A 253649-nucleotide genomic window follows, 5' to 3' on the forward strand; every position below is an offset into this window, starting at 1 on the left:
TAAACATGTAATTTATTCAGTTCAAGTAATAAAAAAACAGTGATTTGCAACAAAATGCAAATTTTACAGCAAAATTGAAACAAAATACCCTTTTTTACAGCACATCTGTAACAAAGCACTCCATGCTACAGAAAAATTGTAACGAATCAACCCACGTTACAGTAAAATGGTCACAAATCGTTTCTCAATATACATAACTGTTGTATAGTTTTGCATAAAGAAATGTCAGAGGTGACTGTTATATATATATATATATATATATATATATTGACGTCGAAGTCTATGAGATTTTCTAACACTGATTTTCTCACAGTTTCATCCAGTAGATGGCTATGCCGAGCATATCCCCATCAGCTGTCACATGTCCCATATCTCATGGGGTTATCCCCTGATGCCACAGTGGAAGTAGAGCACTTTTGTTTAGTATAGTATCCAAGATGGACATTTGTAAAAAATCGTACAGGCACTAAGTATAATATTCAAGATAGAAACCCCAGATAGCAAACCTTAGAACAGCCCTCTGATTTCACAATCCAAAATATTGAACCAAAATGATGGACCTTAACACAGTGCGCTGATGTCATAGAACACTTTTCACTTTTGATAAGTTTAGAACTCAAGATGGCTTGCCAGATCGAAGATGGTGAGCCTGAAGATAGTGGTGCAGCCTACATATTTGTCAAATTCCTGATGATGTCGAAATCCAAGATGACAGATGTGGGAAAACAGGTGCAGTTTACATTGCTGCCATTCCAAAATAGTTGTTTCAATTTCCATGGTGCAACAATCACCAACCCCACCACCACTCATCTACATCATCAGGCAACTGGCCATCAGCTGGAAATGGCATTCATACTCTGTACCTGTAGTGAAAGGTTGATCTTCATGAAGTAACCTCAGATTTCTGCCAGCTCAAGACAGAAAAAACTGAGTCTCAAAGTAAGTCGATTGTAAGTATTAACTCATTCCTCTTCCTCACTGTCTCTTATTTGTCATTGTGTGCACATGAATATATTTTCATAGCTTTCATTTATTTATCCCTCAGTACAAGAGCTCCTTAAGAAAGATCATACCAAGCCTGATTCATTTGAGTAGCATAAAAAACAAAATCAGCTGTAGAGAAAGTCTATCCAGTTACAAAGGTACAGTTCAGTGATGTAGGGTGGGACTAGCTTTGTGGCAAGCTGAAGTATATCGAGGTTTACATGTCAGCCAACTATAGTCCATTCCCTCAAGACATCAGTATCTTTGACAGCAACACTGCATCCTTCAACAACTTGTTTCTGGGTGACACATTGAATTTACGATCTCAAAATCCAACACAGTGTGTTTACTTAAAACACACAAGTGTCATGAACCTGCATGGCTATACACTGCAATACATATCACTATGCACAGACTAAATCTATGATGAACACATTTTAAACTGCTGTTTGATGATGTTGTTGAGTATATGTTGGAACAATGAGGTTCATGAGGAGGAAGAGCTAGATAAGTGTTTACATGTGTGTATGTATGTTATACCTAAGTCTGCTAGTATTACTAGTACAAACAGAAATTGCATACACAGATAGTTTACATATGGCATATGAAGGTTGTGTGTGTGTGTGTGTGATGATGAAGTCCCATACTCTGTGACAGAGCATAGGGGATGATGCAGGAAAGCTGCACCGCCATACTAGGCAAGGTCCTAGTGGAGGTGGCTTGCCATTGCCTTCCTCCGACCATAATGGGGAAGAATGATGATGAAGACGACACAACAACACCCAGTCATCTCGAGGCAGGTGAAAATCCCTGACCCTGCTGGGAATCGAACCCGGGACCCTGTGCTCGGGAAGTGAGAACGCTACTGGAAAGCAAACTGTTGAAGTCATCGGCCCCTAAGCCTACTCACTACTTAATCTAACTTAAACTAAATTACGCTATGGACGACACAAACACCCACGCCCAAGGGAGGACTCGAACCTCCGACGGGGGGCGCCGCACAGCCCGTGCGGCTACCCCGCACAGCCTATTATGACTGTATATTTTGCTTTGTCTAATAATGAAGTACAGTTTTCAGAAAAAATGTGAGTCAGTTCAAAAAAAATTGCACAGGATTTTTCATATTGTGTTGTACATACTGGACCATGAGAACAGGCTGCATGTGATTGTAGTCATTCCCATAGATGTGTCGAATGCCTGTGCAAAATTTTATCACCCTTACTGGATGAATGCCATAGAGGTCATATGTGGACGAAATTACATGAAAAAATGAAAATGAGATAGTTCAGGTAAGATTATCTGTCTATACTGAGTCACATGTTACCCTTCAAGGTGTTTTTATGTGATTCTTGTAGCCTGTGAAGAATAGAACTACATCTGTATCCATCACTTGAACCAATGACGCTGTGTAGTTTAACACATGATTTGTGAGACATGACCACCTGCATGGGTGACCTCATTGTAAATATAGAAAGTATGTATCGACACTAGCGTCATTCTCCAACTGGTCGTCAGCTGTTAAGGTGTATGCAGAAAAACTTAATGAATCTACAGTCATTTATACCAGTAACAAAGCTCAAATCATTTGAATCCACTGTGATGGAGGCTAAAAGACTGGGAATAAATGCACTATTGCCAGGCTGAATATTCCCTGTGGTTTTCCAGCATTTGCTTTTGGTTTCTTTGAAGGGTAAAGATTTTGTAAATATTATCTGTCAGAGCAATGACATATTAAATATAGCAAAGGATGCAGCTAATCTTATACTTACTCCAAATCTGCAGGAAATTGTAACGGTTGTTAGTTCTAAAGCATCAAGTATATCATCATCTGAACACCATGTAACTATGAGGATTATCTGCAATGTTAACCTGCATAAAACTGGCATTCTCCACAAGATGAGAGTACTATTCTTTCCATGCTTTAAATGTACATGTCCCTTTCCCTCATGTGTTCTATGTTGAAATCCAAGCTACAGTAAGAGCGTGTCATCGTAATAAATTCAGTATCAATTAATAGTTTTAGCATATAAAATGCTCAAACGCATTATTTTCATTCCCCATTTTCTCTCTTCTGTTAATGAACTGCTAAGTCCAACAGCAACAAAAAATGTGTTAACTGCTATGCCTCTCTAACATATCAGTAACAACTGAAAATATTATGAACTATTAAGTCTCACTCCCTTACTCTCTCTCTCTATCTCTGTCTCTCTCTCTCTCTCTCTCTCTCTCTCTCTCTCTGCCTCTGACATTGCAGTAGTTGAACTGTTGACTTTTATCTCATGTAAAAATGTGGCTAGTCTCATCCACGTAGGAACAGCTGAACTGTAATGTCTCTCTCATATTGCGAATGTATAAATTACTAAGACTCTATCTCCAACAGCTGAACTATTAAGTCTTATGGGAAATATGCATCATGGAATAAGATACATTGCACTTTGTAAGTATATTATTTTTATTAAATATATTTTGTACAATTTTTGTACATTATTTATATAGATTACTGTATTTTTTAAATGTGAAAAATAAATCACTCTCATTAAAACATTGTCATTCATTTTTTTCTCCACCAACCATAGACATCACTGCAATATTTTCCGAATAACTGTTTTATATGTTTTAAATTCAGCAAGTGTGCACCAATCGGCCAGCACATTATGACCACCAACCTATTATCGATCTATACCCATCCAAGCGATAGCAGTATCACCTGGCGAGGAATGACTGTTAGTCAGACACACATGCAGTGCATGTAATATCAGCGAGTGTGCTGCCTGTGTGTAGAACGGGAAAGACGCGTGGTCTATCTGAGCTTGGCATAGGACAGATAGTGATGGCCCAGAGGCTTGGCATGAGCGCTTTGGAAACTGCGCAACTTGTCAGGTGTTCGATTAGTACTTCGATGAGTGTCTTCAACATGTGACGAAACAAAGGTGAAACCACTTCCAGACATCGTGAGGTTGGGTGGCCACCCTTCATTACAGATTTCTTATGTCATAGGCTGGCTGGGCAAACTGGTAAAACAGGACAGACAGCGAACTGTGGCGGAACTAACATTGGACTTTAATGTTGGTAGAGTACAAGTGTGTCTGAAGACACAGTCCACTGCAAATTCCTAATGATGGGCCTTCACAGCCGACGATCTATGCACGAGCCAATGTTAATACCATGACATCAGCAACTATGACTTAAATGAGGACGTGACGATCGGCACTGGACGTTGGCGCAGTGGCAGAGCGTTGCATGGTCTGATCAGTCCCAATACCTTCTTTATAATACCGATGGGAGGGCGCAAATCTGTGTTCTTGCAGGGGAACAGCTCCTTGACACCTGTCCAGTGGGACGGAGACAAACTAGTGGTGGCTCCATTATGCTCTGGGGAACATTCACGTGGGCATCCATGGATCCAGTGGAAATCATGCCAGGCACCATGATGGCCAAGGAGTATCGTACACTGGTTTCAGGCCACGTACACCCCTTCATGACGATCATGTTTCCCGACAGCAGTGGCACTTTTCGTCAATATAATGTGCCGTGTCACAAGGCCAGGCGTGTGATGGAGTGGTTCAAGGAACACAGTGGCGAGTTCCAATTTATGTGCTGGACCCACAACTCGCCAGATCTGAACCCAGTCAAACACATCTGGGATGTGACTGAACATGGTGTGAGAGCTCATCGTCCTCATCCCAGGAATTTACGGAAATTAGGTGACTTTTGTGCGAGTATTCGTCAGTAACGATTTATAAATCCTTTGAAAACATGTAAGCTCACCAAAACTTAACCTTGCTAGTAAATAGAGCCCCTACTTCACTAGCCCTTCGCAGTTACAGGCATAGACTTCATAGGTCCATTATTCACCGAGAATGTGCACAATGTCAGCAAATGCTACATTGCCTCGTTAGCTTGCACTTCTAACTGCACTATCCACCTCAAATATAACTACTGACGGATTTCTTTAGCACCAAAACCCGAGCAGCACATCCGGACGTCTTAAGAGGTCTCAACGACTGCTTAATAATGCCGCGATCTCACATAGGTGCGTGGCCCTCTCCAGCATGGAGGCACAGCATTCACGACCGGTGTAGTGGTGACCAGCTGCTTAGCACCCAGCTCTTTTAGAGAGGGACTCGTTTGGGCTACTACACCAGACTCCTCCCACACTCTGATAGCGGCACAATTTATCTCCTCAAATTGCTCTGCAATTTTAAGAACTGCTGTTAAATCACTAGGATTTTCAATGCCCCCTCTTCCTGAGATTTCCGCACAAGAAAACGCCTATGGCTCTGTTTCCTGCTTCCAGCAATGACACCTTACTGCCTCACATACGTCTGACCATTAACTTTGCGAACCCTGACCGAAAATAATTCCATTGATTCATAACGTTCCAGACACAAGTTACTGAGCTACTCGCGAAAAGACCTCTGTGCTATTCTGTTTTTGGTAGCCTTGCGTAGTCGAGCGACCAGCTGCTGAAACAACTGTGCTTTACTGAGAGTCTCATGACACAACACACGTCTTGGCTTCCCCCATTAAATACAAGTTAGCCGCACGAAAGCTTATTCCGGTTGCCCATCGGCTCGTTGCAGCAATAACTGTATCATTCATGAATATTGACACATTTTTCGTAGATTTACCCGAAAACGGGTTGAAAACAGATGAAAAGAAGAAGAAGCCATCCAGCTGTGCCTTATTTTCCCCTAGCTCAGAATGTGATTGAACCTGAATGACTTCTGAAGCCTCAAATCTATGTAGGAGTTCCCCGTGCTCATGCTTCTGACGAGGTGTTTCTTTTTTTTTTTTTTTTAACATACTAACGAGCTCTGTTAGCGTAGCGATAGACTCTACAGTAGTAGCAGCATGTGCTTCTACCATTATGCGTACTTCACCCCTTACAGCAGTCAATACCAGATACACAAATAACTAACTAATGCACTCAATACTCTGAAAACCTTACAAATTTCTCTTTCAGGCGTATCGTCGCCTATTTACACTCTGAACTATAGTGAATGAAATGACCAACCCGCCTACAAGTAAAACATGTGGTTGTCACAGCCTTAGTGCACGGCAATTCATGCCCTGCAAGACTGCAAAATTGACACCTTACTGGTACTAGATTATCAGTTCTACCATTACCCTCAAACAATGATAAATCTACAGGTTCACGTGGCTTTGCAAGGACAAACTTATACATGATATATCCAGCAGTCACAAATTAAATCTAATAACTGAGAACAGATTATGACCCAAACATAAATAAAGCGACACTCACTGCATCCTATTGTGCTGAGCCAACACTGCTGAAGTGGATATATGCCATGAAACTACCAAAATACTCATTCCTACTACTCAACACCAAATCACCGCGTCTGGGTGTCTAGTGTTACACATCAATCACTTCTCTCACCAAACTGTAGCGTTTGCTCGTTGTACGAACACTTCTCGACACGACACGTTGAGATGGGAAGTATAACGACCACTTACTGACACCTACTGTAATAACCTGGCCTATTCCAGCCTGCTATGCATCTGGATGGCGGAGACGAATGGTGAGGAAGAGGACACATTCACGCCGGGGTGTACAGTTAAACAGTGGTAGTATTGAAAAGTGTTTATTCAAGCAGCCTTATGCAGCACTTTAGCCGGTGTCAGAGTCGCACTGTGTGCGTGCAAACACAGCTGATTGCAGAATGCATTGATGCCTGGACTACGCCTACACCGGTGACGTCCGTTGTCCTGGGTTGCGGAAAACTGTAGCTGCAGAGCGATGTAGGTCGCGAGGGCGCGCCTCCCCCAGCCCGATCGTATACTGGTTGCAATTCTTCAGCCGAAGACAACGGTGCCTGGTTGGACACCAGCTCTCTGCATCAGCGAAGTTTCCCCAAGTCTCACAACTACCGCACCACGCCTCATGCCGGAACTTTAGTGAGTTACACAGCAGACAGGTAGCTAGCCGATCTTCATCACCTAGTGTTAGCCATGGTTTCCCTGAAATCAAAAGCCCGTCGTTCTCTCTAGTTCAAGACGCAGACAGAATGGCGGCATGACTGAACACTGTGAGTCCCTAAGCTCGATTATTTATACCCTTAACGCTACGTTTCTGACTTAGTCCTACTGGTGGCTGGGAGGGGGGGAGCTAGTAGATTCACTATATGCTTGTCCTGGCAACTTTTCCTAGCTCGCTCTGCAGTGAGCACACATTGCTAGGCCAAGTTACATTTGCAACGTGTGAGTTTCCCGATAACACGCAAGTGCTCTGAGTCACAAACTGTTACTTCATTGCTGTCACACTACGACGCGGCGTTCACGGGTCTACGTGCCTCGGTAGTGACTGGTGTTTCAAACCCTGTCTGTCTGGGGTGTTTTGACGTAATGTCAACAATACTGCCCAGTGACTAACTTTGATTAGCACATCAGCCGGACTGGCGTCTACTGTCTGGCTGCTGCTGGGAAAACTTTAAAAAATTCACATTTGGAGATCCAAACTTCCTCCTTTATTTCAAAATATTCACTCAAAACTTCCAAGGTTAGTCTTCCCTTAAAATTGCTCTCATCCAACAGAACACTGTACCATGCTGACAACAACACTCAATTTTAATCATGATGGGCTTTTCTCTTATCCACTACTACATGAGCTTACTTTTAAAGTGTAATTTCCAGAACCTTATTACAATACAATCCTTAATCTAATGTTTATACTATTTAAATACAGTGATTTTACTTCCATCAACTGTCCTCTCGGTCCATGCAGGCTAACGAGTCGATTGGCAACTGATGTGTTGGTTGATTTGTACACTGTACACGTTTGTGTTTATAACAGAAAAAAATATGAGAATGCCCAGTAGAAACACGCCACAATTGGTAGCTGAAATTCTTATTGGTATAAACTTGTGCCGACGATTTTCATCAAAATTTTGAACATGATGTAACATGTGCTCCATTGAAATTTTCCCTGCTGCGACTGGATAAATTTGTCTAAACAATGCTCATGTTCATGGTCGAGGGTCCCCATTAATGGGGACGTAGGAGAAAATGGACATGTTTACGTAATCTAACACAGTTTTTGGTGTTTGAAAGATAATAGAACCAAATTTTGCACGTGAGGTAATTGTGTTATGGGCTTCATTCTGGAAGTTTTTCAATTTTTGTCTTAAAAAACTTGAGCATGGTATTGCTGGAAATTTTCGCAGCACATACTATCACACAAGGAACATTTTTACAAAAAGTACTTTACTTACATCTTTCATATTGTGGTATGTAATTCTTAGTAATTAGATAAGCAAACGTGTGGAACAGTTCTTTAATATCAAATTTAGAGCTCTTACAATTTATTTTAAAAATTATGTGTATGAAGCAATGTAATTTCAGTTTCACAGAAAAGTAAACAATTTTGACACAAACACACTTAGAAAAAATTTGTACCACAGGAAGTTGTGTTATACTACGAACAAAGTCTGCAGAAAATTTCACTTTTCTATCTCCAGTGGCTCAGGGGAAAATGTTCCTTATACACCGAAAAATTAAAGTTCCAGGAAAAGCACATAAAAGATTTTATAAGGATTTACACCACAAACCATTACCTTAATGTTGACCATAACCATACATTTGGTCTTCTTGCTCTTCGTATGCCTGTTTCCTTTTTATCTGATGTTTCTGGCATGCCCTTTTGGTTATATCCTTCACAGACAGTTAAGAACGTGCAACACACGCCGTATCTAACTTCTTCAATAGCTTCTCGGCGAAGCAACCTGCAACAAATCCCAGTCCAGTAAGGGTCCTTATTATTCCAATGCTGACATCATTAAACACCACACATGCATCATATGTAGCTATTTGACAACAGCAGATGAGCTAAATGTTGTTTTTGGACATCTCTTCCAAATGAGACTGTTGAAGCTCTCATTAGGGCTTTGAGTTTCACCATGGATACCAACTAGCCCAGGAGGAACTTTCAGGAGAGAGGATGGTGAGTATAAAACGACAGCACATGAAACACTGGAACTACTCCTCAAGACTCATTTTCCTCAATGTACTCTGACAGACAACATAGACCAGGACGAGATCCCTGTGAGATATCGGTTTTCAGGTATTCGAAGGGAGAACTGGGAATCCGCCAGAGAATGTATTGACCATAATAAAATCCATTGGGTGGTGGGAACATTCCAACCATTCAAGTCACCTACCCCAGATGTAATTTTTCCAGCGCAGGAGTGAACTTAATAATATTCATATGCATGTTATTTAGGGTTAGCCTCGTAGCAGGAATCATTCCTAATGTCTGGAGGGCAGAGAAAGTTGTCTTCATTCCAAAGCCAAGGAGAATTGATTATACCAAGGCCAAATATATGAGACCAATCAGTCTGTCCTCCTTTCTTTTAAAACATTAGAAAAACTGGTCAACGTGCATGTTAGGGAGATGAGGTTAACTAGGGTCCCTCTATACATAAATCAACATGCATACCAACCAGGAAAATCGTGTGAAACTGCACTCCACCAACTTGTTGAAAAGGTGGAGAAAGCACAACACTTTCAGGAAATAGCCCTCTGCATCTCCTTGGACATCGAAGAGGCTTTTAGCAACACGACCTTCGAATCCATAGTTAAAGCAGCAGAGGTGCATGGCTTGGAGACTACCATTTGCAGGTGGATTAGAGCCATGCTTAGTGGTAGAACGGCAGAAGCCAACATGATGCAAGGAAAAATGGTAATCAACACCACCAGAGACTGTCGACAAGGAGGGGTTCTGTCCCCTCTACTGTGTCACCTTGTGGTGAATAAATGCATTGTAGAATTAATCTCTAGACAGTACTTTTGCCAGGGATACGCAGACGATCTTGTCATAGTAATAACTGGGCAAATTTTCAAGCACAGTCAGAGCTATGGCACAAGGAGCTTTGAACATTGTGCAAAATTCGTGCAGGAAACAGGATTTAAGGGTCAGTTCTAAAATGACTGTTATTGTACCATTTACGAGGAAGCAGAACCAACACATATATTGGAATCTCAAACTTCTCAATGAAACTCTACCAGTGAAGGGGATAGTGAAATATCTAGGGGTAAGCCTGGATGAGAAACTATCGTGGATCCCTCATGTAAGGAGCACCTGTTCCAAGGCAAAAGGTACTCTAATGAGTACCAGGAGAACTTGTGGTAAAAACTGGGGCTTAAGCCCCAAGAGTATGTACTGGATATTCCAACAACCCTACACAACAAAGGTCAGAATTTAATAACGATTGTGGTGTTGCTCACGCTGCTAAATACTGTATTTTCGGGCAACAACAGTCACATTATGTAGCAGGTGTCATTAGAGCACAGTTAATGAAGTCATTTTATGTAATAATCAAAAAACTAGGCACTCATCTTTTTGTGTTTCCCACGCTGGTCTCGTCGTAAAATCATGGCTCAATCGTTGAAAATCTATGTGATTATGATTCCAAGCTCGGATGCAAAGAGGCCTAGGTTTTATCCTGCTATATTCAAAAGTTTTGTAGATGCGCTTCACAAACCATTCTTGGAGATTACACTTTTGCTGGACAATGGTGATGTAAAAGAATAATCAGCACTCCGAAATTAAGTTACACTTCCTTTTAATTGCAATATCACGTGACACACAAAACATCACTTCACAATACAAAACATACTTGAAAACGTCTTCCTCACGTTCACTGTTAAAGTTCACATTTTATAAGCTGACGACAATATTCGTCTTTCCAACATGACGTCCACGACTTGACTTTCTCAAGGTCCGACTCTCTAACAAGTTAACAACTAGCTAATAATCGCTTACGCGCCTAAAAATCAGAGTTACAAGTACTTCAAAGATCATAGTGACAAAAGAAAGAATACACATAAGAATAACACCATTGCAATATAAACATATCGATGTATCACAAATGAAATCAAATCTGAATGTTGTCTCAGAAATATGTCAACTACTTTGCAGAAACACAGTAGAATATAGCTGGTATCGAGAGGTTTAGGTGAGGTGCCGTAATGGTTGCGTAATTCAAGTACCATTACAATATACACCATAGTAGTAAGACCTATGATCACATATGAGGCTACAGTGTGGTGGGAAAAGGTAGAACAGTAGGTAGCTGCTAAAGAACTCGCTAAGGTGCAGAGATTGGCCTGCTTAGCCATCACAGGCGGTATTAGCAGCACACCCACTGCTGGGATGGAAACCAGGCTGGACATGCCCCCATTACACTTGTGGATAAAAATGGAGGCAGCAGCTGGAGCACACAGGTTAAAGACTGGCAAAAGCTGGAACTCACTTGGGTATCCAGGATCTCACACTAAAATACTGAGTGAGGTGGACATAGGTATGGTTGGGGAAATGTCGGCCAACTGTATAATAACTCCCAGCTGCTTCAACAAGTCTTTCAATGTAGTAATTGGAAGTAGAGAGCTTTGAGAGAACAATTTTCGACACTGTACTGGGGACATAATCTGGTCCACTGATGGTTCGAAAACAGACCAAGGTGTCAGAGCCGGGGTACATGGGGTGCAACAAAGGCTTGAGAGTGCAGTCTCTCTAGGGAAGATGGCCACAGTGTTTCAAGCAGAAATATCTGCTGTCAGGGTATGTGTGGAAGAGAATTAGCGAAATTGCTACCGAGGTCGTAGCATTTTCATTTATTCAGACAGACAAGCAGCCCTGAAAGCACTGGCAGCCTCTGCCTCTCAATGATCGTGGCAGAATGCCACAAAGTCCTTGTGGAGCTAGGGGAAAGCAACAGGGGAAACCTATTGTGGATCACTGGTCACTCAGGGATTAATGGTAATAAGAAAGCCCATAGGTTGGCCTGGATAGGGGCGATGGCACCATTTATGGGACTGGAACCTGTCTCGACAGTCACCAAGGCGATGATCAAAATAAAACTACGAGACTGGACAAGGAGACAGCATGTAGAATATTGGGCAAAGGTCCAAGAGCAAAAACATGGCAAGGTATTGATGTCGGAAGTTCCATGCGGCTTTTCGCGGATGATGCTGTAGTATACAGAGAAGTTGCAGCATTAGAAAATTGTAGCGAAATGCAGGAATATCTGCAGCGGATAGGCAATTGGTGCAGGGAGTCGCAACCGACCCTTAACATAGACAAATGTAATGTAATGCGAATACATAGAAAGAAGGATCCTTTATTGTATGATTATATGATAGCGGAACAAACACTGGTAGCAGTTACATCTGTAAAATATCTAGGAGTATGCATGCGAAACGATTTGAAGTGGAATGATCATATAAAATTAATTGTTGGTAAGGCGGGTGCCAGGTTGAGATTCATTGGGAGAGTCCTTAGAAAATGTAGTCCATCAACAAAGGAGGTGGCTTACAAAACACTCTTTCGACCTATACTTGAGTATTGCTCATCAGTGTGGGATCCGTACCAGATCGAGTTGACGGAGGAGATAGAGAAGATCCAAAGAAGAGCGGCGCGTTTCGTCACAGTGTTATTTGGTAACCGTGATAGCGTTACGGAGATGTTTAGCAAACTCAAGTGGCAGACTCTGCAAGAGAGGTGCTCTGCATCGCGGTTAGCTTGCTCGCCAGGTTTCGAGAGGGTGCGTTTCTGGATGAGGTATAAAATATATTGCTTCCCCCAACTTATACCTCCCGAGGAGATCACGAATGTAAAATTAGAGACATTCGAGCGCGCACGGAGGCTTTCAGACAGCCGTTCTTCCCGCGAACCATACGCGACTGGAACAGGAAAGGGAGGTAATGACAGTGGCACGTAAAGTGCCCTCCGCCACACACCGCTGGGTGGCTTGCGGAGTATAAATGTAGATGTAGATGTAGATGTAGAAGCCATGTTCTAAGAGAAGTCTCTCAATCCTGAGCTTGAACAGAAGACAAATGAAACTCATGGTTGGACTGTTGACAGGCCATGGGAATTTCAAAAGACACCTACATACAGCGGGGATAATAGAAGAACACCCAAATGTAGGCTGTGTGGTGTGGTCAAGGAAACCGCATCACATTTGATCTTCGAATGTGAGGCATTGGAGATTAAAAGACACAGAATATTCGGATCAACCAGACCTGAAGAAATTGTGTCTAGCAAAGCACTGGTAAAAGATCTCCTTGCACTGCCCGAGGGCATTGATTGGTTTTACAAGAGACACAGGGAACAAAACCGCACAATAAACTCTGTTTTGGTGTGAGCAGCAAAGGCTTGACCTGCGTTTTTTTTTTTTTTTTTTTTTTGCTTCCCTGATCAAATCAAATCAAATCAAAATCAGACTTTAATGCTGAGCAGAGTACATGTGTCTCTGATCACACAGTGCACTGAACACTCATAATGACGGGCTTCCACAGCCGATGACTCCTACATGTACCAATGTTAACACCATGACATCGTCAGCTACGGCTGAAATCGGCACGTGACCATTGGCACTGGACACTGGCGCAGTGGCAGAGCGTTGCATGATCTGATGTATCCTGGTATCTTCTTTATCATGCTGATGGGAGGGCGCGAATCCGCTGTCTTTCAGGGGAACATCTCCTTGACACTTGTCTAGTGGGACGGAGACAAGCTGGCGGCAGCTCCATTACGCTATGGGGAACATTTACATGGACATCTATGGATCCAGTGGAGCTAGTGCAAGGCACCATGATGGCCAAGAAGTATCGTACCACTTACATCACTTCATGACGATCATGTTTCCCAATGGCGGCAGCACTTTTCAGCAAGATAATGTACTACGTCACAAGGCCAGGAGTGTGTTGGAGTGGTTCAAGGAACACAGTGGCGAGCTCCAATTGATGTGTGGTCCCACAAGTCGCCAGATCTGAGCCCAGTCAAACACATCTGGGATGTGACTGAACATGGCGTCAGAGCTCATCACCTCCCTCCCTTGAATTTACAGGAGTTACGAGCCTTGTGTGTGTGCAGACGTGGTGCCAGCTCCCTCCAGTGACCTACCAGGACCTCACTGCTTCCATGCCATGAAGTGTCGCCACTGTTATCCGTGCCAAAGGTGGATATACCGACTGTTAGGTAGGTAGTCGTAATGTTCTGGCTGATCAGTGTAATTAACAAATTAGAAATACATGGCTGTTGAAGATGAGTTTTACGTTAATTACTGTTCTACAGTCTTCAAAATGCGATATAAAATCTATTGTTGTTTTGGAACGTCCCCTTTGAACAATTATACATGACTGTGCCTAAACTGACACACAATATTTTTTTTTTAGCGCAACGCAATCTGACTTTCAATAATCCTTACAAAAGAATGGCCCTGACTAACATTAACCTATACCTTTCACAAATCACTTACCTCACAAAAATCTTCGTTACTCGAACTACTGCAAATACAGCGAACGCCACTACTGCCAGTTAAATAAAAGATTCAAACTACGGAAGACACTAACTACTGATAGGCATAGATAGCAAATGAAAGATTTTAATAGAGAACAAACAATGTATTTACTTTAATAGTCATAATATATATAGCAGTTCATTACATCCAGTCTTACAAATTTCAAAACTCCGCCATCTCTCTCCCCACATCCACCACTGCTGGCGGCTCACCTCCAACTGCGCAACGCTACGTGCTGTTAACATCCAGCTGCCCAACACTACAATGGCAGATACTCTAACAACAATGCAAACCAGCCACAGACTGCACACAGCACATACAGAGCGCTACGTGGCGTTACCAATATAAAAACTTAAACAGCCTACTTACATAGCCCCCATGCTCCCCACAAAAAATTTTACAAATTGTTTTGGGCAGTGGCCAATACAGATTTGAAAACATTTTTCATAATTACAATAACAAAGAAATCAAATGCACACACTTATTGATACAATGTTGGTCAAATGCTAAAATTTTCTCACAGTCCATAAAGACAGTCCTGATCGTTCATCACAGTAAAATAGCAGTGTTTTTCTCAAAGTCTGAGCAGTAGAAGAAAATGCACATGGTAGTAGTGGATTTCCATGCAGTCTTGAAGAAGTAGTATTGTCCTTCCAATGAAAAGACAGTGCTGACTCTTGACATGCAAACAGGTAATGGGCCACAACAGAGCAAACTCACCGCAGAGTCAGTCGAAGTTTTGAAGAATATTGGTAGGTAGGTCATCACAGAGTAGACCCACCGTAGTCCTGGTAGAGATTACGGTATTGGTGGGCCACCAGAGGTGCAGATCCACTGTAGTCCTGGTAGAGATTGTGGTATTGGTGGGCTACCAGAGGTGCAGACCCACTGCAGTCCTTGTGGAAATAATGGTAATGGTGAGTCAGCAAAGGTGTAGACCCACTGTAGTCCTTGTAGATATGGCCAGCAGCCATCTGCTGCGACTGTGCAGGTGCACAATCACCATCGAAGAGTCTTGCAGACAATATAGCAAGTCCATAACCACCACTTGTGCACTCACAAAGTTTTTGGAATTGTCCTTAGAACCAGCAATGCTGTTATCCAGTCCCCTGCTGAATTTTTAACACACGTGTAAACACTAACAGCCCCTACTTCTCACATATTGTCCATGTACTATGACCAACAGAAACGTGTGCAGTGAAATGGAACTTACAAGTTACCTAATTTGATGAACTGGTGTCAATTACAATTTTATAAAATAAGAATACAATTACAACGGTACAAAATACATCATTAAAGAACATAACAATACAGATAACATTTGTAGTACAGGCATTACAAAAGAATCGAAATAACATATACATCAGTGTTACAGGAATTATGACATAAGTTCATACATAAAAGATCAGAATAACTTTCGAAACATCAACTTCACACATGAGCATTAAAACAGAACAGAATAAATAATGTCTAAACATCTTTACAAAGAAAATAACATATTATCAGAAAAATTCTACAACATAACTCTTATTAGCTAAACACATTAAGACAGGAAAAACACAAATTCACATAGTGTAATAACACAAAAATAAAGGACAGGGTTTGTTTTCAGTGTGACATTTGGTACTGCAGTCCACCCCAAAACTTCATTCCATATATCTTTCCTCTTATTTCAACATTTGTTTCCACCAAAAAAATCCTATCCAAGCATGCTTTCTGTATTTATATGTTCACATATTTCTTACCTCATTATTAATTTCCATTATCTTACCTCATCATTTAATTCCAAGAAAATCCTACGTAAACCTGTTGTCCCTAAACCCTACTTTTTTGCTCATATCCTCTTTCAAAATACTTTTTTGGCCAAACCATTTTCTTATAGCTTCTCAATGCATTTCTTCCAATTCATCACAACTCGTTCTCTCATATAGCCTACCCCATCTTAAGCTAACTTAAATCTACTGAGCTCAGATGCTAAACTAAGGAATGAGGCAATGCAGCAGCACAAAACAATTAACACAAACAGCAATGATAAAAAATACAAATGGCAAAGCAAGCACCATAAATTAGCAAAGCAAATGCAATATTACAACTAATATAAGGCAATGCGCAGCAAACAAGAAAAATAAATCAGTAGTAAAACTAGATTAGCAGAGTAATACAAAGTGAAATTTAATAACACTATGCCTGGCAAACAGCAGCAGCAAATGCAATAACTTATATCTAATCATGAAAAAGCTCAAGCAGAAAAAATATTACAGTAAAGATGGCCATGTCTAATACCTATGTCACATCTTAACACTAGAGTGATGCGTCACTGTAACTTGCTCTAGCAGACAAGTTACCAAGTCACTGACAAAATTATGTATGCAATTCCTGTGAAGTGGAAATGTCCTTTTGTGCTCCCTCATTTTTTTGGAGTACATCCATCATAAAGTTATTTTTTACTGGATCTGTAGGAATAAAATATTTATATTAGTACATCTACAAAATTTTATTTTAACCAATGCTGCAGTGCAGCTAGGAACTGGATATTAAACAAAATAGGTAAAGCAAGGCGGGAAACGTCATTCACTAGCCATATGGCATTTCATAATGCAGTAAACAATCTTTCAACTAGCAAGACAATAGACATGTAATGTTTCTCATCATTTCATTTCAGTAAATATCATAAATTAAGAACTCTACAGTGTATTCATGTTTTCAAGTTTGAGGGTGTCGTATTTACGATGCTTTCTACAAAGGAATATCAATAGCGAGGATAATGGCCTCCCTCCTTTTTTTTTACCTGTGCCTCTGAAAAGGCACACACTAATGGCTTTTTCTCCAGGCGTCTGACACAGCTAGCTGCTCAAGATGCATTACGTCAAGGTCACTTGGCTTTCTTACCGAAATATTTACGACACCAGTTTGCGCTACTGTGACAGTCTCATATAAAAATTTCACGGTTCGAGAATTTGCGTTGCAAATCTGTAGAAACAAAATCCTATAAATATAACAGTGTCCAAAAAATATTCGTCGGCATTGTGATACATTCATGCATTTAGACACATTTCATAACTCTTAAAGTGCGATTCTTTGGTCCAACATACTTTTTCACAAGTCAGAGTCCCTAAACACTACTCATTATTCCTTACCTTATTACACATATACATATTTGTCGACACTTCTTCAATATTTCATCATAATAAATACGTAGCATAATCAAATTCCTCATATAGCATCAGCTTATTGATCATAAACATACCGCAACAGCGTAATACACATCGTCATCATAACATCATAAAAACTCAGCCAAATCTCAAAAAAAGGCGTAGTTTTCTGCAATAATGTCAAAACCTAAAAAAAATTCTCTGCTCATTTCAATAGTGTCATCTACCTCAAACGTACTTTAAAAATCATGCTCCCTTACCAAATACATCATTCAAAGCTCTCATAGTATCACAATGGTTCCAAAAAATATGAACAGCTCACAAAGTACAGACAAAATACAATTTCATAAGTGTGAAGTTATCCAACTGTGTAATTACGTAAACATCTGTCACTGATGTAGTAAAAAAAATGTTTGTCTCTCAGTTAAATGATCAGATAGCTGTGTAATTTATGTGTTAGAGAAATATGGTACCGATGTGTAAAGTTGTATAAGCAAATACCATATTAGCTAGGGCTCCTTGTGCTTGCCACACACATGGTACACAAAGTAAGCGTGTATCCCCCTGAGGATTAATGTAATTATACCCTCAGGTGTTACAGATTACAGCAATGGAATGAAATGTATCACGGAAAACTTTCTTTGTAATTCAAAAATCTTTGAAAATAAATGTTTTAAGTACAAAATTAATCACTGAAATGCGTGTCCTGTAGCGCTAAATGTGCGTCTTGCTGTAAGATAATTCTGTTGAAGTGTCGTAGTTACCGTCCTCTGTAAGCAAAGTTCTGCTGAAGTCAATGTACTCACCTCATCATAAACAAAAGTGAGATGCTTTGCGTATAGATATCGTAGTTATTATGCTTATTGCCGTGATGAAAAAAGTACTATAATGTAACGTATTGTTGTGCTACGAAAAAGGCTGTCTCATTGTAGCTATACCACAAAAGTTACTGTGGTGTCACCGCCAGACACCACACTTGCTAGGTGGTAGCTTTAAATCGGCCGCGGTCCATTAGTACATGTCGGACCCGCGTGTCGCCACTGTGTGATCGCAGACTGAGCGCCACCACAAGGCAGGTCTCGAGACGCGGGATGGCACTCGCCCCAGTTGTACGGACGACGTAGCTAGCGACTACACTGACGAAGCCTCGCTCCTTTGCCGAGCCAATAGTTAGAATAGCCTTCAGCTAAGTCAATGGCTACGACCTAGCAAGGCGCCATTAGTAACATTGCATGTATCTAAAGAGTCTCACTTGTATCGCCACAATCTCCAGATGTACCAAAAGGATGGATTAAAGTTAAGTATTCCAGAAGCTACGTACTTTTCTTTATAGCATTCATTGCGTATCCTGTTTCAGACCTCACGCAATCCTGCTTTAACTTAGCGCGTGCCTTTCGGCTTCCTCTCATTGTGTCTAGGCTGTCTTGTCTAGACACAACAGTTACTACTAAAACATGTTTTACTTTCCAGAAGAATTCAGAAAACCTGTGCAGATATAAAACAGATATACCACAAAAACAACATTGTAAATTGTCACTCATTAGTAGCGTCGTGATAAAATCGTGTAGCTGTCACATAAACTAACCACTGTGTCATCTGGTATCTCACAGAAAGTACTTTAAATCCAGAATGTATTTTCAAGTAAACCAAAATGTTGCATTAAAATCTCATTAGCAGTACTGGTAAATGTTCTAAGTATGTGAGCCTTATAGTCGTTACGTAATCATGCAACTAACAAGCAAGAATGTACACACACAATAACACTGTGTCGTCTGTTCAAAATAACAATGCATTCGTAATTTCTGTTTAAATAAGTTGTCTTGGTTCTTGACTGGATATTTAACTTCAAACATTGTTGCATATTAACAGATTCTAAGTCTGACAAAGCATACTAGTAATGTAAAGGGAAAAGTTATATGGCAAATATGAAGTTAAAAAGCAGATTCTCTCTCAATAAACGGTTTTACATGTGAAATGTGGTGTAAACCTTTACTCTTCCTAGTACGCAGAGTTTCAACTTTGACGCAGTTATCATGTGGTGTACATCGGTGAGGAATGCTAAAATTTTTCTCAGGGTTAGCGTCTATGTTATTTTTCTCTGAGCCAGCCGGCGCACGCGGCTGCCTGCAGTGCGAGTCATTGTCTGTTCCTTTGTTGGCGCGCGTCGTTATTGGGATTAGGAAACCTAACTTCTACAAATTCACCCTGCTCTGTTTGAATCCCGCCAGTTCTGATGCAATTCAGGTCTGTCGTTACGATCATATCGTCTGTCGTCATGTCGGTAGATTCCATAGTTTCTTTCTTGTCAGTCATGTGGTGGAGAATTTCTTCCTGAATCGTAACTGCGTGCTGAACTGTTGCGTCAGAAGTTATTCTGTTTCCCTTGATAATAATTGTTTTTGTTCCCATATTGTCTGTTTCTATGGTAATATCTGTCATATTCATTACTACGGAAATGCGATCTTTCTCTGTAACTATTACTCTGCCAGTGGTTGTCATATGGGTGGGGTCTGTTTTGTTCACGATTTGCGTTGTAAGAATAGCCTTGTCGTGTATTATTTCTGTCATTGCGGAATTGTGACAGATGTGACCTGTAATTGTTGTGTTCCTGTTTTCACGTTCCGCGATTGTCAGTGTCAATTTCCAGTTCTTGTAACAGTCCCTGAAAAGCCTCAGTGTCGTCTTTGCAACGTCCTGCTAAAATAATATGTCATAAATGTTCAGGCAATTTGATTAAGCAAATGCGGATGAGTTCTGAGGGGCAGTATGGGTTTGAAAGATACTGATTCTTATGCAACATGTCTTCAAAATATTTCATAAGACTGGAAAATTCAGATTGTTCGAAACGTTTTATCATTATGATGCTATGTTTTACTCGGTCTTGTGTAGCTTGAGACCAATACGCTGAGAGGAAGCCATGATAAAATTCTCCTTCACTGTGGCAATCGTGAATGACCGATCGCATTCTTACAGCTGGTTCATTCTCTAAATAGCCACACATAAATTCTAACCTGTGCTCCAATGACCAGTTGGGAGGAAAACAATGAGAGAATTGATGAAGCCATGCTTGTGGATGAATGTCGTTGTCAGAATTCTTAAATGTTTTAAATTTACGTGTAGTAATTAACAGCTTATAGTCAAAATCATCATGTCGGCGAGTCGCATTTTGGTCATTGTTACGTCGTTTCGGCGGTTCCATCTCAAAATCCAATGCGGCTTGCCAATTTCTTTCATAATTTCCAAAGTGTCCTGTGTTATTATTTTGTGGTTGTTCCGTATTTCTATGTCCCTCATCCCGTATTGGAGCGCGAGTGTCCTCTGAAATATGTAATTCTTGTATTACTTGTGCCAACTGATCTTGTACTTCCCGGATTTCTCTTTTATACTGTGTATTGATTTGATTTTAAGTTTGTTTAAATTTTCTAATTTGTTCATACTCTTCAGTGTCCGTGAAGGCTACAGGTCTTGTGTCATTCAGATCATCATCTACCTTTGTAGATAAGTTAGTGAACTGATCTGAAAGTTCGGCTACTTTATCCGTTAGTGAAATTATTTCCTCTGTGTGGTTTTCTGAACCAAGATTCAGAGTGTCAATTTGTGTTGAAATCGTATCTACTGTGTCTTTTAAGTTTTCCTGAGTTTTTGCAAGCTGCATAACCGAATCGGCAGATGCAGCTGAGTCAATTTTAGCTTGCAAGATGTCGTGATTTTCATGAACAATAGTTTGCAGTTCCTTTATGGCTGCTTCGTGATTCTGTAATGCATTTTCATGACGCGAAAAAATAGGTTGGAAATGCTCACAAATTTGTGTTTTTACGTCGTTACAGACGTTTTGACATTTCGATTCGATTTTATGTAACTCAGTAGTTAAATCTTCACGTGTTTGTTCAAGTGTCGTGTGAAGATTTTGTTCCATTGCGTCTAACTTTTGAAGATTTTGTCCCATTTGTTTCTGATTTTGTTCAAGCGTTGTGTCTAACTTTTGAAGATTTTGTTCCATTGTGTCTAACTTTAGTAGCCTTTGTCCCATTTGTTGCATTAACTGTAATAACATTGCACTGGTGTCTGAAACATGTTCTTCAGTGCTTTTCGGCAGTGAATTTGCACCGGCAACAGTCACATTTTGACAAGCGGAAAATGTGTCTTGACTCGTTTGAGAAAACGGTGAGAACCCAAAACCTGAGTCTACAGTATTTGCAATATTGTGTCCTGTCATTTCGGAATCCTGAGGCGAGCTGTTGCCGACAGATCGATCGATAATGCTTCCCTGTTCACTAATTGTTTCACTGTCTACACCATTATTTGCTGCCCGCTCCATTTCCCTATGCACAATTACCAAATTACTACTTTGAATGTCTGTTAATTCATTACACAGTGGTGCTGATAAGCTACGCTCGTCGTCACTATTATTTCTCAGTTTACTTTGGAGCCTAGTGTTACGTTTTTCACACGCCATTATTGTCACAATATTTCACACGATAACACAGAAAAACACAATTTGAAGAGCAAAAATAAGAGAACACATTAACATAGCACTGAAAAAAATATCTAGTTAATTGCAAGCGCAGCTGCGAAATACTTGGTGCAAATTTACATGCATTCCACAACTGTTTTACTGTACAACAATGAAAGACTACAACTACAAAGGAGATTCTCTCTACAATTACGCGCTAGCAATAAACTAAAGCTACACTAATTACACAAACTACAAGAAAAAATCAGAAGATTCCAGTGAGGTATTCTCGGCTAAGGGTCGACATATGGAACGTCTCCTTTGAACAATTAAACATGACTGTGCTTAAACTGACACACAATATTTTTTTGCAGCGCAATGCAATCTGACTTTCAATAATCCTTACAAAAGAATGGCCCTGACTAACATTAACCTATACCTTTCACAAATCACTTACCTCACAAAAATCTTCGTTACTCGAACTACTGCAATACAGCGAGCGCCACTACTGCCAGCTAAATAAAAGATTCAAACTACGGAAGGCACTAACTACTGACAGGCATAGATAGCAAATGAAAGATTTTAATAGAGAACAAACAATGTATTTACCTTAATAGTCATAATATACACTCCTGGAAATGGAAAAAAGAACACATTGACACCGGTGTGTCAGACCCACCATACTTGCTCCGGACACTGCGAGAGGGCTGTACAAGCAATGATCACACGCACGGCACAGCGGACACACCAGGAACCGCGGTGTTGGCCGTCGAATGGCGCTAGCTGCGCAGCATTTGTGCACCGCCGCCGTCAGTGTCAGCCAGTTTGCCGTGGCATACGGAGCTCCATCGCAGTCTTTAACACTGGTAGCATGCCGCGACAGCGTGGACGTGAACCGTATGTGCAGTTGACGGACTTTGAGCGAGGGCGTATAGTGGGCATGCGGGAGGCCGGGTGGACGTACCGCCGAATTGCTCAACACGTGGGGCGTGAGGTCTCCACAGTACATCGATGTTGTCGCCAGTGGTCGGCGGAAGGTGCACGTGCCCGTCGACCTGGGACCGGACCGCAGCGACGCACGGATGCACGCCAAGACCGTAGGATCCTACGCAGTGCCGTAGGGGACCGCACCGCCACTTCCCAGCAAATTAGGGACACTGTTGCTCCTGGGGTATCGGCGAGGACCATTCGCAACCGTCTCCATGAAGCTGGGCTACGGTCCCGCACACCGTTAGGCCGTCTTCCGTTCACGCCCTAACATCGTGCAGCCCGCCTCCAGTGGTGTCGCGACAGGCGTGAATGGAGGGACGAATGGAGACGTGTCGTCTTCAGCGATGAGAGTCGCTTCTGCCTTGGTGCCAATGATGGTCGTATGCGTGTTTGGCGCCGTGCAGGTGAGCGCCACAATCAGGACTGCACACGACCGAGGCACACAGGGCCAACACCCGGCATCATGGTGTGGGGAGTGATCTCCTACACTGGCCGTACACCACTGGTGATCGTCGAGGGGACACTGAATAGTGCACGGTACATCCAAACCGTCATCGAACCCATCGTTCTACCATTCCTAGACCGGCAAGGGAACTTGCTGTTCCAACAGGACAATGCACGTCCGCATGTATCCCGTGCCACCCAACGTGCTCTAGAAGGTGTAAGTCAACTACCCTGGCCAGCAAGATCTCCGGATCTGTCCCCCATTGAGCATGTTTGGGACTGGATGAAGCGTCGTCTCACGCGGTCTGCACGTCCAGCACGAACGCTGGTCCAACTGAGGCGCCAGGTGGAAATGGCATGGCAAGCCGTTCCACAGGACTACATCCAGCATCTCTACGATCGTCTCCATGGGAGAATAGCAGCCTGCATTGCTGCGAAAGGTGGATATACACTGTACTAGTGCCGACATTGTGCATGCTCTGTTGCCTGTGTCTATGTGCCTGTGGTTCTGTCAGTGTGATCATGTGATATATCTGACCCCAGGAATGTGTCAATAAAGTTTCCCCTTCCTGGGACAATGAATTCACGCTGTTCTTATTTCAATTTCCAGGAGTGTATATAGCAGTTCATGACATCCAGTCTTACAAATTTCAAAACTCCGCCATCTCTCTCCCCACATCCACCACTGCTGGCGGCTCACCTCCAACTGCGCAACGTTACGCGCTGTTAACATCCAGCTGCCCAACACTACAATGGCAGATATTCCAACAACAATGCAAACCAGCCACAGACTGCACACAGCACATACAGAGCGCTACGTGGCGTTACCAATATAAAAACTTAAACAGCCTACTTACAGTTTATGATGCTGTTGCTAGTAAATGCCAACACATGGTAGCACTCGTAAATGTTCAGTGTTTGATTATTGTATCACTCTTGTTGTAAGACACAACACTTCCTCAAAATCAATATTTTCCCGTTAAGAACTGTTTCATGATGCTTATCAGATGTCACAACGTTCTTTTCTCATCTTAAGTGTCTGCAAAAAATATGTCAGTAATACAAAGAATTAATTGTTTACATCAACTGTCATATGTCATGCTCCAAAGACACATACACACACAGAACACACACACACACACACACACACACACACACTTCATCAAATGCAATGTTTACATCAAGTGCCACATTGTTGTTTCCCAAATATACAAACAAAAACATATCTGTCAGAATTGCTGCCTAAAATGAAAGTGTGAACCCTTAGATTAAGTGACCCAGAGCTGTTTTCATGCCTAAATAGTTACAAATAACTTACTAAAGAAAAAACTGAAATTTCATGTTAGACTTAAATAAGACAGTATAGCAAAACTCACATGACCATGCCTAAAACTGCAGAAAACACATGTGGGCTAAAATTCTACACTAGGCAGACAAGTACACAAGCGAATAGGCAGTCTGAATTAATGCCACATACTGGAAGAATGTAATTAATTCAATTTTTTAGGCCTACACTTGGAGTAAGGCACAACGGGGACTCAAAGTAAATATTTTCACGTCTAAATTTTTCAATGATGCTTGTCAAGTGTTACAATGTTATCTCCATGCATAAAATACGTGGTGTTCGCATTTCAATCTGATGATATGTTTTTGATGGTTCATATAACAAGCTGTCATCACTGGACTTTTTGCAAGTTTTTCAGCGATGTTTCACCTCTGTAAGCATTATTTTAATGGGAAGAAAATAATGCATAATGTTATATTCCAGAAAATATAGTCAATGATACTGACAGGCAGTTATTGCTATAATTACAAACGATTCAGGCCTACAACAGCTTTCATACAATAACAATTTTCGAGAAAAGCTGCAATATTTATAAGTCAGAACCAGTGGTAGCACGTGAGCAAACATTCTGGGTGTTCACAAATTTTTAGATTCAGATAAAACTGAGCGTGTGAAATTAACAGCATCTGCTTTATAACAGTTATTCTTATCAGCAATTTTATGCAACTACACTGCCAGTAATAATAATAATAATAAGATTCATAACTTATCTGACAAAGAAAGAATTGTTTTTGTGGAATTTTGTTGTTATGTACATAATTAAGCGTAGGTTGGAGCAATAACGAAATAATGTGTAAGCTTTCGCAACTTTCCATTTCGCATTTTTGTGTAAGTGGGAGTTTTCGTGCTTTTCAATTGTTTCGGACAAATGTAGAAGATCCCTGACAGACGTATTAGTTCACAAATTTACTTCCGGGCTGAAAATCAGATATTCTTACGCTGCATCCACACATCATCTTGTGCTAACTGTACATAGTTAAATGTTTGCTTGTAGAAACGCTAATTTCATTTCGTGACTCTCTCAATTAAAGGATCTATTCTCGGGGTCCTAGTTCCTTTGCCGCCGCTAACTTTCCCTGGTAATTTACTTTTATGTTCCTAGAATGAGATTTTCACTCTGCAGCGAAGTTTGTGTTCATTTGAAATTTCCTGGCAGATTAAAGCTGAGTGCCGGACCGAGACTCGAACTCAGGACCTTTGCCTTTCGCGAACAATTGCTCTGCCGACTGAGTTACCCAAGCACGACTCAGAACCCTTCCTCACATCTTCACTTTTCTGCTATCATTTGAAATAGATTCAACATGGTTCATATTTACACTGCACACAAAAGCCGATTCTCGCACATTAAACAACCAACTCCAAACACAAAGAGTCGTTTGTGGAAATGATTAAACTCAAGTAGTAATGTATACCAACATGGTCACTGGACTAGAATACAAATGAGGTGCCGAGAGCCATCAGAGCCTAAAGTGCACCGCCGTCGATCCCACATGTCAGTCAGTACCAGAGAAACCAGTGATACAGTTCTTAGTGAATTTTCATATGAACAATGTGGGCCTACAGCACAGTAAATACTGACTCGCTGTAAGATCAACAGATTTGACAAGCATGAATAAATGCTACAGTCCCACAATCGAGAGTGATGTGCTTTAGGTCCTTATGATTCTCACAAGGGAAACTCCCCATCGCTCCCCCCTCAGACTTAATGATAGGATGTCCCATTGGATACCCCGTCGAAAACTGAACACAGATCAGGCACGAGAACAGGAAGAAGATGTACTTCACTGTGAAAAAGAAAAGCAAAACAGGAATAGTGAACGGTTCAAGCTGAGCAAGTGCAATATTGAGCGAACATTAACAGCAATGGCTTGTGGTTAGGCAGTCATGGTTTTGAACAGTGAAGCGGATGAGCCATACTAAAAACTCACTCGTGCCATTAATTTTTGTTTTGTTTTGTTTTTCACAGCATTATGAACTTTCCGCTCAGTCACTGAAATGTTTGTTCTCCTCTGTAGTTTTCCATACATTGATTATAGAATAAGAGTCTTGTGGTAAGAATACGTTACCGTCGCAAGTAACGTGATAAATAGTGGCAGCAGGCGAGATACAACATAGACGCCTCACATAAATGAAAACAACAAATAAACGGGTTTAAATTATGTTACAACAAAGGAATTCAAGGGTCAAAACTTCCAAAACGGAACGGAACTTCAAAAATGTTAAAAACACGTGTTTTGACAGAGCACAGAAACTATGTGCTTGTGAAACTGCTGCGTTCATTTGTTGCAGCTGATGTGACAAACTATTATGTTTTCATCATTTCCTTGGAATTCATCGCATTCACATTTACATGAACACCTAAATCGGGTAAGGAAGCATATCTCACTCACTTACCAGGCGTACAAATTAGGTGCGATGGTAAGAGATTCCTATCATATGACACCCGTACAGTCACCAATGCTGTGTATGACAGACCAGACGTGTTTTACAGTGGAGGATTCGACTGACTTGTCGCCTTATTATCAAAGGTTTGTGGTTCCATTCGAAAGACTCTTCCTTTCGGCTGCTAACGGAGTAGTTGTGCCGAATCAACTGTCATTACAGGTCCATTAGTTACACCTCGCTGTTACAAACGGACGTTACACTACGACACAGACACACATTTCAATACAGCGAACAGCGAAAAATAAAATTATTTCGCTGACCACTTAACCATGACGGATCACTCAGTGTTCTTCTTTTGCTTTTTTTTTTCACAGTTCAGTACACCTTCTTCCTGTTTTCATGCTTGGTCTGTGTTCAGATTTTGACGGACTGTCCACTGGGCCCTCTTACCACAAAATCTGATAGGGGTGCGATGGGGAGTTTTCCTTGTCACTGCCTCAAATGGATTTCTGTATGATAAATTCATAACTTAATGTACTACAACTCATTCAGAAACCCACAAAATAGGTTTACTGTCAGAACAAATTTAGGCCTAACATATGTTGACGTCCAATACAATTTTATTACAGTATATGGTGAGTGAATTAGCATATCTGAGGAGTGTGCTGTCATATAGGATTTATGCCGAGCGAATTGGGATAAAAGTCTACTGCATTGTGCTACCATCTGGTGGCCCTTATGTAAACTTCTGAGTAGCTAGGGCAAGATGTGCACATCGTAAACCGTGCAGGTTGTTGATCAAATCCGAGTCCATTTGGCCCATAGGGCAATTACGTTACGTGAGTTGCGCATGCGCAAAAGTTCCTTAAAACGTGCTCGTGACGCTGATGCCAAGTTTTGCGTACTCTAAAGAGCAGAAGTGCGGTAGATTTAAGTGCTGCATCTTTCAGGCTGCAGCATCTTTGTTATGTTAAACAGCATTCAAAGAAAAATAACCAATAAATCCGTGAGGTATCGAAAGTTAGGATATTCATGTGCTCTTTTACTCTTACACAGCAGCCGCCATTGGTCAGAACTATGATGCCAAGGCCCTCTAAAACGTTTACAGACTCTATTTTGCAGAATCAGGTACTAAATAATACAAAAATCTACTCAAAATATCTTATGCAAAACACACAATATAACCAAAAGACAGAAGAACTGACTAAACACCATTTTAGGAAGGAAGGAAAATCGTTATTGCTATGCAGCATTTAAATTGCATATTTTCGTAATACACAAGGAGAACTACATAATGAGAAATGTCTACATTCTATACTACATGATAAAAGACAACAGTGGAACAAGATGGAGGTGAAATAGCTCCAAAGATAATGATGGATTAAGACAGAGATTGAACGTCTTTTTCTCGAAAATACAATCTTGGCCACCAAAATAAAATTAGTCATCATAATAAGTAACGATCTGGAGTATAAAAAAACACACACATCCAATCTCTTAACTGTAATACACAAGTATAATTACAGGGCTCTGATTGCGGATGCAAATTCGACCTTTGCACCAAAATAAAATTTATTATTTTTCAAAATACGCAAGATTTTGATTGCGAAACACACATGATATTACTGTCATAACTACTTTGTTATATAAATTAAAAAAATACTCCTGACTTGTATATTGGCATTACTGATGAGCCTTAAAGGTTAAGCAGCACTTGTTGACCACCAAAGTTCGATTGTCACACCACACGTTACAAGCACAATGAGCTGTTCAATTAAATATATCTACATGCCAACTGTGTGTAACAATTACTACAATAAACATGACTTGCTTATTGAGGCTACATAAATACACCGACGCGCCAAAGAAACTGGTATACGCATGCGTATTCAAATACGGAGATGTGTAAACAGACAGAATAGGCGCTGCCTATATAAGACAAGTGTCTGGCGTAGTTGTTAGATCGCTTACTTCTGTTTCAATGGCAGGTTATCAAGTGTTAAGTGAGTTTGAGCGTGGTGTTATAGTCGGCCCACCAGCAATGGGAAACAGCATTTCCAAAGTAGCGATGAAATGGAGATTTTCCCATACGATCATTTCGTGAATGTACCGTGAATATCAGGACACCGGTAAAACATCAAATCTCTGATATCGCTGCGGCCACAAAAAGATCCTGCAAGAACGGAACCTACGACGACTGAAGAGAGTCGTTCAACGTGACAGAAGTGCAACCATTCCACAAATTGCTCCAGATTTCAATGCTGGGCTATCATCAAATGTCAGCGTGCTAACCATTCAACGTACCATCATCGATATGGGCTTTTGGTGCCTAAGTTCCACTCGTATACCCTTGATGACTGTATGACACAAAGCTTTACACCTCGCCTTGGCCCATCAACACTGACTTTCGACTGTTGACGACTGGAATCTTGTTGCCTGGTTAGACGAGTGTCGTCTCAAATTTTATCGAGCAGATGTATGTGCACGGGTCTGGAGACAATCTCATGAATCCATGGATCCTGCACGTCAGCAGGGGACTGTTCAAGCTCGTGAAGGCTCTGTCATAGTGTGGGACGTGTGCAGTTGGAGTGATATGGGACCCCTGATACGTCTAGATACGATGCTGACAAGTGAAATGTACATAAGCATTCTGTCTGATCACCTGCATTCATTCATATCCATTGTGCATTCCGACGGGCTTTGGCAATTCCAGCAGGACAATGCGACCCCCGACACGTCCAGAATTGCAACAGAGTGGCTCCAGGAACACTCTTCTGAGTTTAAACACTTCCACTGGCCAAGAAACTCCCCAGACATGAACATTATTGAGCATATGTGGGATGTCTTGCAACGTGCTCTTCAGGAGAGATCCCCACCCCCTCGTTTTCTTACGGATTTATGGACAGTCCTGTACGACTGCTGGTGTCATTTCCCTGCAGCACTACTTCAGACGTTAGTCGAGTGCGTGCCACGTCGTGTTGTGGCACTTCTTTGGCTGTTCAGAGTAAATTACAGGTTAATAGATGAACATCTTGTACCATGCGTTAATAGTATATATTAAATTAATCAAAATACATTTAAAAAATTTCAATAAGATTGTAAAACATACTTGAGTGCTATGATACTACTGATGTAATTAACACCTCAAAGTGCTCTTGTTAAGAAGAATTACTGATGTAAATAATGTTTTTCCGTGTTTAATTCGTCAAAAACTCGTCTATAAAACCAATATGAGAGCCACCAAACATTATAGTGACCCCATACTAAGATAATAACTTCGTCCAGTACTTCAAAACGTTATCATCTTATGTTGTCATAGCGTAGAAACTACATGACACTTTGACGAAATGGTATTCTGAACAGTAGTAATACACATTCATACAGTTAAGAAACTGGGGTTCCTATTCTTTCAAAGTCATGCAAATCTTATAGCGACTCCATGCTAGGGTTTTAACTTTATCTTCCACTACAAAACGTTTATCATCTTCTATTTGATAATGCTAACATGTACTTTCACATGGCGGAGACTACATGACACTTCGATGATATAGCACAATGAACAATAGTGATAAACATTCATATTGGTAAGACACCATGGTTGCTATGCTTCCAAAGTCATCCAAACATTATAGCGACCCCAGGTACAAAATGTGCAGTGAATGTCAGCAACAGAAGTCAGCCACTGGGTTTGCCCTCCTTCTTGCAGAAGATCTATAACTTCTTGGCCCATGTTACACCAATTTCCAGCGTAACTGATTTACAAAGTGACCATTTTAGACACTGTTGAATTGCGTAATGATAATCAGTTGACACGGCAACTGTCATGCCCCACATGTGCATTTTTTTTTACTCAGTGAAATGTGACATGCATGGAGATTGTATTGATGTGCATGTGCAGCCATCAGAAAGCCTAATCATGATGGCGGCGAAGCTACCTGACAGTTGTTCCAAGCTAATATATGTAACAGGTTGCCCCTATGTTACAGCTGCATAGTTGATTCTGCTGCGTATAATGAGGGTTAGTTGACATGGTGATGGGTTTTATTGTGATCATGGTGACTACCATTACTATGAATGCATGGTGTCAGTGCGATAACCTAACAGAGAGTGTTAGCTACTGGATCTAAAATCGTATTCTAATACCAGATACTGAGAATGTATCTGCCATAAACTGACTGCAAGTTATTAACAGTTCTAAGTAGTTATGACAAATCATATCATCATGTTACAGAAAGTGCCATAACTTGACAGTATATGTGCCATAACTTGAGAGTGGGTGTCAGCTGCTGGAGCTTAAAACTAATTGTAACACCAGCAGCTGACAGTGTGTATGTGCAGTTGGTATCAGGTACAAAGGGTGTCAGCTACTGGAGTGTCAGTTACACAATGAAACTGTAACAACTTGCCCTGAAACTATAACAATTTGCCCCTAAACTGTAACAACTTGCCCATAAAACTGCAACAAGTTTCACTGTCGCCCCACAGTTCGTCAGATTCCACCTCAGAATCTTAACACTGTGGTTTCCACCAACTCTGAGGCATCAACTATACTAAAACATGGACTGTGTCCAGTATCGTCCCAGGCAACAACAAAGCAGTAGACTGAAGTTTTTAATTGTTCTTCAGGTGACTCTGCGCATCCCACAGTGTCTGGTATGTTCATGTACTAAAGGCAGTTGTGGGTAGGAGTACAACCAAAGTTGTCACTCCCCTTGTCTGGAGCACACTGAAATAATTTCTTGTGTCTTATAAGTTCGAACATAAATTCTTTGTCTGTAACCTTGTTTTGGCAACAGCCTTGCCACAGTGGATACACTGGTTCCCGTGAGATCACCGAAGTTAAGCGCTGTCAGGCGTGGTCGGCACTTGGATGGGTGACCATCCAGGCCGCCATGCGCTGTTGTCATTTTTCGGGGTGCACTCAGCCTCGTGATGCCAATTGAGGAGTTACTCGACCGAATAGTAGCGGCTTCGGTCAAGAATACCATCATAACGGCCGGGAGACCGGTGTGCTGACCCCACGCCCCTCCTATCCGCATCGTCCATTGAGGATGACACGGCGGTCGGATGGTCCCGGTAGGCCACTCGTGGCCTGACGGCAGAGTAACCTTGTTTTATTTATGCCATACTATTTCTTCTATACATCGGCAATGTTTTCTCACTTTTGAGAGACAGCATTTCGATTTTTTTCGAATTATGTGAACCACTGTGTTTCTTTTTGATCTACCTAAATATCCGAGTGTGTCAAAGCACCAACTCTGGGATATCAAGAGGCGACTTTCCTCAGATCTAATCTGCCCCACAGATTAACGATGATGGCTGGTGAGCTGAGCAGCCTGGATGTGGTTTTTAGATAGTTTCCCACTTCCAACTAGGTAAACACCAGTCTCGTACACACATCCCACCTCATACCTATTTCGGCCCTGACCTGCAATTTTGTGACTCACACCAACTCACGTCAGTCTTGGTGGTCTATCCCTGTTGTTACTAATGCATTTCCGGTTCCCATTGCTGGTGACATACTGCTCTACACACGAAATTCAGTAGGTAGCTGAGTGTTGTCGCAACAACAAGGTAAAATATTTTGTCATTCTTCTTTATATTGTTTAAATTAACGACAATATTAACGTTTTCTTATAAAAAGAAGCGTATAACCACAACTGTACACCATTATTTGAACTTCTTTTCAAACTACGCTTTCTGTTATGGGACAAATAACAACAATCACTACCATGTGGGTTAGTATTTTGTTTAGATTTTTTGATTCACCTACACATTCATGTGGATATTATTTCTGTATTAATAAATGTTAATTAATGTTGATTTTCATGTTAAAAGTATTTAGTCAGAGTTGGATATTACTACTCTCACTTCGCAGATTTCAACTGGTATACGTATTTTGTCCGAAAGTGAAATACTTACTATCTTGAACGAAACACCAGACATAAGTGATTTGTCTGAAGATGAAAACGCTAATGTTGATTGTTCGTCACAACTGCCGATGAGTAACATAAAAGAAACATCTTTAAAGGAAAGCAATGATGAAGAAAGTATTCTTCGAGCATGTTCACAACAATGTATGACAGCAAATGAGTCCCATTAAGTGAATCCTCATCCTTCTAATTCGAGGATGACACAGTAGACGTGGATATGGAAAGAGATAGATTTTGTTGAGAAGAGTTTTCTTTCTGCAGATACTTCCAATACATAGGTGAAGACATTAGTTTATTCGACACATTTTTTTAATATTTTAGTGTACATCACGTACTGGAAATATATATTTCTTTCAGGATCCAGTGATATTGAAAAGACTTTTGCAGTAATGGTCTCAGGTTTTCTCGCAAAACTTCTTTATTTCAGCGTCAGAACTCATAAATACATATCCAATAGAAAAAAGGGGTAAAATATTACAAACCATGTTGAGCTTCAGCATTGCTTTGGTTTAAATTTAATAATGGGTGTGATCGGATACCTTAGAATTTAAATGTATTGCCAAAAAAAATTTAATTTCCTGGTAATAACCAGCATTAAGCCTGATGACAGTTTTCTTTCCTTGAGAAATAATTTTCATCTCATAGATAGTAACATAGTAAATTACGAAGTAGAAAGAAATAAACCCTGGAAAGTTCAACCAATTCTTGACACTTTTGGGAACGTTTGTACCAGTCTTCATAGAAATTAGAGCTCCTATTCCACTGATACCTTTTGCAGGAGAGTGTCACTTTAAAATAATTTATAAAGAACAAGCCAAGGCCTGTAAGTTTGAAAAATTTTGTGGTTTCATCAACTTCTGGTCTTGCATGGACTTTGAAATATACCAAGATCCTTTAACAAATCTGAATGATACATATCTAGGACTTGGACCTTTCATAGTTCTTCAGCTGTCAAAGACTATTCCTCCTGGATGCTGCTTGTATTTTGACATTCTTCAATTCCCCTGTGGGAGAAATTAGCTGATGTGGGATATCTTGACACATGAACAATTATGACGAACAGGGTAAGGGGAGTAAACTTCTGTGATACATCAAAATTAAAAAGAGGAGACTCAGTAAAGATCATTCATAGTGATGACAAGATAGTTTTAGTACAATGGAAAGATTGCAGTTGGGTAGTGATGGCATCTACATGTTCTAGAAGTCACCCAGAACACAAGGTTGAGCGTTGTTCCAAAATGGAAAAAAGATGAGCGACCATGTCCCTTTGTTGTACACAGATAAAACAGTCAATGTATGAAGTGGACATCTGTGATCAACAAATGGAGTTGTTGGAACTCTGACAAACACTTGATTTAGGATAAAGAAATGGACTTTGAAGATCATTTTCCATTTCCTCATCTTAGATACAGTGAATAGCTACATGGAATACAGAATAACTGCAAAACGAAATAAAATTCCCCAGAAAAATGTTAAAGACTTTTTGAAATTTCGATTGGAAATTATTGAAGCTTTACTGGCAACCCCTATGAAGAGAAGACCTGTGGTGGAGGAACTCGGGGCTGAGGCAAATAAAAGATCCAAATATTGCAGTCTTCCTGTGCCTGTTCCTTGCGATTATAAAATATTAGAAGATTATGATCATTTCAGAGTCATTGATGATATAACTTCTCAATTAATGTTACAGTAACTTCATGTAATAGCAGAATCGAAACCAGTTGCGAAAAATACGATATATGTTTTTTGAAGCACAAAAATGATTTCAAGCAGTTTCACACATTGAAGTAAAGTGCTCTTAATCTGTTAGATTATTGTAGTGGTTTTTTCAATGATTGTTTGCCAGTGGCTTTAATCAGTTATTTGAATTTATATTCCAGTGTACACTTGACTGAATAGAAATGTTTCCAGGAGTTTCACATAAAGAAGTAATATTATCGTAGTGTGCAGTACTTGTGAGAATTCCTCCCATAAGAGGTGCAAAATGGATCAGAGACTACAGCCACGCCGGCCGCGGTGGTCTCGCGGTTCTAGGCGCGCAGTCCGGAACCGTGCAACTGGTACGGTCGCAGGTTCGAATCCTGCCTCGGGCATGGATGTGTGTGTTGTCCTTAGGTTAGTTAGGTTTAAGTAGTTCTAAGTTCTAGGGGACTGATGACCACAGAAGTTGAGTCCCATAGTGCTCAGAGCCATTTGAACCATTTGACTACAGCCACAGTCTAACATAGACTGTGCTACAGCTCTCGAGTTAATAACAACGTTGTTCTTTGGTGAAGTGTATTCTCTTTGTTTTTTGTTCTACTGTGTACGGACTTCCATGTTCTTATACGCATGTAATTACAGTGTCCTTGTGCTATTAATAAATCAAGTGTATCAATGAGTGGTGAATCTCAGCGTTATTCACCACATTTCCCGCACAGAGTTCCGGCAATGGTGACCCAAGAAAGTGCAGCGAATTTTGGCTCCACCTTCAAAGTGTTCCCCACGACACAGCGCCATTACCAACATGGCAGGATCCACGAGAATGTCAGTCTTTCGAACAACTCTTTCAAAAGAGGGACTTCCGTAGTGAACCCCTACACATTTTTACGTCTCCTCATCAGCATACGACGGACGTGAAACATGACAGCTTCATTCCAAATCTTAATGTGGCCAACACTGTTAATGGTGGACACGGATCCGAACGATATTCACGCCAACAGGACATACTAGGCGATCTGACATTCAACGAACAAATACTGAAAGGTAAAAAAAAAATCACAACACCAAGAAGGAGTTGGGCGACATAAACGAAAGCTGGTAGGTGTGTTTCTACATTTGAAAGATGATGTCTATTTAAGTTTCGAGCTAGACATATGAGTGGCGCTAGTAGCGGTACTATGACATGCAAATCAGGTTTGCTTTAATACACGCTGTAACTGTCTTGAGCGTCAGTTTTCTTTGAAATTGTATGTGGTGAGTTGATGTCAGTCAAGAATGCCTTTAAGATGTCAAAGACGTCATTTTCAACATATCACTATGTTTGAACGAGGTCGTGTAATAGGGATACGAGAGGCTGGATGTACCTTCTGCAATACTGCAAAAAGAACTGGCAGGAATGTAGCCACTGTACATGACTGTTGGTGGCAGTGGACACGAGAACATATGGTCGCTAGACGATCGATCTCTGGATGGCCATGTGGCATTACTGACAGGAAAGACAATTGTGTCCAGCCTATGGTTCTGGCGCTTCATACTGCATCTGCAGCAGCAATTTGAGCAGCAGTTGCAACCACAGTAACAAAACAGTTACAGATTGGTTGCTTCAGTGACAGCTCCGACCCAGATGCCTTGTAACGTCGGCATTTACGATTGCAGTGGTGTCAAGTGAGAGCTCATGAGAAGCCACAGTGGGGGTCTCTTGTGTTTTCTGATGAAAGCTGGTCCTACCTCAGTGCCAGTGATGGCTGTGTGTTGGTTAGAAGGAGGCCAGTTGAGGGCCTGCAACCAACCTGTTTGCCAGCCTCAATGGACCTCCACCTGGAGTTATGGCGTAGGGTGTGATTTCGCATGACAATAGGAGCACTCTCGTCTCTGTGCCACGCACTCTGTCTGCAAATTTGTAGGTCAATCTGGCGATTCGACCTGTTGTGCTGCCTTCCATGAACAGAATTTCAGGGGGTGTTTTCCAACAGGATAACGCTTGCCCATATACCGCTGTTGCAACCCAACATGCTCTACAGAGTGTCGACATCTTGCCTTTTCCTGCTCCATCACCAGATCTGCCTTCAATCGAGCACATATGGGATATTATCAGCCAATAACTCCAGCGTCATTCACAACCAGCATTAACCATCCCTGCATTGACCGACCAAGTACAACAGACATGAAACTCCATCTCACAAACTGACATCCAGCACCTGAACAACAGAATGCATGCATGTTTGCACGCTTGCATTCAACAGTCTGAGGGTTACACCGGTTATTAATGTACCAGCGTTTCACATTTGCATTGGCTTATCTTACATTGTTAATCACTTAAATATGTTACCTGGACAAATGCATTCCCGGAATTTCATTACTCTATATTAATTATTTCTTGCCTTCGTGACTTTTCCCGTCAGTGTAGTACTACTTATTATCATAATTCCGTTCACATGACAAGTACGGGGCAGTGCAATGACCAGTCATGTATGTTCCACAGTTTCTGCACTGGTTACACGCCAGTCGAATCCGTTCACTGCACAATACGTGATCCAGCTGGCTAGGCTTCATGAGCCGTGTTCCGAGTTTTGCTCCCACGCTGCGAACGAGCCACAAGCTTGGACTGAATATGCCATCAAATCACAGTCAGGACTTCATTGGAGTTCTGTTGTGACCTGAAGCAATACCTAAATTACTGGTATTTCAACCGGAATACGCAGCAACATTGTTTCAAACTACTTAATTTATTTTACAAAGTCACCTCATCGTGGGGGTGACACTTAAATTTGTGTCTTTGTTAAGTAATATTGCTAACTAAGAAATGTCTTCATGGAAGACATACCTAAATTTGTGACTTTACTAAGTAATATTGCAAACTATGCTCATCTGATAAGTGACATCATACATGCACCAGCGACCACAGGAAAATTCGACACTGCAAGGACACCACCCCTACAGTGCCTTGTCTTCACATGAACAACGTCTCCTCGGGTATTTACAAAATATGTGTTGATAGTGGAACATCTTCACAACTATGACAGCATCTACATGAAGCTGTTTCTCCAACCATTACGCCAAACAGCATTCTTTGGCCAATCTGGCTGATCAGATTACCGCCACTAATGCAGAGCACTTTGATTTTGAAGGAACATGATGTGACAGTGATAAAATTATATTTGGATGATGGGCTTGATGCAGTCCCACAGCAACGATAGGATGCATAATCATGACACAATAATGTACCACATTCAAATTTCACCGCCATATGTGGGCCACACTGGACATACAGGGACACTGGGCACCAATCTCTCATGAATACTACCAACAGGAGTGTGCCAACCTGCAGTCAGCGGGGGAAATCATGCCCATAGTACACAACACCACACATGCCGGAGAGACAGCATGACCCTAGTCATGCTAGTTTCACTGAGAAAACAAGCAGCTCCTCACAAGAATGCAATTACCGAACCTCCACGAGCAGTCCACAGTACGCGCTCTGGGTCGCAACAATCAAGGCAGTTGCCCAAAGAACAGGACAAGTTGCCAAACCAGTTTGACTGCAGAAGTGGATACTAGGCTGTAAGTATTAGACTATGCCTCTGAGCGACTCTTGCTGACATCAGTCCACAATAAGCACAACAGTCATTTAAAGCAATGGGTGAGGTGTTCAACAGACAAACTATGCACTTCCAATGACATCCCCCATGAGGCAATTCAGGACATTTGAACATGCTGTAGACCTTGGGGTACATGTGAAAAGTATTTGGCACTTTGTCTTAGCTGATATGAGTGACCCAATGCTGGGGGTGGACTCCCTACGAAAGTTTCACCTCTTGCCCAACCTAGCAGCAGGGTTACTTCATCAGATTAATAGTGGGGGTCAGAGCCTGGGAACATCAGCAATCCACTGACATGTAAAACTGATACAACTCTTCGGGATAGACAATGAGCCCTGGAACACAACCTTCAGGCTATTACTAAGAAATATGAAAAGACTAAAAGGAGAAAGTATTTCACTGCTCAAGGAAACTCTGATGACTTGAAAAGCAAATTTACATTTGTTAGGGACAGATCTGGACCACAATCACAGGATGTACATCCTACCACCATGGATGACTTCCACCCCCCCCCCCCCCCACACACACACAGTGCATGTTAATTAAGCTGCAAATGGTAAATCACAACATGGTACACCAGATAAATACCACACCAGGACCACTAGTCCATTTCAATGTGCGGTGCTCGGCACATGACAGATTATGTGCTGCCAAAAATGTCACAGATGAACTGCTATGAGCTGAGATTGTTAGACCATCAGCGAGTTCGTGGGTTTCACCCATGCATTTGGTACAAAAGAGAGACAGATCATATAGACTTTTTGGTGACTATCATTCACTGATCACATGTATGACACCCAATTGATACCCCGATCCAAATATACAGGACTTAACATATGCCTTGGTTGGCACTTCTACCTTCATTGCCATAGACCACACAAAAGTGTACCTCCAGATCTCCAGGGCAAGTGAAGATATACCAAAAACTACACTGTTCTCATTGTATGAGTTTCTATTCATGCCACATGGGTTAAAAAATGCCACCCAAATGCTGCAACATTGTTTTGGCAAAATACTGTTACAGTTCAATTTCTGCTTCTCATATCTAGATGACATTTTAGTTTTTGTAACCATCACCACAAGAACATGAGAAACATCTCAGCAATGTTTTCGAAATACTCGAACAGCATGGTGTAGTAATAAATGACAACAAATGCCAGCTCAGAAAAAAAAGTTATATTTCTTGGTCACTCTATCAATCATTTTGGAATTCATCCTACAGCAGAATGGATCTAATTATTACGATCGCTTACTCACCCAAACAACTATCAGGAATTAAGGAGATTTCTCAGAACTACTACTAATTTTTATAGAATACATTTGCCTCAAGCTGCAGTGATACAGTTTCCATTTACAGCTACACTCATGGGAAATAACAAACATGGCAAGCATTCTCTGACATGGATGACAGAAATGCAACAGGAATTCGACAACATCAAACTGTGCCTGCAAGTGAGCATCATCCAGGCTCACACTGTTGACAACGCCCCCTCGTCCATCGCAGCTGATGCCAGCAAAATGGCAATGGGGGCAGTTCTCCAGCAACATGAAAACAGACAACAGCAGCCAGTATGATTTTTTTCACAGAAAATGATCAGCATTCAAGTGAGGCTGTGCAGCACTTGAAGTGGATGTAGAAAGCTGGTCATTTACAATTTAAACTGATCATCAACCACTCACAGGAGCTATACAAAACTGAGTAAAGACTACCCCTCCAGATATTTCAGCCACTTCGATTATGTCAACCAATTCACCACTGATATCTAAGACATCAAGGCTGCAGGAAAGTAAGTGGCAGAGTACCTGTCACACATCAACACATTGTCTATGAACATGGACTATGATGACCTCACATCAGTACAAGAACATGATTAACAAATCTGCCAGCTACTGCAGGATGAACTGACTGGCCCAAAATTTGAATGTCATATTTTTTATGGTTCTGACAAACAAATCTGACGTGACTTCACACAGGGGAGAGCCTTCCCACTAGTTCCATCTCCAGTGTGGAAACACATCTTCAGCAGCCTCTAGTATGTGCCACACCTTGGAATTCGATCTTCTACCAAGCTTGTCACTGAGTGCTTTGTCTCGTCGAATGGGAATGGCAGTGCTGCCACGCCAACCCTACACTTGGGAAATGTGACATTCCTGCAGGAAGACTGAAACATGTACACTTAGACCTAGTCAGCCTGTTCCAGGAATCTGGTGGCAACAGGTATGTATTTTCTGCAATTGACCATGTTATGTGATGGGTAAAAGCACTGCCCCTACCATGTATTACAGCAGAGACGAGGGCTATTGTACAACTATAGATCTCATGCCTCGGATGTCTGACCACCAGCACCACAGACCAGAGCCACCAGTTTGAGTCATCCCTGTGCTAAGAACTATGAAAACTTTGCAGGGTGAAACGTTACGATGCCACCATCTACCACCCACAGACTAATGGGCTGGTGGAGCAGTGTCACTGCACCTTAATGGCAGAACCAGTGTATCATGGGGGTGGTTGGCCGCAATCCATACCCTGGCTACTACAGAGCATACATTTGGCTTTTAAGGAGGACCTGCAGACATTGTTGGCCAAGATTTTGTACAAAGAGCCACTGAGCCCCCCCCCCCCCCCCCCCCCCCCCATATTGAGTTCTTTGAACCCACAGAACTGCCAAAGCCCAATCTGCTGCCAAACCTAGTCACAAAGTGAAACAGCACATTATGCAGATTAGGATGCTACTACCACAACCCCGCAGATCTCCCAATATTTTCATACACAAAGCCATTGCAAACTACAAGTTCATAATGTTGTGTGATGACTCAATACAGGTGGCCATCCAGCTACCTTACTCCAGTACCCACAAGGTCCTGTGTAGAGGAGACAACACCTTCATTGTACTCCTCCACGACATACCTACAACAGTCTTGATGCATAGACTCAAACCTGCTTGTATTCCACATGACACGGTGATGTCCAAGACACACACACTGCACAGTCAACTGCTGATGCACAGTGACAAATCAACACACCACACTGGAGTGACTGCCACCTGAGTCCCCTTCGCCTCCACTCTTCCCCCCCCCCCCCCCCAATACAGCTTCACCCACTAACTGCCACCTTGCCTCAGTGGCTACATCCTCAACTAGGTTCAGATGCTATGCATCCTCCCTGATGCTCTGCCCTACGTGGAGTGCGGGCTGTGTGGGAACTCCTCCCAGCACAGATGCAAAATATGTCAAAGACTACAGTTCTTGAGCTAATAATACATTTGTTCTTGGGCAAAGTGTGTTCTCTTTGTCTTTTGTTCCATTATGTAACTATTTCCATGTACCTATGCACACATAGTCACAATTTTGTGCTATTAATTAAGCAAATGTGACTGGAATATCTGAGCATTACTCAGCACTCTTCCCACGCAGAATTCCTACACATTAATACTAATGATTTGTTCACCTACAACTTAAATTATTTATTTCAGTTTATATTCCAGTATAAATGTGTAATAAAGTATGTGATTATGTTTGGATGAGATAAATGTGCAGTCCATCCCTGAATCACAGTCCTATGTAATTCTGACGCATACTGTGAAACTTTCATAAACAAAACCTAAGCTGCACGATCATGTGGATCCTTTTTTTGTAAATTCAGTGGAAAAGGTATTTTTCCTGGCCTAACTGTAGACTATAAATCAAACTAAAATTAGAATTTCGTGAAATTGAAATGAAAAAACTTGCAAGGCTGAAAGGTATATACACGCTAAGCAAACATTTAGAAAACACTCCTACACTGGAGAATAGATTTACTCTAGACGCAGACAGATTCCATCCTGGGAGGGTGTGGTGACGTCAGGAAGTCTATCCTGCCACAAACGACCACAAACATTGCCTCAGTCCATGTAACTTTGCTGATTCCCTAGAAGAAACAGGAAAAGGGAAAGGAATAGGAGGAGGAGGAGGAGGAGGAGCAGGAGGAGGAGGAGACGGAGAACAAGACTGTGTTTCTTTTTAAAGATTACACATGACAAATAGACCATTGGAGGTATGTCGGTTTGAGTAAGATATTAAACATCATTTAGAAGGCTGATGAATGCTGTGGGATTAATTTGTGCAAATACATGTAGGATGAGCAATACCCTGTCTGATCAAAAGTATACAGACATCTATCAGTGGGCATTAATTTGGGGTGTGTCCACCCTTCTCCTTTATGATGGCTTGAAATCTACTGAGGGCACTTTCAGTGAGGTGTCTGAATGTTGGTGGAGAAATGGCAGCCCATTCTTCGTCAAGAGCTGAAACCAAAGAAGGTAGTTATGCTGGCTGCTGTGGTCTGGAGCAAAGCTGACATTCAAACTCATCCCGTAGGTGTCCACTGAGTTCAGGTTCGAACTCTGGGCAGGTCAGTCCATTTCAAGAATTTTTTTGTCTGAAAACTATTGCCTCACAGATGCTGCTTTATGACAGGGTGCATTGCCATGCTGATACAGTTATCATCTCTGAACCGTTCCTCTACTGCACACAGTACTCAATGCTGTAAAATGCATTCATACCATTACAAATTTAGAATTTTCAAAAGTGCAATAGGGGAACCATTCCATAACCATGGAAAACACCCCCCTACTCTAACACTACCTCCGTGCTTCACTGTTGGCACCACACATGATGGCAGGTAATGTTCTCGACACTTTCACCACACTCAAACCTTCCATTGGATTCCCAATGGGTATTATGTGATTCATTACTCCAAATAACTCATTTTAAGTCATCCACTGTCCAGTACTATCACTCTTTAGCATTGACTACAGAAATTTGAGGCTTATGAGAAGCTGCTCGAACATTGTACCTCATTCTTTTTAACTCCCTACACAGAGTCATGGTACTAGCAGTCTCCAACTCACAAGTGATTCCTTCAGCTGGTTTCATTAATTTTTTTATGGTTACAATTTACAATGCTTGAAGATCCCTGTCAGTCAGTGCATGAGGTCCATGTGGTCATGATTTAGCTGTGATCGTTCATCCACATTTTCACTTAATAATCACATCACCAAGCCAATTTGGATCACATTAGAAAGGTTGAAATGTGTTTGATAGATTTATTACTCAGGTGAGATCTAATGACAAGTCTGTGTTTGAAGCCACTGAGCTCCCGTTCTGCTGTTATTGCTCCTCTACTAAACACACAATACCTGTTGCCTCCTATTAAATTGGTGGGTATGTCTCTCATGACATCTATTGGTCGATTCCATAATGCGTATTGGTGTCTGGATACACTTGATCAGATAGTGCATAATTTATCTGTGACAGAGTAGCAGTGACATATGACTTCAGACAATATATGTCTGTATATTAGATAGTATGTGTGTCATGATGTGGGACTGTAAACAAAATTTCAATAGTTTGTGTATTATTTCTATCTCATGCTCAAATTAAGTGCGAAAATATTGCTTAACCATCATATATGGCTTGCTGGCAACAAAGTACATAATAAACAATGAATTGAAAGGTCAAGGATTCAATCCTACTGCATTCTTATATGGTTATCTGTCACTGATCATTTCATTCATCTCTGGCAATGCTTGTATTTATAAAAAATGACAACTGGCACCATTGTTCAAAGTACATATTCCTGTAATACCATCAGACAAACCACTGAATCAATAGATATAACTACATGCATGACCAATGAGGTTGCTAGCTGTGGTGTGGAAGGATACATCTACCGCCTCCAGGTCACATAGAAAAACAACATTGGCAGATTTAAGGGCTGTCAATGGCCACCATGATCTCACTTGTCACAATCAACTGACGTTTACAAGAACACTGCACCTATTGATGATGACCCTGTACTATGTAGTTCTCCTGGACTATTATTCTGACTTTGTTGTTATCTACTGTTGTCGTTTGGCTAACCATAGACTTCCCTGCCTGCCTGCCTAATCTTCACTGCAGTTGAGTTTCCAGTTAGCAAACCACTGGCTTAACCCTTTAACTGCTCTGGACATGTTAACATTCATGCCTTTGTACCTGCCCCTGTGTGCTCTGAATGTATTTATGGGTGCCACCAGTTCTTCTACCTGGTACTCTGAACGTGTCTACACGTAGACACATTCAGAGTACCACGCAGAAGGACTGGTGGCACCTGTAAACACTTTCAGGGCACACGGGGACAGGTACAAAGGCGCTCACGTTAACACATCCAGAGCAGTTAAAGGGTTAAGGATGTACCCGGAGCATGATTTATATTCGAGTGTCAAAATTACTATGTTCTCATACACTAGCATGTGAATTATTCAACAAACTTTTAGAGTACCATTTTGACCAAAGCTGTACCAAGATAATCCCTACACCCCTGGTAGAACTGCCCATGCTGCATTCCAACTCCCCACCTACCTCAGTATAACTACCTTCTACAGTTTCTTCTAAGCAGATTTAGCAAATTGTAGAATTTTGCTAGTAAGTTCAACGAAAATGAAGCATTCTTTCTAAATATTATGTAAATCAACTATAGAGATGAAAAATATTGTGTACACAAATTAAATATGTCAGTGTAGTAAATAAATTACAAATTGTATAACTTTCCTAAAAAAACTGAAAGTAAAACAAGAGCCCTACACTGATGAGTGAAAACATTAGGACCACTGCCCACTGTGAGGTTGAATGCCTTCTAGTTGTGTTGCACACATGACACAGTAAGGAAAGAATGTAAGTGGAAGAGAGACAAATGGGTAGCCATTACAGCAAAGATACAGCCCAAAAATGCAGAAATCCATTGATATAAATGGTTCTGACAAAGAGCACATTGTTATGCAGCTGCAGCTTAAAATCAGAATCTCTGAAATGGCAAATCTCACAAGAGAGTGGGTCAGTTTTTGTGCCCCCTTTGTGACTGCACCCTTGGTGCGGACTCTATCTAGCCATGGTCACAGTATGGCCATGGTGATAGCCAGCAGGTATCCACCTCCAGAAGTTTTTTGTTTGTGTGTTTCCAGACGAGTATGGATCGATTACTTTCTGTGATTTATTTGTGCATAATATGTATTTAGTAAAATCTGTGTTGCTGAAGAAGCAGACTTCCAACATTAGTGATGAGGATTTTGTGGAATTGCAAGTGATCTTTATTGGAAAGGAACTTGTCAGGGTGTTTTGCTGAGTGTTTCAATTGTGATAAATAAGCAGTTTTTTGAGGTCTGGAAACAACAACTAGAGCAGCAGCACAAGCTCATGTAGAAGCTGGCAGATCCAACATGTCTACAATCGTTTCTGGCAGTCCCAGCTTTCTTGCGATTCTATGAAGCTCAAGAGGGCTGGGAAGTGTATCAAAAGCCTTCAGCACTTCATTTCCAGGCAAGTGACAGTAAGTGCCCAGAGTGACAGCAGGCCTTTCTGTTATCTGCTAATTCACAGCTATATTATTTTGTGCAAAAGTTGGCCCTTTTGTTGGAACCATCACTGCTGCCCAGCACCACTATTCACTGCCCCTTCAACACGATAAGTCAGCAGCAGTTGTGCATCATGGATGGCAGACCTATAAGGTCTGAGTGGAAAATGCAAGTTTATTGTTCTTGTGTACTGTCCAGGCCCTGAAAGCCCAAGAGATGTCGATCAGCTACTACTGTGTCATTCTCTGCCATCCCACATCGTGTGGATGTGGTATGGCAGGCCATGTGGTCAACACTTCTCTCTTCTCATCGTTTTGCCTAATTACCAGACCTTGGAGCCACTACTGCTCATTCAGGTAGATCGTGAATTGGCATTACGAGGGCTGATTACACCCTGTACCAACTTCCCACTAATGAAAAATACTTGGTAGTACCAGGAATTGAACAAAGGTCCTCCACATGCTAGCCATCTATGCTGCTCATTCAGCTATGGAGACTGACTGGACTGCTATACGCAGAAGAATCAATAATACCTGACATGGTTATTAAATTACCACCAGAAAGTGAAACACATGCTCAAGTGTTACAGCAGTCGGATCGTTCTCTAGATGGTACTTAGCGTATTGTTTGGGCTTTTGAGATTTCTCAGGCTTCCATTTCCAGGTCTGAGACACACCAGAACTGTCACTTTTATGAGCAAATGTGTCACAATCTAGTGTGTCTGATGGTGAAAATGTAAAAATGTCGTGCTGTCCAGATGCATTGGAGCAGCTCCCAATCAACTGTACAGCAATCAAGCCTAGTGCCGTATGTTTTTCCTCCTGGCCATGGGAAAATTTTCGCAGACTGTCCTGATTGTTTTTCCATACATGACAGACATAGTTGCCTACATTATAATGCTGTTTGTGAACAATGTTTTCACCAGCATCATATAGCAAATGTTTGTTAGAGACAACCATGCTGTCAGCAGTCGACTGCACCGATGCCAGGAGACATCATGGAGTCTAAGACAGCACAACGCCATCTTATGCTATCAACAGCGGTGTATAGTTTTCTCGTTTTACTCCTTTTTGATACAGTGGCCTGAGTCTCAATTATTAGTCAGCTTGCAAATCTTTGATTGCATCACCACCCTTAAAATCAGCAGCAGCTAAGCTATCACCTGATGCTCATCAAGAAATTCTGATAGCAAGTCATTTAATTCCTGAATTAACGTATAAGCAAGTAACCAGAACCCTTCATTTCTTTGTAGTAGCAGAACGCTCAACGGAAAAGAATTCTGTGAGTTCTACATCAGTCCCACTGGGGTACTTCCAGAATGAAGTATCTGGGCCAGTGGCATGTAGTGGCCATGGGTCGATGTGGATATTGCATATGTGGCCAATCAGCACTGCCCTATGGCTACCCAGCTGTGGAATCGGGTGCATGTGGGTATTGTAGGTCCATTTCATGAGGGCCATGTGGTTGATTTGAATAAATATGTGCTTTCATTTCCCATACAAAATCAAAATGCATTTTCTATTGAAGGATCCCAAGAGCTGTTATTATTGATAATGGGCTGCAGTTTGCATGCACTCATTTTCAACAGGTTTGCACTTGGAATGGAATCAATCATATTACTGCACCTCCATTTCAAGCTGCCTCTAATGGCATGGCTGAATGTTTCATGTGAGCATTTAAAATGCATATGGAAAAAAACCACTGACATCCACACCTATCGATAATGCATGCTTTTTGTTTTATCCTCTTACTGGAAAACACTGATCCATGATCCAATCCAGTTGAACTCTTGTGTGGATGGTTGCATGATCCCTTAATAGATCTGTTGCAGCTTACACCAGTACAAGAAGAAGAAGCAGTCACATATTTTAACTTTTAATGTGGGTGTTGCTGTTACCCCCCTTCCAAGCCTGTGCTGGGTCTGATGTGTCTCCCACAGCATTCTCCTAAACCAGCAGCAAGCCACAAGTCTGCACAGTCACCTACCCATCTGGCACCAAATGCAAGAGCAGCTCTTCTACCACCATCAGCATCCAAACCTGCATCGTCCAGGACAGTTTCGGCCCTATCGGCCAATTCAAGAACTCAAAGAGGGAAGATCCTGTAATCTCACCACATGCATCAATGGTTCAATCAGTATGATTATGGATAAGTCCAGTGATGTCACTAGATGTGGCCCGGAATAATACATCTGCCAATGCCAGCTCACATAGCAAAACACAGGCAGTGGACTTAAGGGCTGCTGTGGATTGGCATGGTCTCACTTGTTGCAGCCAGCTGTTTATAGCAAGATCTCCAGTGTACCTATTGTCTCTGCACTATGTGACTTTCTCCTGGACTATGATTTGAACTTTGTTGTTACTTGCCATTGATGTTTCCTGCCGAAAGTATTACTATCCTTTTCATATTCAACTGACAGTTGTGTTTCCAGTGAACAAATCATTGGTATATGTGCACACCAATGGTGTGTTTCATATTAGAATGCTTTCCTCCTGCACTAACATGTGAGTTATTGAAACTTCCAGAATACTGTGTTGACCACGAGGTATCCACTTCCTGAAGTTTTTAATTTTCTGTGATACATTTATAAATAATTTTTGCTTAATAAAATCTGTTGTTGAAGAAGCATATTTACAACCCATTTGAAACTGTGTGTCTCACCTACACCCTTATCCTTCTCCCAATAACTGGCTGAGGAAGTATTCCATCTCAAACAGGGCCATTCACATTAAAATACTGCAGTGTTCAGACCATCCTTCAGTTCAATAACAACCTTACCTATTAAAGTAAGGTCTGTGATGATATAGTTCGTCAAAAATAAAGTGTCATGGTACAGTTACTTGGCACAGACACCTGACTTCAATTCTATGGAATGTATATTGTAATGCTGACTTTACTTGAACTGCTAATGATCCATGTCATAAAGTAATATAGTCTCAGTTCTTCAGGAAGAATGGGTGGTCAGTCCCTAAGGATGTCCAACACTGTGGTGGGAAGTCTCTCCAGCAGAGCAAGTGGTATAAAACAGGTAAAGTGTGTACCTATCACACATTTATTTGAACTCTCAAAAAAGACATCACAGTGATTTTTTTTTTTTTTTGACTGGACTGTCATGTGGGTAGTGAGAACCTTTTCATCAGTGCAGGTATGGAAGATTGCACAAAGTATTTGAATTTTTAGTGTTTGTTATCATCTGGATTATGTGATTGTAAAGATAAGTAACAGATGACAATTTTCAGTCTGGCTCTTACAGAGAACATGTATTTTATAGTCAGGTATATTTCAGATTTCATTAAGCATTTATAAGGACAGTCAGCATTTATTATAACACAGGGCTATGAAGTCATTTGCTTGGTCTTAGGTGCTGCTCACCATCATCATAGTACAAAAGCAACCTGTCAAATGTTTTGTAACAAATATGCATTCTGCTTGCCTTTCCTTCATCCTCCCCTCTACATACACCTAGAATGTATAATTTCAAGATGCACCCATTAGCTAGGGTTGAAGCATCACAATCCCATATCAACAGGTGAAGAAGATGAAAAGCCTTCTGATAAATTGCTATTTCTAGTGAAATTAGGTCCATTAAATGTGCTTGATTTGTGACAGTATGCACCAATGCCCCATACTGGTACCTCTGACAGAAAAAAAACTTTTTTTGAGACGTCGTACGACTTAAATTATTTTTTACCAGCACAAATGTTGTATTCACACTTTTAAAATTTGCAGGAAAGTGTTCAAATAACGTTTTAAAAAGTTTAAAAAATTATTCATGTGAAAGTTAACATTTTATTTCCTGTGATATGCTTATGACATAAGTTATTTCACACATCTTTCACAACCAGTCACCAAATACCTGTGCACTTTCTTCGCATTTGCATCCATGATTGAAGTTAAGTAATGTCTTTCATGTGGATCAGATTCAAGAGACGTCTAGCAATGTTTGATACCTAGTTCTCAATTATTGACACTGAAGGAGCAGAGCCCTGATAAACCTTCAAATTTCATTAAACCTCCACTGGTGATAACAGTTCAAAACAAAGAATTTTGTAATGGAACAGCAGTCCATTTAAATGATACACAAACATGTATACTGAGGAAGTTTATACAAACAAAGCTATTCCACCAATCAAGCTGGCAGCTAACTAACAGTCTGGCAAAACAAGAACCAAAAGAACAGAAACAAAATTTCATTGATACCAACATCTTATTACTGAGTGTCTGAGGACTTTTCACCCTGACTCAGATATCACACATGTACATATATTGCCACATATTGGTGCTTCTGCCATTTTTCAAATTATGACTATGTATCCATTTTAAGATCAGCCACACACCTGTGTAAAATGAATTTTCATAGTATCATAATGGAACAAATGAAACTAGGTTTTCAAAACCCTTCCTGATGTTGATGTTTCTGCTGTTTTCACATGTGCACATCAACACATACTACCTGTTGTTGTAACTGAATGGACACAATTGCACAAAATCTATTTAAAAAGACTGGTGTTGTTGATGTTCTCCAGTGCCGTGATTGGAGTAATGAACTAGTATCAGTCTGATAACTCAGAAGCACAATTTATATGGTACCATATGCAGCACAACAAATTATCAGAAGTGAAGTTATGGGTTGGTAGAAATCCAGGAAGAGAGTTTGCTCAACATATCCCTGACAATCACTTCACATCATGAAACTATTGAAGCAACTGCCAGACAACAGCAGTAGTGGTCTGATTGACTTTGGACCTAATAAACTGACATGATGATTACCTGCACACTGGTGACAGGTTTTTGGTGTGAAGATATGTTAGTTTCTGGAATTGAAGAACTATAACATGAAAACAATTTCATCAAAAATACTGCCTAATACTAATGTATGAAGTAAGAAAGGGTAACCAGGTGGAAATCAATATTTCTTGGTTTTTCCCTTGTATTGGGCTACAAGCAACAGTTATTACACTATATAGTATCATGTATTAAGACAATAATTAACGTCTATTAACAGAGCTCCCAGTGCTGCTTGATAGTGGACCCCTTTCTCACTTTGATGAACCCCATTAAAGTAATCTAACAGCCATCTTTCTTCCCCAAGCAAACAGATGTATCTCTGCTTTAAACAAATGAGCAGTATCATACTTACATCTACATACATACTCTACAAAGCATTGAGAAGAGCACATCACATGGTACTTCCCATAGTAACACATTTTAGGTTTTTCCTGTTCCCTTTTGCATGGCCATTACTTCAATTTTGTCTATGTGCTCTGTATGATAGCAGCACACAAGAGGCTGTAGTATATTTCTCACTTACAATTGATTTTTTGATACTTGCAGGCTTTTGCACAATAGTTGGCATCTTTCATTTCATGTTTATCATTTCACTTATAAGCTCATCTGAAATGATACTCAGAACCAAAGTCAATACACCATTTTAAATGCATCTGTGCACATACTTTTCCATACCCCACAGAGAGAATTTTACATTTTCCACAGACCAGTTTTGAATATCAACTTAACTCACTACTTCAAAGAAGATAATATTCAGTCATGAATTGCTACTTACAAGAAATCAAATGGAACATCAGCATCTCTTTAAAATCAAAAATATGTTATTCAGTCTAACAGGATTCTCATATTGGACGCGGGGCATTCATAATTGTTACAATCAATCTGATTAATTAAAGGGTGGACAAAATAAAAGTAGTCCGGAAAATATTTTTCAGACTGATGTGGAACTGACCCTTGCTAATTGAGTAGGAAAATGCTGGAAACCATGCACCAATAAGCTGTCGTCATGTTATAAGTTCCCCACTACATGTTTCTGTATGAAATTTAGCCCAGATTTACCTCCCACTGTATAAAAAATCTATGTATTATCAAAACTATGAACCCACAAGCTGTTACCCAACTTAAACTCGTATGTTAACCTTTGACTTAACAGAATATAATTTGAATTAAAATGGAACTAGTCTGAACACAACTTGTCTTTATATTAAATTCACAACTGAAGTAAAACAATTATTGGGCCCTAATCAAAACTTCCACTTACCTTGTACCCTGACAACATTTTTGCAGATTTCTCGCAAGCACAACAGCAAACAGCAGCTAAGCTAGATTTTAGATAAAATTTCCAAACAATATTCAAACTGTTGCATACCACATGGTGCAATGTGATAATGCATAATGATTAAGCTTCTTTATATAGTGGGATGGGAAGATTAACTTTTCCAATGAAATACTACTCCAAGACAACGATTCTAGAATGAAATATGCATTAAAATGACAAGAGTAAAACTTCAAGTGATCTTCACACATAACTTTGCTCTGAACAATACTATGCTTAACAACATGAACAATGATTTAAAAAGGGTACAGTGTTAACAGAGAATTTCTATAACAACCAAACAGGTTAACCAGTTGATATGTTAATGCATGACTCAGGGAAATAGGGTGGTCTTTCTCTAAGCTCTGAGCATGTGTGAAGAAAGTTAACAAGCTTACAATAATCATTCCAACAAACTAACTGTACAGTGCTGTAGTCTTAGCTCAAACTTTCTCTCTCTCTCTCTTTTTTTTTTTTTTTTTAAATTATTCAAAATTTATACTATTTTCACCTTTCAATATATACATCACATTCATCCTTGCTGTCCGTTACAAGAAATCTTTATTCATCTAATAGATACAATCACAAGGCCACACAGCATGACTCAGTACGTCCATCACCTACCACATTTCAACTAACAATGTATCAGACTGTGCAGAGACAAAGACTGTGCCACAATAGGACCAAAGATTGTTTTACAGTAACATGATTTGCTCTTTCTATGACGTGCACATTGATAACTTACAAAAACCAGAATGACATGCCTGCTTTACAATGCCTGTCCATCCGCATCTCCCGCGTGCCCTATCCTGAGAACTTAGCTATGCCATTACGTTTGAGTGAGTGAGAGGAACAGGCGCCTTCAGTGATCAGTTGAATGTAACACAAAATGGTGTTCACAATAAAACAGCATACATTCATTGTAGAGTGTTACAGGAAGCACAACTCATAGAAAATGTGCAGAACTGTTTGTACAATAGTTTAATACTGGAGTTGTTACGCAAAAACTCCATCAAAGTCTGCAATGCAAAACTTAGTAGTCAAATAGTGTAAAACGGTCTCTGTAGCAAACAAAAACCATGATGTTCATTACCAAGGACCAAGCCGGCATCAGTCTTGTTTTAAATATTTTCTGGGACAGTTTTACTTTGGCCAACCTACTGATGTTCTCGTTGCATAAAAAATATTTACTGTCACAACTTTTTTCAGCCCAAAAGCCATTTCAAGTGGTCAGTTATTATGCACAACAGGAGCTATATTGTGATACATAACCGACTGCTTGATAATGGGCACTGCACCAAAACTGTTTCTGAAAAATAAAACTTCTTTTATGCAAATCAACCTGCTATATAATCAGATCAATAATTTGCAGGTGTGTTTTCCCAGCAGATGAGATTATACCCCCATCCCTTGGTGCCTGTGCTTTTCTAGTGAGTCAATGCATATATTGGCAAGCCACTGCAGCAACACATCAGTAAGCACCTGAAGATGACGAGCACCTATGTCACTGAAATATTGTTCAGCATTCACAGCATTATCTTACTTGAAGCACTGAAGCAAATCAATAATACCATATGGAGACAAAAGTCATGGGATAGCAATACGCATGTATGGTTCAAATGGCTCTGAGCACTATGGGACTTAACTGCTCTGGTCATCAGTCCCCTAGAACTTAGAACTACTTAAACCTAACTAACCTAAGGACATCACACACATCCATGCCCGAGGCAGGATTCGAACCTGCGACTGTAGCAGTCGCGCGGTTCCAGATCATAGTGCCTAGAACCGCTCGACCACTCCGGCTGGCAATATGCATGTATACAGATGGCAGTAGTGTCACACACACAAGGTATAAAAGGGCACTGCATTGGAGGAGCTGCCATTTGTACTCAGGTGATTCATGTGAAAAGGTTTTTGATGTGGTTATGGCCTCATGATGGGAATTAACATACTTTGAATGTGGAATGACAGTTGGAGCTAGATGCATGGGACATTCCGTTTTGAAAATCGTTTGGGAGTTCAATATTCTGAGATACACAGTGTCAAGAGTATGCCAAGAATACCAAATTTCAGGCGTTATCTCTCACCATGAACAATGCAGTGGCTGATGGCCACCACAACCCAACTGAGAGCAGCAGCATTTGCGTAGAGTTGTCAATACTAACAGAAAAGCAATACTGTGTGAAATAACCACAGAAATCAATGTGGAATGTACAACAAACTTATCCATTAGGACAGCGCAAGGAAATTTGGCAGTAATGGGCTATGTCAGCATATGACCAATGCAAGAGGTTTTGCTAACAGCACAATATTACCTGCAGTGCCTTTCCTGGGCTTGTGACAATATCAGTTAGACCCTAGACAACTGGACAAATATGGCCTGGTCACATAATGTTCCCAAACAATGATGGAATTTTTGCACATGACAAAGCGCAATGTCGCTGGGCCACAGTTATTAAAAATTGGTTTGAAGAACATTCAGTACAATTTGAGCAAATGATTTGGCCACCCAGGTCACCTGACGTGAATCCCATCAACCACTTATAGGACATAATCGAGAGGTTAGTTCATGCACAAAACCCTACACCAGCAACCCTTTCACAATTATGGAGGGCTATAGAGAAAGCATGGCTCAATATTCCTGCAAGTAACTTCCAAGAACTTGCTGAGTCCATGCCATGTCGAGACGGTTCACAGGGGGAAATGGCAGGTCGTATTCTCAGTAGTGGTATTTGAATACTCAACATTAGTTCTCTAGAACAACAAAAATATGGAATTCAGTTATTCTTGACTCTCAAAATACTCACCACTAATATGCACTCTCATCTACCTTATGAAGAAAAAAGATTGGGTTTAATGTCTCGTTGACATTGTGGTCATTAGAGATAGAGCACAAGCTCAGATTGAGTCAAGGGTGGGGAAGGAAATCAGCTGTGCCCTTTCAAAGGAACCATCCCGGCATTTGCCTTGAGCGATTTAGGGAAGTCACGGAGAACCTAAAACTGGACGGCCAGACATGGCTTTGAACTATCATTTCCCAAATGCAAGTTACGAGAAACTGATGATGGAATATAATTAACCACAGAGGCCAATTTAATAAGAAAAACACTGTTGCAAAACAGACTGCCATCATTAAGTGTTTTTGTTGTCTTTTCATCATAACTGGGCCAATTTTTTTCAGCTCAGTTTGAATAAACTTGGAGAAGAAAGAGGGTGAGTTTTTTCATTTACTGATCAAATACTCCAAGCTCACAACTATTTTCAGGCATGCTATACAAAACCTCAAACATCTCAGCTGTGCAATCAATAAAGGTAATGAATACAGTGATGAAAATGCAGACATACTATATAGTGCAAGTATGGACAACCTTTGATGTCCCATAGGCCTGATTAACATACCTTGTTCAAGCTCACAGGACACCTCACCATGTGACATGATAGCAGTGTTCCTAGTCAAAACTATAGTGTCCGTGATGCTAATGTTTATGGGATAATGGGCCAATATGAATGGCATCAAAAAATGGTTCAAATGGTTGTAAGCACTATGGTACTTAACATATGAGGCCATCAGTCCACTAGACTTAGAACTACTTAAACCTAACTAACCTAAGGGCACCACACATATCCATGCCTGAGACAGGATTTGAACCTGCAACCGTAGCAGCAGTGCGGTTCTGGAGTGAAGCGTCTAGAGCTGCTCGGCCACAGCGGCCGGCTGAATGGCATCCCCTTCCTGACATGTCATTCCGACAAATTACTGGTATACTTCAAAAATGGATTTTTGGCGGTATGTTCATTTTATGTCCATTCCATCTCCATATGTTATCTTAAAAACTTCCACTGCAAAATTCTGCAATACAGTTAGTAAAGACACAAGAGTTCACATTATGCACATAAAAGTAAATATATGAATACTGTATGCTAGGCACCTTGAAACATTGTCATGGTAAAATAAACACCTGCAACTGCTTGCAGCTAATTCATTAAGTTATCTTCAGTGTCAACAGTAGCAGTGTTTTAATATGTCCACAATGGACAAGTATTATTTATAGTATCCATACGAGAAAGAACAGAAAAACAAAGTACGATAATGAGATAGGCAATCCCAGTCAATAAGCAATTAGGAGGAACTTTGTGATTTTTGGCTCCAGATAGGTAGGCTAATTCAATTGTTTGAAATTTAGTGTGTGAATATTCACAAACACTATAAGCAAACATTTTATAAAATTTGTCTAAAAATATTACTGATCGCATAGGGATGGGTTGCTTCTGTACGCTGTAAATAATGTGTGTGTTGTCAGAGTTGATCCAAGGTGAAAATACGAGTACAGGGGCATAGCTTTGGGCTAAGAATGGAAAGATGTTTCTCTTTGTTATTCAAATCTAGCAGTGGCAAAATGGCTTAGAACATGCGCAGAATAAGCAAAACTTTCACTGGCCAGCACCATAAGCTGCAAACCTGAAACAAACTGGGCATTGGTCGAAAATCCAAAAATGTGTCCTGGGCAGCGAATAGTGCAAATACCTAACTCTCTCTTCCACAGATTTCTTTCAGGGGCCAGACTGAAACCAACTGCAGGCCGGATCTAGCCCACAGGTCACCCATTTACAAACCATGATACAGTGTCTTGTACAACACTCTCCTGTCCACACCTACAGCAGGCACTGCTCTTGAGAGATAAGTACTAATTTTATAGCTTGTTTAAGGTAATAAGTTTGAATTAATTCCTTCTTATTTTCTTTTCACACACACAGACTCAGGGGTTAAACAATGGTAAGTCCACGATGGAATAACAACCATACGAAAAGGGTAGATTGCTTTTCACAATATAGAAGAGATGTTGAGTTGCAGACAGGCATTATGAAAAGACTGTTAAACATTTAAGATTTAAGCTTACATGTTTAGTAGTCTCTTCACTCAACTCAACACCTGCTCTATGTGGTGAGTCACAATCTATCCTTTTCATGTTGTTTTTATAGATTAAAATGTAACATTATGTTGAAGAACTGAAGGATTCAGAAATTATTAAGTGAAATGACAAATTCCCTATTATGAAATGTGCAACAAATAATAACACCACAGCAATTGTAGTTCTGAGTGTGCAGATTACAGTAATTTTTCAATTATGGCACTTCTTTGTGAGTGCACAGATAAGTGTCAGATGACTAGTACAATATCAATGGTTTTACCTATGGTGTTTTTTCCAGTATCAATGGTTTTACGTATGTCCCCGCCCCCCTCCCACCACTGGAAGTTAATGTGACATTCAGCTCCAGAAATGCATGTCTCTGAAGGGAAAAAATTAGAAATTATAAAAAGGATAGATTGCTACTTACCATGAAGATGACATGTTGAGCTGCAGGCAAGCACAACAAAAAGACATTACACAGCCGAGACAAAAAGTCTCTTACACACTGAGCTTTCAGCCAAAGCCTTATTCCCTGCAGTCTGCACAGAGTGGCCAGAGATAGCAGTCATGTAAACATGAGGTGTGTGTGTGTGTGTGTGTGTGTGTGTGTGTGTGTGTGTGTGTGTGTGTGTGTGTGCATTTTACTTCGTTTTCTGAAGAAGGCTTTGGCTAAAAGCTCATTACGTAATAATCTTTTCATTGTGCCCTTCTGCAACTTGGCGTGTCTTTTTTACGTTGCGTAGCAATCTATCCTTTTCACAATTGCTGACATTTCAACCTGGACTTTCTGTTGCTTGTGGAAATAATAATAATAATAAATCAGGCTTCGCAATGATTCAGATTCCACGTTAAAGTGTAGCTCTCCCCATAAATGATTGGGCAACTGCTTTCTTGATGGGGATAGGATAAGACGCTATACATTGGATAAATGAATAAGGACCACTGATTAAGAACAATACAAAAGGCACTGAAGATAAGTTCCAACTAATTTTTCCCTTACATCCTCTTTTCCCCATCCTGTACATTTTATATAACTTTTTCCTTTTTACTATCTGGTTACTGGATATGATAAAGGAACCTAAGATTTGAAAAGCACTAGATTTATGTTTGTCCTGCCCCAACAGCCGATGATTTAACAAGTGAGATACAGGGTGACAATTACTGAACTACACAAAATAAAATCATCATAACTTCTGAACAGTTTGTGCTAGGACATTCAAAGTTCAGCGCTGGCCACGGGGCATGATGGGAATTAGTATGCGCATGTGCATACACATGTTCACTTTCATTTGGGTAGGTTCGTCAAAAAGCAAAATTGGCACATTTGAGGGACTGAGAATGCTCATTTCGTGATCGATAAGTCTCTTCACCCTCAACGGCAACTGTGTGATGTGCAGTGACCAGTCACGGAATAATCGGTGCGATATTCGTTGATGGTACGGTGACTACCAAAACAGTACGTGAAGGCTTTGGAAGATGATTTCATCCCCATTATCCAAAGTGATCCTGAATTTGACAAGATGTGGTTCATGGAAGACGGAGCCCAACCTCATCAAAGCAGGAGAGTGTTTGATGTTCTGGAGGAGCACTCTGGGGACTGCATTCTGTCTCCGGGGTACCCAGAGGCCACTGGCATGGGCCTTGATTGGCCGCCATAGTTTATGACTCTGAACACATGTGACGCCTTTTTGTGGAGCTATATTTGAAGACAAGATGTACAGCAATAACTCCAAAACCATTGCCGAGCTGAAAAGAGCAATTCATGAGGTCATCAACAGCATAATGTTCGGGTACTTCAGTGGGTCATGCAGAATTTCTCTATTCGCTTGCACCACATCATTGCCAATGTAACTAATTTATGTTTGTTTTAATTTTTTTTAAATACATAGTTCAATAATTGTTACCCTATATGTGTGTGTGTGTGTGTGTGTGTGTGTGTGTGCGCCTGCATATGGTTTGTCAGGTAAGTACTGATGTCACCTTCATATGACTTTTGGGTTTTGTAACTAATTCTATCTAACTGCAAAGGGAACTGCAATGTCAAAAAGGAGAGAGATCATCCACATGAGTATGAAAAGAAATTCATTAAAATGTCAGTTACATGATAAATCATACAAATTCTATGGCTGTCAATTCAACTAAATACCTAGGGATTATAATTACAAACAATGTAACTGGACTGATCACACAGATAATGTTACATGGAACGCAAACAAAGGACTATGTTTTATTGGCACAACACTTAGAATATGCAACAGGTCCACCGAGGAGACTGTCAACATTATGCTTGTCTGTTCTCTGTTAAGAGTATTCCTGTGTGGTTCAGGATTGATGGTGGACATCGAAAAAGTCCAAAGAGCAGCTTATTTTGTATTATCGTGAAGTAGGGGAGAGAGTGTCATGGATATGACGAGAGAGTTGACTTTCTCCTCTGAATGTGAAAATATTTTATTGTTGTCAACCTACATAGGGAGAAATGAACATCACAATAAAAACAAGAGAAATCAGAGCTTGTTCAAAAAGATTTAAGTGTTCATTTTTCCTGCTCGCTCTTAGAGTTTGGAACGATAGAAAAATAATGTGAAGGAGGTTCAAAGAACCCTCTGAAAGGCACTTAAGTGTGAGCTGTAAAGTAATCATGTAGATACAGATCTAGGAATAATTTAATAACTGTTCTTCTGCTATCAATACAGCAATAGAGGAAAACAAAGTTCATTAAATTCCTGAGACCTGAATGTGTGTACATTTGGAATTCACCAACAGAAATTAATTTCAACAACTTTTGCTGTCAGCATTTGCTATATATGAAGGTAATGTTCTAATATCAGTGTTCAAGTGGATAAAATTATCTGCGTAATGTTTTTTTTTACACAGTGAAAATTTTGTACTCATATTAGGTGCAGAGATCATGTAAAAAGCACTGACACTACACACTCTAGTATATTGGATAGTTCATAATCCTGTGTGCTTTCCTACACAAAATTAGTGTGTAATTCAATTTAATGACTTTTTCAGCCCGAATCATTAAATTGCTGTTCATACAATAACTTTCTTTGGGTGTGGGGGGGGGGGGGGGGGGTGTTCCAAAGAACTGAATTAAATGAAGAGAAGAAAATAGTAACCAGCACATTACCAATTCTGAAGAAGAAGAAATTGGTTATCACTTACCTTGAAAGGACCAATGGACTGCTTTGTTTTCAAACATAATGTATAAACATTTAGAGTTTTTCAGAGGAAACTGAATAATACAAATGTTACACAACCTTTTAATTCATGTCTCTTCTGTATATTTTGAATAACTAACTCTACAATGTTTTAAGTTTAACAAATGCACACAAATATACTTAAGTCCACTGACTGTCTTATTAATAATTTCTTTCAAGACCACAATAAGGACTTACAGAATATAAAAATTTCTTTATGTCAAAGGTTTGACTGCATTTAAGAAATTTTGCTGAAGTTACTCCATTTCCTTATGTCATTTTTGAAGCACCCAGTATCGGAAAAAAAGTACAAGAACTCAAGAGATCTGAGTCATACATTCGGCATTCTGTGAATATTTCAGCAAATTCTTCTTAGTCAGAAATCAGAAAATAGAGACATTTTTTCCATCCAAGTATACAAGACAACATTACATTTTAATACATGACAATTTCTATGAGCACATACCATACAATAAAGAGTTACTAATAGCATCTGAAGGCTACTTGCAGAGTGGGAGCAAGAAAGAAATCAACCCCTTCCTGGTCTACACTTGTATAAACATTCTCAAATCACAAAGACAAAACAGTAAAATTAAATACTCCCAATTAAAGGTGTATGATATTAACAACAGATATGGTTAAAAATTTATACAAAACCAAAAGTTATTAATTTTATTCTCTTCCTGCAGTGCTTAACTGCCTCTACAATTCAACAAAATGTGATAAGCCTTCTGACCACACCCTAGAAAATATGGAATCAACCAAATTACAAACTGCAATACTTCAGAGAATCATGAGGACATTTTAATAATAAGAACACAAAGTGCTGTGATTTATGGTAAGATGGAACATAAAGACAATGCCATTTACATTGTTTACATTTAAAGTGGATGAAAGAATATGCATCAAGTGTACAAACAGGATCACAACCACATAAGCAAATGAATTTATACACCATTAAATAAGGGGCAGCTTATTTCAATAATGTTTCATTACATTTAAAGACAAAATCAAACAAGAGTATCTGTTATGAATAGAAAGTGCACATCTTACGTTTTATGGAACTATGTCTACATTTTAGGCAACAAACAAAAGTTTTAAAAGAATAATTCCTGTGTATCTGACAAAATAGTACTTAATATAAACATAACCATAACATAGTTTTATGGAACTATGTCTACATTTTAGGCAATAAACAAAAGTTTTAAAAGAATAATTCCTGTGTATCTGACAAAATAGTACTTAATATAAACATAACCAACTGTCATTACAGAATCAATAAAAACATGTAATGGCAGTCATAAAAAGCATAACATAGGGCTTAAAGCTGCATACACAATTCAACACATGTTCTACAAAAAATACATTACAATTCCACAGCTAACATGATCCAGCAGTATTTAAAGTGGGCACCTTTCTTCAGAAAATAGGAACAGATAAACAATGTAAATAAGTTGCTCTAGTTTTCCACTGACGATATTATCACAGTCATTACAATCTTTGTTACAATGACTGAATAAAATTCAACACTATGTCATTGATCATTTGTACTATATGGACATCAGACCATGATTGAAGACATGTTCCTGTGTGTAACATTCATGTACTAATGCTGCAGACTTCATCAGACAGTCAACAATTTTTTTTTTTTTTTTTTTTTCAAGCAAGCCCACTCTGAGAACACTAACATGGTCTAACATAGCTGTATACACAATTCTACAGATTTTCTACAAAAGTGGATCAAAATTCCACAGTTAAATTGTCAGAGCAGTATTCAAGGTGGGCATCTCTCTTTAGTAAATTAAGAACAAATGGTTCAAATGGCTCTGAGCACTATGGGACTCAACTGCTGAGGTCATTAGTCCCCTAGAACTTAGAACTAGTTAAACCTAACTAACCTAAGGACATCAGAAACATCCATGCCCGAGGCAGGATTCAAACCTGCGACCGTAGCGGTCTTGCGGTCCCAGACTGCAGCGCCTTTAACCGCACGGCCACTTCGGCCGGCAATTAAGAACAGATAAATGATGTACAAAGTGGCTCTTGTTTTCCACTGAAGATAATATTGCAGCCATTACAGTTTTCCTAGCTTTTGATGAAGTCTCCAGTATATGCAGATACAACATCAGGCACAGAAACATATCTTAAGAGCCTGGCCTAATGCTCATTAAAAATCCACCAAGGATGTAAATACTGTCTGTGAAAGCCTGCACTGCATGATTCAACACTATCTCATGGAATGAAATATTATTTCTGATGGATACACCAGAGAGAATTAAAACATTGGTGATTAGCTTATTTCACTTTCTACATAGCAATGTGGTGATTAGCTTATTTTACTCTCTATATAGCAATGTGGTGGTAAAAACAATAACAAATAATAAAACGAGTACCGAAGTTGTGTATTGCATGACGGATGGTACAATAATGGAATGGTAACAAAGAGTTAGAGATTCAGCCACCACTCAGCTTCAAAAGAAAGTGATGAGCAGCAGGCAGGTACATAAAACAGAAATGATTAATGGTGACTCATTACATATGATTTCCTTGCAGCAGAGCTCTTTTGAGGCTTGCAAGATGGCTAAGAACCATGAAATAAAACTGAAAATACAGATACTATGGACAGAGAAAATTTATGTGCCAAGCAACAGCAGATGGAAAAATGTAGAAGGGCTTGAAATTGCTATCTTCCCCTCTTACACTTCTCTAGTAAGTCTATACCCATACAGTGTTTTCGCCAACTTCTCCTATGTTGTAAACCTTAAAAGACTCTTTTCCTCCAAACTTTATTCAGGGGTTCCTGGTTTACCTGTGTTTCCATCTTGCTGCCACTTGATGATGACCTTGCTGTTTGGTTCCCTCTCGTGTATAAATCAAGCAACCAAAAATTGTGGTGTCACCGCCAGACACCACACTTGCTAGGTGGTAGCTTTAAATCGGCCGCGGTCCATTAGTACATGTCGGACCCGCGTGTCGCCACTGTCAGTGATCGCAGACCGAGCGCCACCACACGGCAGGTCTAGAGAGACGTACTAGCACTCGCCCCAGTTGTACGGACGACTTAGCTAGCGATGCAACACTGACAAAGCCTCGTTTATTTGCAGAGAAGATAGTTAGAATAGCCTTCAGCTAAGTTAATGGCTACGACCTAGCAAGGCGCCATAATCCTTTGCTATATATATTGTGGTTATAACATGTATCATCAAGAGCGATGTTCTACAATTACGAATTAAAGTTAAGTATTCCAGAAGCTACGTACTTTTCTTTATAGCATTCATTACGTATCCTGTTTCAGACCTCACGCCATCCGGTTTCAGACCTCACGCCATCCGGCGTGAGCTTATAGCGTGCATTTCGGTCTCCTCAAACCACACTGTGTCGGCACTTCTGTCGACACATCAAACATACTCTGGGCTCTATCATTTCTGTGCAATAAAACTGCTCTCATTCACCTTCTTATATGAAGTGAGGGAAAATACTACTCAATATCTATATTTGTAGGGAAAAAACCAGTAATATCTTACATTTGCATACTGAGTTTCATGATTAATAATAACAATTATTAATTTCAGTTATATAGCATAATTTTGTATATTTAATCTATAATTAGTTTAACAGTCTATAATTGTTTTTACATGACCTACCCCATTCATATCACTTCAGATATTACAAAGAACAATGGTCATGTACTCATATACACATTCACATAGCTACATAACAAATTTATTGCTTTGTGTTAATTCTTAAGTATTTCACTACTGAAATAGTAAACATTGCAACTACCACCACCTTAACCAACATAAAGCAGCTGCGACACCATAGTCGTCTCCTTGGTTCCCATTTCCAACCTGTGGCATAGTGCACTTCATTGAATGCCATCATCTTATCGTTATTACAGTCTCTTACAACATACAGTCCCTTCTAAATTATGCTTACTTAATAAATTATTGTTCTCTCATAACATTTTTTTGCATTTGTACTTCATTTTTTATTTGTGCCATTTCCACAATTCTGAGCATAATCTGAAACCTTACATGGAATGCTATCAATATATACCTCACAATGATACATTTTATTCATTTAAATATACTGATGCTGCATTACATAATAAACTGTATATTCATGGTGTAATTATTTATGCAACACACTGATCTGTGAACATTGTTTTTACTAAGATCCGGGTATTTGGAAGATTTATCACCTACTGCATACATGCTGCACAAATCATACTACAAGTTTAATGGCAAACTACAGTGACTTGGTGCAGAAACTTATCTGCCTGCAGCATCATCAATCAGACTAAAACTTATCTGTCTGTGAAATAGGAGCCCTCTATAGTGTTCTAAGTGCTGCTCTGGAGATTTTAATCTACACTCTACTGTATATACAACCAGAGTTCTGAGTTTATAGCTCGTCAATAGAACTTAAAAATTTATTATTGTTCTTACACCTAATGCTTGCTTAGTATTCCTTCAAATAAGTTTTTTCTTAAGTGTTTATTATATGAGTTAACCTCTCTAGCCAGGAAACTGAGTTAATCACTGGTGCTCTCTGAGCTTCTGCACTTGTGGTAATAAGACCACATTCTCACCAGTTGCAGTTTCTCATGTTAAACTGCGTTCTTCTGCCATCTGTAGACAATGGGCATCATTACTTCATTAGTTAAGTGTAGGTATGTTAGTGCTGATGCACCATGAAGACCTTCATCGGGAAGTGAGGAAGTAGGAAGAAACCAGGAACCACAAACTTTCCTCGTGAAAAGAAATATATATATATATATATGTAAAGTGGTAATGAAAATATTGAGAAGGCCATTAATGTTGAAGTGTACAGTGCATTTATTGTTTATCAGAGCACTGAAAAGGCAAAGGAAGATGCAAAGAAAAATCTGAGGCTATGTCTCATAATAGAACTACTGGAAAGTAATGGGCACATACTGCAGATAGTGGGCTTTATTTTGAAGATTACTTCAAAGACTATCAAACAAAGTTTATTTCAAGTAATCATGTGTGTCTTGAATGTAGTAAGGGTCTACTGTTAAGAATTCCTGGATATTTCATCACTGTTCAACACACGATTCCCACTGAAGAAATAATTTAAATAAAATGCTGCACTCCTGTGCCACCTGATCATGTAAACTATCACCAATAGGCTAGGTGCAAGCATGGGAACTACCAACTTAGAGGGTAAAGATATGACATTTCATTCTTCATGCTGAGAGGTATACCAGGTACAAAATTGATCTCTGCAGTTCACGATTCTGTGTCTTTCTTTTCACCAACTTCAAGAGTAAATGTCCTAATTACAATCCTATAAACTTCCCTCTCCAGTTCCCATTTTTTGAAAAATTAACTGGAACAGGCTGTCACATGTTTGTCACTTCTTCCTTCTCTTCTTTCACTCTTCACACCAAATCATATTCCCTTCTTTCAAAATCTTCATTCGCTTAGCTCCACGATTTCAATCTCCACGATTTCAATATGTGAAAGTACCTATTATTTCACAACAGGAGCAGTCAGATAATTGTAATTTACAAAACTGAATATTCACACTTTACTTATAGCAATATGCTGCAAATGTTCTTAAATATGATTGGTTTTCTTGAATTTTTACAAGCAATGTAACATTCTGTTATTATGTTTTCTGCAGAAATGTGGATATGCACACCTGTGAAATTGATTTAATTTGTACTATTGAACCTTTTCACTCACATTTCATTGTTTGATTTAAATGTGGAATTATGGTGATCAGTTGAAAGAAACATTGAGTTATCAAGAACACGCTTAGCCCTCATCTCCTCATGAGTCCGGTGAATTAGGCGATCAAAAATTCTCTCCTCCAGAAGAGACATTACACTTGCAGATGGAATCACATTTCGATGCACCTGTAAAGTAAAACTAATCTATCAAATTGAAACAAAAACAACTACGGTAATCAAAACATCTATAAACGTATAGTACTTGTTTATGTCTACAACACACAACCTAATACAGAGAGAATATACAAATGCAATTAGAAAGACTAAAGTAAACTGTTATTGTACCCTGCACATTGCTGTATGGTTGATACAAAATTACTAATTTTAGTATATAGTTGATAGAATCTGAAAACTTGTGATGCACACTGAGACTACACTCTGGTCTTTTAGTGGTGACATTTGGTACAGCTTTTACAAATTTTAAGTATTCCGTTAATAAGTAAACCACTTCTACAGTTTCAATGATATCAAAAATGTTATAACTCAGTGGTAAGAGTTTCATGTTTGGATAAAAATTCAGAAAACTATTTTTCTTTTCCTAATGCCACTTTGCTTGTTTTGTCGAAAACAGCACAAATCACCAAGCAAAATAATCCTATCTGAATATTATAATCTTGCATTGTGGCTACAGCACTGTGGCTGAACATCAAATAGTCACATATATGGAAAAGATAAATGTAGGTGTATATAAAATTTCAGCACATGTAAGTAGAGACACTATGGAGACAGGAGGACTTGTCATGTATGTTAAAATTTGTCATAATGTGGGAAATTTAGAAACTAAAAAATTTTGTGTTGAGGAACATACAGAAGCATACGCGTGTGAGCTTAAAACTAAATAATGGTACTTTTATAATGGTAGCTTTGTATAGGTCCCCATTGGGAAATTTTCAGCTATTTTTGAAACTTGGATTCTTTGTTGTGCTATCTGTCAGACAGAGGGAAGCAAATTATTGTTTTTGACAATTTCAATGTAAATTTGATGAAAGAGACTGATAGAAAGCTTGACCTTGAAGTATTATTTGATTCTTTCAATTTGATGTCAGTTATTGATTTTTCTATTCAGATACTACAGGAAAGCAGCACACTGACAGATAATGTTTTTATGGACCAAGACAAATTTAATCAAATAAATACTTTTCCTGTTAAGTACGCTATCTAAGCATTATGCACAGCTAGTTACAGTATATGACATAGCTCCATACAGTAATGCTAAACAGTCCTCTAAAATAGTGCGTTCAATTACCAATTTAACAACTGCAAATTTTAGGGAAAGCTTGTAGCAATTTTACTGGGATGAGGCGTACAGGGAACCTGATGCTAACCAAAAATTTAACATATTTTATGATACCTTTGTGGGTATATTTGAAAACTGTTTCTCTAACAAAACAGTGAAACATAATTGTAAGACACCATCTAAAAAGCCATGGCTTGCTAAAGGGATAAAAGTATCTTGTAAACAGAAAAGGAAAATGTATCTTATTGTTAGGATGAGTAATGGTCCAGAAACAGCAAAACACTATAAAAACTACTGCACCATATTATAAAAAGTTATTAAAAACTCCAGAAGTACATGCATTTGAGATTAGCATCTCTGATAATAAAACTAAAACAATTTGGAATATTGTTAGAAGGGGAAACAGGGCAACTGAGAGCACAGGAAGACTGTATTTCTGTCAAACTCAATGAAAAGTTTGTTAACAAACTGTCAGAAGCAGAAAACATTTTTAATAATCTTTTTTTCAGTGTTGCAGAGAAAATAGGACCCAGGTAAAGTGTCACAGAGAAAGTAGGATCCAGATATTCATTATAAAATGCAATGCAGCATATGGAAGAGGCAGTACAAATGGAGTCTGACTCAACTAACCTCTCCTACTGTAATTACGAAAATAATAAATTCACTCAAAAGTAAAATCTAGCACGGAATTGATGGCATTTCCAACAGAGTACTACAAGGTTGCTTCCAACAGATAAGCATGTTTCTCAGCCACATATGTAGTAGCTCACTGAAACACGTAATTTTTTCCAGATAGACTGAAATATGCTATTGTTCAACCACTGCATAATAGGTCTGATGTCCAATATTACTTCTGACAGCTTTATCCAAAATTCTTGCAAAAGTAATGTATTCAAGAGAAGCATCACGTATTTGTAAAAATAAAGTACTAACAAAATATCAATTTGGCTTTCAGAAAGGCTTATCAACAGAAAATGATATGTATGCTTTCACTGATCAAATGTTAAATGCTCTGAATACCCGAACATCCCCCCAATCAGATATTTTGTGATCTCTCAAAGCCTTTTGACAGAGTGAACCGAGAAATTATTCTAGATAAGCTGAAGTATTGTGGTATGAGTGGGACATTACACAAATGGTTTAATTCATTTAACTGGGAGAATGCAGAAGGCTGAATTTAATAGTACATATAGTCTGCAAAAATCAGCAAAGTCCTCTAACTGGGGAGGTATCTAGAATGGGGTCCCGCAGGGTTCAGTCTTGGGTCCCTTATTGTTCTTAATATATGTTGCTTGCCACTCTATGTTCATGAAGTTGCAAAGCTAGTTCTTTTTGCTGATGATACAACTATAAGGCAAACCTACATTTCTAGCATTTGCAGACTTAGAGAAAGCTTTTGACAATGTTGACTGGAATACTCTCTTTCAAATTCTACAGGTGGCATGGGTAAAATACAGGAAGCGAAAGACTATTTACAATTTGTACAGAAACCAGATGGCAGTTATAAGAGTCAAGGGACATGAAAGGGAAGCAGTGGTTGGGAAGGGAGTAAGACAGGGTTGTAGCCTCTCCCCGAAGTTATTCAATCTGTATATTGAGCAAGCAGTAAAGGAAACAAAAGAAAAATTCGGAGTAGGTATTAAAATCCATGGAGAAGAAATAAAAACTTTGATGTTCGCCGATGACATTGTAATTCTGTCAGAGACAGCAAAGGACTTGGAAGAGCAGGTGAATGGAATGGACAGTGTCTTGAAAGGAGGACATAAGATGAACATCAACAAAAGCAAAACGAGGATAATGGAATGTAGTCGAATTAAGTCAGGTGATGCTGAGGGAATTAGATTAGGAAATGAGACACTTAAAGTACTAAAGGAGTTTTGCTATTTGGGGAGCAAAATAACTGATGACGGTCGAAGTAGAGAGAATATAAAATGTAGACTGGCAATGGCAAGGAAAGCGTTTCTGAAGGGGAGAAATTTGTTAACATCGAGTATAAATTTAAATGTCAGGAAGTCATTTCTGAAAGTATTTGTATGGAGTGTAGCCATGTATGGAAGTGAAACATGGACGATAAATAGTTTGGACAAGAAGAGAATAGAAGCTTTTGAAATGTAGTGCTACAGAAGAATGTTGAAGATTAGATGGGTAGATCACATAACTAATGAGGAAGTATTGAATAGGATTGGGGAGAAGAGAAGTTTGTGGCACAACTTGACCAGAAGAAGGGATCGGTTGGTAGGACATGTTCTGAGGTGTCAAGGGATCACCAATTTAGTATTGGAGGGCAGCGTGGAGGGTAAAAATCGTAGAGGGAGACCAAGAGAGTAATACACTAAGCAGATTCAGAAGGATGTAGGTTGTAGTAGGTACTGGGAGATGAAGAAGCTTGCACAGGATAGAGTAGCACGGAGAGCTGCATCAAACCAGTCTCAGGACTGAAGACCACAACAACAACAACAACAACAACACAACTATAATAATCACAACCAAAAGACAAAAATCATCTGAGGAAATTGTAAATAATGTCTTTCAGAAAATTAAATTTTTAAGTGGTTCTCTGCAAATGGACTCTCACCAAATTTTGAGAAAACACAGTACATACAATTCTGTACAGTAAATGACACACACCATTGATAAATATAGACTTTGAACAGAAGTCTGTCACTAAAGCAGAATATTTAAAATTTCTGGGTGTGCACACTGATGAGACATTGAATTGAAAGCAACATATTGATAATCTGCTGAAATGATTAGGATCAGCTACTTATCCTATTAGGGTTACTGCAAATTTTGGTGATAAACATAACAGTAAACTAGCCTACTATGCCTATTTTCATTCACTGTTTTCATATTACATCATATTTTGTGGTAATCCATCATTACGAAAAAAAGTATTCATTGCACAAAAGTGTGTAATCAGAATAATAGCTTGAGCCCACCCAAGATTATCTTGCAGATATTTATTTAAGGAGCTCAGGATATTCAAAGTACCCATGCAATACATATATTCACTTACAAAATTTGTTATTAATAAACCACCCAGTTCAAAAACAATAGTGAAGTGCATAGCTATAACTCTAGAAGAGAGGATGATCTTCACTATTCTGGGTTAAATCTGACTTTAGCACAGAAAGGGGGGAATTAGGCTGCCACAAAAATCTTTGGTCATCTACCAAATAGCATTAAAAGCCTGACAGATTGCCAACCAATACTTTTAAAAAAATTAAAAGAATTTCTGAATGTCGACTCCTACTCAACAGATATAAAGTAGTAACTCTAAAGAAATTTCGTAAAGAAAACTTACATTAAACTAACATGCTCCACATCATTATAAAATGTATTCATGATCTATGGAACAAGTATTAATGTAATGTAGCATGCATTGCATCAAGTGAAACCTGTATGCTGATTATGCATAAAAAAATTAGCATCACATTCTCAGGGTTGGCACACTTTGTTAGTTGTTTTGTGTTCTCTTTCGGCCCCTGCAGGGTAAATGCTTGTACAATGTGAATGCTGGGAAATTGTCCCATCTGCCACAATGAATTAAAACCTTCTAGAAAACTTTCCTCTGATACTGTTTACAAGTGTTGCAGCAATCTGTATTATATTCAGTCATGACTGGGTATAATATTGTGTGCCTCAGACAGTGCTGACTCCAACTCCCATACAGAGAAGCGAGCAGTTATACAACTCAGACTTGTTGGACCTGAAGTCAAACCCATCACTCTCCATGGTCACATTGTCATGGTGAATGCTAGATCCTGGCTGTTAGTGGCAGTAACATAACAAAATGATCTGTCATAGTCTGGGCAATATTTCCATGTAGCTTTTGGAGATACTCCTGCTTCAGTTTCGCTTCTATATGTGACCGATTGCAGTTAGTGGACGGCACACTTTTTTAGTTGTTTGTTTGTCCATGACAATGTGACCATGGAGAGTGATGGGTTTGACTTCAGGTCCAACAAGTCTGAGTTGTATAACTGCTCGCTTCTCTGTATGGGAGTTGGATTCAGCACTGTCTGAGGCACACAATATTATACCCAGTCATGACTGAATATAATACAGATTGCTGCAACACTTGTAAACAGTATCAGAGGAAAGTTTTCTAGAAGGTTTTAATTCATTGTGGCAGATGGGACAAACTCTCTATAATTTGATCCCTGGGGCAGACAGAGGATGAGCCGCATAACACATTATACGCACTGAAGTGTCCCAGTAGGAGAAATAGCAAGGGGTATGTCTATAAGATCTTTAAGACTCCCATAAACAAGTTGTTCTTGTGGTGGACATATAGACAGCATACAGTGATCCTTTGACTGATATGAATTTAAACTGCTACTGCTTGCACGTCAGTAACCTGAGATACAGCAGAGGAATGGTATGTGCTGTTTACAAACACAGCTATCTTTTCTTTGGCCCCTTCCCCATTCAGGCCAACCTTTTGGTGGAGGGTCCAGCCCCTTAGCACAAGGTTGTAAGATAGTTTGATGCATACACAAACACAGGAAAAAAGACAAAACAGGGATCTTCCCTGTACTAGAAATTTTAGTTCCTCCACATGTTTCAAATCTATTCATGTTCCACTGTAGTATGGAAGTCACCTTGGCAGTGAGGTTTTCGTCTGTCTTTCCTGCTGTCATTCCTCCATGGTGGGGAGTCTGCAGCAGAGGGGGGTGGATGGGGAGAAGGGTTACTTTAGGGCATGCCAGTTCGCTCAGACAGACATTGACATCCATACCATCAATAATATGGTCATTATCTGATCCGTCAGACAGGACCAAGGTCGCATGTTCTGACAGTTTTGGACCTGATCTTTTTTGTTTCCAGCTCAGATTTTGGGGACAGTGTTAAGACTGTTTTAACAGAAACAATATTATGAAAAGGAAAGTTGCTACTCACCATATAGTGGAGATGCTGAGTCACAGATAGGCACAACAAAAAGACTAGCAAATAAGTTTCCGGCCAACATGGCCTTTGTCAAAAATAGACGACAGAGACAAACACACACGACTGAGTGTGGCTTCAGCTGCCAGAGACCACAGTTGTGTGTGTGAGTTGCATCTGCATGAGAGAGAGAGAGAGAGAGAGAGAGAGAGAGAGAGAGAGAGAGAGAGAGAGTGTGTGTGTGTGTGTGTGTGTGTGTGTGTGTGTGTGTGTGTGTCATCTATTGTTGACAAAGGCCTTGTTGGCCGAAAGCTTATTTGTTACCGGCATTTTGTTGTGTCTATCTGCCACTCAGCATCTCTGCTACATGCTGAGTAGCAACTTTCCTTCTCATAATATTGTTACATTCCATCCTGGATTTTCCGTTGGTTGTTTTAATAAAAATATTTTTAAGGGCTTTTGCTTGTCATGAGGGTGTGTCATTCTTCCTGGCAGTATGGTCTGGTTCCACCATTTTTTCAGTTGTAGGAAAACTTGTTCGTTTAACAAGTGGTGCAGGTTGCTACATTTACAGTTCCAGGCTGTTGTGCTCTGTTCAGCTCTCAATTTCTGTGTGCTGAAACTTGTCTCTGGTACAGGTTACTTCAGTGCTGAAGCAAATGGTTTCATAAAAGTAGGTGGTTGTGTGTTCTTAAATACCCTTTTCACCTCAGGATATGAAATGCATAGGGTAACCTTTATTTCCTAGATTTTCTTCTCCAAATCTGATAGTCTTGTTGGCACAGTGCTTCATGGGCAGATGAACCATGTCATCCACATGCAGCCTGACCCTTGCTAACCACAATGGTGTGACTGAAGTGTTGACACTCCAAGCAGTGCATAGGGGTGGGTATGTAGAGCCTAGCTTTAAGATCAATAAAGTACACTGTACTCACAGGCAGTTTTGGTAACTGAACATGAGAATAAAAGATGGTAGCTTCTTGAGCTCAACATTTACTGTTTTCATAAAATTCCTGACCTGACACCTTCACTTTCCCATTCCTGTTGCAGTTCTTTGGCATTAATTTCTATGATATGCTGACAGGTTACGACTCACAGCAATTTAACACAGTATTCAACTTAGTTTGATGGCATACTCTCCATATGGTTTGGGATTTAATACATTGCTTTTGTCACCTTAACCAGGAGTGTACCATTACACAGCCTCTTGATAGATTTAAGTTGCCCTGAAAGTCATTATATAATTTTATTTATGTAGCAATGCATCAAATTTTCCCACATTTACTTACAATAAAAACATTATCTATCACAGGGTGTGACATGTTACTATTAGCACTTCCTATGATATTGACAGATATCTCAGGTAGCCTAGCGACACAAGGTCCAATGTACCACCCGAACCACTGACGGTGTTTGAATTGTACACAGGCTTCATGGACGTTCCATGAGCAGCTGGGGCAACAAGGGTCCCACTTCAAAAAAAAAAAAAAAAAAAAGGAGACCTATACGATCCTCCTGTTCCCACGACACAACCCAAAGTTCCACTGTCCACCACAGCGCATGGTGTCACTGAAGCATACGCAGAGCTTATGGTTACAGGGGATTGGAGGCACTCTCCAGTCCCTAGCTAAGGAAACCCAGGTTTGCTATACCCATACCCAGCCAATGATGGCTGAGTCCCCTGAGGTGCTCTGCTTTTAGAAAGACCCAGGGGCCCACGTGGCTTTGCTTGAGTATACCATAGACATGGAAAGAATTACATCTACATCCAAACAGATACTACGCAAGCCACCCTATGGTGGATGGCGGAGGGTAAACTATACCACTATTTGCCATTTCTCCTCCTGTTCCACTCGCAAATAGAGTGAGGGAAAAACAGCTATCTGTACGCCTCCGTATGAGCCTTAATTTCTCGTATCTTATCTTCATGGTCCTTAGGTGTGATGTTTGTTGGTGGCAGTTGAATCTATCAGCAGTCAGCTTCAGATGTCGTTCTCTAAATTACCTCCTTTCTGTTTATGGAATTCCAATTGGGTTTAAAGAGGAGATTTTTGTTCCCCAGAAATTTCATAATGTGTGAGCATAGAACATGTTTCATAGTTCCAAGAGATTGACATCACTTATATAGGCCTATAAGTTTGTGCCTCTGACTGATGACCCTTCTTGAAACTGGGAAAGAGCTGTGCTTTTTTCCAAGCACTAGGTACCATTTGTTTCAGCAACTTATGATAAAACTACAGCTCAATGGGAAGCAGGTTCTCTCCTATTATCATAATAAAACCTCTCATCTGGTCCAGCTGTCTTCTCACTGTTGTTAAGTTTTAGCCTGCTACCTATTGTGTTGCACAGGATAGAGTAGCATGGAGAGCTGCATCAAACCAGTCTCAGGACTGAAGACCACCACAACAACAACATCTATTCCATGATTACGTATTTCAATATGTGCCAAGGATGATTGAAAGTAGGAGGAACCACATCATGATGATCTGAGGTGCAACAATTTCGGAAGAACAAATTGGGTATTTTTGCCTTCTCTCTGTCATCACCTACTTGGTGCCAGTATGGTCACTGAGCAACTGAACGCATGATTTTGACCTGATTACAGACTTTGCATAAACCCAAAACTTCTTAGGACTTTTAGACAGATCACTTAAAGCTTCTCACACTGCTTTCCACGTACAATCATTTTGCCTTTATTCAGCTTTCTTTCCTCTACTATACTTTGATATTACTTAGATCCGTGATGAAGCTCTCTATCTGCTTTTGAAGCAACTTTCTCACATGACTATTAAACCATGGGTCTTTTCTGTCCCACCCAGCCTTGTCTGGCACGTGCTTATTTGAGGCAAGTAGTGAAATACTTTTGAGTTTTATCCATTTGCACTCCACATTTTTGTCCTCAGACCTGAGTATTTGATGTTGGCTACTTAGATATTCTGCAATTTGTCTCCTACCACTCTTGCTATCCAAAGATATTTTCCTACCTTTTTTAAAAAATATTCCTTGTAACACTCATAGTCACTGATACTATTACAGCCTCCTAGAAATTAACCAATTTGAAAAGTCTGTGCCTGCTAAATACTATGTTTAATGTGTCAGGTCCTTAATTATCTGCACAAAGTAATTGTTGGACAATCTCACACTACTCCCTTCCCCAGGCACTAGTTTTAATTACATGACTCTCCCATTCTACAGCTTGCAAGTTGATATCCCCTATATTACCAGGTGGTTATAATTAAACTGACGGTGTTCTGAGTACTGCAATGTGGGCTGTACACATCACTGAACAATGAATCATTGTAGGTGTGTTCATTAATCAATGCACCTGTGGAGTAGGCCGAAAAAAATAACAGTTCCACTTTCTGCCAGCAGGTGACGATATGGAACTGTAAGCAGTCAGAATGTGAAGTGGGTGCAAGAAAAGTGGAGGAACAATCAAGCACAGTAACGGTGGTTCTGGCATGTTTATTAGGACATGATCATAAGTTACAACATGTGTTCAATATGGTCTTCTGAACCAGCAACACATTGCATCTGTTACATGGACAGTCAACAGTTGCTAGCACCATATCCGGTGCAATCGGAGAGATGTGTCATGGTATGGTAGCCTTCAGACCAGGAAGAGTCCAATAGACACAGTCTTTCAGATATTCCCACAACCATAAGTCACATGGATTTGGGTTAGAGGATTTGGAAATACACATATCTTGAAATTGCCTAGAAATAATGTGGTCATTACAGAAGGTTCCTCAAAGCAAATCTTTTATCTAGGAAGTGACATGTGGTGGTCACTTCATCTTGTCTGCAAATGGTGGTGTAGACACTGCCTGTGTTTTTAAAAAGCTGGAATCACATACTGCACAAGGAGGTCCTTATAACATGCAGATGTCACAGTACACCTAAAAGGCTCGAGAGGTGTCATCTCCTCAAAGAAAAGCGGACCGAGAATGGAGGAGCTTGTGAAACCACACTACAGTCACACAAGCTGACTGTATTGAATGTTGCAGCACAGCATGTAGTGGAGTAGAGCCCCTTAGGTGACAGTTCTGTGTGTCCACTGCATCGTGTAGAGTAAAATGTGCCTCATCCATCCAAAGAATGTTCCCTGGTCACGTCTCATCCATTTCCATGCATGTCAAAAAACAAAGGGCATTGTAGCCTATCTTAGGGCTTTAGTTGGGCCACATTCTGAATCTTGTAGGGATACCAGAATAAAATGGGCTGTTCACTAGGGGAGAGACAATTCCCACAACACAGCCTGAGCACTGGCTGCAGAGTCTCAGGCATGTACTGTACGGTCGGCTATAACTGCAGCCACTTAATCAACAACTGCCATGGGAATGGGCTGCCTCCCTCTCCCTGCTGCAATACCTAATCACTTCTTTCTTCAAATTTCTTTATTATATTCTTTAGCCCATTTATTGACATGGGGCCTCTTCGCAGCTGTTTCTGTCGGTGATGCTCCTACAGTGCTGCTACTGATATCGTTCTAATAAAACAACTTTAACTGCAGTGCATGATCTTTCTTCTCTCAATACACATAGTGTTTTATATGGAATACTTCAACCTTCTTGACCCTTTACACCAACAGTCAGTTCACAAAAGAAATCAACATGCATTGGAAAGTGATAAACAGCATATTGACATCAAAACAGGAAACATTTCACATTCTGATTGCTTATAGTGCCATATTTTCATCTGGTGGCAGAAAGTGGAGCTATTATTTTTTTCAGCACGCTTTGTGAGCGCACTGATCGATGAACATACCTACTATATTTCAGTATCCTGCAATGTATATAGCCCGCACTGCAGCACTCGGAACACTGTCAGTTTAACCCTCGAGTGGGTGTGCCATTTTTAGTAACACAAGTGGGTACATGGCATACTTCGTACACGTGTCAGGAATAGCTGTCCTTATGTCACCAACATAAACATGTATGAGCAATATCACAGTTTAATCTTAGTTTAATTACACATCACTTTGTTGTCATGAACAAGTGTTACCCCAGAGTAATGACCCACTCGGGGCATTAAAGAGCGCAACTGAATCAGATCAGATCCCAGCTAACTGCTTATTTGGTTGCTACTTATCTCTTAGACAATTGCCTCAATGTGGGATTATGCTGACAGCTCATAGTATGGGTCATTTTCTTGCATGAATCGTAAATTTTTTCTCACCTTGCTTGCTGTTTATTTTATATTACTACCACTCTCTGACAACACATTTTATCACAGTGTTAACTGAAGCAATATTGAAGGTATAGATATGGGCTTGCAACTGAAAAACAAACTTGGAATGGTACAATATATTGTTATTTGTGGTTGGTGCACTTTATACATAGGTGCACCTGCTTGACAGTTAATTATAACCACTTGGTACACTTGCATGATCCTGAAACTTACTCACGATATTCTCCAAGTTGTCTCTGAAGTGCTCCTGATGTAGGTAGTCTGTAAAAGCATCTGATAACCATGTTTGGTCACTTTTGATGCTTAACTTCAGCCTAACTACTTCATATTCAGGATCTGTAATAACTTCACTAGTTACAATAAGAATTATTTACAGCAGTAAATAAGCCACCACCACTGGCACCTAGCCTGCCCTCGTGATACATATTTCATTCTGAGTTTAGGATTTTGCTGCTGTTCACTTTCAGTTTTGGCCAGAGTCCTGTGCCTAACATTAGGTGGATGCAATGGCGACTATTGCTGAAACAACTGGCTTTTGGTTCTATCAGTTTTTGCAATGCCAGTTTAATTGGACTACTACAACTGCTAAAAATAACCGCTTTCTGAGAGAATTGATTTTCATTTTTTAATTCCTATTATTTCCTGTATTAAATGTAGAAATACAAGAAACACTGAAAAATTTTGACTCCCTTAGTTTTAAGATACACAGAATCACAACATTAAATTAACAGGCAAATAAAATAAAACTTAGTACACTGCTTTTCTTGAAAGGTGATAAGTGGTTGACTAAAAAAAATCACCAGTATTCTCCTATTGATTCTAATGTTTTGAAACTCTGCCCCAAAATCACGTTGTAATTGGGGATCATACTACTACTAGGACATTACCAATAGTCAGTGCTAAACAGTGATAATACACTCCTGGAAATTGAAATAAGAACACCATGAATTCATTGTCCCAGGAAGGGGAAACTTTATTGACACATTCCTGGGGTCAGATACATCACATGATCACACTGACAGAACCACAGGCACATAGACACAGGCAACAGAGCATGCACAATGTCGGCACTAGTACAGTGTATATCCACCTTTCGCAGCAATGCAGGCTGCTATTCTCCCATGGAGACGATCGTAGAGATGCTGGATGTAGTCCTGTGGAACGGCTTGCCATGTCATTTCCACCTGGCGCCTCAGTTGGACCAGCGTTCGTGCTGGACGTGCAGACCGCGTGAGACGACGCTTCATCCAGTCCCAAACATGCTCAATGGGGGACAGATCCGGAGATCTTGCTGGCCAGGGTAGTTGACTTACACCTTCTAGAGCACGTTGGGTGGCACGGGATACATGCGGACGTGCACTGTCCTGTTGGAACAGCAAGTTCCCTTGCCGGTCTAGGAATGGTAGAACGATGGGTTCGATGACGGTTTGGATGTACCGTGCACTATTCAGTGTCCCCTCGACGATCACCAGTGGTGTACGGCCAGTGTAGGAGATCGCTCCCCACACCATGATGCCGGGTGTTGGCCCTGTGTGCCTCGGTCGTATGCAGTCCTGATTGTGGCGCTCACCTGCACGGCGCCAAACACGCATACGACCATCATTGGCACCAAGGCAGAAGCGACTCTCATCGCTGAAGACGACACGTCTCCATTCGTCCCTCCATTCACGCCTGTCGCGACACCACTGGAGGCGGGCTGCACGATGTTGGGGCGTGAGCGGAAGACGGCCTAACGGTGTGCGGGACCGTAGCCCAGCTTCATGGAGACGGTTGCGAATGGTCCTCGCCGATACCCCAGGAGCAACAGTGTCCCTAATTTGCTGGGAAGTGGCGGTGCGGTCCCCTACGGCACTGCGTAGGATCCTACGGTCTTGGCGTGCATCTGTGCGCCGCTGCGGTCCGGTCCCAGGTCGACGGGCACGTGCACGTTCCGCCGACCACTGGCGACAACATCGATGTACTGTGGAGACCTCACGCCCCACGTGTTGAGCAATTCGGCGGTACGTCCACCCGGCCTCCCGCATGCCCACTATACGCCCTCGCTCAAAGTCCGTCAACTGCACATACGGCTCACGTCCACGCTGTCGCGGCATGCTACCAGTGTTAAAGACTGCGATGGAGCTCCGTATGCCACGGCAAACTGGCTGACACTGACAACGGCGGTGCACAAATGCTGCGCAGCTAGCGCCATTCGACGGCCAACACCGCGGTTCCTGGTGTGTCCGCTGTGCCGTGCGTGTGATCATTGCTTGTACAGCCCTCTCGCAGTGTCCGGAGCAAGTATGGTGGGTCTGACACACCGGTGTCAATGTGTTCTTTTTTCCATTTCCAGGAGTGTATAAGTTGAAGAACTGTGTTTTTCAAGTTAATTTGTCTGTCCTCAAGGGTTACAAGGAGATAATGGCATGTTATGCAGACACAGGCAGCTGATCACCTGCTTTTTATTTATACTGTAAACTATGAATGAACTGTTAAATTTTAAGTTTTATTGTCACATTATGTCACAAATTTGTTGTTGTTCCTCCCATTTTTAATCTTTTAAACCAAATGAAGCACAGTATTTCATTGATACTCCACTTTGTTAAAACTTCCAGTCCAGGGATGGTGCTATTACGTAATACAACTGATGTCCAAAGACAACAGTGAGAAACTATCATATAGACCAGGTGCGGCCAATCTTGCACACATGTACCATCCAACAGGCCACACCACATGGTAATAGGTATGTTATTGTCTCAGCAATGCTATGCCAATTCTTATAGCATGTGTTTGTTGCTCGTCTCTGTTGGCATTAAAATAGCACTGATCACTTTTCCCATTTTCTATAACACTGCAATAATTCAAAGCAATGCAGGGTTTACAAATAAAAATTATTCATTCTTAAAATAAGGTTTATTTGAAAACAAAAAATTTAGCACTGCTGCAATAGCTAATTTACATTTCAGTTTTTTACCCACTTATTAGTAAAAAATAAAAACATCTGTTACAAGCAAGAGCAGGCAAATACTGAAAAATACTGGTCACTCACAACTAAAATACTGGTATTGGTTTTATCTGGCCAGTTTTTCCTATCCATTCTATATGGGCATTATGACCTTCAATAAGTGAGATTAGCTCTATGACCTTACCATCGATGCTCCTGCAGTTTACTAACAACACATTACAATATTCTCTTTCTAATCGTCAAGGCTGAAAGCTTTTGTTTAAGATTAATGTGGCTGATTTGTCTTCTATTTTGACAGTCATTTCATCAGTGTCCCTAAGGAGGCATTACTCAAACCTAATGCCACACATGCTGATTTACCAGAGTAGCTGCGTCTTTTGTGTAGTGAAGTCCAGACCTTTTAAGGGGGACCCCGCAATTTTCCTTCAGATAGTAGAGGTTGAGAAATTCACATCGGAGATCATTGCAGAAGTGCACGAGCCTCTGGTTTAAACCTTCCACTCAGCTCCAAACCAGAGGACTGTGATATCATGCTTCCACTCTACAAGAGATGCTAACTGCCTTCAACAATCTAGCCAACTGTGTAAAGAAAACAAGAATGGCCTCAGAATACAGGCAACAAGCATCATTCATGCTGACATAAGTCACTATTGCAGGCAGTTGCATCCAGCGTGTGAAACAGCTGCTGGTAGAGTCTCCTCCATGTCTTGGGCGAGACCTCTTTGCAAGCATACTGAGTGCACAATGACCTTTTTGCTCATTCTGCTGTTTCCCTAAAAGGCCCTATCATTGGATCTCACAATGAGCAACAAACCCAAGCTCTGTTGTTGTCTGGACTTGGCAGGAAAATCAGTTTCCAGCCCAACAGACAAGACATCACGTGCTGGTTCAGAATTGTTACCAACACTAGGCAGCTCCTCATATCTGTTGCCAAGGTGTAACGAGGTTTCACCTTCCACCCAGAGATAAAAAAAAACCTTCACTGTATGCCATCATCCTCAAGTGAGGAGAAACTGTTCAGATAAGGTATACTGGAAGACAGAGTGACATTGAGGTTGTGAGGAGATTCCAGATGCACCAGAGGTGTTGGAGCTTTTTCCAGTGATCCCTCAACATTGCCACAGCTTACGGCGGCAGCCTAATGCCTGTTGACTGGCCAATGCCGTTTCTAACTATTTCTGAACACTGAACAATTCACCTTAGTTCCCACACAACAAGCAAAGCCCCCATCCATCTTCTACTATGAAAAAGCTATGTAAAATCAGGAAAAAATTGCTAACCAACCAGTCAGGGACTAACTGTGTAAGAACAAGCAGACCACAACAACTGAGTAATTTCTGTGAATAAAGTGACAGCAGCACTACAGTGATGGGAAACTACACTAAAAACTTAACTCACTCTATACCAATGGTCAAAAATTATGCAATCTCTTACAACAAAATAAAAAGGACTCCTAAAAACAAATAAATTTTTACTTTTCACTTCTACTAAGAAGCACACAAGAATACTACTCAACACGATCTGTGTACAAACTGTGAGCTGCTGCTGATGAACTCTGTACCACTCTATGACTGGAGATCTACTGCCTTCAATGCCTCAAATGCTAAATGCCTCATTAAGTAACTCTGCCAAGGCTATGACTTTCCCAACTCAACCCTCAAAACGAGATCATCTCTCTGTGAAATTCTTTTCACACCATCCAATGTCACCTTCTATCACTCTTCTAACCTCTGTAATATTCTTGTGAAACCATTACTACATTCCCAGGAAATGATCTTTATTGTTATTGTAAATAAAGTTCCAAAAATTTCCAAAATAACCTTAAAAATCATTAATGTGTTTTGAAAATTCTTCAAGACCGTATCATCTCTATCACAAGGTTCCTACCCCTGCAATCATTCCCATTGTACAACATGCCCTATGTATCCATCACTTGCAAATTCTACATTAAAACTGGAATATATGAAATCAGCTGTGTTGAATAAACTGTTCTTGGGTTTCCAACCGAGTCAATTGCATAAAACTACACGAGCTTCCGGCCAAGCACTCCTTGGCCTCTGTCAAGTGATATGACTGCCAGTGGGCTGTTGGTGCGCCCTTATATACAGTAGCTGCCAGCAGTGACATTACTGGTGCCTGTGGCATTGCCATATTTGGGCATGTTTTGAGTCGGCGTTCGATGTACCCTCTTCAACCGCGCGATTGCTGGATTCCACGTAGCGCTGAGCTGCAAGCCACCGTCTCCATTCAGGGTGTTTGCGGTAATTTTTATTTCAATAGCTTCCTTTATTAAACTGTCCCAGAAGCCATTAGTGCGAGCCACGACTGAGGTATCGTCAAATTTTATGTGGTGACCGTTTTCTAACGCATGCTCAGCTAACACAGATTTCTCTGGATAGCGTAGGCGATAATACCTATCATGTTCTTTCCTGCGTTGTTCCACAGTGCGCACTGTTTGTCCGATGTACTTCTGGCCACACTCACAAGGTATTTCGTAGACTCCAGGTGTTCTGAGACCTACTGCGTCTTTAACTGGTCCCAGTAATTGACAGATTTTCATTGGAGGCCTGAAGATTGATTTGATCTTGTGTCTTTTCAACAGATGGCTTATCTTGCCCGACATAGAGCTACAGAATGGCAGCAAAGCAAGTTTCTTTTCCTGCTCTTCGTCGGTGGTCTTATTCTGATATTTCCCAGAAGGAGCAGGAGCGTAAGATCTGTGCCCTTCAGGTGCAGTTACAATGTGCAAAGGAGGAACTAGATAGGTTGAGGAGGGTGAAGGGTGGTGGGGAATGGGAACTGGCAGTTGGCAAGAAGGTAGCTAGGAAGAGGAGGTATTCAGACAGTTTTACTTTGCATACATGCAATAGATATGGCCAACTGTCAGAGTTGAGTGGAGAGGAGCCTCGTGTAGCCGTAGATGTAGGTAACTTGCAGCAGTCCTCAGAAATTAGGAGGCCTAGGTTAGTTGCAAAGTCTAGCAGAAAGAAGGTTCTGCTGCTAGGTAGTTCCCATGGTAGAGGTGTGGGCCAGCAGTTGCAGGAAGTGTTGGGGAGTGAGTACCAGGTCACCAGCATTGTGAAGCCTAGTGCAGGGTTGGCTCAGGTGACTGAAAGCATAGGGGAGATATGTAAGAATTTTATGAAAGAGGATCAGGTAGTGATAGTAGGTGGAGCAGGGAACAGTCTCGATAGGGACGGGGAATATGATGTCAGTGATGACTTGGTTAAGATAGCTACTCAAACTGGTGGCACTAATGTGCATTTCGTGCAACTGTTTCAGCGTTATGATCGGCCTCACCTTAATGCGGCTGTTAGGCGCGTTAAAGTGGGGCTGGGAAGGGCACTGATGACGGAGGGCATGGATCACATCTCAGTGGTGCCAGTTGGGTCTATCAGTAGATGGGGTTTCACTAGGCATGGCCTGCGCCTCAATAGGTATGGGAAGGGGAGGCTGGCTAAGCTTATAGGTGACAGTGTAGTGGGTGGTGGTGGTGGTGGTGGTGGTGGTGGTGGTGGTGGTAGTGGTATCACTCATGGAAAAATTCCTGTAGTAGTTGGTGTTAGAGCTGCACCTTTTTTACACTGAAGTCAGTTGATAGGTATACCAGCTTAAAGGAAGTGCCTCTAACTAAGGGCTCACCTCCAGAGGATGTAATGTTTTCAAGTAGAGAAGGAATTAGCATATTTCATCAAAATATAAGAGGTATTACAGATAAAGTTAGTGAACTGCTAATAGAAGTTAACTCCAAAATTATTGGTATATCAGAGCACCTCTTAAATAATTTGATAATTCAGAGGCTTGCTTTACCAGGCTACAGATTAGCTGGCTGTTTCTCAAGGAGTTCCTTGCAGGGTGGGGGAGTGGCTCTGTACGTAAAAAACAGTATTTCATTTGAGTCCTTAGACGTATCATGACACTGCACTGAACCGATATTTGAAAGTTGTGCAGCATTAGTTGAATTTAGTGAAACTAAACTTCTAATTGCTGTTGTTTATAGTTCCCCTAACTCCGACTTCAGAGCATTTTTGCTTAAGCTAGAAAGGGTTCTTGATTCACTTTGTAGGAAGTACCAGAAAGTAGTTATATGTGGTGACTTCAATATTAATTTTGTACATGATTGTGCAAGAAAAAGGATGTTGGTAGATCTCCTAAATTCATATGATCTGATGCAAACTGTGTTTTTTTCCAACTAGGGTGCAGGGGAACAGTAGCACAGTCATAGACAATATTTTTATTCATTCTTCATTACTAGATGGGCATTCTGTTAGTAAAAGGGTGAATGGCCTTTCAGACCATGATGCACAAATTTTAACACTAAAAGGTTTTTGTACTCAAACCAATGTCGTATTTAATTACAAACTACATAGGAAAGTTAACCCAACAGCAATACAGAGTTTTTCAAAACTTGTCAAGGAACAAGAGTGGCAAGATGTTTATAGTGCCAATAATATAGATGATAAATACAATGCTTTACATAACACATTTCTCATGCTCTTTGAGAGTTGCTTTCCATTAGAACATTCTAAGTGGGGTACTAGCAATAATGGACAGCCCGGTTGGCTGACTGGTGGGATAAGGATATCATGTAGAACAAAGCGGGAATTATATCAAAATGGTAGAAGTAGTCACAATCAAGCTACAGTAGCCCATTACAAACAGTATTGTAAGGTGCTTAAAAATGTTATTAGCAAGGCAAAAAGTATGTGGTATGCAAATAGAATAGCTAATTCACAGGATAAAATTAAAGCCATAGGGTCAGTTTTGAAGGAAGTGTCTGGTCAGCAGCATGAGGTTCTGTTACTGATAAATCAGATATATGTACAGTCTTTAACAACCATTTTCTGAGCATTGCTGGTGAATTAAATAAAAATTTAGTTTCTACAGGAAATCATATAAATTTCTTAGCAAATGCCTTTCCGAGATTGACGTCTGAAATACTCCTCTGTGATACAGACAAGAGGGAGATTGAGTCAATAATTAAATCACTGAAGACAAAGGACTCTCATGGTTATGATGGAGTGTCTAGTAGAATATTAAAGTACTGTGCTGCACATGTTAGCCCTGTATTTAGCCATATTTGTAATTTTTCCTTAAGGAATGGTCAGTTTCCTGAGCGATTAAAGTGCTCAGTAGTAAAGCCGCTTTATAAAAAGGGATAATGTAGATAATTTTAGACCTATTTCTATGCCATCAGAGTTTGCAAAAGTTATCGAAAAGGCTGTGTATGTAAGGTTAACTGATAATTTTATATCACACGATTTGCTATCAAATGTACAGTTCGGCTTTAGAAGTCGTTTGACAACTGAAAATGCTGTATTCTCTTTTCTCTGTGAGGTACTGGATGGGCTAAACAAAAAGTTTCGAATGCTAGGTATATTTTTTGATTTAACAAAGGCATTTGACTGTGTTGATCTCACAATATTGCTCCAGAAGTTGGACCATTACGGAATAAGGGGAGTAGCTCACAATTGGTTCACCTCTTACTTTAGCAACAGGCAGCAAAAGGTCATTATTCACAATGTTGATAACGGCTGTGATGTGGGATCTGAGTGGGGTACTGTCAAGTATGGGGATGCACCAGGGATCAGTGTTGGGGCCGCTCCTGTTCCTTATTTATATAAATGATATGCCCTCTAGTATTATGGGTAACTCTAAAATATTTCTGTTTGCTGATGACACTAGCTTGGTAGTAAAGGATGTTGTGTTCAACATTGACTCGGTTTCAAGTAGTGCAGTACATGACCTCAGTTCATGGCTTGTAGAAAATAAACTAACGTTAAATCACAGTAAGATTCAGTTTTTACAGTTTCTAACACACAATTCAACAAAACCTGACATTTTAATCTCACAGAACGGGCATATGATTAGTGAAACTGAACAGTTCAAATTCCTAGGTGTTCAGATAGATAGTAAGCTGTCATGGAAAGCCCACGTTCAGGATCTTGTCCAAAGACTTAATACTGCCATTTTCACTATTCGAACGGTATCGAAAGTGAGTAATACTTCGACACGTAAATTAGTCTACTTTGCTTATTTTCATTCACTTATGTCGTATGGTATTATGTTTTGGGGTAACTCTTCCCATTCTAGAAGGATATTTTTGGCTCAGAAACGGGCGGTTCGGGCAATAAGTGGTGTGAGTTCACGAACCTCTTGTCGACCTCTGTTCACGAGTCCGGGTATTTTGACATTGGCCTCTCAATATGTATATTCCTTATTGTCGTTTCTTGTTACCAATATTAGTTTATTTCCAACAATAAGCAGCTTTCACTTGGTTAATACTCGGCAGAAATCAAACCTCCATTTGGATCGGACTTCCTTAACTCTTGTGCAAAAAGGTGTGCAGTATACTGCTGCATCCATTTTCAATAAGCTGCCACTCGAATTAAAAAATTGTAGCAGTAATCCATGCGCTTTCAAATCAAAACTGAAGAGTTTCCTCATGGGTCACTCCTTCTATTCTATCGAGGAGTTCCTTGAAAAATTAAGCTGATTCTCATTGTATTGCTGATAGCGTTTGCTTAAACTTATGGACTGATTTTCTTTCAGGGTCATGAACATTTATTTTTATCTGTTATTACTTTTATGTTGTAAGTTCATGTACTGACACGTTCCATGACCTTGGAGATTTGCTCCTCAATTTGGTCCTACGGAACTTGACATGTAAATAAATAAATAAATAAATCACTTCTTTCACTTATGGGCGCTGTAGCCGTTAGTCCTGAAAACCTTGCGTAGGTGGTTCAGTTCATGGGGCAGGTTATCGTCATCTGATATTACTTTTGCACGATGTCCCAATGTTTGTAATACTGTGTGCTTCTGTGCTGGATGATGATGGCTGGTGGCGTGCAGGTACAGGTCTGTGTGGGTGGGTTTTCTGTAGATGCTGTGGCCAAGGCACCCATTTCGTTTACGGTGGACAAGGACATCGAGGAAGTGCAATGCATTATCTTTTTCCACCTCCATGGTGAACTGGATATTACTGTTGATGCCATTGAGGTGTTCCAAAAACTTGTCTAGTTTCTCGCGTCCATGTGGCCAAATGATGAACATGTCTGTCAACATGTCTGTCAACGTATCGAAAGAAACACTTCGGCTTCAATGGTGCAGCATCTATGGTAATATCCTCAAAATTCTCCATGAAGAAGTTTGCAACAGCTGGAGCCAACGGGCTACCCATTGCTACACGGTCTGTCTGATCATAATACTGGCTGTTGTACACAAAATAGGAGGACGTAAGAGTGTGCCTAAATAGCTTGACCACATCACTTACAAAGTAATGGGAAATTAGGTTCAAAGTGTCATCGATACGCACATTCGTAAACAGAGCCACTACATCAAAACTGACAATAATATCATCCTCACTAAGGCGTAGATGGTTGATTCTGCTGATAAATTCTGCTGGGTTTTTTATATGATGTTCGCAGTGTCCCACTTGTCGAGCGAGGAGCTTGGCCAGGTACTTCGTCAGCTTGTATGTTGGAGAACCTATTGTGGACACAATAAGGGGCAATGGCGTCCCATCCTTGTGTATCTTTGGTAAACCATAAGCAGTAGGTGGTCTAGGCGCCTGTGGGAGAAGATTCTTAACCTCACTGTCTTCCACTAAAGATCGCTTAAGAAGTTCTGATGTTTTTCTTACTATTCTTGATGTCAGGTCATGTGGGAGCTTCCAATAAGTATCTTCATTCAGTAGTGCACAGATCTTCATATCATAGTCCTCGAACTCCATAATTATGCCAAATTACAACCATAGCTCAAATAGAATTCTCTGACCTACTTTATTATAATTTTTAAATGGATGGATTTCTTTACTCTACCATCTCAGGAATTTTTGTGTGTTTCATTGTACAAAATAATGCTCAGATTCCAGGTTCCTGGGTGTCACTCAATTCATTAAAACTGTACTAGTTTTTGGATATTCCAGTGCTGGAATGCACAAGGAGGATGAAGGGTGGGGGGGATATTTTACAGAACACTGTGGTCAGAGCTGAAAACATATGCGCATATAAAGGCAGTATGACTGGCACTGGGAAGGAACTCAGTTATAAATGGTAATGTACTGGTCTGAATATGACTCAAACTCTATTATTTAATCTGCAGGTTGGTTTAAACATCAGAGTGCTTTATTAGGCATGGCTCTACTAGGGATAGTTATGCCCTTGCCTTCCACTGACCTACTGAACTGACTCTCTCAGTTATAAGGGAGCATACTGTTTAAAAGGGATTATGAATCCTGGTGTAACTTTGCATTGCACATATTCAAATTATTGCCTCAGGTGAAAGAAGCAACAAGTGACAGAAAAAAATCCTAACACCAACTGAAAATTGAGCACTGGTACTTTGTGCTAGGAGCCTGGCAATTACTAAGCCATCAGACCTATTGTTCAGAGTTCATGTTAAATTACAGGTCCATCTATAACTGGCTGGGTAAGCCTGTTCAATGGTCAGAGGTAAGCAAGGGCACAGCAGATTGAACAGGACCATGTTCAGTGAAGCACTGTTGTGTTCAACCAAAGTTTTGGTTGAGGATTTTCACTGTATCTGCATACAATTCATTCATGAATCTGCACCTCTTACTTTGGCTAAGAACTTCACATTTTTTAAAAAAATTTACTTCTACACTGCTGGAAAACAGATTTTTAAAAATGAAGGGTTTATAGCAATATACAGTATCATACAAACATCCTTAATATGACACTGAAATTTCCTGAATGAGGTACAAATAAGGAAGGAGTAAAAGTACTCACTAACTGTATAACTAAAATGTTGAGTCATTGACAACTACTTAAACAAGATTAAAGTTATTACTAAGCTTTCAGACAATGTTCTTTCTTTGAGCTGAGAGACAAACAAAGTACCCCCCCCCCCCCCCCCCCCACACACACAGGGTTACACTGATACTGCATCCCAACCGTAATGAGGGGTTACTTACATGCCTGTTGACTTCTCAATGCCTCATCTACGCAATGAGATGTTACATTTACTACTCCCATTATCCTCCCTACTTACTAACAGGTTCATTTCATGGAGATAATATCACAGAGTCACAACACAACTACATGGAAAAACATGTTTCAGTTATGAAAAGCTGTATGTGAAATCAAGGGAGAACTTTACCACATTCTAATTTTAAAAGAGGGAATAGAAAGTAATTAGATATTATTATCAGGCCTCAATCATACTTTAATCACTTCCAGCCCACAGGCATTACACATGCAGCTTCCTAGAGCTCTCCAAACAAATTGGAACACCACACATTTGACACACATATCTTGTTTCCCTCTTCATGCAAGGAGAGCAAAAGGCATGTTTCTTAATTTTTCAAACGATTCTTTCTGTGTTTGAGGCTCATCTTGTGGTCTATTGCTAGTCTCTTCATGAAGATTAATTTCATCATTACTTCTATCTTTGGATAAGTTTGATGTAACACATGGAATTCACACTACATGTGACGTAAACTAAAATGTACCAGAGGCTATCTTCTTTTTCTGTTGAACACATTTCAGTTATGAAAAGTTATATGTGAAATCACGGGAAAACTTTACCACATTCTAATTTCAAAAGATGGAGTAGAAAGCAATTAGATATTACTATCAGGCCTTAATCATACGTTAATCACTTTCAGCCTACTTTATGAATTAGTTGCATATCTTTGGTTGAAACAGTACACACCACCTTTTGTCTTGTTATACAATATGGTGATCTCTGGTTTTCCTGAGCCAGGATCACAGTTTACTGGATGGTGCAGAGAAGAGACTAGTATTGCTGCTTTGAACTTTTCTGGCACAAAGGAAACCAGTGTCATGTATTCAGTAAAATCATAAACAGTTGTCTTCATCTCAGACTAATGATGTATGTGAGAACTTTTTTTGAAAGTTCATTGATTAGTTCTACTGATGAGTACAAGCTGTCAGCTGTAGCATTTCTCTGTGTGTTATCAGTGTTTCCATCAACAGAAGAACAGCCTTTGTGGGAACAATGCGACCTTTCTCATGGTCTGAAAGGGTGCAATCATTGGTGCCTTTTGTGGAATAACTGTATGCATTATACACATAATTTGTATGTGCATCAAACAAGCACCGAATTTTCAAGCCATATTTTGTTGGCTTGTCTGGCGTATACGAGGGTTGGAACAAGTGGCAACTATTTATTCACAACCGATAAAAAAGAGTTACATGTTTGCACCTGTTACTGTCCTTCAAAATGTCACCAGCATTGTGTAGACCCCATTGCCAGCGATGCGGAAGGCGTTGTATACCGTTAGCAGAGCCTGTTCTGTTGATGGTGAGAATGGAGCGGTCTACTGCCTGTCGAATCTCTGGAAAAGTTCTGAAGTGAATGCCACGAAGTGGTTCCTTCATCTTTGGAATCAAATCAAAGTCACAAGGGCGTAAGTCCAGGGAGTATGGTGGATGGTACAGTACTTCCCAGTCCCATCGACCAAAGAGAGCACCCACAGCTTACACTGGATGCGCCTACGCATTGTCGATAAAATGATGGGTGGGTTGCGCAGAAAGTGTCGCCGCTTCTTTCGCAAAGCCTTGGTGACAATGTTGTACTGTACGACCTCGGGCACATTCAATCTTGATCCAACTCCGTTATTCCTGTTTCGAAAACATAGTGACACCGTTACGTTAGACTGCTCGCTCACAAGTGACTGTGTTTCCCTCGATTGAGCGCACACTGATGACATGGGACAGGTGAGTCCATTTGCTCACAGGTAAGGTAGGTATGTCAACAATATGTGCTACCAGCAGCAATAGTAGATTCCATTGCATAGTGCCTCCACAGCAGTGTTGCCACTATTTAAGTTCCAACCCTCATACATTCTAAACTCACACCTTCCATGGAAATGTAGAAGCATTTCATCGACACACACTGTTGCACCTATTTTCAATGAAATACAGAAAAAAATTTGAATTGCAGCTGCTTGTCTCCTTTCTTTCCTATTGATCATCTGGATTGTCAATCTGTAATGCAGATAATAAAAGCAAAAATCTTTCTTTACTAACAGTGCATCTGAAAACGTCTCTGCTGCTCCATCAGTTGCAAACAAACTATAAGCCAATCCATTCCCTGATTTGAAAATGGCTGAGTACATGAATAGTTCAATTAATGTCATCAGTTCAATAATATCAACATCTTGTAGATACAATAAGCAATTATCAGTTTATTGTGCTCTAAGCTTACATATTTCCAGATCTATTGCTGGGATGTTTATCTAGAGTATCTTGGGTACAGAGCAGATCCCGTATCTCCAAAACAGCAGGGTTTTCTTGGAGACTTTTCGTCATCTGTCAAGTAGCTGCAAGACAGAAGCTGCAGTTTTCTCTGTCAAAAACATCTGTTCTTATCACAGAAGAAACCTCCCCTATTGTTAGGTAGTTAGTTGCATGTTCCATAGATCATTTGAACAGTTCTTTTATCAAAATGATGTGAATGAAGTCAGCTTACAGGTTATGTGTTAACATCATCATCATCATCATCAGCCAATTTAATCATTAAATGATGTGGCCTCTTGAAGTCATGGATTCAGGTAGGCTTTCAGCAGCCCTCTCCAACTGGAACAGTCTTGGGCAGTTCTCTGCCAGGTGCTACCAGCGATCTTCTTGATATCTTTGTCCCATCGGTTAGGTGGTCTTCTTCTAGTCATCCGATGCTCTCTTGGACTCCACTCCAGTACTAGCTTCGTCCATCTGTCATCTTTTCTTCTCATGATGGGGCCAGCTCTTCAAGGAGCCTACTGTCTCTCAGATGTCCTTAACCTTCGTCACAGACCAGATGTCATCTGCCCTTTTCCTATCCTTTCTTGTATAGCCCAGCATTGATCTTCCCCTTGCTCTCTGTGCTGTCGTAAGTTTCCCTTTTGTAAATGAGTTCAGTGTCCATGTCTCACAACCATACATCAGCACAGGAAGAATGCATTGATCAAATACTGATTTCTTCATATATACTGGCATTTTTGATCTGAATACTGTTCCTCCTAAATGCTTGCCAGCCAAGCTTGATGCGCCGATAGATTTCTGGCCTTACATCTCCTTTCACATTTATAATCTGGCCAAGGTAGATATATTCACTGGCCTCTTCTAATGGACTGTCCTTGAATTTCAGATCTTCAGCTGGGACCCATTTGTTGGACATTACTTTTGTTTTGGAAAGGTTCATGTTCAAGCCAACAAACTGACATTTCGATGCAAGATCTGTAACTAAGTTTTAGAGCTCTGCGAATTCATTGACCAGTGAGGCAAAATCATCAGCAAATCTGAAGTTGGTAAGCCTTCTTCTATTAATTCTAATTCCCTTACCTTCCCAGCTCAGCTTTGACATAGCCATTTCCAGTACAGCCTAGAACAGTTTTAGGGAGATGGGGTTGCCTTGCTTGACACCCCTCTTGATGTAGAACTCTTGAGTCGATTCGCCAATATTAACATAAGTTGAAGAAGTTTCGTAGATATTGCTGAGCACTTCAATGTACGCTGCTCCCACTCCTCGCTTACTCAAAGCTTGGAGGAAAGCTATATGGCTAACAGTGTCAAAAGCCTTTTCAAAATCAACAAAGGCAATGCAGAGAGGCAGTTGGTATTCATTTGCTCTGCTTATCACTTCAATAACAATCAGAGTGTGGTCAATAGTGCTAAAATTGCTTCAGAATCCTGCTTATTCTATAGGTTGGGCAGAGTCTAGGGTGCAACTAATTCGATTTAACAGGATCTTTGTGAAAATTTTGTGCAAAATTGAGAGCAAGCTGATAGGACGATAGTTTTTGATATTGTGAATACTTCCTTTCTTGTGTATCAATATAATCTTTGCCTTGTTCCATGATAGTGGAACTGAAGCACAGTGGAGGTAGGAAGTAAATACATTCGCCAAGTGATTTAGTGTTACCTCTCCTGCCAGTTTCAGGATGTCAACACTGAGCTCATCATCATCTGTCACTGTTCCCTTCTTCATGCCATCTAGAGCACACTTGACTTCCAATAGGAGTATATCTGGAACCCTAGATAAATCATTTAATTTAGATACACTCAAATTTTCCCTTGGTTTGCTATATAAATTGCTATAAAAGTCTCTGATGAACTTCAAAACCTCCTCCTTTTCTGTGATTCGACTGTCATTTCCATCAAGTGCGATAATCTGCTTTTTAATGAACAAATTATTTTTTACTCCCACTCATACTACTGCATTTAAAAACTAAAAAGTAGGGTTCGTCCACAGAATACAGGGATTTGTACAGAAGAAATGATTTTAGGAATGCTTTAAAACCCACTTTGGTACCTGTCAAACGTTTTATGTTATTGGGCAAATGATCAAAAATTTTTGCTGCTGCATATTAAAACTTCTTTCTGAACAATTGACAGCTTAATAATGGGTGATAAAGGTCATTTTTTCAATTAATGTTTTACGTGTGAACATCACTATCATTCTCAAAATGTGATGGATTATTTGTGATGGATTTCATTAGCAAATATGTTTATTATGATGGCTAAGTTAAAATACCTAACTCCCTGAAAAAGTACCTTCATGACAATCATGGGTGAACATGACATATTACTCTTACTGCTTCCTTTTGAGCAATCAATACTTTCTTTCTGGTGATGAGTTACCCCAGAAAATTATCAAATAAGACATCAGTGGTCACATCTTCAACACTTTCTGTTTCCTACTCCAAATTAGTGTCACGATCGCTAAATATCTCAAAATCAGGTTCTTATCGCTGTTGCAAATTCTTCATCTGAGAATTCCCTGTCATTTTTGAACAGCCACATCTGCCTTGTGTAAAATATGTTGTGTAGAAGGCTCAGCTTTCCCCACCATGGAAAAATGGTAAAACTGAATCAAAATGTAACATGCAAAGACTATGGTATACCTGTGACCTGTGAGACCTCTCCAGGGAGCGCAGGGTGAGGGAAGGGGGGGGGGAGGGGACTATAGGAAGGTACACAGAAGAGTTCACTTTGCTTTGTATGGGTATATGAAATATTACAAGATTTAAAAAAAAAAAAAAATCAAGTGTTCTGAGAGACAGTTCATCTTCAGACTTTTTCATTCTTTCTAAACATTTTGACCCCATAAGAAGTTACCCATTTGATTATTATCAGCAAACATGCTGCAAATTAGTTACATATGCAGTAATCCAATCTTTTAATTGGCATATTTGAGATAGCTCTTTGAAATTCAAAAGAAAGTTGGACTGGGGCTTAACACAAACTGGGATTGAAGGAGGATAGTGAAGGAAATAGGTCATTCCTTTTCAAAGGAACCATCCCAGCATTCACATGAAGCAATTTAGGGAAATCACAGAAAACCTAAATCTGAATAGCTGGATGGAGGTTAAAAACATTGTCCTCCCAAATACTAGTCCAGTGTCGTACAACTGTGCCAAGTCGCTGAATTTCTGGTATTGAATATGAAACTGTTTGGCTCACTATTTGTTTCACATGTTCTTTCCCTTTTTAGCTCTGGCTGATTGCTTCAACAAATTTGACTAACATTAAGTTACTTGCCACTAATGTAACAGTCAAAGACCACCATGTGATTTCATTATCTTTTCATGCTGCTAGTAGAAAACTAGGAGACAAATACTGTCCAGAGTTACACTCATTTTTTGTTTTCTACCACTGCGGTTTCTAGTCCCATGAGTTATTTATTTACACAGTATACTTCATGTGTAGTCTGTTAAGATTTATTGCATGCTGACATACACTCATTCTTACTTTGGTAACACTGGTGGCGGTTTCCAGGAGGTACACTGGACTATTATCTTTCTTGAATAAGATCAGTGAATGGGGTAGAGCCATTCCTGTTCTGATAACCGTCCTGCTGTCGTTAGATACCGTATTTACTCGAATCTAAGCCGCACTTTTTTTCCGGTTTTTGTAATCCAAAAAACCGCTTGCGGCTTAGAATCAAGTGTAAAGTAAGCGGAAGTTCTGAAAAATGTTGGTAGGTGCTGCCACAACTAAATTATGCCGTCGAATATATGTAGTGCTACACAGGCATGCTTGGCAGTCACAAAGATAAATACTGGCGCCAAAACCTCTGCGTCAGTAAAAAAAAAAAAAAACAACAACAACAACAACAACAACAACAACGTGGAAGACGAGCTTTTTTCTCTGCCCCGAGTTTCGACCACTGTATTTTCATACATTATCCAACAAAGTAAATACAAATTCCGTATTGTTCATCTTCGAATGTAGCAGCATTTTGATGCACTACGAAAATGCGACTGGGAAGACTGTTTGGGATGTTTGTCAATATGGCCAACTCTACGTTCTGAATTTTTTCCTACTTGTGAGAAGACGCGGTTGTTAATAGGAACTTTCATGAATTGTGAATTACATGCAGTATTCTCTTCACCATACGAATAATACAAATATAAATATTTTGCCATGTATTCTTTCATGTTTGCTGCTATCTCATTTAAATCCTGTCTGCCTAATAAACTACGAAACTAGAGTGAGACAACAGTAAACATGAAACAATATACATATCATGTCATGTTTATATTCGTATTATCCTTATGCCTAATAGCGATACAGTCAGAAATGAAGCACGGCAATTGACTAGATTTTTAAATCTAATATGACTAATTTCTGTGCAGAATGTAACGCACTAAAGAGGCATCTGCAAAGATTTTCAAACGGAGAAAAATTTTTGCCATACTCACGTTCAGAACATCATCTATCATACGCAGTCTATTATTTGGTTCTTGTTGATCATTATCAAAGAAAGCAGCAGTGTAAGTAACAACAAATAGCAGTCTCTTGCCATTGTTTCGCTAATGAGACGATTCCTCTTCTTCTTTTTTAATTGTAAGCGTGGTAGCATGCACAAAAGCAAGCCATGCCGCGAGCGGCGACAAGCCGTAAACACTCATTATCAGAATGCGACAAACAATGCATGACACAGTACAGTAATGCATTTTCAGCTTAGAGTGACGTAAACACCTAAAACAAAGAGAACGGCACTTATCAGATCAAAGAAAAAAAGGAATCAATTCAAACCAGATGAGGCACGTGAAAAAGGAAAGGTACCTGTATAAATACGGACGGAGCGCCTGACACATAGCAATGGCTACCTGGTAAAGCTTAACTGCTAAGCTTACGACTCGAACCAAACCACTATTGCTGTATCGTCATCCATTCGACCTAAATTGTGTCTCTTATTAGAATGGACAAACTTTGTTTTGATTTCGAGGTGCGGCCTAAAACTTTTCTCTCTCCTTGAATTTCGAGTCTCAAATTTCAGGTGTGGCTTAGATTTGAGTGCAGCTTAGATTCGAGTAAATATGGTAACCTGGCGATGTATGAATCATCTGCGTGTGACATTTGTTTGCTAATTTTAACAACTGGCAATAGTCCCTATTGATGATGACTGGGAAAATTTCTAAAGGACAGTCAAATAAAATGAGACACCTGGAAAACAAGTAAGTAAATTGTTTATTATTTCAAAATTATTCACATTAACTGTTGACACATTTATCCCACTGTGAGATAAGATGGTAAATGCCTTCACTGAAAAATATTTTCAGTAGCCAATGGAACCATAATAGACCCAGGAGTGCACCTCTTCACCTGAAGCAAATCGACAGCCACAAATGTCTTTCTTGAGAGATCCAAAAATATGAAAATTGCACAGGGACAGATTAGGGCTGTACGAAGCTGTGTAAGAGATTCCCAGCAAAACTTCAGCAGCAATGTTGAAACAGCCTTGGCAGCTAAATAATTACCCACATGTTGCCAAGTTTGTTTCGATTGTGCTGCAGAAGTTTTGCTGGGAAGCCTTTCACATCCTCCATATAGTCCCTCTCTCTCCCCATGCAATTTCCATATTTTTAGAGAGAGATTCATCACCATCAATTTACATGCCTTGGTACAATCATTGGTCTGTAGACAACCCCAAAATTTTTTCCATGGATGCACTGATCCTCTTGACTCACAGAGGAATAAATGCATTAACAGTTATGGTGATTACTTTTGAAATAATAAATAGTTTACTTACTTTTTTCATCTGTCTCATTTGAATATGACTCTCCCTTACGTGAATGTGTAATGAAAATTATAATACTTAGCATGCACAAACTTGTTCTGTCAGCATATATATTTCAGCTCATACAGATAACCTGTGACACTAATTACTGTTTTATTTTTATTAATACGGAAAAAAATTCCAGTTATGAGTATGCAACCACTTTGCACTTCAAATACTTTGGTCTAGATCACTTATGAAAGTTTACTTCCACATGACATGTTTGAACTCCTCCCATCACTGGATTTTGAAGAAAAAAAAAAAAAGGGAGAAGTAATGTGCACAGAATACCAACTGAGATAAGATGTAGTTTCCCAGCCACTAGAACATAAAACTATTAAAAACAATGCTGTGTCAATGAATGTCTAATGGATTATAACAAAGACCTAACTAACTGCACAACTTTGTAGCTTCTACAAGGTAAACAATGAAATCTGTGAGAGGATGCTCACGAGAGCATTTTTGGAATGCGCGTAAGTGTATCATGGTCCAGCAACACTGCAGTAGCAATGAATAATTTCTTTAAGAACTTGCATCTGACGTTGTCCAACTGCATAAGAAAAGGCACTATTGTTGATGGATTTTCACTAATGTGCTACTAATCTGAACAATAAAGGGAACAGTAATAAACACAGTACAGGAGACTGAACTGAGGCTGATGCTGAGTTACGAGTGTTCATGACGGCATAAATACCAAGAGCTGCTCCCCAGGTTATGCATCTGCACAGCAGCAACCATTAGTTGCAAACCTGGCTTTGGAATAATTGTCTAGCAGTTGCAAGGAATTATGGCATAAGTAATGCTTCCTAAATACAGAAACTTGAGACCTTTACACAATATGCCACACTCTGCCAATGCACGAGGCTACTCAGTTGTGGAGAGACGGTGTGTGTGAGAAGAAATGTTACTGGAAGTATTTCAGGTATTTCATTTGAAAAACTTTGTCTAGAATGCCTACTGTAAGTAGTATCTAACCAGTCAATGAACAAAGCACTTTGCAACTCCTGTAAACCCACAAAATAAGATTCTGTAACATGTATAAAATAACATGACTGACAAATCCTAGCTTGTGATGGAAGGAAGTTCCTATCCAACAGCCCTCCCTTAACTACATTCTGATTGATAGAATGTGGCAACATTGGCTTAGTGTGTAGAATCAGAAAACAATGCTTTATCATGCTCGCACTTAGTTATTCTGACTGCACCAACTGTACATACCACACTATTATAAATACAGGCATACAGATAACAATTCAATAACTGGAGCTAGCCATACAATTGTACAAAAAATGTTGTATATCTCAAATAGGAATATTAACTGGATCCACATACGATGCCTGACATAACACAGACTATGAAATTGCATCACGAGAGAGTGGTTTTAGCGGAATTAGGAATTCTGAAGCATCTGGTAACTCTTGAAAATCTGCTGCGCAAACAATGAGTTGGTATTTTCAAAGTTAAATGAAACAGTTACGTTAGGTCCAAATATACTCCTCCTGCAAACAGGAGTCTCCATCCCATTCTTCATATTACCCACTGATGTCTGCCAATGTTTATGTGGTGACAGCAAATGATGAAAATATTTTAAAAAAGAATGAAAATTTTGCTAGCTTTTGGATGAATCATTTAACAAGCTAGGGCACACAAACATATGCCTGTCAAGGAAAGAATCTTCTAGTATTTGGTTAATGGTCTCCATTACTCTTAAATTATTTACATTCTGCCAGAACTTTCCTTATCCTGTTTATACTTGCTAGTGGCTCTCTTCTGTCCTAAACCTTGTGTCATCTGATCTTTGTTACCATCTCATAACTTATATCTGCTGTATGTCTCTTGAATTGTCCATCCATATCTCTCCCTATGTTTTCCTTCTCATTTTTGCTACATACATGCAATGCAAGCCCCTACCTGTGTGATCACGTGGGACATTTGTTCCACCCATAGCACCGGTCGTGGACACTTTGACTGTAGTGCACACCATCCTATGAACAACCCAATAGCTGGATCACAGTTTAACATTATCAAAGCAACAAATTACTCTCACACACTGCTCCTATCATTATCTTAGGTCTATTCTTTTTTTTTGCCCCATGCACAATGTTAGCTAATGTATGATCGAATACCCGCACATCACAGAACTATCCTCCAGCCCTCAGCACAATTTCTTCTTGCCTTATCATACTCCAAACCTGTGCCTTGTTATACGTCGTTCCCTTCATAACAATCCAAAATATTAATTTCTCCGTGTTCGTGTCTCCGTGTCCGTGTGTGTGTGTGTGTGTGTGTGTGTGTGTGTGTGTGTGTGTGTGTGTGTGTGTGTGTTTTTCCCCCTGGCCATCTCAAATGAAATCTTGCTCCATCTACCTGCATCAGTTCAGATAGTATCACTATTCTTAGGTAAAACCCAGGCCCGCATCACATTCATTAAATGCTGCATAGGCCATGGTACACCCCCCCCCCCCCCCACCCCACTCCGTCTCCCAATGGTCTAACAATAAAAATTACTTCTCTGAATGCCACCCATCCTTTCAAAATGATCTTCAAATTTTCAGATTCTGCCAGTCCCTAACCCTCACACACTACAGAAATAAATCTCCATAGTGCTGGAATTCCAGAGTCAACTCTGCTCCTTTCACAAGATACTGTTACTGTGCAATTCCAACTACCTGCACCACATCTCCTAAATTGAAACCCCGACCCTTCAACACCTGGAATAGCACTCCAGTCATCACCTCCAAAACTTACCAAATTTATCAACATCCTATTTTTGCTTCAGAGCACCACTAGCCATTAACACCTCTCCTATCCCCAGCACCTCCCTCCCCCCCCCCCCCACTTCACCTCCCTACCAATCAACACCTCATAGCACACAGACCATGACTTGCTGGCATTTTCCATTTGTTGCATCCTCCAACACTCCCTCCCAACATTCTATAAACACAGAACCTAAACAAAAGCAAAACACAGTTGCCAGCTTATCCACCAAAAACCTCAATCCTAAAAAAGCTTCAGTCATATACAATGGCCTCATCTTCAGCCCACACTCAAGTTCAGTCACAATGGACTTGGCTAAGATCTAGTCTCCTCCTCCTGATCCTTACAATGGAAACACTTCTTTGCTACGAATCCCTCAAGCCAAAGTCAACCTTATCCTAACAATGAACCTTGCCTCTCCCTGTTCATACCAGCATCCAACCATGACTTTCCCACTCCCCCACCCCCCTCATTTAACCAGCCCCTGGTCACCATTCAGAAATAGTTTAAATCCAACTTGGCCTCATCATCCTTCCCCAGGTCTCTTCCCACAAACATAAAACTCTCAACAGAAGAAAGAACAGCCACCACTCAATACCTCTAGACAGACCATGATTTAATTATCCTCCCTGCAGACAAAAGCTCCACCATTGTTGTGATGAATTACAGTGACTACCTGTCAGAAGGCTTCTGCAAACTGTCTGACTCCTCCACCTACAAACTTTGCCATAGTGATCCCATCCCAGAAGTCAAACAAACATAACTTTCAATCCCATTCCATGATCTTTCACCGGAATTCATCTCCCTTCTCACCCCAATGGCACCCCCCTCCCCCAACACACACACACACACACACACACACACACACACACACCTTCTACAGTCTTCCTAAAATCCACAAACCCAACAATTCTCTCAACCACCACTACCCCCCCCCCCCTGCCCCCTATTACCAGCTAGATCCCAAATCATCACTGTTAGTGCCAACTACCTATACAATAACACCCCTCATACGCATGGCCTTGTTGCTATCAAACACTAACTCTCTCAACATTCTTCCAACTCCAAATTAACAACCTCGTTCCTCATTCATCTAGCCAATTACATCCTCAACACAACTACTTCTCCTTTGAGGGGAAGATACATAAACAAATCTGCTGCAAGGCTATGGGCATCCACATGGCACCCTCCTATGCCAATATGTTTACAAGTCATGTACAGGAAACCTTCCTAACCTCCCAAAACCCAAACCAATTGTCTGGCTCAGGTTCACTGATGATATCTTCATGATTTGGACACAGGGCCCTGACAATATATACTCATTTCTCCACAGCCTCAATATATTTTCTCCCATCTGCTCACCTACACCCCTCTGATGGTTCCATCCAAACCTCTGTCCATTTCAAGTCCACTAACTACCACCAGGACCTGCATTCTGACAACTGTCGCCCCTGGCCACTCATGGATGGTGTATCTGCAGTGACGAAAACTCCCTTGCTCAGTATGCTAAAGGTCTCACAAGGGCCTTAACAGACAGGCACAGCCCCCCCCCCCCCCTCCAAACCTAGTGAATAAGAAGATTTTCCGTGCCATATCCTCACTCACCCCTCATCCTCCCACTACCCCCAAGAACCATCTGCAAAGGAATGCCCCCATCATCATCCAAATCAACCCACACTGAAGTAACCGGAACATGTCCTTCGCCAGAGCTCTGACTATCTATCATCATGTCCAGAAATAAGGGACATCCTACTCACGATCCTTTGAACTCCCCCTCAAATGGTATTCTGCTGCCCATCCAACCTATGCAACATCCTGGTCCACCCCTGTGCCACTCCCACTCCCAACCCCCACCCACCCAGCACAAACTACTCTAGTCCCATTACCGGCTTATGCCATTCCATATCATCAGAGGCAGGGCCACCAGTGAAGGCAGCCATGTTGTATACCAGGTTTTTTGCAATTTCTGCACAGCATTTTATGTAGGCTGCATCATAGCCTTTGCTATTCAGATCCCAGTTTTTTTAACTACACAGCTGAGAGTTATCCTTGCAATAGTTTCTTTGCTCCCGTAATCCTTCTGGCCTCAATCTCCACTAACCCACTGCACTCACAACTTGACCCCATTCTCTCTCTCTCTCTCTCTCTCTCTCTCTCTCTCTCTGTGTTTGTGTTTGTGTTTGTGTTTGTGTGTGTGTGTGTGTGTGTGTGTGTCACATTATAAAGGGAACTGATTATATACTAACAGCCCTGGAAATGAGCATTTGCAACATCCTATCAGTAAGAGTATTGCCCATGCAAGGTGAGGTTCCAAGTTTGAGTCCCATTCCAACACATAGTTTCAATCTGCAACAAAGTTTCAAAACAGGTCACACCACCCACTGCTGCTGAGTGAAAGAGTCCAATTTGAAACAATAAGATACGTCGTTCAATATACAGAAGCTTGTGAACATTTTAGCATGAAGGGACAATATGTTCATCTGTACATTACTAAACAAATAACAGAACATTATTGCCAGTATACAAGTTTATCTGAACAGACTGAGCAAGTTGGTACAGTGGTTAAGACACTCAACTCATAGTCAGGAGGTGTGGGGTCCAAATTACCATCCAGTCATCCATATTTAGGATTTATGTGATTTCTCAAAATGTATTCACGTAAATGCCAGGATGGTTCCTCTGAAACATACTCATCTAATTACCTTCCCTATCCTTATCAGTTAAAAGTTGGTAATCTGCCTCAATAACCTCTGATCAACTGGGTGACGAATTCTAAATCATCCTTTTTTTCTTATGTGAATGGCCTCTAAAATACCCTGCAACATGGACAGGATATTTGCAATAAGGTAGCATATAAGTTGGCAGTTTCTTGTGATGTAAATTTTTGTAACTCAAAGTTTTTTCACTACATTACACTACACTATCTTTAATGGACATTATTATTGGGTGTGTCCACCCTTCACCTTTATGATGTCTTGAACTCTGCTGGGGACACTTTCAGTGAGGTATCTGAATGTCTGTATAGCAATGACAGCTCATTTCTTATCAAGAACTGAAACCAGAGAAAATGATGTTGGGATGCTCGGGTCTGGAGTTAAATCGACATTCGTACTCATCCCAAAAGTGTTTCATGGGGTTCAGATCACGACTCTGGGCAGGCCAGCCCACTTCAAGAATGTAGCCTCGCAGGTGCAGCATTATGAATGGAAGTATTGTCACACTGACACAGTCAATCATTGTCTCTGAACCATTCCTCAACTTTGCTTAGTACAAAATGTTGTAAAATGTGTTCATATCCTTCCGTATGTAGTGTTTTTTTATTTGCGATAATGGGATCACACCACAACCACGAGAAACACTCCATACCGTAACATCAACTCCTCTATACTTCACTGCTGGCACTACATACGATGGCAGATAATGTTCTCCAGATATTCATCAAACCATAACCCTTCCATCAGATTGTTACAGTTTGTAGCATGATTCACATTCCAAATCATTCACCTCCTGTCATCTATGTCCAGTGATGCCACTCTCTATACTACCTCAAACTTTGTTTAGCACTGATACAGAAATGTATGGCTGATCAGCTGCTGCTTGACCATTGCACCCCATTCTTTTTAGCTCCTTACACTGAATGTGCTAGTTGCACTGATGGCAGTACTTTGGACTAATGAGTAATTCCTTCTGCTGTTTTTATGTAAGTTATTACAACTATCCTCCACAATGCTTGATGATCCCTGCCAATCAGCATAAGAGATATGGCTGGTCTACGTTTAGCTGTGGTTGTTCCTCCACATTTACACTTCACAGTCACACACCAACAATCAAATTGGGCAGCTTTAGAAGCTTGAAATGTAGATTTGTTAATCAGCTGACATCAATGAATAGTCCATGTTCAAAGTCACTGAGCTCTCCTGACCCAACCATTCTGCTGTTACTCTTTCTCTACTAACAATAAAATACTCCCCACATCCTTTTATACTGGCGTATCTGCCTCTCATGACATCTAATGGCCAATTCTACATTACACACATATATCCAGATACTTCATATCACGTAGTGTACATCATTCTCAGGAAGTCAAGTCACAAGTCACACTGAACTTGTTTTTGACAGCACTCTTTAGCACATTTGTTACTTGGCAGCAGCTTCTTCCTGCCTAAATGCAAATGAATGCTAATGCACAGCTTTCAATATAGTAGAATTATAAAGATGAAAACGTTTTACTAACCTGCACTGTTTCAAGTAGGTCATATAAGCTTATTGGCCTGTTGGGTGGAGGCTGCCGAGACGAACATGCGAGTTCAAATATATAACGTTGCTCCATTTCTTCGTATGTTGGTCCAAGAATTCTAAGTCGGCTGCATGATGCTCCCTTTTCATCAGGCTTTCCCCTAAAATATGATATTTCAGTCTTTCAAATGTGTCCAAATCACATAAATAAGGCACCTCTAACTGTGCAAAACACTAACTCCGTCTGATTCAACACTTCCAGTAAAATACAAAATATGAACAGTAAGAATGAGAATTACTTTACACCTGGAGAAAAAAAAAGTACTTGAAGCACAGGCATATAATTACATTGTGTTGATTACTGGTTTTATAACTATGTAAGATTTCATTCTGAGCAAACTAGTTCTGCTGATTTAAAACCAATAACAGCAATAACATGCAGAAATGGGCACAGAGACAGACAGATTAAAAGTTGGCATAACTCCAAATGTTACAAAAATCTGCAGACTATAATTAAATTTACATTGAAAGTGAGATATGTCAACTCCTTGGGGAAAAAAACTATGACTTCCATTATGACTATCTTTCTGCAGGTCCTGTTGCTACTGATATTATAACTGCTCAATTTAGTAATCTATTTTTCTACATTAGTACTGGACCAGCACAAGTGAGAGGAGGATGATACACTTACACAAAATTCCAGGTTGCTGGTGTAGAAAGAAGCAGAGGTCACACAAACAACACAAGCTGACAGATACCACAACATGTGAGTGGAAGAATCATTTGTTCACTATGGACACTCAACAGTACTCCCCGCAATAAATGAAATTGTAACTAGTGACCTCCCAATTTATTCTTTAGCACAAAGTATGTATGTAATGCAGTCCCATGAAAATATTAGTATGAAACAATTAGGACATGCTCATAAGTCTCCCATATGGTGCATAAAGGACATATGGCAAGAATAAATTATTGGAAAATGAAGACCTCTAAATACATATATAAATTATGCATAACCCCCTTTAATGTTCCTGGAATTAATGTTTTCCCACTGTTTATGGCATGTTCTATCAGTTCCTTCAAATTCTCTATGTTCAGAATGTTAATTCCCAACAAATTTTGTGTTATAATTGTAAGTATCTGCTTTTTATACCTAATGAAACAATGTTAATATACAGAAACAAAAACATATAACTGGGACATAATGATGCTGAAAAGGATTTGGCTTTTATGTGGTGCCTAGAAACATTTCACAATGAACTCTGTTGAGCTCTGGCCTCTCACCTTCTGAATCAGTAGTAGAAGTCTTTAAAAGTTAGAACAATTTCTGTCACTAGTGCTTTGTTTTCAATACTGTGAATCTAATAACAACTATACTGTCTGTAGTGTTGCTCATAGTTGCGTTATCGAACTAAGTTTTGGGTTGGGATAAAACATCAGAATTAGTCCAAACAGAAAAAAAGCTGGCAACAATAAACAGCAACAATAAACATGAGCTATGGTAGCACCTCTTGCAGATACAATATGAACTATTATATAAACTATCTTTGAACCATCGCAGATGTGGTATCTCTTGCACACAGGGCAGAGAGGAGGAGGGAGGGGTGGAGACAACACTTTGTACTACCACTATGTATGACATGGGAATTGTCGGCATATTATTTCATTAAAAAAATGCATCAACTGTGATTTGCAGCAAGGGCCCCCGACCACCGGCTTTGGCTGTACTGAGCTACAGTGGTCTTGGACGAAGCAAGCCCGTGATGTTACAGCACAGGCTGAGCAGGACTGCATGCAAACACCATGCACTACAGGCTGGTGGTAGTACTGACTGCCATTGTGAGCTAAGGTCTCTGAACAGCAAGTAGGGCGGTGCTTAGAGTGACACGTGTGTATGCTAATTTATGTTATCACTAAATTTTCCATTTTATTTTCTTCTTTTTTTCGATGGAAAACATGGTTTGCAAAGGAAGAAGAGCAAATCAATAAAAAATGAAGTAAAAGCCCGAAATGAACCTTAAAAGTTCAATTTGGGCAGTATTTAAGCCTGTAAAGGATAGCAATGAGGAAAATGTTAGTTCTGTTTGCTGTTCACTGTGGAGAGAAATTTACACTCATGGAAAAGGGTAAAGTGGCACTTTGCACATTTCTTGCTGCCCATATGTGTCTAATAAGCAAGTGTCTTGTGCTGACAAGAAACAACTTCCTAAACCCGCCCAGGGGATGATTATTGGTAAATGTGTGGCTATGTGCTGTATGGAACTGTAGGGGATGGATGTTTTTTGGATCTTGAGACACAAGTTAACACTGGAGTGACTTACAGAAAAGTATCCCCACATGGTACATGGCACAAAGTGTTAAAAAAATGGCTCTGAGCACTATGGGACTTAACATCTATGGTCATCAGTCCCCTAGAACTTAGAACTACTTAAACCTAACTAACCTAAGGACATCACACAACACCCAGCCATCACGAGGCAGAGAAAATCCCTGACCCCGCCGGGAATCGAACCCGGGAACCCGGGCGTGGGAAGCGAGAACGCTACCGCACGACCACGAGATGCGGGCAAAGTGTTAAAAGCTCGACGTTATCTGCACTGCGTGATTATTCATGATTGAACTGTTCCTGTGCTATGTAAAATACAATTCTACAAAATGCTTTTAATAAGGACAAGATAGGCATCAACTGTCCACAATTTATAACATTTCAACTTGTAATTTACACAAACAAAGGCCTCCCTGCTCTTACAATAACAGTGGAAAAGTCCAGCGATACTCACTGGAATACAGGGTTGACTGTTAGAATCAGAAGACAGTCAATATTCTGACTTGTGTCATTAAAGCTCTCTGAAGAAGAAGGAAGATTAGGGTTTAACATTCCACCAACAATGACGTAATTCGATATGGAGCACAAGTTTGGATTTTTTTGATTTGACCTCTGAGAAGGGAGAAATAGGCCGAACTGAAGAAATTAATAGCATACTGATGAATGAACTAATTTCTCTTCTCACGGTATGTATGCTATCAAATTATCATAATTCTCATATGTTAACATTTACTTTATAGCAAACCTTTTGAAACGTGAGGACTTTCATGGATGCAAGGAATCAGAAATCACCTACACTGTTGCCATGGAATATGACATTATTGCAGCATTTGATTTAGGCACCTCAAGACAGAGAAGCCTCTAAATAGGACTTCTATGTAAATGCCTTAGTGGAAAATTTAATTGTTCAGAGGTACAATGAACCAGCAACTATTCTGTGGCCACCATATCAACATCTAAAAATGACATCTGAAGAGAAGAGGTGAGAAGTCATGAGGTGAGAAGTCATGGCACAGTTAAAAAGGTGAGAAGTCATGGCACAGTTAAGACGTACAATATATTTATTGCTATGTTTATTGTCCCCAGTGGCCATTTCCAAATGGAACTGTCAACTGTCAATCAAAACCAAGATTGGCCACAGAAGAAAGTACAGACCTCATAGGGTCTGATTTGGTGTTTCCTCACCTAAAGAACAATCAAATATATGGGAATACTTTATCAGATCATTTAACATAATCTGTGGGTGACTTTGGGGAAGTCCTGAAATTCAATGAAACAGTTCAAATTCCTTCAACAATAGAATATTGTTGTATTTTTGATAGTATTTTTCACTTTAGGGCTCACATTGTGGTTGTATTAAAAAGCTTTTCTATTTTTCCAGTTGGATAAAAATCATTAGAGTGAGTCATGTAGATGCCACCAACAAGCAATTCTTTCACGAAATTACACAAAAAGTACACTACCATGGAAAGTGAAGAAGTTTGCTTTGTGGGCAGATGTAAATGACAGTCTTACACTAACAGGTGACTTAGAGACACACATAATGCCAAACTACAAAATGGAAGAAAATATGGTTTCTTGCTGCAGAATGACTGCACAAAATTTTTCAGTTCTTCAGAAGAGTGCCAGAAAATACCGTATAAAATCACCCAACTTGTCTTATGAAAGAAATTTTATTTCTGCCAGTTTCATTCTCAACACCAAGACAACCACTTTTACATCAGGACAATGTTGATGCACTTCTTTTTATTCACAGTAATTGTAACAGAGACAAGTGAGTGAAAAAATATCCTGAAACCCTTTTTGCACACAAAGTTTCATTTTACATTGTTTGTAGCTGTAAATTTTTTTTGTTTATTGTACATTTCGTTGTGTACATTTGACTTACCTACACTTCCTTTAAAATTACTTTTAATTTACTGAAGAGAAATAAAACTCACATTACATACAAATTACTACTGAGCAGCAAGGATGATACTGGCAGTTTTATTTCAATGTCAGACAATCCTGTTTAGTATTTAGAAAATGACTTGTTTTATTCACAAGTGCCTTGATCACTTGTGATAATGAATTTTGAGTGTAATGACTTATCATTAGAACTAAAAGTCCAATATCTTGTTATGTCAGTAACAAGTAAAGTCTTCATCACACACTCACTGTGGTCACTTAATATTTATGTAACAAATTCAGTCAAGATATTCAGGAATAAAAAAGTATGTCAAATGGACCTATGGCTGGCTGTGGCCACAGCTTCTACAACCAGAGCTGTAACTGGTGGCATGTCTGGCAGCGAATTGGCTGCATTTCAGTCATCACATGTTGGGGGTTATGGTGACAGCTGTGGAATTGTGAGCCGAAATGAAAGGAGAAAACATAATGGGTACATCCTTATGTTGCAATCCCCTCTACAAAGGGAATGGTTGTTACTTTTTTTTGTGAAACAAACAGTGCTGAACTATCATCATTCTTGAACAAGATGTTTAGCTGAGTGTCTGTGGCAGATGGTGGCATGTAAGTGGAGGATATTTCACAAGCCCCTGAATGTAGACAATATCACTGTAGAGACTGTTATGGCATGTTGTATTCTACAAAACTATGTATGAACCAGAGATGGTGTACCACTTACTGATACCCTATACTAGTATCTTTCAATTCATGAGAGGGTATTCCACAATGAATATAGTCATAGACCCAGTTCACACTACAGAAACGTATTTACCAATTACTTTGTAGATAAAGGTGCTCTGCCACGTCAGTTGGATAACATTTTCTGAATTAAATGTAGATGTTGTGTTAATAAAATTTAAAAAAGGTGTGTTTTGTTCCTGTGGATTTGTACATCCACTTCCACCAAACATCAGTCATTTTCTATCACGTTTTCTTTTGCTGGTTCTTGTCTACTACATGTCCTTTGGATGACAAACTCCCTGGAGCAGACATCTTCCTAAATTATATAATATTTTTTTCTGTATCAAAGTCCATGATGACAGAAAGATCCTTCTACAGCAACACATCAACAAAAAATCAAATGTAAAAAATCCACACCACTGGAATCGCATTGATGGCTGGCCACACACTGGCAGTATAGCATACACACTGTTCCTTGCAACTGCATACAACTTTGGTCGCAGTGAGGTCAATGGCTGATCGCTGTTTGCATGACAAAATACTGGCCAGACAAGACAGATGGCTAAAGTTGGCTGTGTGCGCAATGCACATCCACCTTGAATGTAAACTTGGCCACATCCAACCAGCTGCAAGTCTGACCACAGCTGTACTAGTGCACCACCATCCTGAGTGCAGTATGCATATTTGCCAGTGTGTACAATGCAGCCCATCCACTGCTGTTGGGTGGGGCCAAAGCATTTAATAGTCAAAGTGGTATTGGCTGAGGCTGAGCCAGCACAGAGCTATTTAACATGGAATGAGGTGTGTCAGACCAGCAAAGCCCATGGGTTTGGACTGCTGCATGGTGGGCCACTCTGCAATCTGATTTGCAGGGAGATGTTATCATGTGGTGTACGGCATGCTGCTGTTTTTGGAATATGTAGCAATTTCTGAAGTGGTGGTCAGGTTCGGAACTAATAGCAAAGCACAAACATTTAATACTATCATAACTGTCACACATTTTTGGTACTTCATTCAGCATGTCCCGATTTCCAAGGTGTTTGTTAGCATGGTACCTTACAGCATAATTAACATTTAACTGCACATTCCATTCTATATTATGAAGTACAGAATTATATTTTACTATGTTGTCTTGTATCTACATACATTTAACCTCGTGATGAAATTTGTAGAATGTAATTCTGGGTGTGTCATATTACATAAACAGTCAAAATGATCTGTTGCCAACTACTATCCCATGTTTTGCATATTTTTCTTAAAATGTCATATTTAGCATACAATGTAGCAAATTTTATAAACTAATTATAGATATACTTCTTGTCTACAGTTTGATGCCATATGTATATATGTAACATATGTCCCGGTGTTGTAATTGCTTTTGGACTAATGCTAAAATTTTTATGTAGGCACCAAAATTTTTGAGTTTATTTATGAAACAGAAAGCCAGATAGAAAGAATTCACCATGCGAAATTGTTACGAACAAGAATTCTGGATTTTTTTTTTCTTCATAAAATAGTATGAGCTACTAATGTGATCGTAAAATGTAAAAACTTTTGTATGTACTTCAAAAGTAACTTCCCACCATCTACATTTCCCACAATTGACATCATTTTTTAAAAGTCAGTTGAAAAGTGTAAAAGAGGAGTTTTACTGTACCATATTTGCATGGGACACGGATAGTGGGCACTAAAGTTAATGTTTCAAAGCATTATGTTGAGGACAGAGTAGGACTCACCTAATGTCTAAGAAATTGCTGACCCAAAAACAGCTGCACTGGACTTTCTGAAAGACTAATCTGTTTTTATGACAATAACACTGGGTTAGAAAACATTGCAGACATACCAAGGCACTGCTGAGAGGCACAATTTGTGCTGTTCCTGTTAACTGAAATTCAATGGCGTCATATTGTAGGCCTTCCAAATAATTGTTTAATACATTCTTTATGATGTGTCAGCTGTATGTTGGGAATGGTGTCAACAGTACAAGGAAAGAGCACGTGTTTCTCACACTGGTTGCAGATGGCAGAAGCAGACAGAGTCATGCCTGGACTGTTTACCAAATATGAGCAGCCATTGCCGATCACACGGAAACCACTGCAGAAATTAGGACTAATTTGCAAAATTAGTGTCAACTAGGACCATCTGAAACCATTTTCTGGAAGCTGGGCTATAAACATAGGTGCCACTTGTCATGTTTCCTCTCACATCTCAAATGGTGCAGAAAAATATGCAACAGGAATGATAAATCGCCAAAAATTTGTGATAAGTAATGTGTGCATGGACAGGCAGGAAAACAGAGTAACACACCAACTGTGGAGAAAAGCTTCAAAGTTTCCACTTTGGAGGCACAGATCTACTGACAGGAATACAACATTTCAATTTTGTGACTCATTATATGCACTGTCCATAGCAATATCTGACAAAAGCAAACAGGGATGGAGAATTGGCATTAAGAGACTGGTGAGGCCTTTAAAACTAAATTGGTTTTGCGGTATTATGCAGCTTCAGCATATTGTTACTGTTAAAAACCAATTTGTCACAATTTCAGAAGAACGTAGATGAGATGTGTGGAAATAACTAAGAACAGTTATGTGTTTTTCACCAACATAGCCACCTATGCTTCATTATGCTATTGGCAAAGTGAACTGTGATAAGTAAAGTCACCAGAAGATATCCTTATAAATTAAAATTGGGAGCAATCTGGGAGTCATCTAACTGTGAAACCTGCCTCTTTCTTTTCCTTCTGTTATGAACAAGAGTCTTGGACATAAGGGTGGAGAGAGGAATGGGAAAGTGGGCACTTGATTCAACCTAAAAGTTTAGACGGGAGTTTAGAAAACACAAAACATTTTGAATTTTGTGTCATTTTCATCTAAAATCGGCCAAGTTCCCATTTCAGATAAGAGGTCCCTATAATAAGGACTCAAAATGTAACATGCAGTGATATGTACAGCACAAGCCCAGAAAACTGACGATTCTTCTTATTAGTGTGTAAAACGACATGCAAGCAGCGCCCTGTGTAGAGCAGCTGGAGACCATAAAGGTACAAGAGGTCCATAGCAATATCTGACAAAAGCAAACAGGGATGGAGAATTGGCATTAAGAGACTGGTGAGGCCTTTAAAACTAAATTGGTTTTGCGGTATTATGCAGCTTCAGCATATTGTTACTGTTAAAAACCAATTTGTCACAATTTCAGAAGAACGTAGATGAGATGTGTGGAAATAACTAAGAACAGTTATGTGTTTTTCACCAACATAGCCACCTATGCTTCATTATGCTATTGGCAAAGTGAACTGTGATAAGTAAAGTCACCAGAAGATATCCTTATAAATTAAAATTGGGAGCAATCTGGGAGTCATCTAACTGTGAAACCTGCCTCTTTCTTTTCCTTCTGTTATGAACAAGAGTCTTGGACATAAGGGTGGAGAGAGGAATGGGAAAGTGGGCACTTGATTCAACCTAAAAGTTTAGACGGGAGTTTAGAAAACACAAAACATTTTGAATTTTGTGTCATTTTCATCTAAAATCGGCCAAGTTCCCATTTCAGATAAGAGGTCCCTATAATAAGGACTCAAAATGTAACATGCAGTGATATGTACAGCACAAGCCCAGAAAACTGACGATTCTTCTTATTAGTGTGTAAAACGACATGCAAGCAGCGCCCTGTGTAGAGCAGCTGGAGACCATAAAGGTACAAGAAGGCTAGACACTTTGTTTTACTGATTGCAGCCAAGAGTCCCTCTTTTCCAGCCACTTCCCCTCCTGCTCACACAAGTTTCCAATTCATTAAAGATATGACAGCCAAAAATGGAGCGCCACTGTGTTCCCTGCAGATTTCTTTGACTGCTACATTTACTTGTTTGTTACCCTGGATTACAACACATACCACTATACCACTGCAATTGTGCGTAAAAAAAAAAGAGTACTGGATGTTTGACATCTTCTCTCTTCTACAAAAATCTTTTGCAATAGTTGCTTGGTACTAACGGGATAGGACCATATGATAAATCTTTTCCCTCAGTGGCACATCACATCATCTGTTCCAGTGTCTCCAGAATTGTACACAGCTCAGCTTATTTTTGTGATAAGTCATCAACTATAGACGTTCCACTAGGTGCAGACAAGTACTGAAGCCTCTTTTCACTCTTAGTCTTTCCTGAGACTTTTCCTTATATAGGGGAAGCTGTGTTGGAGAAGATGGGAGTACACTGACACCTCCATTCAGGTTCTGGGGTTCTGCAGTCAGTAGAGTAGTATTTCTCGTCATTTTAAGTATTTCAAGGGTATCACCTTTCTACACCTGACCTTTTAGGCTTAAACTTGTAACCACAGCTGTTTAACATACTGTGACACAAATTACTCTGTGTTCACAAATCAGATTTTGAAAGTAGTAAAGAATTTTGGAATATGCCAAGGTATCCACTCTCCTCTGTGAATTATTAACAGTTCCCTGAAAATGGGATCACAATATCAGTCAATTTACTTCCACAATATCTATCAATTTACTTCAAAGTCCTTATGTCTGTCTGTTCTGGTCTGATGGAGCAACTTTTCTTCCCTGTCTGTTTTCTAATCTATTTGTCTGTCAGCACTGCTCCAATAGTTCCCATTTCAGTAATTAGTAAGTTGACTCCTCTTCTGCACCACAGAGCACTGAGCATAATAGCTTACTCTATATAGATTATTCTTTTCTCTGATGCAAATTCCATTATAGTTACTAAATACTGGTAACCCCTCCGATTGTATACTAATATTTTCTTCTTCCATTTCTGAATAGCATTTGAAACTGAAAGAGATGACTTCTGTAATTACCAAGCAATCAGAATATTATTTGCCATATATATTTATGAATAAAACATCTGCCTTTAGATTGAGTGATTGATATCCATGATATCTAAAATTGAATTTCTGCACATACAGCAACTGAAGGTCACTAGGAAAGTTTTGAGAAACCTTTTGTCACACTTCACTATTTCACTTTCTAGAAGCACAGCTGACCACAGTTTTTTGCACAAATAGCCTTTAAAGTTTCATCTAACCTGGTTTATTATTGTCACTGAAAGTGCTGTGACTGTTCCTGCCTCTATGGAACTGATGACATCCAAACGAAGGTGGGAAGTGAACACTTCACTGTGGTGCATTTTTACAATTTCAACTCAGGTGAAGCATATTTGACAGCCAACACTTAGAATGCACTTTTAGAAAGTTTTCCACTACACACACACACACACCACACACACACACACACACACACACACTAGTCTTCATTGAAGGAGTGGATATATGATGACAGCAATGATGGAAAAAAACATCACCACTGTAGGGAAAATGATTAAAATGAGCTACAGAGAGACATTTAAGGACATCTAAGTAACACCAAAAACTGGCTCACTAGCTATGACTGAAATCCAGCGTGATTTTCTTCAAATCAAGAAATTGTCATTCCAGTAGGTATCTCGCTCTTTGATAGATAAGCAGGAGGACATGTATGTCAAACTGTGAAGAAATGTAGGGCAGATTCCATGAAAGTAACTCTACAACTATTCCTGACATTATCACTAAAGGTGAAATGTGATTTTATCGGTCTGAACAAGATACTTGTGTCTGTCAAAGGTGAGGACGAAAGGCTGCCACTGTGAATAGATACACAGTGGTTTACCACCAAAAATTTTTCTAGTAGTTTGGGGAAAAGCAGCCACGCACAAGACTGCAAGGGATGATACTGCATTGTGAGAATGTAACATACTCAGTGTTATCATATAGCTCCACTGAAGTCAAACTTGTAGCTCATCTACCTTAGAGTTGTGGCCTAGCCCCATAAGATTATTTCTATTTGCGACAGTGATAATAAGCACCTGCATGAAAATTGATTCACCAGTCCTGAAGAAGCTAATAAGCCTCACAAAAGTTTTTAGCTCACAACACTGAAAGAAGATGAGTGGAAAATTGTTTCCAAAATTAGTTTACAAGAATGCAAAAGTTATTTGTGGTGAGTACTTCAGAGAAAATAAACTAATCAAAATTGTGCGGTGTCCTTTCTATTCACCTACTGGCATTGCAAAAGTTTCATAGTGACCCTCTTCCTGGAAGATTTAACTATTCTAAGCATTTGCATTCTTGTTATTATTATTAATGTATTTACCATAAAACACTACAATCAATGTATTTACCTTAAAACATTACACCTAAGAGGTTTATCCAGCTTCCTCCTGAGCCATTTGTTAATATATGGTTTATTAACACCATATGGAGAACGACTATCAAGAACATGAAAGGATTTTCTGCGACAAATCGTTGCAAATATAATGTTGCGCAGCAATGCCTGAAATTTAGATGAAATGGATCAGTTTGCGAACTTATCTAATTTATGTATGACAAAAGGTAGGTGTAAAAGAAAGAAGCATGCATGTTACAAACACATTCACATGCATACATATATTGACAAAATCATCACCTATTCTAAATATACATACTGAACAAAATTTCTGCGAACTTTTTCTAAAGGGATACTAATTTTTCAGTTAGTATCAGTGAACCAACATTTTATCATCTTATTGTTATCTATCTTATAATCAAATTAGTATGTCAATACCAAATTAGTATATCAATATCTAGTGCATTGTAATTCATTAACAAGCACTCACATACAGAGAATTAACAGGTATTCAAAGGGAAAAAAATTGTTCCAAAACATTTAATTACAGTGTCTGTGAGAAATTTACTTATTTAAAGGTTTTACTGACCATGAAAAGATACCACGAAAAGATTGGTTTACATTTCATGGTATACACTGTATAAAACTGAAAGTGAATGCCAAATGATGAATTATTTTTGCTAATATTCCAAATAGAAATTGGTCATACCTGGAGAGCACCTAAAGTAACAAATGTCACCCCATATCTGGGCCTCATACAAACAATGAAGCTAGCTAATAGTTTGTGTATCAGTATAATATGTTCTATTGTGCCCAAAAAATTTCACCACAGAGTGAGTTTCTGACAATGACAACATGTAAATATCTCATGTAACAAATTTGTTGATCCCTAATAATGGTGTGGGCTTTAAAGGTGATAATATGCCACCGTATATGCCTGTTTACTGCTCACTCAAGATCAGAGGAACTGGGAATGAACTTGGACACCTCATCTAATTAACTCAGTGTCCAGAATTAACCAATGCTTAATCACAAAGTCAACAATAAAATTAGCATCCCCAGTATCATTTTTCGAAGATCTTCTTGATACATTTAAAGATGAGAGTGACAATACACAACTGTGATGAGTTTCAATTTGTATATTATAATTCTGGTATGAATCTAACTCTAAAAATGGCAAAGGGTGATTTATCACTTCATTAATAATGACTTCATGTCATCATTTGCTTCCCTTATTCTGAATACACCATGCTAATAACTAAATGTATTTACAAATGTCATATTTTCCTTTCACAGACAGTGAATTTAACCACAGGTGACATAGCTGAGTTTTGGTACACCGATTTTAGTTTGTCACTACATTTTATATAAATATATTACAACCAAGATTCATGACAATGCCTAAATATTGTGAACTGCAAATGAAATTCAGATTCCCAAAAAATGCCTTACGCATCTTGGTAAATTTGTCATCATAGGAATGAAACAAAGAAGTTTGTTGCATGTATTATGTTCGCGTATCCTGAATAATGATCTACTGAACAACTGGATGCACAATACTGAAGGTGTACACCGAAATTGTAATGTTGCAGAAAGCTCCTTGTGTTTTACATTGAACTATATCAATGGACAAAATATATTTTGGAGCTGCTTTTTTGGATGCAAACGAGTTAAATCATTTAATAGAAACTCTGTAAAAGCAAGTTAATATAATAATCTATGCCTGACCAAAATATTTTCTAATATGCTCAAAAATTAATTATCAATCCAAGCACAAGGTACTAATTATGTATTTCCTCTCTCTCTCTCTCTCTCTCTCTCTCTCTCTCTCTTTTTTTTAAGTGGATCGAGCATGCAGACTACTACAGACATTTGCACGAAGTTCTTTTACACTGTGACTTCACAATTTGGTAGCTATTTGCTGACAACGTGTTTTATTTCCCAACAATTGTGGAAGTTCACTACTCTTAATTTTTCTATGGAGTTTTTATACATCACTCACCTTTTGTTTATATACCAAGAAATCTAGCACATCTTGCTTCAGAAATGAAGATGGTTACTAATGCATGGACCATTAACATTTATCTATTCTAAGGTGTTTCCAAGTAGTTAGACTTAAATTAATCCAAGAAAACTTGCTTTTAATAATAAACTTACATATGTACTAAATTCAGTCATTTTCGTTTAACAAAGGAGTTCATTTCAAACCAAATAAGCAGTGATCCATAATTAATTTACCTAGTCAAAAAGGAAAAACAATGTTCTTTTGGCCTTAGTCATACGTATTATAGCTTCTGTATCAAAACACAGGAACTGACTCAAGCTATTGCTACATTTATCTTGGGGAGCGTAATAGTGGATCTTTCAATATTTTGCAGAATATATATACTATGTGCACTACAAAATTTGTACTTAGATCATAAGTCAAAACTGTAGTTAAATAGCTGTACAATGAACGCAATCTGGCAACTATCCTTATAAGTATGCGGAAGCAGTAAAAAGTAATAGCATATGTATCCATAACTAACAGTAAAAGTGAAAGAAAGTATTTTGCAACAGAGAACATGAGAATTTTTTTTTTTTTTTTTTTTTGGACTGACAAAAAAATACTCTCTCCACCTCTTTGAAAGGCTATTTATTAACTGTTACCACAGGTCACAACTTACTTTATTGGATGATTGGTTCCTCAGGATTTGTCTCAACAATATACAAATCCTTACATTTTCAAATGTATGAAATAACTATGATGTACAGTAAAAAATTACCTGCACTCTTGTTTTTCCAATTAGTTGACCCAAATGTTGGTAAACAACAAATACACACTCTTGCAACAAAATCTACTCTTTTACATCTATCTCTGTTCAGTGGCTTATAAGATTTCAAACTCCTTACAAGGAGAACATTTTTGATAGCTTGTAAAGGAATTTACATTTTATATACCACTCTCTAATTTCTGTAGAAAATGAAAGATGACATTAAGCACCTATCAGTGGTCCACAGAATGTGAAATGTGGATGAGATCTGAGTTGGATGTATGGTGTTTGTAACATTTCTCTTACTTTGGACAACATTTTATTTGCAAACTAGCTGAGTACCCAGTGTTGCCCAGCTATATATTTATTCCACTGTTCTATTACACCATCTCCTCCTTTCCCCTCTCCATCTCCTCCTCCACATCCTCTCTGTCCATCTCCTCCTCCACCCTCTTTATGACCATCTGGCTCCTCCTCCCTCCGTCCATCTCCTTCTTCCTCTCTCCTCCACTCTCCCTGTTCATCTCCTCCCCTTTCCATTGTATGTCCATGCCCTCCTCTCCCTTCCCTTTGTTCATCTCCTCCTCTTTCCTTTCTCTGACAATTTCCTCCTCCCCCATCTGTTTATCTCTTCCTCCTTCCCCCCTTCTCTGGCTCTGTCCATCTCCTCCTCTCCTCTCTCACTGTCCATTTCCACTCCCCCCCCCCCTCTCTCTCCACCCATTTACTCCTTCCCTATCTCTGTCCAGCTCCTCCTCCTCCTATCTGTGCCTATCTCCCCCTTCCCCCTCACTGACAGTCCACCTCCTCCCCCCACTCCTTTCTCTTTCCACATTATCACACTCACCCCAATATAAGTCTGCTGGTTCTTACCTCTAGAGTATTTCTTTCCAGACTGTATCTACTACATGGACCAAATTTGATTAAAATTTGATTTAAATCATTCCAGGGGTTTAGGATGAGCTTTCTCCCGTGGCTTTACCCGCACACACACATATCACATACATTTCACATATAAGTTACATATTTCATATGTACATATATCATCAGTACGTCCAGCAAATTTTGCACTATGGTTTCATCTTCATGCAGCTCAAGGTTTATGACATTGTATCTCCAGAACTACATGCTACACAATGATATAATTTAGCAGGTATATCCTGTGTTATTGCACAATGATATAATTTAGCAGGTACATCCTGTGTCATATGTGGCTACTGTCTGTGATATGTGTTGTGAATTAAGTTAGTAGTAAAGAAGTAATACATTAAAATGTCATGCATGATGTGGCAGTTTTTCATGCATTTCAGTGTTTCTGATTTCATCTTTTCTGAACTATCTGTCACACAATGATGTCTTTTTCTAGATACATTCAGCGGCATATGTTCATACTGTCTGCGAAATGTGTTCTGAAAAGCATTAGTGGCAACAAAGTAATGAATTTAAACATCCTGCGTGTTGCAGCAGTTTTTCATGCCTCTCAGTATTTAATGTCACATCTTCTGAATTATGTATCATACAATGATACATTTTTGTACATACATTCAGCAACAGATGTGCATACTGTATGCAAAAAGTGTTGCAAATAGAGTTAATAGCAATGAAGAAATAAATTTAAATGTCTTGCATGATGCACCAGGTTTTCACACCTCTAAGTGCTTATGACATCATATCTACTGAACTAAGTGTCGTACAATAATGTAATTTTTCTGGTAGAATCAGTGGTGTATGTGAATATTGTCCGCAAAATGTGTCAAGAATACAGTTAGCAGTAAAAGGGTAATAAATTAAAACGTCATGCTCATGCGGCAGTTTTACTGCATGAACTTTGAAAATGTGATATGCGATAAACTTTTCTTCCAGTCATCATTTTGTGGGGTTGTCAGTGAGAAAGAGTGTCATAAATGTTTGAAATTGTGTGTTAAGTTTTCTGCAAGTCACCAAGTACTGTCATTCTCAAATGTTGGATGACTAAAGTATTGGCATTCGCATGCCGTGGGCTTCACTGCTTTTTCACCCCACCTCTACCCCCTTGATAGGTGGGTGGTTCCTACCCCCACAGTGATTCTTCCAAGACAGTAAGAGACAGGTGTACCAAGTTCGGTTGAAAAAGGTCCACTGGTTTAGGAGGATATGTTGAACATACATCCATATATATAATTTACATGGATTTAAACACTGTTTTGGAATGTGATTCTTGAGTTTCTCCCGGCGTATTTGATAATCAAAATATCCACGGGTATGCTGCCGGTCTACAATGTGTCCAACGGGCACAATATTTCGGCGATCATACATGTCGCCATCATCAGGTGAACTGACGGACTGAGCTCCTGTGAACGTGCCGGCACAGAGATCCGTACGCTATGGCTGCTCAGTGGAACTGGGTTCGGCTGCGGCGGCGGCCGATTTAAATACCCTCCGCCCGCGTCGCGCTCCTTCCGCCGTCCGCGACCCGCGCCACGGTCGCGCGGTGGAACAGATTGCGACGGCGTCTGAGATGACGTCGGTGTGATGGCTCTGTCCGCCGTGGTCGTCACAACTATACGTTTGCTCGATTTACTCTTGATTAACCCGATCGCTGGTTCCCAAGCCTTGCTAAGATTATAGCCACAGTCATGGTTTATGAGGTCGTCATTGGTGCGAATTTCGATGGCCTCTCTAACAACGCTGTCCCAGTACCTTTCTTCAGAATGCGGGCGATTTTCCCCGAGAGTGCGCCTGTGTATGGAATAAATGCAGTGCCTACCTCCTCCCTCGTGACTTGATCCATCTCAACAGGTTGTGTGCAGACAGAGAGTCTACCCCAGGAATTGGAACATCTGAGAACTGTATTTCAAGAAAAAATGGGTACTCAGAGTGGCAGATTCAACGTGCTCTTTGCCCAACCACTGCAGCACAACCTGTTGAGATGGATGAAGTCACGAGGGAGGAGGTAGGCACTGCATTTATTCCATACACAGGCGCACTCTCGGGGAAAATCGCTCGCATTCTGAAGAAACACCGGGTCGGAACTGTGTTTTGTCCTCCAAATAAAACTCGTGCACTGGTGGGGAGTGCCAAAGATGACCTCGGTTTGAGGAAGGCCGGCATGTACCAGATTCCGAGTCAATGTGGCAAGTTGTATATTGGTCAGACGATGCGTACCGTCGAGGATCGATGCCGTGAACACCAGAGGCACACTCGACTGATGTATCCGAGCAAGTCGGCGGTCGCTGAACATTGTTTGTCGGAAAATCATGCAATGGAGTATGACCGCACGAGGATTCTGGTACAGACGTCGAGATACTGAGACAGCGTTGTTAGAGAGGCCATCGAAATTCGCACCAATGACGACCTCATAAACCGTGACTGTGGCTATAATCTTAGCAAGACTTGGGAACCAGCGATCGGGTTAATCAAGAGTAAATCGAGCAAACGTATAGTTGTGACGACCACGGCGGACAGAGCCATCACACCGACGTCATCTCAGACGCCGTCGCAATCTGTTCCACCGCGCGACCGTGGCGCGGGGCGCGGACTGCGGAGGGAGCGCGACGCGGGCGGAGGGTATTTAAATCGGCCGCCGCCGCGACCGAACCCAGTTCCCTCTGAGCAGCCATAGCGTACGGATCTCCGTGCCGGCACGTTCACAGGAGCTCAGTCCGTCAGTTCACCTGATAATGGCGACATGTATGATCGCCGAAATATTGTGCCCGTTGGACACTATAGACTGGCAGCATACCCGTGGATATTCTGATTAACTGTTTTGGAATGCTACAATTAACAGGAATAATTCACTTTCAGCAATGTCAAGTATTATAATGATGAGTAAGAACTGTTCCCACATTTGGAACAAAGATAAGGGGACTAAAACATTCGGGACATTCCATACCAAGTGGTCCAGTAAAAAAATAATCGATTGCTCGACCATCTCAGAAAAAATTGATATTCGCTGTGTGAATTCCCTAATGTTTAGTGGGCTTAAAAACATTTAAAAAATTTTTTTATTGTTTATCAGTTAGAAACAGGGGTTATTTTTGTTTCAGTCCGCAAGCATTCTTTTGCATTTACCAGCAACTGCAGTGTTTTAAACTGTTCAGTAACACACATTTCAAATAAGAAGCACTTGGTTCAGCATACACTGGACAATAAATGCTCATCTAGCTGAACAAATTCCTTAATATGTTTTTAATGCTCAAAGTCATTGGTTGCAAATTCAAAAAAACTCATTCTCCAAAGAAGGAGTAACTTTTCAGCCGTAATATTTTATGTGCTGTTAGACTACACAGTATAGTTACATTTTAAAGAGTATCAATGGTGAGAACCTTAGAGTTAAAAAGATAATACACTGTCTTTATCTTTGGAATGGAATATCTCTGTTACGAGACCAGACAAAAATCTGAAAATTACACACTTGATAGAGCTTTATGATATCAACTTCAGTATAAAGTTCAACTTTGAGATTAAGTGGGAAGTTACAGAAAAAATTATGAGTCAAAAATACATTTCTTCATATCTGCAATATCTAGACTAATGGATTAAAGTAGTATAACAATTATATAATTTAACACACAAAAAAACACATGAAATTGAAATAACGGCTGATTATTTGTTGTAACAATCTTCTGCAAGAAGTTTCAGCAGGGTAGCAGACAGCATCTGCAAATCTCTACAGGCCCACAGACATGCCGGTACAGTTGTCTTCCTCCTTCCATCAACATCTGTTCACTCACACTCAATTAACAATGAGCTCTTGAAGTGTACAGTTTAAAAATGGAGTCTCAGTGTTCTTATTAAAGAAGCTTGCCACAAAAATGTGTATGGAGTGTTTTATAAAGACATTACTTTAATTGAAGATTACAGCAAGGAAGAAAAAGTGTTGTTTTACTTACAAGTTGGCTCAGAGGTTAGCTCAATTGCAAGTACCATGAAATTAAATACTTAAAGAAATTCCATCATCTTTTTGGCCAGTCTTGCTTACACTCTTTTAAGAAACATAAGAAGCATATAACAAAAGGTCTGAGAAATAATGTCTGATCATTATTCTACAAATAAAAGCCCTTTTATCAATATAATACCATGAAAGTCATTGTGTCCAACATGTTATTCTAAGATATTTGTCATTGACGAAGAAAGGGGTAGCAATAGTTCAGATAAAGAATTTTGTGACTCATCATAAAGTAAAAAAAGTGGGTTTAAAAACTTTTGTAAATAAAACTGCCTTTCTTGATGCCTCTTAATTTATTTATCCCACACGCATTTTGCCTTTTCTTGTTCTAAGACATCATCAGTGGGATCTACAACGACACAGTTTTGTTAGTTTTAGATTATTAAACAATTCACGTCACGATTTTTTAATGTAAAAAAGTAATTACTTATGGTTTGCTGATCTGCGTTTCCTCACATCTGGACTGGAGGTCGCACTACCACTACATTACTGACATATAAGCACAACTTCGTGTTCTGACCTCCTTCACACTGTTCACCATGTTTCCCCTTGTTTTTTTGTTTTTTTTGTTTTGTACTATTGTTCTTTTGCCACTCAATGTAACTATTTTGTCGGACACTGCTTCTCTCAACGTAAATATTGCAACTCTATAGTGTTGCCTCCTCTTTGGCATGTTTACCTACTTGTTGCCAACCTAACAACGTATATGTTCAAGACTAACTTCTATTCATGATGTTTAAACCATGTGTGCGTATGAGAGAGAGAGAGAGAGAGAGAGAGAGAGAGAGAGAGAGAGAGAGAGAGAGAGAGAGAGAGAGATCTGAAGACATTCTTTTTTTTGGGGGGGGGGGGAGGGGGGGTTGGTGGTTTGAATTGTATGGTGTTGTACTAGTTGTTAGCGAGTCGTTGAATGCTTAGGTTACAGCTGATTTGACTTTCCATATCAGTATTTGGTGGAAGGGTTCGTGGATAAGCAAGTGCAAAGATGCTGGGTGGTATTATTATTATATTGGGTAGTATTATAATATAACTCATCTTTGGGAGCGTTATTCTATTATTTTATCTATTAGTGTAAATAATGAATTGCTTGGCATGTGTACTTGATCATTCAACAAGGTTTTCCTTTCTGCTTTAGTTTTCTGTAGATGGTAATTTTCTTGCAGGGTTAGGAGGTGTTTTTTACTGTTGATTCTAATTATTTTCATGTCATCTTCTCTAGTGGTTGGGTTGTGGTCATGTTCTCTTAGGTATTCTGAAAATGTGGAGTGGTTTGTCCCATATTTCCAAGCTCTCATGTGTTCTTTGCACTGACATCAAATGTAATACCTGTTTGTTCTATGTATCTGCCTTCACAAGTGTTACACTGTAGTTGATATATACCTGCTTTCTGGTATGTGTTTCTGTATTCTGTCAGTTTTGGGGTGTATTTTTGTATAGAATTGTCTGTTGTGTATGCTATGTTTATTCCCTGTCTTTTGAAAATGTTGTTGATTTTATGGGTTCGTTTGTGTTTGTATGTCATTGTGTGCCACCTTGTGTTTTCTTTCATCATTTACTGATTATCCTGTGTAGTTGTTATGGGACTGCCTGTTTTTGTTTGGTTCTGTCACGCTGTTGTCTGTGGTCTGGTGCTTTCTGCTTTTATTTTACTTTTAATTTTGTTCTTTAGCTTTGTGACTGTATTATTATTGTAACCATTATTTTGTGCTATCTGCATTATTTTGCCCAGTTCTTTTTGGTAGCTTTCTTTGGTGAATGACACTGTAGAGTCTATGGAGCATGAGTTGAAGTGCTGCTTGCTTTTGTGAGTGTGGGTGGTTCGAGGATTGGGGACTGATAATGTCCGTTGCCATGAGTTTACGGTAAATTTCAAACATGTGCTTATTGTTTTGTTTTTTGATTGTTATATCCAGAAAGTTAATTTGGTCATTCTGTTCTCTTTCAACTGTGAATTTTATATTTCTATGTATCTTGTTGATGTCTCCCATCTGGTCAACAAGGTCGAAAAGCACACAAAAACTGCTGTACAAAGAATGGAAACAGTTCATAGAAGAAAGACCAACCAACTCAAAAAACTCCAGTCACAACACAATACCTTTACACACACAAATTCTACCCAAGATTAAAGAACCTTACTGACACACAGTTAAACAGTAAAGAAAGACAGCTGTTGGAGAAAGGATTAAAATACAATGTAAATTCAGAAATAGATGAAGATTAATTAGAAAATCTAATTATAGAAGCAGAATGTGTTTTGACAAGGGAAGATAGGAATGAAAATGGCAGTGTCAACATTGGAATAACTAGAGAACTAGTAAAAAAGAAATCCAGAATATAATAACCAGTATAGAAACACAACAACACAAAAACAACAAAAACACAGAATCGCCAACACTCGACAACTTTGGAGAAAACTTCAAAATGAAAATGTTATCATTTCAAAAGCAGACAAGGAGAATGCAGTAGTACTGATAGACAAAGAACAATACATCGAAAAAACACAAGAATTCATTACACAAAATAACATTACAAAATTAAAATCAGACCTACCAAACAGATTCCAGACAAAAGTAAAAAACATTGAAAAATATTGACATGATACTGGATAAAACAGAGAAAACAAAGTTGACACAGATCAATCCCACTACACCTGTCCTCTGAAGCCAACCAAACATCCACAAACCGAATCTTCCTGTAAGGCCAATACCAGATTTCAGAAAATACGCCATTTACAAGCTTGCAGTATACATGTTAAAATTAGTCTGAAAATTTCAAAGTACAAGAAGACAGAACCATTAAACCCCTACACTGCTAATACAACAAATAAAAGGTATAAAAATCCCAGACATAGCAACACTCCTCTCATTTGATATAGAAAGCATGTATTCCAACATACCAGTACTAGAAACAATAGAAATCTTAGATAAGAACCTGACAACTTATAATCAACTTCCCGATAAGCTGATTACGGAAATATGCACATTAATAAAGCTCATAACAGAACAAAAGTACTTCCAATTCAATAACGAATTTTATTTACAAGAAGATGGATTACCAATGGGGTCCCCAGTTTCAGGAGCCTTAGCAAATATTTTTGTAAGCCAATTTGAACAGATCATTTTCACAAAAACAGTAGCTTAATAGATGAACCACAAACAAAAATTGAAAAGCTACATACTGACATCAACGAGATACATAACAATATAAAATTCACAATTAAAAGAGAACAGAACAACCAAATTAACTTTCTGGATATAACAATCAAAAAACAAAACAATAAGCATATGTTTGAAATTTACCGTAAACTCATGGCAACGGACATTATCAGTCCCCAATCCTCGAACCACCCATACTCATAAAAGCAAGCAGCACATCGACACATGCTCCATAGACTCGACACAGTGCCACTCACCAAAGAAAGCTACCAAAAAGAACTAGGCATAATAATGCAGATAGCACAAAACAATGGTTACAATAATAATACAGTCACAAAGCTAAAGAACAAAATTAAAAGTAAAATAAAAGCAGAAAGCACCAGACCACAGACAACAGCATGACAGAACCAAACAAAAACAGGCAGTCCCATAACAACTACACAGGATAATCAGTAAATGATGAAAGAAAACACAAGGTGGCACACAATGACATACAAACACAAACGAACCCATAAAATCAACAACATTTTCAAAAGACAGGGAATAAACATAGCATACACAACAGACAATTCTATACAAAAATACACCCCAAAACTGACAGAATACAGAAACACATACCAGAAAGCAGGTATATATCAACTACAGTGTAACACTTGTGAAGGCAGATACATAGAACAAACAGGTAGAACATTTGATGTCAGATACAAAAAACACAAGAGAGGTTGGAAATATAGGACAAACCACTCCACATTTGCAGAACACCTAAGAGAACATGACCACAAACCAACCACTAGAGAAGATGACATGAAAATTATTAGAATCAACAATAAAAAACACCTCCTAACCATGCAAGAAAATTACCATCTACAGAAAACTAAAGCAGAACGGAAAACCCTGTTGAATGATCAAGTACGCATGCCATGCAATTCATTATTTACACTAACAGATAAAATAATAGAATAATGGTCCCAAATATGAGTAATATAATAATAATATCCAATATAATAGTAATACCACTCAACACCCACCTATCCATGAACCCCTCCAAAAAGTCAAATAAGCTAAGCTTTCAACCACTTGCTAACAGCTAGTATGACACCATACAATTCAAAAACAAACTTGTTAAAGTGGGTTTAGCTTTTGAAATCCTAAGTGTATCACCTGCTAGTAAAATTAAGAAAACTAAGTGGAAAAAAAAGACCTTTAGCATTGAACGCAAAAACTGAGAAAGTGGCAACTACTGTCAAAAAGAATTGGGAAGTTTCAATTCAAAAGAGCATTGCACTAAACCTGATCAAAGTTCTAAAAATTCTCTGAACAAATATGACGATTTGATAGGAAAGATAAAAAATAAATGTTGTATTTCAAACAAAGAGAATAAAGTTAAGATTATCATTTTACTACCAAATTCTTAGAGTCGAGCAAAAGTTAGTGATGAATTTAATGTGTCAGAAGTTTAGTTAAATTAAAAAGGCATCAGTAGGAGAGCAGGGAATTTTACCTGCATTACAAAAGAACAATACGTCTAATTTCATAGTTGAAAATACAATCGAAAAGGTTATAAGGTTTTATGAAGATGACAATACTAGGTGTTCAATGCCTGGCAATAAAATTGTGTTTCTTTGAAAGAAAACAGTACTAAGGTTCAGAGACAAAAAGATTAATATTGTGTAATTTAAATGAACTATTTACTGACTCCAAAAAGAGAACTATTTACTGAATCCAAAAAAGATAATCCTAGCATTAAAATTGGAAGGTCGAAATTTTGGGAGTTGAGACCGAATTGGTGTATTGTTGCAGATGCATCTGGCACCCATAATGTTTGCATTTGATTGTATCACCAGAACGTAAAGTTGATTATATATGGAGGCCAATCTTAAAGTTAACTATAAAGACCTTTTGGAAGTTCTGCTTTGCAATACTGACAGTTAGAATGGGAAAACATCAACACTGTCTAGGCAAACAGGCTTTACTTGACATATTTGAAGAATTGGAAGAAGATGATATGATGCCTGACAAAATAGAATACAAACAATGGGTGACACAAGACAGAATGGAAATGGTGACAATTACAAAACCACAAGAAGTGTTTCTGAAGTGTTGGCAGCTCTCTCTGAAAACCTAAAAATGCATCATTTTATTGCCAAGCTCAGGGTAAATTTCTGAAAGACAAAAAGCAAACCTTGATAGTTGATGAAAGTTTAACTCTTGCCAATTTTTCAGAAACTATTCCTTTGTTGTTCAAGATGAAATATAAGAGCTCCACTGGGTATACAAACAGGCCACAGTTTATCCATTTGCGTTCTATTATAAAGATCAAGATAAACTAAAGGGTCACAATTTTTGTGTCATAAGTGACTACCTTGAACACAATGCTGCAGAAGTGCATGCTTCTCAACTGCACTTAAGAAACTACATAAAACAGCATAACCCTTTGATAAACAAACTGATCTACTTCTATTAACACCTTCTTTCACAAAGAAGATCATGGACTTGATCCAGAATGGCACTTTTTTGCATCATGCCATGGGAAGAATGCGTGTGATGGTGTCGGGGGTACAACAAAGTGAGCTTTCACAACAGCTAGTCTGCAACGGACCGGCGAGAACAGACCTAGACACCTCAAGAAATGTTTAAATTCTGTTAAGAACAGGTAAAAGGGATTACCCATGTTTTTGTAAAATATGAGGAAACACAAGAACTCTATGCCAGTGTCTCGAAGGAGAAAGACAACAGTTGTCAGAAGATTAAAGGGACCCAATCTTTTCATTGTTTTATACTTCAGTCACATAACTTACTCACTGTAAGTTCACATCGACATCTCCTGGTAGTAAACTTAATCAATGTAGAAAACTTGTACCACTGACAGTTCGAAACAAGGACACAGTGGCTTGTGTTTATGGCAAACAGTGGCCAATTCCTCAAAAGCAAGATGTTCACGTTACATTTTACCACCCAACAGGACCAAGGACCCCATTTAAAAGAAGTTGAAAATGATCCAGACTGGATGCCTGTTAAAAATATACCGAAGAAGCTGCCTACCATGGAATTTACAAATCAAACTGGGTGAACTTTTCACCTAATGCCCAAACTGAGTGAAGAAATTTGTCTGTTGTTCAACGATGAGTTCAAATTATGTAACTGACACACTTTGTCCATTAGTTCAGATATCGCAGATATTAAGAAATGTATTTTTGACTCGTATTGGTTTTTTTTTTTTCCATAGCTTCCCATTGAATCTCAAAGTTGAAATTTTTACTGAAGTTTGAGATCTTAAAGGTCTGTTAAGTGCATAATTTTCAGATTTTTATCTGAGCCCCTAACAGCAATATTGCAGGCCAAACAATGAAACAATTAAAAAAATCAATTTTTTAAAATAGTGTATTTTTTAAGTCTAAGCTTCTCATCATCGATACTATAGTTACACTGTGTAGTGTGAAAGCACAAAAAAATTTAAGGCTGAGAAATTACTCCTTCTTTGGAAAAATAGTGTTCAAAAATTGAGTTATTTTAATTTGTGATCAGTAACTTTGAGCCTAAAAATATATTAAGGAATACATTTAGCTACGTGATCATGGTTTTAATTTATTTATGCTTCTTATTTGAAAGGCGTGGGGCAACGCATTACTGAACAAATGAAAACACCGCAGATACTTGTAAATGTGGAAGAATGCTTGCAGCCCAAAACAACAATGGCCACTGTTTCTAAATGTACACAATACAATTTTTTAAAGAAATTTTGGAGTCCAACAAACAGGAGGGAATTCACCAGCGAATATAATTTTTTCTGAGATGATTAAGCAACCAGTGTTGGACGACTTGGTATGGACTGATCCATTTTCTTTATGAATTATTAATTGTTAAAGAGTCCACTTTTGTCCTATTAAATGCTAAGGGGAGCCTAAGTGTCATTAAAGCTTTGTTACTATAGTGCAGTACACTGTTTACATCAGGAAGCAAATGAAAATTGTTATTCAGCCAACACAAGAATAATTCAACGCTATATGAAGTATACTAAAGATTTCTGTTGTGGGCCAAGCTCGTTAAGACAGCATTAGGATGCAATCCAGACCTGATTTCTGAGTCGGCCATGCTGTCTATTTTACATAAATTTGAAGTTATTTGTCTGATTGTGTGATTGTTAATGTTTTATGGTGTCTGTCAATAAATGCATGGGAATGGCATCCAGAACTTATTTAAAGTAGATTACGTACTTGTGTTTCCACTTACAGCCACATAGGTTGACTGACTGGATGTCTGAAAAAATTCAGTAGTTCTCCAAGATCTGCTTCAAGGAACTATACCAGTAAGAGGATGGCACAGAACAAGCATGGAGGAGTTCTAAGCTTTGATTCACTGAACTGGTCAAGGAAAGTGTTAACTGTTCCAGTCTTGAGTGAGAAAGAATGACCAGTGGTACTGTATGTCACCTCTACCACTTCGTATGAACTCGTTGCTAGACTGAAAAACATTTAAGGAGGTTTAGTACAACAGGGAGATCTTGCAATATGGTATCCCTTGTGGGGATAGTTTGATGAAAAACCTGTGTTGAGGATAGAAGCTGCTATTTGGCATCCAGTGCACCAGAAAAGATAAAATTTTGGAATACCAGTGCTACAGATAATGAACAGTACCATATGGCATCTCTTTATGGGATAATTTGTTGAAAAATTTGTATTGAGTGTAGAAGGTGCAATTTGGTATCCAGGAATTCTAAGAGATAAAATTTTGAAATACCAGTGCTGCAGGCAACAAATACGAACTGGGCCACAATTTGTTAGAAAGTTAAAATGGTGTGGGAAGTGAACTCAGAATTGAAAGTGACTGTAATATGTGGCTTGTGGGTGCAGTGTAAAGTCACAACTGTGCGTGTCGCAAAGTGTGAAAATTGTGTTTCACAAAAAACAATAAGTTTATCTCACAGAAAAACTGAATATGCCTCCAATGATTACAGACGTTTCGCAAGTGAAATATTATGTGAAAGAAGACGGAAGGCAGCAGCAGCAGAAGTGGGGAGGCCAGTCATGAGCTCTGAGAAAGAATTGCTGAGTGCAGTGAGGGCACGAGAAGCAATCTGAGTCACAGTAAGAGCAGTATGGGCACTGAGGGTGGATGCACAAAAATCTGGAGTTTGATGTGTGGGCGCGACTCCAACACATTCTTCCAACAGCTGCATCGTTTTCAGAGTGTGAGCACTTAAAGAAAGTAAGTTGAGGTTTACATTAGCAACAAGTGTGTTTGAATAGTAGTAGTTACGTACTGTGGTGTGTATTCACTCTGAGGACAGTTAAAATAGTGGGAGGTGAAATGAGTACATTAGAAACACGTGAGGAGCCAGAAAGAACTCAAAGAACTTCAGATTCAAAAAAAAATGCTGATGAGGATACTCAGGTTATGAGAGACTGGACTGGAATTAAAGGGGATGAAAATGTAAAAATTACTCATGATGAGGTATGTTAGGCTTTGGAAAGACTGGAGGAGACTATGTCTGCAAATTTTAATAAAATGGCGGAAAAATTAACAACAAATATTGCTGAAAAAAAACACAAGCAGTATTAGGGATATTAACAATACTATAGAAGCCAATATCATTGAAAAATTAGAATTATCTGCGAGAGAATAGCCTGCTAAGGATACTAATATTAAAACTGGCAAAGAGTTTGAGAATATAATTGAAAACATAGAAGTATCTGTTAGGAATACTAACATTAAAAGTAATGAAATAGTAACAGACATCACTGATGATAGCAAAGAAACTAAAGACTTACACGAACAGTTTGTCAATTACAGACAACAATATAATTTAATAAAAGGTGAGTTATCTTCTTGTTTTTCTAGTGCCTTTGTCCCGCATTGGCACAGGGTCAGAATGGTTACAGACAGATTTGGAACGCTTAATTTAAGAGGTGGCTGGATGCCCTTCCTGTTGCCATCCTGTTATCCCCGTGATGACATATGTGTACCCAAACTGTCAGGGTAGTGCTACTCATGTGAAAGTGAGTGAATGTTTCTGAAATGATTGTGATTTCTGGAAATGAGATGGGATTTAGGTATCAGCCCAGTAATCACCTACAGGACTGCGAGAAACCACCTAAAAGCCACATCCAGCTTGGCCAGCACACCAACCTTCATAGTTAATCCACCAGTCAGATTTGATCTAGGGCTGATGCACCTCCCTGACCTGGTAGTTGCGCTTTAACGTGATTGACTATCTGGGTGGGTAACAGGTGATTTATCTCACAGAGTGAATACAAATGAGGCCCTTCAGGTCAAACAACGTAAAGAAATCAAGAACACTAACTGTAAAATGAGTGAGTCAGCTAAGACTGGAGAGGAGGGAACTGATCGAGACATGATGTATATGTTACAAGCTATTAGTAGTAAAATTGATGAAATAGAAGATTATGTCAGGGTATCTAACAGTAAAATGGAGGACTATATCAAGGAGACAAACACCAAAAAACAGAAAAATGTAATTGGAATATTAACAAAATATGGGATCTTATCAATGAAAATATAGTAACCCTCAATGCAAAAATATGGAAATCTGATAGGAAGACTAACAAAATGTGGGACAATTTTTGTAAAAATCTAGAGGTTCTCAATGAATAAACTAAAGAACCCACTGGGAATACTAACACATTGTTGATATGCATAAATTAAAAAATACAAGCATGTCTTAGGGATACTCACAGTAAAATGGATAATACTAAACAAGAATGTAAAAATATAAGTGAAGGTATCAGTAAGAATGAGAATGTTATTAACTCATTGAAAACCACTATTAGTGAGGAGATTGAAGACTGTGAGAGGACAGTATCTAGTGTAAACAATAAGTTAGTCCCAGATGAACAGGTTCAGTCCACAGTAGCTGTTGAAGCAGATTCTGTTAGAAAATGTGATATAAGTAATTCAAAAGAGGTGTCTGAGCAGGTACAAAGCGAGCAGCATGAAATCAGTGATTTTATTAACATAGGCACTGAACTGTTTCCTGAAAATGTAAATAAAAAATTAGGGGCACAGCAAATAACAGTGGATATGTTATTGATGATATTTTCAGCCATTTCAGTACTAAAAGAAAAGTACCCCACATCGATGTCATAGGAGGAAAACTGGGGATATTTTGAAAGCCATGTGCGTCGTCCTAACCGCCGTCTGCTTCACGTCTGCTGTGCAGCGAGCTACCTTAATTTAAGTATTAACTGTATTTTTCTTACTTTTCACGACTTCTTCCGTGTGTTTTTGCTTTTAGGAAGCTTTAATTGTTGAGTGCTATTTATGATTCCACAGAGTTCGTGTTTGTTTTGAATACAGTCAGAGAGAGTCCCTTTAGTCAACCATAGTGCCAGTAGTGCTAATGTTTGTTCTCAATACAGCCCAGAGACAGGTAGTGCTATTTTCATTGTTTTATACAAGAAGTGGCTAGCAACCACAGTTTAGTCAATAAACAGCTGCCTTTAGTGAATTAGCAGTCTAGTTAAAAGTTGATTAACTCTCTTCAGTAAATTGATTCCTTAGGATGGATAGGATGTGTGACTGCTGTGTATGGACGCAGGAGGAGCTGGCCACTGTTCGTGAACAGCTGAGCGTGTTGATGGCCGCGGTCAGCCGTCTTCAGGCTGCTGCCTCGGAGTGTAGCGGCAGTGGGGAGTCTGGTGTGTCGCAAGGTACACCCCAGGTGTTACATGCTTCACCCACTGTCCCTGCTGTTGAGACATCTTCGCGGGTGCCGGGCGCGGTTGGGCCACCCTCTCCCCAAGGGGAGTGGCGGGTTCAGCGGCGTTCACGGCGCACGAGGCGGAAGGTCAATGTGGAGGCTGGCCGTGTGGCATCGCCCGCTCTGCCTGTGAGTGGACATGTGGCTGCTCCTTCAGCAAGGTCCGAGCAGGCACACGGGGGAGGGGTTTATCAGTTATTGGGAGCTCCAACGTTAGGCGGGTGATGGAGCCCCTTAGGGAAATAGCGGAAAGGTCGGGGAAGAAGGCCAGTGTTCACTCTCTCTGCTTGCCGGGGGGGTCTCATCTGAGAAGTGGAGGAGGCCCTACCGGCAGCGATAGAGAGCACTGGGTTCACCCGACCACAAATTGTTGCTCATGTCGGCACCAATGACTCCTGCCGTCTGGGTTCAGAGGTCATCCTCAGTTCGTACAGGCGGTTGGCGAAATTGGTGAAGGCGGAAAGCCTTGCTCGCGGGGTGGAATCAGAGCTAATTATTTGTAGAATCGTTCCCAGAATCGATCGCGGTGCTCTGGTTTGGAGCCAAGTGGAAGGCTTAAACCAGAGGCTCAGACGAATCTGCGGAGATCTGGGGTGCAAATTTCTCGACCTCCGCTATCGGGTGGAGAAATGTAGGGTCCCCCTGAACAGGTCAGGTGTGCACTACACACCGGAAGCGGCTACAAGGGTAGCGGAGTACGTGTGGAGTGCACATGGGGGTTTTTTAGGTTAGAGAATTCCCTCCCTAGGCCCGACAAGACGCCTCCTGAGACGCGGCAAGGTAGGAGTAGGCAAAATGCAACAGGGAATAACAATATTAATGTGCTAATAGTAAACTGCAGGATGTCTATAGAAAGGTCCCAGAACTGCTCTCATTAATAAACGGTCACAACGCCCATATAGTACTAGGGACAGAAAGTTGGCTGAAACCAGACATAAACAGTAATGAAATCCTAAACTCAGATTGGAATGTATACCGCAGAGACAGGCTGGACAGTGAAAGGGGAGGCGTGTTTATAGCGATAAGAAGTGCAATAGTATCGAAGGAAATTGACGGAGATCCGAAATGTGAAATGATTTGGGTGAAGGTCACGGTTAAAGCAGGCTTAGACATGGTAATTGGATGTCTCTATAGGCCCCCTGGCCCAGCAGCTGTTGTGGCTGAGCACCTGAAGGATAATTTGGAAAATATTTCAAGTAGATTTGCCCACCATGTTATAGTTCTGGGTGGAGATTTTAATTTGCCGGATATAGACTGGGAGACTCAAACGTTCATAACGGGTGGCAGGGACAAAGAATCTAGCGAAATTTTTTTAAGTGCTTTATCTGAAAATTACCTTGAGCAGTTAAACAGAGAACCGACTCGTGGTGATAACATATTAGACCTTCTGGTGACGAACAGACCCGAACTATTTGAAACAGTTAACGCAGAGCAGGGAATCAGCGATCATAAAGCGGTTATGGCATCGATGATTTCAGCCGTAAATAGAAATATTAAAAAGGGTAGGAAGATTTTTCTGTTTAGAAAAAGTGACAAAAAGCAGATTTCAGAGTACCTGATGGCTCAACACAAAAGTTTTGTCTCAAGTACAGATAGTGTTGAGGATCAGTGGACAAAGTTCAAAACCATCGTACATTATGCGTTAGATGAGTATGTGCCAAGCAAGATCGTAAGAGATGGAAAAGAGCCACCGTGGTACAACAACCGAGTTAGAAAACTGCTGCGGAAGCAAAGGGAACTTCACAGCAAACATAAACATAGCCAAAGCCTTGCAGACAAACAAAAATTACGCGAAGTGAAATGTAGTGTGGGGAGGGCTATGCGAGAGGCGTTCAATGAATTCGAAAGTAAAGTTCTATGTACTGACTTGGCAGAAAATCCTAAGAAATTTTGGTCTTATGTCAAAGCGGTAGGTGGATCAAAACAAAATGTCCAGACACTCTGTGACCAAAATGGTACTGAAACAGAGGATGACAGACTAAAGGCCGAAATACTAAATGTCTTTTTCCAAAGTTGTTTCACAGAGGAAGACTGCACTGTAGTTCCTTCTCTAGATTGTCGCACAGATGACAAAATGGTAGATACCGAAATAGACGACAGAGGGATAGAGAAACAATTAAAATCGCTCAAAAGAGGAAAGGCCTCTGGACCTGATGGGATACCAGTTCGATTTTACACAGAGTACGCGAAGGAACTTGCCCCCCTTCTTGCAGCGGTGTACCGTAGGTCTCTAGAAGAGCGTAGCGTTCCAAAGGATTGGAAAAGGGCACAGGTCATCCCCGTTTTCAAGAAGGGACGTCGAACAGATGTGCAGAACTATAGACCTATATCCCTAACGTCGATCAGTTGTAGAATTTTGGAACACGTATTGTGTTCGAGTATAATGACTTTTCTGGAGACTAGAAATCTACTCCGTAGGAATCAGCATGTGTTTCGAAAAAGACGGTCATGTGAAACCCAGCTCGCGCTATTCGTCCATGAGACTCAGAGGGCCATAGACACGGGTTCACAGGTAGATGCCGTGTTTCTTGACTTCTGCAAGGCGTTCGATACAGTTCCCCACAGTCGTTTAATGAACAAAGTAAAAGCATATGGACTATCAGACCAATTGTGTGATTGGATTGAGGAGTTCCTAGATAACAGAACGCAGCATGTCATTCTCAATGGAGAGAAGTCTTCCGAAGTAAGAGTGATTTCAGGTGTGCCGCAGGGGAGTGTCATAGGACCGTTGCTATTCACAATATACATAAATGAACTGGTGGATGACATCGGAAGTTGACTGAGGCTTTTTGCAGATGATGCTGTGGTGTATCGAGAGGTTGTAACAATGGAAAGTTGTACTGAAATGCAGGAGGATCTGCAGCAAATTGACGCATGGTGCAGGGAATGGCAACTGAATCTCAATGTAGACAAGTGTAATGTGCTGCGAATACATAGAAAGATAGATCCTTTATCATTTAGCTACAAAATAGCAGGTCAGCAACTGGAAGCAGTTCATTGGAATGATCATATAAAGTTGATCGTCGGTAAAGCAGATGTCAGACTGAGATTCATTGGAAGAATCCTAAGGAAATGCAATCCGAAAACAAAGGAAGTAGGTTACAGTACGCTTGTTCGCCCACTGCTTGAATACTGCTCAGCAGTGTGGGATCCGTACCAGATAGGGTTGATAGAAGAGATAGAGAAGATCCAACGGAGAGCAGCGCGCTTCGTTACAGGATCATTTAGTAATCGCGAAAGCGTTACGGAGATGATAGATAAACTCCAGTGGAAGACTCTGCAGGAGAGACGTTCAGTAGCTCGGTACGGGCATTTGTTAAAGTTTTGAGAACATACCTTCACCGAAGAGTCAAGCAGTATATTGCTCCCTCCTACGTATATCTCGCGAAGAGACCACGAGGATAAAATCAGAGAGATTAGAGCCCACACAGAGGCATACCGACAATCCTTCTTTCCACGAACAATACAAGACTGGAATAGAAGGGAGAACCGATAGAGGTACTCAAGGTACCCTCCGCCACACACCGTCAAGTGGCTTGCGGAGTATGGATGTAGATGTAGATATAGATGTAAGGTGGTTGCATTGTTAGAAAAGCAACAAAGGGTAACAGTTGAAAGGCTTAATATGGGAACGAAAGGATAATGGGAACGGAAACCATATCCATGTCAACATTTTGCAAAATGATAAAGGAAGATACAATAATGGTTTTCCAGAAAAGGAATACGTAGGAAATGATGTTTCATGTTTTCATGAGAGTAGGCAAAATAATGATAATAACAGAGTGAGAATGGGTTGAAATAACATTTGCTTGATGACAATGTAATGACTGTTGCAGAGAAAAACTTGATTGGAGTTCAAAATTTCACGATAATAGGTGATATAATAAACACAAAAAAGAAAACATTGATAGGAGAAAGACACAAGAATGAGGGTAAAGGGACGTATGAAATTATTGTGAGTATTCAAGTTGATGGTACTGAGAGTGTAGCGATCATTGATGCTTGTAGCAAGTTATGCACCAATGCAAGAGGACTTTGTTGTTGTTGTGGTCTTCAGTCCAGAGACTGGTTTGATGCACCTCTCCATGCTACTCTATCCAGGTTCTTCATCTCCCAGGACCTACTGCAACCTACATCCTTCTGAATCTGTTTAGTGTATTCATCTCTTGGTCTCCCTCTACGATTTTTACCCTCCACGCTGCCCTCCAATACTAAATTGTTGATCCCTTGATGCCTCAGAATATGCCCTACCAACCAATCCCTTCTTCTAGTCAAGTTGTGCCACAAATTTCTCTTCTCTCCAATTACATTCAATACCTCCTCATTAGTTATGTGATCTAACCATATAATCTTCAGCATTCTTCTGTAGCACCACATTTCGAAAGCTTCTATTCTCTTCTTGTCTAAACTATTTATTGTCCACATTTCACTTCCATACATGGCTACACTTTAAGAAACGACTTCTTGACACTTAAATCTATACTCACTGTTAACAAATTTCTCCTCTTCAGAAACGCTTTCCTTGCCATTGCCAGTCTACATTTTATACCTTCTCTACTTCGACCATCATCAGTTATTTTGCTCCCCAAATAGCAAAACTCATTTACTACTTTAAGTGTCTTATTTCCTAATCTAATTTCCGCAGAATCACCTGATTTAATTTGACTACATTCCATTATCCTCGTTTTGCTTTTGTTGATGTTCATCTTATATCTTCCTTTCAAGACACTGTCCATTCCACTCAGCTGCTCTTCCAGGTCCTTTGCTGTCTCCTCCAGAATTAAAATGTCATCGGCGAACCTCAAAGTTTATACTTCTTCTCCATGGATTTTAATTCCAACTCCAAATTTTTCTTTTGTTTCCTTTACTGCTTGCTCAATATACAGATTTTATGAGCAATTAATAAACGTTTCACCAGTACAAAATTTTCATCCACATCTGCATGAATGTTCTGCAATGCACACTTGTGCCTGGCACTTAACAGTTCCACTCTCTAAGAGCATGCGGAGGAAAAGGAACACTGAAATCTTTGCATGGGATCTCTGATTTCTCTTATTTTATTACTATGTTCTTTCTCCCTATGTAGGTGGGTGTCAACAAAATATTTTTGCATTCAGAGGAGAACAGGGAGGTGTAAATTTCATGAAAATATCTTGCACCAATGAGAAACACCTTTGTTTTAATTTTGCCATCCTAACTCGCATATCATATCTGTGACTCTTTCTTCCTGATTTTGGGATAGTACAAAATGAGCTGCTCTTCTTTGAAATTTTTGAGGTCTTCTGTTAATAATATCTGGTAAGGATCCCAAACTGCACAGCAGTACTTTTGCAGATGTCTGACAAAAATAGTGTAGGCAGTCTCTTTAGTACAACTGTTGCATCTTCTAAGTGTTCTGCCACTAGAACACAGTCTTTGGTTTGACTTCCCCACAACTTTATCTACGTCATCATTCCAATTAAGTTGTTCGTAATTGTAGTTGCTGGATATTTAGTTGACTTGACAGGCTATAGATCTGTGTGATTTATCATATAACTGAAACCTTGACACATTTCTTTTAGTACTCATGTGGATGACTTAACACTTTTCATTATTTAGAGTCACAATCGCCACTTTTCACATGAAACAGATATCCTGTCTAAACCATTTTGCAATTTGTTTTGATCATCTGATGACTTTACTATATGGTAGACAATATCATCATCTGCAAACAATCTACAAGGGCTGCTGAGACTTGTCTCCTAAATTGTTTGTATAGATTAAGAACAGAAGAGGGCCTCTAACACTTCTCTAAAAATGCAAGATATCACTTCTGTTTTACTCAATGACTTTCCACCAGTTACTTCGAACTAAGACCTTTCTGACTGGAAATCAAGAATCCAGTTGCACAACTGAGATGATACTTCATAGGCATGCAATTTGATTAGAAGTCACTTGTGAGGAATGGTATCAAAAGCCATTTGGAAATCTAGAAATATGGAGTCAATCTGAGATCCCCTGTCAACAATTACTTTGTGAGAATACCTAGTTTCACAAGAATTATATTTTCTGAATCCATGCTGACACTGTGTCAACAGATGGTTTTCCTTTTTACAATGTTTGAACATAGTATAGGTTCCAAAATCTTATCGCGAATCGATGTCAGTGATATGGGTCTGTAATTTATTGGATTACTCCTACTTCCTTTTTCGAGCATTGGTGTGACTTCTGTACATTTCCAGTCTTCAGGTATGCATTTTTCGTCAAGCGAGTGGATGTACATGATTGTTAAGTATGGAGCTATTATATGAGCATACGCTGAAAGGAATCTAACTGGTATTCAATCTGGACCAGAGGACTTGCCTACATTAAGTGATTTAAGCCACTTTGCTATATTGAGGATACCTACTTCTAAGTCACTCATGTTGGCAGATGTTCTTGACATGAATTCTAGAATAATTACTCTGTCTTCTTTCTTAAAGGAATTTTGGAACTCTGTGTTCAGTAACTCCACTTTAGTGGCACAGTCATCGGTAATATTACCACTGTGATCGTGCAATGAAGGTACTGATAGTGTCTTTGGTGGTGTACTCCACGCATGATCACAATCTCTTTGGGATTTTTTGCCAGATTTTGGGGCAAGTGTCTTACACTAAAGTTTGTGATAAATTTTGAGCTTTTGTAACACTTCCCCAATCTTAGCGATTTTGCGTTAGGCATGGTTTCTTCGTTGCTTCTGCAACAACGCTCTCACCTGTTTTGTGTATCATGGGGGTCAGTTACATCTCTTATTAATTTATCTGGTTTAAATTTCCCACCACTGTCAATACTATTTGTTTCAATCCAAGCTACACCTTCAATGATCAGAAAGAGTGGAGGCTGTATCTTATGATGGCATCATGCAAAATTTTATTTCCTTTCCCAAATAGGGTTTTTTTTTTTTTTTTTTTTTGGCATTTATTTTTGGTGGGTTTGGATGTTATGGTATTTAGTCTCATTACAATGACCTTGTCATCATTAACCCCTGTGCCGATCATAATGCTCCCTATTTACTTAGGATTATTTGTTGCTAAGAGGCCAAGTATGTTTCCACAAACTATGAATGGGTTCCTTAATTAAACATTCGAAATAATTTTTGGAGAAAGCAAGTAGTATGATTTCAGTGATGTTTTACGCTTACCACCGACTTTAAACATGTATTTTCACCACTGTATTCAGAGTAGATTCTTCAATACACCAAGTATAAGTGTGGTACCTATTTGAAATGATACTTAAGTCTTCTTTGAGGTTTAAAGTCATAGATGATGTTGGAGGTAACACTGAAGCAATAAAGGAATAGTTATTATTAAAAATGAGGAATCAAGACACAGTGTTGAGAGTTACTGTCATGGTGGTACCAGATCTATGTATCAGTTTTATTATAAGAAAGGATCTATTGGTAGACCATGTTGAAGCAGTGGGTTTTGAGAGTGGCAGTATGACCACGAAGATAAATGGTATAAAGAATATTAATATTGCTTGTAATAAAGCACAGAACTGATGCCATGTGAAAATGGCAAGTGAATGATTTCAATGCAAATCCAGTGAAGACGAAATTATTTCATAGAAGGGAAAGAATAGTCATATCAGTATGAAAACAGAAGTGTCCAACAATGAAATAAGAGTTAAAGTAAAGGAACATAAAGTAATTAAGAAAGCTATAAAAAGAGAGTGTAAGAATTTGCTTTTGAAAGATAAGAATGTGTTTTCAAAGAAGAGAGGTTTAACGCACAATGATGAAAAAGCACCCAATACTAATGATGAGATAGAGGATTATTTAGAAATTTTTGGAAGTCCACATGTAGTGAGCAGAGTACCTCATGTGAGTGCAATGAAGGTGTCATATCATACACCCTAGTTGGTAAAGGGAGGATATAGCACTGTAGATATAAAAACATAACATAGTAATTAGTAGAAAGACACCTGGCTATAACATGAATACCATATACTAGAAGCAACACCTCTCCTTTGGACAAAAAGAATTGCTAAAAGACAGAATACTAAATATATTTGAGTGTGTATTGTTAAGTAGTGGAACTCAAATCAACAAAAGTAAGGTAACATGTTATTAACCTAGTTTTTGTAAATAATGTTTGTTTTGCTAAATGTTTCTCAATATACAAGACACTAGCAGTACTCAATGGCACCTCAGGAAGAAGGGATGAGGTGTAGTATTGCTATGAGTGAGCAGTGTAAAGGGCAATGGACTGAAGTGAGGCTCGATGTTAATGACCTTCGTGGAATGAGCCAACCATCTATCAGTGCTACAGCGGACTATGAGGTTGCAGTGACGTAACTATGGGCACGTCACAATTGGTGATTGTAAACACTGGTGTAAACATTGACATTATCGTGGGATGGGTTGATATACCTGTAAGATAACTTGACTAAAGAATATTCTTTATATCTAAAGAATGTAAATAATGACTAAATATTTGGGAACTTTAATACTGTTTATGTACCTCTTGGGCAAAAAAAGTTAAAATAATTTGCTACTCTAATATAATCAATGATGCCTGGAGTCACAGGAAAGGTTGAAGCCAGATAATTGACGCTAAAGATCAAGACAAAAGTACCAGAAAGAAAAAGACGAGGCTGGAGGCTGAGTGGTGATGAAAGCCAACAATGGGTCACGATGGAACTGCAGTAACAAGAATAAGAATCACCATATTCAATGAATGATTGAAATGTGGTTTAAAAGAAAAATTTTCAGTGGGAAGTGTTCTAAAATCATGAACATACAAGTCATAAGTACTTCATGAAGCAGTTGTGATGTATGATAATGAGTCATAACAAAGTGGAAAGAAAGTAAATATCCAATGTATAGTGTACGTACGTTGATGAACAGTGATGAGCTGCATTTAAAGGCCTCATAAATCATATTTAATGGCCTCATAAATCATATTTAATATTTGTGTATTGATAAGATACTAAAAAGTACTCATGTGGATTACTATCAGACAGCACCCAGACCACAGAATATGTCAGTGTAATATTTTTCTTTGTCTATACAGAGTAGTGTAAAAACTAAGATTTGCTTAATAATTGCTTCCAAAAGTTTATTCAGAGAGAATAATTAAAATTTTATGTAGTGTTCAATTTGAAAAGACACTGATTACAAATAATTATATAATTTTGTTCTGCATGTAAAAAGCAGCTTATTTTGGTAGTAGGTTTTATTTCTCAAAAATTAATTCGAAATACTGCAAATTATATGTTAACCCCACTGTATTTGCAGTTCATTGAACTAAAATTGAGAATTAGTACTGTGAGAGAATGGCAAATAGAATGCATGCATTTGATGCATTTGTGTAAAATTTGTTTATTTTGTAGTAAGTCTCCAAAGAAATCAGTTAATGAAGAATTTGTAATTAGGTATGTTTGCAATGAAATCCATGTCTTAATCACTAAAGTTAAATAAGCAATCAAAATGTTTCATTGCAATTCTGTTCTGATGCTTAGAAAATGTATAAATATACAGCACAGAGGAAACAAGAGGAAACTTAAAGGCTACTGATACGTGCTATAATACTATGACCCTACTTATTTTTGACATATGAATTTTATTTCAAAAACCTCAATTTTGCAATGCAAACACCAAGGGGTATATTGAAGGTCCTCTTATTTTAGACAACATTTTATATGCTAAGCAAACACTGTATTGGGACACTGCGGTTAGAAGAAATAATTTGCTTTATTGAGCAGCAATGTCGAGTGTTGTGGCAATGTCAAGTGTTATAGCGACAAATCAGAAGCTGTTCCCACGTTCAGAACACCAGCAGTGAGACTGGCTGTGCCGTACAGCTCTGAAGCATGCCAGTGGTGTGGGGAACTGTGAATAAGCCATGAGAGTTGAATTCTGTTGAGCAATTTTAAATTGTGGGAACCTGCCAACATTCAGGGCAAAACTTCTTTATCAAATATACATTGAGTCCATTTTGGCATAAGGCTTTGCCACAAGAGCTGTGTAGTAAACTATTTATATCAGGAAATAAATAAAAACCATTATTCGGGCAACAACATATGAATAGTTCTCAAGGTACATGAAATGTACTAAAGATGTCTGTTGTGTGCCAAGCTCATCAGTCAACATTAGGATGTCATCCAGGCCTAATTGCTGTGCAGATCATGCTCTCTATTTTACATACTCTTGACGTTCTTTATGTCTGAGACTGTGATTGCTAACTGTTTTATAGTGTTTGTCAATAAATCCAGGAAAAAGACGTCCTGGAATTTACCACACATCATAGCCTTTCTCAACACTGTGGATAATGACCTTATGCTGTCTGTTGTTAAAGTAAGGGATGAACCAACTGTGAGCTACTCCCCATATTCCACAATGGTCCAACTTCTGGAGCAATATTTTGTTATCAACACAATCAAACACCTTAGTTACATCAAGAAAGATGTCTAGCATTTGAAACCTTTTGTTTAATCCATACAGTACTTCACAGAGAAAACAGAATATAGCATTTTCAGTTGTTAAATCACTTCTAAAAACAAACTGTACATTCAATAGCAAATTATGTGAAATAAAATGATCAATTATTCTTACATAAACAGCCTTTTCAATAACTTTAGCAAACACTGACGGCATAGAAATAGGTCTAAAATTGTCTACATTATTCCTTTCTCCCTTTTTATAGAGCGGCTTTACTACTAAGTACTTTAATCATACAGGAAACTGACCATTCTTAAAGGAAAAATTACAAATATGGCTAAGTACATGGCTAACATACGCAGCACAGTACTTTAATATTCAGCTAGGCACTCCAGCATATCCATGAGAGTCCTTACTCTTCAGTGATTTAATTATTGACTCAATCTCCCCCTTGTCTGTATCATGGAGGAGTATTTCAGACACCAATCTCGGAAAGACATTTCCCAAGACAGTTATGTGATTACCTGTATAAACTAAGTTTTTATTCAATTCACCAGCAATGCACAGAAAGTGATTGTTAAATACTGTACATATATCTGACTTATCAGTAACAGAAATATCTTCAGTATGAACTGACTCTATATTGTCAACCTTGTGCTGCTGACCAGACACTTGCATCACAACTAACAATATGGTTTTAATTTTATCCCGTGAATTAGCTATTCTATTTGCATACCACATACTCTTTGCCTTCTTAATAACATTTTTCAGCACCTTACAATAATATTTGTAATGGGCTACTGTAGCGTGATTATGACTACTTCTAACATTTTGATATAATTCCCACTTTATTCTACATGATATACTTATACCACTAGTCAGCCACCCAGGCTGCCTTTTACTGCTAGTACCCTGTTTAGAAAGCTCTAATGGAAAGCAACTCTCAAAGAGCATGAGAAATGTGTTAAGGAAAGCATTATATTTGTCATCTATGTTACTGGCAGCATAAACATCCTGACGTTCTCGTTCCTTAACAAAGTTTAAGAAACCCTCTATTGCCATTGGATTAGCTTTCCTACATAGTTGGCATTACATGAGACATTTGTTTGAGTACAAAAACCTTTTAGCGTTAAAATTCTTGCATCATGGTCTGAAATGCCATTCACCCTTTTACTAATCGAATGCCCATCTAGTAATGGAGAATGAATAAAAATACTGTCTATGGCTGTGCTACTTTTCCCCTGCACCCTGGTTGGAAAAACACACCAGTCTACATCGGATCATATGAATTTAGGAAATCTTCCAACATACTTTTTCTTTCATAATCACATATAAAGTTAATATAGAAGTCACCACATATAACTAATTTTTGGTACTTCTTATAAAGTAAACCAAGAACCCTCTCCAGCTTGAGCAGAAATGCTCTGAAGTTAGGAGATCCATAAACAACAATTAGAAGTTTAGTTTCACTAAATTCAACTGCCCCTGTACACCATTCAAATAGCTGTTCATTGCAGTGCAGTGATATGGACTGAAATGGAATACTGTTTTTTACATACGTGGCCACTCCCCCACTCTGCAAGGAATTCCTTAAAAAACAGCCAGTTGATCTGTATCCTGGTAAAGGACACTTCTGAATTGTCAAGTTATTTAAGTGATGCTCCAATACACCAATAATGTCAGAGTAAACATCTATAAGCAGTTCACTAACTTTATCTCTAATACCTCTTATATTTTGATGGAATATGCTAATTCCTTCACTACTTGGATACCTGACCTCCTCTGAAGGTGATTCTTCTGTTACAGGGACTTCCTTTCAGCAGGGATACCTATCAGCTGATTCAGTCTAAAAAAGGTGCAGATCTAAAACAAACAACTACAGGAGTTTTCCCATGAGTGATACTGTGGTGTCACCGCCAGACACCACACTTGCTAGGTGGTAGCCTTTAAATCGGCCGCGGTCCGTTAGTATACAGCAGACCCGCGTGTCGCCACTGTCAGTGATAGCAGACCGAGTGCCACCACACGGCAGGTCTAGAGAGACTTACTAGCACTCGCCCCAGTTGTACAGCCGACGTTCACAGCAATGGTTCACTGACAAATACGGTCTCATTTGCCGAGACAATAGTTAGCATAGCCTTCAGCTACATTTGCTACGACCTAGCAAGGCGCCGTATTCAATTGATATTTATTATATGAAGCATGTATCATCAGGAGCGATGTTCTACAATTGTGGATTAAAGTTAAGTATTATATCAACTACTTACTTTATTTGCAATTCTCAAGATATTGTCCTGTTCCAGACCTCACGCCAGTCAGTGTGTAATTAAACGCGTGCATTTCGGCCTCCTCTAGAAACACAGTGTTGGCTCTTCTGCCAACACTACAAATTGGCGACGAAGATTTAACGGCTGTATTGCTCTCATTTACTTGTCATGGCTTCGCCACAATCTCCAGATGTACTGTCCGAATTTTATCGCTTGCAGAATCAGCAGATGCAGGCGTTATTGGATGCCCTTGGACAGCTCGTCCAGGGTCAACGTGCAATGCAAAACGATGCGGCGGCCGCCGCTCCACCGCTACCGCAGCCACAACACGCAGTTGCACCACCTTTTCATCCGTTTGATGCGGCGATGGAAAGCTGGACGGAGTGGTCATGCCAATTTGGATTCCATCTCGCCGCCTACAGAATTCAAGGTAACGAGCGGCAGCCTCACTTATTGGCATGTGTAGGGGTGCAGACGTACCGTGTGATAGTGAAATTATTTCCCCGCTGCGACGTAGCAACTCTGTCCTACGAAGAAATTTTGTCTGCATTAGATGCATATTTCAAGGAATCAGTCAATGTAGTTGCCAAACGGTATACGTTCTTTCGTACCAAACGTACGGCCGGTCAAACTAATCGGGAGTGGGTTGCAACTTTGCAAGGCCTTACTAGGGATTGTGCTTTTGAGTGTGAATGTGGACTCCCTTATTCAGATACTATGGTGCGTGATGCAATTGCACAGAACGTTTCTGATGTTCGTATACGGGAGCAAATTTTGAAACTAGTCAATCCCTCCATTCAACAAGTGATAGACATATTGGATAGGCTAGACACACTTGACTTTGCTCAGGAATCATTTGAAACTTCGCCAGCCGTGTGTCACGTTAAACGGCCCGCCGGGCGAGCTGCACGGAACAGTCGACAGCCCTCGCACCCGTCCGCGCAGCCACGTGTGCCGCGTAAGCAGGCAAATGCAGTGCTAAAATCATGCCCGCGGTGTGCTACTAGACATTCGCGTGAAAATTGCCCGTCACGCCAAGCTATTTGCTTTTTCTGTAATAAAAAAGGACATGTTCAGAGTGTTTACCAGAAAAAGCTCAGAACGGACACTCCCAACCATTCCAGGCCCTTTGCTTCGCGCCACAATCGGAATCGAACCAAGAATACTCAAGCTCGTGAACCGTCGCCCATGGAAATTCATGCAGTTCATTCCACTCCGCCCAGTGCCACTCTCTCTAACAGTGACTGTGTTCATCCCACAAATAGTGTGCGTCGACGTCGCCGGAAATCCCGTCAAGTCGCAAGTGCTTCTGTACCAGTGTCTGTTCACGTTGCACGAGACAGTCGCTCTTGTCGTCAGCAGGACAATAAACTTTTTGTAGACTTGGACATTCATGGCAACGTGATCCCATTCCAGCTCGATACCAGAGCTGCAGTTTCACTAATAAATCACGACACGTACAAACAACTGGGCACACCTCCGTTGCATGCCGCAAATGTTAAGTTAAATAGTTATTCCGGTCAGAATATCCCTGTGTTAGGACAGTGCAGCCTTCTTGCAACATACAAGGGACAAACAAAACTTGTGTCATTTTACGTTCTTCGTTCTTCTTCTGCAGTGAACTTGTTTGGTTTAGATTTATTTCAGTTGTTTAACTTGTCTATAGTAAATCAGGTCCTATCAGTGAACTAGACTGTGCCTTCAGACAGTGTTTCTAGTCTATGTGAAGAATTTGCAGACATTTTTGCACTGGGCCTTGGTTGCGCTAAGAACTATAAAGCACACTTGGAACTGAAAGTAAACGCGCAACCGAAATTTTTCCGAGCGCGCAATGTTCCCCACGCATTGCGCGATGAGGTCGCAAGAATGTTAAACGATTTGGAATCACAAGGTGTGATTGAACGTGTGCAGGCTTCTCTCTGGGCATCACCCTTAGTAAATTTGCCGAAACCTTCTGGAAAACTGAGACTTTGTGTGGACTTCAAAGCTACAGTGAATCCACAACTCGTGATTCCGACTTTTCCTTTACCCCGCCCGGACGATCTTTTTGACAAACTGTGCCCGGGTACATATTTTTCGAAATTGGACCTAGCAGATGCGTACTTGCAACTACCAGTGGACGACGAATCCCAGCGCGTCTTGGTGGTTAACACGCATCTTGGTTTGTACCGATTCAAAAGACTGCCATTCGGGTGTGCATCCGTCCCTGCATTGTTTCAGCAATATCTGCAAACTGTTTGTGCCTCGGTCCCTACTGCAGCAAACTATCTGGACAATATTGTGATCTCCGGAAAGACGGAAGAAGAACATTTAGCCAACCTCCGAATGCTTGCGAAAGGACAAATGTGTGCTTTTTGCTCGTAACTTACCATATTTGGGACATGTAATCAATGCCCAAGGCATACATCCCAGTCCCGAGCACCTCCGTGCCATACAAGACTTGCCTTCGCCGCAGAATTTGAAGCAGCTACAGAGTGTGCTGGGTAAAATTAATTATTACAACCGATATATTCCCCATGCCTGTTCCATTTCAGCTCCGCTTCATCGCTTAAGCCGTAAAGGTGTTCCGTTCATCTGGACGACGGAATGCGAACGCGCCTTTCGCCAGTTGCAATCGGCGTTGCTTTCAAATACTTGCCTTATGCCATTTGATACCCAGAAACCCCTTTTGTTGATGGTAGATGCATCGGATTTTGGGATCGGTGCTGTGCTTGTGCACAAAGATGGCTCGCATGATCGCCCTATTGCCTTTGCGTCCAAATTGCTCTCGTCTGCGCAAAGAAATTATTCACAGATAGAGAAAGAAGCCTTGGCTCTCATATTTGGTGTTACTAAGTTTCACGATTTCTTGTTTGGTCGTCACTTTACCATCATCACAGACCACAAACCTTTGACATCGCTTTTTCATCCGAACAAGCCTGTACCTCCACGTACAGCGCAGAAATTCATTCGCTGGTCTATTTTCCTCTCGCAGTACCGCTACGATATCTTGTATCGGTCCACTGCTAAGCACGGAAACGCCGATGCATTGTCCTGTTTGCCTGTTGCTGAGGAGAGCATTCGATTCTTCCGAACTTGCTTGCACGTTCATTGATTCGGAAACCGATGACGTGGTCGAATCGTTTCCGATTGATTTTCGTCGTATAGCTACAGCCACAGCTGCTGACCCTGTCCTTGCTTCCGTTTTGCGTTTTGTTGCTACGCAATGGCCCTTGTCGCAATCACGGATCGAGGATCCGTTGGTTCGCCGATTTTTTGCTCACAAGGAGAGACTTTTTGTTCGACGTGGTGTCTTGCTGTTGCGTTATGATAATGATCAAGTCCAGGCTCGTGGTCCCATGTTCGTTACAGTCCTCTGTCTTACGGCTTCTCCACCAAGGACATTGGGGTATAGTGCGCACGAAACAACTTGCTCATCAGCAGTATACTTGGTTCGGAATCGATGCTGCGATTACGAAAATGTGCTCTTCTTGCATGGCGTGTGCCGAACAACAATCCGCACCACCGCGGAAATTCTTTGCATGGCCGAAAGCCACTTCCCCTTGGCAACGCTTGCACATAGGTTTTGCTGGTCCATTTTGGAATGCTCGATGGTTGGTTGTGGTCGATTCTTTCAGTAATTTTCCTTTTGTTGTCCGGATGTCTGCCACGACGTCATCTGCCACCATCCAAGCGTTATCCGCTATCTTTTGTATTGAAGGTCTTCCACAGACTATTGTTTCCGACAATGGCCCACAATTCATGTCCGCAGAATTTCAGTCATTCTGCAAGGCCAATGGTATTCAACATCTGACATCCGCGCCGTTTTCGCCTCAGTCAAACGGTGCCGCTGAACGATTGGTCCGGACTTTCAAGTCACAGATGTTGAAGTTGAAAGAGTCATATTCTCGGGAGGACGCGTTATTGCTCTTCTTGTCCTCGTATCGCTCTCAGCCCCGAGATGGTCGCTCGCCGGCTGAGTTGCTCCACGGTCGTCCTCATCGAACCTTGATGTCTTTGCTGCATCCGCCGCATCAGGTTCCTGTGCAGCGGCAGACACCTGCTTTTGCTCCAGGCGACATTGTATATTATCGCAACTATCGAGGTTCACGGCGTTGGCTCGCAGGGCGCATTCTTCGCTGCCTCGGCCGCGCTATATATTTGGTTTTGGAGGCCTCTGGTGAGGTGCGTCGGCATCTCAATCAGCTGCGCCTCTGTCGTCGCCTGGGTTCTGCCGCTCCCCGTCTGCTTTCAGCGACGGTGCCGTCCGGTCAGCGCCCTGGGGACCCATCTACTGGCTCGCCTCATCCCCAGGTGTTACCGACGCTGCCTTCCATTTTGCCCCATGGCGACGCGCCGCCGCCGCCTGTTCTCCCGCCGGCGACACCCGCAGTGGACGCTTCGCTGCAACCACCAGGCGCCTCCCTGGGTCACACGCTGCCGATCGCTTCCCGTGACCAGCTGTCCTCCGACATGAAACTCTTGCCCGCTCCGGATCACATGTCGTCTACGCCCGTCAGGTACCCCGACGCGATGGAGGTCGACCCTTCGGCCCCTCCTGTCTCTCTACGGGCGCATACACCGCATGTTGACGTGCACCCTGGACTAGGTTTTCAGGCATTTCCTAGCTCCCCTCAGACCAAATGGCCGGGTGCGGGAGGCACAGCCTCGCCTGTTGTTAGGCTCCCCACCTCGTCGCATACGTCAACATGGGGTCCTCCCCACGGCGGGCGGAAGCCTTATAACACAACTGTTCGCCGAATTGCGGGGGAGGAATGTGGTGTCACCGCCAGACACCACACTTGCTAGGTGGTAGCCTTTAAATCGGCCGCGGTCCGTCAGTATACGGCGGACCCGCGTGTCGCCACTGTCAGTGATAGCAGACCGAGTGCCACCACACGGCAGGTCTAGAGAGACTTACTAGCACTCGCCCCAGTTGTACAGCCGACGTTCACAGCAATGGTTCACTGACAAATACGGTCTCATTTGCCGAGACAATGGTTAGCATAGCCTTCAGCTACATTTGCTACGACCTAGCAAGGCGCCGTATTCAATTGATATTTATTATATGAAGCACGTATCATCAAGAGCGATGTTCTACAATTGTGGATTAAAGATAAGTATTATATTAACTACTTACTTTATTTGCAATTCTCAAGATATTGTCCTGTTCCAGACCTCACGCCAGTCAGCGTGTAATTAAACGTGTGCATTTCGGCCTCCTCTAGAAACACAGTGTTGGCTCTTCTGCCAACACTACAGATACTACCACCGCCCACTTCACTGTCACCTATAAACTTAGCTAGCCTCCCCTTCCTATACCCACTGAGGTGCAGGCCATGCCTAGTGAAACCCAATCTATTGAAAGACTCAACTGGCACCACTGCAAAGTGAGCCATGCCCTCCACCATCAGTGCCTTCTCCAGCCCCACGTTAACAAGCCTAACAGCAACATTAAGATGAGGTCGATCATGAAACTGAAACAGCTGCATAAAGTGCATGTGAGTGCCACCAGTTTGAGTAGCTATATTTACCAGGTCACCACGTACATCAAACTCTGTGTCCCTATCAAGACTATTCCCAGCTCCACCCACAATCACTACCTGATCCTCTTTCGTAAAATTGATACATAATTGCCATATGTTAACAGTCACCTGAGTCAACCCTGCACTAGGCTTCACAATGCTGGTGACCTGGTACTCACTCCCCAACACTCCCTGCAACTGATGGCCCACACTACTGGCATGTGTACTATCTAACAGCAGAACCTTCTTCTTCCTATTAGAATTTGCAGCAGACTTGGGCTCCCTAACTAATGAAGACTGCTGCATGTTTCCTACATCTACAGATACAAGAGGCTCATCTCCACTCAACTCTGACAGTTGGTCAAATCTACTGGTTATACGCAGGTAAGCTTCTTGCATCACTCATTTGTTACAATTTTCCTACATATGTGATACTGTATCAGTTACTCCATGCAACTGTGCTGTCTGGGCATTTTTGTTACAGAAAGTACAAGTTCTTCTCAGAAGCCTTGTGTTAATCATCCTGACCATTTCTGTTACATATGTGGTAAATATTGTCAAGAACAGCTAAACAATGGAATATAAATGATTTGTAAAACAAAGTTATTGGGCATATGCTGGAAAACAACTTGGAGAACAAGATAAATGCTGGGCCCCGCACAACGTTTGTAAAACTTGCATGGAGTCACTTCGATACTGGAGTCACAGAGGATGAAAAGGGGCTTCCATTTGGAATACTGACGGCATAGACAGAGCTAAGAAACTACTTTGATGAATGCTACTTTTGTGCTGTGACTGTAAAAAGTATGAATTGATACAAAAAGTGATCTTGGGTTTCCCCAAACGTACAATCACTAAGCCGCCAATCTTGCATAGTGAAGATTTGCCATTACTGGTATTTATGTCCTCATCAGTCAATTACTGTGACTATGTCAAAATGTTAGACAGTCAGAGTAAAAGTGAATTCGAAGAATGCAGTCGTACACTGCAAGGTTTTTCTCAGAGCAAGCTAAATGACTTGATTTGAGGTTTAAATTTATCTAAGAAATCAGCTGAGCTTCTTGCATTAAGACTAAAAGAAAAACATTGCCTCCAGCCTGGCATATCAGTAACATCCTGTTGAACTAGAGGGTGTGACATTCTTTCATATTTTAATGAGATAAGTAATATTGTATATTTCTGAGCTTTTAAATTTAGTGGGTCTTCCATTATCCCAACCAAAAGACTGGGGACTTTTCCTAGATATCTCAAAAGAAAGTTTTAAATGTGTGTTACTGCACAAGGGAAATAAATTAGCTTCAATCCCAATAGCTCATTCAACTACTTTTAAGGAAGAATATAAAAATGCTAAACTTGTTTTAGAGACAGTTTCATTTCATCAACATCAGTGTGTGTAGATTTAAAAATGGTGAATTTTTTATTGGGTCAGCAATTAATATCTCTGTTTCCTTTGTCTGTGGGACAGTCATGCGAAAAATAAACATTGGAGCAGGTACGACTGGCTCCCAAGAATGAAACTGACTATAGGAAAAGATAACATTATTCACAAAAAGTTGGTCAGTCGGGAAAAAATCATTCTTCCACCACTACATATTAAACTTGGGCTTATGAAACAGTTTGTTAAAGCTTTAGGTAGCATTGGTAATTGCTTCAAATATATCTGTCGGTCATTTCCTAGTCTTAGTACAGAAAAGTTAATAGCAGGAATTTTTGATCAGCCACAAAACCGTACTCTTACAAACAAAAATGATGCAAACCACATGACTCGAGTTGAATTGGAGACATGGACAAGCTTTGTATCAGTTGCCAGAAACCTTTTGGAGACTCACAAAGCTGAAGAATATTCCACAATAGTAGACAAAATGCTCCAGAATTTCCAGGTAAGAGCTAATATGAGTGTCAAATTGTATTTTCTGCACGGTCATTTAGATAAAATTTCCTGACAACTTGGGCGATTACAGCAAAGAACAAGGGTAATGTTTCCACCAGGACATCAAGATTATGGAGGAAAGATATCAAGGACGATGGGATCACCATATGATGGCAGACTGCTGCTGGAACTTGCAGAGAGAATGTTCGGACCAAAAACACCAAAGAAAATCCCACACAAAACTTTTTCTTAAATTTTATTGATATGTTTTTGCTGTTATGATTAATTTTACTATTCTTTGCATCATTTATAGCACTTTGTTTGTTTGAAATCATGTGATAATTTTAAAATAAATGTTAAAAAAACTTTCTCTTCTTTTTAATAACTTAATTTTCAGTATAAACAGATTGCCTTTCTCTCAAAAAGTAGAATCAACTCAACAAAAATATAATTATTTTCATATTCAGCAGACATAAATTACCTGAAATAGATTAATAAATCTCATCCCAATGAATCAGTGTTACCCATCATAATTTATGTCTTGTCATTTTGCACTGTATGAGACTAAAGAAACACATTACAAATCTGGTAAAAGTTAACATACAAAATTCTAAATTAAACTGTCATGCAGCTTTATGAAGGCAGAAGAAATCATCCATATATAAGACAGCTTATTCATATCCGTAAGATTTCAGAGAAAGTAAACTCTTCAGAGAAGTGACCAGAACAAATGTTTATCAGTGTCATTACAATGGGGGCTACAATTTTGTGACTGCTACAAGCTGAGGATTTGGGGCATAAAATAGATTGTTTTATCACGTATGTTTCAATGAGTTCATATCTAGTAGCTTCGGTGGTTAAATTATTTCCCGACACTGTTCAAAATGTTCTTCAAAAACCAGTTGTTAACTATCTTCCTGGAAAACGATTTTGTTGGTAGTGTACACTACATGTTCAAAGGTGTGGCTGTGGCTACATGGTGACTGGAAACAAATTACTGCATTTACACTGAATTACTGTTTCAATTTCATAAAATGATGCAAACCATACCACAAAAATATGCCTCAAATCATAATGGTGGCTTCACCATGTTGCACAGTGCCTAGGTGAGAACTATGGTCGGACCATATCATTAGCCCACATAAACTACAATTTTTAATCAGCAACTCAATCTACATTTTACAGTCACATGAGGTCAAATAATGTGTTTCAACAACTAACACAGCTGCTAGTTCCAACAGCATGCTATTACTGAAGGTATATGGCACTGACAAAAAATACCACTGCAGGTATCTCATCAACATGGTTCTTGTAATTCCATCATTAAATAATTATGTTGTCTGGCACGGTTTCACTTGTCTGTTCCTATTTTGATGGTCACTGTCAATATGCAGCAATGGTCAACAGTTGTGCCACACCCTGGAGAAAGAAGCCCTTCAAAAATATCATCTCAGTACACTCCTGATACTGTGGACCAAGGACAGTTGCAAGTTTGAGGCTTTCCTAAATGTCATAGTAACATACATAACTATGATCATTCTAACTTTCTAATATCATCTTTCTTTACAATGTATGGGTTCAAATGAAATAATTTCTACCCTTTCGTACAATACTGGTGCCACTTCATTATTAGAATAATGCTATCTCATGAATTTTTACACTAGTGTGCAATTAATTGGGATAGAAGTAGTTACTGTCTATTATCAAGGACATGTATATAAAAGTGTTATTGTGTGCTGATGATACACAGCTGGTTACTTAGGTTTTCTAAATTCACAACATTTCACTGACCAGAATCATTTGAGAACATTCAGTACTAAGTGACACTCGAAGTCCATATCTCAGTACAAATGTGAAACCATTGTCACCATTGTAAGCAGCTTCTGACACTTCTCCAACTGATATCACCTTTTGCTGTATTATGTATTCAATACATGGGTACATAACTACTTGCATAAACAATTTCACTTAAGACAATAATATAAAAAATTTTAACAACATAGAAACTTTGGAGATTCCCGAACTTATTGTGAAACACGTTTTGCTGCAATATGGTAGGTCAAAGTCTACAATAATAGAATGTTGAAGAGTTTCTTAGTTCAAATGACATCTCATGCCCTGCGAGACATCCTATATGATGAATGCTTATCATTATCAAGCATTTAATTGAACATTAATGGGCATGTTATCCACGCATACTGTGCATGTAAACATCACACAGAATAAGGAGGATTTGGTGCTATTATTCATCAATCTCATTACAAAACTGACAAATGAGACATTGCTTTATTAACTGACATTTTTGTCTGTGGGTTTACTGTGATTGCAATTCTTAGGTTACAGTATTTAACAATAATAAACTGTCTCCATTCACTACATGTTTCCTGTTTTTATTACACTGAAGTGCCAAACAAACTGGTATACACATGTATATTCGAATACAGGATCCCAAAATTTAGCGAGTTTTCTTTCTCCTTTGTGTGTGTCTGTCAGCAACTCAATGATCCTGCTATCCAGTGAGTGGTCTCCATTACCCCTAAATCATATACAGTATGACAGGAACAGGCAGAACATGGCACTGTGGTTGACAATGCCTATATAAGACAACAAGTGTCTGGCACAGTTGTTAAATAGGTTACTGCTGCTGCAATGGCAGGTTATCAAGATTTGAGTGAGTTTCAACGTGGTGTCATAGTCAGCACACTAGTGATGGGACACAGCATTTCTGAGGTGGTGATAAAGTGGGGGTTTTCTCATAAGACCACTTCATGAATGTACCGTGAATATCAGGAATCTGGTAAAACATCAAATCTCCGACATCGCTGCGGCCGGAAAAAGATCCTGCAGGAACGGGACCAATGACAACTGAAGAGAATCTTTCAACAAGACAGGAGTGTAGCCCTTATGCAAATAGCTGCACATTTCAATGCTGGGCCATCAACAAGTGTCAGCATGCCAACCATTCAACAAAACATCATCAATATGGGCTTTTGGAGCCGAAGGCCCACTCGAGTACCCTTGATGACTCCACAACACAAAGCATTATGCCTCGCCTGGGCCCATCAACACAAACAATGGACTGTCGATGACTGGAAACATGTTGCCTGGTCAGATGAGTCTCATTTCAAATTGTATCGAGCAGATGGACGTGTGAGGATATGGAGACAACCTCATGAATCCATGGTTTTTTAGGTTAGATGGCCTTGGGCAAGTACAGAAAGGGCAACAGCCTCAACGGGTGCGGGGCAAAGTCAGGACATGCGGGGACCAAGCAGCAATCGGTATTGTAATTGTCAACTGTCGAAGCTGCGTTGGTAAAGTACCAGAACTTCAAGCGCTGATAGAAAGCACCGAAGCTGAAATCGTTATAGGTACAGAAAGCTGGCTTAAGCCAGAGATAAATTCTGCTGAAATTTTTACAAAGGTACAGACGATGTTTAGAAAGGATAGATTGCATGCAACCGGTGGTGGAGTGTTCGTCGCTGTTAGTAGTAGTTTATCCTGTAGTGAAGTAGAAGTGGATAGTTCCTGTGAATTATTATGGGTGGAGGTTACACTCAACAACCGAACTAGGTTAATAATTGGCTCCTTTTACCGACCTCCCGACTCAGCAGCATTAGTGGCAGAACAACTGAGAGAAAATTTGGAATACATTTCACATAAATTTTCTCAGCATGTTATAGTCTTAGGTGGAGATTTCAATTTACCAGATATAGACTGGGACACTCAGATGTTTAGGATGGGTGGTAGGGACAGAGCATCGAGTGACATTATACTGAGTGCACTATCCAAAAATTACCTCGAGCAATTAAACAGAGAACCGACTCGTGGAGATAACATCTTGGACCTACTGATAACAAACAGACCCGAACTTTTCGACTCTGTATGTACAGAACAGGGAATCAGTGATCATAAGGCCGTTGCAGCATCCCTGAATATGGAAGTTAATAGGAATATAAAAAAAGGGAGGAAGGTTTATCTGTTTAGCAAGAGTAATAGAAGGCAGATTTCAGACTACCTAACAGATCAAAACGAAAATTTCTGTTCCGACACTGACAATGTTGAGTGTTTATGGAAAAAGTTCAAGGCAATCGTAAAATGCGTTTTAGACAGGTACGTGCCGAGTAAAACTGTGAGGGACGGGAAAAGCCCACCGTGGTACAACAACAAAGTTAGGAAACTACTGCGAAAGCAAAGAGAGCTTCACTCCAAGTTTAAACGCAGCCAAAACCTCTCAGACAAACAGAAGCTAAACGATGTCAAAGTTAGCGTAAGGAGGGCTATGCGTGAAGCGTTCAGTGAATTCAAAAGTAAAATTCTATGTACCGACTTGACAGAAAATCCTAGGAAGTTCTGGTCTTACGTTAAATCAGTAAGTGGCTCGAAACAGCATATCCAGACACTACGGGATGATGATGGCATTGAAACAGAGGATGACACGCGTAAAGCTGAAATACTAAACACCTTTTTCCAAAGCTGTTTCACAGAGGAAGACCGCACTGCAGTTCCTTCTCTAAATCCTCGCACAAACGAAAAAATGGCTGACATCGAAATAAGTGTCCAAGGAATAGAAAAGCAACTGGAATCACTCAACAGAGGAAAGTCCACTGGACCTGACGGGATACCAATTCGATTCTACACAGAGTACGTGAAAGAACTTGCCCCCCTTCTAACAGCCGTGTACCGCAAGTCTCTAGAGGAACGGAGGGTTCCAAATGATTGGAAAAGAGCACAGGTAGTCCCAGTCTTCAAGAAGGGTTGTCGAGCAGATGCGCAAAACTATAGACCTATATCTCTGACGTCGATCTGTTGTAGAATTTTAGAACATGTTTTTTGCTCGAGTATCATGTCGTTTTTGGAAACCCAGAATCTACTATGTAGGAATCAACATGGATTCCAGAAACAGCGATCGTGTGAGACCCAACTCGCTTTATTTGTTCATGAGACCCAGAAAATATTAGATACAGGCTCCCAGGTAGATGCTATTTTTCTTGACTTCCGGAAGGCGTTCGATACAGTTCCGCACTGTCGCCTGATAAACAAAGTAAGAGCCTACGGAATATCAGACCAGCTGTGTCGCTGGATTGAAGAGTTTTTAGCAAACAGAACACAGCATGTTGTTATCAATGGAGAGACGTCTACAGACGTTAAAGTAACCTCTGGCGTGCCACAGGGGAGTGTTATGGGACCATTGCTTTTCACAATATATATAAATGACCTAGTAGATAGTGTCGGAAGTTCCATGCGGCTTTTCGCGGATGATGCTGTAGTATACAGAGAAGTTGCAGCATTAGAAAATTGTAGCGAAATGCAGGAAGATCTGCAGCGGATAGGCACTTGGTGCAGGGAGTGGCAACTGACCCTTAACATAGACAAATGTAACGTATTGCGAATACATAGAAAGAAGGATCCTTTATTGTATGATTATATGATAGCGGAACAAACACTGGTAGCAGTTACTTCTGTAAAATATCTGGGAGTATGCGTGCAGAACGATTTGAAGTGGAATGATCATATAAAATTAACTGTTGGTAATGCGGGTACCAGGTTGAGATTCATTGGGAGAGTGCTTAGAAAATGTAGTCCATCAACAAAGGAGGTGGCTTACAAAACACTCGTTCGACCTATACTTGAGTATTGCTCATCAGTGTGGGATCCGTACCAGATCGGTCTGACGGAGGAGATAGAGAAGATTCAAAGAAGAGCGGCGCGTTTCGTCACAGGGTTATTTGGAAACCGTGATAGCGTTACGGAGATGTTTAATAAACTCAAGTGGCAGACTCTGCAAGAGAGGCGCTCTGCATCGCGGTGTAGCTTGCTCGCCAGGTTTCGAGAGGGTGCGTTTCTGGATGAGGTATCGAATATATTGCTTCCCCCTACTTATACCTCCCGAGGAGATCACGAATGTAAAATTAGAGAGATTAGAGCGCGCACGGAGGCTTTCAGACAGTCGTTCTTCCCGCGAACCATACGCGACTGGAACAGGAAAGGGAGGTAATGACAGTGGCACGTAAAGTGCCCTCCGCCACACACCGTTGGGTGGCTTGCGGAGTATAAATGTAGATGTAGATGTAGACCCTGCATGTCAGCAGGAGACTGTTCAAGCTGGGGGAGGCTCTGTAATGGTGTGGGGTGTGTGCAGTTGGAGTGATATGGGACCCCTGATATGTCTAGATATGACTCTGACAGGTGACACGTACGGAAGCATCCTGCCTGATCACCTGCATCCATTCACATCCATTGTGATTCGAACAGACTAGGGTAATTCCAGCAGGACAATACGACCACTCCACACATTCAGAATTGCTACAGAGTGACTCCAGGATCACTCTTCTGCCTTTAAACACTTCTGCTGGCTACCAGTCATGAACATTACTGAGCATATCTGGTTGGTTGGTTGGTTTGTCGGATTGAAGGGACCAGACTACTAGGGCCATTGGTCCCTTTGTCCATTAACTTGAAACCCCCACAAGGAATAAAAACAAACAATGAAGATGACAAGAAAGACACAGACAGAGACCAGACAAAAGGAATTAAAATCACACCAAGTGTGACAGTGGTTGGCCAACCATTAAAAAAAAAAGTGACATATGTCCTGCTACAGAGTTGCACCTGCTCAGGTGTACGTGTGTGTTTATTTTGCATAAGTTAGTTCTAAAGAAGGACATCATATAAAAGCTTAGCAATGTTTTTAGTCTTGTTGCTGTGACTATAAAAGCCTCAATGTATCAATTAACCAATGAGTTATCTTTACTCCTGTCATTATTTATATTCCACCCAGAAGTTCCCATTATTCAATTAGATATAATGTGCATATTCAGTATTATTCTCATTACTCCCAATATCCTGTCAAATAAACGTAAATCCCAATTCAGGCATGAAAAAGACTACTGAATCAACAGGATAAGAAATTTGACCTCAAGAAGTTAACTGTATTGTTATAATGTATGGTATGCACCAAAAATTGTAAGTCCATAAATTGTAACTGTCTAGAAGGTCTTATACCTCAATTATGTCTTGCTTAGGAAGAAATGAAGGAAAGTAGGTTACAGCTGAAGGTCATAATGATGGCATGATCATTTGAGAAAGAACAGTAGCTTAAATGGACACATCTGGAGAGGAAACCAGCCATGTTCTAATCAAAAAAATCATTCTTGCATGTGAAGTGGTTTAGGAACGCCATGAAAATCCAAAAGTCTGAACCTCACTACTAAGAAACATCACTCTAGTATCATATTATATTTAGGGTACAACAACTTCTAATACAAACAGGATATTTTAAAAGCTGTCTGAAAGAGGTATAAATTTCCTGCAGTTGTTCCAACAAATAACATGTGTCACAATGTGTGTCTGAGAAAAATGTCACTGGTTTATAAAGCAATGTACTTTCCTTCCATTTTCCTTAGGGAGTTTGGTGCTTGTAGGCATTGTGTGGAAAACTGAGTGTGAATACATGGTTTAAATTCATTTCTGCGGTATAAAAAAGAAATGACCAAATCCAACATTAAAGTAAAAATATGTGTGTGCATGCGTACATGTGCACGCTCTAGCTCCAGAAAGTATTGATTCCAAAACCTATGACATTTTCTTTCTCTCGAGCCTGTCTCTTGACGACTCAACGCTTCTACTATTTGATGAGTGGTCTTCTTTACTTCTAAATTATTTATATTCTACCATAACTTTCGTACTACAAGAATAATATATAGCTATCATAAAACAGGACAAATAATAAAAGCAGTCCCAACCTGCGAGAAATTATAGTGGTTGGGTAAAAATGAAACTAAACATGACAAAGTATATGAAATCTACAATACTTGAAAAATGAAGACACAATTCATTTACCCCAAATATCATTTTACCTCATTTCCACATAACTTAACTTCTTACTTTAACAAAAACTTCTTTGTTTTCCATGGGACAGAGTGTGGTCTAGAATCAATTACAAATTCCTAATACCATTTACATGTTTCTCATACAGTCTATTTGAGTGTATATCAAAATTTCAGTAAGGCTTTCCAAGAATGTTTCTTAATATATCAGGTTAAATGCTTTGCAAAAACTTCCTCTGGAAATCTATCTTTGGGTGTTGACCAGTAAAACTGTTTTGTAGTTTATATACATTTGAGAATATACGATTATTCTATCCTAAATCAACCATTGTTTCATCGGTGTTCTCATCTGACTTTAAAATCATCCTCTTTTATATAAACAGCCACGCTTATGTGAAGTGTTGTTATTATGAAAACCACACACTGACTAAATGAGAAGATTCTTTGTAGTCCACAAACTGTCCAGCCTACGCTGTTGGTAGCTTTGTAATCTTTCATCATGTAAACTAAATGATAAGCCCGCAAACCGAATAATATTCAAGAAATGGATTTGGCCCATTCCCCAAATTTGGAATGACTATGGTGTGATTTGTTTTATACTATAAAACACCTTCAATTATGTGAAGCTATGCTATGTTGATGAACTCTCTGCCAGGCACTTAAGTGTGATTGGCAGGGTATCCATGTAGACGCAGATGTAGATCCACACATCTGTATGTAACTGAGAGCTTGTTTTGGATTTGGCATAGAAAATATTTGATCATCCAAGTATTCACAAAACTCAGAGCTAGTCACAGCATGGATTCATTCTGATGGTGTCCAATCCCCCTTTCTTCCTTGGTTTCAACATCAACACTTTCTGATTTATCCTCGCATTTAATCTCAATCACTACAACTTCATTTTTAGATTCTGGATACTCCTCTTTCAAAACAATCTTTACATCATCTTTTTCATATTTATTACAGGCATCACAAGGTTCCGTAACAAACTTAATATCTACCTGATTCTCTGAACTGTCTTTTGGTTCTGGTTTGACTTACACTGCCTCTGTAAATGTAATGTATTGCGAATACATAGAAAGAAGGATCCTTTATTGTATGATTATATGATAGCGGAACAAACACTGGTAGCAGTTACTTCTGTAAAATATCTGGGAGTATGCGTGCGGAACGATTTGAAGTGGAATGATCATATAAAATTAATTGTTGGTAAGGCGGGTACCAGGTTGAGATTCATTGGGAGAGTGCTTAGAAAATGTAGTCCATCAACAAAGGAGGTGGCTTACAAAACACTCGTTCGACCTATACTTGAGTATTGCTCATCAGTGTGGGATCCGTACCAGATCGGTCTGACGGAGGAGATAGAGAAGATCCAAAGAAGAGCGGCGCGTTTCGCCACAGGGTTATTTGGTAACCGTGATAGCGTTACGGAGATGTTTAATAAACTCAGTGGCAGACTCTGCAAGAGAGGCGCTCTGCATCGCGGTGTAGCTTGCTCGCCAGGTTTCGAGAGGGTGCGTTTCTGGATGAGGTATCGAATATATTGCTTCCCCCAACTTATACCTCCCGAGGAGATCACGAATGTAAAATTAGAGAGATTAGAGCGCGCACGGAGGCTTTCAGACAGTCGTTCTTCCCGCGAACCATACGCGACTGGAACAGGAAAGGGAGGTAATGACAGTGGCACGTAAAGTGCCCTCCGCCACACACCGTTGGGTGGCTTGCGGAGTATCAATGTAGATGTAGATGTAGATGTAGATGCCTCTCGATCTAGATGGCTCCTGGTACTTTTCATTGCATTTATATATTTCTCTTCTATTTATGTCTCTTGATTTCTGAACAATCTTCTTTTATTTCCAAGCATGTCATACCACAAGAACTTTCTGTTGTACAGTGCATCTACAAAGTCTCTCCACAGCAGTGAGATCCGCATGTCTCACCTTGCGGGGCATGGAAGATTGGCAGCACATTCACGTCACTGTTTAAACTGGGGGCTGGGATTCCCTGATAGTGGCTGCAGTTATGTTGAGAGAAGAGACTCAATATTATTACAATTCACCAATATCACAGTACGTGAAGGAAGAGCATACCCTGACACTGTTAACTTGCAATCTTCATAGTACAGATTATTTCCTTCTCTGTATTGTTGTTGCTATCTCATGAATAGTGATAGTTGAAGACTGTCGAGGTATTATGTCTTGTCACTATGTTGTGAATGAAGTAATGTACTCCTATAAAATTTGCCCCCATACTGGAAAAATGCATCAAACCCTCTCAATCATTGCAAAATGCACAGGATAGGAAATAACATTCCAGTCAAAAGTGTTTGCTTGGAACAAAATAAATAAATAAAAAAACCAGATAACCACTTGAAGATGAGAGGAGAGGAATAACCCTCAACAAGTAGCACAGATATAAACATACACACCATATGTAGTTCAATGTGCGGCTGTGGTGTGTACAATTTTTTATATATATATATATATATATATATATATATATATATATATATATATATATATATATATATATATATCAAGAGTATATATATATATATATATATATACTCTTGACTAAAATTCTATGGCTGACAAAATTTAGAGAAAAGGCAAGTCTCACTATGTTTCTCAATACACAAGAAATAATTCTTGTATTGCTGTTCCAGACTTCAATGAACTTTCCTAAAGAGATAGCATGAATTGAAAATTAAATTGCATTCAATGCATGCAGCTTAAATTGTACCACTCTGGCATTTAGTTTTCACTGTATGACAATGTGTGCTCATAACAGAAATCACTGCATATCTCAATTTCTGCTGACAACAGAATGGCAAATGTTTTGCATTCACCTATTCACAAAAGAAGAGGACGTTCCATATTTCAAAGATCACAATAAGCATAAAAAGGCCAAGATTTGTAATGATCCAAGAAATTTGACATACTGTGAGAATATGGCAGATTTCAGTTTGAAATGACAATTTTTTGGAAGTCTTCTAATCACTGTACAACCACTCTGTTACATATGTGGCAAAGGAAGGATGTGCATTGCTTTCAGTTAGTTTGCATTTTATTAGAGCAGAACAACAAAGAAAGTTAGTTGGCACGATCCTAAGCAAACATTCATTGTAGAAGCTTACAATTTCCTGTATTTCTGGCAACAAAACAGCTGGCATACGCCTCCGGCACACAAAAAAATAACATGCTAGCTTGCAAATTTTCTTTACTGCAAAATCTTTACAAAGAAAGACTCCGCAACAGGAGGGTAACCAAGATCCTCCACACAATAGTTCCTTCCTTCAGTAGCATTTATCAGTCTCTTCATAATTTTTTTCACTGAATTAAACAAGTCTGCATTTTAAACTTAATTGTCATATGACACAACGCTGAAGTTCTTACCAACACTGCTGACATAATAAGCTTTACAGCACCATCCTCTGCCCCTTCAAGACCATGCTCCCATGCACCAAGCATAGTCCGACTATACATAAATGGAAAATCTGGCAGAAACCTTTCCTGGGCCAGAAGTCGAACAGCATCCTGTTGCGCATGTGACGGTATTTGTTGCATAGGAAGCATGTAGTCAAAAACGTCCACAGGCTGAAAGAGTTCACTTTATTTAACATCATATATGAACCAACTTTAAATTTAGAAATTGCATATATCTATACATGAACACAAAACTTTGACTTAGTTGTCCTACCTGAAAACATACCTAAACAAATATTTACAGTTACACCAATAGTCAATGTGAACTAATCACCAGCCACCAGCAGTCACTCAGAGCAGCACTACGACATGCACAATTTTTGGTAAACTTCCAAATACTTTACTGATTTTTCATGTGAAAAATTAGTAGCACAAATGTACGTACATAGGAGTGAAGATTGTGTCACAATAACCAAAATAAAGCAAGATTCTATAACATCATAAAAAACAACAGTTTTGTATATGTAATGACTACTGAAAAAAGACAAAATGGAGAGGTGGTAAGAAAATAGTGGTTGAAGACAAACTTGCAGTCCAATGAAGGGAAAATGGAGAGTAAATCCAAAATGGCATACACACAAAAACAGGGCTAGGCATTTACATTACCACAAGCTTGAACTGACAAACATGTGTCTACCTTTAACACAATCAGGTAGGTGAAAACAACTAAGTCTGATGCACATACATAAATAATGAATATATGCTTTGGTTCATTTAGCCAAAAATGGACAGGAGTGGGTGGAGAGAGGGGAAAAATTATAATGTAATATTGAATTCAACAGTACAAGTTAAACAAAGCATGAGGGGGAAATATTGTAAACATGGAATAAGATAAAAGATTGGTGCATTTCTGCCATATGCCTGACACTACATACTGGTGTAATTGTACTGCACTCTCATTCAGTTACAGCCTTGAGCAAGTTTTCCAATGATTTTCTAATAGTGCTAAGTGATTACTGAAGAAAGTAACTACAGAAACAGTACTTCCTTCATCCTAGATGTTTATCAAGTTAAACTGAAAACTGCTCTCTGTATTCAGCTTTACAAGATAGCTTTGAGCATTTCTGACAACAATTACAGTCATAAATACATTGGAAGGAGAGGAAAAGTATGTTCCAGCCAGTTGATCCCCTACAATTTAGGCTGATCTTAAAAATGATGAAAATTAAAGACTTGAGTTTGTATATATTTACATTCTGTACCATTCTGCAAACTGAGAGTGCCACACAGACCAGGAGAGCTTGCTCACACTAGAGCTAAGGAGCTTCATAGCAATGAAAATTTGGAAAATCTTTAAAAATATTCACTATAAAAAATCATAGATAATTTTGCTTGTTTCATTGTGCAGTTATCCTACATGGTCCCACGGAACCTTATTAGCGTGATCAGCAAACTTTAAGCCATACATAAACTGACAAATGAAGTAGCCAAAAACTATCAGATTATACAGGGGAAGCTAAAGAACTGATAAAGCCAGAAGTAAAAATGCAAATTAAGGTGCAAAGCAAAATGTTGTTGGTAATGGTACACACTAAAATGTGGAACAATTATAGTGAAAGTATTATAAGCTTATCAAACAAAGGGATTCTCTAGCTTTTAGTTATCATCTGGAATTCTCACAATGAGAGTTTTTAGATTTGTATGATATAATTCTGGAGGTCTTATCACAGATTTAACAGCATTGTTTAGTTGCTACTGGCTACTGCATAACATTACTTCTTTAACTAATGAATACACTGCCCTTCACAATTGCTGTAGAACAGAAGTATTCTTTTTGAAGCTGCTATAACTGCTCCACCTCCCTGCAAAACTGTGACCTGCAGTTCATTTGTGACTCTGGATACAATCAGTGATTGTTCGTATGGCAGCACTGGTGGATCTGCAGATTCTGGTTGTGTTGTCCTGATGATCACTGTGAAATTCAAACGGAGTTACTTCTGTCAAAACATTGGGAGCCTCCGACAGATTTTAATGTTCCTCATAACAGAAGTTCCTATGGTCAATCTGCACCTCAAGAATAGAATAGGGTTCCATTCAAAGGATATAACAACTACTCTGCACATTTGCCTCCTCAATGTAGAATCATCATCCTCGACTTTGTGACATCTGACAAACAATGTAGGATTTGCTATGAGCCAAAGTATGCTTTTATAATTGTTCTTATGGCCTGATCTCCTGCACTGCTGGATTGTAGCTTTTAAGTCATTGGTTGGCCTTATGCATCCCAGCTGTGTTGCTTTTTTAGTGAGTTGTTTGACATAACCAATCTCAGGATCATCAGGTTGAAACAGACACAAAGTATCCATTATAGTTCCAGTCCACTAACCATGGATCAAGGAAACAGTGTGAAACCTATAGTTTCTTGCTCCGCTGCATTACATGTGAATGTCACAATAGGCAGTTTTGTATCACAGTCTCTCTGTTTGACATCAACAGACATCAGAAACATATCTGCCAACATCTTACTAAAACATTCTGTGAGGCCATTTGTCCAGTACCTGGTTATCAACCTGTAGATGTTGTTGCATTGTGAAATTACTATTGACACCGGGCTTGACTGAAATAGTCAAAATATCCACGGGTGTGCTGCCGGTCTATAGTGTCCAACGGGCACAATATTTCGGTGATCATACATGTCGCCATCATCAGGTGAACTGACGGACTGAGCTCCTGTGAACGTGCCGGCACGGAGATCCGAACGCTATGATTGCGACATGTATGATCGCCGAAATATTGTGCCCGTTGGATACTATAGACCGGCAGCACACCCGTGGATATTTTGACTATCAAATACGCCGGGAGAAACTCAAGAATTGACTGAAATAATTTTCTGTGATTAGAGGTCATTACATGTAGAGCTCCATGCTACAAAAAATATAGCAATTTCCAGAGCATCAGCAGTCAGTACAACTTTGGTGACAGCATAACAGGTGATGCAGTCAGCATGCTACTAGATAGTCCTTCAACTCTGTCAACTTAAGAAACTTCCCCAAGATGTCCATGTCAATCAGGTGAGATGCAGCAGCTGCAGGATGAACCGGTACTAGTTGTCCTGCAGGAATCTGAGGCAGGTGCTTCTATCACTGGCTTTACAAACAATGGCTTACATAATGTCTAACAGGTAAGTGAGGCCTGGCAAACAATAACTGTTTCTAATTCTACCAAGAGCCTTCATAAATCCCCAATGGTCAGCCTTCAGAGCAATTGGACTAATTCAGTACGATAGGCCATGAATGACTAAGGATGATGAAAAACCATTCCCATCCCACTGGGTCATAATTCCTTCTATACAATATGCTATCTATTAATTTGAATTCTCCTTTCACAGCCTTCTCTAAGACCTCTAGGTCAATTGTAATACTTAATTTTTCCATTTGCTGGGCTGCAGTGTTCATTACTGCATCAATGACTGTGATATTTCCAAAAATGTAACGTTTCTCCCACAGATCCATGAAAGGCAATTAATGTCCCTGTGCTTGCGTCCATTTCTTTATACTACCGTGACATCGTACACTCAAGCTTCGGTGTCCATTTTTAAGATTGACCTGATGGACGCTTCAGGTTGGCCAGCCAGCATAAAGAACAGTGATCAGTTGCAATAGTAAATAATGGTCTGCCATATAAATAGCTTCAGAACTCACTGATTGCCTGAACAACTGCAGCGGACTCTCTCAATCACAGAGTACTCCTTCTCAGAATTGGAGAGTACTCTCAAGATCTAAGCTATCATTCTTCCAGCATCTTCCTGGATTTTGATTAGAAATGCACCTATCCCTTAAGCACTATCATCAGCAGTAGTTATGTTTTAGAATCCTTGTCAAAAATTAACTTCAGCCGGTGAAGATGTCACCATCACTTTATAGATACAGAAAGACCTAGACCTTTCTGGCTCCTCATTTAAAGAATATTTGGTGTCTCTCTGGAGTAGTTTTTGTAGTGGCTCTGCCTTGCAGCTAAAATCCTTCATGAAGCATGTGTAACAGGAGCACTTGCGAAAGAAGCCTCTTATAGCCATTACTTCTCCTGCATTGGGATGTCTCGTTTCCATTTACTTCCTGGGCAACAAAGAAACACTTTCTCATATTCAGATCTGTGCCATGTAGTTTAAATGGTCTTTAAATGTTTATGAGGAAACATCAATGGCACCCAGGCAACAAAGATGGTACAGTAGGTTGTCCACCATGCATTCAAAGGTTGCTGCAAACAGTATAACTTTGAACTTAAGGAGGTTATCAGATACTATGAAGGTAATGAGATGTTATGGAAGCAGTCTTTTCCCATCAATTTTGTCAACTTCAACATATCAATAACCAGTCTGCATATCCATAGTTCAGAAATGCTTCATTCCCTTGAGGCAATCAAAGGCATCATCAATTCATGGCAGTGAATATATACTCTCTTTGGTGATTGTATTCATTTGCCAGTAATCACTGGAGAAACACCTTGGGCCATCTTCCTGCTCTACGAGGACCACTGAGGAGGATCAAGGACTCCCTGATAGCTGAATGGTGGTGAATCACAGCAGCTTTTCCACATGCTTCTTAATTATTCATCATTCAGCTGGAAACACACTTTAAATGTGTTGACTGACAAACTGATGAGAGGATGATCTCTTGTGTTGATATGGTGTTTCACATTGAGTTATCTGGTCTGCAGTGTCTCCTCTATGGACTTGAATGCCTCTGAAAACTGAAGCAGAATGACAAAAACTCACTGATATTGTTCCCCAGTCACTTTTGCATAATCTGACACATTGTAATTTAAACAAAACTTTCATGAGTCTAGTCATGGGAGGTGTTGCCCTAACTGCAATCTGTTAGCCACGCAAATCTCCAAACTGTTGAATATAAGTGAAGCCTGGAAAGCACAATGGTCATGATATACGAGTGATGGCCTCACCTTGCAGCAGCTCATCAACAGATTCAGTTCTACACTAACAAACACTGTAGTCCATATAAACAAAAAGCTCATTAGCAGTACCAGAATACGGCGTGTTCTCCCTGTACCTTTGAGTCACCAAAAAGTAATTTCATATGATGTGCACATGCGTATGGCCACAATGTCTTCCACAACCACATTACTGGGATGTTTCATACACAAATATGGATTCATTACACATTATCACTCTCTTCAGATGTGAAAGCAAATGACGTCAAGGCACTGCATTAAAATACTTCTCAACACAGGATGAAATGCACTTTTATTCAGCATGATCCCATTAATGATTTTCCCTCTTCCAATGCCTTCAGATACTCATGTAACTTCTTGGCAATGAAAGATACCCCATGAGCACACAAGGAAAAAGCTCACATTCATGAAGACGACTGCAGAAAATTTTGGTTGATGTTCACCAACCTGTAGCTGCTTGGACAGGTCACTGCAGTCAATCAACATTATGGCACTCATTCTGACAGACTGTGGGCAAACAAGTAACGATTCTATCTAACATGGAGAGGTCCCCAGTGATGGAATCGACTTTTTGAAACTACCTATACAGTGATGTATATTAAGATCCCAAGTATCACAGCCAGCAGCCACACTCCTTGGTGGGCCCTCATTTGTGAGTAATTGACAGAAAAAATTGTGGAATTTTGCATGATGCTCGTTAGCTTTGAAAAAGTACTGATGTCTATGAGACTGGTCATAGGCTGGCTGTGTAGCTTAATGGATAAGGTAAGTGCCTCACATGCAGAAGATTGTGAGTTCAAATATCAAGTGCTACATTTTTTTTTAAAATTTGTATAATAAGGACTTTGATCATTATTTTTATTCAATTAATTGGTTGAAATATACACAGTTATTGTTTCTACTCCTTTGCCACATTTTAATCATCATATTAACTTTTCCATTTGCTCTCAGTTTTCTTATCATTCTTTTTCCACTAGGAAATTTTCTTCACATGACTGTAATTAATTTTATGTATTAATTTTGATTTAATTTCCTTCAGTTTATCATCCTACCTTTTCATCTATGTTATTGCATATATTATATCTCTTCCTCATTTTGCTTGACTTTTATTTTACTTATAATCCTTTCATTTTTTAAATCTTCATCTGCTATACTGTGTCCATAATGAAATAGGAATTCATGCTTTAAAATGTTTTTACGGCAATTACCACCTCTTCACAAAAAGTACATTTTTGACACTACTGCACAGTCAATAGAAATCCATTATTTTGTCTTTTGTTTCTCAACTGACAGATCAGCATTTCAAATGTTTAAATATTATAAAAGATAAATGAATATAATGAAATTCATATTCACAAAAATTCTGAGTGGAAAAAAACAATATAAAGAAAAAATGAGAACAAATAAATAAGTTAATATGGTGATTAAAATGTGACAAAGGAACAGAAATAAAAAATTACATTTAAACCAATTAAGTACACAAAAATAATGATCAAAATCATTTTAATAAAGATTTAAAAATAAGAAAATGTTGAGCTCTTAATGAGATTCGTAACCACAACATTCTGCATGCAAGGCCCTTACATTACTAAACTAATCCATACATCTGTATTCTTTTAAAGCTAATGAGCATCAAGCAAAATTCTTAAATTTTTGTTTTGTTTTTTGTTTTTTCATCGATTACTCACAAACGAAGGCCCACCAGGGTGAATGGCAACAAGGTGTGATACCTGGGATAGTTGGTTTCAAAAAGTTGATTACATTACTGAGGACCTCTCCTTTTATGTGTAGCTGCTTACAGCTAACTTTGCTTTGACCTCTGAACAGTTCACACTGTTTGAAAGTGAGTCTACAATAATTAAAATACACTTTAGGACATCCCAGAAGAATCTGATTCTTCATGCTGTAACTAACCAACTTCCATTCTACCAATAGCTGCTGTGAAACAGATTCCAGCAAATGCAATGCTGAGACACTGGACTATCATTACTGCTACTTGCATCCAAGGGGAGTTTGGTACCAAACACTTATGACACCTGGAGTTCCAATACTTGAGCAATGCTCCATTGTTCAATCAGAATATTGGAGCATGATCAAACTGTAGTTCTGAAGCAGCAGCATTCCTCATGTGGTATCTGCTGTAAACTCAAGTATGTAATTTTGATACTTTTCTACATAATTGCCTCCATAGCTAAGACCTTCATTGTAGCAGCTTCTTTATGCCTCATCATAAACTGTTGCTACCTGTGATGATAAATCAGTGGGTCACTATCAATTTCACATTATATGAGGAACATTACCAGTAAGGAATTATTCTGGATACAGAGTGAAGTCAAAGCCAGGCCAGATCAGGGTTGAGAAGAATGAGGGAACCGACCCCATCCAATGATTATTGTGTTATGGCTGAATATTATCAAGAATTTTACAACATCTTTCACTTGTTTGCCCGGTCACTTAAAATATCCACATGAACCTTGCCAATTAGATCGCAGATGCTCTCATACTTCCACCTTCAAACTGAATCACTGCCCAAGCCTCACATGAAGCAGACACTGTCATTCTGTTCATCTTTATGAACACTTACTAACATTAACCCACAGTTCACAATTAAATGCAAAATCCATATTTCATAGCACAGCACATTCACAGAATAGGGACCCCATCAAAGTGTTTCTTGGGTTCATCAATGGACCTTACCCTTCATGTGATCAATTATGTCAGAAGCAGACTTGAAATTATTCTTCTGCTCTGTTCTGTGATATAGGTCTACAACCACCAGAATACTCTGCTTTTTCATTAAATCCCATTGCACCTTGCAACAAAACAGTGTATTAGTGTGACAAATAATTGATCTGCAAATAAATGATTTGTATTAAGTGGCAGAAAGAAAAATCATGACAAAAAACACGGATAGCATGTATAAAAATAATTATTAGTACTCATTTTAGTAGACGTATTATCATGGTACTTGTGCCTCCTTGGCTTTTTGTGAAACACAGTAGCTATTGATCTTGGAATTTTTTCAAACAATTTACAAAAGCGCAAACAACAGCTGTATGGCATATTAAGTTTGCTCTACTGCAGAGACTAAATTGTGAACAAGTTCTTTTATAGAATTTATTGCAAGTGCTTTTACATCTACTATGGAGAGATTGGAAAAAATCTTTTTATTTTAAGGCCAATTTCAGTGGCTTTTTGTCAAATTTGGTTATTTTCTGGTAATTTTGTGTTATTTTTCCAATGTTTTAATTTTTGGTGGTTTATTTTTGAAGTACATTATATTACTTATTTTTGTCTTACTTCGTTCTGTTTCACAGTTATGTTGAAAACAAATATCTACCAATTTATACATCTACTAACATCACAGACCACATTTATATACATCACTGAAAAAATTACTTATGTTAAACTCACTAAAGCTAGTCAATTAAAGAAGAAAAGTAACTCTGCAACCATACTCTGTCGAAAGTTTTTCAAAATATAGCCATGTCATAACTTAAAAGCTCTCTTCTGAGAAATTATGCCACCAATCCATCAGCACTTCACTACAGTGCGATAACAGTTCCCTGGAGTCTACATATGAACACAAAACATTCAGTACAACATAAGACTTTTGACAATGTCCACATTTCCTCCTGGCATGGAAAGTTGCTTTTCCACTAACTTACGAAGAGATTTGTATCCTTCGGAACATCTACGTAGGTGAGACATGACACTCCGGGTACACATATCAGACTCACTATCATGTTAGCATTAACACAGTTCATCATTAACATCCTATGACTGAAACAAAACCCTAGGGCTGTGAACTCAGACTTGCATGGATATGTGGTCACCGGAGTTGTCAGCCTAGTTTGAAGGTGCAACCCAGTGCATTTTCTTGTTTTTTCACCTCTGCCAAAAGTGTCTGTCCCTTCATAATTTTCAATAGTTTATTGGCTTCCCCACCAAAAATTCCTTTTCCCGCAATAATGAAGCAATCTTCAAACTATTTTTATCCTTTAACAGAAATAATAGTTATACCACCAATTTATTGTTACTGATTGCATTATTGTTATGCAACATTTTCCTGTCCCTACTGGTATATAAGTACTTAGCGAAGAATACAATTAAGTAACACTACAACATTTTTGGATGTACTGTAGTGCTGCCAAATATGTTAAACTACTGGCTTTCACTTTCTACGAATAAAACATTTGAGTACAAAAAAATCCAGATATATTAACTGAAAATATTTGTTTAGGCGTATTTCTATTGACTGTACATGAAAATTTTATCAGAATTATTAATATTAGACAGCACACTGCAACTGATGTCTTCACAGAAAAATTAATTTCATGATACCGGATTTAAACTACCTAAAAGAAAATGGAGCTAAAATGTAGATACACAGATGTCACCAGTGCCCCACAAAAATCAAAGTTATGGCCTTATAAACATGATATGCAAGGAAACAGAAAATTAAGAGAAGAATAACATAAACAGAGTTACAATAACAGCACAAGAGGACGCCAAGGCATGCAAGCAAACCCAAAAAAACCATGATATTTGTATCAAAGCATTAGTTGCACGCAGTGCTGCTCTGTACAAATTAAATAGTGAGTTTATGAACATAACTTACTTCAAAACCACCACGTTCAGCACGGTTGCGACGGCGGCCCTTTCCTCCACGGCCACGGCCTGAATTTTCATAGATAGAAGGTGGATGCGGAGAAAGGCGGTGACATTTTGTGATCAAGGTAATAATAAATGCATTGTGTAGGTGCACTTGATCTGACGTTAAGAGCTTCCTAGCCGACTGATCAAATTCTTCCTTGCTTTTCTGCATTCATAAACAGAAACTTCTATACAAACATGGAAATGTTGACTAACAAAGAGTAACCTAAGAGAACGATTACCTACCAAATTGCCTCCAGACAGAATAAAATTTGAAACATTTAGTTAGAATGTCTACAGATTTTTGAAAGCACAACTGAATTTTTTATTTTTTTCTCATATGATGGTATATATCATAGGTAATGAATAATGATTATATCTTTAACAGAATGAAGTTATTAGAGTACATGCACAAAAATGAAGACAACTACCAGAGTACAAAGACAAGCTATTCAATGAGGCACAACAAAGTATTTCTGCACTAGTGAGGCAACACAAGTGCAAATTTAAACTAGATAAGAAGTAGTCCAACAGTAACACACTTATCTTCTCCTCTGCTGCATTCTTCGACCGTACAATAACTCACGACCCACCAAATTACAATTTATGCACTTTTTTTAACGGCATGATTTAGAGTAAATGTGTATACAAACACAGGAGAAGATCACAAAAAAGCAAAGTCAGATGGAGATACAGCAACATTAGTAGGCTACAGTGTGCTGAAGAGACAGGATAGAGAGTAGACAGCAAATGGTGAACAGGAAGAAACAAATGCTATTATACTACACTATAAAAAGCTGTTCCAACTAAAAAGCTGAAATTAAAACAGATGGTGTGCCAAACATGAACTGAAAATAGTATATAGCAGGGCAGTTAACAGGACATGTGAACAGCACTAATGATGATTAAACCACTATTTAGGTGGTCTGTGGCAGTCTTAATGTTTAGCAATCTGTCAGTGCTACAATCTCCACAGGTTCCACATCTGTGCTCATTCTGATAACCAGAAACATGATTATATGTGGCTTACGTTAGAGCACAATGAATGTTTCAGGTAAAGCCTACAATGCATGTACCAATGGTATCATGTCATAAGTCAGTTCACATTTTTCTTAATAAATTACAATGTGTTAGTGCTGCGCTACTGTGACAAGTCAGTCTAAACAAATGTGAGCAACATAGCCCCTCCCAGAGCTGTTTCCCTCATCTTATGGATTTATTACTGTAAAGCAATTCCAACTACACAGGAAAAGAAAAGGTAGGCCCTGTAGTAATTTCATACCTTCATTTGAAACCATAATCGCAAAAGCACCAGATACCTACAAAAGAAATTACCAAATAATCAACACACAGCACTATGTGAAACAAATTATTAAGTTTTGTTCTTGAAATAAATGAAAGCCATGCTATAAAATTTACATGAATATATTTTTGTATTTAATTTACTGTCAATAAATCTTACACAACAAAACATGCCTAATCATCAGTATAGGGAAACTTTGTTATAATTAGTTTTTGTTTTTATTCCTTATTACAAGCAGCCTGTGCTCCACCATCAAGTAGTAATTTTGTCACAAGCTCACAGGGCTGCCTTTCATTGATAGGCCTTTAAAACAAGCAGATTTTTGCTCAAAACATGTTATTCTGAGAACTGAATTATTTAGTAAATGCAAGTGTGTTTATAAACACATTTGATGTGACCCTTGGGGCATGTAGAACTTGTTTTTGAGCATGAACTTTACAATGTTGGTGTTATTAGCACATAACTGGACTGAAAAATACATATTAGTTTGTAATGACGAAACTTACGTTTAGCAGTGTGTCTGTTTATCATCGTTCCAGATTATATTAATCATCTTGTAATACTTTGACATACAGTGGAGACTCGGTTACCCAGACCTCAGTTATATGGACTCATGATTATCTGGATTGTCAACTGCGAGCAAATATCTTTGTAGTCTAGTTGGTGTGTACACGGACATGTCGTGCTGGCACCACCCGGCCGCACCCCATGTGACCTCTGTCCTGTGCATTTCATTACTGTTTCAGTTAGACAGTTGCCAGTCACTGCGCTGTGTCGTTTCTGTGCTTATAATGTCACAGCACAAGAGACTGGTGTTATTGCTCAAGAAAAAACAAACATTATTGATTCATTAAAAAAGGAGAATGTGGTTGTAAGTTAGCTGGTAAGTATGGTGTAGATATTTCTGTAAGTGATATTAAGATGAATATCGATTCAGTTATCTAGATTTTTGATCATCTGAATGACAGACAACAACAATTAATCTGATTAATCAAGTTTCCACTTTAGGTCAATAGACATTCAATGACTTCTGAATGTTTGGAAGGTAAGAGATGAAGTACTGGCAGAAGTAAAGCTGTGAGGACAGGTTGCGAGTCATGCTTGGGTAGCTCAGTCGACGGAACATTTGCCTGTGAAAGGTAAAGGTCCCGAATCCAAGTCTCTTTTCAGCACACAGCTTTAATTTTACAGGAATTTTCATTCAGTGACATACTGTTCTTTGATATAAACACACAGTTTGGTTACTACTAATAAAATTATGAAATTCAACAGCACAAGATTGTTCTACACTGCTCCTCCAAGGGCCGGAGAAAATGTTTTTACAAACCTACTTGTGTTTAGTACATAATTAGTTCTCAGAACAATAATTTTGATATAAAAGTTGGAAAGTTTAGAGACCTATAAACAAAATGCACTGCAGTCTCCTGCACTTAAATAAAAATCACAAGTTGTTGCCTGATAGTGAAACATGACCTTTCAAAATTTTATCATGTCATAAAACTCAAAAGTAACTGGTAACACAGTTTTATCTTTCAAAATTTATTTTCCACATTTACAGAGATGACGAAAATAAAATATGTCTATATTTAAAATTAGTTATATTCTTCATTTTACTTTAGCCACTGAAACCCCTCTGGTAATACAGAACAGTAAGCGCAGAATGTGTAAAAGGAACTACACGTCAAAATGAAAATTTTGCTTCTCCCTGCACTGTCTGTTTCCCTTGTATATATTAAGAATACTGTAGGGGACTGATCAATCAAGATACAAATAATAAATCCAGTCCGACATCACCCACCCAGTACCTAAAAACATCTTGTTACTGAGCAGCCCTAACACATCAAACTAGCAGCAAGCCTTTCATTCATCTAATAGCTGACATGTAAATTACTGTGCAAACAATTTTGATATTTGGATCTACTGTTACAGTTATTTGTGTACATGCAGAAACAGTATGAATCATTAATTTAGACAATCTCTGACAACCCACTGAATAAACTATCTGTTGTGATATCGTATGCCTGGAATGACTGTAATGTTCACATGTACGCTATCATTCAGGAAACACAGAGGAAATATATAGAGAACAAACATTTAAATGCAGAAAAATAGGATAAACAAACAAACAGCAAACTAAGAAAAGCTGCTATATTATTAAATAATAAGCATGCAAAACTCACCATTTCATTTTCCCATTAAACGATGTTATCAAACTCCATACTTATATTAAAGTTTCAAGTTAGCAGGTTAAATATAGATGAGTGGTACTTCACTTAATGCATAGCAAATATGTGCAATTTTTGTAAGTTATTTTTGAACATAATATGACAAAATGACAGTTGGACTTCAATAGTATTTTAACAGATACCATTATCTTTTCTTTTTCCTGTGCTGATATTACAAGCATAAGATAGAATGTCACAATGTGGAAACCCATTTCATGAGCCAATAAAGCCACATGATGTCAGTGGCCATAATACAAGCCACATGATGACAGTAACCATAATATACTGATGGAATTTTTTATATCCAATTAAATAACACAAAGCAAAAAGTATACTGAATAAATTTAGAATGATTTACAATAACCACAATGGGTGTACGGTGTCCTTTGACTGTCAGTTTGTATTTAGGTTGCAGTGAACACTAATTTTATTTTACTGGCAGAAGTTTTCATTTAAAAAATAAAATTATAACATGTACTTTTTTAAATTCTTCTAAATGCAAAGCTGTCTTTATGTGAGTAGTATCATATATTTGCTTACTGTCCAGCTATGTAAAAAAGAAAAAAGAAAAAGAACAAGGAGTAGGGTTTAACATCCTACTGGCAACAAGGCCACTGGAGACAGAGCTTTAACTGATTCAGGAAAAATATGTTAAACCTAAATCAGGATGGTCAGATTGAGGTTTGAACCCTGCTCCTCCCAGATGCAAATCCATTGTACTAAGCACTGTGCCAATATAATAAGTACATACTTTTGTCCTCTCTGTTAAAAGAAAATGGTGTCATGGACTATCTGCACTAATTATCTGATGCATAAATGTGTCAAAATGGTTATAATTCCACAATATAATCAAGTGAAGGCATGCACCTTGAAACCAAATGAGAAACTAACAAACTGTTTGCAGATAGCTGTGGTATATCCACTCCGCAAACAGATCAGTGGGCTGTTTCAGTGGTCAAAGCTTTACACTTGTATTCGGAATTAGGAAGGATTTTGAGTAGTTTTACACTAACATGATTACAGACAAGTTGTAACAGGTTCAAGTATCCTTAATTTATTCTCAGTCTCACTGAAGTTTCTTAAGGAAAAGAATGACAATGAAAAATATGATTTATTTCTATATGGGGTAGTACAGAATTCTTTGATTTTGTGGACCACATTACATACTTGCTCAAATTAGGTCATTATGAAATTAAGGGGGGGGGGGGGGGGGGAGGAGGTTAACTGATGATCCTCTCATATATAGAAAACTGGGCAGAGACTGTTGTTGCCCAGTGAGAAAAAACAGAGATCAACTTTGAATTGGGTTTCCTCAAAAATGTTTGAATACATAAGTAGTAATACAATCAACTTTTAACTGTCTATATTAGCCCTGACTCCCATTTTATAAATGAATATTTTAATCTGTTTTGAAACAGACCACACCTACTAAATTAATCACGCACATGAGATAGGACTGCACAACACAATGAACTTTATAAGCCTACTTGATATTTTATCATACTCACTGGAATCTTTAATCTTCAATTATTTAACAATCAGTTCAATCTCTTTCTTAAAGCTGCATGCAACATACAGTTTATGCTCCTAAAACTTCTGCATGTTTGCCTCTGCCAATGAAATTTTGGTGTTATTTGCCAGTTATAAACACAAATATTTAATATTTTACAAAAATGAGGGTAAAGAAACCATTTGGTTTGAAGATAGAAAACCTTTCCAATTAGGTGCCTAAATCTACACATAGGCAACTGCTAACCAAAATTGCCATATGACTATATTTTACTGTAGAGGTACAATATCTTGAGTACTCTCTGTATAATACCCTCAGTATTCGCTTTCTGCCATGATACTACTTTCAAAACAGACCATACAGTTCTGATTTTGATATGAATGCTCCTAGTTGCTTTCAATGTATGAATTTTGCATCTCCAACAATACACTTCTACACTATACAGAATTGTCTGTAGTAAAATTTTGCAAATGAGCTGTGCTTATCCATACCTTTGCAGATGAGCTGCGCTTGTCCATATCACGGTACAGTTTCCCCTCATTTCTTCATGATAGCCTGATGTAAATCTTTACCTGAGACATTATTTATTAATACTTCATTTCTGCTTGTAATACTGTTATGTTGTAATCACAGCTGAGTCCAAATCCCAAAGGAGGATTGACAATGAAGTACAACACTTAGCTCTGCAAGCATGTTAATTACAGACACCAACACACAGAGAGAACATAACTAAATCTTGGACAGAGAGTGCTACTATTTGTACAAACATAAAAAATTCCAGAATATGTGAACATTAAGACATTAGACATTTAAAAAATGTTCTATAACGATAAATACTAAATAATAGATATTTGCTAGTGATTAAATTTGAACTGGTGACCCGCAGCATGCCAGTCAGTGACACAAACTGCCACTACATATTCCATGCAGCACAGCTCGTGGCACAGTTCCCGCCCCTAGAGACACAGCAATTCCCTGTTTCAGAAGTTCTCACTGGAGCTGGCTACAGTATCCTACATCTAGATCTTATCAAAGGTCCTCCATATGGCTGCACAGGAGGATCCTCATGCTCAGGTCAAGCTGGTAGTCTCCTCACCATGATGAGCATTGAAGGCAGTCCCTCCCATCAACGCTTTGTGATCATTGAGTGGACCTTCAGTTGAATGAGAAGCCCAAATCATCAATCTGTGACCCATGACTGTAGTAGGGTTTCATATGGAGGACATGGATGTCTCCACTTTTTTTTTGGTCTTGATTAAGAATCATAACATAATCCTTGACTGCATATGTGATGTTCAACAGGAGAGAAAGGATATGGTACAGCCCAAATTAGTGTCTTAGTAACTTTTTTGATAGCATCACTTTCCTCACATGTGTAAAAATCCATATTACGTCTCCCAGGCTGTATCTCACATGCTGGTGTTTGACGCATAGTGATCTCAGTCTTTCCTCTGGCCTTACTGGGTCTGTATGTGAGCCAGCAATTTTGCTTCTTAGGTCTTGATGATGAGGTGTTTCACATAGTCATCCTGAGTGACATCTGACTGAAACTGGAACAGTATATACATTGTTATTTTGGCCTCATGCCTGTGGAGCAGATAGAACGGTGTGATGCCTATAGTGTCCTTCTGCATTGTGTTGTATGTAAATGTCACGGCAGTATTGTACCATTCCATGTGACTTTTGGCTCAGGAGATATCTAAAAGAACGTATTTACCATGTACACATTCGGTCTCTACCTCATCTGAAGGGCAGAAAACAGGGCCATGGCACTCAGATTCCACCACAACTGCTGCAAGCAACTGTTGATCACATCATTTTGCAGTTGCAGCATCTTGTCAATGGCTCCAGAGCTCATATTGAACAAATTGTGTTAGCAGTTAATAATAAAAATCAACATTATCCCCTCTCAGTTGTTTGATGTTTTCTGTCCTAATCTGTTACATATGGAAACATTTCTATATGTCTTTCTTGAATTCAAGTGCTAGATTTGCAGCTGGTGGCCAAAATTGCATGTAAGTTTTTTCCAGTATAAATCAGATCCACATTAACACATTAGAATATCTACAGAGTTTCACTGCCATACAATAATTACAGCCCACACTGTACTTCTGCAAGGAGCTGCACTTTAATCATAACCACCTACTACACTGACAGCACATCTGCAATATCTTAATAAAATGTTCTGTGATGCAATTAGTCTGTGGGATGTAGGCACTTGTCATTCTGGGGATGATGTCACAACGTGAAATTACCTCTGATACTACTCTCACCTAGAACACTTTTCCGTTAGCAGAAATCATCACATGGGATGATCTGTGCTTCATGATGTCTTCTACAAGAAACCTTGCAATTTCTGGAGCTTCAGTAGTTGGCACAACTTTAGTGAGAGTATGGTACGTGAGGTAGCCAGTGGAGACTATTATCCACCGATTCCCATTTATCGACTTTGGGAACCTACCCAAGAGACCAATTCCAATCTGGAGCAATGGCACTGCCGCATGACAATTGGTATTGGTATCAGATGCTCCAGAGGTTGCCCATCACATCCTTGAAGGTGGCTGGAGTATTAAATAGTCCTAACAGCATAACTTTGACCTAATGGAGGCCATCAGGTGTTAAGAAGGCAGTATTTTTTCAGAAAGGCTAGTCAACCTCCATTTGCCAGTAGTCTGTCTGCGTGTCATTAGTTGAGAAATACACTGCCCTTTCAAATAGTTAATGGAGTCACCAATATCATCAACATGTGGCAACATGAAACCTATATTTTTTGTGATTCTGTTCAGTCATCACCAGCCAATACAGAAATGCAGTGTGCCACCTTTCTTCTTCACATGAACCACGAAATTAAGAGTTGTTCAGCCAGCAACACCCTGTAACAGTGCTGGTTAGTTGGTGGATACTCCTCAGTGTTGGTGTGGTGTTTTATCGTGGGCCATTTGGTCTGTCTTTTCTCCACTCCACATTTGAAATCATCCAAAAGGTGGTGCAGAATGACTAACACGCACCGACATCATCCCCCAGTCAGGCAATTCTACAGGCAGTTCTAGTAGGAGCTTCCTCCAGATTGATAACTGGAACTTGTCTTGATGATGATAATGGGATAGCAACATCTTCAATGGGAAACAACTGCCCTGAGCAATCTTTGTTATTGCTGTATCCTGCTACTACTGTGTGTGAGTGTGAGTGTAGTGCCGCCACACATATGTTCTTAAGTGAACTGTATCAGCCCGGGCTGGCCACTAGCAGCCATCTGTGAGAATCAAGCACACAGTGCGGTCTCTTCCATGCTGCCTACTGGCAACTCACACTTATATAAATGCATGGAACAACGCTGTCTCACTCTCACTATGTTCTTTCAGTTTGTATCACTCACATCAGCTGTTCTGTGTATCACTTATGTTGCACCTTTTGATGATTGTTTTGCCTCGTTACGTGATGAGTCGAGAGAGGTTTATTTCCGTTATTGTTAAGAGGTTTATGAAGAAAGTCATACTTATGTTACTTGGATCAGTTTTGCATATTGCTTAATTACTACACGACTGACAGTGAGGATGAAAGTCTGTAAGTGCGGTTTCATCAGGTTTGGTCATTATGGATGCTGTGCTATCGGCCCTGATTAAACAGCTTACTTCTGCAGTGACCACTTTGTCGGCTTCCGTTAACAGACAGGCTACAGTTCTGCCGGTCTATCCACCCAGTTGTCTTCTGTCTGATGATTTAGCCGAGGATTGGTAGCTTACAAAAAAAGACTCAGACAGCATTTTTTGGTTTTCGGTGTGACAGGTTCGAACTTGCGCAAAGCCTCTTGTGGATTCCACATAATGTGTATCAATTACTGTGTAAACTTGTTCCTTTACAAGAACTGGCAGCTCTTACTTTTGATCACATGAGCAATTTATTGTCCAACTACCTTCTCAAATGAACGCACGTCACAGCAGCATGAGTTGAATTCTACCAATGTCACAAAAAACCAAACCAGTCACACACGGCCTGGGCAGCCAAATTTCACGGCCTTAGCCGTAAGTATCAGTTCATTACTGACGACCATAATGACACTTGTGCAGACCGTATGGTGTGCCACACAATTATCTGCTTAGCTCTGGACAAGAAAGTGTGACAGAAGGCTTTATTATGTGGAAGTCTTGCAAACAGTACAATCTTTTGAAGTTTCCCGGGGAGTGGGTGACCAAAATGAAGCGTGAGACAATGTGGCAGTAGCGTCACAAGATGTGCCCGCTAGGACAACAGACAGCTTGCACGAGGAAGTGACAGTGGTGGTGGTAAACATGCTAGCCCTGCGCCGAGCAGACCAAGGCCGGCCCAAGCAGCTGTGATCGCCACAGTGCCCGCATTAGCGTTCTCCATTTCCATCTTGTCCTTTCTTTTTTGTCCAGCACAAATGTGCAGTGTGCCCTAAGTGCTGGGCTACTTGTGATGCTTGCCAGAAGAACGGCCACAACGTCTCTGTGTATCGTTTGGCGAAGGTTGCTCAGGATATGGACTTGGATGTACACTGTGTGACTATAATGCTTGTGTCTTATGCCAAGTTGTTTATCAAGTTAAGTGTTTTTGCCAAGTGCTTCAGCTACAGGTCGACACAGGAGCTGTAGTGACTTAATTGAATTTTCAAACCTACATGAGTTTAGGCACACTACTATCAAGTTATAACAAACAGAACATTGCGCTGTTGGGACAATTTACAACATCTCCCTCTTACAAGTCAGGGGTTCATTCCATTACATTTTTGGTGGTTGCTGGTGCCGGTGCTGAGAACTTGTTTTGGATGGATGCATTTCAGGAATTTGGATTTTCTATCACCAATGGAGTTCATCTTGTGTCCAGTCGGGTACCATACTCTCAACTGGAAACACTGGGTGAGGAGTTTTCAGACTTGTTTTCGGAAGTTATAGAATGTGCTTTGAATTTTTCTGCTCATATTTCTTTGAAATAAATGGCTTGGCCTCATTTTTGTCATGCGTGTCCTATTCCTGTCACCCTGAAAGATCAACTGAAAGCAGAATTGGACAGACTTCAATCTCTATGGGTGGTGCAACCTGTTACGGCTAGTGAATGGCCTTCTCCGCTGGTTGTAAATAAGAAGCCGTTGGGTAAACTTGACCTCTTTGGTGATTTCAGTACTACAGTCAGGTGATTTCAGTACTACAGTCAATGTGCAGTCGTATCCTCTCACATGCCAGGAGGAACTGTTGGTGAAAATATCGAGTGATCAGTACTTTTATAAAATTGATTTGTCTGAAGCATATCTGTAGGTCCTCGTGGAAAAATAGTCTCGGTGAGTTCTGGTTTCGAATACTCTTTTTGGTTGCTATAAATATTGGCGCTTTCCTTTTGGTGTGGCTAGTGCCACTGCTATTTTCCAATGATTTTTAGAACAACTGACTACACCTGTGTCGCATTGCATTAATTATCTGGATGATATTGTTGTTATGGACTTCTCCATGGCCAATCACTTGAGAAATTCATGCACTTTGTTTTCTGTCTTACAGTCCACAGTCTAGGTGTAACCTCACAAAATCTCAGTTTTTTCAATCTTCTATTGTTTATTCGGAGTTTGAGGTCTCGCTGGATGGGGTTCATCCTCTGCCAGACCACACCTCCACTGTTAAGTCTATGCCTCGCCCCTCATCAACGAAGGAGCTTCAAGCCTTCCCAGGGTAGACAGCCTACTATCATAAAATCCTGCCAGGGGTAGCCACATTGGCCCACCCGTTGCATGCCTTGTTATGCAAGGGTGTAACTTTTGCTGGAGCCCAGACTACGAATGTGTTTTTCAAATGTTGAAATCAAAACTATTCTCAGGGTCCTTGTTTATCTGCATTCTCTACGGACCTGCACTTAGTTTTAGTGACTGACACCTCACAGTATGACACTGGCACAGTCCTAATTCACTGATATGCTGATGGCTCTGAATGACCTGTTGCTTTTGCTTCTAAATCTCTCACGAGAAGATGGCACCCAGTGAAAAGTGCAGTGACACAGTGCTCTCGGATAAAAACAAATTAAACAGTTTGTCATGCAAGAAATGTCAAAAACGTTAGTGAAAGGAATACTATGTGTTAAGTGCAATTTTTAGATGCGTGAGAAATATGCAAAAACGTGGCTTAAATTCATGAGTGAAAACTTTAAATGGTCTTGTTTTGATTGCATACATGAAGAAAATGTACGTCTAGCATCGGCTGTTAAAGACGAAAGACAAAATCATAATAGCGATGCAAACAGAAATTGACACTCTAAAATGTGAAATATTGTCACTTAAGCAAGGAAGTAAGCAACAAAAGAAGGCATGTGAGCTTGCAGGTTATAACTGCAACAAGAGGGATACAGTGAGTGTAAACAACCTAAATGTCGAAAACTAAAGCGCCACTGTTTCACCAAAAACTTCGACAGCAGACTCTGAAAAACCACTAGAAAATGCAAATTCAAGAAACAAATACCATTGGAATAGTGTTACTTACAAGAAAAACAAGGAAAGTTGTCATGTTGGCGAAGTCAAAAATGAAAACAATGAATTTCTTATTATTGGCGATTCTATGCTGAAAAACATCAACGTGCCGAATGCAAAGATTGGTGTACGTCCAGGAATCAGGACACAGCAACTAAACAAACATTTAAGTAACATTCAAAACCCAAAAGAAGAATCTCCACAAATTTCTCCAAAAAACTACAAGGGCGTGTTCATTCGCGTAGGAATGAATTCTCTTCACAGCTCCAGTGAAGAAGACCTTATCAATGAAACACAAAACTTAATTTGAACGGCAAGAAGCTTATATAGGATTTCAAAAATTGTTATCAGAGGTATAATATGCAGCATGTCAGTAAGTTATAAATATGTAAACAAGATAAAACGTAATATCAGGGAGCATTGTAATGAGCAATATTTATAGACCCAAACAAGTTCTTGTGTGACAAATGCCTGGGGATAGATGGCCTTCATCTAAACAGGCTAGGCTCCAAATTGCTTAGTAAAACGTTTACTGATGTATGTCACATCTTAAAAAGTACTAAAAAGGGAAACGAATAAGCAGAGAGAGGGATGCAAAATTGCATGTGGGGGAGGGGGAGGGGGGAACAACCCAAATAATATCAAAATGCTTACCAAACGAAAATCTACCCACAGTAATAAATAAATCTGGAACCATGCATATTATGCATTACAATATAAATGGTCTAAACTCTAATTCCTTGAATAGCACATGTAAAATAGATGAATTGCAATTATTTCTGTCTGAATGCAAATTTGTAACGAACATTGGTTGACGAAAGACACTCTAAAATTTTTAAATAAAATCTAAAACTTCACCATAGCTGCTAGCTACTGCAGACAAAATAAATCACATGGAGGCTCATGTATACTTGTTCATTCTAACATAACTTTTAAAAGAAGGAATGAGTTTGATCATTTGAATGAGGAATGTAGCTTTGAAAGTTGCTGTGTAGAACTTGTACATCTAGGTATTATTGTAATTTCAATTCACAGAATCCAGGGAAATCAAATAATGAATCAGTTCCCATACAAATTAGAAAATATGCTCAAAAGCCTAGTTAAAGAAAAAAGTAATAATAGCAGCTGACTTCAAAATCAGTGTCTTAAGTGAATGGAATGAAGCTGACAAATTCACTGATCTAATAAAAAAAATCTTGCTTCAAACTTAACTTCTTAGAATATACCAGAGAAAATGCCCAGTCAGCAACCAGCATTGATAACATTCTGACAAATTATGTGTTTGAGGACGTTCATAAATTTTGCTTAGATATAGGAATGTCTGATCATAAAGCACTGTTTATTGAACTGGCAAAAACAAACACAGAAACCTCACCTAGAAATAAGCCTAAGTACTTTAAAAGAAATTTAAACTCAGAAAATTTAGCTGTATTCCAGGACAGATTAAGAGAGACAGACTGGCAATGTAACAATAACAAGTCAATTAATGAAAACTTCCAAAAATTCCTAAATAGCTTCCTTCTTGTATTCAATGAAACCTTTCCACCTAAGTGTGGCAACACCAAAGTGACAAGTAAACAAACTTGGAAACGGCAGCTGCACAAAGAGCTGAAATATAGCAAAGTAGCTTTTATTGAATATGTGAAGCATTATAAAAATGTTTTCAAAAATGTTGTAAAGGCAGCAAAACAAATGTTTAACAGCGAAATAATCTCAAACCATAAGAATAAATCAAAAGCAGTGTGGTCTGTTGTTAAATCAGAATTGGGCATTAAAGTCGGCAGCCATGAAATTTGTAAAATAAAGCATGAAAACACCACCATTGTAAATCCTGCTCAAATTTCGGAACACTTCAATGAATTCTTTATCAATGTGACAAAATCAAATGTCAATGTTACAAATTACAATAAAAATGTATGTCCATATGGGCTTGATCGAAAAAATATATCTCCCATGAAATTTAGAAATATTACAATGAAAGAAATAGAAGACATTAAATTACCACTAAAAAATAAAAATTTTGCGGGTTGGGACGGGATATCTGCGAAAGTAATTAAATCAGTGTACAAAATAGTAAGTCCTCCACTAGCTGAATTAATCAACAAATCATTTGAAGGAGGTTGTTTTCCAGACTCATTAAAATATGCGGAAATAAAACCACTTTTTAGGAAAGGGTCAAGAGAAGGTATGGGGAATTATCGTCCTATCTCCCTCCTTCCAGTGCTGTCAAAAATTTTCGAGAAAGTAGCTGCTATCCAAATCCAAAACTTTATTGTATCACAGGGGATCATTTTATGAAATCAGTTTGGCTTCCAGCAAGGGAAAAATACAACAGACGCCATAATTTCATAGAAAAAATTAGCACAGCTCTAGACAAAAACAGTAAAGTAGCCGGAACTTTCTGCAACCTGACAAAGGCTTTTGATTCGGTAAATCATTCCTTGCTAATCCACAAAGTAGAAAAATATGGGATTAAGGGTGCAGTACTTCAATGGATTACTTGTTACTTATCTAATAGAAAACAAAGAACAATCATCTCTTCAAACGGTGTGACTGGAAAACAATAACACAGGGTGTCCCACAAGGTTCGACCTCGGTCCAATTCTCTTTCTATTGTATGTCAACGACTTACCATTAAACATAAATTCACCACCTGTTCTGTTTGCTGATGATACACCTGCCTTGATAGAAAGCGAAGAAACAGAAATGATTCCTGATAGAATCACTGGTACATTAGACAGGCTAGAGTCATGGTTCCAGTTAAATGGTCTGAAGCTTAACATATCAAAAACAAACTTGATTCGATTCAGAACCAAACAGTCAAAAGACCAGGAAATTAGTATAAATCATAAAAGTGAAGAATTAACAGAAGTGCATTCTGCCAAATTTCTAGGTCCACACCTCAATAAGAATTTAAACTGGAACACACATATTGCATACCTGTGCAGCAAACTGGGTAGCTTCGCAATGCCATGCACACATTATCAAGTGCTACTAACATGTCCACTCGCAAAGTAGCATATCTAAGTTACTTTGAAACAGTGATCAGATATGGAATTATTTTCTCGGGGAGCTCCAATAATATATCTCGTGTACTGAAGCTCCAGAAGAAAATTATCAGAAATATGTGCACTGCACAGCAAAGAGAATCATGTCGTCCATTATTACAGAAACTAAAAATTTTGACTATCCCCTCCCTATACATATACGAGCTAATGATATTTTTACACAACAAACCAGAATTGTTCATCAAAAACCCATGTGATGATCCATACAGTACAAGGAATAAAGATAATTTTATGCTTCCTGCCCATAGATTGAAATTATATGCTCAGACCCCACAATATATGGGCATGAAAATCTACAAGCTTAAAGGCAAAAACATTCTAAACATGGAACTAGGGATACTAAAAAAGAAGTTACATGAAATTCTTATACACAAATGTTATTACTCATTAGAAGAGTTCATGGAGGATGAACTGATAATTTGAGCAGAATCCAACTGCAAATTAGTATTATATTGTGAAAAAAAAATTGTCCATTATCAAGAAAGATATTTACCTATGCTGGAAAACAAGAAAATATAGATACTGCTACATAGGCTAAATATAGTTTTTGACGTGTCTCCTGTACCATAATCACATGATTTATAAGTGTATGTTATGAGACTAATAAATCACAATTCACTCCAGCCCAGCAGTATTGGTCTCAGGTGGAAAAAGAGGCTCTTGCCATAGTGTACGCTATCCAGAAACATCATGTTTTTTGTACGTCTCCAAGTTTCACCTTATTACTGACCATAAACCCTTGGTTTCCTTGTTTAATCCTCACACTTCCTTGCCTGAACGGCAGCACACCGTCTACAATTACGGGCACTCTTCTTGTCTAATTACAATTACGAAATCCATTTTCTATCTACATCTAAATATGCCAATGTGAATGCCTCGTCCCACGTTCCTGTGGATCCTGATCCCAACTTCGATCATAAAGAATTGCTTTGCTTTCATGTTGACATTGAAATGCAGATCACAGCCGAAGGTTTCCCAATTATGAGCTGACGCTTAGCAGCTGCTGTTGTCATTGAGCTGGTTTACCACCAGGTGGTTAAGTCTTTTCAACAGGACTGGTCAGATAAACTGCTGGGTCAGGCTTCAGATCCCCTGTGCACCTATTTTTCCGTATGGTATCACCTCTCTGTTTTAGACAATGTTTTGCTGTTGTCCACAGAAGACCTCTCTCCCAGAGTACTCATTCTTGCCGCATTATGGGAAAACTGTTCACTAGGAGACATATTTTTTGGGCAGAGGCTGATGGTGAAATTTTCTGTTTTGTTGTGGATTGTGATCACTGTGCCCAACAACAGGCAGGTTCCAGGGCATCTCTGTTCATGCTGGCCTGCTCCATGCCAGCCATGGGAATGCATTTATATAGACTTTGTGGGTCCCTTCTTCAGTTCCTACTGGCTCTTGGTTGTGGATGAATTTTCCCAGTTTCCTTACATCCTTCAGCATGTGTCAATGTCGGCTGAGGTCACAATTCATACACTTTTGAGGAAACATCATGATCTCAAGTTGATTCCGTATTTCTAGATTTCTGGAAAGCTTTTGAAACCATTCCTCACAAGAGACTTCTAATCAAGCTGCGGGCCTATGGGGTATCGTCTCAGTTGTGCGACTGGATTCGTGATTTCCTGTCAGAAAGGTTGCAGTTCGTAGTAATAGATGGCAAATCATCGAGTAAAACTGAAGTGATATCGGGTGTTCCCCAGGGAAGCGTCCTGGGACCTCTGCTGTTCCTGATCTGTATAAATGACCTGGGTGACAATCTGAGCAGTTCTCTTAGGTTGTTCGCAGGTGATGCTGTAATCTACCGTCTAGTAAGGTCATCTGAAGACCAGTATCAGTTGCAAAGCGATTTAGAAAAGATTGCTGTATGGTGTGGCAGGTGGCAGTTGACGCTAAATAACGAAAAGTGTGAGGTGATCCACATGAGTTCCAAAAGAAATCCATTGGAATTTGATTACTCGATAAATAGTACAATTCTCAAGGCTGTCAATTCAACTAAGTACCAGGGTGTTAAAATTACAAACAACTTCAGTTGGAAAGACCACATAGATAATATTGTGGGGAAGGCGAGCCAAAGGTTGCGTTTCATTGGCAGGACACTTAGAAGATGCAACAAGTCCACTAAAGAGACAGCTTACACTACACTCGATCGTCCTCTGTTAGAATATTGCCGTGCGGTGTGGGATCCTTACCAGGTGGGATTGACGGAGGACATCGAAAGGGTGCAAAAAAGAGCAGCTCATTTTGTATTATCACGTAATAGGGGAGAGAGTGTGGCAGATATGATACGCGAGTTGAGATGGAAGTCATTAAAGCAAAGACGTTTTTCATCGCGGCGAGATCTATTTACGAAATTTCAGTGACCAACTTTCTCTTCCGAATGCGAAAATATTTTGTTGAGCCCAACCTACATAGGTAGGAATGATCATCAAAATAAAATAAGAGAAATCAGAGCTCAAACAGAAAGGTTTAGGTGTTCGTTTTTCCCGCGCGCTGTTCGGGAGTGGAATGGTAGAGAGATAGTATGATTGTGGTTCGATGAACCCTCTGCCAAGCACTTAAATGAGAATTGCAGAGTAATCATGTAGATGTAGATGAGAGGCTGCCTTGTATGTTGGTTTCCAATAATGGGGACCACTTCACTTCATTTCTCTCAACTTTCAATTGTCCTGTTCCCTTCACAGCATTCTCTAGGGGCTAGTGTTGCTGCCTCTGGATCATGGGGTCCGGTTTCGATTCCCACCCAGGTTGGGGATTTTCTCTGCCCGGGGACTGGGTGTTTGTGTTGTCTTCATCATTTCATCATCATCATCATCATGACAGTGGCTAAATTGGACTGAGTAAAGAAACTGGACTGTTTGAAAAATTGGGACTTTGTATGGGCACTGATGACCGTGCAGTTGAGCGCTCAAAAAAACCAAACATCATCATCGTCACAGCATTTATCACGTTCCAGCGCCACTATTCCACCCTCATTTAAAACCATGACAGAATTATTAGTGTGTACATTCTAGTCCCAAATGAAAAAGTTTGTTGTGAGTTCTTCGCCAGATAATGCCCTTCTCTGTTTTTTTGAGCACCTATCGCTTCATGCCTGTGGGGAGTGGAGCCTGGCTGTGATGCTACACGGCCAGCAGCCATGCATGCTCCTCCATCTTCTGTAGTCTGCATTGCATCTGCCACGGTCTGGTTTGCCGACCACTTCACGCCAGCATCGACGTGTGGGTGCAAGGGTTTGGTCGCTGGCCCAAGTGGATACTGATTATTGTTGTTCGCTGCCAGAGACATCATCTTTATGACTTCTGTATGGCTGATGGCCTGGTGGCGGGCCACTTTGATCAGCTGCAACACCACTCACTACCGGAAGCTACTGCTACACGGGTGCAGACCCATCGCTGAGCCTGTTGTTGCCTTCTGTGGAGGCACCCTCGCTCCATCGACTGCTTTCTCCATGTGTGGCGCCCTGGAGTTCCAGCTACCCAGCACTGGATGCCGGTCTGTCTCTGGCCTCAGGTCCATTGGTCTAGCCTGCTGTTCTGGTTGGGGCACCTCCATTGTCCTTTGCAATCATCGCCTCAGTCGTCATCGCTGGTTAATCCAGCCCCGTTTCCTCTATACTCGGACCTGCCTGCTGATGATGACACAGAGATGGTGCTGGCAACCTTCTCCCTGGTGCTGTCATCGGGTGCTACATGAGCCCACTGTGCTTGAGTGTGCACACCTGGCACACCGTCCTGCCCCAGCCACTGGCACCGGCTGCCGCCTCTCTGGATCTGACTGATGTGTCTCTCATTGGGTTGCCAGCATCTCCACCATTGCCTGGGCACCCTCTTTGCATGAGGGAGAGGTGTGGTGTATCCTGCTACTACTGCTTATGAGTGAGAATGCACTGAGTGTAGAGTTGCTGCACGTATTTACTGAAATAAACTGCCAACTGAATCAGCATGGGCAGGAAACTAGAGGCCGCCTGCAGGAAGTGTGCACAAGACACACCGTCTACCAGCAACTTGTGCCTATATACATGCTGAGCATTGCTGACAGAGAGAGAGAGAGAGAGAGAGAGAGAGAGAGAGAGAGAGAGAGAGAGTCAACCTGGAGCTCTGATCTTCCACAGTGAAACATATTCGCTTTTGGTTGACAACAATAAGCAATGGATTATACAGGAAAAAAAGCTCCAGAATCGACTAGTGCCCAAACAGGTTGGACATCAATGAAATTTCCCAACCTCTTGGTAACTATTGTCCATGGAGGAGTTTAGTTTGTAGAGGTCTCACCTCCATAGATCATCACCTCACATGCACAACTGGCCATTAAAATTGCTACACCACGAAGATGACGTGCTACAGCCACGAAATTTAACTGACAGGAAGAAGATGTTGTAATATGCAAATGATTAGCTTTTCAGAGCATTCACACAAGGTTGGTGCTGGTGGCAACACCTACAACATGCTGATATGAGGAAAGTTTCCAAGCGATTTCTCATACACAAACAGCAGTTGACCGGCGTTGCCTGGTGAAATGTTGTGATGCCTCGTGTAAGGAGGAGAAATGTATACCATCACGTTTCCAGCTTTGATAAAGGTCGGATTGTAGCCTATCGCGATTGCGGTTTATCATATCGCGACATTGCTGCTCGCGTTGGTTGAGATCAAATGACTGTTAGCAGAATATGGAATCGGTCGGTTCAGGAGAGTAATACGGAATGCCGTGCTGGATCCCAACAGCCTCATATCACTAGCAGTTGAGATGACAGGCATCTTACCTGCATGGCTGTAACGCATCGTGCAGCCACATCTCGATCCCTGAGTCAACAGATGGGGACGTTTGCAAGACAACAACCACCTGCACGAATAGTTCGACGACGTTTGCAGCAGCATGGACTATCAGCTCGGAAACCATGGCTGCGGTTACCCTTGACGCTGCATCACAGACAGAAGCGCCTGCGATGGTGTACTCAACGACGAAACTGGGTGCACGAATGGCAAAATGTCATTTTTCGGATGAATTCAGGTTCTGTTTACAGCATCATGATGGTCGCATCCGTGTTTGGCAACATCGCGGTGAATGCATACTGGAAGCGTGTATTCGTCATCACCATACTGGCGTATCACCCGGCGTGATGGTATGCGATGCCATTGGTTACACATCTCGGTCACCTCTTGTTTGCATTGACGGCACTTTGAACAGTGGACATTACATTTCAGGTGTGTTACAGCCCATGGCTCTACCCTTCATTCGATCCCTGCGAAACCCTACATTTCAGCAGGATAATGCACGACCGCATGTTACAGGTCCTGTACAGGCCTTTCTGGGTGCAGAAAATGTTCGACTGCTGCCCTGGCCAGCACATTCTCCAGATCTCTCACCAATTGAAAACATCTGGTCAATGGTGGCCGAGCAACTGGCTCGTCACAATACGTCAGTCACTACTCTTGATGAACTGTGGTATGGTGTTGAAGCTGCATGGGCAGCTATACCTGTACACGCCATCCAAGCTCTGTTTGACCCAATGCCCAGGCGTATCAAGGCTGTTATAACGGCCAGAGGTGGTAGTTCTGGGTACTGATTTCTCAGGATCTATGCACCCAAATTGCGTGAAAATGTAATCACATGTCAGTTCATGTCATATTTGTCCAATGAATACCCGTTTATCATCTGCATTTCTTCTTGGTGTAGCAATTTTAATGGTCAGTAATGTAGTTTCTCTAAATTTGGTGCCTATGCTAGAAGCTAGTACCTCTGTACAGTGACACGGAATGGCTACAGTATATTGGGGAGTGATCTTGTCCAGGCTACAGTAATAGGCTTTATTCCACATGTCAACTAGAATCTTCTGCACCTGCCTGTTGTGATGGTTAACGTCTTGCAGCTTAACAATGGCTGAACACTCATCTTCTCTTTCTGAACACCATATATGTCCAGGGCATCCCAGCTGAAACATACTGGACTGCTGCCGTCCATCGTCCAAATGTTTGTTCTTCCGCGGAACATTATACTTTGCAGAGGAGTTGGATGCACCTGCGCTGATCAGATGTTAGATTGTTGTTTGACAGCTGTGGCATAAGCTCCAATTGGTTAAGTCAGTTCTTCATGACGCATTCGAATGGTGGCAGCGATTAGTGCAAAGATCAATATACATCATCTTAAACTTTTTCTGTTACCTCCTAAAGAATAGGGTCAAAATTTAAGTCTGCTACATCTTAGAGACGCAAGGTCATGGTGGTCTTCCACAACTGCCATAGGCACAACATTTAGAAGACAGTCATATCTCTTTCAATCGACTCTATTCTGTTGCATTTTCTTAATCTGCTTTCACCACTTGGTGAATTCCTCTGTTGCTCTGATATCCTTTACTAGAAGAGGTTGGTATAAGTCTTTTGCAATTCATTTAATCTGTCATATTCAGATTCACAATGTGGCATAGGGTAAAAACATTCACAGTGTGGCATAGGGTCAAAATATTCGGTATGAAAGATTGTGTCATTTCCAAATGACACTGGGCCCTGTTCTCCAATTGTTCTTCTGTTAAGCCAACTTACTGCTGGTTGGCACCAAATATTTTTTCCAGTTTGGCCTGGAATTTGTTCCAAGTACTGAGCTTCTCTTTGTTGTTGTTGAACCACTGCTGGGCTGTGCTGTCCAAGTAGAAGCGTATCTTTGCCAGACACATTACAGAACTGTATTTGGCAACTTGGTCAAATCCTTTCAGCCATATTGTAGGATGCGGACCAGAGTCTCTGGAAAACTCTGATAGATGTCTGATGTGCAGCTTACTTACTGCTGTTTTGGAATATATTGGTCTCCTGAATATGGAGGTCTTGGGAATGATGTACCACTTGTATTCTGGTTTCTGCCCATGTAGGTGACGGCTTTTACGTTGCCTAATTGGAGCCACAGTGTCGTAGATGTTCTGAAGCAACAAGTGCTTCCATAAAACAATGACACAGCATAACCACAATGAAGTCAAAATCCAAAAGCAGAGTCATAAGTGAAATACAACACTTAACACTGAAAGCACATTTATTACAGACACCAGCATACAGTTAGAACAGAACTGTCTCCTGGATGGAGAATGTTATTATTTACACAACCTTCAAGTAATCCAGAAAATGAATACATTACAAACATAAGATATTTTGAGAACATTCTAGAAAAAAAAATACTAAATAACAAATATTTCCTGATGATTGGATTTGACTGATGACATTAACAGCTACTCCATATTGCATCCAGCAAAACCCCCAGCAATATTTAAATAGAAAATGCTATCAAAGAAAGTGATGATTGATTGAGGAGAAGTATTATATTTCACATTTCAGTTCTCTGAAATGTATATTTGTTGCCAACTGAATGTTTAATTCCAGCTCAACCCGTAAAAAAAAAAAAAAAAAAAAAAAAATTATGTTTTGCACCGTGAAATACGAACCTATCTTTAATCTTTACTCCTAACAGTGCCTGCATAAAGATGCATTTACATTGAGTGTGAAACATGTTTTGCAGCAATGTTTGCAGCTACAACTAAACACAAAAACAGTGATCGATGGCTTGTCAGTTATGCACCATGATCTAACAGAGGGTTAGTAATGTTTCCGATAATGAGTCCGTCAAAAGAAAATGTATGGAATATTATCTGTGATTTTGCAAATGTCTGTCTGTATTCTTGTTGGGATTACATAGTTTGTATCAGATTGTAAAACCTGAGTAGATCCAGTAACATTCTTTTCCTGGGGAATCTGTTAAAAAGTTGATGTAAGTCTTTAGAAAAAGTAAACTTGAGGAATTTCTTAAGAGCAGAGCTTATAACACTTTAAAATTTAATGGGTCTATGAGATTATAATTACAAATCTTCCCCAATAGTTAAAACAGCCCTTGACAGCCCTCACATAGTTTATTCAGTGTAGAGTTTTCATAGTTCAACAATCTTGAATGAAAGTGCAATCTCTGATTTCCAAAGACGTTCTTTAATACAAATATGTTATAAAAAATGGCTGCTATACTTATTTACAATATAACTGATGATGTGAGACAAACAATATCAAATACTATTTACAATACATCTCTTTTATGTGTCGTAGTTTGTTGATACAAGCTCACACCACCATCTCACCCTGCATTCTCGAGATACTAAACTAAGTCCTGCCATTAAGGTAACATTTCTTCATCAGTGATACCTCATATCTTGTTGTATATTTAAAAAAAGATCTAGCCCTCATGTAAATCACCACAACAATCTGACTTTATGTGGATGAACATTTAAAGGTTTAACCAAGCACCAGATCCCAATTCTATGTATGTGTAGATCATGCCTAGAATGACTTTATTGATACTCTCATCCAGGACCATCAAAATGTGTGCTCTCTAAGCTGTCATTGGTGTACTCATACGTCCCTTATCAACTCACACTAATATGAAAATGACACTGACTATCCACTAGCCTCTTGTCAATTACTTTTAACATTCATTACAAAACTGTTTTGTTTTCTTCTCTTCCTAATGGCTTTAGTACTAACTGGCAGCCCCCACTTCTCCACGCATTCCCTCTGCACTGTGTCAAGATCCTATCTAACTACCTCTAACTGTGCCTCAACAGGCAAAAGTGAGCACTCACAAAGAAATTTAATATGAGAAAAAACAAAATGAAAATGGTCTTCTTCTGTATTTTAACAATAATAATGATCAAAACCTATTAGAAGAAATGTACGAAAAGTATCAAAATTAATTAAAACAGTTACCAGCTACCAGTGACATTATAAAAAAAAAAAAAACGAGGTTATAGCTTTGGATCATGTAACTTTATGAGGGTGAAAATTTCAGAATTTAATTTGGGATTAGTTTTGATGAAATTAAGTCACCTTTTCAGTTCTCTGCAGACCTGGAAAAGGTTTTCCAATCATGAAATATGGATAGAGAAGGTAACAAATTAATGTGTGTTATTCAAAAATATTCAGTTTCTCAGTTACATTATGTTATTTGCTTCTACTTCAGTTCTATTCCAATGGAGACGGGGGGTGGGGGGGGGGGGGGGGGGGGGGGGGGAACAAAGGAGAACTTGATACTTGATAGAACAAGAATGAGAATAGGGCTGAAGATGAAGAAAAGCAAGAGTAAAACATTTTATTAGCAGACAGAAATGACAGCACTGTAGATTAACAATTATATCATTGAACCATCTGATGAATTCATATCTAAAGACACTGAAAATGTATAACAAATGGACAATAAAAGAATAATGGAAGAGCTTAATGGCTTGGAGCTCATTTAGAAATGTGAGTTGCCACGTCCAATTAGAATCTGCAATGCACTAGGAATGGAAAATCTTTAACAAGAATGTTATGTTAGATCTTCTCTGCAGCAGTGAAACATCAGCTTCAAATACGCACAAGGAGCTGAAAATTGAGTGTTTCCCAATGGAAAGAAGCATACTGAGAATGAAAAGGGAGTGGATGTTGGACTACATTTGTATGTAAATTAAAAGTTGAGGATGTCATAGTGATTGCTATTAAATTTAAATGGACAGAGCAGTAAGCCACACTGATCAAAAATGAACTAAGAAATCCTCTTTTTAATTTCTCATGATAAGAAATGACTAAGACAGTTACTTAATTAACATTATCAGAAATGGGGTGAGCATACTTGAATGAAAAGCAGTTGAAAACTGTAATACACACAAAAACCAGAAAAAGTCATTAACACATCAGTGCATGAAAAATTTTGAATGTTGTTGGGCACAAAACAGAAGACAAACACTCTAAATTACTGTAGCAAATAAAGACTGAAAGTAGTTTGCCACTAGGGAACTTTACAATGTGCACTTTAAAAATTTACATTTTTCATTTCTGTTGGTCAACTGAAAATGTAACCACCAGAATAGTGACTATACTGCAGTCATAAAGAAATAGTCAAGTTCACAATCTGCCTCATCTTCAGCAAATAAATGTTGTAATTCCTTTTTAATGAGTCCAAATTATTAACTACACAGGCTATGAGCTAACATATTTAATTTATGTTATGTTTGTGAACTGACCACAAATTGTTCTTATTGATGCTCTTAGGGCTACAAATGTCCTCTGGAAATGCGAAGATTCACCCTGCAATATGGTGCCACTGGGCATAATAAAATCAAAATACGCTGAGCAAGCTAACTTTTATGTTCAAATGTCAGAAAAACCACAAAATGTTCTGATGACAAAAACAGCAACTCTCAATAACTCTATAAAACATTAAATTTACAATTTAAAAACTTTTTCTGTCGATCTAATAAAAAATATCTGCCTTTCTGAATTACTTCACCATATTTTAATAATGAAATATACCTTTTACATGACTTCTGCGTATAAAACAGTATAACTATATTTTAATATAGTTATGTGAAAATCTGACGAAACTTTCAATGGAACACTGCAGAAAAACAAGCTGAATTTCCAAAAGCTCATCAATTTTCTGCTTATTTATCTACTCATTTATTTTTGTTTTCATTTTCATTCTCTCTCTCTCTCTCTCTCTCTCTCTCTCTCTCTCTATCTCCTTTCTAGTCTTTATAGGCATTATTATTTCCACTTCTCATTTTCTCTTCATTTTGTAATGCATATTTCTTTTTGAACTCTTTCATTTCTGTCATCTCTGAAGTGAAGCTAGCACAGTAATTATCCTTGTATTACCTTTGACCTCCTACTCTCTCCAAAATCTTTTGTTTCATCTTTGCCTACCATCATTGTCAAAGATGGTTGGTCCACCTACACCTAGGACTCGACTGAGCCCTCTCCTGCATTTCCAAGGTTTCCAAACCTTTCCCTTCAGAAGGTATGTATAGTTATGAAAACTATTTATTTTTATTTCTTTCTTTTTCATCCAGGAATTATCTCACAATAATGTAGGATTTTTCATCATAATATAATGAAAATAAATACCTCAAAATATACAAACCCACAGAATACATAAGTATGTTTATAGTGGCTAGGATAGGGGTCAGCTGTGCCCTTGTTGAAGTAAACATCATAGCATTAGCCTGAAATTATTTAGGAAACCCACAGAAAAAGCATATCATGATGGCCTGATGCAGAAAACCCTATCCTCTTGAATATGAAGTCAGTGTCCTAACAACTGCACTGCTTCATTTGGTTGGTGACTAATGTAAAATGTTAGTTTGATCTTATACAGTTTACACCATGTAAGTTATTTTATAAGACACCAATTATCACTTCACATACTGCGGACAGCCACTGGTGACTCCTGGACAACAAAGATGTTGCTATGCCACTCGCACTCCCTACAAATGTTTCTATCAGCAGTACTATGAATTTCATCTCTTGCAAGTCAGTCTTTCTGTCTCTCTGTAATTTTTACAGTTTTTGTTTATGAAATATTCCCTAGAAAAATCTCCATCTAAGGTGTGAGATTTAGTAAAACAATTCAAATGACATCTCAGCAATGAAATAATGAAACAATCTACACAACATGTTATGAATATTGTCTTACTAAATGAGGCCAAAAGAGTTATATACCAGCTGAAGTTGCATTCATCATAAGTAACACAAATTACATAGTGAGGTTAAAACTAATTCTTAGATTTATTATATTATAATAATAATAATTGTCATCATCGACATCATCATCATCATCATCATCATCATCATCATCACCACCATCAATTATTGGTCTGCCTAAGAATCACACAATGTGAAACCCCACAAGAACAGTGAAATAATATCATAAGCATTGTAGGTAAAACTCCTATTTTAAACTACGAGGTCTGTTCAAAAAATTCTGGAACATTCACAATTTTGCACCAATGAGGTGCTGGAGCAACATGCAGTTGGCATCCCTGCACATCCTTGTGTTGAACGTGTTAACTACCGGAAGTTTCATTGTTGTATGTCTGTTAGTTATTGTTCAGTTCTGTATTGAGTAGAACATTGTGCCACACAGTTTGCGAATTTCAAGTGGCAGAGTTAGAGGAGCAATGCGTCTGCATTAAATTCTATGTGAAACTCAAGAAAACATTTACAGACACACACTAAATGATGCAGGATGCCTATGGTGATGAGTGTTTAAACTGTAATTGGTGTTACGGATGATTCATATTGTTTAAGAATGGCTGGATGGAAGTTAAAGATGACCCTCATTCAGGACGTCCTTCAACATCTACCGATGACGCTCATGTCAATATCGTCAACAAAACTGTGTGTGTCTATTGAAGACTGACTGTCTGAGAGATTGCAGAACAATGTAACATTTCAGTTGGAGCATGTCATGAAATCCAGACACAGCATCTTGGAATGCATTGTGTTGCCACCAAGTTCATCCCATGGCTCATGAGTCAAGACCAGAAAGACCTTCGCCTTGGAATCTCTGATGAGCTTTTGGATTGCACAAATGAAAATGAGATGTTTCTTAAGGGGTTCATAACTGATGATGAGACATGGGTCTAGGGTTATGATGCTGAGATCAAGGTTCAAGTAACACAATTGGTCGGGAAACATTCTCAAAGTTCAAAGAAAGCTCATCAGGTCAGGTTAAACGGCAAAGCCATGTTGGGACAGTGCTCTTTGACTTTGAAGGATTATTCATCATGAATTCATGCCACAGCGACAAACTGTTAATTGATGGTACTATTGGGACACGTTGAGATGTCTGCAAGAAAATGTGAGAAGGAAACAGCCTGAAAGCTGGCAAGACAATTCATGGCTCTTGCATCACTATAACGCATCCACACACTCATTCCTGTTGGTGTGTGACTGTTGCACAAAAACCGAAATCATTGTGTTGCCTCATCCTCCATACTCTCCAGACCTGGCCCCACAGATTGTTTTTTACTTCCAAAGTTGAAAACCCTGTTAAAAGGACAAAGATTTGCAATTACAGATGAGATAAAAGAAAATTTGCAGATGGTTCTTCACGCAATCCAGCAAGAGGTGTATCAAGACTGCTTCTAGAAGTGGAATTGGTGTATCAATTGTGGAGGAGAGTATTTCAAAGGAGACCATGCACAATGAGTAAAAGGTAAGAGTAAAAAAAAATTGTGGACCAAGTTTTGGAATTTTCTCAACAGACCTCATACATACACAATTGTAAAGAATTTTGGCATTACAAACATGTAACTAGGGGATTCGAAAATATTCACAAAAAATGAATAGGACAGAGGTACAAAAAGACGACACTTTAAAAAGTTATACACCACAAGCCATCATCTCATGTATTATCCATTTCAAGTTATATTCCATCTTGCTGAACAAGTAAAATGATTTTGAGTACACTTCTGTCCACAATCCAACATCTTCTACTCCATCACACCCATATATACCAGACAAATGATTCACAATCAGATCTTTTCTTACCTCCACTTTTCCAATAATACCACCATCACAAGGATCTCACCCATAATAAGGCAGTCATTACTTTTTCTTCTAATTTTTTCACAACAGCTTCTCCGAAGATAAGCTCTCACTTAATTTCTTTTCATCATTTCCTTCAATTTTAACCTCAATCTTTGATTCAACAGCCTCCAACAGCTCATTATTATGAGTATTCAGGAATACAGGATGTATCATAATTAATGGCATAAACACATAACAGTTGAAAGTACACGATACTAGAAGCAAAGAAGTCTCAGTAGACATACGTACACAAGCAAACCATTTGCGAGATAGCTGTGACTTTGTGGTTAGCAGCCACCACTGACTTAGTTCTGTGTAAACATCATCCCATAAGGAAAAGGTAACAATACTGTACAACATTAAGAAATATAATTACAGATACTTCACTAGAAGTGCAGGTGTTTTGAATGAACATGACAATGTACTCATAGTTACAGAAGGTGTTCAAAATGTTGTCCTTGTACACAGATGCAGGCCTGTATCTATCATTGCAATGAGTTTTGAAACTTTTCAAACAGGTCTGGATTATCTCAAAATTGTTGACAAGCGTAGACAAGTCTCTGCTCCAGTTCTTCAACCGCGTTAACCAGAGTGGCATACACTACACCTTTGAGGTGACCCCAAACACAAGAATCCATGGGGTTCAAATCAGTGATCTTGGAGGCCACAGTACATGTTCTCCATACCCCATCCATCTTTAGCCACACTGGCACATTAGATGTCATCTCACCACAGCAGCAAAATGTGCCAGTGGTCCATCATGCATGTACTCCATCCCCTGGCATTGCTCTAAGGGAACATCACAACCAATCCCACAAAATGATGCTACAGAAACCAAAGGTAATTTTGTCCACTGAGATTGTTTGGTAAGATGTACGGCTCAATAAGATGATCACATAGTGCCACTAACCACACAGTCAATGAGAAACATTGCTGTTAGGGAGACTCATGTATAGCATGTGGGTTGGAGCCTACATCACTCCAAACTTGAGAATTGTGATAATTAAACATACCATCATGAGTGAACTCTGTTTCATCTGTAAATAAAATGTTATTGTCAACTGCAGAGTTCCTTACAGTTTGTTGCTGTATCAACTGACAGAATGTTAGTCTAGGACCAAAATCCACCTCACTAGGACACTGAACTCATTGATGGTAAGGGTACATTGCATTGTGATGCGTTATTTTCCAAACACTGCTGTGGTTCATTCCAGGAATTAGTGCTGCAAGTCCCCTTGCCAAGATTCCTGGGGAGTGTTCAATTGTTTCCAGCACCACATCTTCAAACACAGGTATAATTCACACAGGCCTACTCACTCTCGCAGCATGTGCAAAGCTCCCAGTTTCTTGGAGGTATTGAGGCAGCATTGTAAATTTTTGGCTCTCAGGGTGCCTTCGGGCAGGGTATGCTTCTTGGTAGAAGTGTGCAGATCTTATGTCCCCCTCCCCCCCCCCCCCCCCCCCATGTATTGTTGTTACCCCTACGATACATAAAATGATATCTGCATATGCCTCATTAATGTAATGTTCAATGTTACCACCAATACTCATACAACACAACTGATGCTCCATGAACAATTGATGTGAATGGTACTCTGACTGTACTGTATTGTCTTATCCATGCTGTTTATATCTCCACATCTCGAATATGTAAATACAGACCGCAACACGGCCCAGCATGTGGCATTTACACATAATCATGTCAGTAGTGGCTGGTGACCACATAGTCACGGTTTATTTGCAGACCTATGTTTACTGAGACTTCTTTGCTTCTTGTATCATGTACTTGCTACTGTATGCATTTATGCCATTAATTATGATACACCCTGAATGAATATGACATATTAGACTGTGGTTTTTAAATTTCTCCTCTTGTATGTCTCACATGGACCAGGTTGTGGAAAAACTTGTTTTCTTTATGTATTTTTTTCTGTTTCTTTATCATGATGAAGAAGTGTTAGCATATTACAAGTCTCAAGATGCAACTGTATTTTTTAATTGTTTGTCAGCATTGCTTTGATGAGGCTTGTATCAAGAGCTGGTACATAATGCTCTGTTGCAATAATGTTTGTGGAAATTGATATCCAAAGAAGAATATATGCAACAAAATTAATTTTGTATCACAGATTAAGTACATGACAATACATAAATGAGTAACATCATAGATTTCTATATGAACTCTGACAGAGAGAATTTAGTATGATCTGAAGAAAGCTTGCATGTACCTCAACACATGTCGCCAAGCACTGACCTGCTGAAACATTGCATCAATACATAGGGGTTTGATGCAATCTGTATTGTGCCTACTACAGCATTCCAAACTATTACATACAGCAATTCTCAATTATGTTGATAAATAATGCACATAGCCAGAGTGTGGCCACCACACAGTACCATCCAATGTATATTTGGTCATCAATGTATGACAGGTTGAATCAAGAATTAATCTCAAAATACAATATTTTGCCACTCTGCACACTGAAAATGCCACTCCTTTTTTGAGGTCTGTGTTGTTCCTTGCTGCTACACAGTGTAAGTCAGCACAACGGCATGTGTGTTACCAGCCCTGCTGCCAGCAAACTACATCAAAGCACTAACAATGAGCAGCACACATCTCAATTTGTTCTTCTGGTTCAATCCAACACTGTGGACAAAATCTTAGAGCCTGATACATCTGTGCCGGCATTCCCTGCTGTGGTCATATCACGTGTGACCGACCCTCTTCTAGCCACTAGTCATACACTTGTATCACTCTCAGAGAGAAGCATAACCTGTACATAATGAGCACACCAGACATAAAATTAGTCACTCCCAGAAGACATCAAACTAACACTGTGTAATACCACTCTAGCCTAGATAATGGCCTTGATTCAATGGGGAACAGAGTACAAAAAAATGGTTAGGTATTTCATATGCCACTCAGTGATGATTGGATTTCTTAGAGCTACCATATCATGAGGATGTTGAGTGCCAGATTTGACCTGCTGTTTCAAATAATCCCAGACATTTTCTATGGGTTAGAATTTGGTGGGCCAGTTGAGTACACATGAAGTCCTGTGGACAAGGCTATTGTTCATCTGGAAGAGAGGAGTGTCCACATCATACTCACGACGAAGATGCAGAGGAAAGGGCAAAACTTCTCTGGTGTTGCAATTATGTTCAATATGTATTATACCAGGACGAGAGGTAATAGAACATTACTGAAAGTAATGTTTTGAAAAACCTTTTTTTTTTTTTTTTTTTTTCAGTATTGCGAGGCGACTTATGATCAGTAGTATTGTCGTAACTTCATTTCCAAGTATGATTCAGCAGGCCCGTTTGATTTAATTCGGCAGGCATGTGAGGAGAACTATACTATACCTCTCTCACTGCAGCAGCAGTCATCTTTAGATTATCATCTTGACTCCACAACAGAAAAATGCATGGATAAAAATCCAAAAGAAGTCAAGATTGCAACTAACCCTTTACTGATAAAGGAATTTTCACAATTTGGACTCAGGATTTTTATCCACACATTTTAAAATAACTGATCACCTGACTCCCTATTTGACAATGTCACATAACAACGCCACAACAGACACTTTAAAAAACATGGATTAGTTTGACAAAAGGTGTCAAGGAAATGAACTACAAATAACAACAAATTTCTTGTTTACCTTTTTTATTTATAATGACTTGGAACTGTCTTTTCTATACATACAAATATACTGTGCTCAAGTCCAGAGTCAACAGTCCAGTTATTTCTTCATACAATAAGAGTAATCACAGGAGCAGCCAGAATTTGTACCACTCTCTTTTTCATCCCAAGCAAGAAGAGGAATAACAAAAGATACAATAACTGATAAAATAAGTGCAGGGACATGGACTCACATCTGCAATATAATGTCTTGATTCACATGAGCAGAAATATATATAGAGTTATGAAAATTGATTTATACAAAAATAATAATTTATCAATAAAAATTCCTTTAGTTTAAGTAAAACTGAAAGGGATACTGCACTTGGTCACTGAAAATGTTGAAATAAACATCCTGGTTTTTATTCATGGTAACCGGAAAGAGTGGGCCCGAGCAATAGAATGAAGACGACACCCCCCCCCCCCCCCCCAAAAAAAAAAGAAAACGTCACAGAACAAGAACACTGCATAGAGACAAAATCAGACGACACTCCATGCTTCCAGTCACCTATTGTCTAGTTTCTATGTTGTTTGATTCATTGTAGATGTGTAACTTTAACTATGCATACATGCAAAGTATCCCATACATCAGGTTATTTAATAACTTCGTAGACTTGGGACTGGAGTCATGACTCACCAGTTTCAGCTCCACCAACAGTCGGGGCCTTAATGTCAGCTGTCTCCATCATATGCAGTAGTAGCAGTAGCAGTAGCAGTAGCAGTAGCAGCAGCAGCAGCAGCAGCAGCAGTGGCGACAGCTGCTGCAGAGGCATTTTGGAAATACTAGAATTATCAGCCGCCATTTCCCTACAGCCTGGCCATCCAGATCACTTGATATTAATCCATATGACGTCTGGCTGTGGGGTTATCTGAAAGACTTTGGTTTCAGTGCTCCAATTACAAACACAGCTGAATTTAAGACACACACTGTGCAACACATTCTGAACATAACCCCCGAGACACTCTGATCTGTTGTGGAACATGCTGTTTCTCGATTTCAACTTGTAGCAGAAAATGGTGGACAGCATACTGAACCTGTCTTGCGCCAGTCTCATGACAATTAGAAATCGATGTCATTTTGCTTTTTATGTGATTTTTGGCCCCAGGTCAATTAAAAAATAATGCCACTTTACTTCATATGTGGTTTTTGGCATCAGGACAATTAAAAAGCAATTTTTCCCATCTGATGTGGTATCACCTTGGCGTGGTAGATGGGCTTACCTAACTAACAGTGGCACAATTGTTGACTGCTGAACTTGTGCAGTCATGCACGTTGAACAGTATGGTTGGTGTCATGTGCAACTCAAACCACAGCTGCTGTATTGCGATTCATTTGTCATTTGCAGCCAACCCCATTTACGGTAAGATGCTTACAGAACCATCTATCTATCAGTAAAATTCTTTTCCGTGATGTTTTCTCCTGCATCAATAATATACCATTCAAATTTGATGTCATTCTGGTGGTTCTCTTTCTATAGTGCTTTGAAACTGGAACTTTAATTATACCATGTGTAATAATATGCTTTAGATATACTTAGCATGGTTGTGAAAGATGGAGGAAACCAACCGTGGTCCAGTATCCATCTTAGATAGCTGCTACAAAAGCAAAGAATGCTTAATCAAAAATTTAAGAGAACAAAAGTATCTCTGAAAATCAAAAAGTTGAACAAAGCCAAAACCTTAAAAATTTAATGATCTCGATCACAATAACACACAATTACAACTTGTTGACTACTGGTTTTTAGGTATTCTTGACATAGTTACTGCAAACTTTATAATTATATTGTGATTAGCATTTCTTTGTAAGTTTTTGTACTAGTCTCAATTAGTTTAAAATTACTTTTAATAATTATTTATATTTCTTTCACTTTTTAATATTGACATGTTACCCTTAGTAACCATGGCATTGTAGGCAACATTGTACTTCGGTACCAATTCTTTAGTAAGCATGGTACTTTTTTGCTATTTTTTATGTTTTAATACCTTTATAAACAATGAATGTTTTTTAAAGATTGTTAAGCGTTCATATCAACTAAAACACAATTCTCTGTTTATTTCCACAAATCTGAGGATGGTTGCTAGTCAATTGAAAATGGTAATCAGGAAGATCAAGACATTAAAATTTTTAACAAATAATACAGATTTCTGTGTCTGCTTCAGTTGACGATGTCAAGTCTTACAAAGTCAAAATGAATTCAAAATTTAAATTTTTGGGACTAATTTGATTTAAAAGAAGTTTTGCTCTTTTGTAAAGTCAGTAAATGGACAACATCTATTCAGTCACTCAGTGACCTTACTGGCAACAAAACCAATGATCAAAACACTGAATTTCCCAACATTGTCTTCCTGCAGATCACAACATGATCTCTCCATTCAATCATAGTAAGACTACAATGGTAGTCAATTAGATATGGGATTGCAGAATAGAAAATGAACTATCATTGATCAACAAAGGAAAGAAATTTGCACCTCATGAGATATTGGTATGATCTTATATGAACCATGCTGATAAAACTGCTACTCTTCTAGCAGCAGTTTGTTATAGGTTGCTGTTGCAACAACAGGTGCCATGCAATTTGAAACATGCAGAATATACTCCTGGAAATGGAAAAAAGAACACATTGACACCGGTGTGTCAGACCCACCATACTTGCTCCGGACACTGCGAGAGGGCTGTACAAGCAATGATCACACGCACGGCACAGCGGACACACCAGGAACCGCGGTGTTGGCCGTTGAATGGCGCTAGCTGCGCAGCATTTGTGCACCGCCGCCGTCAGTGTCAGCCAGTTTGCCGTGGCATACGGAGCTCCATCGCAGTCTTTAACACTGGTAGCATGCCGCGACAGCGTGGACGTGAACCGTATGTGCAGTTGACGGACTTTGAGCGAGGGCGTATAGTGGGCATGCGGGAGGCCGGGTGGACGTACCGCCGAATTGCTCAACACGTGGGGCGTGAGGTCTCCACAGTACATCGATGTTGTCGCCAGTGGTCGGCGGAAGGTGCACGTGCCCGTCGACCTGGGACCGGACCGCAGCGACGCACGGATGCACGCCAAGACCGTAGGATCCTACGCAGTGCCGTAGGGGACCGCACCGCCACTTCCCAGCAAATTAGAGACACTGTTGCTCCTGGGGTATCGGCGAGGACCATTCGCAACCGTCTCCATGAAGCTGGGCTACGGTCCCGCACACCGTTAGGCCGTCTTCCGCTCACGCCCCAACATCGTGCAGCCCGCCTCCAGTGGTGTCGCGACAGGCGTGAATGGAGGGACGAATGGAGACGTGTCGTCTTCAGCGATGAGAGTCGCTTCTGCCTTGGTGCCAATGATGGTCGTATGCGTGTTTGGCGCCGTGCAGGTGAGCGCCACAATCAGGACTGCATACGACCGAGGCACACAGGGCCAACACCCGGCATCATGGTGTGGGGAGCGATCTCCTACACTGGCCGTACACCACTGGTGATCGTCGAGGGGACACTGAATAGTGCACGGTACATCCAAACCGTCATCGAACCCATCGTTCTACCATTCCTAGACCAGCAAGGGAACTTGCTGTTCCAACAGGACAATGCACGTCCGCATGTATCCCGTGCCACCCAACGTGCTCTAGAAGGTGTAAGTCAACTACCCTGGCCAGCAAGATCTCCGGATCTGTCCCCCATTGAGCATGTTTGGGACTGGATGAAGCATCGTCTCACGCGGTCTGCACGTCCAGCACGAACGCTGGTCCAACTGAGGCGCCAGGTGGAAATGGCATGGCAAGCCGTTCCACAGGACTACATCCAGCATCTCTACGATCGTCTCCATGGGAGAATAGCAGCCTGCATTGCTGCGAAAGGTGGATATACACTGTACTAGTGCCGACATTGTGCATGCTCTGTTGTCTGTATCTATGTGCCTGTGGTTCTGTCAGTGTGATCATGTGATGTATCTGACCCCAGGAATGTGTCAATAAAGTTTCCCCTTCCTGGGACAATGAATTCACGGTGTTCTTATTTCAATTTCCAGGAGTGTATTTCTGTTGGCCAGATGTACATAATTATAAAGCTTATGACAATCTGTTGCAAAATTATATAACTAATTCTATGCTCACATATTGTGACCCTCTCCTCCATGGGGTCAATGGTTTCAACATGGGCCCCACAAGCAGATTTATTCTGAAACCCACTTTGTTCTATTTGTACACAAGATTCTGAGTGCCATACACACTGGTGCACAAGCTGATGCTGTATTCCTAAGCTTCAGGTAGGTATTCCATGTGGGTTGCTAAGTGAACAAGATTGTGAGTACTGTACCAGATTTATGACTTCTTTACGAAAAGAACTCAGCAAATCATTCTTAAAAAAAGCAAAACTATTACATGTAAAAGTAACTTTCAGAGTACATTAAGGGAGGTGTGTTGTGGAAGAATCCTAATGAAATGTAGTTCATCCCTGTGAAGATGATTAAAAAACTATATGTAGGTGCAGAAGAGAGAAAGTGAAGGAATGTTATGTTTTAAAATACTACCTAAGTCATTAGAGATGGAGCACAAGCTGAGTTCTGACAAGAACTGGAATGGAAATCACTCATGGTTTTGTTGTAGCAAGTACCCCAGCATTCAGATGAAACGATTTAAGGATCCACAGAAAACCTAACCCTGAATGGGCAGATGAGGACTTGGACCTCATCCCTGATGAATAAGAGTCACAGGTTGTAACTATCAGACCATTTCAATGAGTGTGAGGAGAGTTTTTAAATTAACAAGTGGTGGTTAGAATCATTCAGATGGTAAAGGATCTCAATAGATTTTTGAAGCATTGGCATTGTGAGGGAGAGTCCATATGACCCAAATCATTGAATGAGTGCACAAGTCATGAGTCTGGATTCTTACTATTATTTCAATTTATTTATTTTTTGGTTGTTGCATTCCAAAATTTAACATCATGTTATTGGAACAAAATTATTTGAAATTACAAAATTTGAATTTTTGGGATCTATTATTTGGAGCTTTCCTTTGACCCAGGTTACACTATTAGGTTCTACAAATACTGGGAGTATTATGACCTTTCTATAAAGCTCAGCAAGGTTTATCTTGCATACAACCATATGTTATATGGGTACTTGTAACTTATCCACTCTTTGTTTGCATTCACTTCTGCTTCAGTTCACAATTTCAATTTTGTTCAACTCATAGCTGAAAATCGACCCATAGTTACACAATATTGTTTCTTTGACATCAGTATACTCCATGGACTTTCATGTGATTATTTAAGAATGTTTGCTCACTCCACTAGTATCTATGCAATATAGCTTGGCTATCAATGTGGAGGTATTGGGATACAATGTTAAGTGATCCCTGCCTGCAACATATACTACTCTTGCTGGGCAGGCAGCAAATAAAATATGCATCCAACTATTGTTCTACTAAAGTACGGTGACACATGGAAGTAATTATAGCTTGAATCATTTTAGACTGTTGAAACTGAAATCTTATTGCTTCAAATTAAAATATACTAATATACAGTGTTACTGAAAACAGCAATCCAGAGAGAGTGATCCTTGTGTCTGTCAACACAAGGATTCTCCAAACAGTACAGGGCAATGGATGGTGACTTTATTATACTTGTTCCCAGAAATGTGACACCAGTTGGTTGCTTACAAAGTTACACTGGCCTGGTTTCATCCTAATTTCCCCTGTACATCAGCAAAGGGAAATTAACTTTTACACAATTTTTTCTCAGTATTAACCATGGAAAGCTATAAGTTTCACACCAACTTTCAGGGGATCCCATATAACTACTTACCAGACCAAGGAGAGGTGAACACAGTTTACAACACAGAAATATCAGTTACTGTATTAAATTTGTACATATTGAAATAAAAGTTGACAGACATTGGAGAGAGTTGCTTTCACAAATGTACTGATCTAGCTTTTACAACAGAGATACTGACAAAGATATGAAGACGTTAGCACAGGAAATAAAGTACAATATATTGACAATGTAAAGTGAAATGAACATTACTGATAGCCAACTAAAACTGGGTAGCAGTCACATAGTTGGGCAGACAACTTACTGTTACACTAGTGGCTATATTACACTCCTACGCTGGTGATACTATGGGTGGATAATCTGACACAGATCAGAGAGATTGGACAAAATGTTGAACACATAAGTGAATGATTGAGGTGACAAAGGAGGAGGAATTTGGTGGCTTCTTGCCACATGGTGATGTCGATGACAGTTCGCGGATCTGGTACACTGACTCTCCACTCCTGCACACATAGGTGTGCTCACCATGTCAGAAAGATGACACTTAATCGTGGGTGACAATACAAGCTTCGGTCCAAGGCAGTGGACGGTAAAACTACCATGGGCCCAGGCTGCAAGTGGCAAGAGCTGACAACAATCTCCATCGGCATCATTGAAGTGCACCATCTAACTGCAACTGCTGAAGTCAGGGGAAACGGGGCTGAGGTGGCCGTGGGCTCAGAGTGACATCTCTTCAGTAAGATTCAGACCTCAAACATTAGATCTCATATCAACTGCATGCCGAGTTCCACCTGCTGGGACACAAAATACAGACAATGTCTTCGATCCACAGAAATTCTTCATGCTGCCTTGTCACCAACTGATACAAGTGCTGTCGTTTTTCTTATCACTGGATTTCTTTGGAGATTAAGAGTAAATATGTAAATTCTTTCATAATGATTGCATCACAAGTCAGATTCTGAAATATTGAACTCCAGGATCTGAATAATACTGTCTCCTTTCTCTCTGATATTTTTTTTAGGGAGTAATTTTCTTATACAATTTTACTTCTTCAATAGCAAAAATAGATTTTAAAAGTCATACAAAATGGGTTTAGATTCTGTAAGAATACTGGGGAGTCAGGGTTGTGAATGAAGAAGATGGAGGCCCAGTGGAAACATAGTTGATAGTAAAGAATGACTCCAATACATGATGTGTCACTGCTCAACAAGGCAAACGTGCCACTTTCTGTTGTCCCCAGCAGGAGCTGATGTACAGGCAGTGGCTTCTCATGGCAGGCCCATGGTAGGTTGGCACCCTTTAGAGGCCATGGTCACTGACATCAGCAGTATGCTACTTCCCTTGGTGGCATGAAGCCCTGGCAGCCCCTTATTTTGCACAAGTCACCATGACAGATGTCCATGAAGGGGTGCACCTCACTGCCCTCTGGCAGGAGTCAGAAGGCAGCTGGCGTTATGTTGCCATGTCCCACTAGGAACTCAGCATTGCTGGTAGCAAGCACAAATGGCTGGTCGATGGGGCTGTGACACCAAGTCCCATGAAGGACTTAGTGCTGGTGGCAGGCACAGCCCGAAGGTGCCCAGTAGTTTCACTGCTTGCCGCAGCTCTGGCACTGTAATGGTGCTACTAGGCTCTAACAACAAAATATCATCCCTGTGTCAAAATTCTGAGTTATTTATATGCTTCGATGTGTATTTATTTCACTAAAACTTGGCACCTAGTCATGTCACACATAACAAGACTCTTGCCCAGGTGTGGCAACATCGCCCTATTCACTGTGCAGCTACCTCTGTGAAGTCCAGTTTATTGACACACTCGGCTATTCTCACCTCGCAATCCACTTGTGCATCTGGTATTGTGACACATATGTCATAGGAGCTACAGGCTTACAGGTACTAACACAATGCTCCATGGCAGCTTTCTCACTTCTTCTTATTACTTTTGCTAAAGACATATAACTTTTACTCAAAGACACTACACTACACTGCCCACCTCCCATGGAAAAGACCCAGTCCCCCAGGTCTTGATCCAGCCCAGTTCTCTTCTGTAATTACCTTTACGCTTAATCTGTAATACACACTCACTATATTAACTTGTGAATTTGTAAATCTTTCATCCTTCACTCAGGGGGATCCAGTTTACGGGAACTTGAATTACCCTTGGGTCGAGTTTTCATATGGCTCGTCATTCCATATACATCAGAGCTATGCAGATCAAAATCACAACTACCATAGTGCTAAGAATTGTGACACTCTAGGACACAATTACCTGACATCCACCATCCCAATACTGTTCCACATGCTGCAAGAGCAGCTCTGCAGTGATCCACCCCGTCTGTGCTGCTATCATCTGACTTAATGAATGGTCAAGGCTCAGTTTCAAGTGTTGTTAAAAAAGGAAAGTTTTTGTTTTGATAACATCTCTACAGGTCCATCAGCTAACAAAGCTGCAGCTGTGTCACATTCAACAGTGTAACTCCCATCATAGTAGCTGATAAATGAAACATGGATCCATAATATCACACATAGTCCTATTGATTAACAGTCCACTACCTTGCAATTCTAAATGTCTTGTTCCCACGAGTTCCTCTTCGTCACAGAAACTAGCAAGCACTAATATGTAGTTGTACACTGAGTATATCCAATTTAAACCCATTTTTTGAAAATTTCACAAGTCAGATATACGGTGACTACCCCACTCTGACAGTGTTGAAGTTCACCCTCAGTCATCACCATGTGTCAATCCCCATCTTCCACCAATAGTAGTGCCTCTTCCTCTCCATCTTACACACATTTTCCAACTGTTGCTAACTTGACCAGATAAGTGTGCACCATGTAACACCTCAGCACTGCATGCTTGCTAGGTACCGGTATCCACAACTTCCTTGGTAAGCTGTTGAAGCATGCGTGTGCTGTTTAACATGCTGCTCTCCAAGATCACCCTCTGCGTAGAATGCCACTCCAAAGCTACTTTTTTCACCTCCACTAAACCCATGAAGTCTCTGCTGTTTTGTTCAATTTGCTTATGTCATTTTCTTCTGCTGTCCCGAAGATTGCCTTTAGTATTATACCCCCAGCGTCTATCCATACACTCTTCACTCTCCTGGACTTGTATGTACCAATCTGATCACTCCCTGGATCCACTCCTTTAATCGTGCATATGCTGTGAGCAACTTCCTGTGCTCCTTTGGGACCTCTCTCAGCCTCCCACTACTATCTGCTAACTGTTGTACCCCTGAGAATATCACATTCATGCACTCACTCCCATCTCACTCTCACAATCACTCTATCACACGCAGTTTATGACAACGGAAAAAGGGTGAAAGTAGGTTACCTGGGAGGAAAACGGAAGTAAAACCACAGAAGAGCTAAAAGAAAGGCACAGGGAAATGTGACTGGCTGGCAACATACAAAAAATATGGGTGAGCCAGTCACACTGCTGACACGTTAAAACAACTCCCTAAAATTTTCAGAAACAGGTTGGACAAATCACAAAACCTTAAAACTCTGACCACATTCATTTGAGCATTACTTAAAATATATGGCAGATATGTCAGGAAACCTGCCACTACCCACTGGTCAGAGGGTCCTCTCGCCAGAGCAAGAAGCTATGCATCATGGGGCTGTGGGCTATGCAAAGACAAGTAAGGAGGACCTCATCCCATCAACATGACTAGAAGGAGGTACACCGTGGCTGCATTGTGACTTTGCTGGATGAAGCTTATTGTCTGTCACTTCCAGGCACTCAACTTCCCATCGACACATGACCCTATACTTCAACAGTGAGATGAGAGCACACAGGGGATGGCACACTGAACTAACTGAGGATCAAGTCCTGCCCCCTTGGCTGCTACATCTGCCCTTTCATCCCCCACAGTACATATGTGCCCTGGCACACAGCAAGAGGACCTCCTTTCCCAGCCATTGTAGCTGAAGGAGGGCATCCTGGACTTACCGAACTTCTTTGCTAGATGGATACAAGTATTGAAGAGACTGAAGGGCACTAAGGGAGTCGGAATTTAGTAGGCATGGCACATTTCATCTATTCCAGTGCCCTCAAGACATCAAACACTGAATTCTGGAGGCAACCGAATCTTGAGGTCATGGTCTGGGAAAACAACTGATCAACCAATGGAGTTTCCATGGTTGGACCCATCCATGAAGACAGCTACATGGTTGCATTGTGACTTTGCTGGATGAAGCTTATTGTCTATCACTTCCAGGCACTCAACTTCCCATCGACACATGAGTCTATACTTCAACAGTGAGATTAGAGCACACAGGGGATGGTACACTGAACTAACTGAGGATCAAGTCCTGCCCCCTTGGTTGCTACATCTGTCGTTTCATCCCCCACAGTACATATGTGCCCTGGCACACAGCAAGAGGACCTCCTTTCCCAGCCATTGTAGCTGAAGGGGGGCATCCTGGACATCCCAGACTTCTTTGATAGATGGATACAAGCATTGCAGAGACTGAAGGGCACTAAGGGAGTCAGAATTTAGTAGGCATGGCACATTTCATCTATTCCAGTGCCCTCAAGACATCAAACACTGTGAATTCTGGAGGCAACCGAATCTTGAGGTCATGGTCTGGGAAAACAACTGAGCAACCAATGGAGTTTCCATGGTTGGACCCATCCATGAAGACAGCTACATGGTTGTGGTGCTCCCTTAAAGTGTCAGAAAACATCGCATTAAAAACAGAAATAGGAGTGCGATCTCTCCTGTACTGCACTAAATCTAAAATGATTCTGGATCTCTGCAGTAACCAAGGCAGCAGTCGATTAAAAACCTGGATTTCAGCCTGTACATATCCCACGCCAAGGGTCTCCAGCACACATTTCACACAAATCCCAAACAGCTTCATTGCCCGTGGATGATTCATGAAGAGCTGCTTCATAGTTGGACAAGCAATGGTATGGTATGGTATGGTATGCTGGGGTAGTGGAAGTAGCTGACATCTGATGCACCATGAGAAGCTGCCGCCAGATGGTAAGTGACAGTTCACCAGCCTCAGCACAAACAATGGGTATGGGGCTGGTCAAGTAAGTGCTCATGGACAACTTGATGCCCTCATGGTGTACAATGTCAATAATTTTCAGGTATGAAGGTCTGGTTGAGCCAAATACTGTGCACCCACAGTCCAGGCTTGATCGAACGAATGCTGTATAAAACTGGAGAAGAAGCACCGTGTCTGCTTCGCAAACCCTGTGGCTAAGATACTTCAAAATGTTCAGTGCCTTCTGGGCCCTTGCCTTCACGTCCATCATGTGTGGTAACCACATAAGCTTGGAGTAAAAAATGAGGCCCAAAAAACACACAGAATCTTTAAAAGGGAGAACAGTGTTCCACATATGAAATCCACGTAAATTAAACACTATGATGAGCATGATTAAAATCACACACACACACACACACACACACACACACACACACGTCTTCACAGAAAATGTAAAACCAGTCTTTGCAGCCCACTCCTCCGGCTTCTTCCATGGAAGTTGAAACTGACGAAAACTGCAAAATTGTTCAAAAATAAGGAGCATTGTCTGAGAACGCCTCCTCCAACCTCATAATTTTGTTACATAATTCTCAGACATTAAACACTGAACTTAATGACGATCTGTGATTGGATAACACCATCCTTTGTTGCCTGGAAAACAGAATTCCACCATCCAGATGATGATCTTGCAATGCCACTACTCCAACCCCAGCAAATAGGTACAACACTGCCAAAACTAACATTAATCTTTTCTCACATACAGCAACCTGAAGACAAGGATAAATATCACCCTCCTGCCCTCAGACCCCTGCTATTTCTGAACATGTCAGAACATAGTAATGCTAATTCTAACCCTGACACAAAAATATAACCTTATCTAAACTATACACAAAAGAACAATATCCATAAATTACAATACCTATCAATCGTTTCCTTGGCCTCAATGTATCTGGACCTCCCTCTCCTGTTGCTCATCTTTTCACTTCTTCTTCACTGCCTCTTTCCTTGCTCTCACTAATACCTCTAGTGCACCCTTGAATGGTCACAGATGCCCAACAAACACAATTGTTGACCTTGTTGGCAACAGCAGCTTTACATTTACTGGTTATGTGGTTTCAATTACTTGGTATGGGCCCTGGTACCAAGTTAAAAATTTCGTTTTTCGCTTAGGAGTATATGGGTTAGATATCATCATTCAATGGCCTACTTTATACTGTAGTAATGTCCCCAATAGCAAGACTGCCTCTTCCTGCTTCCCCAATGCCTTAGTATTTGCTCACTGCACCTTTCTCCACACTTCACTTGTTGAATGGTAATGGCATCTTCTTCCCATACATCACCTCGAATGTTGATAACCCTGTACTACTGTACTAGTGTGGGCTTTGAAGTTGTAGACATTAACTATGAAGGATAGATACGTGTCACAGTTCGAATGGTGTGCATTCACATAATAACTAATCATCTTTCCAATTGTCTGATGAACTCAACCCATCCTTTTCTTAGCTTGCAGATGAAGTGGACTATATCCCAACATTTTCACTTTTAACAACTGACATGATTCTTTTATCAGGTCTGACATGAAGTTCGTCTCTTGGTCCCTAATTATTGTCTCCAGTACCCCAAACTTTAATATTCACCTATTAACCAACACCTGCATGACTGTAACTGCTTGTTGGTCCAGCATCAGCAACAACTCAATGCAACGAGGAAAATGGTCTATTATGGTCAGCACAAAATGATTACCTGCTGGTGTTCAGTTTAATGTGCCTAATGCGCCCACCCCAATGAAACTAAACAGCTCCATTGTTACTGACAGTCTCTGTAATAGTACTTGGCTTCAGATATAAATCCAACCACTGTGCACAACTGACACATTCCTGACATACTGATTGACATAATTCTTCCGTCTCTTCCACCAGTACTTTCCTGTTGCTCTCCAATTCATTGACCTGCATCTCCCATGGCCTGATAAGACGTGATCACGCATTTCACGTAGTATTCTTGCTTCAACTTGGCTGGCACCAACAACCGTGTTCCTAATTACGTTTCTCTACACAATAATCCATCACACATGCTAAGCCACTGCTGCTTGCCATACTGTTTACACTCTTCGCCAGCTCACCATGCTGCTTTCGATTCCCCAAGGTCCTGACCTAGTGCTTGTACTGCTGCTATATTCCTGCTTAACCCACCTGCATTTCCATTCTCCTTCCCTGGTTTGTGGATTACTTCACACTCAAATTCACCGAGTTTTAATGTTCATCATGTCAATTTTCTTGATGGGTACTTCAAACCTAGGAATCATATCAAAGCAGCACAACCCATCACTACCTTGAACATCTTTCCATACAGGTAACACTGGAAGCTTCTTTAGTTAAATAATTCCTCTCTGTTGCATTCTACAATCTTGATGCAAAGGCAATAGACCACTGACCTCTTGGCTCAAAACACTTCCAAGAGCATGGTTCAACACATCACATGACAATATGAACTCCTTCTGAAAGTATGGAAACATCAACATTGGACTCGACATTAACACTTTTTTTTACTTTCGCAAATGCCCCCTGACATTCTTCTGACCACACAAACTTATCACCCTTCTTCAACAACTGTGTAAGTGGTCTTGCAATATCTGTAAATCCCTTCATGAACTTCCTACAATAATTTGCGAGACACAGGAAAAACCTCGGTTGTTCCTGGTACTGGAAGATCTTGCACTAATCTAGGATCAGTTCTTACATCAACCTTTAATCACATGTACTAAATAGTTGACTTCTTCTAATGCAAAGAGACATTTCTCAGTACTCAATGTCAAATGAGCTACTCCATGAAACGAGAATTATGCCATCAACATATGCCAGACACTGACGCGGTTTTAATTCTTTCAGCACTCCATCCAGTAAATGCTGGAATGTTACCAGTCAATTTTTTAACCCAAAAAACATCCTTCTATACTGATTGTGTCCCCATAGTGCTGAAAATTTGTGCTATCCTCTGGAGCAACTTTTAAGTGATAGTATCTACTCCTCAAATCCATTATCAACAAATACTGGCTTTGCCATAAATTATCTATTGTCTCTGTGATTTTTGGAACTGGGTAGGTATATGCTGTAGACTTACTATTTAAATGGCGATAATCACAACAAAAGTGATAATTCTTTGGGCCATCCATACACTTTTTGGGGAAGATTATGAATCCCCCTTCCCCTAGTGGCTATTACTATGTTCTATTATCCCATCAGCCAATTGTTGATTTGTAAATGCCTCCAAAACTGGTGGCAGTGTTCAGTGAGCAAGGTATTCTGTACGGCCTTCAGTACATCGGTGCTTTGTTCCCTGTTGGAATCCTGTGTTGTGTTACCGGTGTTGCAGGTCATTGTACCTTGAAACTCCAGTAACAGGTCCTCCATCGCTATTCCTTCCAAATGCTTTAATTTTTCATGAAATCAATCCTAGCAGTATCCTGCAGTCCCCTACAGCCTACACTTTCTGTGTGGCAATCTTCCTCAACTGGAATCTCCAATCTAGCCAACAATGTCCCTTTCAATAACTTAACCTCCTCAGCCACATAATTATCTATGTTGATGGTACTACTTTGCATCCGTCCCTCTCTTGTAAGCGCACAATATTATGTTTCACCAAATAATACCTCTCTACCCTCCAGTGGTTCCACTATACACAACATATCACTTGGTAAGTCAGGCTTCTCGTAACACTCACAGTGGCTTTCCAGTGCCACATGATACACAATCATGCGAATTAAGCCTTAATGTTATTGTTTGAGGTCTCACTGGATTGTTCGGTACACTAGGGGCTCCTCACACAGATCAACATTGACAATAGCTTCCCCAAGCTAGAACGTCTTCCCATTTAGTTCCACTTTATGTTGTTGAAGGCCAGTTATAGCACAATGATGATGATGATGATGATGATGCAGAAAGTCTAACCCCAGGATCATGCTGCAGCCTTCACAACTTTTCCACACATGGTTGTCTCTGAAAAATTCATCACTACTGACCCCAGTGGCCGAATACCACTATCCCTTACTACACACAACTTGTAACGTGGTGGGTTCCAACGCATCCTACCTACTAATTCCCTTGAAGCCACTAACACATGTACCCCCGTGCCTAATAAAACTCTGAATTCCCTACCATCTATCACACCTGCTATGGCACACTCTGCCTCTGTATTTGTTTTTACTGCTTTTATCTTTACTGGGAACACCTTCAAGTGGCTCTGGGATTCCTTCTTAAGCTTAATGGCTACTTTTTATCACCCAGACGACCTCTCCCATTACCCTTGCATCCCTTCCATTGATCCATATCAATATCACCACTACGACTGTTTCCATTAAATCATCCGGAGTCCATACTGTCCCTATCACTCCTCTATAGCTCTGCACATGCCCTGCACAACCACAATTAAAACATTTTGTATTTGACGCAAATATGTTTCTTCAATCCCTTATACCTGTAGACACACAAATTTCCTCATACACCAATGCTAATCTAACCACTGCATGGAAATCTTTCAACACCCCAGCATGCATTCTCCTTGATATCTCTTCTGCCAAACCTCTCCGAAAAGCATCAATCCCACATTTCTTGGCTTCCTGTAACAATACTTTGTTCACCTCCTCACTCTGTGTTAACTCAAAAGTATGTACATTTGGCTTCTTAATCCTAACTACGAAATCCTCAGCCATTTCGTTATGCTTTCTGGAGGCCATACTCAACTGCTCATGGAAAAACCAAGCATTGCCCTGTTTCCTGTATCTTTGTTCTAATTCTTGCCTCAGTTGGTCACAAGTCTCTGCATTGCACAATGCCTCCATGCACTGCAAAAGCAACTATGTTTCTGCTATTAAAAATAACCTTGCTATCTGAAATAACAGACCAACCTTTTATGCTAGCTGATGACCTGAGATCCTCTACAAATGCAAACACATCCTCAGGTAACCTACTAGAAAAGGGAGAAGTCAGGCCGGTGATTGCTGGATCCACTCCTAGAGCCTGTGACTGTAACACCTCTCTCTCTTCATTTTTCTCCACTAGTTTATGTCTGAAACCACTTTACCTGCCCTTAATTGAGCTACCTGGTTCACCAATGACTGTATAGCCTCCACACTGGTGACACCTTGTGTCTCCGACTTTGCTACTGCCTCATGCATCACTCATCGTCACGTGTCAGAATTAATACCTTAAAACAACACAAAAATAATATTCCAATAATAACCCAGACACTCCATGACTTGCCTATACTACCAACCTACTTCTCTCTAATCATGAGCCAACTGCACTCATTTCTCAGTGTGGCCATGTGCCCAGAAAGGTTAAACATAAAGCAAACAACTGCTACAGACTTGGCACTAGGGGCAGAATTCCCAAGCAAACTGCACTGTGTACAGCACACAGGTACTAACGACTCCTGTCTAGAATTACCCTTAAACTGTGATAAGTCAGCTGCTTCCTCTGATATAACAAAAGTGACTCCACTATTACCACACCCCCTAATCCTTGACCCCCAATCCTTTTGTCACCACAAAAGAACAAAATAGTCTCTCATAGCAAATGATGATACCACAGGCTCCGGTTTGTATGTCGTGCTACAGGGTTGGAACATCCTCTGCTGCTGATTGCGTCATCGTCAGCACCTCTAACACCACTCTGAACAGTTCCCAGAGGTGACGACTACTCTGACACCACCTGATGAGTTAGAGTGGTGAGTGGAGACGAGGGGGTGGGGGGGAGGCGTAGGTTACAGTGTAGACACTGTTGGCGGTAAAAAATGATTTTATTCAACTCCAATATATGACAAGTCACAGCTCTGAGATGCAAATAAGCCTCTCTCTTTTGTTCCTGGCTGGCGCTGGCATTAAGGTGGCAGCTACCACCCTGGATGCTCAGATGGCATCCTGAAATGCTGACGGCAGGCCCATAGTAGGCCAGCAGCTCTCGGACACAACAGCCATTGACACCAGTGGCATGCTACTTCCCTTGGCAGCATGAAGCCCTGGCATCCATTATTCCACACGCGTCACCATGGTTGCATGTGAAGACAGCACTGCACACAGTACAACTCACTGCCCTCTTGATGGATTTGGATGGCAGCTGCCGCTGCAGCACCTAGTCCCACTCGGAAGTCAGCATCAGCCGCAGCAAGCACGTCTAGCAAGTTGACAGGGCTGTGGCACCCAGTCCTGAGATGAATTTAGAGCTGGTGGCAAGTGTAAACTGGTCTCAAAACCATGGCTGCTGCTGGCAGTGCCCAGTCATCTCGCGGTCCGGTGTAACTCTGTCGTCCTGGTGGTGGTGTTGGTCTTCAGTGACAAGAAGTCACTCCTATCTCAATACTCAGATTTATTTATATGCCTTTGGCTCGCCTTTGTTTCACTGAAACCTGGCACCTAGTCATGTCACCCATAACAAGAGACTTGCCCTCGTTGTGGTGACATCGCGCCACTTGCTGTATGGTTACCACTGTACAGTGCAGTTTATTGCTGCACTCAGCTCCCCTCCCTCATGATCCACTTGCGTGTCTGTTATTGCAGCCCTCATGCTGCCACACTGGTGCCTACCGGCTCACAGCTGCTAATGTAATGCTCCACAGCGGCTTTCTCACTACTTCTTATTATTTTTGCTAAAAACTTAAAACTTTTGCTCAAAAACTGGTTAGTGGCACTATCTTAAGTACAGATTTGTTAAGGGCCTTGTGCATATGCAAATGTAGGAGTCTCAATATGAAGTGAGACTGGCTGGGGTTGTGTCACATTTTGCTTGCTAACTAAAGCTGTCACTGAAAGAAACAAATCAGTAACTGTTGATTTCTAGAGATTTCTCTGCTCCAAGCCACCCCGCGAGAATTCCAAAGTTATATTGCGAGTAGAATAGCATCATCATAGTAGCACTTATTATTACTTCACATTATTTTAGATCTGATTTAAACAGCACCTGTAACCCATAATACCTCATAGTGTTTCTGACCTTCTTGGTGGTGAGTGAGTCCCTAAGGCTGGCTGTCATTTGCCACTAAGAGAAATAACAGAGGGGCCATTAAGACAGTACAATGGCCAGCCAACATGAATCAAGAGAACAGTTACAAACTCTCACCATTTTGGTTGATATTAATTGGCAGCCAACAGAAATAGTTTTACTGTATCTGTCCTATCACATACTGTAGTAAGCACCATGCTAGATGTATTGGGAATAACTGGCAGATTCCAGGACACAGTGGGAGATGCATTTCACATTATACCACAGCAGCACCTTCCACACCAGCTTGTCAGTGACAACCAGAAAATATTAAGGTCAAATACTTCTAGCAATATGTATTTGATATCCATCTAAATCAACCCATTATTCTGTTACCACAGGACACATCAAGAATCTCTTGCCTCGTGACAATTGGAGAGGCATGGACCCATTGCCACATACTACAATATTATAAAGGGTATAACAAAGTAAGGCTAACAGTCTTCAAGGTGTTGTAGAGGCTATTTTCTGAAAAAAATTGAGAACAGGAAACAATGTCCAGGAATGTCATCAAACACCACTACAGAGCACCAAGTGAAAGGGCTGAAGGCCTGACTGTTGGCCACCCCTTCAACTGCAAATGTGAAATTCTACGCTGATGCTGCACTTAGCGGTCTCTATAGAACTGTTTTGACATGCAGACACAAAATCAGTGCCATGAAATGTCATGAATGCCATCAAGCCCAATGCAAGACCTTCTGCTTGTGGTCAATTTATGTTTTCTGCAGCCAGCCGTTGTGGCCGAGCGGTTCTAGGCGCGTCAGTCCAGAATTGCACGACCACTACAGTCGCAGGTTCGAATCTTGCCTCGGGCATGGATGTGTGTGATGTCCTTAAGTTAGTCAGGTTTAAGTAGTTCTAAGTTCTAGGGGACTGATGACCTCTGATTTTAAATCCCATAGTTCTCAGAGCCATATGATCCATTTGATTTTGTTTTCTGCAGAACAGGTGCTCTCACAATAAGTGTTGACCCACAGCCACTTACATGAAGACAGCCATGTTTGGGGTCTGTAAATTCAATGCACTGCAGCATTGGTGGATGGAATTTCTGGGTATGGATCTCTATCCTTGATTCATTCTCAAGACACCTGCTCTCTTGAAGTCTGTTTGTACTGTTTTGTTAAACCCTGTATAGATGCAACACATCAAAAGTAGCCTACTTCTCATTATCAAGGCTATAATAGTAGCAGAAATGGTGAAAATTGTATATATAAAATGACATAATCACACACCCAAAATAATTTTATTGAAATGGTAGCATTCAGATCTTTAAGTACAAACACTTTTTGAGCAATATTCATCTGAAGAAGTTTTTGGCTGAGGGTTCAAACATGTGGCTCAAATCAAGTTGAGAGCTTTGTTAAATCCAGTAAGTAATATCAAGATCTTTCCAATGTCATCAGGCTCACATCTTTTCAATCACCGAAGACAGGTCAAACAATATTGTACATTTATGCCACAGTTACCAGCCATACGGGTTTTTGAATGTCCTGAAAGTTTACAGCCTTAAATTGACGCAAGGTAACATTTATATTTGATAAAAGAGGAATAACTCAAAATTAATGTTTTTACCATGTGTTTTCAATGGTTAAGAATTATTCTTACCTGCCAAAACAAGTGGAAACACTCCTTTAATGTAAAGTCTTTTGCATTTTTGGGTGTCAAATCTCTCAAAACAAAATACTTTATCACAGCTCATTAGTCAATTTTATCGATTTTAACAGATGCCATTGTTTACATCACCACCACTAACAAATGATTACCATAATTTTATATCTCTGAAACCTTTTAGTGTTAACACCTAAAGAGCTGCAGACGTCCATGACCACAGAATTTTTGCCCCATTCACACCATCTCTGTGCTAGGTCATGATCTTTTAGAATTTCACACGTCCAAAAGGAAATGATTGGCCAATTAAACAATATAACAATTTTTCTTGTAAATACTGATGTGTTCATTACAGAACAAAATCACAAGAAAAATATATGCTCACGTACATATACGAATTCCATGAGTTCCAATCTTTCTCACTTCATTTTGCTACACGTAGTATTAATTTAATGTTACTAGCTTACATTTGTTAGTTAGACATAACTGATAAAATTTACATTACTGGTATTCATTGTTTGGCAGGTCTATGGTGCCTGGGTGACACTATTACATGATATTGTAAGCGAGCAGAGCACTCGTTATTTAATTATTATGAAAATAGTGAAGAAATCAAACATTCCTTAATCTGCCCCCATTTGATGAATACCTCAATCACTTCTTTCAATCAATTCTTTAATTGTTGCACCTCACTTATCTGTTGTTCTCTTGGAAGAAATTGCAGTGGCTTTGAAAACTGAATACTCTACTGGGAATAAGCGTCAGTGTTATTTAATTTTCTGTAGTAGTAGCTATTTAGTATATTATAATCCAGGTTGGTATTATGTGACAAGGGGACAACTTGTTTGCAAGTAAATTTAAAGGGTAGTTTCAGAACTTAAAGACACTAACATGATTGCTCATACTATTTGAGGGAATCTGTGACAGAACGTATGAGTGAGATTGTTAAGATAAAGATGTTGCTTCTGCTTGGTGGACTTGATAATCTAGTGGCCATCAGATAGTGAAACGTTGACAACATGAAGAGTACTGTTACATTTGGAGTAATCAAAAGTGAATTTGCTATATACAAATAACTAAGACGATCTACAACATTAAAAATTAAAGGTTCACTCAGTCAAAACAACACAGATGTCTCCTAGGTCTCAGACATCAATACAATTTGGTATAAGTGACTAAAGAAGATGGCTACTCAGGCAAGTAGTGATGTGCTCAGTTTGGCTCTTGAAGGATATAAGAACTGAATTATTTTGTTCCAGCAGGTTACAAGGTTTTCAGTGTAACATAACTACAATCCAAAGAACACACAAATCATACATCCCATCTTCACTGTAAATGGATTCGGCTCAATGGAAGTGCCTGATTCCATCCGTCTGCTTTGACCCACGACGTAAGGGTGTTGTGGTGTGTGACGTCATTACGGCGCGAGTTTTAGTTGGTTGTGTTTGATGGCGCCCTGTGTGTGTGTGTGTGTGTGTGTGTGTGTGTGTGTGTGTGTGTGTGTGTGTGTGATGGCTGGCCGAAATTTCTTGGTGGTAAGTAATTGCATTTTTTGGGTCTATTTTTCTTGAGTTGTAATGTTTTCTGTATTTATTGCGTATTGAATGTGTTTTAATTTACGTAGGGATGTTTGAGTTTCTAATTTTTGAGGTGTTTTGGTTTTTTTCGTATCAGTAGTTATAGTGGACCTATATAGGTCTAGGGAAGTGTCTGATTCCTTTAGATTTTGTACTTTGTAAAATAATTTTTTTTTTTTTTTTTTGTTCCTCATCTGGTGTGGTTTGTGTTTTTTTTACTGTTATATTTAGCTTGTCCCCTTCCTAAAACCCCCAATTTCCAGCAGCTGTCCTGTTAGTTTGATTGTATTTTTGGAGGGAGATGTTATTGTCTTATTTATATGTATTTTCATTCAAATGGTTGAAATGGCTCTGAGCATTATGGGACTTAACATCTGAGGTCATCATTCCCTTAAATTTAGAACTACTTAAACCTAACTAACCTAAGGACATCACATACACCCACGCATGAGGCAGGACTTGAACCCGCGACCGGAGCAGTCGCGCAGTTCCACGCTGAAGCGCCTAGAACCATTCGGCCACACCGGCCGGCACGTATTTTAATGTTTGTTGCCATATGTATGTAGTGATATCATAGGCACCATATTGGAGACGCTTAGAATAGCCATTTCTGCCATATTGATGATGTCTAGGTCAAAGCAGAGGGGTGGAATCTGACACTTCCGTATTCTCGAGGATTCACACAACTGGAAAAAGACTTTCCAAATTTACATTCACTGTGCTTCCTTAACATTCAGATTAGTTGAACGCAACAGAATATAACTTCCATGACAACCCTGCATTTGAAATCCATCTCACCATTAAAGTATTATTATTTACTACCCAAATGAAACATCCTGAGGATATGGTACAAGATCTTAAAAGTTATGCTGTCAGATATATTTACAGTGCCAACGTTTAATATTCAGTGACCTCTGTGGGAACTTTTCTATCATCATTCTAATCATCAGATTTGATGACATCATAGTACATAGCATGATTTCTAAAACATTGTGCAATGAAGTTCAATACATAAATGATAAGTATTTGTGATTTCCAGAAGACTGAAGTGCAAGACTAACACAGTTCCTCACATTTTGAAACAAAATTAAAGAAGCCTGAGTGCACCTTCTGTTCTCAACATGTGCACTGTCTCCAAATGGAATATTGCTATCATAGTAAAATATGTAAATAGTTGATGAAAAAAATTCATATCTATGATATGAAGTCCATTTAAGAAAATTAAGTGATTTCTACTGATGTAACACAAACACCCCATCAACTTGATGTTAGTAACTGTAAATATTGTGAGTGATGAGCAAAAGTTATGTTTCAGAGAATCAAACCTTTTAGAATCCATGGAGATAACTCGATTTTGGGCAGGTTGTTATGGTTGACTCGGAATATGTTTAACAGCCCTGTTTAAAATGGAAGAGAGCTTTTTGTGAATCAATTTGGCTACCTTTTTCAATGGATGGCAAAAAATTTTTATCATGAGATCTTCAATCAACTATGATTAAGAGCAAGGTGAGTTTTGTGTTTGTCAGGTATTGAAGAGAAACCAAAACAAAATTTCTCTTCTGTGTTTATCAGGTATTTCAGAAAAACAATCACAAAATTTACCTAAACATGACTAGCACCCAAAATTAATCATATGGGTAGCACAATGTTGTATCCTACAAAAGAAGAAGTCACAAAGACAATACAAAAATTATAAAAACTGAAGTCAGCAGATCTAGATGAGTTGTCAATTCCTGATCTGAGGGGACAGATGGACAGGGGTCACCAAAAGGGCCCACACCCTAAGTCTGTTGTGGTGTGTGACGTCACAGCGGCGCAAAGTTTAGTTTGCGAGTGTCGCGTGTTTGTAGATGTCTTGCTGTGTTGTTGGTGGTGCTCTCTGGTGGCATGTCTGTAGGCTATGGGTAAGGCTTTGTTGTTGGTTTAGTGTGTGCTTGTGATGTGTTTGTAGGTGCCGTGTCATTGTGGTTTGGTGGTGCTCTCTGGTGGGGTTTGTGGGTTGTGTGGTGTGTGCCATATTGGGTTCATTTGAGCTGTTGATGTTGTCAGCTGCTGTTGTGCTTGTAAGTGAAGATTGATGGCGTATTGTGCAGTGAGTTGATGGTTTAATTTTTGTTTTGTTTTATGGTAATGTAGTGTTGTATGTGGGTTGTCGTGTTTGAATTTTTGAGATCAATTTTTTTTGTGTCGTCGTTAGGAATGGATATGACGGATAAACTGAACAGTTTTGAGCTGTGGGGAATGACAGGTGACACAGCTATGTCACTCATTAAGTTTTTGCAGCTCTTCGGGCTATTGGCTGAGCTAGTGAACTGCTCTGTGTGCAGAGAATATATGAAGATGACGAAAGTTTCAGCGTCTCGGACCAGAGACAGCTATATGCGGAGGTGCCGGCGTGACAACGTTTGGCGCTCCATTCGCCGGGGTACCTGGTTGGAGAAGTCTAGGTTGGGCATGCGTGAAATTGTTTTGTTGAGTTATCATTTTTGTTATCAGTCCTCACACAGTTTTTGTGTGCATGAGGTGGGTGTGAGTGAGCGAACGGTCCTTGATTGGTATTCTTTTTGTCAGGAGATCTGTTCAGAATATATTAAATACAGGGGTAAGTTGGGTGGGCCTGGAGTAAAGGTGGAGACTGATGAGTCACAGTTTGGTAGGAGGAAGTATGGGAGGGGTAAGCCTGTGGTTGGTTTATGGGTGTAGGGGCCTGTGGTATCTAGGTCTGGTTGTTCTGAGTGTGTGTTTAGGGTTGTGGAAAATCGTACGAAGAGAGAGTTAGTGGGGTTGATTCAAAATTATGTAGAACAGGGTAGTACGGTAGTATCTGATGGGTTTGCGTCTTATAGTGCGTTGGATCGGGAGGGTAACAATCATCTAGTTGTTAATCATATTGTAGAGTTCAAGAATTATAATAGTGGGGCCTGTACAAATACTTTGGTGAGTTTTGGGGAGCTGTTAAATCTGTAATAGGGAGGGGGAAGAGGCACTCTTCCAACCTTAAGGCTCATTTAGATGAGTACTGTTGGCGGAAGGGTTGTGGAATTGTGAGGTTTCTTGGGAGGGGGGAGGGGGGGGGGGCGGGGGTTGGCTGCCGCTCGGGAGTGGAGGGTGGTTGGTGAGGTTTGGGGAGAAAGGTGGGTGGGGGATGGTTTTGGTTTTTTATGTGGAGGATTCATTTTGTTGCAGTTTTTTTAGTTGTAGGCTGTGAATGGTTTTTTTGTTTTGTTTTGGTTACTGTTTGTTTCTTTGGTTCTGATTTTTCGGGTTGGGGGAGGAGTTGGGAAGTTTGTTTGGTTGTCTTTTATTCTGTGTGTGTGTGTGGGGGGGGGGGGGGTGGTTGTGTGTGAGACTGTGGTGTCCGAACTAGTAGGCAGTCTGGAGCTTTCACGTGGTGAGTTTTCGATTTTTTTATTCATGTTTTTATCTGGTTAGATGATTTGTGGATCATGTGTCGGGGGATTGTGTTGTTGGTATTGGTGAGTTGTTTTTCACCCTGTGAGTTTAAGGGAAGTGTTCGATTCCAGATTTGATGTTTTTTTTTTTTTGGTTTTTGAGGTACTGATGATTAAGAATGTGATTGTAGGTTTTGTGGTTTCTGAATAGGTATCGACACTTTCCTCGCCCCATATAGGTCAAGGGAAGTATTCGATTCCCGATTTGGTTTTTCCTTGTGGAAGTGGGTGCAGGTTCTGGGGTTTCTGAATTGGTATCAATATTTTTCGTTGACCTATATAGGTCAAGGGAAGTGTTCGATTCCCGATTTGGTTTTTCCTTGTGGAAGTGGGTGCAGGTTCTGGGGTTTCTGAATTGGTATCAATATTTTTCGTTGACCTATATAGGTCAAGAGAAGTGTTCGATTCCAGATTTGGTGTTTTCTGAATTGGTATCGATACTTTCTATTGACCTATATAGGTCAAGGAAAGTGTTAGATTCCGAATTTGGTGTGGTTTTCGAGGTAGTGACGATTGTGGAAATGGTTGTAGGTTTTTTGGTTTCTGAATTGGTATCGACTCTTTCCGTAGACCTACATAGGCCAAGTGAAGTGTTTGATTCCAGATTTGGTGTTTTCTTGTGGATTTTGAGGTACTGATAATTATGGAAGTGATTGTAGGTCTGGGGTTTCTTAATTGCTATCGATATTTTCCGTTGACCTATATACGTCAAGGGAAGTGCTCAATTCCAGATTTTGTTTTCTCTTGTAGTTTCTGGTCTCGATACTTTCCTTTGACCTATATAGGTCAAGGGAAGTGTTCGATTCCAGATTTGGTGTTTTCTTGTGGTTTTTGAGGTAGTGATGATTGAAGATGTGGTTTCTGAACTGGTATCATCACTTTCTGTTGACCTATATAGTTCAAAGGAAGTGTTCAATTCCCGATTTGGGTTTTCCTTGTGGAAGAGGGTGTAGGTTCTGGGGTTTCTGAATTGGTATCGATATTTTTCGTTGACCTATATAGGTCAAGGGAAGTGTTCGATTCCAGATTTGGTGTTTTCTGAATTGGTATCGATATTTTCTATTGACCTATATTGGTCAAGGGAAGTGTTCGATCCTGACTTTGGTACTTTTGGAGGTAGTGACGATTGTGGAAATGGTTGTAGGTTTTTTGGTTTCTGAATTGGTATCGACACTTTCTGTTGACCTACATACGTCAAGAGAAGTGTTTGATTCCACATTTGGTGTTTTCTTGTGGTTTTTGAGGTAGTGATGATTATGGAAGTGATTATAGGTCCGGGGTTTCTTAATTGCTATCGATATTTTCCGTTGACCTATATAGGTCAAGGGAAGTGTTCGATTCCCGATTTGGTTTTTCCTTGTGGAAGTGGGTGTAGGTTCTGGGGTTTCTGAATTGGTATCAATATTTTTCGTTGACCTATATAGGTCAAGAAAAGTGTTCGATTCCAGATTTGGTGTTTTCTTGTGGTTTTTGAGGTACTGATGATTATGGAAGTGATTGTAGGTCTGGGTTTTCTTAATTGCTATCGATATTTTCCGTTGACCTATATACGTCAAGGGAAGTGCTCAATTCCAGATTTTGTTTTCTCTAGTAGTTTCTGGTCTCGATACTTTCCTTTGACCTATATATGTCAAGGGAAGTGTTCGATTCCAGATTTGGTGTTTTCCTGTGGTTTTTGAGGTAGTGATGATTGTGGATGTGGTTGTAGGTTTTGTGATTTCTGAATTAGTATCGATACTTTCCGTTGACCTATATAGGCCAAGGGAAGTGTTTCATTTCAGATTGCTGTTTTCTTGTGGTTTTTGAGGTAATGATTGTGGAAGTCGTCGTAGGCCTTATGGTTTCTGAATTGAAACTTTCTGTTGACCTATATAGGTCAAGGGAAATGTTCGATTCCAGATTTGGTGTTTTCTTGTTGTTTCTGAGATACTGACGATTGAAGATGTGGTTTCTGAACTGGTATCATCACTTTCTGTTGACCTATATAGTTCAAGGGAAGTGTTCGACTCCCGATTTGGGTTTTCCTTGTGGTAGAGGGTGTAGGTTCTGGGGTTTCTCAATTGGTATCGATATTTTTCGTTGACCTATATAGGTCAAGGGAAGTGTTCGATTCCAGATTTGGTGTTTTCTGAATTGGTATCGATATTTTCTATTGACCTATATTGGTCAAGGGAAGTGTTCGATCCTGACTTTGGTGCTTTTTGAGGTAGTGACGATTGTGGCAATGGTTGTAGGTTTTTTGGTTTCTGAATTGGTATCGACACTTTCCGTTGACCTACATAGGTCAAGTGAAGTGTTTGATTCCAGATGTGGTGTTTTCTTGTGGTTTTTGAGGTACTGATGATTATGGAAGTGATTGTAGGTCTGGGTTTTCTTAATTGCTATCGATATTTTCCGTTGACCTATATACGTCAAGGGAAGTGCTCAATTCCAGATTTTGTTTTCTCTAGTAGTTTCTGGTCTCGATACTTTCCTTTGACCTATATAGGTCAAGGGAAGTGTTCGATTCCAGATTTGGTGTTTTCCTGTGGTTTTTGAGGTCGTGATGATTGTGGATGTGGTTGTAGGTTTTGTGATTTCTGAATTAGTATCGATACTTTCCATTGACCTATATAGGCCAAGCGAAGTGTTTCATTTCAGATTGCTGTTTTCTTGTGGTTTTTGAGGTAATGATTGTGGAAGTGGTCGTAGGCTTTATGGTTTCTGAATTGAAACTTTCCGTTGACCTATATAGGTCAAGGGAAATGTTCGATTCCAGATTTGGTGTTTTCTTGTTGTTTTTGAGATACTGACGATTGAAGATGTGGTTTCTGAACTGGTATCATCACTTTCTGTTGACCTATATAGTTCAAGGGAAGTGTTCGATTCCCGATTTGGTTTTTCCTTGTGGAAGAGGGTGTAGGTTCTGGTGTTTCTGAATTGGTATAGATATTTTTCGTTGGCCTATACAGGCCTAGGGAAGTGTTCGATTCCAGATTTGGTGTTTTCTGAATTGGTATCGATATTTTCTATTGACCTATATTGGTCAAGGGAAGTGTTCGATCCTGACTTTGGTGCTTTTTGAGGTAGTGACTATTGTGGAAATGGTTGTAGGTTTTTTGGTTTCTGGATTGGTATCGACACTTTCCGTTGACCTACATAGGACAAGGGAAGTGTTTGATTCCAGATTTGGTGTTTTCTTGTGGTTTTTGAGGTACTGATGATTATGGAAGTGATTGTAGGTCTGGGGTTTCTTAATTGCTATCGATATTTTCCGTTGACCTATATACGTCAAGGGAAGTGTTCAATTCCAGATTTTGTTTTCTCTTGTAGTTTCTGGTCTCGATACTTTCCATTGACCTATATAGGTCAAGGGAAGTGTTCGATTCCAGATTTGGTGTTTTCTTGTGGTTTTTGAGGTAGTGATGATTACGGAAGTGATTGTAGGTCCGGGGTTTCTTAATTGCTATCGAAATTTTCCGTTGACCTATATAGGTCAAGGGAAGTGTTCGATTCCCGATTTGGTTTTTCCTTGTGGAAGTGGGTGTAGGTTCTGACGTTTCTGAATTGGTATCAATATTTTTCGTTGACCTATATAGGTCAAGAGAAGTGTTCGATTCCAGATTTGGTGTTTTCTGAATTGGTATCGATACTTTCTATTGACCTATATAGGTCAAGGAAAGTGTTAGATTCCGAATTTGGTGTGGTTTTCGAGGTAGTGACGATTGTGGAAATGGTTGTAGGTTTTTTGGTTTCTGAATTGGTATCGACACTTTCCGTTGACCTACATAGGTCAAGTGAAGTGTTTGATTCCAGATTTGGTGTTTTCTTGTGGTTTTTGAGGTACTGATGATTATGGAAGTGATTGTAGGTCTGGGGTTTCTTAATTGCTATCAATATTTTCCGTTGACCTATATAGGTCAAGGGAAGTGCTCAATTCCAGATTTTGTTTTCTCTTGTAGTTTCTGGTCTCGATACTTTCCATTGACCTATATAGGTCAAGGGAAGTGTTCGATTCCAGATATGGTGTTTTCTTGTGGTTTTTGAGGTAGTGATGATTATGGAAGTGATTGTAGGTCCGGGGTTTCTTAATTGCTATCGATATATTCCGTTGACCTATATAGGTCAATGGAAGTGTTTGATTCCAGATTTGGTGTTTTCTTGTGGTTTCTGAATTGGTACCCATACTTTCCATTGACTTATATAGGTCAAGGGTACTGTTCGATCCCAGATTTGATGTTTTCTTGTGGTTATCGAGGTAGTGATGATTGTGGAAGTGGTTGTAGGTTTTGTGGTTTCTGAGTTGGTTTCGATACTTTCCGTTGAGCTATATAGGTCAACGGGAGCTTTCGATTCCATTGGCTATTGTTTGAAGTTGACTTTGTCAATGTTATGGTCTGTCTATTTTACCAGCTTTGTTGTTTGGTTTAGTGGCGTGTGTTTATTATGAGTTTGTCCCCACCCAAAAACCCTCAATTTCCCCCACTTGTCCCGTTAGATTCATTATAATATAGGAGGAATAAGTATTTGATGGTTTTTTGATCTATTTTTCTGTTTTTTGTCATGTGTACGTAATGACGTCATACTCACAATATGGTAATTGTTGTGAATGGTAGTTTCCCTGATATTGGTGACATCATTGGTCAAGGGTAACGGGTGGGATTGGACATTTCCGTTAACTCGATGGGCAGTATATAAATTCCATTAACACACACAATAAATGAGAACATCTAAAGCCACAGGTAATACAGAAAGTACTGGAAATTACAAGGCCTTTACCTATTCTCATCATCTCAAAAATAATAGAATCTGTCACAAAAGTCAGAATAATGAGTTCCAGAATCAATACAACCTTCCTTAAGAATCACACTTTGGCTTCCGAGATGGCAGAGGTACAATATCAATCACAACAGAGTTAATAAATTGGTAACTGAAGTTTTCGACACGGATGACTTTATCTTTGATAAGGATAGAAGCTTAAGTAATAAATTAAAATTTGTGCCACAGCTAGGACTCGAATCTGGGCCTCCAGATTACTGGACAAATTACTAACACTAAATCACTGTGGTATTGTGGCTACCACCACTGCACAGACTACCCTAGTGCAATGACCTCCTTAACATAAACCTCATGCATGTCTTCAGCCTATCCTCTCCCCTCATAAATCATGAGTGCTTCTGAGGCTCTCAGCTGTTCCAATATTGGAGAACCTTGGCAATACTGACAATTTAAGAAGGGGAAAATGAGCTGAAGATGAGAAATGCAGTTTGTTTTAGGGAGGGCATTGGATTACGGTAGCCCATTCAGTTGTGGCAGCAACAATACCATGGTGGTGTAGTGGTTAGCACACCTGCATAAAAATCAGGAGACCCAAGTTCAAATCCTGACGATGGCACATATTTTAATTCATTACTTCAGCTTCTACCTTTATTGAAGGCAAAGGTGAGACTCATATATCTCCAAGAAAATGAAACTCCATCAGATCAAGGGATGAATTTACTGACTACGTAGTAAGGTCAAAGTTTTTAGTGATATGAATATCAATTGTCAACTGACATGGAATGATCATACAATGATAATGGCAAAGAGGATGTCACTGGCACTTTATATCCTTAGAGTACAGTCATCAGTTAAGTCAGTGCCTTGTGGAACCGTAGTCTTCATAAACTGTCCATTCTTACCTATGGAATTCTGTTCTGGGGCTTATAAGTACAAATATGAACACAATTTTCAAACTGCAGAATGGAACTGTAAGGAATGTATAGTAAGGCTCACTGTAAAGAAATAGTAAAAACAGAAAAATGGTATCCTTACTATGTGAAGTGAGTTTATCTGTCAATATGTTGTGCATATCGCGAAAAACAGTAGTAAATGTGTCACAAAAAGTTCTATACATGCCCTTGCAACAAGAGCCAGACTTACATTTGCCAGGAATAAAGTAACAAAAATCCTACACAGCATTTTCTATCAAGGAATAAAACTGCGTAATAATTTGCTCAAGAGAATGAAGGAGACAAATAAAACAGATGTTTGAAAGGGTAGTTCGAGTGCATCTCTTAACTATTGCACATTGCACAGTTAAATACTACTTACAGAACTCGAGAGTAGCAGTTAATAATTAAAAAGGTGATTGCTAGTGGATAATGATAATGCCTCCCCATTTTTCTGGGTTCAGCATCTCACTCACGATGAGAGGATGCTGCCTGAGTTTACTGATAAGCGAAAGGGACGTGGAGATCTAACACAGGCATGGCAGCATGATTGTGGTCCTAATGTCAACTGAAAGTACACAGGATTGTGTGTAGTGAAAAAACCAAATGAATAGAGCTTAATTAATTTTTAGGTATGTTGTGTAACTTAGACAGCTGTTTATTAGACATGTGCATCACATTTTGGAGGATGGAGGTTCATGTTCTGTCCATCCCTCCTGATTTAGGCATTTCTATATCACTTCAGGTAACTGCTAAGACAGTTGCTCCAACATATTGTTTCCATCTCCCTATTACACATGTGTGTACATTCATACATCTTTATACATGACTTACATTTTCCTTGTTCAAGTGGACAGATCCTATATCATTATAAAATAACCCTTGAAAAAATAAACTCCTCATACAGTAAAGGCCATGATAGGGACTCTATCTGACACTGGAATCTCAACCAAGTGTTACCAGTTCTGGCTGCATTTAAACACCAGTAGCACTGACTGCTACATCATTACTCTCGGCACCTGTTCTGTTTCTTATGTTCCCTTAGACTGTTTACACACTAAGAGAGATCTCGAAGTCTTTATTAACTGTTCTGACAATTATTTATGTTTCTCAGGTCTTGATCAAATGCTCACATGAACTTCAGCCACAGTGTCTCAAACGTTCAGAGCCTGCAGTAAATAGCTGTAAATCTTGTTTGAGAATTGAGGTAGCGTCCTACGTTTACATTTGAGCTACAAATGTAACAGAACAGGGGCGATTATGTAGTAACAATTGTTTCTGATCACTTGCCCATCAATCCCCAGTATAGTGAAGACAACTTTAAAGAAAAATTACAAATGTATCTTCAGGAAACCGTTGGAAAAGGATGAAATTAAAATGATAAAAGTGCGAGAGATGACTCGAGGAGATGGAATGCGAGGCGAAAAGGGGTGAGAGATGTTTGCTGTAGGCCAAGGAAAATCGCATGGCGATGGTTTAAATACATAATCCTCATTCAATTTTCGGACTGACGTTAACAACATGAATCCCAATCAATCTGGGACATATTACTTTACCAAATCAATCTGGGGCATATTACTTTACAAAATAATTGCACACATTCTGCTCTGCATGAAGTTATAAGTGAAACAGATTTAAGATTTCGTTCACAACACTGATTTCTCTAGCGGCAAGAATTACTTTTCTGTTTGAAGTTCAATCGACAAAGGAATCAGTTAAAAGACTCTGAACACTTACATAACAAAGAGCGTTACAAACTGTTTCCTAACACTACAGACTGGACATAACAATCATTTTCAAACTGAAGACTGGTATTACTATATAGCGTCCTTAACAAGTACATAACCTAAATATTTGTAATAATTAAGTACTGATTTCAAATACACATTATACAGAGTTGAGGCAGAATAGGGAAGGAAAACTTAAAGCAATAAATTTTACTTACTTGCTCGCATTGCTACCGAGAGCATCGAAAAGCCTCTTACGAGACCTGCTAACTTCATCATGCTGCGTCATAATACAAAAACGACTTCGATTATACGTTTATCTGGCGTGCCAAGATTGTTTTAAAGGTCTATCCATTTGATCCAGTGAATTCACACAATAACAATACATTACACAAACACAAATGAAACAATAAATGCAAAATACACAATCAAAACACAAACATTATACCCCACTATCGATCCTTTCGGAAATAGTCTCTGCAATCGCAGGTGATATTGCAACAGCACTTTTGTATCAACGACTCCAGATTGGTGGTGTTTACCGCAATTTTGGGGAAAATATTTTTCTTTTGGGAATGTATGGAGAAACAAAAATCTCTGGGAAATTTTTCCGGAAGAATATTTCTGTATCAGGGAGACTGGGAAGTATTTTATCTGCCTAGTCACGGCCGCCTGTATTAGAGGCCGGAGGACTGAAATGTGGCAACGTTACGTTAGGGCCTACCGCATGGCTGTGGCTATAAGGTAGCGAACGGAAGCAGTTGTTTACGTACTTTCGCGGTGTCTCTTTTATCCGACATTACAGTGTAATTATGCTATACTGGACCCTGCAAAAATTATAGAAAGTAGTCGTGACTACAGTCGAAGATATAACACAATGTAAGTATACAATTCTGTGAAGTTTGTAGTGTTTTTACATGTATATGTGCAAGTGTGCTACGTGATCGACTTTCGTCTACACAATTGCAACAAAAGTTCTAGTATATTCTAGATATAATTTGAAAGTAAAGTTTTGAATTCATAAGTTTAGTATCAGAATCTTCTCCTAAGTGATTTTGTGTTAATATTATGAATATTTCTACACATTTGATTCTATTTGTAGACTTGTGTTTCGTGATGTCCAAGCAGTAGAAAAAACCAGTCCACTCAAATTCTCATTTGCTATTTTTACATAACAGTATTTTGACGTTAGCAATTAATGCATCATTCTATTTGCAGATGCCAGAAAAATGTGTTCCTGGTTGCAACAGCAACTACAAATCCAGCAAGGAAGAGGGTTTCATCTCAGTGTTCAAATTCCCTACTGATTCCCTAACAGATTCATGTCTCTGTAACATATTGTTAAATAATTATACCAAAATCCAAAATGATCATTTAATATGTTCCAAGAAGGAGGGAGTTAATAGAAAATTAAAAACATTACATAACTTTTGACACAAAATTATGAAACTTCTTTCTTACCCATAACCTCAGTCCTTATATGCTCTGATTAGTACTGGCAAGGAGGAGGTGGACACTATGAAATAAACTTTAATGCACTGATAAATTTCAGTCACGCTTCTTATGCAAATCCTACAGCAAGTTGCCCAGTTCATTCTGACTCCGAAAGATGTGTAGATTGTGTATGACCTGTGATTTAAAAAAAAAAAAAACTAACATACTAATGAACAATACACAATAAACGTTCGTTAAAAATTATTGCTATTATGCCACCCTCATATACAAAGGTGTGCAAGATATGTTGCACCTGTCAGAAACTTTTATATTAGTTTGTCATTTATATAGGAAGGAACATGATAATACATTTCATATAACAGACTGAAATAATTGTAAATCTGCAAATAATGTTAGTAGGCACTTCACAAAATTGTTTGCTGAACTTTTATCTCCAAATCTCGGGTAAGAAACGTCATAATATACTGCTATGAAGCACATGTGAGTTATTGAAAAGTTCATCATTGCAAGGAAACGAGAATAAAATGCGTAATTGCGACATAAAGTCGGCGTAATACTGCGAGAAATTAGCTTCTCTAGGTTACTATATTATTTATGGGGACCAAATCTACAACAAAAGAAACTGGTTGCGTATTTATATCTGACACGTCGTCTGCATTCGACGAAATCTAAACTTCAGTCTCGGCCTAGCTGGTCACGCTAGCCGGCCTACTGACGTCACAGGCTACGACGTTGTCGGCTTGAGAACTCCGGCCTCTAATACAGGCGGCCGTGGCCTAGCCTTACTATTAATGTTATCTCTGATATTTCAAATCAAACAACAAAACAACACGTACGAAAAAAAAATTGTTACGTTGTTATGTGTATCAGAACATTTATTTGTGATGGCTCAAACGTTTGTATGCTAGAAACCAATAAAAAACACATACTCTCTCTCTCTCCTTTCGTCATCTCTTTTGTTAACTTCTCATATCGATAGTAGCAAGATAACGAACACAAATGTCGCACATACTAGTGCGTAGTGCTTATTTCCTCGACCGAAAATACATTCCATTCCAGAAATTTTTGCTCCATATTGCATTCAGGCTTAACCAATGAAGGTTGACATTACCATCAAATCCACACAATGTACATTGTCGCTGGATGAATAAACTACTACTACTACCACTACTACTACTACTACTACTACTACTAAATGAAAACTTTCTATTTTCAAATATGAGTACCATATTGTGAACTCGTTACAGTCCAGTTTTGGTTCATGTGATTTTCAGATGTGTAGGGATATGCGATGTTTGCGGGAACAGCTTGGTTCCCAAGCATAACTTGTGGACATACATGGGGTTTTGCAGGGCAACAGCAATAGATGTCCACACGCCCAGCTCATCAACACAAAAAGTAGTTTGATGCCTAAAACAAACCTGTCAGCTAACGACTACGAAAATACTACAATGGCACGGACAAAGACGGGCATATGCCACGGATCTTACCAGAATATACATTTTAAAGATCGGACAATAAACAAAAAAAACTCAATGCTGACGATTTTCTAATATTCCTCGTGTTTGCAGGAGTTTGGACTTGGAGCTGGTTTTGGTTGCAGCCACAGGACACACACAATATAAAATGAAAGGTACAGTGCACATGCAATTTAAATGACAACAAAATCTGAGGTACCATATACCTTGGCACACGCACTATGAAATAAAAGGGAAAGTACACATACAATTTGCGTGATAACAAAATCTGATATATGATATTCCTTAACATAAAATTAACCAGTAAAGAATTTACTGAGGGTGCTACAACTGTGGTGGCAAAAAGGTGGACCCATCCTTAATTCATTATCTTATTTGTGCACACACAGCAACTGAATTAAAAACTCCAGTATGATAAAAAATGTCACATTTGTGACAAATTTGTGGGTTATCAAGACACACACAGGTCTTCAGAAGGATAGATAAGGACGATATTGAATATGATATAATTTAATGTAATGTTGTTTATGGATGTATGGCAGTAACATATTAGTTTCTTTACGAATATGCTTATCATCCATCCCATTCCTTTAAGATGTTGTGCGCATCATGTGAAGATTAATATGAATAATGTATTAGTTGTTTTGCTTTATGAAAATGGTTACCACACGTCCTGCTTCTTTGTTTAGGTGTCATCCACAGTGTGTGAAGCTTATAAATCTTTGAAATGGCAGGGATTAATCAAATTTCCACCTATCAAACTTACGCAGCCCTCAGAGTATGCTACAGATCAGTCTGTCACCTAAGGCAATATTGTATGGAGGGTGGGGGGAGGGCAGTATCACACTCTAGCCATATTTTATAAACTAAAAGAAAGGCAGGAACAGTACTTGCAGATGCCAGTAGATAACTGGTTTTCTCCTTGCATGTAGCATGTTTCATTGGTGATAATCTTAAGTGTTATAAATTTTTTTCTTCCCCAGTTGTGAACTAGTGTGATATTGACACCCTCACTCCCCCTCCTCTGGAATAATGGCTAGGGTACAGAATCAAACACGTTCTCACCATGGTGAAAAGTCTTTTTCCAGTTGTGAGGTGCAATTAGGTTGATTTTAATTCAGAATTAAATGTGTTTTCTTGTGTAAGGCAATTTTACGAAATTGTTAATTTACCATTAATATATCATAATTGATACTTCTATATTTAGAGTTGCAAGCAGAGCTCTGGACATTACAAGAGGCAGGACATGTCTCTTATCAGGTGTGTGATACTGTGGATGGCAATGCATGCTCTGTAATGTGCTTCCAGGCTGGCCATAAGTTTGGTAAGTAGTTCTTGTTGTATGGCATTCCCTTCCTCCACCAGCACAGTGGACAACTGCAGAATGGTCAATGGTGCATTTGGATGTTCTTCAATATGTCTTCCCCACACATGCTACATGAGAATTAACCCCTGCAGTAAAGGGAGGGAGTTACTTCTGTCCACCTCTAAAAGTATTGTAGTCAGATACTTTATATTTTAAAATTTGGAAACATATGTATTTTTTAGTGCATTCTCCTACCAGATTACATATATATTTAAAATATTTCAGTTAAACTTAACCCGAAACTTCAAATCTCAGTAGTAGATGTCATTTTCCTAATGAGTATCATATTCAATACTTTTAGGTTCAGGGCCTTCATCACACATCAATAAGTCTTTAAAAAGTATGTTGAGAGTAAATCAACAATGAACCAAATCTGCATTTTTAAATTTTTTTGTGGTGGTAATGTGTGTTATGGAATACATTTAAACTAGAATTAAAATTTCCCTCAAAATATATGATTTGTAGAAAACATACACATACATATACATATGCATATATGGATGTTTTTAGTTAAATCTTGCTGGCCGGAGTGGTCGAGCGGTTATAGGAGCTTCAGTCTGGAACTGTGCGACTGCTACGGTCGCAGGTTCGAATCCTACCTTGAGCATGGATGTGTGTGATGTCCTTAGGTTAGTTAGGTTTAAGTAGTTCTAAGTTCTAGGGGACTGATGACCTCAGATTTTAATCCCCTACTGCTCAGAGCCATTTGAACCATTTTTTTAGTTAAATCTTTAGAGTACCTTTTACCTGTACAGGATGTATCATAATTAACAGGAAACTGACACAGCTGAAAGCATATGATGGCAGAAGCAAAAACGTTTCAGTAAATATGAGTCGACAAACAAGTCGTTTGTGGGATAACTGTAAATATGTGGTTATGAGCTGCCACTGACTTCAGTATGAAGATTTGTCCTAGTTAGTATAAATGTATTTGAAATGTAAACTTTTCAATTAAGTCTCCATGTAATTGTTCTCAAATATCACCCATGCCCTGTGGTTGGGGAATGTGCTACATGCATGATGGCCACCAGTACATTTTGCTGCTGATGTAAGACAACCGATGCACCAGTATGGTCCATATGGTGTACATAATACAAATGTTACAAGGGGCATGTAGAAATGATGAAGGACGAGTGAGCCTAAAATATATAACAGGCTCCTTTTTAAAACTCTTGTATCAGTGCCTTTGCCAGCTGCAAAGCAATGATGTTAGAGCTGATAAAAAGTCTTCTATCTGGCCTGAAGAGAAACCAGGAACTGTATTAATTTATTTTAGTATGAGTTTGGAAGATACGATTCGATTATTTGTACTTTATTAGCAGTGGAGTTGACAGTACAGATAGCATTCCTAAGAATGTATCATTTAAAAGGATATTTTTAGACATTAAGATGGTATATGATACAATTTGGTAATCCTGTGGGGTTAATTAGTTATAAGAATGAGTTCTCCAAGTCATCATCCCATTTTCTTAACTTTCCTACTTTTGCTGCGGAGTTAGAAATACACTTTGAGACCCTTTACCTCAAGGAAACTGTATCTTACAGAGGAGTTTTTCAATTGTTACTTTGCTTGCTGTAGCCATCAATGCCATAGGGTGGGCCTATTGCAATAAGAAGCTATTTAACTGCAGAAGATTTTTTTCTACTTCAGTTTCAGAACATCGTCTTGTTTGGTACAGCTGAATCCTTGAAACCTAAAAATACACATAAAGGCAACGGGTTCTATGGCCTCATCTCATACAATTTTTGGTACAATGTTGATACCTCACAGTGGAACCACAATTATGGACAGTTGTCCCCTGATGTAGCAACAAATGAGAGACATCAGCATAGACACGAGCTCAAGAGTTTCCACAGGCTGCCGCTGCTGAAAGAGTACTTGTGTCAGAGTGCAGTGCTGCTCAACCCAACTCTCTTCAGTCATCACTTAGGCCGGTATTACACTATCAAATTTTTTTGTCAAATATCTTTGTTCAATATCTTTGTCAAAGATATTTGATGGTGTAATAGGGGACCTTGTCAAATGTTGTCCAATATTTGATCAAATCTAGGGCCTCACTGTAGATTTGATTGTCACTGCAATGTGACATGTTACCACATGGAGCACTAGCATCGCTGCATTCTGTCGTCTGTAGTGTTTTTATAAATATTGCCGGTAAATACAATTGGTGTGTACCAACAACTACAAAATTAATAGAGATGTATGAAGCTGATGAGGCGCTTTACAAAGTGAGGCATGCTGAATACAAAAATAGATTATGAACATTGGAGATGTGACCTGACCTGACCTAACCTAACCTAACCATCTCCTGTAATGTGTTACAGTGAGCCTGTCTTCTGCAGATGTAGCAGTTCTTAAGTGAATACTGTACTTTGTGATATGATGATACACTTCACTGAGCACATACAGAAATGTATGCTCATCCATTCTTAAGTAATTGATGTACGACTTGACGTCCGCCACTAGAAGCTCACGTAACAAGTTTTGTTGAATGCTTTTATCGTGTCGTCGTAAAACCCATGGCTTCACCCAGGTATGTTTCTTTTTTTTTCCCCCACTTCTCTTCTGCATGTGCACACAGTGCAATTGGGGTACATGCAACTGCTGCGGTTAATAACAAGTTGTTGTTGTCAGCCATCTTGAACTTTGATGAAAAATATGATGACAGTGTAATGCCCCTTCTAGCGCTATGTCAAAGATCTTTGTCAAATATATTTGACAGAATATTTGATCACATCTTTGATAAAATCTTTGACAAAGAAATTTGATAGTGTAATACCGGCCTTGCAGAGAGAGGGTCATCCTAGACAGATCCAGCAGCCCGAGTTGTATTAGAAGTCAGAACTGCATTGAAGTTTATAGCTATTGTACATTGGGATGAGACTATCATTCTGTATTGTGTCAAGTGATAAGTTATACAGTATAGCGACAGTAACAAATACTCGTACATAAGCTTGAACAAGTAAAGCATACAGTTCTGTCATCTGTATTTGACAGAACCTGTGTGGGATGCAGACAATAGAAGAATATTCAGTCTAATTTCAGTGCACTGTGAAATGTGAACTGAACAACAAATATATGTAGACAGATTTTATGCACCAATATCCTTAAGTTAAGAGATCTCCAGCATCCACAAAACAATATGAGACATGGACACGATAGGTACACTGAAAGTCGTCGCTGCAGAATTCTGTTTGTGACATGTATACACAGATACAAGGCATACCAGAAAACCGGTCACAAGTCGTGGGTATAACCTTTTTTGTGTGGTGTCCCTTCACTGTTCCCACAGAAAACGTCAATATGGATTGATGCCCAGACATGGAAATGCAGGATGGGCAATGGCTGCTATGTATCAGGGCGTACACAGCGAGGATAAGCTGTCCCTGCTCTTACCCAGAAAAAAGCCTCTCACTTCCTGCCCCACCATACACAAAGACGCATCAGCATGAAGAAGGTCACAACCTATAATGCATTTTGACTAGCAGCAAGTGTATCAGAGCTATTTGCATTCAAGTCTCTACAGTATTTCGCTGTTCGTCATACACTGAAGTGACAAAAGTCATGAGATACCTTTTAATATCGTGCTGGGCCTCCTTTTGCGAGGCGTTGTGCAGAAACTTGACGTGGCATGGACTCAACAAGTCGCTGGATGTATGCTGCAGAAATAATGAGCCATGCTGTTTCTATAGTCATCCATAATCGCAAAAGTGTTGCTGGTGCAGGATTTTGTGCATGAACTGACCTCTCGATTGTGTCCCATAAATTTTCAATCGGATTCATGTAGGGCAATCTGGGTGGTCAAAACATTCGCTCGAATTATCCGGAATGTTCTTCAAACCAGTCGTGAACAATTGTGGTTTGGTGATATGCTGCATCATTGTTTGGAAACACAAAGTTCATGAATAGTTGCAAATGGTCTCCAAGTAGCCGAACGTAGCCATTTCCAGTCAATGATCGGCTCAGCTGGACCAGAGGACTCAGTTCATTCCTCGTACTCACAGTTCACACCATTATGGAGCCTCCACCATATTGCAGAGTGCATTGTTGACAACTGGGTTTCATGGGGTCTGCGCCACACTTGAACCCTAACACCAGCTCTTACCAACGGAAATCGGAACTCATGTAACGATGTTTGCCAGTCGTCTAGGGTCCATTCAATTCCGTCACGAGCCGAGGACAGGCGTTGCCGTGCTTTAAGTAAAGGCACCCATGTCGATCGTGCTGCGATAGTCTAATAACACCAGATTTTGTTGCAATGTGCTAACAGATACGTTTGCCGTACATTCCGCAATGAGTTCTGTGGTATTTAACGCAGTGTTGCTTGCCTGTTAGCACTGACAACACTACGCAAACGCCATTGCACCCGATAGTTACGTGAAGGCCGTCAGTCACTGTATTGTCTGCAGCGAGAGGTAATGCCTGAAATTTGGTATTCCGAGCACACTCGTGACATCGTGGATCTCAGAATACTGAATTTCCTAATGTTTTCCGAAATGGAATGTCTCATGAGTCTAGTTCCGACTAATCAGCCATAATCACGTCGGAAACCTCTTCAGATTAATCACCAGAAAACAGTTGACAGCTCCACCAACGCACTGCTCTTTTATGCCTTGTGTATGCGATTCTTCTGACGTCTGTGTAGAGGGTGGTCCATTGATCGTGACCGGGCCAAATATCTCACGAAATAAGCGTCAAACGAAAAAACTACAAAGCACGAAACTTGTCTAGCTTGAAGGGGGAAACCAGATGGCGCTATGGTTGGCCCGCTAGATGGCGCTGCCATAGGTCAAACGGACATCAACTGCGTTTTTTAAAATAGGAACCCCCATTTTTATTACATATTAGTGTAGTACGTAAAGAAATATGAATGTTTTAGTTGGACCACTTTTTTCGCTTTGTGATAGATGGCGCTGTAATAGTCACAAACATATGGCTCACAATTTTAGACGAACAGTTGGTAACAGGTAGGTTTTTTAAATTAAAATACAGAACGTAGGCACGTTTGAACATTTTATTACGGTTGTTCCATGTGATACATGTACCTTTGTGAACTTATCATTTCTGAGAAAGCATGCTGTTACAGCGTGATTACCTGTAAATACCACATTAATGCAATAAATGTTCCAAATGATGTCCGTCAACCCCAATGCATTTGGCAATACGTTTAACGACATTCCTCTCAACAGCGAATAGTTCGCCTTCCGTATTGTTCGCACATGCATTGACAATGCGCTGACGCATGTTGTCAGGTGTTGTCAGTGGATCACGATAGCAAATATCCTTCAACTTTCCCCACAGAGAGAAATGCGGACCATGGTATGGTGCTTCGACGACCAATCCACCTGTCATGAAATATGCTATTCAATACCGCTTCAACCGCACGCGAGCTATGTGCCGGACATTCATCATGTTGGAAGTACATCGCCATTCTCTCATGCAGTGAAACATCTTGTAGCAACATCATCGGTAGAACATTAAGAGGAAATCAGCATACATTGCACCATTTAGATTGCCATCGATAAAATGTGGGCCAATTATCCTTCCTCCCATAATGCCGCACCATACATTAACCCGCCAAGGTCGCTGATGTTTCACCTGTCGCAGCCATCGTGGATTTTCCGTTGCCCAGTAGTGCATATTATGCCGGTTTACGTTACCGCTGTTGGCGAATGACGCTTCGTCGCTAAATAGAACGCGTGCAGAAAATCTGTCATCGTCTCGTAGTTTCTCTTGTGCCCAGTGGCAGAACTGTACACGACGTTCAAAGTCGTCGCCATGCAATTCCTGGTGCATAGAAATATGGTACGACGTTTTTGAGATTCCCGATTCTCGCGCTATTTGTCTGCTGCTGATGTGCGGATTAGCCGCCACAGCAGCTAAAACACCTACTTGGGCATCATCATTTGTTGCAGGTCGTGGTTGACGTTTCACATGTGGCTGAACACTTCCTGTTTTCTTAAATAACGTAACTATCCGGCGAATTGTCCGGACACTTGGATGATGTCGTCCAGGATACCGAGCAACATACATAGCACACGCCTGTTGGGCATTTTGATCACAATTGCCTTACATCAACACGATATCGACCTTTTCCGCAATTGATAAACGGTCCATTTTAACACAGGCAATGTATCACGAAGCAAATACCGTCCGCACTGGCGGAATGTTACGTGATACCACGTACTTATACGTTTGTGACTGTTAAAGCGCCATTTATCACAAAGCGAAGAAAGTGGTCCAACTAAAACATTCATATTTATTTACGTACTACACCAATATGTAATAAAAATGGGGGTTCCTATTTTTTAAAGAAAAACGCAGTTGATATCAGTTTGACCTATGGCAGCGCCATCTAGCAGGCCAACCATAGCGCCATATGGTTTCCCCCTTCAAGATAGACGAGTTTCGTTCTTTGTAGTTTTTTCGTTTGATGCTTATTTCGTGGGATATTTGGCCCGGTCACTGTCAATGGACCACACTGTATATGAATATCGCTGTGTCATGGCTTTCGTCATCTCAGTGTAATTCTTGCAACTGAAAATTTGGGATGACTGTGGGTTCGATAAGCTTCCAGTAACGTTGTAACTTTAGTTTGGGGCATTTTCTCTCATGTTATCAGCCAATGCAGAATACCACTAAAACTTGGATATAGACAGTATCGCAACAAAATAATAAACACAAATCTAAAAAATATCATATTCCCTTAGATAAGAACCTTGTAGGTAGGTTTACCAACAGTCTGGATTTTTCCGGACATTTCTGTTTTTTCGATGATTTTTTAATGTCCAACCGGTTTTTTGCTTGTTACAAAATGTGTAGTTCTTGATAACAAAGTTGTGTTTCATCATCTAACGAATTTCAATGTAGCGCAGTTGGACTGAATTACCAGCTGGACACACTTGGCCACATATTTTTAACGAGGTTTGTAACCAATGATTTAACTGAGTAATATAATTTTGGGTGTAAGGCCATGCTATTGTAAAACTATAAAGCAACTAAACTGCTGACGTTTTTGCAGGTCGGTCGAAATGCCGGCAATTTAGTTGCTTCAGTGTTTTATTAATACAATGATGCCACCTAATACCCAAAATTATTTTATTAAAAATGACACTGGCTATGGAAGCCTACGAACTTCATCAATGATGTAACTGCTTGGCAAAACCTTGCATTCAAAGTAGTCATCTACGACATCTTGATACGAGATATCGTAGTTTGTCTACCGCTGTGTCACGATTTAAAACAAAAGTTTGTTTGTTAATCATCTGGAGGTTTCGTATTTTTATGTGCTGATTCACTGAGAATTTTTTTGACGTACTGTCACTGTATACGATAGTATCCTACAAATTAGAAGTAAGTTCTATTATTTTCTGCTCATGTTGAAGTTAGAGCATGTTTATTACCCCACTATGTAAAATATAAACAATTTATTGATTACTAAATAAAGTGTCAAGCTTTTTAAGGATACAGGGTACTTGTAAATAGTGGAAAAAATCAAAATTTTTATGACTTTATTAAATTCTATACTCTTTCCTGATTACATTGATATATACATTATAGGGTTTCAAATGGAAAATGACCTACGTATATCAAATTTTAAAGCTATGGTCATGTATGCCTCCCCCCCTCCCTTTATTTATGTCACAGAAACCAGTATTATTTCGGAAATAACTGTGAACTTTCGGTTTCCAGCGATTATACGTATGATACATCGTATATGTTGGTAACAGTGCAGGTTTCTAGTGTCTGTAAATGAATAACTTTGCTAGTATTTACATTTTTTTCGCTGAAGCAGTTTGTTCACGTGTTACTGAATGCTTGTTGCTCAAGTGCTATACATATTTGTGGAAGTACATATCCTTTAGTGTGCAATAAATACGAACTATGTAACGCATCAAGAAATTCAATAAAAGGAAATTCCGTGGTAAACAGTATGGAAACTAAGCAAGCCACACAGTTGAAAGTAGCCTATATATCAGTTCTTCAGGGGAGGAACTCCTACATGGCACGCCTCCTGGTGATTCAAATTTTTGTGTTAACAATGACGCTGTTTGTGGTGGATTTGTTGTTGTTGATGGGGGCATCTTATCTTCTTTGATAAAGGAAGTGGCGAAATGTAAACAATATGATGGTGTAGGCTGTCTGGAAATAACTGAACAACAAAGTAGCAGGAAGGGTTTAGCGTCAAAATTAGTTGTTCTGTGTAGATTATGCAATAAATATACCTCGAAAATGACTTCGAACATTGTGCATAATTCATATGATGTGAATTTGAAGTTAGTGTATGCACTGTGTGCAATAGGAAAAGGTAAAAAGGCTGCTCAAACGTTTTGTGGTTTGATAGACCTTCCTTCTCCTCCCAGTAGGTTCAGTAAGTACATAAAAATACTTTTAGGTGCCTTGACGGTTGTGTCTAAAACATCTATGAAACGTGCAGTAGAAGAAACTGTAAATATTAGTGGAACCAGGGACATTGCTGTTGCACTCAATGGGACATGGCAATGGCGAGGACTTCGTTCTTTGAATGGGTTGTAAGCGCTTCTTCTCTGGCGAATGGAAAAGTGGTTGATGTTGAGTGCTTATCTAAGTACTGCCACACCTACCATGATAACACTGAAGGACGTATTGAACATCAGTGTTCTAAGAATTTTGATGATTACTGTGGAGGTGCGGAGTGTGATGGAGCTCTGAAAATATTTCAGAGGTCGGTGCCCATTTATAACATTAGACAGACGAAGTACCTATTCGATGGGGACTCTAAAGCTTTCAATAAAATTAATGAGTTCAATGTTTATGGTGATACCTTGGTAACAAAACTGGAGTGTTGTGGACATGTGCAGAAGAGAATGGGTGCTAGACTGAGGAAGCTATGAAGAGAAATGAAAGGAAAGTTCCTGTCTGATGGAAAATCTCTATCTGGCCGAGGCAGATTGACAGAAACTGAAATAGATCTTTTTCAGAGTTATAATGGGCTGGTCATTAAGCGACTGCACCTTTGAATGATGTTCCAGCAATGAGAAAAGCAATTGTCCACAGATGCTCACCCTGTTCACGGACTTCACCATAAAGGAGCAGATTCTTAGTGTGGTTACAAAAAAAGCAAAAGAAAGTCGTCAAATATACATCACAAGGATTCTCTTCCTGAGCCTGTTATTAATGAAAAGAAACCAATTTTTAGAGACGTGAGTGACCCTGTTTTTTTTTAGTAAATGTCTTCATGGGGGCACTCAGAATACAAATGAAAGTTTCAACCATTGCATATGGGAAAGATTACCCAAGAATGTTTTTGTAGGACTAAATACATTAAAAGTTGGTGTACTCGATTCAGTGATATATTTCAATGATTGCGTGATAGGAAGGTTGGAAATCCTGATAAATTTAAGCATAAAATGTGGCTCTAAATGGGAGATCAATTGCTTGTGTGTGACAGACAACGGGTGCACGAAGCTCAAAGATTCGCTCTTCAAGTTACTAAGAAGCAAGAAGTGCTAAAAGGAATGCCAAGAGGAAGCTTGAAGATGAAGAAATTCTGCAGGATGAAGACTATGTTTCTGAGGCACAGTTTAATTGGACTCATATCTTCATTCCCAATTTCCTGCAAGTTGTATTTTTCAGAATTCAGGTACAAATATTTCCTAAAGTTTACAAAGCATTGGTCTAATTTCTTTCTGTAACCTGCAATAGTCCATACTTATGTAGTAGACCTAAGCTTTGTTGCAGAATTAACTAAATTATAGAAAAATAACATTTTTAGGAAAAAAATTAAAAAATTAAAATGTAAGATGTGATATTTTTTATCCTTGTAATATACATAATAGGTGGAATCAAATAGGTCCATTATCTCATTCATCATGCCATGCATATCTGGTAAAAAATTGGTCTCCCTCAAATGTCTAACATTGAATTAAATGGTACATCAATTTGAGGAAGCATTTTGGGAAAAAAATGCATCAATGTCTTCGTAATTTTTTAATAAACCTAAGCAGGTTTAAAAATAATCAAAATACTCCTAATTTGTTTAGAAAGCGTGCTGCATTACCTGATATATAAACAAAAAATCTGTAAAACATGTGCCTTATAAACAGTGCCTGAAAGAAATGGGTGTTGATTTTTGCATAACATTGAGCTGGAAAAGTACCCTGTATCCTTAAAAATTGCTCCGTTTTTTAGCACTTTAATGCTTTAAATAATTTTCAGTTGGTAACCATAATTGTAGATAGTAGGTATCTTTTGCTTTATAAAGTACTAGCGTGCCTGGTGCTGATAAACGCGGCTTTCAGTAGTTTTGAGTTTTTTTTTGGTAAGGAACTGTGCTTTGTTCCCTCCTCCTAATATGAATTGCACTCTTTACCCCCTTCTCCCTCCTCCTGTCCTCTAGCTCAGATCTTGTGTAAACTCTTGATCCCGGCCTCGCTTGATCCTGCATGACTTAACAGGACAAGTGACCTCGTGAAGTTATTGTGGTGCTGTGAGGACTGCAGCACTTTGGTCTAGAGTGTCCGTTGCATGTTTAACCGTAATACAGTTCATGGAGTTAGCTACTCACTCAAAATGTATGCTGTTTTCATGTTGCAGACATTCGTCCAGCAAGCCAGTCGAGCATTATCACCCATCAAAAGAAACCCAGGTTCCTGTGAATATCGAAACAACTGCAGATGATGTTATAGGATGTTATCCATGTAGATTACAAGCGTCTAAGCGCCACTTAAAAATGAAAAAAGAACTATATAAATAAAATTTTGTAGTATTTTTATACGACAAACGTGTCACGCTTGCACTGTTTTTCCACTAGAAGTACATGAAGATTTTGACGCTACTAATGTTCAGAAACAGTGTTCAAACTACCACTGATGAATATTGTTTCAGAGATGCTGCTGAATGATCGAAAACGCGTAGCCTGCCCGTTTCGCGCAGGATGTTCAAAACATTACGATTGAAATTATTTAGTTCCTTGATTGTGGATCATGTGCTGTTCCTGGGTTGTCCTCAGTTTGCTGTTACACGGCTTCCTCAAATTGAGCAGTTAGCACACTGCAATGTCTAACAATTCTTTGTCGGTCTTGTCTACGGTATCCTGTTTCGCGAAGATGGCCATCTAATCTTTGAAATATGACTCGATGTGGCAGCCTTCTCCCTGGAAATCTTTCTGCATACAGGCGCTTTGCTGCTCAACTGTTGCATCGTATCTCCGCAGAAATGAGATGCATGTCAGCAAACTCGATTAAAGAGTAATCAGCCATCAAAAACCTCTAAAAATATGTAGAAACTTTCATGTAAATAAAATACAGGAAAACAATAATAACGAAACTGTTTATCCAGAGACATGGACACTGCTAGCAGTAATGAAAACTTACCTCTCCCAGCAGTAAGATGT

General features: G+C 39.7%; 1 protein-coding gene, 1 long non-coding RNA gene and 1 pseudogene across 4 annotated transcripts; 2 read left to right on the forward strand and 1 right to left on the reverse strand.

Moving 5' to 3' along the window:
* The first annotated feature begins 31863 nt into the window (after positions 1-31863).
* Positions 31864-31981, forward strand: LOC124556968 (annotated as a pseudogene).
* Positions 31982-63737: 31756 nt separating this feature from the next.
* Positions 63738-238429, reverse strand: LOC124556481 (transcriptional adapter 1-like). Of its 3 annotated transcripts, XM_047130436.1 has the most exons (8): positions 238194-238215; positions 180044-180124; positions 175797-175833; positions 174480-174680; positions 164861-165061; positions 115061-115212; positions 103933-104095; positions 63738-65775 (listed from the first exon to the last, which is right to left on the reverse strand). In XM_047130436.1, the coding sequence occupies exons 2-8, from the start codon at positions 180091-180093 to the stop codon at positions 65599-65601; spliced, it is 981 nt and encodes a 326-aa protein (XP_046986392.1). In that variant the 5' UTR covers positions 180094-180124; positions 238194-238215; the 3' UTR covers positions 63738-65598. The 3 variants fall into 3 exon arrangements, with proteins under 3 accessions (XP_046986392.1, XP_046986391.1, XP_046986393.1); XM_047130435.1 differs by lacking the exon at positions 180044-180124 and having other exon boundaries at positions 238194-238429; XM_047130437.1 differs by lacking the exons at positions 174480-174680; positions 180044-180124 and having other exon boundaries at positions 238194-238429.
* A 71-nt stretch (positions 238430-238500) lies between these two features.
* Positions 238501-239397, forward strand: LOC124556742. Its single transcript, XR_006968673.1, has 2 exons — positions 238501-238854; positions 239194-239397. It is a non-coding gene; the product is annotated as an uncharacterized LOC124556742 (long non-coding RNA).
* Positions 239398-253649: the final 14252 nt, after the last annotated feature.

The sequence above is a fragment of the Schistocerca americana genome, chromosome X, assembly GCF_021461395.2.
Source record: "Schistocerca americana isolate TAMUIC-IGC-003095 chromosome X, iqSchAmer2.1, whole genome shotgun sequence".
Taxonomy (NCBI): domain Eukaryota; kingdom Metazoa; phylum Arthropoda; class Insecta; order Orthoptera; family Acrididae; genus Schistocerca; species Schistocerca americana.

Excerpts from the sequence above, each read along its gene's own strand:
- LOC124556481 (XM_047130435.1), bottom strand. The coding sequence starts at position 238,264 with ATGACGCAGCATGATGAAGTTAGCAGGTCTCGTAAGAGGCTTTTCGAT. Across the intron at positions 174,681-175,796 it reads GATTATGGTTTCAAATGAAG|AAAAGCAAGGAAGAATTTGA; the intron begins GTATGAAATTAC and ends TTATGAATGCAG. Across the intron at positions 104,096-115,060 it reads CTTAGGTGTAATGTTTTAAG|GGGAAAGCCTGATGAAAAGG; the intron begins GTAAATACATTG and ends ATCATATTTTAG.